At 40.4% G+C, this 288358-nt stretch overlaps 9 protein-coding genes across 18 annotated transcripts; 6 read left to right on the top strand and 3 right to left on the bottom strand.

Annotated features, from left to right (window-relative positions):
- Positions 1-81403: 81403 nt before the first annotated feature.
- hs3st1 (heparan sulfate (glucosamine) 3-O-sulfotransferase 1) lies at positions 81404-83977 on the top strand. Its single transcript, XM_070836814.1, has 2 exons — positions 81404-81574; positions 82314-83977. The coding sequence occupies exon 2, from the start codon at positions 82452-82454 to the stop codon at positions 83367-83369; it is 918 nt and encodes a 305-aa protein (XP_070692915.1). The 5' UTR covers positions 81404-81574; positions 82314-82451; the 3' UTR covers positions 83370-83977.
- A 35670-nt stretch (positions 83978-119647) lies between these two features.
- On the top strand, positions 119648-122643 carry LOC139207283 (cytokine-dependent hematopoietic cell linker-like). Its single transcript, XM_070836959.1, has 10 exons — positions 119648-119699; positions 119792-119875; positions 120151-120172; positions 120842-120866; positions 120947-121022; positions 121105-121121; positions 121198-121292; positions 121378-121455; positions 121996-122151; positions 122330-122643. The coding sequence occupies exons 1-10, from the start codon at positions 119650-119652 to the stop codon at positions 122480-122482; spliced, it is 756 nt and encodes a 251-aa protein (XP_070693060.1). The 5' UTR covers positions 119648-119649; the 3' UTR covers positions 122483-122643.
- A 2389-nt stretch (positions 122644-125032) lies between these two features.
- On the bottom strand, positions 125033-128051 carry LOC139207054 (zinc finger protein 518B). The gene has a single exon (XM_070836687.1). The coding sequence runs from the start codon at positions 127953-127955 to the stop codon at positions 125511-125513; it is 2445 nt and encodes an 814-aa protein (XP_070692788.1). The 5' UTR covers positions 127956-128051; the 3' UTR covers positions 125033-125510.
- Positions 128052-129957: 1906 nt separating this feature from the next.
- Positions 129958-138943, top strand: gsr (glutathione reductase). 3 transcript variants are annotated; one of them, XM_070836782.1, is made up of 13 exons: positions 129958-130202; positions 130653-130812; positions 131534-131560; positions 131680-131768; positions 133712-133781; positions 133978-134125; positions 134268-134322; positions 134409-134508; positions 134625-134879; positions 135974-136085; positions 137003-137134; positions 137374-137507; positions 138345-138943. In XM_070836782.1, the coding sequence occupies exons 1-13, from the start codon at positions 130156-130158 to the stop codon at positions 138492-138494; spliced, it is 1479 nt and encodes a 492-aa protein (XP_070692883.1). In that variant the 5' UTR covers positions 129958-130155; the 3' UTR covers positions 138495-138943. The 3 variants fall into 3 exon arrangements, with proteins under 3 accessions (XP_070692883.1, XP_070692882.1, XP_070692884.1); XM_070836781.1 differs by lacking the exon at positions 129958-130202 and having other exon boundaries at positions 130560-130812; XM_070836783.1 differs by lacking the exon at positions 129958-130202 and having other exon boundaries at positions 130718-130804.
- Positions 138944-140088: 1145 nt separating this feature from the next.
- On the top strand, positions 140089-149131 carry slc30a9 (solute carrier family 30 member 9). 2 transcript variants are annotated; one of them, XM_070837149.1, is made up of 18 exons: positions 140089-140175; positions 140527-140676; positions 140825-141022; positions 141249-141296; positions 141388-141487; positions 141748-141840; positions 141964-142046; positions 142729-142787; positions 143286-143356; positions 144501-144659; positions 144990-145125; positions 145203-145242; positions 145330-145401; positions 145543-145650; positions 145914-146079; positions 146595-146724; positions 147371-147484; positions 147636-149131. In XM_070837149.1, the coding sequence occupies exons 2-18, from the start codon at positions 140568-140570 to the stop codon at positions 147678-147680; spliced, it is 1731 nt and encodes a 576-aa protein (XP_070693250.1). In that variant the 5' UTR covers positions 140089-140175; positions 140527-140567; the 3' UTR covers positions 147681-149131. The 2 variants fall into 2 exon arrangements, with proteins under 2 accessions (XP_070693250.1, XP_070693251.1); XM_070837150.1 differs by having other exon boundaries at positions 140151-140175; positions 140531-140676.
- Positions 149132-152135: 3004 nt separating this feature from the next.
- On the bottom strand, positions 152136-155741 carry grxcr1a (glutaredoxin and cysteine rich domain containing 1 a). Its single transcript, XM_070837344.1, has 4 exons — positions 155340-155741; positions 153898-154137; positions 153725-153790; positions 152136-152315 (listed from the first exon to the last, which is right to left on the bottom strand). Exons 1-4 carry the CDS (start codon positions 155739-155741, stop codon positions 152136-152138), a joined length of 888 nt encoding a protein of 295 aa, XP_070693445.1.
- Positions 155742-164695: 8954 nt separating this feature from the next.
- On the top strand, positions 164696-266036 carry atp8a1 (ATPase phospholipid transporting 8A1). Of its 7 annotated transcripts, none has more exons than XM_070836270.1 (37): positions 164696-165079; positions 182627-182741; positions 189006-189105; positions 190649-190747; positions 194738-194783; positions 195048-195088; positions 197676-197749; positions 199507-199576; positions 199717-199844; positions 200575-200686; positions 201028-201193; positions 204209-204336; positions 205414-205491; positions 205587-205675; positions 209049-209093; positions 212284-212356; positions 216196-216301; positions 218242-218324; positions 219743-219792; positions 220150-220219; positions 220918-221002; positions 222135-222274; positions 224206-224344; positions 227540-227604; positions 231548-231720; positions 234028-234211; positions 236033-236143; positions 242511-242585; positions 244446-244568; positions 248969-249047; positions 250250-250311; positions 250583-250639; positions 251025-251132; positions 259209-259297; positions 259659-259751; positions 261675-261766; positions 264595-266036. In XM_070836270.1, exons 1-37 carry the CDS (start codon positions 165031-165033, stop codon positions 264690-264692), a joined length of 3495 nt encoding a protein of 1164 aa, XP_070692371.1. In that variant the 5' UTR covers positions 164696-165030; the 3' UTR covers positions 264693-266036. The 7 variants fall into 7 exon arrangements, with proteins under 7 accessions (XP_070692371.1, XP_070692369.1, XP_070692372.1 ...); XM_070836268.1 differs by having other exon boundaries at positions 201028-201199; XM_070836271.1 differs by lacking the exon at positions 197676-197749 and adding an exon at positions 196782-196855.
- Positions 266037-269815: 3779 nt separating this feature from the next.
- shisa3 (shisa family member 3) lies at positions 269816-275039 on the bottom strand. Its single transcript, XM_070837102.1, has 2 exons — positions 274487-275039; positions 269816-270771 (listed from the first exon to the last, which is right to left on the bottom strand). Exons 1-2 carry the CDS (start codon positions 274755-274757, stop codon positions 270179-270181), a joined length of 864 nt encoding a protein of 287 aa, XP_070693203.1. The 5' UTR covers positions 274758-275039; the 3' UTR covers positions 269816-270178.
- Positions 275040-277068: 2029 nt separating this feature from the next.
- Positions 277069-285797, top strand: LOC139207691 (BEN domain-containing protein 4). The gene is given in 7 exon segments (XM_070837431.1): positions 277069-277576; positions 280260-280853; positions 283369-283460; positions 283590-283616; positions 283619-283660; positions 283959-284199; positions 285565-285797. Coding segments are annotated over 7 exon segments (1737 nt in total).
- Positions 285798-288358: the final 2561 nt, after the last annotated feature.

Here is a 288358-nt window from a genome sequence, read left to right as displayed (position 1 = left end):
CACTTAATTTTTGGTGTTTGGACAAAACAAGCATTGTACAGGAGTCCATTTGGGGTCTGGGCCACTATAACAGCATTTCTCACTACTTTTAGATAAAAAAAAAAAATAAAGCACGAATCAATCAATGGATTAATAGAGAAAAATCCAGAATGAAAATCATTAGCTGCAGTCCAACACAAAACCAAATCTCAACCAAATCCAACAGTTAAATCCTGCTGTTACATGAATGCATGAGGAACACTAATTTAATGATATGAATATATAATAGTGCAATGGTCACAGGGGACACTTTACTGAGTTTACCTTTCAGTACATTTTCTTGATCATACTTGGATACTTTTACTTAAGTCACATTTTCAATGCAGGACTTTTACTTGTAACAAAGTATTTTTGCACCGTGGTATTAGTATTTTTATTGTAGTAAAGGATCTGAACACTTCCTCCAGTTCTCTTGCCAGTTTGGCTAAATAACATTACACTGGGATGAAAACTTGTGTCTGGGGATGTCTGATCAGTCTCACTGAGGGCTATTAACGCTGCAACTCAGGTGATCTTGTGTCTACGTATTCCTCGGCCACAACATAATGTTTTGAGTAACATAACAGCACAACTAAACTCACACTGAAAGTGCTTGTTTTTATCAAAAACAGGCTCAGGTTATTGTTAAGAGTGCCTGACAACATTACAATACTGATCCCTACAGAGACAGACCTACAAGATCCTCTTTGTTTAACCAGAAAATGGCATTTTATGTTATAGTTCTATAGTTATGTTATGTTTTAGTTCAAAGCTACCAGACTCAATTGACAGAAACAGTAATTTGACCTTGCAAAACACGGTTGTTGTTGTTGTTGTTGTTGGTCTAGTTGCTGTGAGTTTTGATGGTTTATCACGTTAGTATGGATCCCAACAAACTCTTTAAAAACACCCAACAGGCACAATAACCCAAACATACAACAAATAACCAAGGCAGGGGTAGACCAGCAACTTCAGTTGTTCGCAAAGTAAAATTAATGTTTTGTCAATGGAGTGTGGTGGCTTGGAGCCCAGCGATACAACGGGGTGCTTCTGGTTAGCGTTAAACAGAATTGTATGGATGCTTTCTGTAATGCTGTTAGACACTTAAAAAATCAATCTGAGCCTGTCAGTGGTGTAAAGTGCCACTGACAGGTACCGATACACCGGCTAAACGTTCCAGCTAGCTTAAGTTAGCCGAGTTACCAAAGTAGCTTAACTGTAACGTTACTTAAAGGCAGAAATAACGCCAATCACCACAAGCGCGATTACGACATATCAATATTAATACACATAAAGACTGTCCAATTACTGCTTTTCGGGCTTTCATTAACCTTGTTAACATTATCAGTTTTCAGACTCTCAGGTATGTAACGCTAAGGTTAGCTGCGGTCTGTGGTCCAGTCTTCTGTAGCTAATGTTAACATAAGTTAGCTAACGTTAGCCTAGCAACCGATAGCATCACTGTTACTGACCTGACACAAACTACTAGCGTTTATCCTAATGGAGAGGCACTTTCAGTTCAATATATCCACATAATTACATGTTGAAATAACTCCACAAACCTTAATAAGCGACTCTACTGTCGAGTCTCTTCTCCATTAGAAAGGGGAAGACAGGGGACAGAAGTTCAAGTCCACTGTAGTTTTACTTGCAAGGCGGCCGCCATATTGGGGAGGTCAAGATCCGCATGTAAACCATATTGAGCAAAATGAACTATGACTCAATTAATGCAGATCCGATTTTCATGAAATTTGTTTTGTCATAAATCGAACACAATAGGTGTCATATGATGTAATTAAATGTAGTTACTGGAGGCAGATTTAATCAGCTCTCCGCCAGCATTAACTTTCTGAATAGCTACAGCTTCTAATGGGACATGCAGGCTCTGATCTATCCTGTCCTATTCTATATCATTGTACAGTATAGTGTAATATTGTAGCTAGGCAATGTGACAGTGTCTAAAGTGAACTAGTGAAGATGAAAATAAAATGAAATAAAAGATTTACAATATTTGGGGCATCATGTAATGGAAACTGCCCATCCTACTGGAGAGCCGTCATAATGTGTCTTTAGATGAATGGATGAACTGACCCAATGTTCTTCTCTTAACTTGAGTCTGGGGAACAAAAATGGTTGTTTCATTTAATCAATTAATTGATTTAATTAGTTAGAGGGTTAATCTTTTGGCATAGAGCTCATTACATCTGTCCCAGTGAAGGAATTCAACATATATCCAGTATCATGTTCAGTTTCACACTTTAATAACAAAACAAATTTCATGAAACATGCAATCTACAGTAGATTTTTTAGACCTTTTAGCTCTGATTTTTAGCCCTGGAGGAACTGTTAAGCTATTTAAGGCTCCGCCATGTTCACCAGCCAGACACTGTCTGTTTCTTGGTGCTGAGCATGACGATGGCTATAAAGGTCCTTAAAGCTGTGGGGAGCTGCAGATTCAGGTAATAATTCTCTGTAGGTTCATCATTATGAGCCACCCTCTCACATTGTCACTATTACATACATTATTATAGCCATTGTAATGCACTTCTCCAGTGTATCTTAGTTATCTACTTCAATTAGGAGAAACTTGGAACAACAGATTATTTCTGAAACATGTGAGATCCAGATCCAGATTATATTAAAAGGCTGTGATTACAGACCCCCAGCATTTCTTTAGAAACATTAAATATGCTCAGATTTAACTAATGAATTGCGTCTGATGTTTTTTTTTTCAATTAAATTAGTTCAACTACCTCAAAATTGCATCTCCTCCTTTACCTTAGTTAAAGAATTCTGAATCTGAGTTCCCCACCACATAGATATGTTAACAACGCTATAAACTTAATCTTTAATCACATCACGTGGTACAGAAATCTTCCGAAGATGACTGAGCCTTAAAACTGGCGCTTAGAAGGAGCTGTGAAAAGGCTGAAGTTCATCCTTCAGTCTCCAGGGATCAAATCAGTCTGAGACCTTTGTCTTTTTCCTCCAGCCTCTCTGGTCTCTTTGCTCTTTGTCTGTCAAGTGATGGGAAAATGCCAAAAATTGACTTTTTAGTTTCTGTTCTATAAACACATCCACTTCTTTTTAACAACTGACAAAATATTATAAAAACAAAAAACTATATCTTGGTTAAATGATGTAGCTGCTTTGAATTCAACTTAAATCCTCCAAATCATCTCCAGTGAATAACATTGTCGTTAATGTTTAATATTTTTGCTTTTATTCCAGATTTCAACTCCTCGCAGTTATCTCTGCAGCATCCGTATCTCTCTGAAGTTGCAGAATATCATAAAAGTCGGGTCAATTATTTTCTCAGCTCTTAGTGAAGACTCCGGCTCTCGCCTGTAAATGGCTGTAATTGCCACATTTAAAAGGTGCAGAGTTATATTTGAGATTATGCCTCTCTGAGGATGAAGTCGATTTCCCTACAGGGTCGTCACAGAGTGGAGATAAGGATTTTTGCAGCAGGAATACTTTAGAGCTAATGTACTGTAGGTTCCAGTTTCACCCCTGTAATTCTTGTATTGATTTCAGCTTAATTATTCCTCTCCTATGAGACAAAATCCATCTGGTGCTTAATAAGAGCGCTTCATGTACAAAAGGACTCGTTCTAACTCAGTAATCTATGTGAGCAACGATGTCACCTAAAAACTGTAAATATCTATACACAGGTCTCCCGGGGTGTCATTGTGGGGTAGAAAACAAACCAGAGCTTGAGCTAGAGAGCTTATGAAAAAAAAAAAAAAAAAAATCAACATAACATTTTTGTCTCAAAAAACTGCACAAATCACAAAAGCAATTCACTGAAAATGTTAATACAGGAAGGAGGCCTCCTTGTTAGCTCTTAATTATCTATTAGCATCTAGCAGTCTGGTCAGAGTCCTGGATTTTAATGAGCTGGTGGGTACTATTGCACAGTAACGGATGAGGAAGAAACACAGACTTTAAGATTAGAGCGATCACGTCGTTAATGAATATTTTAAGCATCTGTCAGGCTGGTTTTTGGTGACGGATGTTTAGAGTTAACGTGTGGACCTGATGACAGCTGATAGATGCAAACAAATGACTTGGGATGGAAAATGCATCACGTTTGCGCTTCTCCAGAAATAAGTCACTAAAAACGTGTGAGTTTCATTTTGACATAGTTTCTTATGAGTAAAGTTTTGTCTGATTTAAGTTTATATTATGTTTAGAATGAGGAGGCTTTTCTGCTCTCGTGAAGGAAATGGTTGGAATTATGTCCATGCCATTTTAAACATAAAGTAGGGTTGGGTATGAAGAACCGGTTTTGACTGGAAACTCAGTTTTGAGGTTCCAAATTTCAAAAACACATACATTTCGACTTGGTTCCTAACTTCTGCAAATTTCAGTCGCAAAGTGAACATTTTACAGTCTGTAAAAGTTGCGGTTATCTGCCAGGACCTGCAAATGTCACCCATTTTTGATGTGTTTGGGTTGGGCAAGGCAAGGCAAATTTATTTCTATAGCACCTTTCAGACACAAGGCAATTGAAAGTGCTTTACAGGGACATAAGACACGATAAAAACAAGACACAGACACCTTAAATTGCATGTAAAAGATAATAAAAGCACAAGAAAATAAATAAGGGGCAAAGTTGCAGCTTCACTGTGGATAATGCATCAAATATTGACGTGGCAGTAAAAAAGATTCATTAAAATATGCTTCTTCACAAACGTGCTCAATCTTGGTGCTCATTGTCTTTGCACACTCTCTATTTTGGTAGAGATGGAAGTTCATACAAATGAAAAACACTCAGCTGATACGTTCGGTACCAATATTTTCTGACTTCCCAGGTTTGTTAATTAACAACATTTCGTCATTATCGCCATTATGTTTCCCTCAAAACACATTTGTTATAATATAGATGTAATAGCTAGGAGAGAGGGCTGGTTGTAGACCGGCCCCGGAACTCCTGTTAGGAACCTTTTAGTCCCTTGAGCAGGAGCCTACAATTCAAGTTGCCTCTTTGGATGAATAGCTGTGAAAGCCAATGGAGGGAGACATTTATAATATAAGAGAAGAGTTGTGGTCCATGGTGGCATAATGGGATGAAATTAAGGCAAGTAATTCAATTACCTTACTAAGTGAGTAGTAAGTTGTTACGATTTGATTTATGAACATGGAAAATATTTTCTTTCTAGAACAGACTTTGTCAACTAACAGATGAGGACGCCAAAAAATCAGAGATCTTTAAATCAGCTCCACATACACATACTCCACCTCCTTCTGTCACTTAATGATGCTCCATTTCATAGAGGAATGTACAACATGGTGCATGTATGTCAGTGTTTTATTATTCTAGTTAGATATCTACATTAGAGCGTCGATGTCAGAGCCTTCCTTGGAGAGGCGACCACATTGGATCCTTGGTTTGTCTTAACAATTTTATGTGTTCTTTGTTTTGATTTTCATGTCAGACATAGACTTTATAAATGGCTAAATGTTATAATCAGTAAATATGTTCTTCTTTTTTCCCCTTTAACCTGCAAGGAGGTCAAGATGACTCACTCTGAGGAATTTTTCCAAAAGATGTTGACCTGAAGAGGAACCCAAGAAAATACTTACAAAGAACTGGAGGAGGCATGTTGCCTATGACCTCTGAGGATCCTGGTCTCTGGTGGTGGAAGAGGAGAGACGTGTGCACAGCGCTCTAACCTTAAAACCTCTCTGGGAGGGTTTTCTCCTCTGCTGGAGATACAATCAGCCCAGAGACATCAGAAGAACTGTTGCAGACATTCATTCACACTGTTCCTGCGCCCATAACAACCGTCTGCTAAATATTTTGTTATATTCAGATGCTATTCAAATGCTTTTGATTTGTAATTGTTTTTGTTCATCATTCCTCATAAGAAAAGGGTAAAATTATTTTTTACAACAAAGGGGAAAAGAAACCTTCCCGTTGATAATTTATTAATCATAGCCTAAATATGCCAAGAATAAATGAAGGCTAAATTGTTTTTGAAATGCTTGTTCTTTTTTCTCTAAAAAGAATTAATTAAAAAAAATATCACAATCAGAACTGAGGCTTGATTAATAGAATCAGAATTGGAATCGCTAAAATGAAAACAATACCCAACCTGCAAATTTCTTTTTTTCTAAATACTGAAAATGTCCACAAGTAAGTCAGCATGATGTCGCAGCGAGGATTTTTCAACCTCAAACAGAGACCAGTCTTGCTGAAGCAGCTGTGTGCAGCTGTTGGGTATTACTTCTTTTCACTTAAGATTGAATCCAGGAGACAGAAGTGAGATTGTCTAACTAGATCTAAAACATCCCAGAGAGACTTCGGCTCGAAACTAATACCGCTGTCTTCATGCCTGCCTGACAGGCATGAACGGTCTCTGTGTGCTGGGATGGAAGGTGAGTGATGAAGAAATGAGCCTCCACTCAAAACACAGAGCTCCAACAAATGTAAACAAATACAGATTTCAAAAAGCTTTGTGTAGTATATGTGGCAGAGCGATGCTGCGATGCTTTTCTTTCAGGATATGCTAAATCAAAGCTGTGGCATGCAGCGGTAATTGTAACTGAATGGCACCACAGCATAAAAAGCCTCCTTTGAGCTGATGTATTGTATTTCAACATTTCCCTCATTGTCGCAGCAGTTCTTTCTGCTGAAGCTGCTCGTACAGTACGAGGCGTGGTGGCCTTGAGGTGACAGAAAGTGCTGAGTTACTTTTACAGGCTTTCATTGTGTTTACTTGATCCCCATCAAAAATCCAGCTGCAATGGAAAAAAAAGCCCAGCTTGACAGATATTTCACGGCCTCATCGACAGCAAGTCTCCAGCTCAGATTTATGAGTCTCCTTAAGCATCTTAATGTCTCCGAAAGAGAAAATAATGTCGAGGCAACAAAACAATGAAGCCTGCTGGATGTCAAGAATCAATACAGTTTGTTACAACAAGTTGAAATCATTGTGCGGGGATCATTGATTCTCAATAGGTGCAGGATTCACTACAGTAGTTCCTGCATGTAGCCCTCACTTCTCTCTCTAATTGTCTCTCTGGATGCTACTTAATAAGCATAGCCATCTGTCTTTTTAAATTAGTTTGAAAGTACATGCAGAAAAATAAAACAAAAACAGAAGCTCACCACCCCAGAGGCCATCCGCATTAACACATCAACAAGCCCATCACTAGTCCATTGGCAAACTGTAATGTCCTCCAACATCACTGACTTCACTGATATGATGTAGCTGATTAAGACTGACAATGGCTCCACACATCAATAGTTTTTCACTGCCTGTCAGCTCAAGTCAATTGAATTTAGAAAGTAGGAAGACGTATTTTGAAGCAAATATGCCGTTAAAGCGGCTTTAACGCTGGAGCTGCCGGTTGTTGAAACTTTCATGTGACCAAAATGTCAACTTTTTAAGGACAACGATCATTTTTGAGTTTGTTCAATGGAGCTTTCATATGTTTTCATCAGCCTGAGATCAAATCATTTTGTCAGCCTGCAGAGAACAAAGTGCAGAAATCGTTTGACCACAGTGAGTTACGCAGCTGTCACATACAAGAGCATGCAATGGCTCGAACATGTGCTTTGGCAGTAGACGGACTACATTAGTAGTGTTTTTGAAAGATTTACTAGATGTGTAGTTAAAGGCAAAGTTTAGCATTTTAGGGAAATATGCTTATTTGGTTTCTTCAGTGAGTTAGTTAGGAGAAGATTGGTATCACTCTCTTTTATGTGTGTTACATGTGGAGCTGGTGTCAGGAGACGATAAGCTTAGAGGAAGCAGAAATAGCAGGGGGCTTTAGCAGCCGGTAATGATTATGTGTAGATTAAGCATTGGTCTATTTGGATGGGGACATCCAAGTAAAAGTTTAAATATTTGTTTATTTATCAGGAACATAATGGTTTGTTATCAGATGTTTGTATAAAACACTATGTTAGTACGTGTGGACAATGTAAGATGTATCATGTTAGCTGCTGTTGTTAGTTGCTATAATAAAAGAATGTTATCTACACTGCACTGGTTCAGTGGATGTGAATGAGTGATTGAAACTGAGATACAGTCATTAAAATAAATGCCTTCCAGGGGCATAAACTTACTACCCCCTTACTCTTGCTTGGACCACACCCGTTTTCTAATTTGGCCTTCATTCTGATGTCTGTTACACACCTCTAAAGTTTCGGTTAAAACGGTTGTGACACTGTCACCGTGACAAATATCTGTCCAAAGACAGAGATATAAAACACACGTACAGACTCACAAGGTGAAAACAAACCAGCCAACGCTGTCCATGCAAAATCTGCAAAAAGCAAGATGAAACTGACAGAAAGAGAGCAACCTTAAAGTCACAGTGTCACAGCAAACTGCAACCTGCTAACACATAACCAAACTGAATCCTACCATCTGCTCAGGTAGCCACAAGGGTGAGCGGTACAAGCATTTAAGACTACACAATAACAAACACAAACAAAGTCCAGATACACATGTTACTAATGATATCCAAAGTTAGCTATGAACACACAAGCTGTAATTAAACCAGCAGCTGTGCAACCGTTTGACCCATTCCTTTAACACATGACAGAGCCCACTTATTAATTAGAGAATACAACAATGCACACCTGTTTCTACTGTTACTAAACCAGCAGATCAGTCTGTAATATCACCACACACACACAAAAACACCATAATTCTATTTGGTCAGACTCAGTTCTGAAGTAATTGATTTACAGGAATTCTTCAAAGTGATAAAGCTGAGACACAGGGCCTTAAAAGGCAAGGAAGCATTCTGATAAAAACATATGAAATCTGTATAATCTCTGTATAAATAAGGCATTTTGTAAATTAACCGAGTAAAATTCAATGAAAATTAGAGCAGCAGCAAGAGAGGATTTACCCGATCATTTCTCCAAACATTTCTGCAGTTTGCTGCCTTTTAGTTTTGCTCTCTCCCTCAAAGCAGCTGCTTCCTTCTATCATTAATTGTGTCCCTTGGGTCTCACCAAGCCGTCTTTCTCCTGATCCCAGTGTTTGTGTCTGTTGTTTGCCTAATGCGTCTTTCAATTATTGATGGTTCCTCTGGATTTTAATCTTTTATATATGAAAAGTCAATTTACAGGGAACATGAATGCATTAAACACCCACAGCTATTCATTTTCTCAATTTAAAAAGAAAAGCAGAGAGCATAGAGACGGTTCTTTCACTAGAGAGAAGTGCACACACAAAAGCAAAGACTCCTTTATCTTAATCTTAATGTGCAGCAGCTGTTTCGACATTGAAAATGTTACAGTATTACAATAGCATCCTGCACAATATGGAAACTTTGTCTGTAATTGTAGAATTTAGTTCAGATGTGCTGCTGTACACAACTTTTCTGAAGATACCGGAACATGCTGTTGGCTCTTTATCAATAAAACAAAATTCACCTGATCACAGATGTTTCATCTCTAATAAGGGAGAAGAAGAGTGACATGCTGCAAAATGTAAGATAAAAGACAGAGGCAGAAAATGGGCCTCATCACAGCAGGGGGCATGGGAAAGTTTCTTCGCGTGTGACGGTGGAAAATGTCATGAGTTAGTTTTCAAAAGTTTTCAACACAGAACATTTTGTAGGCTATTTGAAGAAAGTTTTTATCAGTTTTTAAAGTACTTCAGTCTGCAACATTTGTCCATTTCACTGCTTTTTAATACAAGATGACTCAACCTGCAGCCAGTTTATGGAAGCTTTTACTGTACAGTTGTTGTTTCATGGAGACGCCCTGTGACTGCTGGGTTTTTCTAAGGAAAACTGTTGGACGAACAGGAAACGTGTTGCATCTTTGGCGGGACACATGAGGAAAAAATCCTGGACAAACCGATCTCAGACACCAAAGCAGCGACCATTCAGCATCAAAGGTGTTGCCAAAATCAAAACACAATGGTCTCACTGATAACCACTTTAAAGGCACCTGTGAGTGATCCAACCACAAATCAATGGTCACCTCACCGCTAAAAACAAAACAAAGATTAGAACACGATATGACTGACTCTATTTCAATTATGATCAGCTGAAAAAGGGCAAAAAAAATTATGAAATTATTCTATTTGTGTATTGTTCTTCAGTAAGTTTAACCTCGACGTTGACAAAGACACAAAAGATCCAACAGATCCACTATGAACAAGATGAAACAATGCTCATAGTGACAACGCTAACAAGATGATGTTTAGCAGGCACATTGCTTACCATTTTAACAGTGTGAAGAAATGACAATACTGACGTTATGTCAAAGACGTCTGTGTATTGTGGTATGTTCCCTGTGTTTTCATCTTGTAATACTATAAATCGGCACTGACAAAAAAAAAAGACACGACTGTTGTGTTAAATCAGAATGAAAATAAATACAGTCATTTTTTGAGGCAATGAGACAAATCCTATACATTGAGTAAATTTCTTCTTTTTTCAGCTCTCCATCTGAGGCTTAGAAAGCAGTTTAGATGTACAATCTTTATCTCCTTGTACTGGGCTGATTCTGAACAGAGGGTTGGGTTTGTTGCAGCTCAGTGATAAAAAGCCCAACATCCTGATAGATGATATTCCTGGTCTGTGGTTATAGTTGCATCACATGACTGTAAATAACACCCTCGTGAAATGATTTTCCCTAATTTTATTTTTCTGTAGAACCGCTCCCCTTCAGACGCACAAAAACCATAAGTACAAAAACAGTGATGTTGCTCCTTGGTGCCTATTGTCAAGGTGTTTATGATTAAATGGTTGAAGAGCACAAAAGCCAAGATCACTGTGCTCTTTCTGCGGGTTTTAGAGGGAGGTGTGAGGTTATATTACCGTTGTCAAGGTCAGCAGCTTGAAAGGACGACAAAGTGCATTATTCACCCCTCTCAGGAGATCTGTGAAAATAAAATTTCCCAACATCTCAGATTGTGGCATTCATCAAAAAGCACTTGTGCAGGCATTTATTCAAGTATTTACTCTGAGATGCCATTTCCGAAAGGTCAAAAGGGGATGTTTTTTTTTGTCGCTGTGGATGTGTTTCGGTGTCTCTTTTCTCTCTGTGATGATGAGAGCATAAACCTCGCTGTGATAGAGGGCAAAAGAGAGCAAATTTTTTAGCTAAAGCATTCAGACGGGCATTTTCTCTCTGCGGTGCAGAGGTTGTGTTTGCCTCGGTTTAGCTTATCATTCATGTGTAGTTGTCTTAGATAAAGGCATAAATCTCACAGCAGCACGGTGGCAACAAAACAAAATGGGAAGGTCACAAGAAAAGTCTTTTAATGTTTAATGCCCCCCTAACATTCCCTTTGTTAAGCTGCTTTTGACAGTTTTGAAAAGACGAGACTCCTATCTATAAACATTCCCAATTCAGAAATCCATATTTAATTTTTGATATATATATATATATATATATATATTCAAGTTCAAGGTTGCTTTTACTCCATGAAACTGGGAAGATGTGAGAACTGTGAATGGCTTTCACCCCTAGACTCCGTCATACCAGCTACCATTTGACAGCTTATTTCTCTCCAGTCAGTGATTATGTCTTTTTAATGTTCTGGTTCCTGCATAGAGCTTTTCCGAAGCAAATTTGCGGGTCAACTCTTGCCTGATTTATGACAATTGTACGTTCTATTCAATTTCCACAAACTGAAAACCAAACCAGCACAGTTAAATCCAGTTTAACTGAGTTTTTGTTCAACAGTTTGGTAGCGGGCATCCTTCCCCAGCACTATATCTTCCTACTTGTATTCAAACCAGTTTCTCACTCAACAGAGCCTGCAGTTCACAGGTTGTGGCCGCATGCTGAGCGTCTTTGGTGCCCATGTGGCAGTGAAAGATCACATTTTATTCTTCCACATCTAAGAAAAGACACATTGTGCTGGCTGGTACGGACCTTGAATATTCTCCGGCTTCCCATTTCTCACCATGGTGATAATGTGGCTTAATGTGGTCTCTACTTCCCTTGCTTATATAAGAGGAACTTGCTGTCTCAGAGCTAAAGACCAGAACTCTATACTAAGGTAGAATACAAAAGGAAAATGTGCTGGTGATGCAATTTCAAAAGAGTAACACTGGCAAAAGAAAGTTGTAGATTGCATGGTTATGTTTCTGTCAGTATGTGTGACTTCAAGAATCACCTCTGGTCTCCTGCAGAAGTCAATAACTATTTTAGTGCAGGGAATTCATCAAAGGATTTTACTTTCCAAAATAGTTTGGAGAACTAAACAAGTTATGCTACAACTATCTGCCTCAGTTTCCAATGTAATTATATTTTTTCCCTCAAACATCCTCTTAGATACCTGAGGATGTTTGAGTAAAAAAAAAAACTACCTTGGAAACTTAGACAAGAATGCTACAGGAATGCTAATTAAAAAAACCCAAAGGCTTTTCATTTTCTAAGATTATAGTTCTCAGTTAGTTCTAAAGTGGTTTTTCTCAAGGCCTTTTTGGAGTTCTGTAGCCTGGAGTGTTCAACAAGGCCTTGCTGCAGCAGGGCTATTATTTGAGCCAGCGCTAACACAGACCAGGAAAGTAACAATACAACCAAAATTCACATCACCACCCTTTATTCTCCTTTCCATCTCCCCGACTCTCCTGTCAGTCTTTCATTGTCTACCTCTTGCTATAATAAAAAAAAAACCGAGGCATTTAATTATCTCAAGTTGAATGATCAGAGTATCTAAAGTGTGCTTTCTAATTGTACTGCAGGCTTCTTTTTTGTAAATGTCATTTGCCAAAGATCCAAATGCCATTTTCCAGTGGGTGTATGTGAAATTGCTTCCTCTTTATTTTAGCCACGCATTGTGCTGTTGTGGCTATTGAATGTCTCTAGGGAGAGGCGGATTCATCCATTTTGGGGGTTGAATAGATGCATTGCTATTAGGCTGCTGCAGGTATTTATGTGCATGACACAAAAGTCCACCTCCGTCACACGAGGAATGATGTGAAACTGATGAGTCCACATGGAGCGTCATTCATCCTCTGACTGCTTTCTTTAAAGGTTAGACTGGAGAGATAATGTGTGTAGATTAGTTGTCACTTGTATTAATCTGACACAGTATTTGTTATCATTTTTCTAAGACATCCAAGACACATTTAACAAGTTACTAACTCTGAATCTTTTTTGTAACTTTGTGACTGAAAATTTTGTTCTAAAGAGAAAGAGACAATGTATTTAAGAATAAGAAATGAATTAATGATAATACAACAATACATATATTCTTTTGTTAACACACTACCAGCACGTGCAGCATGAAATCAGATGGTGGCTGGAATTATATTTGACCAAATTCTTCCTTAAAACAATATGAATTTGTTTGGCTTCATTGTAACAGATACAATTGCTCGTCTGTTGTATTTCTGAAAAAAGTAACTGCTCAAAAAACTCCACTACTTGAGTCAACGTATAGTTACTCACTTGAGTGAAAGTAAGTTAGTTCTTGCTTTAAAAAATGCTCATTGCATTGTTTCCCCAATGCATTTACAGACTCTGAAACCACTTTTCTGACTGCATTGACTCCCTTGTAGAACCTTTAGAATAAAAAGCTTGTTCAATGTGCTACAATCTCTATAGAAATGCTTATTGAATGCCTATAATTTTACCAACCTCAGCATAAAAAATGCAACTACTACAAACATGAATAACTTTGTTTAAAATATTTACCACGAATGAAACAAATTTTTACGTCCTTCGACATGAACTGTGAATTTTTGTAGGCAGCGATGAAGCTTGCACACAGTGAACATTGAGCAAACATTGAAGACGATATGAATCTTTCTTCATCTCAAAGTTCAAATTGAACTGCTCAGAAAATACAGCACTTTGAACTTGACCGACAGCACAGTACGAGCAGGGTTTTAAAAAAAATCTTTATTTCAAATTGTCAACAATTACATAGAAGTAGGAGGAGTAGTTCACTGTGATTGGATTTTCTCCTGTGATGAACACATCATGTGGCCTATCACATTACAGAACAGATTAGAAAATTCAAAGCTAAAAAATAAAACTCAAGTAAAGCACAGATTGTTTAAAAAATGCACTCAAGCACAGTACTCAAGTAAATGCACTGAGTTACTGTCCATCCCTTCAAGCAGGACTGAAATCTTAAGGCCTTTAACTTTAATGGACAGTTGCTAATACATGTACCTGTTTTTGACTTTTTTAGTCATGCCACATACTGTACTACATATTTATCTAAACATTGGCATCCAAGTAGGAGTGTGGTTGAAATGTTTCATAGGTAATTGAGAGGCACATCTGGAAGTGTTTTATTACTGCAACTTGAATATGTCAGCAGCAAAAAAAGATTAAAAAAGAGACAGAAATAGAATTGATGGCCCTTTCAGTGGCCTCCTTGAAGGCTGTGATGGGTAAAAATACACCATTGTTTTGCTTAAATGCTAGAAAATTACCAAATTTAATGCTGGATATTGTTCAGTAAGGCTGCTTTGCACTTGGAGAAATTATAGAAATCAAAGCTCAGTGTGAGTGCTGTGCAAAGATGAATATATTATCTCGACGGTAGACTGCCCGACAGTATTGCAGAACTCAATTCCAATGTGAAACACTCATCTTCTTATCCCACTAATTGGAATAAATGAGATGGAGGGGAAAATGTTTTCAGACGAAATTACTCATTTGCAAGAAACAGAAATGAATGTAGGAAATGATTGTAGGACATTTTTAGACATCTCATTCTTGTAATGTCTCTAATACTATGTGCTAAAGAGGAATGACATAATTGTGAAGAACACGCTCTTCTCATAGAAATCAGTCCACCAAAACCACAGTGGCAAGCTAACTCTGTCAATGAGACTGGGGGGAGTATATGGGATATAATGGGACTGGTAGTTCTGCCCAAAATACACCTAAACTGGAATTTCATTTTAAGCGTACCACTCACATCAAGGTTATTTATGAGGCAGTATTAATAGAGCACATTGTACTAAAACTTAAGAGACACCACAGAGTTGACATACTGCTGCTCCATATGAGCCTGCCTTGGTTCATTTAACTCATACAGTTAATTTTGAAACTTTTACAGACTCCAGAGTACAAAGATGGTATAGTTTTCTAATTGACACTATAGCAGCCTAGCATCCCTCAGAAATGGGCTCATATTGGACAACTTCACACGTCATGATTTTAAGTACATCCAGTGTAAACGTTCAGTGTAGAAAGCAGAAAGTGGTGTGCTCTTTATCTGTGAATGGAGGCGGTGAAGCATAGGAGGAGTACCAATACCAACGAAACAGCAGTATTTCCCCAAATTTTCTTTTAAGGTCTTGGTTCAGGTAAGGCCAGTGTTACTATAGGCAACATTATTGTTATGTGAGGAGGCCACACACCCATTCAAAACCCTGACCCCCACTTTACTTTCTGCCTCTTTGTGTCCTGCATTGGCATTAGCATTGAATGTAATTTGTAAGTTGTGTAATTGTCCAGTATATGTAATTTGAAGGATGCTGGAATAAGACTTTTCATCCTGTCACAGACCTGAAATGAATGTCGTCTTTTTTTCCTGTAGCTACAACTTTTCCCGATCCCGTTTTAGTAACCTTACCTTACTGTACCTCGTTTATAGTCTATTTGCCACAATCACGACCTTCCCTTTACCAAACCTTGGATGCCAACGCTGATACTGAAATATTAAGAAAGAAGGAAGTTAGAAAATATCATCATTGAAAATAATAATGGAAAAGTCCATTATCAGTGTTTGTGTCCGGCGATAGTGTGTATAGCATAAAAACACTTGAGTCTGTGCTTATAAATGGCTTCAGTCTAATAAAAGCAGGCACTATGGTTGTTGTAAGAAAGAAATGCTATGTTGTATTAATGGATTTGTGAAGCGACAGACAGTGAAAGTGAAAGGTGTTTCAAAAACTTTTCAGGGCCATGAACTCAATTCAGTCAAATGACTCTGGAGCATCGAACAAGATTGTGATCTCTGCTATGAGTAGAATCCTGACAGAATAATAAAAAACACTGAATATGTGATGAAGATTAAGAAATAGCTGCCATCTATTCTGATGAGGATCTACTGTTGAATGCATAATACCGAGGCAATGCATAGACGAACTGCATGACAGATTTTGTTCTGACTGTGGGAATCCTGTACAGAATCCTAAATGATTGCAGTGCAGATTTACCAACCTGGATGACTCACGATGTAAGGGGCTATTTTCTTATTTAAGGGAGATGGGAATGATGGTGGAGTTATATTTGGCAGACAGGACCTTTTCTCATTTTAGTGACAATACATAGGGCTGTGTCACTGATGAGAAGTCTTCATTTATTTGCCATTAATCGTGAATTTTAACACAACATGATGTTCTTAATACAAGGAATGAATAGGTCAAAGATTTATTTTCTATGTATTTTGTAGCACCCTGACATTCTTTGAATGGAAATAAATAATTGGAGACGTGAAGCGAGGAGACAAATGCAACTCGTACATGGTGCAGATGTCTAGAATCCTTAATACTGTAGAGAAGTTGGTTGACAATAGCTGTACAAGAGAAAACGGGACGCAGGCTGTATGCAAAGCAGGTTTAGTGCATGAAATTGAACACTTTGCTGGCACTACATTCGATTTTCACAAGATACACTGGCAATCAACGCCTAACAGTGGAAACACACCTGCAATATCAATCTTGATTTGCACACAATGTGTCCTCTACCTTCTAAATTGTGCTTCGACTGGACCTGTTTGATGGAGTGCATATTGTGTTAGCAACAACTAGGCAGGTGGATTTGTTTCTCACCTTCTCCACTTAATGGCATGTGAAGTAAGCTGATTCAATTCCCAGTGCCCACACCTAGCTGAGTACACCACAGAAGGACAGTGCTAAAAGATTTATTGGACAAGAGCGTGGATGTGAAAGTTTGCCTTTGGCTTGATGTAAAACATTTAAGTCAAACTGGCACAAAGTATATACAAGGTGAAAGAGGAAATTTGAGCTACAGTATTTTTGGTTAAAAAGCAGCTGTTGAAAGACAAAAAAGACACATCAGGTCATGACAATAAATGCGACTAAGTCAACATATTACAGTGTAATTTATTCTCAGCAGATAACAAATGAGTAAACTGTGAATACAAACATGTCATATTTGTCTGCAGGATACTAAAACCCACCTAATCAGATTTGCAAGTATTACTCAACATGATGCAGTTGTCATCATATGTATCATTTACCGGCCTGTTTGTGGCAGAATATGCATTAATTCTGGTTGTCACTGCAAATAAAGGGTAGTTCTTACAATTGAAAATGATATCTGTTGGTATGGGTCTGAAAAGACAAATCTTCATACAGTAAGTTATGGTTTATGCTCCAGTTACTGATAATGGGCCTTAAGAGTCATTTAAAAGTCATTTATAGCCTTCCCTCCATACAAATCAGAAGAGTCAGAGAAATGACAGCAGCGTCGGAAATGTGCTCTCTGATGATTAACAGTCCTCCTGATTTAAGGCGATGTCTGTGCCACTGTGTTGAACCCTCGGTTGCCATGTCTCATTATCCCCACCCTGCTAATGGAAGGAGGAGACAAATAATTCATCTGCCCTGATGGTGACATGGAGCATAACAGGTCTCCTCAGGGGAGACTGAACAGCTTGTCAGTCAGAGAATGGAGGATGAGAAAATAAGATACTCCAAGCAACGGTAAAACAGGTTTAGTTCAAACTGCTGCCTTCTTAAAATCCAGATGGCTCAACATACATCTGATCTGCATTTGTTGCCTCCCAGTTCCTTTCATTGTGTCGTGCTTTTGTGTGTAGGAGTATGGAAAAAATATGTATGTATATGTATACAGTAATAATCATTAATGGACTGCCTTCCTCCTGTAAATGTAATACACTGCAGGGAAGCATTAAAAAGTCACAAAGAGACACAGAAAAAGTAAAAACAACACAGCACTTTGGAGGTTATCTTAAAGCTGAATTTCCCTAATAATGTGTCAACTGCTAACAATAATGTTTCTGTTGTGTTTGAGTCTTATTTGAATTCCATGTATCTGCAAATTGCAGTAATTCTAATGCTTTGTGGGCTTCAGAGGGAACAGCTGTTACCTGGGCAGCAGCTAATGGTGAAACAAATAAATAATAAACTGGATGGAGATGCAGCAGCTGTCAAATTGGCTGAGGTACAAATATGCACATAAAGAGGGGAAGTAATTGGAGAAAAACTAAACAATTACGAGTTTACATTTAATCTACACTTGCAGATCCCTGTCCAAACAATATTTTTTCAGTTTGTATATTAAACGTTTGTATGGTTTGACTTGCATAATATATACAAACATTTCACTGAGAAAAGAGCTGCATTTGAGAAATAATCTCACTGAGTTTTTACTAGACTTAAATGTAGCTTCAACAGGAGCAACAGCACAAGTTTTTTATTGAGTCTCTGTCTGGAAAACTGCAGACTCTAAGGATCAAAACAGTATAAAAATGGACATGAAGTAACAAAACTGTACTCTGCTTTTCCAAACAAAATTATTCTCATCTCACAGTTTGAAGGTCTGAACTGCACTGCTATCACAGAATAATAAGCAAAAGTAGAGAGTAGAGAGTGGAGGCAGAAAATGTCTGCCTCCACATCGTCCATTAGTTCCTGACAATGGACACCTTGCAGGGCATTATCCTGCTTATACCATGGCCATCGGAAAATACAATTTCACAGCGTGTTCAACAACAAGACTAGCTACCTAACCAGCTATGTAACTGTCCCCAAAGTAATATCAGTATTTTCACAGACAAATGAATGGCGGTGTTTAACTTTATTGTCGCTGCAGCCTGATTTGCAGCCTGATTTTCCACACAGCGTCAGTTTTTCAGGATCGCAGACAAAAGCACCAGATAACAGGCTCTCCTCTGTGAACGGGGATCATTGATGTAAACAGTTCAAAGGCATGATCAGAGAGTGCTCATGTGATCCAAAGTCTCAGTGAGTTCAGAGGAGATCAGTCAACTTCCTGCAGCTTATGTGTCTCCATCTTGTGGTGGTCAAAGGATGAAGGACCAGCATTACAATCACAGTTGGAAATAAGCTAGCTTGGTAACAGAGGCTCTGACTGCATCCTTGTTGGTATGGTTACTCCATCTAGTGCATTCATTTAGAAGGTGAAGAGACAGTTTCACTGGAACTACTTCATAGATGTCCATTATCACTTTATATTGGACACCCAGCATCCAATCAGAATTGAGTATTCACCCAAACCATGGTATAATGAGTAATAAGTATTCACCACTTAACTTAAAGCAAAAGTCAAGAGAAATGTCGCCTCCAGACGTTAAAAGTTGTAACTTATGCATGAAGGAGAAGAGAGAGGCTCTTAACTATAACAAAGGCCACTGCTGGCCAGTTTTCTGTTGCCCTTACGAACAGTAGCAGCACACGAAAGAGCAGCTCAGTTATAGTGGGGACAAACTAATGTGATTCATCAGCTGTGTAATCAGCCATGAACAACAAGTAGTTGGCTATAATTCTCGCAGGCTGATCTTTTAGGAACGATGACTTGTTAATGCAGTACAATGCACCCAAGTCAAGTATCAAGCCTTAGTGAACAACAGATTATTCTATTTTTGCTTCTAAAGGAGCTCCATGTGAAAATGGCAGTGACTTGATGGAAAAAGGATGCACACGCTCCGTCACTAAAGTGCTTTTCTCTTCAGACTGTGAAAGTTTCCACCACTGAATGAGCTAATTTATTTTCACAGGCTGAAAGACAATTGCTTCCTGAGCTCAGAGCCGGCTCTGTTGTTCTGCTGAGTGTGTATGTGTGCATGTGTGTGTCTGTGTATGTGTCAGAGAGTCCGAGAGAGAGAGAGAGAGAGAGAGAGAGAGAGAGAGAGAGAGAGAGAGAGAGAGAGAGAGAGCACAATCATGTTTATACACTTCATTGCTTGAGCTTAGGCTTGTGTGTATAAAGGTAGTTCTCTGTACATGAATGTGTCCAGAAACAAAGTGGTGTGAGAATAAAATGGTAAAATCAAATTATTGGAAATGTGCCAGGGGCTGCAAAATTGTTGGATTTCCTTTAGTAACGAAAAGTGACCTAAAACAAAACATCTGGTTATGTGTATCCCATTGTCTTCAATCCATATACATTTTCTTGCATATACTGTATATCCATGTGCCTTGGTTATACCAGAGTGGTGCACAGCAAAATTAATTGGTGCTGCTTGAAGCTTGGTGACACGCTGACCACTTGCACTATTGTCGCTGTGTAAACTTGCCAGGCAGGAAAAGTTAACACAGTTCACTAAAAAGGGAAGGTATCTGTATGTCTGCCTGACTGCAGACGATGCTGAATCGCTCTGGCAGAGCAGGGTTATATACTTAAATTGGATGTTACAACAGAGCTAATATGACAACCTCCATTTGGACTCTCAGATTCTCTCAAAAGTCAAAGCGGTCAAAATGGTTTTAAATTGGTCAATGCTGAATCTTTGTATGTTAAAGTTTAAGTGCAAATGTATTTTGCCTCTCAAGCTAATCCACAAATTGGTCTGCAATTTTGCTGCTATGAATGCTGGTTTATGACTAACCCTTAATAAGGTGATCCATCTCACTGCACCTCACCTTTAACATTTAGGGAAAGAAAGCAGCCGAATCAGGCAGCTGTTTCCGGTGAGCAAGATTTAAAAACCTACAGTACACTATCTGTACAGCACCATACAGCAGACAGATACAGTTAGTGACTGATAGTGGAGCACTTAACAGCTAAAGAGCCAGATATTTTTCTTAAGAGTTGGTAGAGACCAAAAACAGAGCTAAAAGAAAGTGACTACTGTGTCCGATTTACTGCTATTATTGCATTTTTTATTCTTTCATTTTATTCTCATCTTAAGGGTCTGATTACAGATTTCACCTAATGTCCTGGACTGTGTTTGACCATGTAAAATACTTTGTAACTTTGTTTTCGGATGTGTAAATAAGCAACTTTCCACTACACAAGTTTCCCATTTCAACTTCAAAATGTATATGTTGATATGTCAGTATAACATGTCTATATGGGGTTTATAACTTGTTGTCACTTCCCCCAGATGGCTAAAAGTCAGATATTACAGGTATAACATATAAAAATACTTCTCCCGCCCAATTTCTTTCATCTCAGAATTACACTGATGTGAACTTCCCAGAGCCTGAAATCTAAAGGGACAGGCTTTCTACCACAAATAGGAAATTATCAGGGCTTGAAATATGTGTTTCCATTCATAGAGCGCCTTAACCCTTTTAGACTTGCTTGTACCTTTTTAGGGAAGAAGTATCTTCTGTTTCTACATGAGTGGTGCTCTAACTAGGGCACAGCATGAGGCCTTTTAAGTCTAACCTCACCTGGTTTATCAGGGGAGCCTCTCAACTACACATTACTGCACAACATTAAGAAAAATGAAAATGTGAAGCATGAACCTGGTTATTTGGGTTTGAGATGGATGTTTGGAGACGGAGATGGAGGAGTTTAAAACCAGGAGGATAAAGAGACGAGGTATGTCATGTCCTGCCTGTGGGGCTGCTAGCTTTCATGCTAATTAAAGTGCGTGTAATTCTCAAGATAATAATGGGTGAGAGGCATTTAAGGAAAAAAACTGCTTTATCTCTCCCCTGGGTATAGAGGAGTTCTTAAGAAATTATTAAGGATTGAAGGTGTCTGTCCTTATAAACACTCATCTGCTGGAAGAGATAAGAATAGATGTTAAGTGTTAGGGACTGTAGGAGGATGCTGAAAAGGGACAAAAGGATGAGGTGTGTGAGAAAATAAATGACTGTGAATGTTGCTGGTGAAGTTTCATTTGGCCAAATTGATTATTTTCTGAGAATAAACTCCATCTGGAGCTGAAAGAATGGCTGTTTCAGTTACAGCTGTAGCATAGGATATTTACTAATACAAGACCTGCCATATGTTATTAGATTTCTTCAACATTTGTCCAGCCATTGTTTTTATTGAAATTAGTTTCAATTTTTTTATCCTTGCTTGTGCGATAGTAACATGCTAACTCACTTCTTGGAGTGATGTCAGCTGACAAAAAGTGGACTTCCTCAAGTATGTCCCCATTCATAAAGATAGATAAATCATGGGGCTTGAAGTGGATACTGTGCTTTAAATCCTTATTGTTTACGTTACAAAATAAGTCCTTCTTTTTTGAAGATGACCTAGAACATTATTCTATTCTCTCTAGCCCTCACAGTTGACTACTGCGGTTTTACTTTTTCGTTTTTCATTCTACTTAGCATTATAAACTGACGCCATTACAAAAACCAAATTTTGGCTTTTGTGAATTGATTAAGAATCATACAAGATAAGAATTACTGTTAATATGAGAATCAATTTTTCACCCACCTGTACAAATGATACTGCTCTACTAAGGGTAGTCAAATCAGTAAGCAATCATATGGGTCATTTTGAAAGGTGTATTTTGTTGTTTAGTTTAGGGGACTTTCAGGAGCTCTCAATGCAACTTCACATTTGTTAGACTTAATGCAAAAGTGAAAACCAAACTTAACCAAACAATAATGATTACACATATAATGATTTGGGAAATCAGTTCTTTGGACTGTCATGAATGGCACCACAAGGCCCAAGGAACCTGCTCAAGTCTTTAACTATTTGAAAATACTTCTAGCTTTCTGAAAATATGGCTGTTATAATTAATTTACCCCTGAAAAGTTCTCCACAGCAGTGTGACAGGAAATTGTGTAAATCTTTCCGTTTGACTCTTTAAATCAGTTTCAATTAAGCTCTATTCATCTGTAAGCATTCCAGTGATGAATGTGTGTGTTATGAACTGGACAATAATCATGAGGCACATCTGCGCAGTGACTTCTGAAAACCCGTATGGGAATGTGATTTGTTACGCATGACTGGAACAGTTCAGTCTGTATCATCTGTACCACAGACTGTGTGTTAACATTCAGGGTGTGTTTGTCCAGTTCAGGAACCGCCTGTGTGAGTGACCCCATGGAAATAATGACCACAGCCTTGTTTTTGATTTGCAGTGGTTGCCACCCTGCTTTAAACTCAGGGGTAAAACATTGCCTGTGGATGCAGCTTTAATAAATAATAACGGCCTTAGACACATTATGCTCCTATGTTGTGTCATAGTCCCTGTATCCCTGTGACTTTATTTGCTATATTTTGGCTGTGCCCTGTAACTTCTCACCACTGAGCTGAATGATTGCTTACCACATAATAATGTGACCCTCAAAAGGAGGGGTTTTAGTGTTATGGGTGTAGAATGCAATACTGTAATATAAAATGTATGATGCAATGATTGTTTCATTGGTCACCAAGTCATGTGTACAGATTCAAAGTAAAATAAAGCAGTAGAGTAACAACACAAAACACTGGTAGCAGTGCAAATGTGTTGGAGTATAGAGAGACACAGAAGTGAATGATTTGCAGACTCTTACAAGACATGAACGGTACAAATGGATAAACGCTATAACTGACAACAAGCCAACTAGATCTGAGATTTTTTCCCCAATTCCTCAATAGCACTTCATTGAATTAAACGATGTACAATCCTAAGAATAAAATCACACAAAGAACTCAAGAAATCTACTGTGGCCAGCATTTTCCTGGCTTGCTAGCATGTAAAGCTAGCAAGCTGGGAACATGGTTGCTGGTGGCTTCCTAATCTGTGCTTCGGTGTGTGTGAATGATTCATTTAACCTTGCCTCAGTGTATGAGTGATAAAATGGGTGTAAAAATGCTTTGAGTAGTTGAAAAGACCAGAAAAGACCCACACAAATGCGCTCCTTTTACCATTCAGATGCACAGAAGATCATGATCTACAGAAGTTGCGGCCGCTCGGAGAAGCCCTATGTATCTATCATAACACCTGGGTACAGTGCTGCTGCTCAACCTGGCTTTGATTTTTCCCCAGTGGTCACTTACAGTATTATAATGAAAAATCCCCTGTGGCCCAAAGAGCATCATTAAAAAAAAAAAAGATGTCTGCAACACTGTTGACAGGACACCTCCAGCTATAAACATGTTCAATCATTATGCTTTGCATTGTATATTTTTAATCCATTGGGGTTCAATCTTGGGAAGCAGAAACTTTTTGGCGTATGTAGCAGCTGAGCATTTCTTACTGACTGAATAGGTCACATCTTTGGGCATCTTACATTTTACATCCATGCAGAGTCCATGCAGTCACAAAAAATTGGAGGTAAACGGATGTCCTTCGCACACACTCTCTGATGATGACATGAACATCCTAGTGGACCCTCACACATTCGCAGACGCAGAAGGTATAATCTCAGTTTCCGCAGCTGCAGTATATTCAGCAACCAGCCTTCAGTTTTTTTTTTACCTTAATTCGATTCAGTTTTGAAAACCATGATTGAATTATGCAACAATTTGCCGAAACCATTCACTAAACAAGCATGCTATAATCTGTAACTATAATTATTCTCCATTTTATATATGTCGATGTTTTAATTGTCTAACTTGAGCTAGGTGTGGAATGCCTGTATATCAGGAATCTTCCTCTTTTCTCCTTTGTGATATGAATTTGTAAAATTTTAGGCAGTCAAACACACAAGGCTCTGCACGGGACATGAACTGAATTTTCTTTATTCAATTCAAACTATGAGACACAAGAACAGTTGCTACTTTTCACACTTACATATTTTTCATCATTTTGAAATCCTTTGGTTGATAAACACTCCATGACACACGGGCAACTTCATGTGGCTGCAAACTGATTTAGAAAAGAAATTGTAGAGAGCAAAACTCCAGCTGGAGTTGATATTTACTTTACAGGGCTGGCTTCAGTGCATCCGTGACTTTGCAAATAAAACAACCACATATTGTTCTAAAAAAGTTAAAAAAAAAGAGAGAAAGCAGCTCTGAAAAAGGGAAAAAGGGGTATTAGAAAATGACAAATGTTCTTTAAATGTTTGGAAGCTTTGTCCAGACTCATGCTCAGTCTAAAATTCCCAACACCGAGACTTATCTGTAACCGAAATGAATACAAATCCCTAACTTTTCTTCATTTCAAGGGACTGGAACAGTTCATTGGTATAAAAGGAACTGCATTAAGCTGGTTTAAGTCCTATTTACTAGATCGATTTCAGTTTGTACATATTAACAATGAATCCTCTGTCCACACTAAGGTTAGACATGGAGTTCCAGAAGGTTCAGTGCTTGGACCAATACTCTTTATCTTATATATGCTTCCTCTGGGTAATATTATCAGGAAGCACTCCATTAATTTCCACTGTTATGCAGACGATACACAATTATATTTATCAATAAAGCCAGATGAACACAATCAGTTGGCTAAACTTCAAATCTGCCTTAAGGACATAAAGTCCTGGATGAGCAGCAACTTTCTGCTGCTAAATTCAGATAAAACTGAAGTTATTTTTGCTTGGCCCCAGACACCTCAGAGACAGCTTTTCTACTACCATAACTGCTCTGGACGGCATTAATCTGGCCTCCAGCTCCACTGTGAGGAATCTGGGAGTCTTATTTGATCAGGATTTGTCCTTTAACTCCCACATTAAACAGATTTCTAGAACTGCCTTTTTCTATCTACGTAATATTGCCAAAATCAGGCCCATCATATCCACTGATGATGCAGAAAAATTGGTCCATGCATTTGTCACTTCTAGGTTGGACTATTGTAACTCATTATTATCAGGCTGCCCCAATAAGTCGTTAAAGACTCTCCAGCTGGTCCAGAACGCTGCTGCTCGTGTTCTGACGAGAACTAAAAGAAGAGACCACATGTCTCCTGTACTGGCTTCTCTTCATTGGCTTCCAGTAAAATCTAGAAGATAGTTTAAAATCCTTCTCCTCACCTACAAGGCTCTTAAGGGTCAGGCCCCATCATATCTTAAAGAGCTTATAGTACCGTACTACCCTACTAGAGCACTGCGCAGGTCTACTGGTGGTTCCCAAAGTCTCCAAAAGTAGTTCAGGAGGCAGAGCCTTCAGCTATCAGGCTCCTCTCCTGTGGAACCTCCTTCCAGTTTGGGTTCGGGGGGCAGACACCCTCTCTACATTTAAGAGTAGACTAAAAACCTTAAGGTTTTTAACCTTAAAAATTTAAGGGCTGGCTCAGGCCTTAGACCAGCCCCTAGTTATGCTGCTATAGACTTAGACTGCCGGGGGACTCCTATGGTGCACTGAGCTCCTCTATTCTCTATCCTCCTCTTCCTCTCCATCGTTATGTCTCATGTCAGTCAAATATCTGCCTCTAACTTGCTATCTTCCCCGGAGCGTTTCTGTGCTTTCTCATCTCTCAGGTTCCTGTTGATCCTGTGGATCCTGGTCCTGGCCCTGCTGATGTGGTTCTCTGGTTCCTGTGGGTCCTGGTCCCGGTCCCGCTGATGTGGTTCTCTGGTTCCTGTGGATCCTGGTCCTGGTTCTGCTGATGTGGTTCCCTGGTTCCTATGGATCCTGGTCCTGGTCCCGCTGATGTGGTTCTCCATCAGCCAATGGATGTGCGTCTGTCCAAGGCTACAGCCTGTCCGTCCTTGGGAGCTGGATCTCTCCTTCACTGTGGTGCTCCCGGAGGTTTCTCTTTTCCCACTGGGTTTTTTGAGTTTTTCCTTCCCGAAGAAGGAGGGTCATAAAGGGCAGGTGATGCCTCGGACTGATCAACCGGACTGATCCTTTGGCCTCATCGACTGCTGGACTCTTTATTAGATTGTTTGTTCGCTTACACTTGTTTATTTCAGTGAACTTTGTAAAGCACTATGAGACACTCTGTTGTGATATTGGGCTATACAAATAAAATTGAATTGAATTGAATTGAATTTCCTATCTATAAAGTTTTAAATAAAGTGCCAGAACTTGCTTTGCCACCATGGCGACTGGCATCTGAACGTGTCTGGTGTTTCTCCCCATTAGATTGAAATCCATCTCTGCAACCTGCTGCAGTACTTAGTGCTGTGAAACTGCTGGAAGCCCCGGCCAGTGAACTGTAGTTATTGATTGTTCAGGGACCACTGCAGGCCTGAGGTGGGTAATTGCATGATGGGCTCCTATGCCTGCAGGGACAGACAGAGGCCAGGAGAGAAACGGTCACATTGTTGCCTTAATGAACACCAGCAGGATGCCCCACAACTTTGATAGCATGGAGCAGTGCAGTGGTAGACCTGCCTGCTTTGATAAGGGATTTAAAGAGTCTATCCTGAATGTTTATTGGACCAAATAAAGTAAGACATGGGTTTATCTTTCAGTACGCAGTCAGACTTCAAACTTGGGCCACTGCCGTCTGGAAGAGAAATTAGATTTGATTTGTGATTAGTTGAGGATTTTGTTGCTGGAGGCTGGCAGTACACTGCAAACATAATTGAATTTGGCATCTTCTCAAAGGCTGTCAAACTGCTGTCAAATAACTGCACTGTAAGCACATGAGAGTCACTGCAACTCAAGTTTTATTTGTAAGGGGTGTCCATGCCAGAATGGAGGCACCTGTAGCAGGAAAACTGGAAATATGCAGCCCCAAAGCACACATGTGCAACACAACCATTCACATGACATTGACACAGGCAGTGATGTACAGTACAGGGTGGCAGTACACTTTAAGAAATATTCAACAGGTTGATCACAAACCCACCATTTCTTCTTGCAAATATTCTATAGGCAGTCTTTAAAGTTACCATAATACCAGTTTAAATGCTAATGATTCCAGCTAACAATCTTTCAGTGCTTTGAGTGCCAGCAGTTAAACGAGCAAACAGTTTAGCACAAATGAATCAATGACCCTTTGTTTGCTTCAGTCTCTTAACTCTAGAAAAGGGACACAAAAATTGAAGTTCTTTTCAAAAAGCTTTTTTCTGCTAAGGAAACACTTTCTGCACAGTTCAACATTTCCCCCATAACCTGCAGATTAGCTTTGTCTGCTGGGTGATTTTTCTTTCATGTAATCTGCTTTGAAGGAGAAAAGAGGCAAGGCGAACTGCCACCTCTGCATTGTCTCTGTAGATATGAGGGGCCATGTGGCCTTTGTCTTGTGAAAATGCTGAGGTGAGTTAATGAGAAGAGTCTTCCCGGAGGCCGAAGGCGGCCTGTCCTGTACTGTGAGAGCATGTCTTTTATTTAGACCTTGAGTTTGGCTTTCAGTTTGGTAATGGTCATCATTTGGTGAATCCAAATGAATGAATCACTAAAAAATGCATACACTATTTCTGTTGAGTTACTAAAGCATTCACATGGTTTATAGGTGCTTGACTTTATGTTTTTTTAAACAGAAACTCTTATTTTCATCATGCAATCAGCATTGGCAGAGAACATTGTGCAGATGTATTTGATATGAATGTTTTTATATCATGCTAGAAAAAAACACAACAAAAAAACCTAAATACAGCACAATACGGGCTGTGTTATATTCCCAACAAAAATACAGATGCATAAGAACAACATTTTGATAGCATTGCAGAGAGTTTACCACTTTTCAAATTGCTGGTAGTTACGTTTAAGTGACTGCTTTTAAAATAATTTGTATTGGTGAGTGTGTTTGTGCTATCTGGCTGAAGCCATTGAAGAAAGGGTGACCTCCAAACTGAAAAACACTTGTTAACAGTTGTAATCACTGTAATACCTAAAAACCACCAAAACAAATGCCATCCTGAACTCTTGTTTGTTCTCCCTCCAGAATATCAATTTAGCATTGACCCCAGCAGTGCACACGCTCTGATGTCAGCGAGCAAGACAGATGGACGCTGTGAGTGGGGGGTTGTTTGAGTGAAGTAAACTAACCTGAGATTTGGGATTTGATGGTTGAAAGGATTGTTGGCTTGAATCAGTCAGGAGAGAAGTTAACAGAGGCATGAACAGCAGAAGTAATAGACTGGAAGAATGCAGGCACTTGAGCACTCCTGTGTCCAACTGAAACCTCCAGATTAAAAGTCGCTCAAACAGGTCAGCTCAGCTTTAATTCAAAAACTCAGCTGAACACTTTTCCAACAAAACTTGTTTTTGTTGTCCCACTAATCCCCATACAGCTTGTTACAGATTATTTATTCCCTGCCTTTAAATTGCTTTCAGGTACTAATCTGATTTAGAAGCAATTCTCCATAAATCTCATTATTGGGCATTTCTCAGCAGACCAAAGGGGACTGGACCTTCGCTCTCTGGACTTTTATTCATCTGTGCATTTGTGAATAAATCATCCACGAATTAACCTCTTATTGGTTTCTTTGTTACCATGGTGCTCTGACGCTGGCAGGTGGGTTCTGGTCGAACATTCCGTTGCTACGGCAACTGCCACTGGCATAATTCCGTAACAGTTACAGTTCAACGGACATTGTTACGTCCGCCATGTTGTCACGTCTGTGTCCGAGCAAACATTAACAGGCATCCTTTATCCACCCTTGCCCTTGTTAGACCATTATCTCTAATACGGGATGTTAGACTCGTTTTCTTCTGTAGCTTCATGAGCTAGCCATTACACTATCTGTCTATGCTAGCTGAGGCTAATGTGTTGCAAATGGTCCTTTACTTTCAAACAACCTAAATAAGAAAAGGGGCAATGCATCTATATTTGAAGCTAAAAAAAAACAGAAGCATTTAAAGTGGAGATAGAGCAGGAATGACTTTTTTTTGCTTAGAATGGGGATTATTGCATGCGGCATGACATTTACAATATTACATTGCTTTGTAATATAAATAAGCCTTTTCATGTTTGACAAAAAATGATAATGTTCATGATTATTTCATTGACATTATTAGTCTTATTTTATACAAGACATTGATGTATTCTATTTGTCAATATTTTCATGAGGGAGAAAACAAATGTCTTTGACAAAGCTTTGTTTGTCATCATATGGTAGGCTAATGATATTTATATTATTTTAATAGATCTTTTGGGAAATGACATGAGACATCTTCCAAAGGCCAGAATGGTAACAATAAATTATCTTATCAATGAAAGGCATCATAAAAGATGAGGAATAAATAAAAATGCTGGAAAATGTAACCGACAGTTCTTTCAGACCATACTGCCATCAGTTCTTTGACAGTGATATGTATTTATAAAAATTCCCAAGCAGCTCAGATTTCACCTTTGAAATTGAGGTTACGTTCAGAAGCAAATGTGCTGTAAGCCTACGATATATGAATGACAATGTGCCTGGGCAATGCGCGAACATTGTTAAGAAAAAAAAAAGCAAATGAGGCAGAGTAACAACCATGTTAGGACTGTCTCGATGGGAGATCCAGCCAGCAGTCAGGAGAGAATATTACGTGCAGTTAAATGGTTTTGACAGATTCCCTCTCGCTCTCCGCCTCTCGTTTGAGAGAGATTTCAGCAGGTGGACACACACACATGCATGCACATGAATACACTCAACCATAAACACACCTGGGGGTCTCAGCTTTGCGCATGAAGGTACATCATGTTATTATTCCAAATGTGGCATATGTGAATCTGAACCACATGATTACATCAAATCGGATGAGCGTGGACAATTTAAACACTGTCATCACGCTAAAACAGACACACTTTAGAAAAATGGAGGCTGGCAGTACAGACGCTTAGGACAAAGTTCAGGATGTGGATGATGTGCAGTTTCATACAGTGTTTTCTTAGCTTTTTATGAGAACTTTAAAACAAATGTTCACAAGCACAGGCCTAGACTGTCGATATCCTAAGAATTTCAGGTCATAAGATCATGATTTTGTGCACAGTCACAGATGCAGGGCCCTCATGATGAAATATTGGATATAATGGTCTCATGGGTGATGTATCTGTTCTCATAATGTGCTCTATCCTTGACACCTGATCTATGGATATTGTCTGATGGGACATTCTGGTGAAGGACCTCATAAATCATTTCCCAAAGACACAAAGTTTGAGGCCTCTCAGGTCCACATTTCAGTGCAAATCTTCTTGTTCCAGACCTCCTCGTTACAAAAACCTGATATTCCTCTTATTTAGGAAAAGTTTTTAAAAATTATGGATGTTATTTAAAACTACTTTTCACTATTTCAGGTTTTTGCACCTAAAACCTTGTAGAGGATATACATGATCGTTATTATTTTTTTTAATGTGATATTTTATGCTCTTTTCTACAAAAATGCGCACACAGCATATCAGTGTGAGCTCCCTCTGTTTTACCGTCAGAGAGACAGAGGTTTTCCGGACATTTCCGGCAGTCAAAGTTAATTATTGCCACAAGGTTGGGACATCTGAGCTCACTGCACACCCAGCATTTGTTCCTCCCCTTCATCTCTGTCCAAAGAGAGCTCTCTTCCTTATCTCCTCACTGGGCAGTTTGATGTGACCACCAAACAGGAAGGGGCCATTTACTTTGGAAAAGAAAATAATGCCATCGTGCTGTCCAAAGAGAGCGGCATCTCCTTCATTTGCAACCATCCCACAAAAAATATTCAGTTGCTAGTAAATTGATTTTTAGGTACTTTGGATGGAAGCAATGAGCATCAAGATATGATAATAGCTGTTAACGCATATGTGTGATTTTCACACACACACACACACACACACACACTCACAAAAATCCCATTTAGTTTAAGATACTTTTTATCCGCACTTCTGAAGACATGCAGAAGTTGTTTTGTTTTCTGCTGATCAGTGTAGTTTGTAGTAAATGATCCTTTTAATGGTCCTCTGGTAATACAAAGTGAAAAAAAAAAAACAGGGAAGAAAACACAACAGGGCTGCTGATAATGTACCAGAGTGCTCTCAAGTAATTATAAAAAAATTGAAATCAATCTGTTAAACTAAAAATGGTTGCATTGCCACTGGCGCAGGAGGAGGGTGCTGCAGCCTGAGTGAGATGCAGGCGAACACTATTTAACTTTTTTAATTAATGTTTGATAAATAAATAATTTTCTGTTCAAGTGCTTGTGGATGAATCCACTTGTGTTGTGGTTCAGGTATGAAAACTATGGACACTTTGAAGAATAAACATATTGTTTCCCATAGGAGCCCCTCTACTGAAGACGCCTACTCTTGTGCATTGCAATGGTGTCTTTTACATCTGAACTTCATATGCATTTCTGTTAGAATTTCCAGCCCTTTTTAATGAACCGTAAGTCTATTAAACAGAAACATTACATTAGTAATTTCAACTATTTGCAATAAAAACACAAATTTCCTCTTAGTATGAAGGCATATAAAATGGATGATGTGTCCCTCTTGTGCCCTGAAGGTTTTGACAGCATTTATCAATCTATTGTCTTCTGCAGACTGAACACTGTCTGTACCAACAGCTGTGAGAAACCCAGGAGGCAGAACTCCATCATGACTGAGTAACAGCACCTGCTCTATTGGACATTGTTTGTCTGGAGAAAAGGTTTATGCTCTGCCAACAAGTCCCTTCTCCTCCCACTCATTCATGCCTCCCATCCTGACTCCCAATCTGACACAGCACTGTGGTCAAAGTAACCCAAGGAAGAATGAACTTCTCCTACCACAAGCCAGTCTTTGCATGACTTCATTCAGTTTCTCATTTATTCAAGCTGCCATCTGGTAAATCGTCATTTCCTTGCCGCTACTTGGCTGCTGTACAGATCACGACCTCCATCCCAGAGTCCCACCTGAATTCTGTGTGCCTCTGTAATCCATACATACAGTGTGGCTTCTTTTTGTGGCCTGCTGTGAATGGATGGCATGAAGAGAGGAGTACTCTTCACCTCATTACATGATCTATTTAAAAGCCAGAGCGCAGATGCTCCAGTTGGCTGATTAAATGATGGCTGATATTCCCAGCCAACGCTTTTCTCTCCCACGAGAAAGCACCTGTGCCACTCAGAGTTATAGCGAAGCAATTCTCATCTTTGAACCTGCCTGGTTAGCTCTTCCACGTGTGCGGGGCAGTTTTAGCACCTGTCCATCAATTGTAGACCTCACACATGGAGGAATGATGCATTTTTGTGCTAAGTGTTTAAAAATGGCTCTGATGTTGTTTAAAAAGGAATGCTTTCATTCCATTTTAACAGCATAAATGAGAATAGGTTGATGAAAATGTCGCTCATTAGGTCTGTTATTAAACAACTGCCATGAAATTTGGTGCATATGCTCATGGTGGCCAGAGGATGAGTCCTTAATGACTTTGGTGAACTTCCAGGTCTAAAAAGTGAAGCCGACGTGGAAATGCCTTAAGGCACATCATGCCATAGAAAATGACTAAGGGGCTGAAGTAAAAGCTAATGTTAGCTCACTTTAAATAAGGTAATTTTACAGTAGCTCAGTCAAACAGCAACAGCAAGCAATGGCAAACAAAGGGGCTCATCTGATGTGGTGAGAGTCTATTCAGGCAGATAAACAGACGCACTGATGAAAATGACTGGTTTTGTTTCAGTGAAAACCACAAACAATGGTGTGACTAATGAACTAATATCCCTTATCAATCCTTTCATTTTGTCAGTTGATTTAAGGTTGTAAATCATCACATATTTTCTCAGTCAGCTTCTTCCAACTCTTGTTCCAAAACACTTGCCAACAGGTTTCTTTGGGTCTCCACTAGAGTGTACAATTAAGTTAGTAAGTTGGTATTCAGACATTGGCTTCGCTCTATTAGTGGGGAAGAGGTCAAAGGCGAAAAGTGCATATGTGTAGCTGAATGATCTGCTGAGAGACTACAGCTCAGTTCGATGCATCTCTGTATGTGTGTAGTGTTTGGAAAGTTGTAATATTTTGATAGAAAACAGTGAAAATATTGAATTACAGCAGTGTTGCATAGCTATCAAAAATTTAGATCTCCCCATTTGAGGAGAGAAGTATCAAATCACATGAGAAAAAACTGTAAATCCAATGGTTTAGCACGAATAAGCACGATGAGCTTCACTCCGAAGAGACACATTAATAATAAAGCTACACATCGGGAATGCAAAATCTTAAAAGCTTTGTGACACAAACTGCTGTAGGAGTCACATCACAGGCGTTAACACTCAGCTTAAGTGATTAAAAAGCTGTTCTGTCTGCACATCTCCCCAGCAACAGAAGTTTCTCATGAAAGAGAATCTCATTATTTCTGCCATTATGTGACACCAAAGCAGATGCTTCTTTGAGGAAATTATTGCCATTTAGAAAACTGGTTCTAATGGCTAGACTGTCATCACTTCAGAGCAACTCTTCAGAGCACGAGGGGAACAAGGCGGAGTGACAAACTCAATTAATCACACTCTGGCTTGTTCACCGCAGACTCAAGATGGTGGCTTTGTACCTGGATGCTCATTATAGCTCCCCTCTTGATGTATGAAATAGAAATGGCACACTAAATGTTTTGGGTTTTGTTTAAGGCTCATTTATGTTTAGCCATTCATCAAGTTAATTGACTCTCCCAACTTTGTTGTGCTGATTCGGTCTTTCTGAAATCCATTTTTCATGTCATACCTGAATCACTATAATAGCATCCCGACTTGAAGTTTAACATCACTGAGAAACATTTTTAAAAGGCAGCGTTTGTTCAACAAATCATTGGAAACAAAACAATTACTGCAAGCGTGTTGGCAGCTGATGATAATGCTATTTTACAGATGATTAATGTGAGATGTATGAATGTACACAATGACACAACCTTTATTATGCTGTACCACAAGGCATGTCTTAATGGCTGTCTCTGTGTCTCTATTTTTAGTCGGTTTTTCTTCTCTCTTGTATTATATTAAAGCTCCATAAGTTCCTTAAGTCCCAACCTGGGAAGTTCTGCAAGACATGTAAAGGGACAGGGCAGAATATCTGTCAATGTCATACTCCATTAAAATGTTCAAAACTAATATCCATAATAAGGACCCAATACCCCATACATATATATACCATATATACCCAAGTGCAAATTGTTTTGTTTTGAGAGATCAGAGTTAAAAAAAACAAAAAATTGAATTACAAAAATAGAGTCTGCGGGATTTTTGCTCTATTCTGAATTCAACCTATGATGCCATTTCTTTGCTCAGCCAATCGTGTGGTCCTGCACTGCTGAGCTGATGTCTGATGCAGGCCGTTCTGCTCCCCTGTTTGTTCCTGATGCATTCACAGAGCTGCAGCGTGGATGTGAAACCCAGGTGTGACGGGCTCACAGCTGTGCGTCTGCATCTGCTGCTGCTGCTGCACAGACTCAGAGGGGGAGAGGCTGCGCTCCAGAACAGACACCAACAAACATGCTGCATTAGTGTCATCTGGCTGAGGAGAGGAGGCATCTTTCACTACCTCGATTAATAATCTAAATGTGCTGCTCTTTGTTTAAATATCCAATCATTATGATTCCTCAGCTAAACCTCAAGTTCCCATATCCCCCCCCTGTAAAACATCCCTCGAAGCAGCTTCACATTTCAAGTCCCATTCCACTCAAAAATGTGTTTTGCTTACTGTTATTTCCTTTGGATATTTGACATTCTCTGTGCAGAGTGATGTCTGTGCTGTTTGACACCTGAAGGCTGTTTTCAAATTCGTCTGCTGAAGGAGGAAAGTTTCTTTGTGTTCACCTGAAAATCTCAGCTGGAGACATGAATCTGTGAGCAGGGTTTTGTGAGACTGCAACTAGTTTGAAAGTAGTGGTCCAATATGTAACTTAGACAAGTGTGACGCGGAGACTTGAAGCGTCCAGTGCTCACACACTGGGAGTGGACTTTTCAGAGAAGTAGGAGACATCAAGTATCCAGCGGTTAAATGTGCAAAGCTAAAGATATTTTCATATTCACAGATTCTGAATTTGCAACAACTGGTGTAGACACATAAACTAGGCTGTTGGAATTAAAAAAAACAGTCAGGATAGAGGCAAATAAAATCTGACAAGGAAAGGACAAACAGATTTAGTCAGGAGCATTTAACACAAGGAGAGATCGCTGGAACAATTGACACAAAAGGTATGAAGACAAACTGGCACAGAGAAGTGGAAACACACAGACTAAATACTCTTGGAAGGGAAGGATAATGAGGGGCAGGTTAAATTAATCAGGCCATTACACAGGCAGGGAACACATGATGTATTTGAAAAGAAAGGAGAGATGAGTATGGCAAAGTAAAACAGGCAGTGATTAAAAAAAGTAGAAACAATGACAAACAAACTAAAAAAACAGGACGAGACGTCACAGGACTTTTAATGCAGGCGAAGGTGTAGGTGTGATTTTCGTAAACCTTTACAGAGATAACAGACACATCAGATACAAATTCTGATTGAAAGCAGATCATTTCTATACGCCTACACAGAATCATTAAAGCTTTCTATTCCATTTTTTGCCTCACAAACAAACTTTGTGTGTGATCAAAACATGCAGTCATATTATTTGTCTAATTTATATATTTTGAAGCTTCAAACATGAGCCCCACTTCCTTTCATTTTTTAATGGCTGCACCATTACATCGCATGCAAAACCTGCAGATGTCGTGTGCGTAATTATACACGCATCTCGTGGAATTTTAGCACGACATAGCTTGAAAACACAGTGAGAGTACTTTTTGGGGAGAAATACAAGGTACATGGTGTGAGAATAATCTGTTAACTGTGCATTCGTGTCATCATTTTTATTCAACATCCAGCTGTAATGCCATTTTGTCCTCTACACATCATCTAGACTTTATTATAAGCTCAGTTTTTGTGTTATGTGCAGTCTCAGGGAAGCACCAGACATAAAGAGTGCACCTCGATGATGATGATCTGGCCTTGGTAAACCTAAGGCCATAAACCACAGCTACTCCTCCATGCAAAACCCTGGAGATCCCTGTCAGATTGGATTTGTATAAGACCATCAGGCTGTAACATGAGGAGTGGAGCATCTTTTATGTGCATCATGTCCACAATAGGACTCTGATCTACCTTGTTCAAGCTATGGCGTTGGCACGTATCTCTCACACTGGTCCTAAATAATTAAAAGCACTTAGTGTGTCGGCGTCAATAGAGACTCTGTCCACACGTTTGACCTGCCTGATAGGGTCAAAAGAAGACAATGCAAGACTCTCTAGGAATCACTGACAAATCTTTGCAAGGCTTGTCTCGCAGAGCCGAAAGGGGAAAATAGCCAAGTTAGGTTTTTTTCCTTTTTGGCAGGAGGAGTCTGTAGAGGAATTTGTGCCAGCAGCACAAATGGGGCTCAACACTCATTCAGTTCCAAACATTCATACCAGTCTTTTACAATCCTTTATCAGTGATATTCTGCTAATCCCTGACAGACAGAATCTGGTTTTCTCCTCCATGAACACAGACAGGCCAAAGGGTGAGCTACAGAGGAGCAGCCCCGTGTGCATGCAGGGTGATGCTGAGCAGCATCTTTGTGTTAAATACAGTATCACGTTGACACTGTGCTGCCATTTCCTAGCTGGTGATGGGAAATGTGATCATGACTGTGCCACATACTTCTATTAAACTGGCTTCCTTGGCAAGATTTCTAAACAATAACTGTGTTTTAACACTAACATTTAATTAAAAACAAGACAAGAATGTTCCTCAGTAACAAGTGAGGTGCAAACATTGTTGGACTCTAAGGTGAGTTGTTGGGATCTTAATAGACATGCAGTTGTTCAAATCACACATATTAAGAGTTATCAACCAAGGGAAACTGCCGTCATACTAGCATCACTATTCACTTTCATTATGTGCATATAGAGCTTTGGGGGGTTAAATCAAAGAAAAACAATGTCAGCTTCCTCTTTCTCACTTGAAAACTGTCCACAGCAGATCAATAACTTTGATGGTTTTTCAGACATTAGTCAGCACCACGGTGGAGCTGTGCTGTTGAACGGACAGCTGGTTCTGAGGACGTAGAGGTCAGAGTCAGTAGGGAATGAGTGAATGGATGTTTCTGTAGCCGTTACACACCTTGAACATCTCACATTGGGTGTGAATTTGCGGTTAGACGATTTCCAGAGTAATTGAGACTGGATGTTAATAAAATCCGTTATCATTAAATGTGTAAAATGCATTGTCTAAACTAGTTAATGGAAAACTGTTTATGGGTAGTATAATCAGACAGAAATGTCTGTGTTTAACTAATCCAGCATTTTAAATACTCCTCAATTTGAGGTACTTCGCCACATTGATGGAACAATTTAAAAAAAATCCAACATGTCCATTAATCCTTCTTATTTGTTTGCTAATTGACTACAATGGCCTCAAACATCCTGACGAATGATGGGGATAGTTACTCCAGTGTATTTGGTATGGTGAACGGTGACGATGAGCTGGTTTTTATCGTCTCATGGTACAGTATGAATATCGCCAATCAACCAGCCCTTGTGGTGATGAGAGAAGCTTTGTGTTGCCCCACCACACTGAGTTAAGTGGGATGCTGATTCAGCAGATTACAGCACTATAGCGGAGATACGCAGAAAGCAATCTGACCCACTCCACCTGTTCTAATGTTGGTGGCGTATTGATTCACTAAGCTGTTTGCCGACAGAATCTGTGCAGCCGGCGCTCCGCACCAGTTTTATGATCCCCAACCTCCACCACCACTGCTGGTGATAAGAGGTTCTTCACTTTTGTTGATTGGTTGATGTGGCTGAAGATGACCTTTTCCCCTCAGAGCGCAAACTAGCATTTGAGTGTCTTTTGGCTGTCGATTTTGAGTTGAACTATTCATACTGACACGGGCTGTAAGTGGTTTTGTTCCTTGCAGATGAAGAGGATGAAGAAGACTGTTGTTATCCAGCACTGTTTTGTTTTCCATGAAGTACTCTGATCTCAGTTTGTAACCTCTTGATAAAAGAAGCCTGAGAACATGAGGAGTGAAATTCTAACTCAAAATGAAGACTCCACCGTCTGCAGCGATAAACAACATGACCCCGTGTCTGTTTGATGCAGGCTGTTTGTTAGAGCTGTTAATGTGTTGTGGCAAATGACAGACAGCTGCTGTGAGAGAAATTGGCGCCTGAGAATTAGTGACATGTTTTAGGGGCAAAACATCAGACATAATGTATTGAAGATGCTTTAAAGCTGCAGTTGTTCTGTCTTTGAACATGTAGTACGAGCTATTTAACACTTCCTCAGGGTGAAATGTATTTATAGTAATTAACTGTATAACATGGATATAAATACAGATTCAATCTGCATGTCCACAGCAGCCTGTATTCATAAATTATTTGAAACATCTGTCACTTTTTGCTGTTACCAAATCTTTATTTGACATTGAATCTGACACTAATTCTCTTCCCAGAGTTAAACCCAATTTCCCATGCTTGTAATCCCTGCAGAATACTTACACTACATATACAATTATCCCAGAGTACAAGATGAAAAATGTCCATCCCCTGGTCTTTTCATTCTCTGCAGAGGACACACCGAGGCAATCATATGTTGTTTTGAGTCATAAAACATTCAGCCTGTATTGTTCAGGTCAAGCAGGAGTAGAAGTCCTTTGAAATCATCACAGATATGTAGTGAGGCCGCTGTGGCTCAGAGGTACAGTGGATCATCCATCAATCTGAAGGTTCAACCCCTGGCTCGTCCAAGCCCACACGTTGAAGCTGCTGTTGAAGCACAGCTTCAGTGTGTGAATGTGTATGAAAGAATAGTCTCCTCTTCCTGTATGAATGACTAGAAAGGCATGATGCAAATACAGGAATTTACCAGGAGCTTGAAATTAGGAAAAAAATCTGAATTCTGACAGTAAATGGCCTGTATTTGTATAGCACCTTTCTAGTTATTTCAACTACTCAAAGCGCTTTACATGACATCCTCATTCACCCATTCACACATCATTCATACAGGAGGAATGTAATTTTGGAGGAGACTATTCTTTCATACTCATTCACACACTGAAGCCATGCTTCCGGAGCAAGTTGGGGTTCAGTGTCTTGCCCAAGGACACTTCGACATGTTGACCCATAGGAGCTGGGGATCGAACCCCCGACCTTCTGATTGAGGGATGACCCACTCTACCACTGAGCCACAGCCGCCCAGTGTTTGGTCTTTAATTTTATTGGTCATTAAATCTATAACTTTATATTTTCAGGTAAACAGCCACAACTGAAGGACTTTATTTCTGTTTTGCCTGAGGTCACGCATTGCAAACACGGCCCCAAAAAGACAAAACCCAACTGCATTTTAACTAAAAATTGCCACAGACAAAGTGAAAATAGCGCATGCCACTCAGGTCCACAGTCCCAGCATCCCACATGTACATCTGCTCACATCCAGCAGGGTCGACCAATTCATTCAGGCCCAAAAGCAAATGTGTAAGTAACAAAATGTCCTCTTAAAGTTAATGAGCTACTACAATATGTTTTGAATAAAACTCCAAGTACCAGTGCCATAAATCAGAGACAAGTAAATGTAGTTTAGTGCTTTCACAGCTGATGACTGACCTGTTTTACATATTATAGCTCAGAGTGAAGGAGGGTGAGTGTTGGAAAGCCTCAGCAGAATCTCAACGATAAATGTTAGTGACAAGAGCACACCAGTTTTATATCTTTAAAAGTTAAGCAGAGCAAGACACTCAAATTAGTAACCTTGAGCATTAAGACTGTACAATGCAGCGCGAAGCTCAGCAAAAGTGAAAGCTGTAAGAGGAGCTCAGAGTAAAACTTCTTGAGTTAAATGAATCTGCCTGACATCGAAAATGGAGCCAGAGCTCCGGAGTTTAAGGCAATTTTCTACCTAATAATTACCATGTCAAGTTGCAGCCTGTGTCTTTGTCATGCCTTCTCCATGTAATATTCTAGCTAGCACAGTACTTAGGTTTTAAAAAGTCAATGTAGTGCATGTGAACATTTTTTAATATGCATATAGACCGAATCTGACTTCTTTACACGCAAACAGAAGTGTATTCTCCTGAGAATATAACTTAGAACAACAAGTCCCAACCTCGGGTTCAAGATTAACTTTGTAAGATAGTTAAAGAGACATGAAAGGAAAAGCAACAACAACAACAACCTCTGTAACACTTTTCCTCCAATTTCTGCTTTTTTCTTGTGAAGTATTTCATACTTTTTTTCTCATCAGACTTAGGAAAATCCTTTGAATGAAACAATTTGAGGCGGAAAGTCAGTCTACCAATTCAAAAATGTCACCACTAATGTCTGTGATAAAGTTATAACCTGTGACAATGGATGGTAAATACAAATTGATATGTTTTAAGGGGACACTGCTCAAAAAGGTCGTGAAAAACTGATTCAGAATACTCATTTGCACAGATTATCATTTTCAATCTGCATGATTTTTGCTCTAATCTGAATTCAACCTATGATGCCTTTTCTTAGTTCAGCCAATTGTGTGGTCCTGCACTGCTGAGCTGATGTCCGATGCAGGCCGTTCTGCTCCCCTGTTTGTTCCTGATGTATTCACAGAGCTGCAGCGTGGATGTGAAACCCAGATGTGACGGGCTCACAGCTGTGCGTCTCTGCATCTGCTGCTGCACACACTCAGAGGGGGAGAGGCTGCGCTCCAGAACAGACACCAACAAACATGCTGCATTAGTGTCATCTGGCTGAGGAGAGGAGGCATCTTTCACTACCTCGATTCATAATCTAAATGTGCTGCTCTTTGTTTAAATTTTCAACCGTTATGATTCCTCAGCTAAACCTCAAGTTCCCATATCCCCCCTTGTAAAACATCCTTCAAAGCAGCTTCACATTTCAAGTCCCATTCCACTCAAAAATATGTTTTGCTTATTGTTTTTTCATGTGGATGACTATGCAGAATGATTTATGTGCTGTTTGACAGTTGAAGGCTGTTTTCAAATTCATCTGCAGAAGGAGGAAAGTTTCTCTGTGTTCACCTTAAATCTCAGTCCACTAAGCTGTTTGTGTACAGATCTTGTGCAATCAGCGCTTCAAACCAGACCCCCGACCACTGCTGCTGATAAGAGGTTTCTGTTTTCCTGATTGTTGATGGGGCCGAAGATTACCTTTCTCTTCGGTGTGCAGGCCAGACTTTGAGTGGCTTTCAGCAGATGACTATAAAACATGACATAACTTCTTCTGATTATTGCTGCTATCTTCCTCGATGTCTTGTGAGGAAGTTCGAACTGTCAATGTGTTGTGGCAAATGACAGCAGCAGTGGCAGCTGCTGTGACAGAAATTGGCGCCTGAGAATTAGCGACATGTTTTAGGGGCAAAACATCAGAGATAATGTATTGAAGATGCTTTAAAGCTGCAGTTGTTCTGTCTTTGAGCATCTAGTGTGAACTATTTAACACTTCCTCAGGGTGAGATTGATAGTAATTAACTGTATAACATGGATATAAATACAGATTCAGTCTGCATGTCCACAGCAGCCTGTATTCATAAATTATTTGAAACTTCTGTCACTTTTTGCTGTTACCAAATCTTTATTTGACATTGAATCTGACACTAATTCTCTTCCCAGATTTAAACCCAATTTCCCACGCTTGTAATCCCTGCAGAATACTTACACTACATATACAATAATCCCAGAGTACAAGATGAAAAATATCCATCCCCTGGTCTTTTCACTCTCTGCAGAGGACACACCGAGGCAATATGTTGTTTTGAGTCATAAAACATTCAGCCTGTATTGTTCAGGTCAAGCAGGAGTAGACGTTCATAGAAAGGTCATTTAACCAAGTGATGAAGTTTGGCTCATCACAGTCACTGGGAAGGGGCTTAAAATTAGAACTTGAGTGTTGTCTGCTTCAGATATATTAGGACTGCATTTAGTCTTTATTTTTAGTCTTCATTAAATGTTTTAGAACTTTATATTTTCAGGTATAAAACCTTCAGCCACAACTGAAGGATTTTCTTTTCGGGGTTTATTTTGTTCAGATTTTTGCCTGAGGTTATGCAGTGTAAACACGGCTTCAAACAGACGAACCAACTGCATTTTAACTAAAAATGTCCACAGACAAAGTGAAAATAGTGCATGCCACTCAGGTCCACAGTCCCAGCATCCCACATGTACATCTGCTCACGTCCAACAGGGTCGACAGATTCATTCAGGCCCAACAACAAATTTGTAAGTAACAAAATGTCCTCTTAAAGTTAATGAGCTACTACAATATGTTTTGAATAAAACTCCAAGTGCCAGTGCCATAAATCAGAGACAAGTAAATGTAGTTTAGTGCTTTCCCAGCTGATGACTGACCTGTTTTACATATTATAGTTCGGAGTGAAGGAGGGTGAGTGTTGGAAAGCCTGTTAGTGACAAATGTTAGTGACAAGAGCACAAATTAGACTCACCAATTTTTCTTTGAAAGTTAAGCAGAGCAAAACACTCAAATTAGTAACCTTGGGCATGAACCACCTTAAGATGAAGGTTACACTGATAAAATAACAGAGCTGGAAATGAAAATTCCTTCTATGAAATGGATTTGCACAAGTTGGTAATGGAGCCGAGGCTGCATGAACTGAAGGCAATTTTCTATGTAATAATTACCATGTCAAGTTGCTGCCAGTTTCTTTGTCATGTCTCCACCATGTAACATTTCAGCTGGCAGAGTGTATGGATATTAAAGACCCATATTCATTTCATGGAATTATATGAGCCAACAGAGGAGTATTAGGTTTTCTGAGAAACACATTTACTTAGAATTATAAGCCTTTTTTTTTACCACAACATATTTTTGAATATTTTTGTTTCACATGAGTTTAACAATTCTGTTAACATCACAAAGAAAAACACAATTTAAATCTATAGTATCAGCGATAGAAATTTGGGAGACCTTCATGTAGCTGAACAAGGCTACAAAAAACAGTTTTCTAAGATGTTTCTTCTCATTAAAATTATGTCACGGATGTAACATGCTATTGATCATCCACCTGAAGGTTAATCATTTCTTCTCAGGCAAAGTCAATTCATGTAGATTTGCTAGAGTGCAAAGCATCATCGATAAGCCGATAAAATGTTCCAATTTACAATGATGTACATCATTTATCTCTCTGGTAAATCCAGAATATGTTGAAAAACCTTCTGTCAATGGTTTTTCAGTTACTGTTGTTCCAAATAAATCATTGCTGTACTGCCATGACATATTGATAGTGCCATTCCAAGTGAACAAGAAAGAATTGATTAACTAGATGAACTCAGGTAACTTGTGTTAGTGAAATAATTCAGCCTTTATTGGGCTGAGCATGAAGTCCTCACTGCTCAAGTCATTTGTGGCATCACTTCTCATCTGCAGCTCCACTGTAACAAATTATCAACCCTAAACTGGAGTAATCAAGCACTTCTTCATTTTGCCAGTAATCAGTATAATATTGAATTGGTTTTCCAATGAATATGATATAAAGATAAATGGATGTATTATTTTATAACATTATATAGGAAAACAATATAGTCTAATGAAAATGAAGCGAACGCCCAGTGACTTTAACATGCTCACAGTGACACTGCTAACATCCTGATGTTTTACAGGAATAAAGTTGACCATCTTCATCATCTTAGTTTAGTGTGTTAGCAAACTAACATTTGCTAATTAGGACGTAACACAAAGTGAAGCTGAGGTTGATGGGAATGTCATTTGTTTTACAGATGTTTAGTCTCAAAGCAAAGCACTGGATGAATCAAAAGTTTGACCTGATGATGCTTGGTGAAACGTTAAAGGGATAAAATTGCCATAACATTTTGTAGGGACATTCATGGTCCCAAGTGGATAATCCCAACTTTTACGATTTGAGAATTGCATTTTATTACATCCCAGTGTTGGTTTGAATTCAACTGACTGTTCAATTGATTAAACAGACAAAGACAGTGAGTTGTGTTTTCTACATTTACAGGGTGCAGATGGTCTACTGAGACTCTCACAGCCACACAGATGCATAAATTATGAATTTGAACTTCAGTAGAATTCATCCACTTGGGACCATGATTGTTCCCACCAAATTTTGTGGCATTTCATGTGGCTTTTCAGATATTTCAGTGTGGGCTAAAATAAAATGGTGGACTGACCTACAGCCATTGCCAAAAAAATGTCTAAACCTGACAATTGTCCTTATGGTGGAATTTAAAAATCAACTTTTTGATTTGAGCGATGAACTGATGAGCAGTGAGCTCAGGATTCACATGTGGGTCACTGGCACATTCATTAAAATTCATTATTTTGAAAATGTGTTAAACGTGTCACACTAAATTTGGCCGTGCAGAGAAAACATAACATTCAGGAGTTTAGATGTACCTTTTTAGCTGACAGTATGTCTTATAACATCTGCTTTAACAAGTCTGTCAGGGAAGTGATCTGTTGGTGATGTGAAGTTTATTTATCTATTCATTTATTCTTACCATCAAATCATTGATTTATAACATGCTTGTCTACTTATTAGTTTTTCTATTGTAAATAGGACCTTGATGATTTTATCCAGAACCTCTACATTATGCTTTTATTACTCCTTCACTAGGTGTTTTCTATTAAAAGAGTTATATCAAAGGCACAAGCCAGGGAGCCCTCAAAAAGGTGCTAAGTGAGATTGTTTTCCAAAATTCAGACTGTATCTCATGAGAATGCTTGTCTAGAGTTCATCCAAGAGAAACATTTAAAAATATTCCACTGAGAAAGACTTAAAAGTTGACAGCAACTATTATTGCCTGACATGAGCGGATTACACGATCCCAGGATGCTCGGATCAAAGCGCTGACAGATAGCGATCAATTGAAAAGCAGGCAGAGGCTTGGATCAGTCTACAGGACGTGCTGAGTGTTCAGCTTCCCTATAGCTAATCAGTACAGCAAGTATGTTTAGGAGTGCTGGAGAAAGGGGCTGGAACAGACAAGATTACAGTCTGGGAGGGTTTTAGACTGAAATATGAAGCTTATCACCAATCTGTCATTTCCACAAATGTATCTTCAGAGAAGCCCCCCCCCCCTCAACCTGGCTGATGATAGAGTGACTCTGACAAGATGATTGTGACGCCAGCGGTCCTGTCCTAACAGGATTTGAAGGCCTGCTGAAAGATTTGGATGTGGATTTCATTCTTTATTGGTTAGTTTGCAGTGTCACAATGTCACCTTTTCCCTCCCTTCGTAGCTCAGACGACTTTTGCAGAAAAGCACAAGTCCTTAAGATTAGATGACAAGTTTTAAGGTTTGATTAAATTTAAACCTCAAGTTGAGGGTAATAGGTAATAATTAGAGAACTTGTTGCAACAGTTGCTTACTTACACAGTCAGCAGCTAAAAACCAACATTATCATTTATTTGAAGTTCTGTTCTGTGTCCACCTGATGAATGCAACTCCAACATTCACTCTCTTTCAGCTCTATTTTTGGTCTCCACCAACTCCTAGGGGAAATATCTGGCTCTTTAGCTGTTAAATGTTGCGTTATGTTTATCAGCTGGTCGCTAGTCTGCTGGCTGGTGCTATGAAGGTATACAGTGGCTTTTTACGGGTTTTTCACTAAAAATAGCCACCTGCTGCAGCCGAAATCAGTGCGATGAGAGCAGTGGGAGTGAACCAAAGCGGCCAAAGTCATGGACCAGACACACACACACACAGATGGAGCTGTATCTAAACAAAGAGGAAAAGCTGCAAGTTCAAGCAATGAATCTCTTCAGGTTGAACAATCCCTTTCACATTGTCATTTGATACATTGTTCTGATAGAAATACATATTATAGCCACTTAAAGGTTAGGGGACGTACGTCATCATGTAAAACTGTTTGGTTAAGGTTAGGGAACAATCATGGTCATGATTTAGAGACACTGATGTTGACAGTAAATAGAGAACAGCAGTCTCTAGTGTTAAAGTCTGACATTTTGTTGCTGAGTGTTTCTATATTGACGTCAAGCTCCTTTTTAAAATGGCTCCTTGTCACTTAAATGTAGACATTTGCTAAACTGACTGACATTGTTGTTTCTTATGTGCAAAGTTTCATAAAAAAAATCCCTTTTTCTGTCAGTTTCTGTGAGCACATATGCAAACATAAAGAAAAGCAAAAAACTGTTAGACTTTTAATTGGCCACAGCTGTGCATTAACCACTCAATGCTCTGGTGACACCTTCACTGCCAATAATAGATACTCCCCTAAGGTTATTATGTACATGAGAAGGTCTCTCGTTAATGCATTCTTCTTTAACTCTATGATAAAATCTATAGAAGTGTGATTCAGATTGAAAATAGCTCTTTCCCATTACAGGTCGAAACATTCACAATTATGTACTGTATATAGACATGTATACATGCACATATTGTACATAACCACCCACTTCTATATAGAAAGTAAACTAGTTCTTTACCCATTCAATACTTATTTCTTTGCACCATTCGTATTAGTCACAATCTAATCTTTCACCTACTTGTATGTACATACCTGTATCTTAACCTTTCTTTGTCCAGCTTTATTGTCCTTGTTTTTAGCTGTTTGTTTCCAAGTTCCTGGAAAGTGTTCTGTGTGTAATTAAAACTGCAGTCTATTTCCCTGTATGTGTGCACACAATTGTCCAACAAAGCTGATTCTGATTCTGATTGTGTGAATACGAGCTTGAGAGATGAGAAAGTGTACATTCTGATCATCAAGTGAAAAAAAAAAAATCTAAACTTTTCTGAAGCAGCTCACTTTGCACTGAAAATGGAACTAAGAAGACAAAGGATGGCAAATGAGATGAAGGAGTTTATTTTGGTGCTATTTTAGGGGAGTCGCTTACTTTTTCTTGAGTAATGAAGTGCAAAAGATGAAAAATATAGATATTTTTGGATAGAGTAGTTGTTGTTAATTCTTGCCCGCTGAGGCATTCGGGAATAATAAATTGGTTCATTGGAGGATAGTTCAAGAGTTCAGCGCCTGTAGTTATTTAAATCTCATCCATCCAGAAAATGTAATCCCTAGGAACCCCAGTGTTTCATGAATCATTGTTTAGTCAATTAGTTTATTTGTAAATCTTCACATCTGATTTTCTGATTTAGTTTGTGGTTCAAACTTTATTGCTGCTTGAAAAACTGTAAAGCAGCATTGAGAAACACAATGTGACAAGAGCAGAGGATGGTAACCGGAGAACCGAAGGCTCTGAGGGTCTCGTTGGACCTGTTGTGTGAGTGTGTGTCCCTGATAAGAGTCGTGTTGAAATATCCCAGCCGTTCACTCCCACCAGCCACACACACATGCACATACGCACAAAAAACAAGCAGACATATCGACATACCAGCATACACTAAACAAACACACCCATACATTCCACAGCTGCTTCAACTGATATTCCTAGTCCACATTAAACATCATTTTAATATGAAATGGGAAACTGAACAGGTTTACAGTCCATTTGCACGGCTTCCTGTGTGATAAAAAACAAACCATATCAACAACTAATAATCTGCAGTGCTTAGTGAGAACTACAAATGAGACGTCAGATCTTACTGGCAGGCAATAAAAAAAGAGATTATGCTGCATTTATTGAAATTGCATGTCAATTTAAAGATACACTGAAAGCAGCCTTTCCTTAGGCTCCTCTTCTACTGGACTTAAGACTGTTTGGGAGACAGACCTAGGAGAGACAATTTCAGATGATGTTTGGGAAAAGATCTTAAAAAGAGTACATGGGTCATCTATTTGTGCCAAACACAGTTTCACCCAGTGCAGGATTCTACACCGAGCTCATTACACCAAAGTACGTCTCGCAAAAATGTTTGAAACAGTGTCACCTCTGTGTGATAGATGTCAACAAAGTCCAGCAAATTATGCACATATGTTTTGGTGCTGTCCCTCTTTGAAAAGATTTTGGTCTGAAATCTTTGACACATTATCTAAGGTCACCGGGAGAAGTGTTACTCCTAATATGCTTACTGTTTTGTTTGGTGTGTTGCCCTGTCAGATTAACCTCTCTTCTTCTAGTATGGACTTGATAGCATTTACGACTCTATTGGCTAGGAGATTGATATTGTTGAAATGGAAATCTGCAGTTCCACCTACCCATACAAGATGGATTAAAGAGGTGGTATATTTTGTTAAACTTGAGAATATCAGGCTGACCCTGTCTGGTACTGGTAGTAAATTTGAAAGGACCCAGAATCCCTTTTTATCACATGTTAATGACACAGCATGTCATATTCCTGTGGACTGAGCACTGTGTAGTTTTTGATTCTTTTTCTTCTTATAAGTAAAAGGATGGGGGGTGTTTGTTGTTTGTTCTGAATTACAATAGCTATACGTTATTGAATGTATGACTGTAATTGCTACTTTTATACGTAAAATTCAATAAACAGAATTGACAAAAAAAAGATACACTGAAAACAAATTCAAGCATGAACATCTGTGAATGACACATTTGTTCAGTTTTTGGAGTAAGAGGAAGAATTTTATCCTGTTTCATGTTTTCAGTGGCACATTGAAAAGAGATACATCCAGGACATTTGGACCTTGAGGCAGTCCTTGAACAGTATTTCAAAATTGTAACTCTGTAAGAGTTGTGTGCCATGTGCCACACATCATTACTTACATCAAACACACATAAATTCAATCCGAGGTCAATGTTGGTTTGAAAACATTTTAAATATGAAATGTGTTATATCTCTCCTCTGGGAGAGGTAGAGGTTTGATATGTGTTTTTCCTCAGATGATCTGGTTGAGCTTGAGTTTTTGGCATAGCATATTCCTTTGTCCTCAGGGTAGGATTAGTGCATAACAGGATCTCAGTTCTCAAAGCTTCCGTTCCTCCTTACAGACGGGATAAATCATCATCATTTACAGGAAACATTTCCAAAAAGCAATGTGGATTGTGTTACATCTTTAAGGCTACAGACGATGGTAAAAGTAAAACAGGTTGAGCTTGTTTGTCATTAAATAGATTTACTTGCCACCACCTCAGTAATCAGCCTCAGGTCATATTCAGAGTAATTCTTCTTCTGATCAGACAGCCAGTCAGCTCTAGCATGAATTGGCAGTTTTAAGTATTAAGCAATATCGACTCATTTCTCCATGCTGAAAGCTGTTTGGAGGTCCGCTGGGTACGGATAACAAATTTACTACGTGACAATCCAGAAAACTATAGTTTGCAAATTATGCCACAAACTGATCCTCACAGCAGACTCAAACACCACTAACCTCTTTCACCACCAAACAAGAATGATGACAGACAGAGGGCCCACAAAAGTGCAGTCGAGTGCTTGAAACACACCCCAGGCTCAGACGTTGCAAGAGGCTGAACAAGCACCTTTTATTTGTCGTGCATATACTGTACATCAAAATGTAATAACAAATAGGCCTTTCCATGTGGTCATGTCATCTAAACTATTTACTGAATTTTCAGACAACGTGCTATATCGTGATGTGCATCGTCATCCAGATATGAAGTGACTTACATCGGTGTATAAGATTTCCGTCATGTTGCACGAGCCTGGTGTAATTTTTTATTAGGAGATTATGGTTACGATTACAGGTGGTGTTTACAGCATATGGACATACAGTGTGAATTGTATGTATTCTCAGCATTTAACTGGCAAACATAACCCACCTGTCACACCAAAGAAGCTAAAAAAAAAAACCCATTAGAATTAAAGGAAAATACTATTTGACCTCCCGTCTGGTCGATAGCTAGTGAGGTAGATAAGACAAGACAGAGGCTGCTGAAACAACACTATGAGAAGGAAAAAATCATTACTGCTCTTTCTTTGAGAGGAATTCTATTGTATGTCGTCCAGCTTATTCTATCTTACAGGTGATGAATAACAAATCATGACTGAAATTAGGTGAAATCTTACAGGAAAAGCATTCACAGATGGACAAAAGCAATGTGTTCATATCCCTTTTACTACTTTTACAAAAGAAGGAAACATGTTCAGTGACCTCTGGCATGACCTTACTGGTGGGACTCCATCCAGATATTGGCTTTTAAAAGAGCGCAGAGAGATATCTTTCTATTTGCTTTTCCATCTGCTGTTTTCTTGTTTTCCCCCCCACAGCACTACCTGCATACTGATTTACTTGTTTTTTTAGCTGTAGGTGGAAGCAAACTAATTCAATTAGCAACAAAACGTACCTCCACAGCCTCTAAAGTTACTGTCGAGTGAAAGGGAGTTGAGGCCATTAAGGACACCTTGAAAACACTCTCCCGCCCCTGTTTTTTGCTCTTAGTGCCCAGAGTATAAATAACACTGTGACTGTGTTATTTAATGGTGTACAGTCTGCCACCATGGTGATATGAGATACAATAATGTGCCAGAGGTGTTTCCATTAGTCAAAATGCATCTGTGGTGAAAAGCTTGATACACTGAGCCCACTTTAGTCGGAGGCAAGATGGGCTCGTCTACGCAGTACCTTGACCCTGCATCAAAGGACACTGTGTGAGATATAATGTAATCACTCAAATTGATCTGAAACAAAAAAGAAATCCATCACTCTCTCGCAGTCCACAGATTTCTAAAGCACAGTCTGAGTGCAATAATTCACCCTTTCTTTTCATTTACAGGGGCTCAGTGGATGAACAGTTTTGAGCAGAATAAACAAGTGAAGAAACATTTCAAAGTCACAGCAGTAATGACAGGTTGAATCAGGATGTAACACAGCAAATACTTCATCCTAATAGTGCCCTTTGAGGGGCCCAAGGTTGTGTTTGACTTGTATGAGCGGAGAAGGTAGAAAAATGTGGGTTTCAAAATGTTTCATGTGCAATAAATGAGAGGAAACTGAGCTATGCACAGGATAGGTGTTCACTTCTATAACATCCTCTGCTGGATTCTAGCCAGCAGTGGAAAATAACACTTTGGAAGACCAATCAATGAACCTTGGCTGACTAGAAGTGTTGGTCTGTTGTCACAAAAAGGCGGAGATGGGGAGCAACAAAGTGGAATTATGTTTGCTGCCTGATTTTTTTTTTCCCACATAAGAAATACGTTTTGTTCTCAATAAAAAAGATGCATTGCCCATTTTAAATCTTTAATAATTAATTAATAATTTCAAGTGAAGCTTTATGAAGTTTGGTCTCAATTTTTAATGTATATAAAGAAAGAGACATAACTGGAAGTAAATATCCCTACTATTATTATTTTGTTGTTTATGTACAGTTTTTTCTTATTCTACTTGTACGAGCTATATCTGTGTGCATCCATTTGTTCTTTTCTTCATTGATTTACTATCATAGTTTGTCTTGAGTTGCGTTATGTGTTATTTGGATTGCATTGGAAAGGTTACCAGAAACTGAAAACTTTCCACAGTTTTGGAAGTAAACATCCCATTTTACAAAATCAGTATTTGTTCTCCACTAAAACTGAGCTACATAGTTGCAAGCAAACATTTGATCTGTGTTTCTCCTGGCTGCCACCTACACAGTTTGAAGAAATCTATATCTCCAATTGCATTCAGACGGGCCATCAGGAGCACCGAGAAAAATCCCAGTGGGCTCTGTGAGCATTGAGCAACCCATTTTACAAAAACAAGAGCAAGAGAGAGGTGTCGTCGGTCAACTCTGATTATGCACCCAGCCAATCACTTCTAGTTCAGGCTAACTTCACTTGGGCTCGTCCCCTCTGTGGAGTGGAGCAACATGGACAAATAAGAAAGAGAAGAAACATAAAGTTGGTGCTGAAAAGCTGAGAGGGAAGAGTTTGAGTCCTTTTAAGCCAAAAGTGTTAAAATAACAAATGATTCATTTAGCACCATTAGCTGTCCGTCATCTCAGTCAAGTGAACCTGGAGGCATCAGAGAGCAGAGAGAGCAGCCCACTGAGCCCAGTGACAGAGGTTTAACGGTTTGACAGTGATAAACTATGATTGAAATCAGACCAGCAGAACAGCACAGGCAGCTTCATCAGGATGAGAAACTCCAAAGTATAGAAACCTGTTATTATTAATTAGACAAGAAAAATATGCCACTCTTTTATCATTGATCAGTTGGTTGAGCTACCACGACAACAGTGTGACAACAGTACCAGGACGCTAAAACTGAAGCAGCTAAATGGAATTCAGCCATCAGTAATATTGTTATAGTAGAGCTACATTGATATGTCAAAATGTCCTCCATGTAAAAGGCCTTTTTAAATGATGGAAATCTTTCCCGGGTACAGGAAGCTGTAAATGATCAAAAGACTGATTGAACCTTTTCATCACCTCCACCTCATCAATACTGCGTAACGCACTGGACACAATTTACCGAATGTGGTGCAAATTTAATAGTCTTTTTCTCTTCCTTGACAGCTAGTTAATGGCATACAGACTTGAAAATGAGGGTGCCTTTTAAAAAGAAGGTGTTGCATTCTGGCATTTTCCGAAAGATCAGATAAAGACCTTTGAATTATGATGAATTATCACACCAAGATGTCGGCTTCAACCAAGAGAATCTCACGAATCTTTGAAATGTCTGTTAAAAAGGGCTTTTTGTAGTTTGTATGATCTTTCTACAAATCATTAGTGGCTGTAGAGCAGCTCTGATGAGAGGTGTTTCTTTTGCTTGAAAACTTATTCCATTTTCCCCGGTTTATGTCCACCTTCTCTCATTTGTGGCCTTTCACGTTAATGAGTAGAAGCAGTCATGCACTGCAGCTTCTGATCTTTTTATAGTAAACTGGTCGATCAGAAGAGGTAATGTGAAGATATTGTGAGGTCTGTTTTGGATGTAAATGTGCCGAAACCTATTTTTGAATTGACCATGGTTTAGTAAATCGGTCTATTTGTGCTTTTCTGCATTGTTTAGCATCAGTTTATAGTTTGGACATAAAGAGTATTTCAGTTGTGCAGCAATATGTTATACATAGCCTATGTGTACATGTATGGAGGTAACTGGCTCCTTTCTGATGCTACTCGTTTACAGAAGGAGTCAAGATGGCGGTGGTGTAAAGCATGGCATTGCAGTTTGTGGGATCTCTGTCTGAATCTGTTGCTGAAGATGAGTGTTTTTCATGCTGTGTCTCGGGGAGCCCTAGATGGGGCATAATAACATTCAAAGAAATGCAGTGCTATACATATTGAAGCACTGTAATCAGTGCATTGAAACATTTCACTTGAGCACATCAAAAAAAGACACTTGTATGTTCCAGCCATAAGCAGCAATGTAAGTCCACACAGCTCAGCTTTTACGTTACTTGAGTTTGGCATTTTGAGAAGAAAATAAAATCACACACAAGTGGAAAAATGTCAAGGCTGACACAGTAAACCCCAAGACTTTTTTTGCTTGTGGTTCTTGATGTAAAGATAGTAACGTTCAGGTGTTAAAGACGACATCACTAACAACCTCATCGTCAAAAACATCGCTTTATCTATCATTATCACAGACTTCCACTGCATTTTGGGAGATGGTGCTCATTGTTCAGGGACAGCAAGCAAAAAAGAAGCAGTGCATCATTTTATCCTTATTCTTTAATCCTGAAAAAACACAAGAAGCAACACAAAACATTGTGATATAACAAAACAAATTAAGTTGTGAGTTGTTATTTTCACCTCCCCGAGCATGCCATCTTAGAAAATCACTGTGCTAGCTTGATAGCTAGCTAGCTGTGTAGGTAAGAAGCTACGCTACTGACCAACACAAACTAGCAACTGAAATCATGTTATCATATAAACATTATTAGTCAGAATTGCCTACTAACGATTCATACATGCTCCAGTTCTTATTAGCCGATATTGCATTGATTGATTGAACCACGGAGTTAGAATCTCATTCCTGTGGATTGAATTTAAGCCCCTGACCCGACATGAACGAGAAGAATTTAGGCCCGGTGCCTCAAAAACAGGTTAATCCGGCTTCAGTGTAAAAGCACAATCAGTGTGATGTCATGAATGTAACCAAGATAAATTTGAGGTCACAGATTTGTAAAATGCAAGACACAGGTAAAGCCTAAACTCAGATAGAAAAAGCCCAAATTGATGATAAATGGAGGAGCATTTGCCTCTCTGACTATATAACAGCAGATGAAAATGATTACAGTCTTTTTATACAACCTGCCACTTGAATGAGAAGAGGGGTGTATGTAATTATTGGAACTGTCGTTCTGCAGTATTTCATAACTGTTATCAGACTCAAAGCATTCTGTACCAGGGGCAGATATTTTATGTGTGTGTGTATATATCTTTTACTATGTGAGATATATATATATGTATATATATATATATATATATATATATATACATATTAAAAGAGCAGCACCCAAATTTGGTCAATAGAGGACAAACTGTTTCCTTACAGAATGCTTCCGTTAAATAGAGATTAGAAAATGTTTAGTTTTATGTGTCCACAATCACACGAAACAATACGACTATGAAGAGATTATCAGAAATATAACTGAGGTTGTTTGTGTCATGAGCTGCATAGTCTCTCTCTGACTGGTCGCATGTCATCCGTTGATATTTAAATCACAGGTTTACACACCAGTTACTGTTTGGTCATGCACCTTGAGGATGAGGCACATTATTAGCACAAACATGATGGAGGTTAGATGACACTTGGTGTCCCAGATGTACGTAATGAGGTCAGCTGAGTGCAGCATCAAAGCTTATTAAATCCATCCGTTTGTGTACTGAAACTGTTGGAGTTACAAAATTGTATCTCGTGAAAACACGCCTGGTGAATAATTTCTGCAGTGTGTGACAATGAGGCTTGGATTTAATGCAAGTTCAGTGACATGGGAAGTTTTTGTGTTTAATGTTACTTTCTCACTTTAAATTGTTTATAATCAGTATCTGTGTGCAGTTAAAGTAGCTCCAACAGCAGTTTGTCTTCTAACAAAGAGATACAAGCTTGTGTGCACAGACAGATGGCAGCGTCCCAGGCGATGCACTGCAGAAACATTGCAGCTTGTCTTCAACCTGTTTAGTGGTGTCTCTATAGGGAGACAAATGAGCGCATGTCATGTAATATTCTTCATGTGGAGCTCTGACACGTTTATTGTGTTTAGTCTGTAACACAGTTTGCCCCTATGGAATTCAAATGGATTTATTATTGTAGCTATGTTGTTCAGCTTTGATGTAGCAGAGTGTTCACAAAAACATGTGTGCCTTATCCATTTCTTACTTTATTTTTGTATATGCAGGGAGAAAATGGAGGAAATGGGAAGGATGGGGGTTTTGCTGCATTCTTCTGATTTGTGATGGAAAAATGCATGTACAGTGGGCTTTTTTATTTCTGCAGATGGATGTTGAACCTCGACTTGTACGCCAACATGGATGTGAAGTAGTAGAGGTGAGAAGATTCGTGCAAAGTCAAGAATGAGCTGCCAAAGTAAGGCTGAAACATTAACTAGACAGTTGGCAGCATATATTAATTGTAGCACAGAAATGCCAAAATCATGTTTGGGATAATTAACAGTGACGTTATTACAGATCTGTCAGAGAGATCTGGCAAGTTTATATTCTAATAAATGTCCATTCAGTAAATATCTTGGTCACCATTCTTTAGAAAAAGCATCATGTTTTTTTTTTCTCAAATATCAATATTGGTATTAGCTGCAAAAATTGTCCGGGCTGGGCTGTCAATCTAAACAAGACGGCTGTTTGTAAGACGATAATATCTCCAATGTTCATTGTAAAGCGTTGTAATTGCTATGTTTGCGGTGCAGAATAGTATGAACCATGCTTTTTTGATTCAGTTGTCAACTAAAAGCATCATCTTTTTTCCTCAACAGTCAAATTCTGTATGTCTCGTTGTTATTCATTACTTACTTTCTTAAGAGCCAGTCTGAACTGAAATTAAACATTTCATAAAACCCACAAACATCAAAATTCAAAAGAATTACTTTAATGCTTAACATCAATACCAACAATGAGTGCGACCCATTATCCAGAAACTGCAGCTTTCAAACAGTTTGTTTGAACCTTTGAATCGCTGTCATCAACTCATCCACGATGCACTTCTCAGCCGCAACTGTTGTTTATATCCAAAAATGACGGGCCCACATTCGCTGTGACTCAGACAGCATCGGTAACTTGTTGTTCATCACATTATTTGCACTATGAACGCCACAGTATTGTAATTCTCTTGTAGTATGTCCACATGTATTCAACAGGTAAGATTATTCATACGTCTATTACGCGACTAAGAGCCATCAAACATACAGTGAGGCAGCTGAATCAGTGTTTGTGACATTTTTCCATTCATTGGAAAGTGAAAGTGGTGTAACACCAAGTTTTTCTCTGCAGTCATAATATTTCCAGAGTTGGGAGGAAATTTGGGGATTATGTGATTTAAAAGATCCAAAGATCAAATATTTGGTGTTGGATCGTTTTTGTCTTTTTGGCTGATGGAGAACATTTTTACACATGCACAGAAAAAGTCTAAACACAGAGCAAAATGAGGATTGACTCTACAAGTAACAGTTGCCAAATGAAACAAGTTCTGGGGATTTTGAGGATTATGGACAATTTGTGAGAACTTGTTCTCTTTCATCTTGGTGATCAGAAAAGCTGGAACTTTCCAACGATCTAACATCATTCTGGGGGAGGACTTTCCCCAAATGCAGAGGTTTAAGAAGGACAACGCAGCCTTTTCAGGTGTCATGGATGACAGCAATTTGTCAATTACCAGCAATTACTATGAAAATTAGAGTTAATAATTGGTCTTGGATATCCTATGAAATAAACATGTCATAGTTTTCATGTTAGATTGATGTCTGGTGCAGTAAACAATCACAAAGCTTTGAACCCTGACGCTTTTCATTGCAGGTTTATTCTCTGTTCCAGTTTACTCTTTGGATCCCTTTGGAGAGATGTCGTATTCCTAAAAACAGCCGGCAATTATTCCTGTGCTGTAAAACTTTATAGTGTAACAGATCCTTAATCACAGAGACAAGCGGTGCAGCTCGTAAAAAGACAGCCTGCCCTCCTGTGCTGTTTTATATCAACATCCACAATAAACAGACGTATCGCACCTACGCAATATTTATAAGTTGATTTGAAGCCCTCGACTATTCATCTGAGACTTGCTGTACGTAAATGCAGATGATGGTCTGGCACAGATGTATATCAGCTAATAAAGAAGTATTCACGTGGTTAGTGCTGGTCTCTCTGCAGCAAGAGCCTCCTGCTGTGGAGGAAATGACTCCCTCCTGTTAGTGTAGCCACATAAGCACATCTATCTAAAACGCTGCCATATCAAATGATCTATCATCCCTTTATCGTCCATGTGATGGAACGGCTACTTCAGCAGACAGCGAATTGTCCTGCAGTTACCTGGTTGTTTCCCCCTCCCGCTGGATATTTACTGATTTCAAATTTCTTTGTCAAACAACTGATCTTGTTCAATCACAAGCTGTTGTGATTGAGAGTTATGCTTGTGCAAAATGCATCTAGTTTTTATGGCTATTTTTCCTCTTGCATCTTTTTCTGGTAACTTTTTAACTGATAAAGACTAGTGTCTCCCATGTGCTGATGAAGATTGTGCTACGGTTTAAAGATAATAAGTAAACGCTAAGATGTATTTACGGATTGTTAATTTCTGTTTCAAGGGCTGGACTTAAAAGCTGACTCTGGAGGATGAAGCTGGGTAGGAAACAGGGTTTTATTGAGAAAGGGTGAGTAGGGCAGGTGAGGAGATCCTTAGCAGTAGGAGAAAGGGCGGACGGTGAAAGACAGTTTGAGGCTGGAGATCTGGGAGCCCTGGCAGCGAGCGGAGGGAACCGGAGACAAAGACCTGGAGAGAGGCGTGCATGGCTGGTAGACAGGGGAGAACTGGAGCACAGGAAGGTAGAGATAAACAAAAAGTCCCACAAGAACACGAGGAAACAAGAGATTTGGCCGTAGCATCTATACTACCAAGAGTGGAGTGCTGGACTGGGTTTAAATATTGAGGTAGGTAGGTGATTGAATGGGCAGCAGGTGTGCAAAGTGATCTTCAAGCAGCTCCGCCCACACACACCCACACACACACACACACACACACACACACACACACACACACACACACAAACACGCAAACAAACACACACACACACACACACACACACACACACACACACACACACACACACACAAACACGCAAACAAACACACACAAGACAAAAGGGAGGAGGGAAAACAGGAAGACAATGGGAAAATGAGGGAGACTAGATAAATCCATAACATGCCGACTCCATATTGACTCTGAATGTCCCATTCAGAGTCAATATGGAGTTGGATCAGATACTTAAATTTACCTAAATGTTGATTGAATATGTATCTGACACACTGAAATGAGAGGTGTAGCCTTCTAAAACCATTTTTTGCCTTTTTTCACAAGCTGGTTCATGAAAATACTAAAGACCCTAGTTGAAAACTAAAATTATTGATGTGATATGGATCAAAGTTTACCAAGTAACCAAGGGCAGGAATGTTTATCCAGTCAGAAAGCAAACAAAATGGGGATGCGCTCCTAAAATCAAAGCACCAGTATATAGCAGTTTACTGCATGAGGTACCTTTAACCTTCAGGGTGGTATGGATTAAATCTGAGCTCACCAGCTACTGAGCTGGTATGACGCCAAACCTGTCTCCGTGACAACTGAGCAAACTCCATCCGCTGACATAAGTGAACTTAAGTTGGGTTGTTTTGAGTGTAATTTATAGTTTCCATTACATCAGAAACTGAACATATCAACAGCTCATTTTGTTCTTTTGTAGGTAAATTTAGCTCAGCAATCATCATGTATTATTTTGTAAAGCACACACACACGTGGTTTACTCAACAAAATAAATCTAAGCCTTTTTAAGACCTTTTTTATGGTCATACCAATTAAAGAATGAGAGGAATGCATTAGGATCAATACTACCAACAATTATTAATGGGTTTTGAATTTGCTGAGCTTACTAGCTACTGTAGCAATGTGTGTTACGGTTGTTCAAGTGCTAACCTCAACTCCACTAGAAAGGGCTGAACAGCATCCTGCATGCAAAATCCGCTGCAGCACCACTCTCACTTGTAGTTTATAGATGTAAAAAGTCTCCTGACAGCAGACAGCCACACAAACACAAAAAATTATAAATATTGTTACAGTCCACAGCATGTTAATACCGTCTAAGTCCTTTTTTGTGAGAACTAAATTCAGTGTTTTTTAAGGCTTTTCAAAAGGTGCAGAAACCCTGTCGGTTTTTGGCGCCACAGTAATCCCTGACCTCATGTTACCTCATCGAAGAAGAATGGGTCCCAGATAGAAAGAAAGAGCAGATATCCCTAGGTGATGTACCGTAATCCGTAGTATTGGTGTATAAAATAAATATTACACAACTCCAGGTTATAAGCTGACACTGGAAAGTGGAGTGAATCTCTTCTGGGCAGCTCTGATAGAAGAATGTCTCAAAACAGCCCTCTGTTCCCGTCTCTGATATGTAACACTCCCCACTGTGCAATTATGCACCATTGCAGCCTTGGATGAGGCTGTGTCTTAAATTAGCAACTGATGTCTTGTAGTTTCCTCCTCAGCCTGGGCTACAATGGCACACAAAGCTTAGTCTCAAACAAACAAGAAGAAAATACTTGAGGCAACAATAGCTAATTTGTTATATATTGTCCATTAGTGCTTCACTAATCAAAAGCATTTGCCATTTCATCCCAACTGCAACACATTCTCACCTCTTGTAATCGTGACTGCTGGTCTGAAAGCTGTAAACAGATTCCACAGGTGCAGCACATGCTGAATGTGGAGGAGTTAAAAGTGTTTGCCCAGACATGCTAACACTGCAATTTGCACACAACCCTCTATTTTGCTGTTGTTGTTTTACTCAGAATCGGTGCTTCGAAATCAGGAAATGCATTTCTCCTACCAGCTATAGTGCAGCTATAGTCAGAATCAACCTGTAATAGCATGAAAATGATTGCTCTGAATTGCCGAGCATTTTGAAAGAAAGACAGATAGGGCTGATGATGGAAGATGATGGCGATAGCATTGATGATGATAATAATAGTGAGGGTGGTGATGAGGGTAATTACTGACTGTGTTGGCGGGTGAGAAGAAAAGCAACTGTTGACAGTTCAGAGTGAGCCGTCAGCTAAATTGAGTAAAGCTGATTTGATGCCCGTGGACAAGCCCTGAGCAGGAGCATCCAAACTGAAAGCACAGGCACTGCCGCCTCTCACAGACAAAACAGGGGCGCGGAGAAAGGAAGAATAGCTCAGATGAAAAAGAGTGGATTGGGGATGAGATCACAAAGACTAAGAGTTTGAAGAAGAGATTAAAAAAAAAAGATGACAAAAACACAGACCGGCTGAGAGACTGAGCCACTCAGATGCACACCACTGTGAAAAACCACTGCTCTGCGAAAATCCTCCCTTTTGATCACAATCCACATATATCATCTGTCTACGAAACGATACTCGCTAGGCGTCCAACCCCCGCCTCGCACCTTCCCTTGAGACAACTTTTCCCAAATCCCTGGATGCTGGGGTGAAGGCTTGCACACATACCCCCTCCCTGTCTGAGCTGTGATTATTTGGCTGGGGCTCTGCCATATCAAACCTCAGCCAGTTAAAGATTCCCCGGAGGAGAAAGCCGAGAGAGAGAAAGAGAAATCTGCACCACCACCCACCTGTGCAGGGCAAAGATAGGAACAAACCAAATGGCACCCCACTGGATGCTGCCTTCTGCTAGTGGACACCCCTCAAAGACACTATCACAAGGTTTTTTTTCTCTCAAACTGCAGTGACTGAACCCCAAACTGAGAAAAGTGAGGGTTTTTTTTTTTTACCTAGACCAATCCTACTTCTGCAGCCTGCTCTAATCTCTCAGATGAGGTGACTGGCCTCGCCTTATAGGGCACATATGGGCCGTTTGAAGAAGAGCAGTCGTCATGCTCTGTGTGTGTCGGGGCTGATGAGGTCTGTACAAGGTCCTGAGGATTGCAAGATCAGGGTTTTTTACAGAATCGGCTTAGAAGTGAAGCGTTGCTCTGAGGTTTACCTGCTCTCTCTCATGTCTGTACACTTTAATACACTTTAAGACTTAATATACTCTCAGGAATAACCTTAAGCTGTGAAGGAATGTGTTTCAAGTAAAACGCATCAGTTATCTGAGTTATGATTCTTAACAATTGTTTTTGATGTTTCAGTCTTGAGACATTGACTCCTTTCCGTCCAGTGTTGTCTCTTTATCTACCCAGTCGGTCAGTGCTCCTTCACGTCTGCAAAGACTAAGACTCGGTGGAAACCCTCATTATGTGTGGTATGTGTGGGTGGTCCAGTTTTTGTAGGTTGATTCTGACTCACCTTACAGCATATTTTTGTTTCATGATAATAACTTTTTTATGGACAATGATGTAATCACATGAAATCATTACACTTGATGAAGTCACACAACTTGTGCTCAGATCAAACCCAATGCCTGTATTCCTACATCACACTTATCATGGACTCTGAAAACGTATGTTTGTTCTACTGATTCTTTTTTAAAAAAAAGTTTATGTCTTTGTGTTTATATCTATTAAATGTAAGAAAATGCCAACCACAAGTTTGTCCAAGTTGACATTTGTTGTTTTTTGCAACTTCATAACGAATGACGTACATTTACAACAGTATAGAGCAGGGAAAACAGCAAATTCTCATATTGGAGAAGTTTATAATGATAGAAGACTATAAAAAAGACTATAAAAACGACTCATTAAGTTAATTTTCTGTAGACTGACTCATCAGATAATTGTTTCAGCTCTTTTCAAATTAGAAAAGATCAGATTTTCAGCACTGAAACATTAGACAGGTGTAAGAAACAAGAAAAAATGCTTTGCATTTGCATTATCACATGCAGAGTGAACATATTTCTATTAATTAAACACTTTGGTCAACACCTGCTCTTTTATGAAAAGTGTCTCGAGCTAACAGTTTGTCATGTATTGGCACCATATAATTAAGATTGATTGATAGAAAAAAATCAATCAATATATGATAACCAGGCTCATCTCTGTTGCCATATAATGTAATCTGACTCAAGAAACCCTTGGAAAACATTACGTTTCCTCGATGAGAGGAAGTAATCTCACCCTGCATTCGCAGGTTTTCTCACTTATTGATAAAGAAATGCTATCATGGGTGGAATGAGAGATTTGTTCATTTTAAACAAAGGGAAAGAAAATGCCTTGTGTTCAACAGCATGATGAGTATCATCATGCCAGAGCTGTCATGTTTGAACTTAACTTTTCTCACACCTGCCAGGATGACACGTTTCCACAAAACACACACACACACACACACAAAGCAATCCCTGAGCTACAGTAAAATGATTGTCTATAAATCCTTCCATCTAGGGGCATCACACTATAACAGCAATATTTATTTTTCCTTTGCCAGACTTTATTCTGCAGTGTCTTGTCAAATCATAGCAGCAGTGAGATTTTTGTGTCAAAGAGTTGTCTGCCAGGCACTTGAAAAAAATAATCAATTTTGACACAGGAAATGAAGAAAGAAAAAAAGCTGACAGCGTTTCCGACAGATATATCAGCAAAACATTGGCAGAAGTGGGCAAACGTTGATTCAGCCAAGAATAACAGGCAGTTATCTCATCCCTGCATGTCATTACTGTTGTCCAAGGCAATTCACTGTGTGGTAACAGCCTGTGTTTAACCTCGCCGAGTGATCGAACGCTTCTCATTCACGCGGCCTCCCGGTGCACACAGGGATCAATACGGGGGCATCACATCTAATCAACCACTGATTACTTTCTCGACATTGATTGCAATTGGCTAGCATGTCGTTTAGTTTTGTAAAGTGTGTTTGGTTTCCATAGATTTAAATGACCATCCAACAGAAAATGACCTTTCTTCTCCAAAAAGCTCCATCACTGTTACAGGGACAAATCACATGCAAAGTCACAGCCCACAGCTGCCCGTTTTGTTCAAATTAACAGGATTATTGCAGGGCTTTTGTTAGCTGTTTGCTCAGTTAAAATCTTCTCACACACGTGTGCTAAACGGTATTAATCTCAATTTCTTTCAGTTCTTACTGTGGGGGATTTGTACAGCGAGACATAAAAAGGTCAAATGTGAGGCTTTTTTTTAATATATCACTCAAACAATCATGCAAAATTTACCGCCATTGGTCTCCATGGTGGCTTTGTTTTCTTTTAATTTACTGACTGTGGACAAGGAGAGGTTGAGGACACGTCAGTACATTCCTCTGTGGTGTAGTAATCACGACTCTGACGCTCACAGCTCTGAGTTTCTAGAGAGAGGATGTGATGTAATCCAACTTACAGTTACATGACACCCCTGTTCGTCATTAATGAAACGTCACATGGCCATCATAGTCTCGCAGTCAAATGTCTCACACAGACACACACGCACACACACACACACACACACACACACACACACACACACACACACGTGTCTCTATCTTCCTTATAGACACAATGTATACTGTGACTAAAGCGTACTCACCTGTCCCTGACCATGACATTAACCTTCACCAAACAAACGTTTTCTTTTTTTTTTTAAATCAGAAACAATCATAGCTTGTTTTCCTTGTGGGGCACAGAAAAATGTCTCCACACAACACTGTGAGTGTGTTCACAGATTTTGGGCCCCACCAAGTGAGATACACCCATACATCATGCATGCATGTATTAAGAGGTATTACATCATGAAAGGGAAGAAGATAGAGGAGAAGTTAGGGAGTCGTCTACTAATCAGGCAGTTGGCGGTTCAGTCCTTGGCTCCACAGGTCCAATAGTGTGTGTGAGTGTGTGTGTGAATGTGAAGCTACTTATGAAGCGTTTTATCCATTAAGGTAAAAAAGTGCTACGTAAGTGCAGTCCATTACCATCCATTATTCAACTTTCTGATCTTAGTCTGAGTGGTGTGTCTGTTGTGTCCTCGACCTCTGAGAGAGCCACTCGTTGTTTTCGTTCTGGCTGATTTACCTCAGCAGTTGAGAATGAATGGTTTCTGGCTGCCTGCATGCACGCAGTTGCATTGACCGCTCTACTGGATTTGGCTTCCACAGTACATCTAATCACCACTAATTGCTAACAAGGGCGATGGTTCAGTTTATCCTCAGCATTATTTGTGTCACATTCACCTTCTTTGCTTATCATGACAGTGTTTATCATCCAACTTTGTGTTTTATTAACCAATTATATCATAACTTGAGTTGAGAACACACCTCTGCACATTTCAGGCAGCAATTAGTGGCTTATTTAGGTTTCTGAAACCAGGATATCATTTTCATCTGTGTAGTTAGTTTTGGAGCTTCACAATTAGTCAGTGAGAGTAAAATAATCTGCCAGTGATACTTTTATAATTGATAAACCACAATGCTTAATTTTTACAAACACAAATGCCAAAAAGTTGCTGCTTTTTTGTGTCATAATTGATATTCAACTGCACAGTTTTGGGTCTTGATTTTAGTGACTAAACAAGCATTTTTCAGACATGATCTTGGATTTTAGGATATTGTGATGGGATTGTTTTACTGTTGTTTTTGCTATTTCCAAACATTTACATCTCTTCTTATCATTTCCAGACATTTACATCCATGCAACATCCAGACAACAAGTAGTCACAGCACTAGTTATTTTATCCACTAACAATTTCTCAGCTTGTTTTCCAGAAATTGTATTGCATCAGAATTTATAATGATGTTGTGACATGAAATTACATATCATGACATAGCATTGCACCTATATCACCCACCTGCCCTTTGAAAATTAAAAAAAAATCACATACTAACTAAATGGTGTTCATGCAAAACACAGTAAAGTCTTGTTTTCCATTGCGACATGTTGACTACACACATGAACATGTAAATACTACAGCTTTGTTGTTGCCAGAATAAACCTTAAACGGAGCTGGTCCTAATATTTCCCCCCTTCTTCTGTTGTGACATATCTGACTGCTAGCAGCATGTCTCCCATAATGAGACAGCAGGCCTCAGGAGAGGTGATGACATCTTGAGCTGGTTTTCGGCTGCCTTCAGACTTCACGTCTCGGACCACGAGTGTTTGATCTGGGATGTTTACTCAGGGCTATCACGTGTAGGCTCTGGTAGCAATTTCTGTAAGTGATACAATTTTAACCTGTCGCCTTACAAAGAACACTTTAACTTGACATTATGCAGTGCTCCACTATGTTTTCTTTGGAAATACTATTTTCTGATTAGATTGTGTTCTGCTTCATAACTGCACAATAATTTGAATTCTTGCATTGTCACAATAGATGTCTCTGCATACGCCAAGTGAATGGGCATTTCTACCATTTCACATGCTTTTCAGCACAAAATGTGAATTAGACTTCAAATATTTTAAAATAAATATGAGAGAAGTAAACAAGCTGTTTTGAATTAACCTTGAGAAAATTCAATAAGGCGCACATTGCCATAAAAACTGCAATAACCTGTGAAAAGTTTGCTCTGAGCTTTCAAATTTACTGCGGTTTTCTCTCGCCTGTGTGCTAACCTTTCACAGTAACCTTTTCATCACTTTCCTGCAAATATTTTCTCTTCAGCAAAACGCTGATAAACTTGTGGTGCCTCGTACTGAAGTGTAGCTGTTGGCAGCAGAGAGAGTTTGTTCTCTCGGCATCAGACTGAGCAGAACTTAAGGAAACAACTGTTTCCTGGCATGCTCGGACCCCAACTGGGAAGAAGGATCCAGTGATTTATTGCCAGCGCCCAGTTCACTCTAGGAACATGGGCTGTCTGGCTCGCCTCCTAAATTCCCTGATAACATTCAGTGTTTGACAAAATGAGAGCCATGTTGCTCCACAGTTGTCTTTATCTTGGGTGAGATTAGAAAGCAGCTAAGATTGACTGATACCCTGGGCATTTATTAAAGCATTTTTTTAATCTTTGTTTCATTCCATCTGTGATTTGAGAACTCCCTATGTCACCAAGTGCTGAAGTTACAAGACTTACTGTTGCTTTGAGTTTTGGCAGTTTTTGACTTTTTTTTTGGGCCGATATTTGTTGACCAGAATGACACCAAACCCTCTGTTGTTTATTGAGAGCTGCAGGCCTAATGTCATGTCCGGGCTAGCATCTGTTTGACTGGCTCTCTGTAACTAAGAGCAATCTCTCGTTCAGCATTTCTCTGAAAAAATGAGGCATATTCTTTGGGTTGCTCTAGAGCAAAATTGTATTTTAGCAAAGGTAAAGGATTAATATGTTACAGAATAAAAAGCAAAACTACAGCTCCCATGAACATTCACTGGTATCATTATAACTTGGTTTTGTCCTAAAACATAATATCCACTAACTTTCCCCTTTAAAATACATTTCCCAAGCTGTTATCTCTGCTATGTGTTCAGAGGTTAAAAACATGTCTGAATGAGCCACAGTTTGGTGGAGCTGTGACGTTTAATTCAATAAATGTAAGTGTTTTGGGGAAATAGTGTTCATTCGGGGCTACTAAAAGCAGAAATATTGAAGAAACAATATCAAATAAGCACAATAGCTGTAGTAAGATTGCAGTTTGCATTTCCATATGCAAAATTCTACTTCAGTTTGACTTTATACATGTTATTTGTTTTTTTTATGCAAAACATATACGCACAAAATAAAATAAAGAAAGTTTTCCCTCATGGATGTTAGTAACACTCAGTCAATACAGGAATGAGAAACCAATTTTAATCAGCTAAACACTTAACCCAAACAAAGCAGCTATTTCATATGCATTGGTCGTGATTAGGAGTCAGGTATTTGGTAGAGGAATGATATCACCAAGCCAGCATTCCTTAATTGAAACCACCAGCTCCCCAAGCTATCCCATTACACCAGGCAGGTTGGGGTTGGCAGGTCAAAGCATACGAAAGCTCCCATGCGTAATTTATGTCGCTCTTACCTCAGATAATCCATACATATAAGCTGTGAGGTTATGAAGCTGCAGACCCCCTACCCATCTGCAGCCAATTTGGCCCTTGCACAATGCTCTTTAAATCACACAATGCTCCCAGACCTTGCTGACTGGACTATAGAGGAGGTAGAGGAGTCCATTTTCATTTGAATTCCCTTCGCATAGCCCTCCTGGTAGATTTAAAAGGGAGAAGGGAAAAAAAGAGACCATGGGCATTAACTACCTGAACTAGTGATCCTCCTTAAAAGCCAACACCCTCTGCTTTTTCCTCCTGCAGCAGTAAATTGCAGAGGAATGTGGCCACAGCACCAGATCAATAAAACTTCTTTGCAATTTAACAAGAACAGATGTTACCAATCCTTCCAGGTATGCCCTGCTACATTTTAAGTGAGATAACTTTGAATGTTTGGCATGTGTGTGTGTGCTGGTGTTTCAAGAAAGCGGGAAAAAAAAACAGAAACCGTGGGCTTCTCCTGTACCCAGCACGCTATCTCAGGCATCAAACGATCCCCTCCATCTGTGAGATTATAGGAGCTTAATCACTGTGAAGATTAACCTTATCAGAAATCACATTTCTTCACACAGTTTCAATTATAAGGACAAACTCTGTGTTGGGGACGGGGAGTTGGAGTAGGGTGGGACTGAAGCTGGAAACAGATGATTGGTCCAAGTGAATAGAGGAGCCTGCTGGCTGTTTTCCAGCTGCGTTAACATCTTTATCGGAAAATCTTCTTTAAAGGAGAACTCCGCTCAGTTTGACAATTGGAGAACTTTCATCTACATGGTTTTCGTGTTGCTTGTGTTGTGCTGATTACTCATCAAAGTCATTATTATTTGGTTACAACAATTGGTATAATTCACTAAGCGAGAAACGTAGCTGCACAATATCTTCAGGATTTGTTACCCATGGTTGTTATTTACTTGCATTTTTCCCATTGATGCTTGTAGTATTAACAAATGTGCAATAGTTATTATCTGTACACAACAATCTAGCTTTTTGTACCATTAAGTCCTCCAAATTAGAAAAAGCAAATATGTCATGTCTTTTGTGCAATTGTGATGCACAATAAACTATCAACAGATTCCTAAAAGGCACATCAATTCCTTTTCTCTCATTGAAACTATGCTTGATGCAAAATGTCTCCCACTTCACTTGCTCTTGGACTAACATTGCCATCAATCAGAATGTCACTGATTCAAACTCAACTAAGCACTTTTGTGGCAAATCTGTCTCCTTTATTCTCTCCCTACTATTGTTGTCTAATAAATGGCACACAATGTTCATGAAAAACAAACCGTATGCTAGGCCATATCCAAGTCACATGCTATGTCGACTCAAAACATAACAAAATCGCAATTTGCTTTTCTTCTCGACAAAACAAGACTCATGATTTGCTTGGTTGATACATGTTGTTATCAGTTACTTTTTTTGTATTTGAATGAATGATAAAATGCTGTCATTTCTTTGTGAGGACAGATTCTTATGGATCCTCAACTCCACTGTTTCAGTTCTGCTACAGTTTTCCCATGAACTGTGTTCATTCCTTTTTAAGGCTGTGCCAAGGATGACCCATGAATGCTAAATACATTTATCTGTTTATGGTCTACAGATGTTTGTTACAAATTCTTCTTTGTTCGCAGGTCTGGAGTCATTCTATGCTGTAGCTTGCACATTCCTGCGATGATGTAAAGGGGAAGTTGAAAGATTTTACGAATTAAAATGTATTTACAAGTCTCAAGTATTACTGCATGTGTGAAAAATATTCTATATGTATAAAGCCTTTTGAGGCTCTAAAAGAGCCACGCAGTCGGATAAACTGCCTCATGTTACTTGAGTGATGCATTAAGTCTGTTCCTCATTACTCAAACAATGTTATATAGGAGCAATGCTAAACTGGAGTAGAATTTTTGTTAATGATTATGACCTTATTTCACTTCATTTTACATAAGAGGGATTATGTATTTAAGGGAGCTGCTTCATGAAAGTTTATATCAACTTCCCCATCTTAAATAAAAACATGCTCAAGCTGCATTCATCTCTAAAATCTGCTACATGGTTAAATACCATAAATCTAAATCATGTTTAAGAAAGCTTAAGTATAACATGAGGGCAGCTCTGAGGCATCTGAAGAGGTTCCAAAGGGTAGGTCAGTAATTCAATTAAACTCAATGAAAGGCACACAGCATCCCTCACAGGGACTCTTGGATACCTTCCATCCCTTCTTCAACACTTTATTAGATCCAGTTGTCGCAAATTAGATTTTCAAATTCTTACTCAATGGATTTAAAACGTCCACACTGGGAATGTTTAAATTTTCTGTAAAGGTTCAGCAGGCATCCTTCCAGCAATGACCTTACGGAGGGCATGTTTGTTGTAGGATTGGATCAGAATTGGCATGCAGCACTGCGGAGCACATTTTAGAGTTAGTGTGTAAACACTATCAAGTGAGGTGAGACAGAGGAATGGGCTCACTAAGCCTTGTCTGACAGCATTATCATGGCCATTGGTAACAGTGGAGGGCTCTATGTAAACAGCTTTTTCCCACATGCCAATAAATCGTGCGCCATTACAGGCAGTAGTGAGGTGTCAGTTTGCATCCTAACAGTACGTTGCTATAGAAAAGCTCATGCACACACAAACACTCCCATGCATTCGTACACACATGCACATGCTCATTGTACGGAAGCACACATTCTTGCACACAACATGTACATACACACTCACACACACACACAAGCGCGCACATTGTGTGACAGAACAAACAAAGTACGGATATCTGCTTCTGTTGCTAGGATACCAGTTCTTCTGGCTCCAAAGTAAATCAGGGTGACTGGTGGCACAGACGGCTGTGAGAAATTAACACAAGCTGTGGTAACAAAGTAAAAGTAACTTCCAACTTAATGCAAAAGAACGCCACATTCCTTCAACTGGTTTCAGTTTAAAGGAAAGGATCACTGTTTTTCAAGTCTGGCGGCCATATGAACACTGAAACAGGTTTTTGCTCGTTATAATCATTCCACCTGCTACTGGCTGTAAGAGATTCTCTCTAAATATGCTTCAGACGTAAGAGATGGGAGCCAAAATTCACAGTCTTTCATTTTCCAGAGTTTACCTGAAGATAAGGCATCAGCAGTGTGAGTCAGACAATTCAAATGATGTCTTCTAAAGGTAGTTTTAGTTTGAGTTAGAAATGTCCTTTTTCTGTCACCACCAACAAGGAAACATGGAGGGAATTTTGGACTAAAAAGACTAATACTTACCTTGAAAGTACGGTAGGAAAGGATCTCTTGATCGATTACAGCAAGCAAAACCTGTTTCATTTTTCATTTGGTCACATTGGTTCTTGAAAAACTGTGAACTCTTTTAATCTTTTAACAGAGAGGTGGTAGTTGTGTTGTACTCGACCTGTAAAGTACAAGAATGCCAACTGCACTGATACAATGAGCGAATACATTGTCACCGTGTCTGCGGTGACCCATGTCACCTCTCCCCACACCTCCATCGTCGGATTGTTATTGAGCAATTATGGCCATCGATTTTCTCTCTCTTCTCAGCACACCTCTGTATGACAGCTGGCCTTTGTAAGTGGCCTCTCCGGACTCCTAACTGCTGCCCTCTGTGGCCACATTATTTGCCCAAAGATTTGGCCGATTTAACACTCTATTCCTGCCCTGTCACCTCGGGGTGTACAGCAAAGCTCTTTGAAACAATCATAACTGCTGCTGTGACTTTTTATACATCATCCACATTGTACTGAATATCCCTCTGATTGCTTCTTTGCTACTTACACTTACTTTTTCATTGCACTGATTTTCACATATCCCCAAAATTTCAACCCACCTACGCCCTATCACATCAAATGACAACACATGACAAGACTTAAATTATTCAGAGCAGCTTCACCTTCAGCTGTTACAGGATCTTTGTCAGTTCTCAATCAAAATGCCACACTGACTGATATGTTTGACAGTCCAAGGCTGTAATTCATCTTTGCACAGTCTACAATGTTGCTTTCATGCACAGAAAAAAGCTTTTTGTTTCATTCAAGCAATATCTTTGGAAGCTGACAGCGAGCTCCCGGGGAAGTGGAGTCGCAGTCAAAACACATCATAGGAACATATTGTTTGTGTCGAAGCTGGTACCCACAAGCTTTATCTCACACGCCAAGCAAACAGGAGCTGGACAGTCTTTTCCCACTTCTGACACTTTATGGACATGTTCTCACAGCATGTTCAGTCTTTTTTACGGAGGTTTCCATACATCATTACATTTTGATTCAATTTTAGGACAAACTGCACGACCTTGAATTGAACCTCCCACCCTACTCAGAACTCTAAGAAACCCAGCACGAGAATACTTTGGAATTAAAAGACTGAAACTGAAGCCATTAATATACAAGGAGTGTGAAACCGTTTGATACCGTTGCTAAAGCTGGGAGGAATTATCACAAAGCAAGCAAGCACAAAATACTGCTTCTTGTCTCAGTCTGGCTCTTTGTCCTTTCCTTCAGCTGCATTCCCACTTCCCCAGGTCCCTTAGTTGTCATTCTCCACCAGTATACCAGATGCCCTCAGACTTTTCTCCTTGTTTTTCAGATCCTGCCACTCACATTTGCCCTGCAATCACCTCGTTCACCTCACTTGAGCTTTCCCACCCATCTCTTCACCTACAATTCATTCCGTCGTCAGCCACTTACTGCATATACTAGCCTAGATCCTTCGTTCCCCATGTCAACAAGCCCGACTTGCCTTTTTCCTGACATGACTTTAGAGTGACAAAGAAGGTTTTTTTTTTTCATGAGGAACCAGATTTGCTTGTGGCCCTCGTTGTTTTCTGGAGGACAGATCAGAATTTGCCCAGATGGTGGCAAGTTCCAGCTGGCAGTGTTATGTTAACACTCCTCCTCATCCTGTTCCTCTTGAGCCTGTCACTTCAGCGTCCTCAGCTAGCTTCCAGTCAGTTAGCCTCCAGTCTGCAATCTGCAATACCGCCGCTTCACCTCATTTGTATACCTGCAGCCTGCCTATCCTAAGCTGTTCGTCCTGACCCTGCATTCCCTGAACCCCAGGAGCCTTATATAGAACAGCTGAGGACTAACCTCTTGAAGGAACTTGGCCATTTTCTGAGGGAACCTTCATGTCCCTAGAGGAGGGCATGGTCTCCATGGCTCCTGAAAGCTTTGGCTTGATCCCCAATCAGCCACCTCTGCTGATGCTTAGCCTGACCATCAGTCAGCAGGCCCCCACTTCCCCCCAGTCAGACGTCCAGCTGTCAGCCACCCACACCTCCAGTCACCAGCCATGTCCGCCAAACATCCTGTCACACCCCCCAAACATCCAGTCACCAACCATCTCTGACAATGATCAACGGGATTCCCAAGTACTTGAGTGAAACAACGCCACTCCTGCATTCCAGCAGCCTGAATCCCGTCCTGCACTCCAGCCACTGGACTCAGCAGCCATCGACCAGACCAGTTCTACCCATCAGCCCTGCCTCCAGGCCACCCTACCTGCCCCCCCATCTGTCCTGCCTCTTGCCTGAGATCTTCCCTGGTCCAGCACCCACACTGTCTGAGGTTCCTGGCTCTGTTCTTCAGCTCTCAGGCCACTTGCCCTTGAATAAAATACCCCTGATAATAAACTCAACTACCTGTCTCTGTAGCCTGCATTTGGGTCCTCATACACACCACACATAGCACTTCTCTCATTGTGTGAGGGTTTGACCTGACAATCAATACAGGTTAAAACTTATATTAACACATTTAAGTTTTTTTGTAACCATCACTATAAGACATTACTTGTTAACTGTGACAACCAAGGGATGACACAAATATTGATTTAATTAGCAAATTATCTTCAAATATGACAGATTTGATGGATGGCTAGTTGGAAGGAGGGACTCATAGAATAATGATGGAACGTCTGTAACAACAGAAACCAACATTCATAGAAGAGAAAAAAAGAGACAGACAACTCCTCTGAAGTAAGCAAACCACCTGATATGCAGCAGCAGGCAAAGGCATGTCAGCTATGCAGCAGATAATGACCACCTTACACATAATTTAAAAAGAAAAAAAATGATTAGCACAGGAGCTCGACAGTTTAGATGTAATCATGATACTAAAGCAAGCTGTCAAATAAACGTGTTACCTTGAGCAGAAATATTTCTACAAGCTTAGCTGAATAGAAAGTGCGGAGAAAGTTATGGGAATTTGAAAACCTTCCCAATAATGCGTATAAAATCTCTTAAAATAAATGATTCCAATCTCAATGTTACAATAAATGCATAACTACATTTTAATAGTTTTTAATCATTATTCATTTGGAATCATTCATTCAGACAATATAATTGTGTTTTAAATATTATTTATTTAACATTGATTAAATTGTCATAATATTGTTCCAAGAAAAAGCTGACATGAAAATATTGACATTTTACACAGCTGTTAATACGGATAAAATCCTCAAAGGGAGCCTTTGTCTCATCAAAACATTCTTAGTATATGCAAATGAATGATGTTCAACTTTCCTCCATTTGCCTGCACCCGCAGCTTCCTGAATAATAATCCAGCATTTTAAATATCAAACAAAGGAAGGTAATTTATCACTTTGATGCAAAAATATGTGATTGTGAATATGGATGACAAATATCAGTAATGGAGGAAGCATTCAGATCGTCTAGTTAAGTAAAAGTACCAATATCACACTGACAATTCTCCACCACAAGTAAAAGCCATACATTGAAAACCTTACTCAAGTAAAAGTATCAAGGCCTAGGCTAGAAAAATTGGTTGTGTCAGAGTTTTACTATTAAATAAATGATATTGGATCCAAGTCTGTGTAAAGCAATAATAAATATGTGTTCTGAGTTTGTCACCCCACAGAAAAATGTGTAATTAACCACTGAACCAAATTTGAATGATTAAAAACAGTAAAGTGTTTAACCAATCATGGTGGTGGGGTTAGTATTGTTAGCTTAACCTAGCCTTGACAAGTGTGTGTTAGCTCCTACGTGCTGTTGTTTGTTGTTTTTGCCTTTTGCTCTTGGTGGAACTAACTTATGCAAATGAAGGGAGAAATAAAAGCAAATTCACATTTCATAATCATATGGTGTTCCACATTCTCTCCACAGTAATGCATTTTACAGCCGAGCATTCTGTACCTGAACACCTGAGACTCCTGAGTTCAACATCTGCTCTGGATTCAACCTGACACGTCGACTCATGCTTTCAGGTATTTGCACTGTAAACTAAAACACCTGTAAACACATCTCTGGAGAGCCACATGCCTACCTTTTTAACTTATCCACGAATGTTTGCTTTACTTTTGAGCCTTTTGAGCAAACTATGATTTGTTTCGCTGTCCTTCAGTGTGCACAGTACAAGCCTTCATCTTGACATCTTTAATTATGACATCACATTCTTGTAGGATTTTTATTTTAACGACTACATGGCTCAATAAACAGAGCTGGAAATGAAATAGAAAATGTTCCGACTGCTTTCAGGATCGCCACATGCAAGACCTGTTATTTGAATTCCCTTTTTGTGAGTGGGGAGACTTTTAGAATGCACTCAAGCGGATTTTCCAAAACATTTTTCACACCAAATAACTGCTAATCCGTCTTTTCATATGCTTGAAAACTTAGTTTGAAATAGAAAATGCCGGCTGATTCAGACCTCATAATAAACCTTGGCCTGACTTTCAGAGGAAGGGGGAGAGTAAGTACCTGTGAAAAATGAGAGAAGATAAAAAACATTTTTTTCTAAAAAAGGCACACAAGCGCCTCTCACATTCACATACAAACACATCCAAGCATCCAGTTCCCTTTTTGAGGTGGAGATAGAAGTAGCGGCTGGTTGCAGTGTAGTAAAATGTTTCAAATGCAGCTGTGTCAGAAGTTTTTCCACTAATCTCCTGAGTTGGGGTGGGAAACTAAATATCTGTGTCTGAGGCCTGTCACACAGCGCTGCATCACAGGATGATCAAAACCCCCTTTGGCAAGCTTTTGCATTGTCTGAGAGAAGGGCTTCTTTTGAGAAGCCAGGGATGGGGAGAGAAAGGGTAGGCTGGTGGCGGCTGTGGAGGGAGGGCTTGGAGGAAGAGGAGTAAAGAGAGTTGGAAGCAGGGTTAATCCCACACTGTCATTATCCTCACTTCTTAGCCACAGTCTGCAAGCTTCCACGTAATGAAGGCCTTTTCCAAGGATTTGCACCTGGAACAGACACCAAATTCTGCAGTAATTACCTATACAGAGATTCCTTTTACCTTTAGCCTTGACTGTGGGTTATAAATAGTAATCCCTCGACGTTCCACACAACTGTAAACCAGCAGAAAATAAAGCATCTACAGCGCTTCGGCTCCCGACTGATAATGATGTTTACTGTTGCAGAACAACCGCTTCCTCTTTGCCTTTGTGCATAAATGTCAAAAAAAAGAGGCTTATTTGTTTTAACTAATTTCATGATCTATTTTTTTAATTGGTCATGACTTGCCAGAGGAAGCAGAATAATAATGCAGAGACTTGTCCATAGAGTTTTCCCAGTAAATAAAGTAAACTTGAGCAAAAACACTCAGGAAAACCTGCTCTTCTAAAAAAAAAAAAACGGCTCATCAAAGATATCTATAGATATCTAATATAAGTCTAGCATCTACAGTAAGACTTTTTTGTGTGTGTGTGTCCACATGGAAAACCCAGATGAGTCATAATGAAACACTAATTTCCCATGAAGCCCCACTGTTGCTTTCCCATGAATTCACGTCAAAGTGCATGCCTGGGCATGATGACTGAGCCCGAACCTCCCCCCCCCTGTCGTCTCATCTTACAATTTTACCCTTTTTACGCATCGTGATACACAGACTGATGGCAACAATAAAATACATTTGTCAAACGTCACACAGAATATTGAAAATACATTGTTGTGCTCATTCTTGTGTTTTGTATTTGATAAATATGGAAAAATAATCATCGGACAAATAAAAGACTGTGATCTTCAGTTTTCATGCAATCGGTTTGGCAGCTTCCTGTAGGCAGATAAGTCATCTTAATTACTTTTAATCGGCTGCTTTTTATTTAACTGTAACTCTTCCTCCTGTGAACTCCTCCCAGACAGCCCACAGACATTTTATTCAGTCTGGCTCTTTCTGTGAAGCCACAGGGAACCCTTGGTAACTTTTTCTCCAGGAGGTTATGATTAATAACCTTAATACTAAACATAGCTGCCATATATTTATCTCCAGTATATTCTGAGGATATATTTGTGTTGAATGTAATCTAAAAATGTTTGCACTCTCTGCACTTTATAGACATCAGACTTCTTCTAGCACAGGTAATTCTTATAATCCTGCTACAGAACAGCCATCCACTGTACATACAGCATATCATTCATCCACAGTATATGATCCCAGAGTTGACATTCAATATCAAAATTAATCAACTTTTGACAAAACAGTCACAATTTACTAGATTTTTTGAGCTGATCTAGTGATATGCAAACTGTAGCTCTATGCAGCTCTAGGAATTCTCCTCCATGTTGGCTTCAGCATGAAAGTCCAACCTTGACCTTGGAAATAGCTGTTGTGAAGGAATGTTTGGAATCTGGACAGATGAGCTTCCCTGGGTCACGGTTGGGTCAGGTGGGGTCAGGCCAAATAGAGAGGATGGAAAAGCCCTGTCTCTGTCTTTGGAGCACAGTTTAGTGCTGTCTGCTGTCTGTTTCGGGTAAGCTGGCGTCCTCCAGATAGGGAGTAGCGCTCCTTTGCCAGGGTTGACCGGTAGAATAAAGTAGCTGTCTATTTGAGAAACTTTCCACAACAAACTACCTTAATTTGCAGATTAATTTTCTGATTTCTTGAGCATCCCTCTCTGACACTCACAGCTAGAGACATGTGATCTGCTTCATTTTGTGTTATTATTATGTTTGTGTCATTTGCCATCATCTTGTATTACAACCATGAATAATTGCATAAGTGATCCAAAGTGAACCCACTTGAACAAAGTGTAGTGTTTAATTAAAGCTCAGTGACCTGCAGTGTGCCATGGGTGGGTGTGTGGTTGCTGATGATTCACAGAATATATAATTAATCTGCCACAGAATGAGAAAAAAACAACAATTGTTCCTCCTCAGGTGTTTAGGATGACAAAGACCCACAATATATCAAATGTATTTTCACTTATGTAAAGGATGACTGAATAAACATAACAAGAAATTCTAATTTCCCACTCAAGAATGTCGATGTGGGGAATAAAAGGCAAACAACATTACCATTTGTAGCCTGAGGGTGCAGTTATGTGTCGTATGGAAAACTAATAATAAGGAAAAGCTTAAGAAAAGAAAGTGGATGAAAAACAGTAACATGTAGTAAAAAACAGCCTAATATCACACCAATTACAGAGTCTGCAGGGATATCAAAGCTCTGCCTCGGTGTCCATGAAAAAGAAATTAGTAGAAACATTTGAGACACAAATTCCTCCATCCATGCTTTTGATTCTGTATATTCATGTGTTATACAGCAATTAATTCAAAGCCTAAATGTGACTGCAGTTCTGTGTTAATTGGAGAAAATTAGTTACTCCGTGTAGATCCAAGAGTGCGCATGAGGTGAAGAGAAGATTTAGTTTTTTAGAGGAAAACATGTGCCTGTAGTAGCATTAAATATCTTGGGGGTGTACTCACAATATACTTGGTGGTACAAGTTCTTCCCAAGATTCAGAACGCTCTAACTTTCTGACGCCAATAATGTCTTAAGTTTCACTATTTTTATGCTTCCATATTGTGCATTACATTTGGAACCGATCTGCATTAATTTCAAGCAACACTGAAACTAGACAGCAATTAACAAAAACACACTGATGTTCCAAATCTTGGTTCAAAGGAGAATCGCAGCTTGTTCAGGTCATGGATAGGTCAGGTACTAGTTTTCTCGAGATAGGATGCAAAATTTGCATTCAACTTTATTTTTGTAATATTTAAAAGCTGACTGGCGCTAGGGTAAACAGAGTTCAAATTCTTTAACAGAGATAAACAGCTGATGCTAGCAATTCCCTGACAAAACCAGTATCCAGTCCAGCCACGAGATTCATGCTTTGGCCATTTGACCTGCTTAACGTTACAATAATAACCTTGAAGAGGAACAGCTTTTTATTACGCTTTTCTTTGGAAAACCACAAAAGAAGGTGAGCTGAAAAAGTGAAAATAGCTGAATTTCTATGGAAGTTTCTTATATGAACCAAATGCTGCTACTAATAGCATGTTCACTTTGTTGCATTCAGGCACAAGTTAAGGAGAGGTGGCAGCAGAGGAGGCATGGAGGTAAATAAGAAAGGATCATCTTAAAGCTTCAGAAAGTAACAGCCTACAATCACCTACAGCTGTCCGTCATTGTCGGAGCGTAGATCCTCGCTGTTTAACTTCAAATGTATAGTAGTACTAGACGTTTACCAAGTAATCTCATGATGAGTGTTGTGGACTCAGTGGACAGACAGAAGGAGGGAGGGAAGCTGGAGAAAAGACAGGGACAGGTGACTTGGAGGATGTCAGTGAGAAGAGTGTGATTGTTGTAAACTACGATTGAACACGATGGAGTAAAAGTAATGAAAAATCTTTGCTGTATAATTACCAACATATATAGATCAATAGACACATAGTCACTCTCAGTCTCATATTTGCTCCGGTTGATTCAGGGAGAGAAGGAAGGTGATGGGAGGGCAGGCACAGGTGAGTCTGAGGGAGTGATTTAGCTGCATACACAGTTGTGGCGGCAGCTTGAAGAAGTACATTAAACTTTTATCATTTTAAGCCTCCAATCATAACAGTTTGACCTTTCATGTGACATTACTTAAATCATGCAGGCTTTTTGTTTCAAAATGCTTTGAAATGGTCGTAGCTGTGATGTTTGTAAAAATTTCTCTCTAGGGAATTTCTGTCCAGATCCACCTGGAGGGTCGTGTGGCAACAGGCGTGCATGATGATATGGTGATAAGGTGATTACAGCCCTGAGGCAAACGTACGTAAAACACAGATTTTCTAATTTTATTGTATTTTCACAAAACACATTGATATCAAAGCCATCACATGCACAGAGCATGCATATATTTACACATAACAATCTGTGCACCCATTTGGAATCTGTTAAACTTCCCAGAGCCAGATAAAAACCTGTTTTTAATGCCGAACACAGTTGGCACAAGTGCTAAAGAAAATGTTTTCAAGTATGCTGATCATGTAGCAACACTGCAAGAATTGTCTGACTTACATCAGAAGTGAAAACGAGTCGTCTGGGTGAAAAGCAGCATCTAATTTGTCTGTAACATCATAAAACTTGTTTACAAGAATGGCTTTTCAGCACTTTAAGATGACACATGCAGTGGAAGCGACACCATTGAAGCACAGAGATGTTATTGTTGTTATTTCATCCTGTTTAGAGCGGAGGGTGAGGGAAGTCACCGGGGTGGCACTGAGGGTATTTATGGCCTGTGAATATGTACTATTGTCATGTTAATGTGGTCGGACGCTTTCTGGTGATCCTCAAAGTGGGATTATATTGTGTGAGCCGGCTCCACGACTCACACATCTCCAGGAGGCACGAAGGCAGAATCTGAGGATTACTAAACTGCATCTAAAAATCAATGCGGGGGAAACTCTTGGCCATATCAGCACTTATACTTTGTACACTGAATAAGCAAAGCACATGCATTTGCATTCTTTCTACAGGAAAAGGATGTGTTAAAGAAGTGGGGCTGACCTTTTGCTGTGGCACCAAACTTCCTGTTTGTAGCCTCCCAGTATACAACGTTGTGCGTAATGGCTTTCACTTAAATAACCTGACACAGCAGAAATTTTCGCAAACATAGGTAAAATCAGATACATACATATTCAATTGCAAAGCCCTTAAGCTGTCCATGCTTTGGGCTGGGTATCAGCATGGGAAAAAGGCTATACTCGAAATTTTAATCGAATTTAAAGATAAAAAAAACTCGAATGAGTATTCGCTTGAACATATCATACAGACTTTGTCACACTTTGTTCACGAGCAGATTTCTCACTGTTGTCTCATCCCTGCAGGGCACCAGTGACACAAACTGGCAAGGTGTTTGACATGAGTGATGTGTCACTTACTCATCCACTTGGTGGTGTGGCTCAAACTTTCTCACACTGACTGTACGTGCAATGGTGACTCAGAGGAAATTGCGAAACTCTCCAGCACTTTGATTCAACATCAGTAAATCCTGCAGTTTGGATTGGAGCGATATTTTGGACCCACTGTTGCTGAACTGTTAGGGGAAGGATTTCACTAGCTCCAATAAAAACAGAGGGGGAAAAGAAAAAAAAAATTAAATGGAGCTCAACAGGTGGTGAGATTGTGCAACTTGGACAGTGCGAGAAACCACAGATGCACTTGCACTGTGGACAAAGGAGGAGAAGAATGCCAGGGATGAATAACTGGTCTGTCTCTTTCATTGATTTCCCCTGAAAGCGAATAGAAGGAAGAGAGGGCTCCTGGAGGCTCCACTGAATAGCCTTTTTCAGTCCAAAGAGACTGGCTCTCTATGGGCGACACATTTCTATATATGACTGCTGCATTTGAATATTTCTGGCTTTTGGGTAAACACTCTTTAATCACAAAAGAACTCCCTGCAAAATTGGAGCAATTTTCTTCTCTGTGAAGCACAATAACATCAGAGTAGTTTAGTCCCCCACTTTCTTTCTGTCCGTCTACACGTGTCGCCTGAAGTGTCACACCTGGATCACCTGCTTCAGCTCCTCCTCACATATCACCAGCGCACTACCAGCAGCGCTATCTCTGTCAAATACCATAACATTACAGCGCCGTGAGTCACGGTGGGGGAGTGGTCCTGCAGGCGTAATGTGGGCGTGTGCATCAACAGCTGACACTCCAAAACCAGGAGGACAGTCTGGGCTCCGATACTCAGCACAGAGGAGGCGCACCGGCGGAGTTGAGCCGCGGCTGGAGGCGAGTTTTTACGCGCACGGAGAGGAGCAAGGAGACGGTGCGGAGCTGGAGCATACGGCTGCTGGTTTGGAAGTATCGGTGCTGCGAACAAAGAGACAGGAGCTGCACGAAATGAAACCTTTGTCGAGTGGACGATTATAGCTGAAAAGGTAAAAGCTCCACAACACTTCAGGGATTTCTTGGGCGCTGCGAGAGCAAGGTGGTGAAGTAGACGAGCTAAAGACTGATACATTAAAAAAAAAAAAAATATATATATATATATATATGTTCATATTAATATTTATATATTTATATTATATATATTATATATACCGTGAAAAAGAAAATCCCCACAACAGGCGCAAAACATGCGGTTCCTGTGTGCGTATATCTAGTTTCTGTCTGAGTCTGTAATTTGTTATATTCAAGCAAATGTTACTGCATCACAATTTGTAGAGATTCACACCGTAGAAGGTTGATTTTAATAGAAAATACGTACATTTTCAAAGTAATCTGCGCTTCTTTTTTGTGCCATGAATGCATAGCATGTGCAATATTATTGTTAAATAAATGGCACTGACACATGCCTGTTTTAAGATCCTGAAATAAGGACTAGTACTGTATGATAACACACTTCTCCTGCTTGAAGCGTGCATTATTTGTGGTTTGGTACCTTGCAGCGATCACTGGGGGGAGTTTTAAGTTTAAAATCACCTCAGTGGTCATAAATGATATGATACCAATGCTGTCTGAAACTTTGAGTCAGTAAGCTGCAACAATCAGGCGTGTTGCTAATATGTGTGATGGACTGTGTACTTTTCAGTGTTTTTCAGAGGTGTTTTGTCTCCCTGGCAATTATTCACCTTGTATGCTCTCATCACAGCTGTTTTTTTTTTTCTCCCCTTGCAGTCACTGCTGCTGGCAGAGAAGCCACAGTTTCTTTGCTTTTCAAGTGGATCATTGTCCTCAGGCAGCTGCTCTTTCAATGTGGGATACAGTTTTGCTGCTTTCGCCAGGCTGAAATCCTCCAGGGTCAGGACCTCCCTCATGGCAGCCTTGCTCCTCGGGCTGCTGCTTTTTGCAATGCAGTCTCCTCCCGTCCCCTCCAGGCCCGTAGCTGATGAGGGGCCACCTTCCCCTCCCACTTCATCGCCCACCGACAACGGGACCACCAGCCACCCGAACGGGACCTTCCAGCAGCTTCCTCAGATTATTATTATTGGCGTGAGGAAGGGGGGGACGAGGGCGCTGATAGAGATGCTCAGCCTGCACAGTACAGTGGCAGCGGCTCAGAACGAGGTGCACTTCTTTGACTGGGAGAGTCACTTTCAGAAGGGCTTGCCTTGGTATCTTAGCCAGATGCCCTACGCCTTCCCCGACCAGCTGACGGTAGAGAAGACGCCAGCCTACTTCACCTCCAGCAAAGTCCCCAAACGCATCCATCAGATGAACCCCGACATCAAGCTGCTGCTCATCCTCAGAGACCCCACGGAGCGGGTGCTGTCGGACTACACCCAGGTCTTTTACAACCGGCTCCAGAAGCACAAACGCTACCAGCCCATCGAGTCCGTCCTGGTGAAGGACGGCGAGATCAACCTGGGATACAAGGCTCTCAATCGCAGCCTGTACTATGTTCACATGCAGAACTGGCTGAAATACTTCCCGCTGGAGAGCATTCACGTTGTGGACGGGGACGAGTTGATCAGGGACCCCTTCCCTGAGATGAAAAAGGTAGAAAGATTCTTAAAGCTGGAGCCGCAGATAAACGCTTCGAATTTTTACTTCAATAAAACGAAAGGATTCTACTGTTTGAGAGACCACGGGCGAGAACGGTGTTTACATGACTCAAAAGGCAGGGCTCACCCTCACGTGGCGCCCGCCATCCTTCAAAAACTCTACCAGTTCTTTCACGAACCCAACAGGAAGTTCTTTGAGCTGGTGGGCCGAACATTCAACTGGAAATGAACGTTTGAGTCTCAGTAGTTTGCTGTAGAGTTGCTTGGGGATAATCTCCATCACTAACAATGTAGATAAAGCTAATGTAAATCTAAACTAAATCTATTTTTGTACCAGTACATTTGTTATTGGAGTATGATCGAGCCAAAAATCAGGGCAGACTGCAGTTCATGACATGCTCTGTTGGTGTATGTCTTTTTTTTATTGTCAAACATTTTAATGTCTTTCTGTGCTGTTGGAAATGCTAACTGCTGCTCAGCTCGTCTGATCAAAGCTGACGACTTATTATGACATTGATAATGACATTCAGACTTTTCTGCCGGTTAATGTGTTACATAAAGATAAGCACCAGGCAGTTTAATATTGTCTTACCTTCATATTTCGCTTCACATAATGTGACATTTTTAACTGAATTTAGAGCTCTGAAGGACCTTTACCTGCTGCTATGATTTTTTCTCAGTCACTTTCAGGCACAAGCCGTACTGAATATGTACTTGTCCCTTTTGTTACTCAAATGTTTCTTTATGTAAGAATCAGTTATATAAATGCTCTGTGCCCATCATGTATTTACAGATCATTATGGTGTACTGTAAATATTTTTTTTTTCTCAAAGTGAAGAATTAATACCATAATAAAGATGTATTTTATTTTTAGCACGTCTGATGTTTATCTATTTTTATTCATCCATTATGCATCTGTCTGCTGTGCAGCTTGTTATTCAGATGTTAAGAAGCAAAGAGAATGACTCAAGTCGTGATGTCCACTCAGTTAACAGGCGTGAGCATGTGTCTAGTGTGCTGCATCCATCTCCGTGGATTACTGGATCACGCTGAATTTACATTTAAGGACAAGGCATGCTGAAAGTTTCATTCTTTCCTTCAGTCACATGCACATAGAACAACAGTGCAAAGATGCAATCGTAACCTGTCTTGAATTTCCTGTTTGGCCATCCACCACAGTTGGATTGTGGTATCTTTAAAAAAAAAACTTGTTGTGCTGTCAGGGGGCTGCTGTTTGACATAATGTCGCTCTGTTAGTCATCCTCCAACCATTTTCTTGAATTGTGAAGGTGGAGTGTGTACATTTTAGCACCATAAGTTTAGGATTATGTTAAGAGAGTGGGCAGCTAGGTGAACTCAGATTCGAGCACAATCCGAACCACAAGAAATCAAAAGAAGAAGTTGTTTATGCTCAAGGGTGTGATCTTCTTATTCAGTTTTTTTTTTACAGAAGCAAGGGATTATTTATTAAAATCTTAGTGCTACTTTGAAAACATCAGCAGCACCGTCTCAAAGACATTAAGCTCCAAAAGACCCACAGTGGCTGTTTCATATTTGAATGTGGCCTAGATTTACTCTGAGGCTTACTGAGGCTCTGCAGACAGGATGTTAACCTCATTGCCCCTTAAATGCACACGAAAGCAATCTCTCTTTCTTTCTATCTCTCTTATTCTTTTAGTCCTCCAAGAGCAGTAATGCTAGTCCCTGATCCGCCTGTAGTTTACATGTGTTACTCATAGTGCGAGTGTTGAGTAAGACTATCAACGGTTATCAGCAGAACAGGTTTGGCTGAAAGCACGGGGAAATAAAGAGCAAAGGGAGTATGTGGAGGGTGAGGTGTGAGGCTGAAGCCGATGCTCTGCTGTCGCGATTATCAGACAGCGGCTTGTTATTTGGCCTGTGCAGCAGTAACCCAGACGTGGCATGTTCTGTTTTTCTGGTGCACGGTCCTCCGGAGCAGGTGGAGGAAGTCGCAGGAATGTGTTTTTTTTTAATTTTCTACCAGAAATCAAAAACACAGCAGACCGTGTCAAATGTCCCCTTTCTCTGCGTTGAACAGAGACTGATGCGATTTCCAGATTAACCCATTTTCTACTTAACACCACAGGCTGCAAATCACCTGAGACCAAAAGGGAAACAACGACATACCTGGAATTTATGTAAACCTGTAGCACACGTGCTGAAACATGTCAGTGTTCACACAAGCACTCTATTTAAGTACAATTTTGAGGTATTCTTACTTAAGTAGTCATCATTCTACTTCAATATTACATTGCTTACAAATTCAGAGTGTAATTAAAGCCCCTTTCACTATCGATTGTTGTTGTTATCAGAATGAACAGAGACGTTTCTGCTCTAAAATTCTTAGATGGCTTCATTTGAATAACTGACGCCCAAAAACTGTCCAGTGTTTCGCAAAAAAATAAGACAAAAGTCTAAAATATGAAAACTAATTTGAGTAGAAGAACTTTCTTTATTCTGCTTTCCTCTCCTCTCCTATGAATCATCACCTCGACTCCTACAGATTGGGAACCACTGGGCTACATTACCGAGCTCTATATGAATCGGTTAAAATCACTCCCATATTTTTCAATTTTATCTTTTGTCTCAATAATCTCAAGGTAAATGGTGGAAATATGGCGTTCACATCTCAAAGTACTCCATCAGGAATGTGTGATTGCATGTGTTTGATTGCACGTGTCAACACGGCATCTCGCCGGACGACATCACATTGTGTTACAGCAAAAGTTGAGCTGGGTTCAGCTTTTTCTCCAGTTGACCCCACGTTGTTTTGCTGGCACCCCTGCAGCCTGGCTCCATTAATCGAATGAGAGGGCTACGTTTTTTCACCCTGGGTTCAAGTCACTCTGAAGAATGTCAATAATTCATCATTCACTGGGGCCATTTTTGTTTGTAAAAGTGTTTTTACTATTAGTACTTTAAGAACATTTTGCTGATGATGGTTTGTCTACTATCTTACATAAGTGAATGATCTGAACACTTCTTCCACCACCGCCACCTAATCAATAACTTTGTTTGTGTACAGTTTGGTCCTGGGTCGGTAGTATACAGTTAGTTTTTAGAGCTTTTTGGTCTAAACAGCTGTCAAGACACTAAAAAGCTCTGCGGAGCTGCGAAGAACTGCAGAGTCGGGGCGGGGTGGTAATTCTCTGTGGAGTCGTCTCCATGAGTAGGCCCTTTTCATATGATCATTTGATTCATCGTTATTATAACATATTGATTATAGAAGCTTGAAGTAAAGCTTTAAGCTAGAGCAGGTGCTCCTAGATAAAGCTTTCAGAATCCCTTCTGCTGAAATTACTTTGACCAAGGACACATCCTCACTCTGCTCTCTGTGTCTCCAGTTTTCTGGCTGTCTCTCTCTCTCTCTCTCTCTCTGCTCTGCTCACACACCACTGTACATCAGAGGAGCATCTATTAAGAGTTCATGAACGCCCCATTAGTCTAGTCAGCTGTGCAGCCCTCTTAAGTTTTACAGTCACAGATTTCCCTTAACATCACCTAATTAATCTCAGGCCACATAATTAATTTGCCTCCTCGCCCCGCATGCAGCAAGAACGGTAAACCGGGGCTACAACCAGGATTAATGGCAGTGCCCTCCCCCTGGCGCCGCCCACCCTCCCCCCGCCTCGGCTGTAACACTATTTTCTGTGGAACTTTCTGGACTCACTCGGAGCCACCCTGCCACCCCCACCTCTCTGCCTGCTGCCAGCCCACACTAGTTGTTCCTGAAGGGCCTTGTTTCCCTTCAAATCACAATCAGCCAATCTTGAGTTTTTTCAAAGAATGATGTGATCCGATGGAGCACAGCCCCTTCTGCCGTCACCAGGGCTGCAGCTCGCTTTAATTGGAATAGATTGTTTGTCCACTCAATGTGTGAAGCCCGGCAGAAATAACACATGCACCCACTCTGTCTCCTCCACACAAACAGAGAAATAGGAATGCACGTTAGCCGAGCCCCAGTTTGTGCCTTTACATTTGAGTTTAAAGACGTACAGCTAGTGATATTTTTGAATCTCATCCTTTCACAGTTACTGCTGTTCTAAAAGTATTTCCAAAATCACCAAGGGCTCCTATCACCATCTGGATGAAATAAATATTTCATCCACTGCAAAATGAAGATTTTTAACCTTCTTCTCAGTTTATGTCTTTATTTCCAAACAACGCTGATAACTGGAAACAACACATCTCCTTGCTTATTTCATCATCAGACATATTAATGAATGTATTAATGTTTCTTTTCAAACACATAAGTTATTAATATTTTGCTTGCTTTTAACAAAAAGAGCCAATATATACATTTCCATCTACCTGGATTAAGACATACAGTGAAAAAATCTATTTCCTCATGCAGCAAACTGAGAGTTTCTTTCAAAAATACTTTACCTTCAAGAAAAAGGGTATGTTTTGTTAAATGACCTTCCAGGATTTACAGAGATTGTAGGGTAATTGTGTTTAGGAAAATCGAATGCTCAGGCTCCTTGTTAGCTCAGCTAAATCGGTAAGCAGGGATTTGAGTTTTGATGAAAAGGAGAACAAAATCCTAGACAAACTGTACGTCTTTATTTCTCACTTGTTTGGGTGCTTTCATGTGAGTTACTGTTCTGTGACTTTTCTGTGACCTTACATGTTTTCAGTCAAGTATGACTAGTCAGCATCTTACTTGGTTTATTATAGGACTGCTCACCATTCACTGACAGCTATAGAAGATTGAACACTGAAAATAGATCACACCATTGCTCTGCATTCGCAGCTTTTATTCAGTGTCGACATGCACTCCAACACAAGATAGCGCCACATCTTTATGACGCCGGTAACTGTAAAACCAGGACATACCAGGTACATAAAAAAGATTCTTAGAAACCCATACCTATATGCAGCCTTGACCAACGTCTTTTATTAAACCTCGACACAGATGCAAGCGAATCAACTAATCCATCATTTAATCAAAGTAAGTATATGCTGGTTTATGTCGGTTTTGTTTGAATTGAATGTAATGATGAGCAGCTTTGGTCCTTGCTCCACTTCAGCATTAAGACGTGAGAACATCTAGAGGCCTTTGACTCTGCATAAAGATGTGTATATGGCACTCATCCATTCATTACCACTTCAGCACAAAACTGAAATGACACAGTCAGCCAGGGTGGCTCCATACATTTGCTGTGGTTTTAACATATGCAAAGAGTAGCCGTACCCTTATCTAAAGTTCTCACAGAGACAAAGTGTTCAGTTAGTTGTCTCCCCATAGTGTTTGTGTTCTTTGTGCTCTGCTTATTGAGCTGTGCAGCACATACAAATTGAAAGGGTCTTTGCCCTCCTGGTAAGCATTTATACTGTTTGCAAAAGTGGCACATTTACCCCTGAAAATTCTTTGTTATTATTGAAAAAGAAGTAGTTATTGGCTTTCTCATTTCTAGCTAAGTATTTTGCCATCTGAAATGACAAATTAAGATTAGAGTAAATCAGATTCAACTTTATTGTCTTTTATACAGAACGCACGTACTGAGACAACAAAATGCAGTTTAGCATCTGACCAGAGATGCAAAAAGCAGTAATGTACAGAATAAACAGAACAAGGAGTTGATATAGATACCTTTTCTTGTATTTCTGGAGTTGGAAAGGCTGAAAAAGACACCCTTCACACTCTAATAATGCAATTTTATGCTGTAGAGTTGTTTTGTAGAAGAGTTTTGCGCTGTTAAACATTTTTCCATATTCAAAGTTTTCCTCAGGGTGAATCCCAAGTCTGTGTGGCCTCTTGTTGATGCAGGTTTTAAATTACTTTCTGGAAATATCCTTGTCCTTGTTCCATCTAGTTGCTCTTCGGAAATCCTGGAGAATCATTTACTAAACTAGGCTTTCAAGCATTTCCGTCCGTAAAAAAATAAAAAATAAAAATCCTTATCCTTCAACTGCCAAGAAATGTGAAGGATTTTTGAGACCATTCCCATCTGCACAAACAGAAAGCGATTTTGGCAGCAAATGACCACATCACAGTGAATAAATTGAATTGCCTAAATTAAATACCACAGCATATGACTCAAATTTATGATTATCTCTCAGGCTATCACACAAATCATCAATTTCCCTCCATGCTTATTACATCTACAGCGTTTTCATTTTGCAGCTTGACAGTGGAACAAATAACGTTTAAGATATTAGATCAGAAAAATGTGTTTTTTCCTCTGAGTGAGCTGCGTCCAGTCGTGCTTACCCACTCAGAGCTAATGGAACATAAATACAGGTACATGTCATTAGTAAAAAGGCTCAAGGAGGGAGGGCCCGAGCAGTACTGCATGATGTATGTGTACATTTTTGCGCCATTCCTTCATCTCAGCCAGAGTCTACACGTGCCGCCGCTGTGCAGGCCAGTCATCGCTGTGCTCTGTTATCAGTCATTTCCTGGCATGGTCTCCTCTGGCAGAGGAATAAGCCTCCATGGCCAATGATAACTCCCACTGCTAACGGACACCTCTGCATGGGTGAAGCATGACTGGGACCACAGATAGACCTCACTCCCTCTGTGAGCGTATGTGCGGACGTGTGTGTGTGTTTGTGTGGACGAGGGAATCTGCAAGTGTCCATGCAAGCACATGTATGTGTGGGATTATGCATATGTCCTTCCACAGGGAGCAAGGAACCATATGGATTTTGAAACTGAGCAGGATTTTCAAACATTTGGGCTACAGACCCAGATACTCCCCAAAGAGTGAAACCCTAGAATAGCTCTAAATGGGTTCAGTTACTTTTTTTTTTTTGGAGTCCCATTTGCACTTGACGTCATCGCTGTGGTTATTTGGATGCTTCTGATGCTCGGGTTATATTGCAGTGTAATTCATCTCGTAAGAATGCATCTTCTCTTTTGGCCAAAAGACATAATAACACTGTTAGGTCTACAAACATGCAACAAATGTTCTCTGTGTATGAACTGCATATGGTTCGAATCAAAGCCAAACGACATGCAAGATCACTCAAGTATCGCATTACAACAAAAACGGAATCTTGTGTGTGTGTTGTCTTGATTAAAGTGAGTAGAGCTGCTGCATATTGAAACCATGTGTTGGCTCGTCCCCCGGTAGTGGTGTCATGGTGCCGAACAGACTCCTGTTCCAGGTCATTGGAAAGCAAAATACATATTAATGATATTCTAATTAAACTGCTAGTTCTTTTTAAGGGATGTTGACAGAGGCGGGGCCAGAGGGGTGGCAAGGGAGGGCATCAGTCCCCCTTGGAATATGAATGATCCCATCCCTGGTGCCCCCCATGCCAGAGGAAGGAGGTGATAGTTGGCTTGTTAGTATCAGAACCTCTGCATGACATGACTGTTAACAGTTCTTGTTGGAAAGTAAATCATAAATAATGATGCAAAACACCTATGAAGAGATACAAAATGATGAAAAACAACCACAAAGTGAAGCAAAACCGTTGACAAAAACTTGTCAGTCTGGATATCTTGCTCCTGTAAGAGGGTTGCAGGACTTTTAAATGTCTGTGTCCAATTGTTTCATAGGAATATGAAATGATGTCCATGGCTGTAGGCATGGCAGCTATTTATTAATATTATTTTAAATTCTAGAATATTTAAAATTGTTTATTAGACTAACAGATAATAATGTTCAGTTTATTATCACCAAAGTCCGGGTCTTAACACATTTTACTAATTTCTCAAATGAGCCGCCCTTCTTAGAATATGTCTGCCCCCGCCCACCATTTAATAGTTGCCATTCAAATAAAGAAAAAAATTTTTTGATTTGATTTGATTTGACGTGCACCACACTTCAAATATTTCTCCTCATAATCTACTTATTACACCACTTATCACGGGAATTACACTCAAGTCAAACCACACTGTTTTCCACACTGTTTGCAGTTGTTCTTTTTTCACAAACGTATCTCATATCCCCAAATGTCAACCCAAGAAAATAGAAAACAGGTGGTAAGTGTGCTTGGTGCGTAAAGACAAAATTACATTCAATCAGCGTGTCCAGGGAAGGAAATTTCCCTCTGCCTTGTGCCAAGTTCTGCAAATAAAGAGAGGAAAATCAATTGGCTGTTTCATGATTGACCAAATCCCTTCACCCGTGAGTCTTGAAATCCAATGACCTGCACGGCTGATATATTGCTTCTCACCTGGAGAATGATAATGCACTCCTCTCACTAATTGAAACATGGCCATTTGAAGTCCCTTCTCGTTCGTGTAGCCGTAGAAGTTTTTGTCTCTCGTTTGTTTTGTGAACAGCTGAGAAGCCGCTGCCATAAATTTATTTATTTTGGGGGTTTTTTGTTGGTTTTGTCCTGAAAAATTTTTTTGTAATTGTATTTCTTAAAAGTTAAGATAACAAACAAATGTGAAATGAGATTTTTTGCATTGTTCAAAAACTGGATCTTCTTGATTAGAAAGTAAAAGATAATTGAGGCAATATTCAGAGTCTGTTGCTCTTTGGGAACATTCTGGTGCAGCACTGCAAAGCTTTTTAGCCAAACAAGCAACATGGTTTGGGGGACGGCAACATCGGTCTGTTGGTCCACACTGAAATATCCCAACAACTTTGGATGGATTGCAATGAAGTTCTGCAAAGAGACTCTCAAGAGGCTGTACACTAATGACTTCCCATCTCGTTCGCGTCACGTGTACTCAGATTTAACTACTAAGATGAAAGAAACAGTGATGATAGGTGATCTATAAAGAATTGTACCGTATATATTATAAACATATCGCACCCCAAAGTTCAGAAAAATGATCTCTCTGTTTCTTCCAACTGTAGCTAATTTTTCACATCTTTGCTCACCCAACGCTGCACATGATATCATAAAATCTCACATTATGGACTTCCTGCTTTCAACCAGTCTCACACAAACACATCTCTTTGCACTTTGATACGCACAGCATGATGGCCCCTTCTGACAGAGGCTGCAAAGACCTTTACTGCGACACCAAACTCTGCTGAATTTTTACTATACCTTCAAAATTTTTTAAAAAATTCTTTGAGACAATGAGCAGCACGGCCTCTTGTCTTGTTATATGATGAGAATGTAGACTGTGTAAGTTAAAAAAAACACCTTTATAGCTGGGTCAAGTCATGACCGGACAAAACATTTCTCTGTTAAATTAAATTAAAAGCTTCACGGTACGTTTCATTTTACATTGACACATTGGTTTCAACGCAGGTCATTTTATGTTTCTGTAACTGTAAAATGAGCACAAATTCAAATTAGATAAGACTATACTGAACATCAGAATATGACCATAAGAATCTATTAATTAAACAAACGTGTAACTCGTCAAACTCTGCTGCTCTCAGCCTCAGGCCTCACAGATTTCTCACTGCAGCAGACATGAAACACTCAGATCATCTTTGTTGTGTCTGTTGTAAGTCAGGCAGGCTTCCTCTTATAAAATTCATAATCACAACCCGACCAGAAGGATTTAAGCAGATATTTTCATACACTGACCTTGGTCACAGAACATAAAGGCTGCACATCTACAGCATGAATACAATATGAATCTCAGAGTGAGACCAGCATATAAGAGGCTAAGGGTATAAAAGAAGGGAAAACTACAATGATTCCAGGGGCCTTCAAAAATACTACGCTAACATAGGACAGTAATTATCTGAGGAAATTATTCAGGGCCTCAAATTTCAATATTTTAGCCTGGTAACTAGTAGCCAGTCTGTCTCGGTCTACATGTACATTCTGTTTATGTACAAAATGTCAAATTCAAAACAACAAAATCAGAGGCCAGAAATGGAAAATCAACGGAGATTGGGTGGTTGGCCACTCACAACAGTCTTAAAGTCATCATAGGTTGTTTGTTTAGCCGAGATTTGATCAAATCTTTAATCAGTTCTGCCTTCGTCATGCAGCTTCAGCTCCAGCGAACTCACCACTAGTCCTCCCCTACTGTCCAATCCAACCCTCAGGTGAAGAAGAAGAGGAAGGTGAGCAGCGTTTCGTTGATAGTAGCTGGCTAGTTTCCCACAGAGAAATCTGCAGAGCTGATGATGGAATAAATGGTGGCTCCTCTACTTCTCCAAGAGCCAAGATTATTCAAAATAAACCAATTATCATCATATAATAATAATACTGATGATGATGATGATGATAATAATAATAATAATAATGACACAGAGTGAGATTTTCATTGATGATCACATTCTTTTCAATAAATTGCAGCTGGCTACTTTCAGCCAAATAGTCAGAATAACAATGGCATCAAACTACAGTAGTACACTTAGATATTATATGTATTACTACATCACAGTGTGAAATATACAAAATTATCATATTAGTACGCATAAGTAGTATCACCAGAAATGCGCGAGTTGAAATTATGATGTTGATACTATTATAGTATATACTACATACTACAGTAAACTACTTTATACTACTACAGTAATCTATATTATATGGAGATTCTTTAGGGTTTGCAGGAGTGAGAGATTCTTTAGGGTTTGCAGGGAGTGTTCTGTTAGTGTGCTACAGCCTACATGGGTGATCTATCAACAAGTCTGGCGGCACCCCCGTATGCAGTGTCTGTGCGGCATCTTCCACATCACAGAATCGCTCTATTTCTAACATTCCCTCTGAAGTCGTAGGAGGAATATAACAACAGCAGCTGAAACCTTAGCTCCTTCAGATCAAATGCACTTACAGACAATCCTGAGGAGCCTCACAGAGCACTTTCTCACACATCTGTCAACGTTTTCAGGTGCTTCCACGCCTCTCCGTTCCCCAACAAGAACATGTTTGAGCATTAAAAGTCCCCCAGAGAGAGGTGAACGGAGCGAAGAGGGAGAGAGGACATTGATCTGGTTGTGTAACATGGTGCAGTTTGCCATAGGTCAATGAAATTCCATCAGCTTTTTCCCCCTTTGGTCAATATCCATCTGAAGAGTCTCTACAGACATTGTCTTTCCTCAGCCCTCAGCCACTTGTATTCATCTTAGGTCGGCTGCTATCAGTGAGAGGACAGAGTCAGATTGAAGAGGAGAAGTTCAGGAAAGAAAAACACTGGGTGAGCGTGGCATGCTCCAGAGGAATAAAACAGCAGACTGTGTATTTCTTCTGATTTATCACCAGTTTTTGGTGTAGAAATCTCTGATCTAATAACTCTCGGGCTGACGTATTTACACATTTAAAGCTAAATTCTGTTACAATTTCTTTCGTTACTAACAGAACAGCACACAATAGATAAAGCCATTTGCCCATGTTTAAGCTGTAAACTGCAGAGGAAGATAACAATCCTGCAACACTGCTTTGCATTTGTTTATTGTTGCTCCCTCTAGTGGCTTGTTTAGTCCCCTTTGACCTGAAGGTGACAATATGTCAGTGATAATCTAATCCACACGTCCTTCTGCACAGTTATTTACAATGGTGGAAGAAGGTCAAAAACACTCACGTAATAATAAGCACAAGTAAAAGTAGTGAGTGCTTTGCGACTGCACGTCATGGTTTTGGATTACTGTTAAAGGTTAGATTTACATCATTTTTCACATCGATGTATTGACATGCTTTGATTTATTGTTTATCTATTTCACTGGGTAAGCAAAAAGCTGAAACTCTCATCTGGTTAATTTATCTTTATCTGGTTTCTCAACTTTACTGCAGTGGAAGCAGTTACTGCATCACAGTATTTATCAATATCATGATATTAAATTCTATTGAAAGAACATTTTATCCACATGATTATCCCCCCACTGATGTATAAATGTGTAAAAAGCATTTTAATGTTATAGCTGGTGAAGGTGAAGCTCTGTCAGGTAGTTTAATCCATAAAAACGCATCATATTTAATAAACTGACCCTAACTGCAGATGTTAGCTAAACATAGTGGAGTAAAAAGTACAATATTTCAGTACAGTAGTCTTATTAATAGAGTACTGTACAAGTAATATCAAACTGGGTGCAACATATGAAACACATCACACATTTTTTATTGCTAACTATTATATAATTTATATCATTAAACAAAGAGACAGACATTATTTCCAGTCAAACTCCCCAGCCTCCATTTTGAAGGTGGTTCTCATAGTTCAGCTTGGGAGTCAATGAGACTGTTTTGCATATTACCTTGGCAACTGGCTTTTTATCATTAGGCCGCTGTTGTGAATTTCCTTAATAGTAGTTTCATTCTTACCCAGACATTTCGTATGGAAATGTGACTCCTCCCTGCTTTGACAAAATGAGGCTCTCAGCAGAAAGGATTTTGTTTCTAACTCAAAAACAAGACCCACATTAACATATCAAGGAGCTGGGGGTGGGGGGGTGAGGAAGATATTCTAAACATCTTCCCAGTGGACATCTGACAACAGATGTCTGGTTTTATTGGAGTGGTATTCCAGTCGTGTGAATTGTACATTGTAAATGTATTGCTTTGATATTTTTCAGCTTTTTTGTGCTTTTGTGAAATCAAATATCTGCTTTTTATTTTCATGGCACAAACTGTAATTACTTGTTTCCAAAATTTCCATATATAAAGAAAAAAAAAAACATCAGACAAACAAAAAAAAGAAGAAGATTGGAGCACCCTGCCATGTGGCTGTATTGTAAAGATGTTTAGCCTTCCATCTCTGCAGGTGGAATTAAACCTGAAACTCGCGCAAACAGACATCCGGTGCCGTATTTACGTTAATGCCGTCAAAGGAGGTCAGCATGGCTTTTCTGCGTCTCGTGGCTTTCTTTTGAGGAGCAGACGACAAGAAGTGGAGCTGCGGTGCTGCTGGTGTGTGATAGCAGTGTGTGGGGGCTCTAGGGGGTGCATTAGCCGCTGTCTGGCGTCTGAGAGAGTGAAGGGAAGTGGGAGAGAGGCTTAATGTCTGTCTACTTCTATTTCCCTCTTAATTTCACACACTGTTGAGTCAGCCTATTGACTGACTGCTTATTGTGATGCTGGCGGTCCACCAACACTGCAGAGGAGGCAGTGCATATAACTCCTCCTCACTGCTCCATTTCACCACGTAAAACCTCCACTTATTTAATAAGCTGATGTGAAGCCCAGTCTCACCCATCTGTGCGTATGTGTAACCTATATCCGACATGGGAGTGTGTGTGTGTATGATGCACTTAGCAGGTTGTAGCTGTGGGCATCCCCGCAAGACTGTGTGCACGCCACATCTCTGGGCGAGAGACGAGAGTGATCCTCCATGTATTCTGAAGGCTCTTAGCACCTTTGTGTCCCATGTGTGCTCAGCCTTCGAATCAATACTCCTTTACTCTTATTTTTCCCTGAAGTTCCAAAACTTTTTAGATTTCGCTTGGAAAGTCTCAAGTGGAAACATAATTTTTCCCACCCTGAACACAGAAGACAGAGGAAACATTATTTCTATCCTCTAAAAAGTCTTATAATCTAAAGATAATAAGCTTCAAGGTCTCCAGTATACACCAGTCTAAGCCGGATTATAAATTCAGCGGAGGCTGCTGTGCATTCTTTTTAAAGAGAAATTCCTGTATTTTTCATCCTAGGTCTTATTCTCATAATTGGGATCATTCAGATTCATGCTAACTTTGCACTCACCACCTTCGCTGTAATGTTTTCTGGAAATTACAAGCATGTAAGCTAAGCAGCCAGACAGGGTTATGTGTAGCCTCAGTCTGTTTGCACAATATCATGTATGTAGCCAGCACGGGCATATTTAAGGACTCCTGTACAAGATTCTTGTTTTAACAATGAGTCAGGTAGAAACATAGACTGTGTATGTACTGTGAGGTGGATGTAGCCACAGAGAAGTCACCCATTGGTCACCCATTTTGAAGCTTGGCTTTATGGGCTTGAATTCGCCATCTTGGTTTTTTGGAGCCAGAAGTGACAACGTTTGCCTGAAGCCTGCCTCTGATTGGTTAGTCACAAGGTAGTCCCGCCCTAAAGCATACCCAGCTTCATTGTCTATTTCCCTCTGAATGGGACCAAACACTAAATGAATATCATGCTGTATTGAGGAAAACTATCTTAACACTAGCAATTGAGACCATAAACTCATTAGGAAAGTGTTTACTTAAGTAATAAAACAAGTAAGAAGTAGGCTCATTTTCTCATAGACTTCCATTGAACCAGACATCTTTTTGCAACCAACAGAGTCGCCCCCTGCTGGCCATTAGGAAGATTAATCAGACATTTTTCGGACACAGCTCGCTGTAGCTAATAAAACCTGCCCCAGACAGTCATCATTTCAACTAGTAAAACTAATACTGCTGAAATCCCCATGAGAATTAGAGAACGATCACTTGGTTTGTTTTTCTTTGTTTATTGTTGTTTTGCTCCCAATTTCCTCATTAGACAATAATATACGCAAATCTCTCATTTGCTACTACTTTTCCAGCATGGCTACTCACCGACTTAACAGCGACCTGCAGCTTCAGACATGTAAACAAACAGCAAACAAACAAACAAAACCGTTCTGTGCAGATAAAAAGACAACTCATTTGAATGCCAGACAAGCTGCGCCTTAAGTAGAAACCTAGATAATCCAATCCAGAACACTAATGTCAGTATTTACTTTTTGTCAGACATAGCACAGGTCCTGTGGATGCCAACAAACAGATATTAGATCTAATCCTGGCTCACCACCAAGCCAATATTGTTTAAAAAAATTGGTTTCCCCCGAATGCTGTGAATCTTATCTCCTTCAATCTGTAAACTAATCTTTTCTCAAATCACAGGAAAGTTTCTTGAAGAATTCTTGGAAAGAAGATCCAATAAAACAGCACAGACAGTAAATCAGGTCCGTCTGCAGGGGAACGGCAACATATACTGAAATTGGTCTTCTTTTCTAGGTCACAAGAATGAATAAAGTAAATCACCAACTTGTAATCTGGCTGCTGTCACCTTGCTCCACAACTAAAGGCCCTTATCAGCGGCGACAGTGCCGGAGCCATTTTGTTTGCAGGGTGTAAATAACGTTACATTGGTCATGAAGCAAGATAAGGTGTTTCATGAAATGTGAGCCACCTTAACAGATTTTGACAGGTGGCTGATATCCCGTGGAGCTGATTTGGTTCGAAAGAGGAGAACATGGGAAATGAGATACAGGAATATGTGCAGAAGCTGTGAGATATCAGCACAAAACGGGGCTGTGCAGTTTCCCTAATGATGCAGAGGGTGTCGCCGATATTGTGTTGTGAATGTGTGAACACAAGGGAGAAGCGAGAACAGCATATTTATTTATATACGTAACTACAGTCTTTTTTTTTTCTTACGCTAAAATGTGTAATTTCACAAGAATTATTAGCAGTGAATTCAAGAAAGAAGAACTCAGTTTCACATAGTTTGGGAGCAGATTTCCCTATGGCAGCGCATTCCCTGTGTTTGTCCACTCCCCTCTCTTCACAATAAACCCCTGGTGTTACAGGCTCTGTGAAGGAAGCTTCCAGCAATAGGCTTCTTTACCAGGAGAGAGAGCCACGTCTACCCCCGTGATTTGTTATTCAGTGAACCGCATCTCTGGAGAAATGGATTTACTGGCGTGCCCTCTGCAGAGGAATGAAGGTCGGCCCCTACCTTGGAGATGCCATTTGCAGCGTGCGATGCAATTGTTAATACGCAGCTCTGAGAAAAGCGGGCAGAAAAACATTCATACCCATTTAGAATTCTAGTGATGAAGAGAGATGAAAAGAAGGGTGGAGGGATTAGGAAGAGGCAGAGCCGGTCTTGTGGTTTCAGTGTTTCTGAGCAGTGCTCCACAGTTTCTTATACTTGATGCTACAACCTTCTGCTGTTTTGGGGGTAGAAATGTTACATGCTTACAATGTAGCAGCAGTCAAAGTGTACACATTCCTGTTTGCTCACATAGCTGGGAGGAAAATGTCACCTTTGACCATGAGAATGTGTGAGGCCGCACAGCGAGTGGGAAGGCAAGACTTGTTTGGTTTTGCACCGAGCTCCACCTTTATTTGGATGTATAGTACGTACGGCCAGCTGCATGTTGTTGAACTGTACATTTAAAATTTTTTGGAAAATACTTTTTTTTTTTCTTTCTTACCGATTGTGATAAGAAGATCAATACAACACTTGTGTCTGGCAGCAGCTGGTTAGACTGGTAAAGCTAGCCTTGTATGTCCAAAAGCAAAAAACAAATCCACCAACTGGCACCTCTAAAACTCACAGCAGGAAGTCACTGCTCATGGCCAAAACATAGCCTGGCAACTTGTCAGTTTTTCACCTCAAAGAAACAGGACATACATGTTAATTAGTTAGCGTGCATAAACAAATACACAATGCGTACCAAATCAGCCTGTTACAGGCACATGTTGAAATACATGTAAAGTATTTTTCCCGCCAACTGTCAACTCAATAGACGCAGAGGCGAATCAGAGACGGCTCCCTCAAAACTAAACATCTAATGTCCTTCATGACTTTCCCCAGCCTACACCGTTAATAATCTACCTAAAGCTAAAGCGAAATGAAATCCTGATTTCCGTAATGTTGGTCTATGCTCTGACTGAGCTTTGCATTTATATGATCAAGTACTGAGCTTTAAAAATCCTGGATAGTCAAGACCTTATCACTGGACAGAGCTAGGCTAGCTGTTTCCCCCTGCTTTCAGTCTTTATGCTGAGCTAAGCTAATGGCATGAGAGTGATATCTATTTTAACAGAAGATCTGCAGAGTGCATTAATTAACATTAGAAATTAAATCAAAATATGTCAGAGCTATTATTACGAATCCTTTGCTCCATTCCTGCCTTTAGTTTGCTTTTTAATCCTGCACCTGGCTCCAAGTTTTTTTTGGATGTGCACACTATGCACCCTGTTTGTCAGTGATATTGATTTTCTGTGGTAAAAAGCAAACTTGTATATTTTCTAAAATGTTGAACCCCTCCTTATTCCTCCATAAACAAGCAGAAGTAAGAATAAGAGCACACTGATGTCTGAGTTTGATGTAATAATTTCATGGCTTTACTCAGAGCTGTTTCGAATATGTAGGACAGGGTTTTGCATAGAAAACTTCACTATGTAGTCAGCTTCAAAAACTTCTTCAGCCTGTCATGTGCAGATGAAGCCATTGTGGCACTACCAATGTTTTTTTATGATTGCTGCACAGTTGCTGCACTTTTCCTTCAGTCCCAGGAGGAAGAGTTTGGAAACTCATGAAGTATTAATCCAGGAAGGATGGAAGAAGCAGGAAGTCATTGTTTCTCAAATCGCATGAATGAGTTCCTATTTTCAGACAAAGAAACAGATACATCAGTTTAATTTGACTATTTTTTTCACACTCACCAAAAGATACACAAAATACCCAGTTATGGCTCTGTTATCAGATGTGACACAGATTCCTTTTGAAGGGGCTAAATCTGTGGTGCACATTTAGCATCTCCTCAACCTCCTTTTCTGCTCTGGTCCATAAATTCTCCCTCCTCCTTCTCCTCCACTCTTTACTGAAGTATTTCCCTCGGGGGAAAGGTGGCTTAAAGCTATATCCTGATCGATCTCATTGTTTGCTGCCTTAAAGTCATTACCGGTGGAAGAAAGTTGTATTCTTTCTCTACTGTGTGTGGCCAAAATAGCTGAGATAGATATATATAATAGCTAAAATAGCTGATCTGAGACACACATTAATCAAGCTTTGACTTTTTACATGTCATGCTGCAGACTTTAATTCTACTGTACTTAAGTTAACATTTTGGGAATACACATTCACTTTTTTGTTGAGAGTTAGATGAGAAGATTAATACCACTGTCACGTTGTCCCAGTATCTTCCCTCATGTTTCTGTGCTTCCCCTTCTGTTTGTGTCCCCTGTTGGTCCCTCCGTGTGTGTGTGTGTGTGTGTGTGTGTGTTTGAGCGAGTGTGTGTGTGTGTGTGTGTTGTTCCTGTCCTGCTGCTCACTCACCTGGATCCTGCACATCTGACTTCCATCAGCTCATCACTTCCCCAGCATATCTACCCCAGCTCCTCTCCCACTCAGCGCCAGATCGTTGCCTCAGCCACAGTGGTAGTCACGCTTCAGGCCGTTCTGCAATATTCCTCATGTTGTTTCCCAGCCCGTCACTTACTGTTTTTCCTTGTGCCTCAGGATCATCTCTTATCTGCCTGCGTACCTGCTTGCCTGCTAACCCTCGTGGCAACTCCAGCCTTCACCAGCCTAAAGACTGCTCCTTCCACCTTGTCCCTGCAAGGGACACGAAATAAACCCTCTTTACCTCACCTTACCTCACGTGTTTGTTAGTGCCTTAAAATGGGGTCGTGTTTATCGTGTTCACAATAAGAGCCCACATGAACACTATCACAAACACTGTGACATGCTGATGTTTTGAGAAATGGCAGAGGCCTTGGAAGGTAATTATTTGGTAGATGGTAAGTTGATATTGTAAATTATTAGTTATATAGAGTTATCCTTGATTTTATGGCCTCACATTTCCTGCATGAATAACAAAATAATGACTAACTAAATGATGTTATGTTACCCGCTAGCTGGCTAGCTAGCTAAATTGTTAGCCTTGGTGGCTTCTAGACACTTCTAGACAGCTGGCGCTAGTAGCCTATTAGCTTAGCTTAGCATAAAGACTGGAAACAGGGGAAATGGCCACCCTGACTCTGTCTGAAAGTATTTTACACTTCGGGTTTTGTACAAGTTGCACAAAGAAGATATAACATGTTAATTGGTGAGGTTTTTGGTACTAGAAGGTGGATTTTCTTCTTTTTTTTTGTAAATCTCGACAGAGATTTGTGCCTGTCTCTGTGCCAAGCTAAGTAAGCCGGCTGCTGGTTGTAGATTCACTACAAGGGTATCAATCTTCTCTAACCTTTGGCAAAAAAGCAAAACAGTTGTTGCCCAAAATGTTGGACTATTCCTATTAAAAACTGCAGATTTATTCAGCATGCCATTTCAATGATTATTTTACTTTCTATTGTGTTTTTACTGAGGACAGAAGATGCCTGAAGAAAAACCTTCAGCTATTTGGTGCAGAATTTTATGATTGTAGTTATTCACTCTAAATGTTATGACTGGTATTTTTCATTTGATGAATGACTAAAGCATTTAAGCATACCTTTTCTTCTTGCTGTTCTGTGCAGCTGCTCTAGTAAGCAATGTAGCCTCATGTAACAAATCAAAATGTCATGGCTAAAGTCAGTATTGTCTTTCTATAATACTGATTCAACATTTAGGATCAAATCTTCAAAGGTTTGTGTTCAGGTAGACCACTTTAGCATAAAAGAAAATACCTGCACAGATTCGTTTCATAGTACAACACTTACAGTGACTGTTTGAATTAAGACTTATGGTCAGTGACCTGATAATATAATGAGACAGGTCAGTCACGGCTTCTTTCCATCCTCGGCTTCGAGTGGTTAAATTGTACCACAAGAGGCTTCCATGAACAAAATAACTGTAACACCGCAACCTTTCCAATTTAGAAGCACTAGACCAGAAATACCAAACCTGCTTCAAAGTTGACAAACTCCCTCTCTCTCCCTCTGCCTTTGAGGTCGGCCATCTTTGTGTGCGTGTGTGTTACTCAGGGGAAGGAAAGCCTCATCTGGTCACAGCAGACGAGTTCAGAGACGGTCTCTATACTTACAGGAGAAGGAGTCTCGCACCTGCTCCGTTTCAAAGACAATTTACACACTTTGTTGATGAAAGTCTTTCAATAAAACGTTTTATTGTTCAGTGCTGGATCACCTGGGACTGTCACTGTTTTCTTATCACACTGAGACAGCTATAAAAACAGAAAAAAGTATAACTGATTTTACTTTATCCACAGTCATGCATCACTTTATTCTGTCTTCTTTGTGAAAGTGCCCTTTACAAAATGACTGTAGATTTTACAGCTGTTCACAGAGAAAACATCCTTTAGTTATATTTTCCTATCTTGGCCACCCCGTATCACACACAGTACTGTATTTGACTAAAACAGTTTCAGATAACAGAATCTGATTATTCCACCTCAAAATCTAACAATATTTTATTGCTGAATATGTTTGCTGAGTGAACCAGGGGGATGAAAGATGTGTGATTACTGGCACCACCAAGTGGCGACTGCAAATAAGAAAATGCATCTAATTTACTACACTCCACTGACTCCTCCAGTGGAGTCGGCACAACCCCTTTTTGTGCACCAACACTACTGTAATATGTTCTGTAAGTTAGATAAGCAGCTCTCACACTCAGTGTTTGTGAGATATTCTGAACAGCATCGTGACAAGAGCATCTATAGTATGCATGGTTTTGTATTTCCTCTGAGATTGCCTCTATAATCTATGACAACCCACAAACAATCTAACCAAATGCGCCGTGAAAAGCACGAGTAAGAAATGTAGATAAACAAGCAGGATGAGTATGCAGGTGATCACCGCACTGTTCACAGCATCGACCCCCACCACATGTTACATAAGTAAACCACAGCTCAGATAATTTAATACAGCTCCTTTCATATTGTGCTGCAGTTCTGTGATGTAAAAAAAAAAATCTTAATAAAGCTGTAGTGAGTGAAAAATAAAAATGCTACAGGAAAAGGAAGTTGCTCTCAGTTTCTTAGAAAACAAACAAACAAATTCTGGAAATAATTTGTTTGAATATTCTAAGAGGCGACTTTATTAGCTAGTTGATTAATACTTTATTCAACAGATATTGTGATATTTTATATTCTTTTTGTCAATAAATCCTGCAAAACGACCAAAATCAACATTGAATCGATCCCACTGAGATGTTTTCACTATAGGCTTTATCTCATTACTATTATTAGATAACTACATTTTCCCATTGTGGGACTAATAAAGGAATATCTATCTATTTTATCTTATCTTAATATTTCAAGCAGCCGTTAAATCGTAATGTGAGCATCCTCAGTGTATTGTCATTCATAATTTTCATCAGTGGTACATTTCCTGTTTGCAGCTGTGATAAATGTTACTCCCTAATTGCAGCTGTAAGTTTCACAGTCTGCAGACGATCTCTTGATGGTTTTCACACTCAGGCCGGGATCAACTCATTACAGTCATCACACAGTCAATTAACTTCCATTCTCTGCCCCGTCGTGTCCTTTAAACCGCTTGAACCTCGTGAGCGGGGCATAACACATCGACATCCGTGGATTATATGAATGGAGTGGCTGTCGGACTCAGACACTGTAGGCAATGAGGATGAAATAGGCTCCACCTGCTTGAAGTTAATGGGGATGGATTGTGTTCAGGGTGATGCAGAGCCACATTTACCGGAGGCCGCAGACGGGGAGAGGACCTGAACTGTGAACTGTCTGAACTGCAGCAGCACAGGGAGACTGATGCCTGCTCTCCCAACAGGCTATTATACATGTGACCGAACCAGAGGTGGCCAAGAAAGTAAGGACCAGGATTCAATGGTCCAGAGGTTGCAGTAATTAGACTTGACCATGCTGCTGCTCATCCATTATTCCTGGTCCCACTGTTGCTCATTTGGAATTGCTAGAGCAATGCTCCCACTTAGTGTGTATGTGTATAATGTGTGTGTGTGTGTGTGTGTGCAGCCCATAGAGATTTAGCTCTTTTACTAACTAATGTAATTTGACCAAAGGGTAAAAGAATTGTGACCGCTCTAGTTTCTGCAAAGTTTTCTGAACTTTTCTTGGCTTGTACGTTAAGTAAAATTATGTGCTGTTCTTGCAGTCATGATGGATTTGTGCAGCATTTTTTACATAGTGATTTACAGCTCTGCCTTTTTTTCTCCCATTCACACACAAGCTTGCAAACTGGAGTTACCTTGCATGGTGAAGACCTGACCACTGACCAAAACGGAGCAACTGGGGTTCAGACAGGTGGACAGGAGGAGCTTCAGATTAAACCACCAACATACGATTAGTAGAGTAAGTATTTCAGCTTCCAAAAGGGGCATGACAGAAAAAACTTTGAAAGCCCCTGTTTGTTTGTTTGTTAATTTGTTTGTCTGTCTGTCTTGAATAAAATCATATATGTCTGATACTTGGTGTTGCTTTTTGAGTACGCCAGTGTGTTCTGGTTGTGGTTAATGATCCTACCTAATCATCAGTGCTACAGCTAGAGAATAAATTCTCTAATGAGACAAACCTTTATTCGACAAATAAAATCGAATCAAAATGAAGGCGACTGGGTTTTTTTCCCTCTATTTTTCTGACTAAACTGAACTGTGGCCACAAAGCAAGCTGCTGCCCCACAGAAAGTTTGAACTAAACACTAAAATCAAATCCCACATTCTTATTCAATGAATTCATTAACGTGCATTGTATTTATTATGTTAATGTGAATTTATATTCTCTAAGTAAGTTGTAGCTATTTTTCAACATGAAGGTATAAATGCAGCCATTTTATGGCTATTAAACATGAACTGCAGGTGCTTTGTGCTTTCAAGTGAATCTGTAAGTGAATAACATTGTGTTCAGTTGATTTATTTGAACTGACACATGCTGATGAAGATGGAGCATAGATGAGAGTCATACGACTGTTTGCCACGTGCACCACATGAAGAGGAAATTAATGCACATGGTACGATTCTCAGAAAAATCTGCCGCTTTTTTGTTGTTGCTTAGATGCATTTTTTTTTATATAGAATGATCGTGAAATCATGTCAAGATATTTTTTGTGTTTTTGTGTGCTGATTTTTACAGATTTTAGATGGTAAATTAACAAAATCCTGCAATAAATTCTGATGATTCTCACTCATATTTAGATACATATGTTTGATATCATGCTTTGCAACCAACTATATAATCGATAGACTAATAAAATAGTAATGCATTTTTTTTTCAGAAGATAAGACAATTCTGCTGAACTTTCAGTTGAATATATAAACATTATATCTGCTTAATCTAAGCATGTTAGCATTGTTTTTGTGCACATTTTATCATGGCTGCATTTAGCTTAAAGCACCACTGTGTCTAAGTGCAGTTTCATGGAGCTGGTAGCATGACTGTGGACTCTTTGGGTACATCTCAAGTCTCTAATTTGATATTTCTTTGCTCTCTGATCCTCGCTTGAACGAGGAAGTTGAAGGTCATCCCAAAACTCTTATTGCTGGTTCGAGGAGTGAGGAGGAAACATCATAATGTTAATTTACTCGGCCCATACATCATACAACAAGGTGGCAGAGAAACAGTAAGTGTGAGTGTCCATTTTATGCTTTTCTATAAATAACTTTTATGTGTGAGGGAACCTAAATTATATTTATTAATTCTAATGGTGTTTTGTTAAGTTATGAACCTCATTTACAGCACCCTCCTACAGATGTGTGTAATGCCTATTGTACAGCATTGGCTTATTTATCTGACCTCTTATAGAAAATGCTGGGTTACAACAATATCAACATTACAAGCACTCACATGGCAACCACATTAGCTGCTACCATAAACATATCTCGTCATTTCCTCTCTCTCTTTGGGTCTGTAAAGCATTCTCAGCAGCAAAGAAAAGACGCAAATCAAGGAAACGTGGATGCAATTTAAGTGAGGTCTTGCTATGTACACAGATGGTGGCATTAGAAAAATAATTACAATGCAAAATTGAAATCATATCTTCGCTATGTATGAGACTTTAATCGATGCACATTTGGTGTTCAAATCCTCATAAACAAAACAGTAAACACCTCCACATTATCATTACTAGCATGCATTATTGGCTTGAATTGGCCTGGATAAGATGCTGGGCTGCTGATGATTTGAATGTGCCTTCTGAGTGGGGTGAAGCTCAGCTCCAAGCCTGCTAACGACCAGCAGGCTAGCTCTCAGCTCATTAGCCCTGACTTCTCTCACTCAGACACACATCTTCCTGAGACTCCACACCACAGCAGGGGGAATGACTGGGATAAATAAGGAATAATCAAGGAATCGTGGCTGGCTGTGTGTTGACCTGAATATGAGGCTCCTTGCCATCACTGAGGCTGCTACCGTTATAATGAATGGAGCAGTGTATGCAGAAGACTGAGAGAGAGAAACCTACAGTATTACAGTAACGCCAGGAGAGGAAGAGGATGCCTTATTGTGCTAGGGTTCATACAGAGGCTCGTTTCAGCACAACTTTTGCAGGCTGTGACATCTACCCACGGCCTATATTTGGAGCAGCATCATTTGCAAGACAAACACTATGAATTTTTGTTTTTATAAACCTATGAATAAAACAGTCGGTGAGTACGAAGTTGCGGGTGATTGCTGAGGACTTGTCTTCAAAAATAACACATCCTCCTCCAAACGTTCACACTCATGGCTGACTTTCCTGCGTTTCTGTGCAGCTAACATGAAAGACTGCTGGTGCAGATGAGAGAAACAAAGAACAATGACAACATTTGGAGGGGGGGGGGAAGAAAAACTGAACTTTCAGCGTGACCCTTCAAACAACAGCACACAAACACAGACCAAGCAATGCAATATAATACTTTTCACTCCTCAAGGTGTGATTATGAGGAATAATTTGATGATTAAATACAGTAAGTCAAATGGCAAATGAGTCATTTTGGAGATTCTTGACAATCTGAAAGTGTGAGGAAACATCACCCATGAGCTTCCTCTCCTAATGAAAAAAACACATTTTTCTCCTTATTTTCACCTCTCATTGTCACAGATTTCATTTCAAGCTGATGGACAATAGCTCTTCACAAAGTTCACAAAGCCATGACACATTGCTGCAGTATCAGATCAGGTATCTTCCTCAATGAGGCTAATATTTCATGTACAGGACATTCGTTTTCTAGTCAACTTCAGCTGTGAGCCACCGCCGGTGTCTGTCCATCCATCATCTCCTGACCTTCAGCACGTTGCCCTGACGGCTGCCCGGGGCACAGGGAGAGTGACTAATGTCGTCTCAGCCGCTACCTCCCCGCACCAAAGGCCCCTGATATCCGTCCAGTATTATCCGACCCTGGCGTCTACAGATTTCTATCACTGCTCCCAGCTTTAATTATTCACGCTGCTGAATCACACTCTCACCAGAGAGATAGCCAGACTGGCCAGATCGCCTGCCCTCTCCCTCTTTCTGATCTTATCTATCTGGCTGTGTGACACTATCTCATCCCTCTCTTATATACTGTAGATTAGAAAACACAGCTGCAGGTGACCGAGTATACAATACAATACAACTAGAGCAGTCATATAAATGTCTTCACACCATTACTTCCATCACTTGTGCAAAGGAGTGTAACCCAATTCTTGAGTATAAAGAAGCTTTTGATGAGAAAGTTTGGATTGTTATCCCCACGTCTGAACAATTATCAAGTCTCAGCTTTTCAACCTGCGAACAGGCAAAAAATAATTTAATAATTCATCATTTATTTAACATAAATAAATAAATATTACACCTGCAAAACATCAGCAGCATGTTAACATGCTAACATTTTCCAGTTAGCATTAAACATAAAGTACAGCTGAGACTAATGGGAATGTTTAACTATTGGATTCAATTTTTCACCTGATGTTGGCAGTAGATGAAATGTTAGGCAATCACCAAAGTTACTACAGTTCGGATCGCCAAAGTCTTTAGGATTCATCCTCTGGACACCAAGAATGTCTGTACACACTGTACAGAAAGACATTACCATTCAAAAATTGCTAGAATGGCTGAAGAAAACAAATGCACATAAGACATATGGCCTGTTCCCCCAGAGTTTTAGACATACGTTTTATGTGTTTCAGATGAGACGGTCGTTTGTGCTTCATCAGTCACAAAGTGTAGATGACAATGTGATAAATCCCACATGAGTCTTTAAAACACAATTTGTGAAAATTTGGTAATTTTGTGAATAGGAAGTATGAGCCCACATTTACCGTCACTTTGTGGCTATTCTGTGCGCAGGAGGGCCTCCTGATACTGACTATCTCTGCAGGTGTTCACGATCTTGTACTTAATGTGGTTTATCACTGCGATCACATGCATCCTTCCTGTGGAGCTGGGAATTCAACATCACGATTTTAGCTTCGGTGAGACGCCTCTGAACACATGAAGGACTTAGGTTGTATTAACCTATTAAAATTCTGAAATGTCGGTCACACACAACTTCACACGCACACACCTCACCCATATTCAACCTCTGTTTTCCCCGGCCTCCGGGCTGGGACTCTGGATCTTATTTCTTAATGACAGGTCCAGGACAGACGAAGGGAGAGCGGCTCATTTTTTGGCTGCTGGGAGGAGGGCCGGGCCGGGATGGGGGGGGGAGTGGGCTGAGGACACAGGATGAGCTGCCAGATTGACAGGCCGATGGGGCCGTCGCTGGGGGCCAAGGTGTAGAGATGTTCAGGGAGTTGCCGTTTTGCGGCTCAAAAGATAAGCATCAGTGAGAATATGAGAGGCTAGATGGTAATCTCTCACAGGAAGTCAGGCTATACCATTGCAGAAGAAACCACAGGAGAGAGACTGACCTTGTGCGCCTGTGCTCAGCTGCAGCGCTTTTTGGAGGAGGCCAGGCCTCCGACCTGCTGCAGACAGGAAGATACTCTGACATACTGCCGCTCTGTTTAAAAACAAAGGCAAGTCACTTCTAGAGTTTATTTGCTGATCACAGAGAAGTCGTCCAAAACTTTTGTGTGATCGCCAGTTTTGCATCACAGCACAAATAACTAACACTTGAAGTGGATCTATAGTCTGGGAGCTGTTGCACAACATTTATCTGAGACATTTTCAGTGTTGTAGATTAGTTTTAGCTGAAACCTAAGATAAAAATAATGAGATAACACCCTCTGTAGAGCTGAAAGGGGTTATAATTCTCTGTGAATTTGTCACTATGAACAGCATCTTTTACAGGACAAGTCATTTAGAGCAGCTTTTAGAATCTCATTGAGGAAATATCCTAATGAAATAAGATATTATTTGCATAAGAACTTTTGCTCGCAATTCATTCTAGGGTTTGTTAATAAGACCTTACAAGCCGAGATATCATGTTCTTTATTAGTAAGGCAGTAAGTTACACCATATTTAAACACAATACACCTAAATTATGCAGTAATTAGAAACCACATATAATGCCTTAATAGACCAAAAATACACTACATAGATAAAAATACATATAAATGTACACACTCAGACACATTATACCCAATAATACTGTTAGAAACCAGAACGGCAAATGTTAATACAATATTTGACACCATTTTACGAGATGCTAGTCTAATTAGAAATCAGATTTCATGCCCTATCAGATGCTAAATATTCTACAGTTAGATGCTATAACATATGCATACTACTAAATGATGTTGTAATTAGACACCATGTTTAGTGCTAACAGGGGCCTTTGATAATGTCATTAAAGACAACACAATCTGTAAGCCTTTATAATAATAAGACCAAACACTAAGAGCTCAGAGGACAACACATTTATTTGACCTTTTTTAGCACAGTTTTACATTCTTACAGGGTCATTTGTTGCTCATTAGAAGAAAAAAAAAACGAACCGTAAACTAAAGTAAAACATGCTTTGAGCGAAGATAGAAGACCATTTAACGCCATTTCACTATTCACTATAAAACTTTAAATAGTGTTGATAAGTATAGTATACTTTCGGTGCATTACAGCATTATATGTAGTTTCTAATTAGATCATTTAGGTGTATGGTGTCTAATTAGGGTAGAACTGTGTTTGTTTACCATCTAATAAAAAACATATAATTTCTAGTTTTTTTTGTCTAATTTGATATAAAGTAGTAAAGTCATTATGTCTTATAAGTGGCCCCTAAAATAAAGTGCAACCCATTTTTCAAGAAGAGCTACAGTTTATTACAGCTCGGGTTTTGTTTCTACCATCGTTTCAATTTATTATGATGACACAGAGCTCACCAAGCTAATGGCGGAGATCTCATACAGGCTGAAAACTAACATCCTAGTCAGTCGAATTCGTTTAGAGGAGAAATTAACAGCAAAATTATTACTTAAACCATTCATCGTTTAAACATCACAGTGGCTGGAGCTACAAAACCAAAGTTATGATAAAGAATTTTCCTTGAACTGTGTAATCTTTGGCTCATTTTCTCATAAGGTAATTTTCTCTTAAGTAACCTTCAGTAACTTAAAGTGTGGGAGTTGCATAAATTGTTAGAGGTCACAGTTTTTTGAAGGTTAGAGCATGAGGCTGTTAAGAGGAATATCACCCATATCATTTCCTGGACCGGCAGGAAGGTTTTAAATAAGACTGAGTGATGCTCACCGTTATATCTCTAACTACTGCCACGGTGCCCCGTTCACGGGCCAATAAAACCCAGCTTTATGGCCGACACTGAAAATATTCTCAACATGATTCAGCAGATTTTTCTGCCTCTTTCCTTGCTTTTAATAGCATGAGTTTAAGGCCATAGTTCATTGTCTGAACTATGTGTCGTGCAGCGAAGCATATAAGCACCACGATGATATTAACGCACATTTTGACTGGACCTTTATTCACCTGAGTGCTGATGATATGACCACAAAGTGTTTGGTTTTTAAAATAAGTTTTTATTAGTGTAAACTAATTGGCAGTAGACTCTTCATTAGGTGTTTATACTATGACATGAAAATATTACACTTTAGTGAAATATCACTTTCAAAGGTTAAGTTTGAATAAAATAGTGTCCCAAATTGGAATTTGGATTGGCCATATGATGATCTAATGAAAAGAGTAAATGTCACCCTGCTTCCTTTTGCACTTGGCAGAGCAGATGTTGAAATGTCACTACGTTCCTTCTCAAATGAAGAGAAATATCTGTATCACTGGTGGGCTAATTTGGCCCTGACTTCCTGAACAAATAGTCTGGGTCTGGTGTGCAGATATAGCCCAGCAGCTTCCATGTTCAACTTTTAAATTGCTGCTGTGTGAAAGTAATCCAAATGCTGCACAACAAAAGTTAAAATAGGGAACGCCGAGGTACCCATATCACAAACGGTGTACCCACAAAATGTTTTGTGCAGATTCTGGCATGAAGAACTGCGAAATCAGAACACAAATGCACCAGAACAAGCTGTCCACAAGCAACACTTTGACTGTTTGAAATAACAGCGAAGACCTCAGGTTATAGGCTACTTATTCACCACACAGGAAGTCATTTTGGGTTACTGCAGTGGGCTGCTCAACTGCGAGAGTCAGTCTTGAGGCAGCCAAGGTGTCTCTGCATTTCTATGGGTGGGAAAGAAACCAAATACAACCAAATAGGCAGAAATTGCTGGACGACCACTGATGCAGGTGTGCTTGTTGTACAAGTCCTCTAACAAGGTATGTAACAGCTGAATTGTTCTCGACCTTTAACTGCTGTGAAAAAGATGAGTATGGAAATATAAAAGCTTAGAAGTGCTGCATTTATTACAGTTGAGATTCAAGCTTTGATTAAACTTCAAGAACAAGTCAACAGTTGCTCTTGGATTTCAGATTTAATATGAAGTATAAATCGCAACGTATCGACATCTCCTCTTATATGGAGCTGAGGTGTGAATTGGGTTGGAAACTTTTAGTCAGCCTGATTGCGCAACAAAGCCCCTAAAACTCTTCTTGATAGTTGCAAGTGAAGCAGAGCATCCGTTTAAACTGAACACTGTTCACTCTAAATATAGTTTAAATACCTTCACTGCAAGAATTACAACTGGTGAGAGTGAAATTTTGTATACTTTACTCCAAATCAACCTAAAAAACACACTTATTGTCAAGTCTTTTCTTTAATTTGGTACAAGTATTAGAGCTCAAGTGCCCAAATGCCCCAAAAATGAGTGCATAAAGACGTATTTACTGTCATGATACAAAGAGTGGTAAGTATTTCGAGTATTTTAAGTAAGTGTTTCCCAGTTCATCCCTTGTGGTGGTGACACTTGCTCGCTCTCTGTGGTTGATACTTTTGATGCCCGAAGCAAAGCCAGGTCACAAATCCTTAAGTAGTCTGGTGGCTTGAGTTGCCACAAATCCTCTGCACCCAATTTCCATGGGCCAGAAGTTTATTTTGCAGACTAACTGCTCAACTTCAGACGCTAGCTCCATGTATCTAATCTCCCCCCACTTCCCTCGGCCCAGTAAGCTCTGAAAAGTAGACAGACGGCTGAGTGTTGGACCACAGTGCCAAATCCATGGCTGGGTTTGATTCTCCCTTTTGGGACTGCGAGTTGGTAGTGTGCTATGTCAATGCCTTACTTCTATTTTGGGTATAGGTTTCCTTCCTGCTTCCTGTTTTGTTTCCCTTCACAGCCAAAGGGATTCAAAGACAAAAACCTGTCAATCAAAGAGCAATTCATAGACCCTGACCTCCAGTTTCTCTTCCTTCTCTTGCCTCTTTCCCTGGAAACCTAATATTAAAATTGATATTATTTCTTTAAAAGCTAGAACGTGACACAAATGGAGCATATGTGACAAAGACCCTGTGTATCAGTCTCAGTGCAGAGAGCTGATGTTAAAGTCCAGCAGTCCTCTGTTTTCCATTCAATTGCTGCAATTGCTGGTTGTCGGACTTGATTTTTCTTCATTTGATGTGGAGCCTTTGACAAAGCAGCACTTACTGAGTTTGACAAATGTGTCTGAAATAGTCAAAACAATGTCACTCCCTCCCTTTCTGAGGCTTAAAATAAATGCTGTCGAGAGGAAGTGGTGATATCAGCACCGCTACCGTTTACACATAGCTTATCTGAGATTAACGCGGGGACAGTTCTAATGAATACAGAGGTGTTTGTTGCTCTGTATGCATCATACTCATTTCTATCTGACTTTTTGTTAACGTGGCTTCTTGACCTACTCCGAACTGCTCTCTTGTCTCATGTGTCTGATGGGAAAACGCCTTCAGTCACAGCTTTGTATCTTTAACTGAAGTAATTTGCGTTCTTATGTCGACATAATGCTGTGCTTCTTAATTAACGATTAATAATTGTATTAGTTTGCTTGCTCTGCTCTGTTAGCACGAGATGATGTAGCGTTTTCCTGAACAGCAGCCACTGTGACCACAAGCGACAGCTACAGGACGGCTAAAAAGTAGAGCACAAGTAACACAAGCAGAGAAGTACAAACAATATCCAGCATTAGCCACCTTGAGCTAAACCCCTGTCTGTGTTGGACTGAACAAGGCTGCGTTTTGACTGTTGTTATTTCCTCTAAAATCTCACTTGAAATACTAAATTGTAAGTATGTATTCAAACAATTAAATTGAGACAAAACTGAAAGCATCTCCTCAAATAACAAACCAGCCCTTAAGTATCTTTGTCTTTAATGTTTAGTGACATTCTTCACCACTAGTATAGTAGAGCTGAATTTTTATTATTATTGTTATTATCATTATCATTGGTGTTGTTGTAAGCTTCATTAGTACATTTTATCAAAATGACACATTTGCATACATTTAGGACGTGATAAAGGATCTCTTTATGTTTAATATAGCAAAATAAATCTAATGTTATAGAGTGACTGATTGATCCATGGATATTATATATAAACTTTTTGTGGGTGGGAGCGTGCAGACGTAATTCTTTTTTCATTGACGCTGTCCACTGCTAGCCTTATATGCACACGTGATGTGCATATAACTACTCTGCTTCAACTTCATCGTGTTGTAAATATTAACTAAATGCATGTGATTTTTAAATTATTTGTTTCCATGCTTAAGTAGCATTTGTCCTTCTGTTTAAACTAGAAGGATCTGTTCACAAACAAGGGTCTAACTTAAAAAAAAAATAGGATAATAAAGATAAAGATAATGACGCTTTAGTCAATATCTAGAAAAAATGGTTCCACAATAAGCTCAGAAATACAGTTTTTTTCTACTTGAGAGTTACAGATGTGACTCAGATCAACAGGCCCACTGAAAACAGAGTGGGGCCACAAACAGCTCCATTCAGCTGTGCATAAAGACGTCTGTTTTCTTCTGTAACTACTGAAGAAGACGTCCAAGGACAAAATTGCGGTGGAAGGCCACAATCTTAGGCAGAACACTAAACTAATGATGTTTTTCATTTGTGTTTCAGCCCGTCGTTAGCTGCAGGGAGGCGAAACAGCCATGAGTCTGCTGTGATAATGGTGAGTTATGGCACCCGTATCCACAGCGTTTCCCTGATGGTTCCACATGAACGTTCCCAGGGGAAACTTGGGGAGTTTGCAGCCCCCTGTGTAATTACCTTTTAGCGCAGAAATGAGTAAAGAGTGAGGTACTGCTCTGTCATTGTTAGCGCACAGCCAGAACAACACAGAGCAGACAAGCATTAGTTTCTATATTTTTGCTATAATTTATCACCATTGTTTCTGGTTCCTTTTGAAGTTAGATTATGAAATATATTTCATTTTATTTAGTCATACTGATTAACACAATAATCATCTCTTATCCTCCCTAAAGCTCATTAGATTAGTAATGTTTCAGTGTCATTTGAATGCATCTATCGAAGGTTTAATGTACATATTTGCTGCAGACACACACTAGGCTGACACATTAATGAAGCACACACAGTCTGTGTAATATTGAATGAACATTTTACCACTTTAAATGAACATTTAAAGTATTAAATGCAGTAATTCTGGTAAAAGAGAGCCTGTACTGGGTTAAAAAACCCCTTCTGAAAACTGCAAGTTTGCCTGTTCCATCTGCAGCCTCTAAATAGAGAGATTATCTATCATCTTTTTTTAGCCAATTAAGGACAGTTATATTGGGCATTGCCAAGTCAAAATCGTGATGTACAAATGTTGACATTGTTCAGCTCTAATAGGCTGATGCAATCAAGTTCAACCACCTCTTGCAATATAAGAAGCTGAGCTTGTGCTTTGTGAAAAAAAAAAAACTATGAATCTTTGTCATTCAAAATAAACTCTCGATCCTCATTAAGATGAAACACATGGAGCCTGGACATTTCCTGTTATTGGCGAAATAGTTCAGGTGCTGCATATGTTGGTGGCGCTACACCTGCCAGACAAAAACATCCAAGCCAGTCGGGACTCTCATCTTCATCCTCTTCATCACAGAAAAACCAGTTGTTGTGGTGCGATAACTGATGCAAAAACTCTCAATGGTTTCATCCTAATATAACCCTCTTTTTCAGTTTTCATACTCAAAAATACATAGTGACAATGCGGTTTGCATAATGTGAGACTAATTCACAGAAACAGACACCATCACTTGTTTTCTGTGTGTCTGTAAAGAATAAGGCTTTAAAGAGGAAATCTCTCGAAGACGAGCACTGGGTTATGTTCCAACACATCACAGTAGCTTCCTGTGCTACTGTGTCGTATATGCGTATAGGATCTAACACTCGCTGTCAGAATATATAACTACATAACTGTAAGTGTTTGTTGGTGGATTTATAGAGCAAGAAGCAGCAAGGCTCAAAAATGATTGCAGCTTTTACTGAGTTCATTGTTTTGACAAAAGATTTTTTTTTTTTTTTTTTACCAAAAAGTCAGTGCAGAAAGAGACTGGTGTCAAAATGACATCTTTGCTGTCCCAGATCTTTGTGGCTCTCTGTCACGCTGTGTTGTTAGTTTTCTAACAGCTCACTGTTGAAAGAGATGATTTCGCCTTCTGACATACTGTATGATTGTATATGGTTTTGACCTGAAAGGGGAGTCTGAGACCTGTAGGTCAAACACCATACATGGAGTCTATTTGAGTCTTACTGTCCTGTTAAGAGGACATCCGGGGCTTCAAAAACACTTTGATTTATAAGAGTCTTAACTATGTTATGTTAAGATTTCAGAGGCGTATATTCTTCAGCCTCTCAAAATCCAAATTTTAACTTAATAACTTTAGCTTACACATTTTGATTTTAATACATGTTTTCCTCATTGAAGGTTTTGAAATTTGTTTCATATTTAATTTCCAAGATTTATCAGATGAGAAAGAATTCAATGCCAAATTGATGCCTTGTAATACTTTTTGTAGAAAACACTTACCCAATGTCCACCACGAAGGACGTTATAACAAATAAATAAATAACATTTTAACCTTTCTTCTTCTGGGTCTCGGGAGGGTAAATTGTGATGTGCTGAGTTTGATCAGAGTCTCAGATATCCGAGCAGAACCATGCAGCCTTTTTACAAAGTCACAGGTTAATGATGTTTGTGTATCGTATATGTCTCTCCGCAGGATCGCAGCAGGACAGACAGGAACAGAAATCAAAAATGCGGCAACTGTAAGAGCATCATGGAGCCTGAGTACGCCGAGGTGGACGACCAGGAGGAAGTGCTGAATGTGTGCATACTTCCTGCACGGCCTTTAAATGAGGAGAGAGAGTATGCAGGTAGAGAGGAAAACAGTGACACATTTCTCATTCACGTTCACGCAGAGCTTTGTGTTGTTTTCAAATCTCAAGCCGAAGATTAGATTTGTTCCTGATTTGTTTTGTGGTTTCATAAAATGAGCCTGTGTCTTCTTAGTTTATTTATTAGTTTTTAGCTCAATTTCCAATTTCAAATATAAATATTATATATTTTACATTTCAGCTGTATCATAACCTTGTCGACAGTGAAGCTGAGGAAACAACAGCAAACTTGGTTGCGTAGTGAGCTGAGACTGAGTAATTCTGTCCGTCTGTAGGAGTGAATCTGACCTTTGATGTTTGACGCCACCGTCTTGCTTTTCTTGTACGTGCCTTCCTCAAATGTGTTACAGTATAGCACATAGAGTTCTTAGACTCAAATAACCCAAAAGCTCGGAACTGTAAGTGCCAGACTTGTCCAAACTTAGTAGAAGTGTTTGCACAGTTGACACAATGAGAGTGAGTGTGTTGCATCGTTGTACACAGAAAAGCTCTGGTGAACATGATTAGAATGAAGTTGAATGAAGCGCAGGCAAAAAAATAACAAGTCCACCACAGACTGTGGTGAGAATGAAAGCAGTGTAGATCTGACAGAGAGAGAGAGAGAGAGAGAGAGAGAGAACTCATGCTGAGTGAGCATGATCTGCCAGTGGGTCTCCAGGGCCATCTGTTGGCTGAGCCAGACTGTGGGAGATCACAATTATCCCAGAGCCGCAGGGGGAGAGAGGGAAGCATGTAGTGTGAATAGACTCCCTTTACTCTCCTGCATGAATGTGGCCCACAGCCAGAGGCCTCACAGCTGCACGTCTACAACTTTACAGTGACCGTGGCTTTTAGATTTGTTCACACTCGGAGTGTTCTCCATCTGTAATCAATACAGTCTACTGCTGCAGTGCACTGCTGGGACTGGCAACGACCGAGTTACAAGAGCGATTCAAACTCAGAGTGTTGAAACTAATGCTGGAACTATTGAAACTACAACCATTAGTGTCGCTACTGAGACTGTTGGCCATCACAGCTTCTTTTCCTTTCAAGACAGGGGTCTTCCGAGGTCATCGTCGGCTCACAGCTTTTCATCGTTCTCCGCTGTGAGGTTTTATCTTCTTTAAATCAATGTTTAATTACAGCTGAATTACTGTAAATATTTGCTTATGCTTTATGTGCTGTCTTCTGTTCTCCATTCCCATCAGGGCAACTCCATCATCCCCCCTAGAGAAATCCCACTTACTTCAGGTAAAAGGACAAAAATCTCCATAATCTAAGTTTTGGAAGTGGAGGTAGTAGAAGAAGAAGCTAAAATCAAGATGATATTGGATAATATTAGCTAGAATTGTGTAAAAAAAAAAACTGTACCAAATCACTTCACTGACTTTTCTCTCCCTGGTCACACGCTGCCACTTAACAAAGGTTAAAAACTGTTGGGTCACTTAACTTACATTATTCAAGATTTGACATTAAATTAAACGGTTCTGTGAATGTTACTAAAACTTTTATAACTATCACACATCTCTGCAGAGCTTTTTAGTCTCCCTTAGCTCATTGTGTTGGATTTACAGCACATTTACTGCATGTTTCATTCTTTTCAACTTCTCTAGGCAGCTGTTTTCAGCAAAAGTAGCTTCTTAAGGGTCTGTTGTCACCCTGTCAGTTGTTCCCGGAGACCAAACAAGAGCTAAACATCAAGTGAATATTGAATTTTTGGACATTTCTCAGGTGGCAAGAAACGCTATTCCAAATTACTGCTCACCACATGTCGGCCTGATGTGGAAGTATGCAGCTGTGTATAAGCTGGTGACATGTTGTTTCATTTGATTCATTTGATTGATTAATGCAGCGTTAAGAGAAAAGGAGTAACACCACTACTTTATAAGTCAAACCATAATAAGTATCTGTAATGAAAATCACTCAATTTGAGAAGGGCTTTATCAATAGATTTTTTGAGCATATAATACTTTATCGGATGATTCTCAAATCAGCCGTGGGATTACATGTATTTGGCAAAGTAACGCGTAAAAACAACCTGCAGTTTACTAAAAATGTATGAGACTGAGTGCCAGAACCCCTAAATTGCACTTGAGTGCAGTACTTGAGTTAACATACACATTAACATGATCACTGTTCTGATTTCTTTATAGTTTTTTTTAACACAGGGCCTGCTGTAAATAGAGACCTGAAGCCAGGCAGAAGAAAGACTAGATTAGGTGAGACAATTTAGAAGAATTAACTTTACTCACTGTCACCGTCCTGGCCTCTGAAGCATCCCAATCATACACATGTTGCTGTTACAGATAAGATGAGGCGGCCCGCACCTGTGCAGCCAGAAGAGCAGGTAAACCACGTACACATACACTGTTGTCTGTGTCAATAAGTCATATTGATTGGAACTCATATGATAGGTGATGATTTTTCTCTCTTTCTGATATCACAGCGCTCTCACAGGTAAACTTGCTCAACTACTATTCAACTTATTAATTGTTGGGTTTGTTAATACGTTTGGAACATGCCTACAGTTAAATTCTGTCTACCTCCAGGTGCTCTCCATCACCTCCACCGTTTGCCTTGGAGTTAGCGAACCACTTGTCTGGTCTGACTGTACACAAACCCTGCAGGAGGGAGTGAGTGCTGTTTTACTCTCACACAGGAAGCCACCAGACACACCAACACTTTTTTTTATTTTGCTGTAGTTGAACTTGATCCCATGTGACCCTCTCCTCTACGTGGATGGTGAAAAGTGAAAGGAGGTCATCTTAGTTTACAGCTTGTGCAGTGACGCAGTGACACCATCTGCTGGTTAGAAAAAGAACCGCTGGCCTAAGGCTTGAATCATGGCTTGTTTGGATAAACCGATGACCAATTTTATGTTTAATATATGTATAATTTTTCATTTCAGTGGACAGAGCACAGCTAAAAAAGTAAGTAACATGAAACATCATAGCTAAAACATACTGTGTCACAGCTTCCTAGACTGGGTCTCTCTGTATGTGATGCCTACTTTTAGTTATTCTATTTCATCATTTTTGTATTTCCCTTAATTGTTGTGCCTTCTCCTGCAGAAGTGAAGTGATCCACTTACTGCCGTGTAAAAATCCTTTCAGCCATGTTATTGTCATTACAATTTCATAAATTATTTTTTATTCTGCACAAGTAAATTTGGGGGCACGGTGGTCACACAGCAAGAAGGTTTGCAGGTGGGGCCTTTCTGTGTGGAGTTTGCACGTTCTCCCCATGTTTGTGTGACTTCTGTCTGGGTACTCTGGCTTCCTCCCACACTCCAAAAACACGCAGGTTAGGTAAATCGGTGACTCTAAAATGGCCATAACAGTGACTGTGAGCGTCAGTCTCTATGTGACGGCCCTGTGGTTGACTGTCCAGGATGTACAATGTCTCTCACCCGTGGCCAGCTGGGATTGGCTCCAGCCCACTGAGACCATTAAGGATAAGCGTCAGATAATGAATGAATGAATGAATTAATGAATGAATGAAAAACAATTAAACTAGCAACCTGAGGCCTCCTTAACTATCTTGCCACATTGTTTTGATCTAATTGTCTTTTCTTTTTTTTTTAATAATAATCCTAATAGGCAGAATTCAGTCTATTTACCAAAGGTAAGAGCTAAATAACTGTGAACGTAACTCACTGGTTACAAATGTCTTGATAGTTTTATAATGTCGGTCTGTGTTTTTAGATCTACAGAGTGCTGAAAGCATCCACAACAGTCAGAGGCATTCTTGGGATTTGGAGACTCACGATATAGAAAAAAGGTGTGACTCTCATTTCTCAGACTTTTCAGTTTACCTTGACATCACCTTTGATTTTACATGTGCTCTGTCCCTCTTTATTTAGGTCACAACAACATCTAGGTAAGTGCTGTTATACATCATGAGCATCATTATACAGTTATTGATTAAAGGACTCAACATCAGCTTCTATTTAAAGAAAGAGTGCCATCAAAACGTCATCACCACGAGTGGCCTCAAACTAAAGAAGACTTTGACCAACATGACTTTGTTCCAAAGGAGAAGCCTCATCAGGTAAACTGTCTGCCACCCAGTAAAGACTAAAATATCCTGTATGTGTCCAGATATTGTTCATTGAACTCTATAATATTTTTGGCAGACCTACTGTGTTGAAGACTGGTATGTCGGGCCTTGTAGTCGAGCAGATGCTGAGCACGCCTTACACCTGGTAAACAAGGTACTGCATCTCTTCTACTATGAAATGTATTAAAATATATCTGAATGGAATGTATTTCAAGTACATTTAAAGTATTTACTCAAGTACTACGTCATTAAGGGAAATTGCATTTTATGTGATTACATTATTCTATGATAGTAACTAGTTACTGTTTAGAGAAAAAAAAACATGTCATACCAATAATTTACAAATAACACACTGGATGAGGCAAACTTCACTATGAAAGAATGATTTGTTTTGTGTCAAGTGTAGAAAAGAGGAAACGCCACCTTATTCCTATTCCCATCTACATGATCCTCCTCTAATTACACTTCTGGGATATTTGGCCCCTTTAAGTACTGTTTATTTAAAGCTGTTATGATCAATACAAAAAAAACAAAGAAATGTGTATGTGTGTGTGTGTGACTTACTTATTTAAACATTTGGAAATCAGGACTTTTCCTTGTATTGCAGTACTTTTAAACCATGGTATTTCTACTTTTACTTCAGTAAAGGATCTGAGTTCGTGCCCTCTTTTCTCACTCACATTAACCACATTAGGACGGGGCCTTTTTGGTGCGAGACTGCTCCATCAACACCAACAGTGAACCCTTGGTGCTGGCTGTGTATCACGAGAAGAAGGTTTACAATGTCAAAATTCGGTTCATCGAGAACATCAGCAAGTACTCCCTGGGAACAGGACAACGGTCAAATGACGTGAGTGATTTGAGATTCAAGGTGTTTATTGTCACTGCGGTCGTACCAGTAAACCTTGTGTGAGTGTGTCCCAATCCCACGTGTTAAAGAGCATTTCTCTGTGTTCAAAAGGGTAGTTCAAGCAAGCACTGCCTTTTAGCGTTATATTTACTAAATCTCACAACTTGTTTCCCCTCAGATGTTTGACACTGTGGCAGACATCATCAAGTTTCACTCCATATTCCCAATAATACTCATCAGTGGGAGAAATACACCTGCATGCAAATACCCAGACAACTGTGTGCTGACATGTCCGGTAACAAAAAGGGATGTTGACCAGCTGCTGCAGTAACACAAAGCACCGTGCCTGCAAAGATGGTCTGCTGGATCCCATCCTGTTACGTCTCCTCTTTAAGTCTCACCCAAAGCATCCACTAAAATTCATTATGAACGTGAGGAAAAAAGCTGACTCTGTATACAAATTATGTGTCAATAAAAACATGTTCCATCTGTTGCTGCAGCCAACTTTTAATGTCACTATCAATTGATCTGTTCATTTAGAACAAAAAAGGTCAGAAAATAGTAAAAAATGACCAAGTTGATGTCATTATATTGTATTTTTTGAAAGTACTAACAGCCCAAAACATTCAGATAAAAGACAATCACTTAATTAATTCAGCCATCAGTAATGAATTGTATTATTTAAATCTGTGCTTTTCCTACGGTGACCTGTCCAAATGTCTTCAGGGGAATTATCGTCTTTGTCACAACAGATTGGGAAGACAATCAGTGTTTTATGTACAGCAAATTAATCAAGATTGTTAAATGTTAAATCAGATTAGAAACACCTGTCATGTCAACATGCTGTGAAAAAAGGCACATTGTCTAGTTTTCTAACAAGAAGGGCACCAGATTCTCTACTATGAGAAAGGCTTCATGATGATCATGTCAGATAATTCTGCTGAACTAAAGGTAACACGCCATATAAATTGTGATCATGTTTACTTTGTTTTAATAGAAAAAAAGAATTACACAATTGTTATTATAAAAGCATGGAACACAACAATGGCCAATGAGGATGTAGGAAAACCAGAAAAAAACATTTAAAACAGGACATGAATAGATCTCACAGGAATGAGTGAATGACAGGCAAAGTAAAACATTCTGAAAGAACTGCCACACCGTTTAACACCATCTAAAGTAATGCCATATATATATATATATGTAAAAGACTGCACGGCAGCTGGCGACACTGCAGTGCTAGGAAAGGAAAGCACAACATGGCTGCTGCTGCAGAAGAGGCTGTGGAATAGTAACCATTCCCTACAGAGTATGAACACCAGTCATCACATTTGATATTTATAGGTATTTACACAATAAAATCTGTGGGTGGCCAAAACGTATATACACAATAAAAACTGCAGGCAACCAAAACCTATAATCATAGGTCTAGCACCTCATACATCAGGATTATAAACGAGGACACACAGGTGCTGTAACGCTGTCGTAAAAAGAGAAACAGATCTGAAAAGTGTTCGTGTAGAAGATTGCTTATCTTTTTGATGGTTCTTGAAAAATATACAAGTTTTTAGCAGGTCTTCAAGGGCCCCAGAATCACTGCAGTCACCAAGTATGTACATGGCGGTAAGATAAAATTAAAAAGTACAAGCACATGGCTTTCTGTTTTAGTAATAAACCAGTCTGGAATGGGCTTTATCCGCGGCACTTTGTGCCGCTGCTTACGGAGCTCCAGCTTCCTCTGCAAAGACATTAAAGACAGCAAACTGTTTGGCACGAGGAGTGAGAATGATCCAAAATGATTTCTTCTGCATTAACACTTGTTTCTGGGAATGTTACCTCAAATAACTTAATTATAAAATATCTGTAACAATAAAATGTAGTTCAGTTCTTTAAGACTTTGCTTTTGCCTATTAAGCTTTCTGACTGCAGCCACACAGAAAACTAACGGTGCATTCAGGCACTCCTCACCAACTGGTAATGTCAGAAACATTCAGGTATGTCACCGAGGAAGGAAGTGGCACATACTGATGGGAAACTGAGGCACGTTCCATAACATCCACATTTACAGATTATTTCACTTCAAATAACACATCAAGAGCAACCAGCAAAGTGGCAAACATAACTTCTGTTTCTCTGCAACACCCAGTGACCAGAACAAACGGTGGTGTGTGTGCCTAGCTTCCATCATATACACCTCGTAGTGTCATTTTCACTGGCCCAGCTTATTCCATTAATTTACCTGTGACTGTCCACCATCTGCTAGACGTGGCTGACGAGTGGCTGAATGCACCACTACACTGCTGACCGACGCACCATGGATAAAACGATACTGACACGCTGCACGTGGCACCGACTGTGATCTCCATGATAGCCACGTTTTTCATGCGAAACGCGGAGGAGCTTTTGAAATGTGACATGGCTTGTCGACCAGTTATGAGGTGATAATATTGTTGAATCGTTAACTTTTTTGAAATGTAGCTACACTGTGTATCAAATTAGGCATCGTCACAACAAAAGAAGAAAGCTTTGTTGAGGAAGAAAAACATCTTAAATGCCTGCAAGTGATTTCTATCCTTACATGCTGACTTGGAAATTTGGAAGTTTGTTTTCCCTGTTTTGAACAGTTCTGTTCATCTGAGCATTAACAACAGAAAAGTGGGGATCGTGTACAGGTAATATTGCGCGTGAGGTTTGACCCACACTGAATTACATCCATTATAACAAATATTTGATCAGTACTTAACACCCACCACTGCTTTTTCCCCCATCATTAGCATTGGGAGCTGTGCTGTCCCGTCTTTTCATGGCTTTGTTTACATTCTAAATGGGCAAGCACACTCCACAGCCCCTCCACCTGGACACTAGGTCTAAGTGCCGAGCTGTAACAACACAAAGAGTTGACCATTTCAGGTGGACTGCGCCTAATTCAGGTTGTATATTAGGAGGGCCAGATGAACAGAAAAATATCACTGATGTATACATAAATAAATACAGTATGTTATCCTTCTTAACAGCATGCATTTATGCCTCAACTCTCACAGATCTACTGGTTTCAAACCATTTAACATCTGTGTATTACAGACAGCATCACCTGCAGAAGATGGTCAATGGTCCATGACTGAAAGCAGCCAAACTGCATTGCACTTGAACATTCCACACCCCATGCCTATCTAAACAACATGTATAACATAATGCTCAGTGATCCGAAGGGGTTATTTCTTTTTAAATATTATGCTCCCATAAAGAAAATAAGTGCACTAAAATGTTGTCTTTTTCAGTCAGCATCTTGCCAAAGTAATACTAGTTATTATTTCCATATAATTGTACACTTCTGTCCATTGATACATTGTCTGATAAATTCATGGAAAGACTCCAACAGTGCATCCCATCACCTCGTACTTCTGCCCCATCACTTTGCTCAGCCTCATTTTTAAGATTTGGCACTTTGGCACCACCTCAGAGGCTCCCGTGTTGGCAAAAGTGTCTGCTCTCGCTCCCCGTACGGAGGTGCGGGGCTTTGGGTGATTGAGCACCACCACAGGCTGGTTCGGGCCCGGTCGTTTCACCAGCTGGTCCACCTTCAGCGGCATTGGGTGAATGACTGCACACTCAGTTAGACTGCCCATGGGTACCTGAGCCTTATATTTGGATATTCTAAGTTTCAGTCCCTTCTTGCTTTTTTTCCACACACCTACTTGTACCCTTTTCAGAGAGACCGTCAGGAACTTTGAGGAGACGTCATGCTCGCTTTTTGCCATACTTTGCTGTAGAAGGTCTGCAGTCCCAGACGCAACTGTGTGTGTGGCAATTTCAGGACCGGATTGCTCATCCATTGGAGATTTTAAGTCAGGGCTGCAACTGCGTTTAATGTTGTCTGTTGGCAAAGTGCTATTTTTTTCATTCTTGATGTGGATGTGGTTGTTGGCCAGAGCAGGAGGGTGCTGGACACCCTTATCATGCTCTACTTTTACAGGCTCACTGGCCCGCTCTTTCAATGAAAGGTCGCAGGCGAGGGATCCATCTTTACTGGCCACCTGAGTGCAGCATGCCTCCTTCACCGGCTCTGTGCCATTTATCAACTTGGTGTGATCTCGAGATGCACCACCAGAACTGTTAGTCTTATCCATCACTATGCCACGCAGAGCCATTACCAGTGGTTGAATGGGGCCTTGCACGTCCTCTGATTGCTGACTTAATGAAAACACTGAGGATATGACTGGAAAACCCTCAGGTTCTGTCGTGTCTCCTTCTCCGGCTCTCTCATTGGCTCTGACTTCCTGGGCCCAAGGCGAACTCTTTGAATTTGTGCGATTACACAGCACAGGTGTTTGGACTGATGAGGGCTCATTTAGAGACCTGGGTATTGAAAAAGATGTATTTGCAACATTATTCTTACAATGTAAAATCGCAGGAGGTCTCGCTTGGGCAGCAAAGGGAACATTCAAACTTTGCTGGTTCGAGCCCACTGCAGTGTTGTTCTTGAGGCGGTCCTCCCTGGGTTCCAGCTTAATGGCCACAGACACATCCCGAGGGACGCTTTTCATGTCACACGCCCTCCTGGGTGAGATGCTCTTCGGATGCTCTGAAATTAACTTCATTCTCTCCTCCACTGCTCTCTGAGAGACACACGCACCCATGTTTTCTGAATGCAGGGCGGTAGTCAACCTGTTGGCAACCCTGCCGGAGGTAACAATGGGCGGAGCTGCAGTGCGATTCACAGCTTCTCTCTGTGTAACTTTAATCCCAATACTTCCTTCTCTTACAGGATTCAGGATGCTTTTGGGAACCTTATTTGGAATGTCCGTGTGACACTCTAAGTTGATTATTTCTTGCGATGTTCTTTTCAACACACTTTTCTCGTTGCTCGCTTGCTTTGGGATGTTTTTAGAAATAATGACAGGGAGAACAGCAGGACGCTCTGCATTCACAGTCTTTGTTTCATACTGTTTCCTGTTAACTGTACACATCCCCAAACTCATGGACTTCACTGTGTTTGGATGATTTAATGCAGATGATAATGGCTTTCCTTGTGCAGTGTTCTGAGAAACTGTGGTCCTCGTGTCTTTTATCACAGACTCGTTTTCTTGTTGAGTGACGAGCCTCAGCTTCAGCTCCTTTGTCCCGTTGACAGTCTTCACCTCAACAAGTTCAACCAAACAGCCAGCAGGGATTGTTACTTCCTCTGGGAGAGAGACCGTTAGGGCCCTGTTGTGCTGAATGAGTCCATTCAAAGGGGACAGAAATTCTGCATTCCCATTAGTGGGATTTGATACATTTGTGTCCAGTGTTTTCCCTCTCTGTTCATCTTTATCCAGCCTGAATGCAGGTGCACACGGGGTGGGTACCGTCACCCGAACAGCTGGTCGAAGTGATGATGGATCAGCAGTGGGCACACTCGGTAAGGCACTGGAGACAGGAACATGTGGATTTTTTGTCGTGCCAGGCTTAGCGGGTCCTTGACTATTGCATTTACTATGCAAACGCTCAATGTGCTTCACAAGGCACAGCCTCCTCATGTAGCCCTGTCCACAGTGAGGACATTTGAATGGATACTTTGCAGTGTGTTGCTTCAAGTGAGTGTTTAACTCTGCCTCGCTGAATGAAACATTGTTGCAGTAAAAACAGTAGAACCTTGTCCCCATATGCTCGATCATATGCTTCTTGAACACAGCGGCATCCATAGAAGCGAATCCACACTTCTCGCAATACATCACGTTTGAAGAGCTTAATACGCGATCAAAGGCCAAATTGGGATGTCCACCGCTGACCGACGGCGGCATGCTTTGATAGCTCACAGGCTTCATGTTGAGAGGTGAGGTCACCTGGCAGTAGGGGTCAAAGGCTGCGGTTATACCGTGGGATAGACGTCCATCTCCACCTGGTGGTAAGGGTTTACTCCTCGGGGTAGACGGGGCTGATGTAACCCTGACAGGAGGACACGTCTCCCCCCTGCGAAAAGCATTTGAGAATGAACAGTTATGTGAGTGAATGGACCATGCAGGGCTCAATGCTGACATTCATGCAAGGCCCCTAAACCCCTCCCCCCTCTCACGGGGCTCATGCAGTTGTTTTCTACGCCTGTAGCTGTTTGTTCTCCTGCCCACTGACTGCATGCACATCAAAAGACACAACGCGGCCAAATATATTGAATGGTGCCATCTCTATTTACGTTTTCCTGCTGTCTTCCTTTGAACACAAGAAAAAAAGGCCCAGCCTAACCACAACAGGGGAGGTTGGCAAAGACGACGTCCTGCATTTCCACTGTTTATATTTTCAGCAGAGTCGAATCCCACACACATACCTTACTGTGTAGCAGCGTTTTGGTCTCTTGTGTGTTTTTAAGTGAATAAATCCTTTCTGTGGACGTGATATTGGCGTTTGTCGACGCGGCCAACCGAGCCGCTTTGCTTTAGCTAGTTAGCCATAGATAGATAGCTGAACCACTTCCGGAAGAAGGTTGCTCTCTCCCCTTCAAAATAATATTATTGAATAGAAATAATACGCTGACAAGTTAGTGCTAATTAGAAACCTTAATATTACAACAAAATGTTCTTCTAATGTTAAATTAGAACTTTAATATCACCATAAAATGTTTTTGACCTGCACAAGAGCAGTGTCTCTCTCCTCTTGTTTTGACAACGTCCAGAACAAAAACAAGATACAACACTCACTCTAACCGATAAGCCAGAACCAAAAGTGCTTGTGTTGTGCCAACACAAACAACATCCACAACTGTTAGAATATTATAAGCATCACTTCAGGGTCGTGCAACCTGTGACGCACGAACCCCAATGGCAAATCAGACATGGTTGCGTACAGTACTCTGTCCAAGAATCATTTAAAATCAGATGTTTAACTCAGTTTGGGGCTCCTCTGACTGAGCTCCCCCGAGAGCCCAGCGCTGCCTGTGACCTGAATAACTGCTTCTGAATGAACGACTCGCCGTGCATTATTACATGGATTTGTATTTTTTTTTAAATCAACAGTTTAAGACAAAAATACTTACTTAAAAACGCTTTTATTGATTTAAAAATTATTTGATGGCTTCCGCTATCAGAACGGTGTCCATAGCAACGGTCTGTGGTGCATGGCAACGGTCCGCAATACGGAAAAAACAGAACGTAGAATGTTTCGATTGACCAATCAGAATCGAGAATTCAAAAACACCGTAATGAAGTAAAATAATACTTTATTTTAATAAAAAATACTTTGCTTCACACTGGGGTCCTGTATCACCCTGTCGGGATTCGTTTTGCAATAATTGCCGGCTAACTGTACATTATCCCTTACATAATACTATATATTTATATATACATATTGCACAGTTGGTTAGTTTCCATTTTAATCTATTCTTGTTTTTGTTTTAAATACTTGAATACTAATCATTTAGTTTTTCTTAAATTTCCCTATTTATCTGAAGTTATTTCTGTCCTTGTGCTGCTTTAACACCCAAATTTCCTTTCAAGGGATATTAATAAAGGATTAGATTATTTTAGCCAATATTATTTTGAAAGTCATAGCCGGAAGTTTAATGTTTTATTTTGTTTTCCTTTACAGCTGACAGACGGACTACAGCGTAGTTGCTATTCTTCAAGACAGATCACGCAAACCTCCTGTACTTCCTGTAATTGTTACATTCAAATCTGCAACAAAAAACACGTAATGTTTTGATTGGGCATCTATGTTATTTGCAAACATGACAACTTCCGCCACACAACATTACTATTAATACTAAATCATTAAACGCGTTGCAAAGGCAACATTGGTGCAGAGGTTCAGAGGCAGGACAGGAGGTCTGGTCTGGTCATCGCAACCAGCGGGAATAAATCAGTTTTGCGTTGCTGTGAGGTCACCCAGTGGCACAGGAAGTGCTTTAAGGCTTTTGTGGTTCATGTGCTGCTGATCAAGTGCAAGCACAGGCCACAGACTGACACACACAGGGAGAGATAAACACCGGCACGCAGCGGATGCAACTCATTAAAATGCCATAAAAGAAGTACAAACATGCTGTTTAAAAGGCTGTTTCCTACTGTGCCACTGGTATTACTGAGGTGAGTTATAGCCTACAGTAGCTTTATGAGCATCTGGGCTGGACTGAAGTGTATTTTAATGTCCTCTCATGACTGCACTTTATTGCAATTTATTTATTTTTGATTTAGAGGTCTTGGTGCTCGGATGCCTTTAATCCAGCTGTATATTTTTAATGATCTTCATCTGATTTTTTTTATTTCTTTTTTTTTTTTTTTACACCTGTTGTTGTAACCCTCATACTGTAGCTCATGTGAGGATCACCATGACTATTGTGAAAACACTTTCTGGGATTTGCACACCATTGTTGCAATTCGTAATGACACAGCAGTGGCTTTCGCTTGACCCTCCCATTCCTACCCCTAGCCTACCCCTGCGAGCTTCCTGGTTATGGCTATAATAATCATCCAGCTCACCCGGGCCTGCTGGTTTACCCACTCTAAGCAGTTGTTCTCGTCTTTTCGCAAATACAGAGCCATCACCCGAAGCATGGCCTCAGACCCGACGGGGACGACCCGGTTCGACTTCCTGGTGATCGGCGGCGGGTCCGGGGGTCTGGCCAGCGCTCGGAGGGCGTCGGAGCTCGGAGCAGCCACAGCCGTGATCGAGAGTCACAAACTCGGAGGTACCTGCGTGAGTAAAAAAAAAAAAAGAAGAAAAAACTATGTTGTCCTTCCCGACTGCTGCCTCTGTGATCTCGCCTCTGCAGTTTCCACACACACACACACACACATAGGTTGCCAGGTTCGCTGCGAAGCCTCCGGACTCCTTTTGTAGAAGTTTTTTTTTTGTGTATGACAAACATTGATGGAAGTTTGAAAGGTCTAAATCGACCAGCACTGAGCCCTGAAACAGCAGAACCCCGCACAGATTCTATTTATATTAGTATTTATGCATGATGGATTCATCTAGTTGTTGTGTTTATTAGTACTGGAAAGCGTTACACTGTGTAGGTGTTCACATTATTGTGTTCACCCAGTGCACCGACTTTACAAAAGGGAAGTTGACGACAGGAGATTTTGCTGCAGGGTTGTCCTGCACCACTCAGACCACATGTCGACTGTACACAGATTCACTTCAGTAATAAATGAGGAAATAAGCTCAGGTAACATATTATCTAACATACAAACAGTCCAAAGGTAGGTCAGCTGCCTTTTTGTATGACAGTATATCTGTTTTACTGTTTATATTGATATTATCATTTACGTTTTCATGTACAACACATATTGCAATGTACCGTGTAAAGTCCAGACTTCTGCAGCGGTAGGCTAAAATATTTCCATTCTAACTTAACATGTTATTTATTTGATGTAGTTTACACTCAGCTAATTTGCTCTGTTTGAATGTTTTTCAGGTCAACGTTGGCTGCGTCCCTAAGAAGGTACGTTTGTCTTTCCATTCATGTTTTAACAGGCCAAGTTTTAACTTGGAGACGTAATAATTGATTAAATTGTGTGAAAATATGATAGATTCTAGTAAATCCTTTACTATTCTTCACAGGTTATGTGGAATGCAGCGGTTCATGCTGAATACCTCCATGATCACAGCGACTACGGCTTTGATGTTGGAAATGTTCGTTTCAGTTGGGAGTAAGTTACGGCATTTGTTTGTGCAACCACAAAGAGCTCTTTGGAAACCTGTTAGGGTTTTTCCCGGAACAAAGCAGTATCCAGTTCGTGGCACAACTTCTCAATCTGTCACGTCTTTTGTTGCCTCACTTTGGCCCAGTTGTCCGTCTTACATAGCTCAGTCAAGGTGATGGTTCAAGATAAGCCTCAGGAAGGAGTGGCTGCCTGCAACATGAGCAAACATTAGTCAGCGACACAAAACACTAACGTCTGACGGGACTGGATAGTCGTTTAGTGCGTGTCTGTCTGTGTGGGTTTATGTAAATGTGTGTCCTTGTTTAATCGTACTGCGCCTGTGAATGGCAGCAGAAGTATCGTATTACAGCACAAGAGTTGGTGATAACACGGGCTGTTGATGCTTTGAATGCACGTCTCATTTCTGTCACTGAGCTCCAACAGACATGAGCTCATAGTTGCCACTTTGGCAGGAAATTCTGGTTAAGGATGCTGCAGTTTTCTGTGTTTCTGTGTTAGATTTCATTATTTTTCCATACAAACAACTAACAGTACAAGGACATGACTATAGTACAGACAAAATAGATACAAAGGGGAGCGGGGTGTGGTGTTACATTATTTTATGCATGAGTCATTAGGTACACATGCATGAACACCATCTCACATTAACACGATTCGCTCCAACACATGGATATACTTTGAACTCATTTCTTTATACATTATAATTGTGATTATTATTCATGTGGGCATTTACGTTACAGGGATCAGATAAGATGGTTGAGACCAGGAGTGAATGCTGTAGGTTCAATACTAACTTTATTATGTTACACAAAGCAGGGGGGGGGGGTGTTGTGAGTCCAGAAATGTCCTTATAATGTCCCATAGGCCACTCCTGCCCCTATCCACATATCGCAAAGATGATGCAGCATCTTCATCCATCTGTGTAAATTAAAGCAATTTGGTTTTCTAACTTTCCAAATAATAAGAATCATGCGCTTTGTTGCAAGACATGCAAATGCTACAAAACTGCAATATAAAGTATGGAGACAGTTAAACACTTGAACTTTTAATGTTTCACTGTCATCTGACCGCCCTACTGGATGTGTTTTTACTTCAGTACAGTTCTAAAGAATAGTTTGGGTCTTTTCTTTTTGTTCACTTGTCCTATTTTCATCCTTTTTCTGTGTTTATATCATTGCTGTTTTGGCATTACATATACAATCTCTTAGGTGTGAATAACCAAGCACAGTATTGTTGAGCACTGTCACTGCCACTGCTGGGATGAATCAGTTTTTTGGAGCAAGTGTATGTAGGGTTAAATGTCCTCATTTGACCCTCCACCTTCAGAGGTGTATGAGCTGCTTGTATCATGTGAACATGGTTTAGCCCTTCTGAAAGTAAATATGGGTCATCGTGGAAACTGAAATATCAGTTATTTTTCTAGTGCAGACTAGAGTTGGTAATTAAATACCAGATGACATAATAGCCGGATTCTCTGTCGATCTTTAATGCCTGCAGGCAAGAGCCGTCATCAGCATTACAGAGATGTGACTGAGGAGAGGCAGTCCCTCCTCAGCTCTTACAGCACTTTGAGATAACACACATTAACCGTAGCGAGAGTGATAGCCAATACGATGGTCATGATTTCACTCAGGGTGTTTAATATGTCCTTTCTTTACACGATCATGACATTTTCTTGGCTTATCACTCATCTTTAACCACCTACCGCTACTCCTTAATCTCCACCACTAAACTCTTTTATAATGAGTTTGTACTTGTATTTAGTTTCCAGCTGAAACATTATATATCATGGTGGGTATGCAGTATAAGATATGTCTATTCATACTAGCAAAAGTATGATTATGTTAGGAGAAACATGATTATGACAGGAATTTGAACCCGCATGGGAAAAAAATAATCTTATCTTTGATCACATCCTGTGTTTGCAGAACTCTCAAGGCCAAAAGGGATGCCTATGTCAGTCACCTAAATCGCATTTATCGCAACAATCTTGACAAAGTAAGTTCATATTTACGCCGTCTTTATTATATCAGTGCATGTGTTGCTCCTTCCTATGTGATGTACTTCAGGTTAACAGAAAGTCTGTAAATCTTCACTTTTTTCCTCACTGGATTAAGAATTCCTCAACTGGCGTCACTTGTTTATATTCCTTTAATCAGGAGAAGGGAGAGTAATGACATCTGCTCCATTCCAGGCTAAAATCCAAATTATTCAAGGCCATGCCAGGTTTACAAATGATCCCCAGCCTACTGTGGAGGTCAATGGAAAGAAGTATACGGCGCCTCACATCCTCATCGCCACTGGAGGGCAGCCTTCTGTTTTGAGTGACACAGAAGTTCCAGGTAAGACTTGATGTACTTAAGAGTTACCCGGAAAAGGTAATAATCTTTGTTTTGATCAGTTTGTTTTACTTTATCTATAAATTAAGACGACGTTAATACAGTGGCATAATTGCGTAAAATATTTTGTTATTGATCATTTCAGGGGCGAGTCTGGGCGTTACCAGTGATGGCTTTTTTGAACTTGAAACTCTGCCAAAGTAGGTTTATCCTATATTCTCTTTAGTGTTTATAACATATTTAAAGTTTGGGCCTATAATAATTAAAAGTTTTGTTTTTGGAACAGGCGCAGTGTGATTGTTGGTGCGGGTTATATTGCAGTGGAGATGGCAGGCATCCTTTCCACCCTGGGGTCCAAAACATCCCTCATTATTCGACAGACAGGAGTAAGAAGTGCACAGAATCACAGCATAAATACTAAATTATGATTTTCAAAAAGTGTGCAGCCGCGCAGTAATGTAAATGCTATGTTTCTCCACGTACTCTCGTGTTCTCTCTGTAGGTTTTGAGGAACTTTGACAGCTTCATAAGCACAAACTGCACCAAAGAACTGCAAAACTCTGGTGTGGATTTGTGGAAGAATTCTCAGGTGACGTCTGTGCGTAAAACAGACAAGGGGCTGGAGGTGACGCTCGTCACCAAAGATCCAGAGAAGAAGAACGATGAGGAGAAGATGGAAACTATCCAGGACGTGGACTGCCTTCTGTGGGCCATCGGCAGGCAGCCCAACATTTCTGGACTGAACATCGGCGAGATGGTAACAGTCCCATGATGATGTTCGCTGTAAACTGGGTGCTGAAATGTGCAGAGGTGACAACATGTAACATCTAAGCTCAGTGGAAAAAAATAGGCAGATGCTCCTAGACCGACAGAATAGTTGAAAATCTTTATTGTCCTCATTGAGCCAATTCGTTTTGCAGCTGGAAAGAGTGCAAAACACATGCAACATCATTAATAAAATGCTATTAGTGCATTTAAGACAGATGACTGTGGATTATCACCACCATCTGTTTGCAAAGGGAATTAAATAGTGTTCAGCTCTGTTCAGTTTTCCTTGTGTCATCCTCAGCTGCTAATTGTCGTCCTTGATTCACTTTCCTTAGCTTTTTGTGACGCACTGCCGAAAGGTTGCATAATTCAGCACCTTTTTTTTTTTTTATAGAAAGAGCCCACAATAAACCAGGTCATTTTAAATGGTCATCATTTTAAATCAATGATTTGGCATAATCTGGGAACAAGACTACGCAACTGTCACCTAACAGTCTTTGTTCTGTTGTTTGTCAGAGGCGAAGAGAGAAATGCCTGTGAGCTCGGGGTTATCGGGTAAATTAATAGCAGATTAATGGGGACGATAAATCCGGTTCAAATCAAGTATATAGTAGCAGTTCAGCCCTCAGGGAGCCACTAACTTATACTTAGAAAGCATCACACTAGAGGGTTAAAACCATCTCATTGGTGCTCAGTTTGAGAGGGTCTGCAGAGATCACTCCTTGTTGGCACATGACATGTTGAGCACTATCAAACTTTGCTGTTCTGTGCATTCTGGTTTACTTTAAGGCTCCGAGCCTCCTCAGTCGGATGAGTCATTTGTTGTTTCGTGCTGTAGACAGAAACGAAACTTCTGTACTCAATCGCTCACTGTGTGTTTGAAGTTTCTGTCACAAGTGTACACTGTCAGCAGCTCCTCAGCAGCTTTTGATTAGAAAGGGGGAGACCTGAAATGGTGGAGACGTTCAGTATCTTTCCTCATCATTGTTGTGTATCCCAGCAAAGATCTAAAGCTGAGCAACGTCAGTGCTGAAAATGTGATGTCCTGGCTTATTAATAATCAGTCTTTCTCTCTGTTTGCAGGCTGTGGATACAGATGAAAGAGGCCATATCATTGTGGATGAGTTTCAGAACACCAGCCGAGCAGGGATCTATGCTGTAGGAGATGTTTGTGGCAAAGCTCTTCTCACTCCTGGTAGGAAGCTGCACTTCTAATTCACATCATTTTATGGATGTTGCATTAAAACCCTATAGTCATGTTTGCGTTCCAGCTTGGCCGATATGGGTGTTTTGAAGGCTACTGATGCTGAGGTTTTATAGACTAAAGGTTTTAATGATGTTTGGCATCCATGTTTAATATCTCCACATGTGGTGTTTGTTATTATATAAAGGTCATCAGTTGAACTTTATTTGAAGAGGCGAGGACTTTGTTTAGTGTCTGATAAACACTACTAGCTCCAAATAACAGAAAATGCACTTTCTGGTAAGCTCTCAAGCAACAACATACTGTATGTGTGTCAATAACAGGAAATGCATGTTTCTGTTAAGTTGCTCTTGTTTTCAGTCTAAAGAATACAACAAGACGATATTTCAAAAAGAAAACTGTCAATATAATACATCACAACGGCTCAACCAGAACCCTGCCCATTAAATGAGCTACAGGAGTCCACATTATGCCCTGTTCACAAGCACTGGTATGTTTCCTGTAATTAGGCTAAATAAACTGAATGTAAAAACGCAACAAAGACGGCTCTTCAGCTCAAGTCCAAGAAAAAATGCGGTTGTGCAATTGAACTTCCAAAGAAACATTCAGCCCATGATTTAACTGCAAATCTCACCTTTAAAAGTGGAATATTTATATATTTCATTATAGATCTTTACATGCGTCTTACACATTGGTCTCACAGTAAAGCTGCTTATACTACAAGTGTTACTGGAGTTCTGACCTCCTTAGGCTTCTTGCCATTCTTTTCCTACTCCATGCACATGGAAATACCCACTTCTGGTGTCAGAATAAAGCTTTTCATCCTTTTGTAGGCACCTGAAAAGTTTTTTGTAGGACATTTACTCTTATTCAGAGCTGCACTCTGATGTTATGCTCTGTGTCGGCAGTTGCCATTGCTGCAGGCAGGAAGCTGGCACACAGACTGTTTGAGGGCAAGAAGGACTCCAAGTTGGACTACTCTTGCATCCCCACAGTGGTGTTCAGCCACCCCCCCATCGGAACAGTGGGCCTCACAGAAGGTGAGTAGTCTCTGCACGTTCAGTGTTGCTAGATTGTTGTAGATTTTGAGGATTTAAGATTATGACATGTTACACAATCCTTTGTACCCTGTGAAGTTGCTGCTTTACTCTTTTTTTGCAATTTTTACATCCTGTAACGTACTCTGGATCAGAGTGTCAGCTAATAAATGCTACCTTAATCCCAGCTTTACTCAGTATGACAAGAATTCAAATGTGTAACCTTTTTGTGATTGTCACAGAGGAGGCCATTAAATCTAGAGGAAAGGAGAACGTAAAGATCTATAAGACGTCATTCACTCCGATGTATCACGCCATCACGAGCAGGAAGAGTCTGTGCATCATGAAGCTGGTGTGTGTGGGCAAGGAGGAGAAGGTAGGAGGGTTATGTTCTCCAGTTTACGGGTAGTTACAGATGGTGGATAAACTCCATCGTTGTAACAGTTATTATTAATAGTCTAAATAACATGAATTGGCATTGTCATTGCTCTTATGGTAGACATCACCTGGAGTGCTCAGTACCACCAAAATCTGAAAACCTCTGGTCATTTTTAAAAGAGAAACACCTTCATCCGTAGGTAGTGTGTAGTTTGAAAAGCTAAATTCCAGGCGCTCAAGGGGATGGAAATGATTAAAATAAAATAAATGATGCACTATAAAAATACACACACGCATATCAGCTGGTGACACAATGAACCCAAAGCTATTTACTCTAATTCCACACACCTGTGTTAAAGTGAGCCCAGTCCCTGCGAGCACACATTAGCCTCTGTCAACCAGAGTCTGATATTTCTCATACTGAAATAAGAGGCCTCTGTCCATGTCCCGCCAGCAGTGTAATCAGCATTCAGAGAGAAATCCATCTATCATGGTGAACGCACAAAGAGGAGCTTAATATGTTTAGAATGCACTTCACCCACAAAATCCATCACTTTCAGAGTGTGGGGTGTGTCTGCTGCCTTTTCTTAACCAGGATTATCTGTCCTGCTCTTACAGTGTTGAAATCACAATTGTTTTTTTAAACCTTTACATGGTCTATAACCTACTGCAGCATCAACATGCTCACACCCAATCTCTAGAAACTCTTGACAGTCATTCTGGGAAATGTAGGTGCTGTTAACACCAAAAAAGAACTTTGTTTGTCGCTGTCCTTATTTTTGACTCTAACAACTGCAGTGATTTTCAAAGACTGAATTGTCTCTTTTGCGTCCAGGTGGTGGGCCTGCACATGCAGGGTCTGGGCTGCGATGAGATGCTGCAGGGCTTCGCCGTGGCCATCAAAATGGGTGCCACCAAAGCAGACCTCGACAAGACTGTTGCCATTCACCCCACCTCATCCGAGGAATTTGTCACGATGCGTTAATGCAAACTCAACCCCCACCCCCCCACCAGTGCAGAGTCACTCCTCTGACTCTCGCATCAGCTTGACAACTTGCTTTCTTAAACTACATACTTCCATTATCCCTCATTCAAGTGACCTTATTTGTGCGCAGTGTTTCACTTTTTCTAATCTTTAACTAAATGGACCAAGACCAAGTTATGGCATTCTTAAACTGTACTGTGGGTCTTGATTATTGATTGAATATCCCAGATTCCATTTAAATGATTGTGAAATGGAAGTGATGGATCTGCAGGTATTGTTGTCAAGTGATTGCACAGGAAATCAAAAGACCTCTCTCCTAATGTATGTGTTTGATTTGTCAGTCATTTGTCAGATGGATATAATAAACACTGCTGCTTCTTAAGGCACCTATTTACTACCAATGCAAGGTCATAACATATCTACTGTACTGTTCTAAAGATTCAATAAACCTGCTGTTTTTTTTTCTTAGGTGTTGTGATTCCTTCTCCTCATTCTATAACTGTGACCTTCCCTGTCGTTGTTTACAATTGACATGGCTTGGGCAATGAATACAGTGTTTCTAATAATAAGAGAGACAGTTTTGTCGAGCCAAAGTGTACGATAATAAAATTGCATTTAAGGCAACTGTATTCTGGCAAATTGTATATTTGGTGAGCAGTGATGAAATTACTTTCAGCAGCACACTGTTTCATGACTGAAATCATCTTACCCAGAAGTGTGGTCGATCTATTTCAATATGAAACTAGTGAATAGACATTTATAGAGACTTTTGGTATACTGTAGTGGTGATGAGAAACATGTATTTAAGTATTGCATATAAGAACAAGATACTTGTGGTTTACTTTCTATTTTCTGGTGCTTTAAACCCTTACTGTAATATAGCATTTCTTACTCAACTACACTTACTTGTCACTAGGTTTTACATGCAAAACATGAACGTTTTATACAGTATGATGCATTACTATAGATTAAACTTAAGAACAGAATATAGAGCAAGTAAGTAATCTGTCAACCATTTACACAACAGTAAAATGCTTCTTAGATGTTAATAAATCAATGATTTGGTAATATTTATATAGAATATTAGTCTTCTATTAGTCATTTTTCATGCTGCACACATTAGATATACACATTTAGAATGGAATAATATATACTGTTACTTATAAACATGTATAGGCCAAATCTGCTCCCAGGAAGTAATTCTGCAGTGCTTGCAATATAGACTCTGCTCTGCGTATTTTTAGTTTCATACGTGATGTGGATTTTGCTGATAACAGTGTAGTTTTACAGCAGTAAGATTTACAGTGCAAGACTCGTAATAGATTATATTTACATTGTATATTCAAATCGATATAAATGATCTGCAGAATTTGATTGATTTGATTTGCATAATTTTTATTTGATTATCTAATCATTTGTTCTCTACATGTCACTCTAGAATAACCTTCTTAATTGAACATTAGTTTGATGTATCAGGTACAGAAACTTGGTACATGGTATGACCTTGTTAATAAATATCGCGATACAAGGTGGTGCAACGCTGAGTCGACTGTGTTCTCGCGGGAGAACGTCACCTGAGCGTCACTGGTCACATGTGTGTGTTTGTAGCCGCTACCTTCAGTTTGGTCATAGATTCTCAAAATGGATCCAGACTATGCTGAACAAACATCATTTTAGAAAGGTATTGGCTTTTCTAAATAATAACATCATCTAAATGTCCTCGCTAGTCAGTGGCAGCTGTTTTGGAGTGAATTAAATTGTCACACAGCACTTGTTCCCTACGGCGGATAACGATGCTAGCTTACGGTGCTAGTTAGCTAGCAAGCTAGGTTAGCCGAGTTTGTGAATGCATACCCGCCGGTCTCTGCTAGTGCCAAGTAGCAGCGTCAGCCGGCCAGCAAAGGCATTAGTTGACTAGTCAAGTGATTATCAATGGCAGCAGCAGTCTTGACGTTAATCTGCCTGAATTGGGTTAAATGACAAGCTAAAACATAACAGTGACCGGGCTAACGTTATCTGTTACTCCGCATAGAAAGTTCCTGCACTTGAGAACCGAGCCCCGCTAGAGCGAGGATGTTCCCCAGCCTGGCCCACAGACCATGGCACGTCTTCTGCAGGGTCTCTTTGCAGCACAGGGCGCCTCTGTCACACCGGTCCGCGAGGTTCCCCCAGCTGGGCTACGGTAAGGGGCCTCTTATCGAGGTGCTTTTAGGCACTTAGCTTCACTGTTTCTGTTTTTGATTGCTGTTAAATTCGTGTGAGTGCACAGTCAGGATTGCTACTTATGCATTACGGCTCTTTTTTTTAAAATCACGTTTTCTGTTGCACAGGTTGGCAGAGTGGAGGCATACATAACTTGTGGTTCAGCCTTCCAGACTGCCGTGTTGCCTCTCTAGGGCTGGGCAAGGTGCAGTACTACTCTACCTCTGGCAACAGTAAAGATGGTCCTCCAAAATCAGCATCAGATGATGCTCCATCAGCTGAAAAGGTCTTGTCTGGTGCTGCGAAAGCCACCCCGGTTTCATCAGGTGACAGACTTCAATGTTCGAAGTTGGAGGGATGTTTGTTGCCTGTTTTCTCTTGTTTTTGTGTGGCATTGCACATTATCGTTTACTATTTTCCCCTTTTGAAACTGTTATTAAGTGTCAACGCAAGCATCAGAAAATAGTTCTAATAAGTTGAGAGTTTCGGAGGGCTCCTGGATGAAATTTGAGTTTACTTTTCTCATTCCATATAAAATATTTGCTTTTATAGATTCAACACCTCAGGGGCTGACTAAGGCTGAGACAATTCAAGTGAAAGGTAACCAATGACATTTGTGTGTGCTTCACATGAAACCGATTTAAAGGCTGCACTCGTACTGATTTACTGTACTCTCTGTTGTCACACGCAGTTCGGGCAGTCCTGAAGAAAAGGGAATATGGATCCAAGTACACTAAGAACAACTTTATCACTGCGGTCAGAGCCATGAATGAGTTCTGCCTCAAACCGAGGTAACTTCTGTTCATCAAACCAACGGTTTTATGTTAATGAATTAAATATATTACATGTCATCATTGTGAAGATGAATTAATGGTGTTGAATGCTGGTCTGTCTGTTCAGTGCTGGCTGAGATGCTGGCAGAGCACAATACAAATTCCTCTGTTGATTGGTAAACATGCTCTTGTGATTAGCTGGGAGAAGACAGCTAAACATTGCTCATAGCAGGCCCTCCTGAACCTTTGTCTCACCCACCTCCCTTATGTGTCTACAGTGATCTGGAACAGCTTAGAAAGATCAGAAGACGCAGCCCCCACGACGACACAGAGGCTTTCACTGTCTTTTTGCGGTCAGATGTTGAGGCCAAGTTAGTCCTACACCCTTTTGCTTTACTCTTTAAGAGATGTTACACTAAAACACTATATGTTTTCCCACAAATTATGGCTGTGATTTTTTTATTGATTCATTTATTTCTCTCTGCGACCCTTAGAGCACTAGACGTATGGGGAAGCCCTGAAGCTCTGGCCCGAGAGAGAAATCTCAGGAAAGAGGAGGAGAGAGAGTACCAAGAGAGTAAGTTTATATTTTTCCCTGGCGGCATGAGCATCTATGTAAACATGCAATAGCAAAAGTTCAACACTTTCATATTTATGTGCTAAATATGGGGCTAGAGCTGGTTAGTTTAGCCTAGCACAAAGACTGAAAATAGCTAGCTTGCTGTTAAATGATAATAAAAAACATCTTCCAGTTTAAGTTCACTGATTAATATGTTGTATTTTGTTCCTATATAAAAACAAACCATTTCTTTCAAGGGTTTGTGCTCGACTATTTCTTGGCTCTGGGCAGTTGCTAGGCAACCAGCGGAGACTCCAGGAAGTTACTTGTCATGACCAAGAGGCGCATTACTTTACGAAAAATGACTAATTTTATGGGAATTGAGCAAACAAGTGGTAGGCAGTGAGCTTTAGGCAGATTTTACCGCCTTTGGAGGGAGTCAGGTTAGCTGTTTCCGGTCTCTGTACTGAGTTAAGCTAACAAGCTACTGGCTGTAGCCTTATATTTAACAGACAAAAACAAGAGTGGTATTGACCTTCTTATGTAACTCTTCGCCAGAGAGCGAATAAGCACGTTTCGTAATGTTGAACTTGTGCTTTAATGTTAGAATCAAGCTCAAGCCGCGTTTTGTCATTAATTTGTTGGGCTGCAATCTCTTGACATATTGTCTTATTAGTGTTTCTTGTTTGCTGACCTCCAGATATTTTTCGGAATCAACAGTTGTTGAAGGAATATAAAGACTTTTGGGGAAACACTAAGGTGAGCATTTTCCTTTTTTTGGCCTGCCATTTTGTTTAACAATATGACCGCTCCTCCAAATCTTGTTTGATATGTGAAAGAGGACATAATGTGGATACTCCTGTCACCATGCCCAAGGTACCCCATTAACACCCAGTGGTGTATTTACTGTATGTGACCTGTTGCTGAGGTCACTGCATTTACTGTATATGCTAGTGTCATTATCTGTTGCCATTCATGCAGTCCCCCCTCTTTACTGTAGGGTGCGGATGTTATTTCGATGACTGTACTGTACTGTTCTGCACTACTCTTGTATGTCATTGTATATTCTGTACCGTGCTGGATGGTTTTGTAACTCCACAGTAAGCTTCATTAGATGACATTAAATGTATAAGTTTAACATTTACAACGGGATGGAAACTCCTGATCATGTGCATATTATTTCAAAGGCAGGCTGCTAAATTACTTAATTTCACCATGAAGATGATTACAATGGTTTAAATTCTTTGTTTCGCAAAGCCTCGATCGGGCAAGAGGGGAGGAACGTTTCTACAAGGGCCCGGGAAGGTGGTCATGGTCGCTATTTGCATGTAAGTTTTCATACCCGGCAGTCTTCCTTGTCCCTGAACGCTGTTTGGTGTTGCTGTGAAGTCTTTCTGCACTCAGTGACTTTACTGAGCTGTAGCACACACAGTGGGAGGTATTAGATTAGAGAGGAACCACGAGTCTGTTCTCAGCAGGGCTACTACATACAGTATGTCGGATAAGTATCACTGTTAGGACGCAGAAATCTGGTGTGGATAAACTTGTTGCAAAAGTCCAGACTGGATAACGACCACATTTGGACAGCAGACTTTCTTTGATTTGAGATGTTTTGTTCTGAAGAAATACACTGTGGAGCTTTGACACTGGTTAGTCTATAGATCTAAAACAAGTGAAAATCTGTACTGGGAGTTGCATGAGAGCCTGTATCACATCAAGTTCTTTGGCCTATTGGATTAGGATGATTGTGTTAGAGGACATGTGCAGTCACATGAACACACAAAACGTTTCCTTCACTGAGCATGCACAAACACTCACAGGACTCAATTAGTTAAGTGGTCAGCAGAGGAGAGGTCGAGTCTGTGTGTGAATTCTGTGATTGGGAAGCATCAAGCTTTGTGATAAATGAATAGTTGTGTAAAGGAAAATGGGAGTAATGGTGTTGTTATTCTGTTGAACTTAAACATGCAGCCAAATTTGGGTTTACTGCTAGGTTTGTCTACCCTACATTGCACAGCCACATTATCACTGCGCTAACTATGTTTTTATGTCCGGTACAAGCTAACCGTTACATCACAGTCAGAACTAGTTTTGCCTCACAATGTTTGCTTTTTTTCAGCACTGCGCCCACCGTTTTTTGTAGCTTTCTTTAGGATGTGCCCTTACCATCTGGCACCTGGTTGGGATTTTGCTGGTGGCTACACACCCATTGCCCAAAGGGTGATGCCCAAAAACAACAACAGAAAATACTTGCAGAGGGCAGCAGAATCTCTGCAGATACACAGAGACACAGACACCGTCACACACTTCTAGTGGGTTATAAGTGATGATTGAGAGGCATTATTTTTATATGAATATATAAATCATATTTTTTTTAGGAAAATCCATATCATTCCACCTTTAAAATATCTTTTAGCTAAACTTTTTCATTGCCCTACAAGTGCTTCATCTACTTGTTTTCTTTGTCCTCAGCAACGGTCTGAATTTCTTCTTCAAGCTCCTGGCCTGGGTCTACACCGGATCCGCTAGCATGTTCTCAGAGGCCATCCACTCTCTGGCTGACACCTGCAACCAGGCCCTGCTCGCCCTGGGGATCAGCCAGTCTGTCCGCAACCCTGATGCCGGGCACCCGTAAGCACCACACCTTACTGTACTGTCACCGTGAGAAAGTAGTAGTAGGAACGTGAGCATTTCCCAAAGGAAAATGGGTCATTATAACACCAAAGAGGAGGCGTGTAGCTTGTTCAGAAAAAAATATAAACATAGTTTCAGTAGTTTTATTTACAGCTTAAGTAGAGCAATTTTAATTTTAAGTTTGTATAGGTAACCATTAATGTGCGGACAGCGTTTGTGCAGAGGGTAGGTGTGTGTATCTATTAAACAATAATGGTGGCCTAAATTATGTTGTAGGGTGAGAACTGGTTCTGGTCGGCTGTAATCGAAACCATTTATCTTTGCCAGGTATGGCTTCTCCAACATGCGCTACATCGCCTCCCTCATCAGCGGGGTGGGCATCTTTATGATGGGAGCAGGCCTCTCCTGGTACCATGGCATCATGGGATTGCTACACCCAGAACCCATTGAGTCATTGTTATGGGTGAGTGTCTGTGTTGTCTGTAATCCGAAGTATTTAAAGATAATATCGATCCAACATGTCACGTTTCTGTGTTACAGGCTTACTGTATTTTGGCAGGCTCTCTGGTGTCTGAAGGAGGTAGGTTATAAAAAAAAGTTCTAGATATTTAGTGACATTTTGACACAGGCTGTGTACTGAAACATCCTTCTATTTTTCCTTTCTCAGCTACGTTATTAGTAGCTGTCAATGAGATAAAGAGGAGTGCTCGCCAGAATGGACTGTCTTTTTATGAATATGGTATGTACAGCAGGCCTCTTTGTGTCATTCATTGATTTGATCTGACACATCTGTAACCACAAATATAAATGTTATGTAGATAAATCCCATGTTGGTGTAATGTGGATAAGTATTGCTGTGCTGCTTGCTTCATGTGCACAGTGATGCAGAGTCGAGACCCCAGTACTAATGTCGTGCTGCTGGAGGATGCTGCTGCTGTATTAGGAGTCATCTTGGCTGCTGGCTGCATGGGGCTCACTTCACTCACAGGTAAACAAAGAGATATTGTTCACATACAACACCTGCAGGGAAAGACTATTGTTTCTCTTCACATCATCTTCTCTATGTGTACCATGATTTATTAGTCTTCTACTGAGGCTTAATTACCTTCAACGTAATCTTTCTCTGATGTTCTTTTTTTGTACTTTGGTCGCTAATTTAAATGTTGGCAGTGACCCAGATTTGTAAAGTTTTATTGAACGTCTCTCTTTCAATTTCTTTTTGTCTGTTCCTCTCTGCCTGTGTTGTCCCAGGTAACCCGCACTTCGACAGTTTGGGTTCTCTCGGCGTGGGCACGTTGCTGGGCGCCGTCTCAGCCTTCCTCATCTACACCAACACAGAGGCCCTGCTGGGACGCTCCATACAGGCCGAACGTGTACAGAAGCTCACAGAGTTCCTGGAGAACGACCCTGCTGTGAGGTCAGCAAATGAAGACGCACTCTGGCGTACACGCACACACCTGCAAGGATGTAAAACATGAACCAGGTCTGGATGCCAGGCCTGGAATCACTCACGTGAGCCCAGTCTACGTGGTCCACCAGGTCAACTAATGTTAATGGACAACGTTCAGGCTTAAAATAGACCATCTGGTTATGTACTGGTCTTTGCATGCGGGCGTCTTTAGGATCAGCCACACAAACAGAGCAGTGCAGAGTCATCCAGTTTAATGCCTCGGTCACAACATGCAAGTGTGAGCAACAAACGTCGCTTCAAGAAATTAAAAATCAGGGTCTTGTACCCAGTTTCATTGCATATTTCATTCAAATGTAACTGTCAGAAGTTTTCACATTACATTATAAACTTATTTTGTTGTAGCAGCAGTCACTGTAGTTTCCAGTAGCTCTTTTGTGTTTTTGTCTGATTAAGTTACGGTATTATTTATGTATCTGCCCACCCCTGAAGATTTCCTGATATGCTGTGTGTTATACGAGCAGGGCCATCCACGACGTGAAGGCCACCGATATGGGACTGAGCAAAGTGCGCTTCAAGGCTGAAGTTGACTTTGATGGCCGAGTGGTGACGCGGTCTTATCTGGAAAAACAAGACATTGACCAAATCCTCAATGTAAGTTATTTGCTACTTTAAGTTTTAACCATTCTGATTTTCATTACTGTGATGTTTGATCTACAGTATGAATCTGTCTGTTTGTTGCTAACAGTTCACTGCCGAAGACAGATCCACTTCAAACAAAGATTATTCAGTCATTAAAAGATAATTCAAGGTTTTTACACAGTAACTTCACAGTTGGGAGTTGCGAACGTGAACAAAGCATTGTTATTTTCCTGACTATAAATTTTTTATGCACCTCTTTATTGCTGCAAGCACTGCTGCACAGTACACACGGAAACTTTTTTAACATAAGCGGCCTCACTCTGCAGTCAACACAGTGACTTTTATTATTTAATGGCTTTTTTACTGCTGCAGTCATGTCACCTTGGAAGAAATATTGTTTGAGGTTGAAATGTATTTTACCCAACTGAGCATCTACATTCAACATGAACTCTAACATGCATGTATAATATAGCCATTTGTTAAAAAGTGTGAGTTCTGTTCTGGTACCTACAGCCTGCTGTAGGGCAGGTGACTCCACATTATCTCAGGGGTTTAAGATTTCAATCTGCCTCTTGATGAGAGGATTTTTTTTCACAACAGGAAATCTGGGGGAAAAAAAGACTTAAAATGTGTGTGCATTTTTTTTCTTTCTCTGCAGGACATTCAGCAGGTGAAGACCCCCGAGGAGCTGGAGAACTTCATGCTGAAACACGGGGAGAACATTATTGACACCCTGGGGGCCGAGGTGGACCGCTTGGAGAAAGAACTCAAGGTTGTTGTCTGCCTACTTTGTACCTAGAAACTCCTGTTTGTCCACTTTCAGGATGGTTTTTCCTCATTTCAGTAATGTATCTACCCAGCACAGGCATTTTAGAGGGCTTGCAAGACAGATTTGTATGTGACACTGTTTTCTTCCTCCGTAGCAACGTAACCCAGAGGTTCGTCACGTAGACTTGGAGATACTATAATACCTGACGGGTGTCTGCCGAGGAAACATCCTGCTGTAACAAGAGGAGAAAGAGTTGAAAGGAGGGCCGAGCCTGCCTCCGAGATCTGCCTCCCATCACGACCACCACAAAACAAACCTCCGTCTTTGCACAAGTCATCAAGTCTTACTGTAGCATAGTTCACAATCATACACAAGGGCGACGTTTTCTGCTTTCTCTGTGCTGCTTGAGCTTCGGTTTAACGAACTCAACCTGACAGAGATCCACTTCCACAGTCGTGTGTGTTTGTTTTGTTTTTTTTCCAGCTAACGACTAAAGATTCATCAGACTTCTTGAATTTTAAGAGAAATCTCCGTTACAGTTTAATCTTATGGTTGTTTGCTTCAAGTCCCTTTCCTCCATGAATGTGTTTGGATTGGGTTGAAATCATAAAAAAAGGAAACTCAAACAGGACCGGTATCATTTATTACAGTTGTGCTCTAATTTTATGTTTGAACCACAGTGGTAGTGTTTCCTTCATTAGTGCAAAGGAAGCCTGAGAGCTACATATTCAGACGAGACTTATTTAATTGCTAGAATATTAGATTTTCTTTTTCTTTTAATATCAAAACAGAGGAACTGGACATGGCACACTGTTGCTGCAGTCTCTCTAATGAAGATAGTAGATTTTATCGCTATTACAGGAAAATATGCAAATTAAAAAGGTGTTACTATGACTTAAGTTGATTTGTATGATAGAGTTGAAGTGAACTGGTGTTAAATACATTAGCACTTACAGAGCTACTAAACTATTGGACATGTTAATCTTTACACAAGGTCAAATGAAAAGAGCAAACGTCCCTCCAGGCAGTGGCATCCCTCTCTTTCACAAACTCCTGACTTTGGTGTTCTCCAAATTTCAGGTTTAGCAACTTTGACCTGTGGTTTTGGCAGCTGATCAGCAGATAACTGATCCAAAGATGTAGAGGAGGAATGCAAACGTCACGCTGCCGCCGCGTGCACCCAGATGTAAATAAGCGGTCCACGAAGACAACATGTACCAAACAAATGGACCAGCCCCCGAATCAAACAGGCTACATCAGGGCCTTCTGCATACAAAAAAAATAAAATAACTCTCATCATTGTAAATCATTCAGGATGTCACTCTGTACAGTGTGTGTACCAAGTTATCAAGTGAATAATCTCCCACTCTGTGTTTCTGCTGAATAATCTCTATACAACATACAGTGCAGTGACTGTGCTTGTACTTCATGCATTTGCTGTCACAGCTGCAGGACGGGACACACCTGCAGAACATGTTCTGCGTCAGGAGGTGGGCCGGAGTCATGTCCTCTTTGTTGCAGGGGGTTGGATATATATTTTTGAAGGTGTTAATAATGTAATATTTCCCTTTTGGTTATAACTATGTTGCCACTGCTGATTGAAGGCACTGGAATAAATTTGAAATAATTTATTAAATTATTTTGCTCTGCTTTTCTGTCATGCGATTGGATTTATTTTCCCGTCCCTCATGGGACAGTGCTGCTTCATGTCTTTCTCAAGTTGTTTTGGGGGGCTCCAAGCCTTGTACCTGGATGCACGACCCTTGTAGGTTTTGGCGAAAGCCCCATTAGATGCATTGAAGACCTTTTTGTGCATTCGAACGCATCTGGAACAGAAAATAGTTGTTTTTTTTTGTTTTTTTGTTGTTGTTTTTGGACTGGAGACCTGTTTCCTATTTAAAGCTGAGATGGTTGACTGGAATGTAAACCCAAGTCCATTAGATGGTGCAGTTGTAGGGGATGAGAGAGAGTGAGGAGGGAAGGGGGGGGGGCAGTAGCCTGTACGCTGACGTCAATAAAAACAGTCATTTCCAACCAGTCTGCGCATTGACCGACCATTCAAAACATTACGCACAGCATCGCGGCTGGACCACGCTAGACTACTCGACTGAAATAAATTCTCACCGAGCCCGGAGAGCGGAGACAATGCGGACAGACTCCACTGCAGGTTTTTGACCATTGAATGTTGTCTTAACATTTTTGGGTGTTGCGCGCATATCAGTGTCATGTCTCGTCATATCATTCCCAAGTCAGTTGTGCCAGTGCCACTGCCCATCGTGTTTCCTTTCATGTCTCCCCTCCTTCAGAGGCAGAAAAGCTCGCTTGCGCCCGTTGATCATGAAAATGAGCAGATCCTTCGGGCTGATTTGGCTCTGAATTAGAAAGGAAATGTGCGTCGAGACGCGCCTGTCACCAAACACATCTTCAGTCATTCCGCAGCTTTCTGCACATCACATCGTTATTTGCAGCATCATTAATTGTTCTACTCTGCACGCCTTTAATTCAAATCGCTGTTTTTGGAAGAATTTTCGATGCATCCTGTGTTTTTTTTTTCTCCCCCCTCCCCAATATGTCCGTCTCCAGCAGCCTACAGATGGGGGCGCAGTAAACCTGCACAGTTGGGGTCTCAGATTTTCATGCAACCTCCCCTCCATCACCACAAGCCCGTGGTTACAAAATCCCAAACCCCCATCACTCTTCGGCGCGGAATTGAATCAAAGAAACGAGATTTTGTGCAGCAGTGTAATCACCTCCCATTGCCCATGTAGAAAACCTCATTGACCTTTTTTTTTTTTCCTTCACGCACCGTTTGTGTGTTTCCGATTTTTTTTTCTTTTTTCTTAATAATCGATTTGTTTGCTGTTTCAGTCGCAGGAGCATCTAGAAGAATCCAGGTAGAGTGTGTCTTCACGGCGGATGATCACCATCATCATCAACATCATCATCATCACCCTGCTCTGTGCTTTTAGCCTCTTTACAGTGCTGCCTTGTCTAATCATGTTCAAGCAGCATTGTACAGGGCTATGACAGCACAGAGAGCTGAGCTGCGTTTCCCTGACCCCTCGGATGGCAGCCAATAAATGACATCATCCGTTAAAAAACCCCAAAAACAACGAGGCTTGCGTGTGATCTCGCTTGGATTGTCGACTATGAAGCGACTTGGCTTTTTAATTTTCCATGCTGATTTGGTCAAAATCTAAAATGCACTGAAGGTTAAAGACAACTGGAGTACACGAAGTTCTCCTTGGGTTGAATTATTCAATGCAAACCGAAATCCCTCGGCAGTCAATGCATTATTGAACCAATTAGTAACATTGCATGGTGCTGCATCTCCTGCGTTACCAGGTAGGAGTCACAGAGCTCAGCGCACCCAGAGATCTCTGAAAACACTACTGCACTCACTGCTGCTCATTCAAGACCCTTCTAAAAATATTCTGCTTACAGGAGGATAAAAAAAAGATGTTTTCTACTTCTGGATTGGCCATTGTTTGGAATCACGTGTGTTGGCTGCTGTGTGTATGTATGTAAGGATTATTTTCATCATCGATTAACCTGACAATTTTTCTTCTTGATAATCGTTTCGTCTATAAAGTCACAGAAAATGTAAAAAAAAATATTTTTTTTTTCACAATTGCTAAATGTGACGCCTTCAAATGCCTTATTTTGTCTGATATTCAGTTAATTATCACAAAAAAGAGACAAAGAAAATCCTCAAATCCTCACGGACCTGAGCAGTTTTTGTGTGAAAAATGACTGAATGATTATTTTTCTGTCAATCAATAAACCGACCAATTGTTTCAGCCCTAATGTAGATCCACATATATATATGATGTACTATTAAAAAGGCTGAAATCTATTTGATTCCCTTGATTTATTTGGATTGAAGCGTGTGTTTGCCACTCTCTGCTGTGCACACTCAGTTCTCAGTTCATTAGGTACACTGGGCTCAGTCTAATACAGCACACCTGCAATAAATCTCACCTTCATGAGGGTTACAGCTTTTCCTTTTAGGTGTTATAGAGAGGTGCTGATTCAGCTGCATGACCACTGGGACAATGGATTAGTTTTAGCCAGGCGTACCTAACAAACTGGATACTGAGTGTGTGTACTGGTGGTTTGAATGATGTTTGGTGCTCCGCTGTGAGCAAAGGTCCATTTCATGCCCTCTGCTGGCTGCAAATTGAGCCCCTGACTTTCCCTCTCTGTCCTGTGTCGCTGCTATCCTCACCTCCTGCCTGATATGGGATTAGTAATGAGAGTATTCTCAATGAAGGAGCCTCCATGCTAATTACATAACAAGCTTAAGTGTACCTGAGGTGGAACTAATGCCTAACTCCTCTGTGGACAGACGTGTTTACAGATCCACAGTGAAACTTTTCAATGAGAATTTAGGAATAATCGATTCAGAGAAGCCAGCTGTTCCGTGCCTTAGATCAAACAGAATGAAAACATTTGCTGGGGATTTACAGTACAACACCAGATCCACAAATTTGCAGGTTTTATTACAAATTCCTTTTCTTTCTACACTAACAATGGCCATGGAAGAAGAGTCCTGCTGTGTTCTCTTTCACTGCCGGCGCTGCAGTCCGCTTAAAGGTCCCATGTAAGGTCCTGGAGAAGGAAGTGAGGATGTTGGGTCAGGCACTTAACATCCTCACTGGCTGCAGCTCGTACAGGCCTGCAGGCCGTTCTCGTTGCAGGAAGTGCACTTGAGGGCTTTGAAGGAATCCGTGAAGCAGTTGCGAAACACGGACATCTTGCTGCCATGGCACATTGGGCACGGGATGAAGGCAAAGCCCCCACAGGTCTGGCACGTCTGGGGTTGCTGTACCCTCTAGAAAAAATGTATAAGAATTTTAACAAGATGAGATATCCAACATTAAATATTGCCATCTACAATATCTACATCACTTGCACACAACAAGATATCAGGTTTTCTCTTTCCCACATTCTTGGATATCAGGTTTTAAATAAGATGAACGTGGTAAAAATTAGTAATTTAACACCTTAAAGGAATAGTCTGACATTTTAGAAAATCCTTACATTTGCTTTTTTGGTGTTGTGAGTGAGTTAGAAGATAAATACCGCTTGCTACAATTAGCTTAGCTTAGCATAACAAAAGGAAACAGAGTGAAACAGGTAGCCTGGTTTAAAAATCTGCCTTCCAGCAAATCCAAAACTCACTAATTAACACTTTCCATCTAAAACAAAGTTAACATGGCAGACTATTTCTTGGCCGGAGGTAGTGACTTCCTGGAGTCTTGTCGTCGCTGCCCACCCACCTAGAAACAGTCTAACATATATGCTGAGTTTACTTCATGTCATTTAGATCATAATTAGGAGCAACCTAGTGGGAAAAACTAAGCAGAAGCACAATTATTTCTCACAGCAACAATATCTCCCACTTGGGTCATATCTAGCACACAGACTTGGAAGTGGCATCGATTTTCTCATCTAACTATCTATCTAAGACAGTGAATAAGCGCAGTTCAAAAGATGTTTATCAATTCTGTTAATCACAACTTCTTTTGTAAATCTGGGAATTTTTGGGGCTTAACTGTAGATGCAAACACACAATAAAACCATGTTGGTGGCCAGTTCCGGACTGATTAGTGTATGCGTGACCTTTCAGAGCTGCAGACGGTTTTTTTTAATAGCCTGCAGTGACTGGAATACATGAATAAATGTCATAGTGCTGCTTTGTATTCGCTTATGAGGACATTTGTTGGGTCTGAGCTCCAAATTACAACCGAGGCCTGAGAAAAGGCCAGTGCTTTGTGTGACTGACATGGTGTGTGTATAGTTTAAACACCCTCGGTTTGTGCCACAGAGTGACGTGCTCCACACTGGTGTGTGTGAACAAATGCGTGGGAAGCAGAATCAATAACAAGCCCTTCATTATTGATAGTCGCTTATTGATGTGCATGCATCTTTTACATTGCAGGTTGCCCATATTTTATTGATCACAGGACTAGCGAGGGGAAATGGCTGCTCCTGTTGGCACCGTGTTCATCTCAATGACTCTGGACAGACACAGGAGGTTTATTTATTATGAGATCGACCTTGTGCTTTAATATTATATGTGATATGAGGCATACATGACATTGTTAAGTAAATCTAATAGGAAACGCATGAATAATTAAACATCAATATGTGTCAAATCAAGTGGTTGAAAGATCACCCATTTGACCACCATCAATTATTCATAGTGTGATTTCCAAGACAAACGCCGGGGAAACAAACCTCAATTTTTGTCAGAAGATCTTGAAGCTCTCCTGATTCATTCATGCCAAGTATTTTCTCAGCACCCTGCAGAAACAAGTCAAACGCCATCATTCAGTGTTAGCTGAGCTCAGTGTGGATGCACAAGACTGACTGGCGCCAGGGATGGTGAGAACAGACTAATGTGGACCGACCCCAAGGTAGTGTCCATCGATGAACACGACGGGTAACGAAGGAGGCTCTCCCACCCGTTTGCACCTCTCCTCCAGCTCCTTCCCGTACTCGCTGTCCAGGGCGATGTTCTTCTCCACAAACTTCACCCTGTGGTTCTGGAAGATCTTCCTGACCAGCTCGCAACGCTCGAAGGTTGTCCTCACCACACGGAAACTGGTCGTGTAGATCACTATGCGCCCAAACTCAAGCGATAACTCCATCTAAGAAGGAGTCAACATCCTTACTGTACTTACATAATGAAGTTCTTTTGCATTTGTTTTTATCCTTAAGGTTTAAATCAACTACGCAGAGATTAAACTGATACATAGTTGAATGGTAACTGAAGAAGTTGTATACACTGACATTTCCTCTCTTGTGTCCACTTATAGGACCATTTTTCATGTTTGGAACCACTTTTCCAATAAGTTGTGAAACGAATGGTTTCGGTAATGTTTAATAAATCAATATCACTGACTACATTAATCCAAATAGAAATGAATAACACCAGCCGAAGGGATTTTTCTCCATGTGGCAGCCCACAGGTTTTTCTCATTAATGGCTTCTAAGTGATTTTTAAAGGATTCGCCAAGTAAATCAGCTCTTAACACCTCAGCTTAGTTCATATACTACATTAAATACTTCCTGTTTTCTTGACTATGATGATGCTAGGCTCGACTTTAAGGAAACACGTTTCAGAATTTGCCATCAAAAAGTCAAGAATTAGTCAAAATAATACTGAACCAAAATCTTGGGCACAAATGAGACACATTTCCATAATAAAAACTGTTTGAAAATCATCCTCCCTTTTGGGCAGCCTTTTCATTACCATTCATTTCAACGGAGTTTGGAAATCAGTTTACTGTCCACAGACTTGTCTGTCAAAAACATTCAAATACGCAAGAAGTTATGGTCGTATGTCTTTAAACATTATTGGTGATAATATTTTGTTTGACCAAAGCTTATAAACAGTAAGATAATCTCCCTCAGTGGTGACGAGAGGCTTTATCTCATCCTTACAGTGACGCTGTTTGTTCACCCAACACCACTTTACTCTGGGAAATAGTTTCTTCACTATGACCTTGTATATCACCTTTACGTCAGCACAGAGGCCAGGAGTTACCTCAGAATAACAAGCAGTTCTTAGTGAAGGGAAACTAGAAAGCGAAGTGCAGAGAATTCATTAACCTGATTAGTTTCTCTTGAAACACTTAGCGAAATGCATCATTAATCTTTAATTGCTCTGCGACCTTGTCCTCCTTTGTGGGCTTTTATACACCTACATGCAGCTCCTACCTGTAACTAGACTTGAGGAGAAGGCCAGCACTGATGGGAGCTGGTGTTGTGGCTATTCAAGCATTATTGAGAATTGATCCAGCAGATATTAAACAACAAGATAAAACTCTATCAGATGTTGCCTACTTACACTGTTGGAATTGGGAAGGTTTTCAAACAGCGTCTGCCCGGCGCTGACTTTGTGCTTGACCCCTCTCACGGTCCCATTTTTACTGAGGATGTTGACCCTCTTGGTGGTGAACATCCAGTCCTTGGTGCCCCCCGCATACATGAGCAGATCATCGGGCTCACACTCGCTGTCGTCCAGCTCGGAGCCCAAGTATCCGTACAGGTGTCCCTGCACATCTCCACTTGTGGAGGGGGTGCTGGCCCGCTCTGCGTCCGAGCTGCTGGTGCAGTCTGAATCCAGGGAGTCTGAAGGCCCCTCATCCTTGAACATCTCCTTCAGCACCCGGCCACTGTTCCCTGAAGCCACGCGGAACCTCACCCGCTTCTGTGGCTTCTCCTGTCCCGTCAGCATCGTCCCCTCCATTGCAAACCCTCTGCCACATCACATAGTCCTCAACACTGCAGAGGAGCTCCCTGCGTCTCATCCGGAGGTGGACATGCAGCTCAGACGCACTATTTTGTCTCCCATGGATTACTGCCCTGTATAATCCTCGCTGTTTGGACAGATCTAAAAACGACTGAGAGCCCGTAAGCTGCCTTACAGTCAGACTCACTCTGCCCTTAAATAATACATGCATCTCTGCCATGGCAACCTAGCAAGCTAATCTCAAGTAAAATGATAGTTGTCTGTGAATTATTCATCACAGTTTACACTGTTTTCACCAAAGCTTTGACAGAGGACTTTTAATGTCCTGGCTTCATGTGCTTTAATCAAACAACAAACAGACAGTTTGGGATGAGATGACAGCACAAGCAACTTCTGCATCAGCTATTTCCAATTTCACTACTGTTTTATTCCTCCTTTTTTACCTACATTTACCTACATTTCAACCACTGCATGAAAAAAGTATGCAGTATCTCAACTGATTTGACAAAATAGAAATTATGATCTAATGAGCAAAAATATAAAATATACATCCACATATAGTCTGCTGTGACACCTGAACTATGCTGTTATTGAGAGTGTGGGAAAACTACTTTACAAGTCAAAACAGTTTGATAAAAGTGATGGACAAATGGTTGAAATAGCATCCAGTTTAAAATCAGTTCAGGTGACCACATTCGGATCGTGAAGGGTGTTGCTGATGAGCTCATGCAACAGGCATGCGGGGCAACAGCAGGCAGTAACGGTTGGGAGCCACTTGTGTAAAACATGAATAATGATTAAAGTGTCAGCCCACTGAACACACCACGCCTACCCAGCATGCACGCCACACACCTTAGTAAACACAAACACACAAACACAGTTACATCTTCACATCACATCATTTTTAACCACCCTAGCAGCAGTGTCGCTCATTACACACAGTCATGGTTCTCAGATCATGAATCCTTATGAATTTTTTTAATCAAATTTTTGTTCACACTTCCATCAGCCTCATCTATATGACATTTTGGTCAGATTTATACATTTAAAATATATTTGTTACAGTTGAAATGACACATAAACTTAAACTTGAAACTCAAGCTTAAAATTAGATTTGCTAATATTGACTTAGATTTAGCTTTATTGTCAGAACTTTATCTTCAATTTCCACAGACTGGAATCTGTTGTTCATTTCAACGTCTATTGTCCTTATTTTCATTCTTTATGTTAAGCAATGTAAAGTAAAATCCACACATGAATGCAAGGCCTATAGGCTTAAGTGGATATTCCTTGCCTGCTTACGGTGTTGCACCCAAAGTGCAGGTGTTCACCGGGCATCCTCACGGAGCAGAAGTGACCATATAATGTATCACTGTGACACAATACAGCAGCGCGTCCACAGAGACGCCCCAACCAGTTTTTTTTGTGTCACAGGTGATGAAGCAGCTCCCTGGAGATGTGACACGTCAGCTTATAGCGGTGACAGCACCACTCTGTTTGAGTGCTGCAGTTTGGCCCCAGAGCTAAGAGCCATGCACGCACACACACACCCAGCATGTCATCACCTGTTCATGTCAACTCACGCTGATGATTAGAGAAAATCCATCTGTGAAAGTCTGATGTGTCAAACTAAGATTTAGTGACATCCTGTGGGTGTAGTTGAGTTGTGAGTCTGGCTCTGGTTCCAAGTCTTATTGATCCAAAGTGACCCCATCTCTCCTTTAAACCGTATCTTATTATAAGGACATCACAACAGCTATTACGATGTGGCCCGTAAAGGCTCGTCGTATATTATTGCTACTATTAGCCAGTGTTGGATGCCATTAAGGTGTCTAGACTTTGAAATTACTGCCTGAGGAGCAGAGAGCGGGTTAATCATTTTTATGTTTTAAATCTAGTCTTAGAATTTAATTTTGTCCAGCTATTTTCTTTCTTTAAATTTCATGATATTTAACTGTCCTTGACTCCGTCTTCAAAGGCCTTGGAAACCTATTTTTTCACACAGTTTCCTGCTGTGAATGCCCAATCATGGACACAGATATTCGAGTTCTGATGAAGCAGAATATCTGACTTTGTGTTAAACTCCTAAAAGAAGGAGATTTTTTTGGCTTTGAAACCAGGAGCTTAACATTTCTACACTTTTCAAATCTCACTATTTTTCTTAATTTTACTTAAATTTTTCAGTTTTATTTGTCAAAACTTTGCAAAATCTGAAAATCTGCTGGGAAACGATTTTTTTTTTAAATATTTGAAGCACAAAAGACGCAAATAAGTGGACCTTGAGTTGGGATTTTTCTGGTCAGAATATTCCCTCTTTCATCTTTACAGTATTTTCTTTTCTTTTTGACAATGAACTCTGTATTTTTTTACATTAGTATTCAAGAACATAGGTCATTATTAGGTCACGTATGCTGTTGTCATGTCTAGTGGGCGAGAGTCGATTTACGTCTGTTGTGCATGAAAATGCTCAAAATTAAAGATCCTGAACACTGATACTACACAGGGTTTATATATTATATTATATTATATTATATTATATTATATTATATTATATTATATTATATTATATTATATTATATTATATTATATTATATTATATTATATTATATTATATTATATTATATTATATTATATTATATTATATTATATTATATTATATTATATTATATTTGGAGTGGCAGTCAGTGTCTGAATAAAGCTACTTATATTTCTCTGCCTGCCAGTTGAACACACTGTTCTTATAATTGAAATGAATCAGTCATGGTCTTTACATATCATTTTCATTTTAATTAGTTTTTTTATATCATGGAGGAGCAGTTCCTCAATCATCCATCCCCCATCTGCTATAAGTTTCATCGAGAGTTACCAGCCTTGTGAGCTGTTTTATTCCAGAAAGGGGTTTCACGTGGACACGGCTACAGTGACACTGCAGCAGACGAATTAAGATAAAAACATACGTTAAAACAAGAGCGCCATGCTGGTGAGCCTCCTGTAAAGACAGGACGGAACATGCTTATCGGGAGTTCAGTGAAACAAACCCACGCCATGTTGAGTCAAGCAGCCATTTTATCTCACTTTAGCACATTTAGGCAAGAGACCACAGAGATAGTGATAGTCTATTCATCCCGAAGAGCTCATCTCTCAGCCCTCCTCATCAGTAGTGCTAATGTAACCTCACCAGCCACCTCGACTGCTATTAAAAAAGCAATTTGAACAGATGAATACTTCAGCGCTCTTTAATCCCACTGCTGTTTGTTGGCTCGGCTGTGACTGAGTGGAAAAAGTCAAACAGTGCAGGGTGACAAATGGTTTTAATTTTGTGCTGATTAGATAAACAGATGTATTCTTAGATTGCTGGCTTGATTTTCATATTAAATACATTATGTGATTGACATTTTTTGGGTTGTTGTTGATAACACAGAGTCAGGCTGATAAGGATTGACAGTAAATGGTCTTTAAGATAGTATTTAGTCTAACTCTTACGAAATGTTTCTTTCTGAAAGTTTGACAAGTATGCAGACATTAATCAACTGTTGTGAGCAGGGTTTAGAAAAACAACTCCACAGTGACTCATCATTTGTGATTAGTTGGCCATCAAACCACCTCACCCTCCCTGACTGGAGATCAATGTCCACAAGGGGGCAGAATGCAGTTCAATTACAGCTAAATGTCATGTTGACCAATCGTCCCCTCAAGGTCTGCAGGCCGGGGATGGAGGATGCAGCCGCAGGCCTGATGATGGCTGCATCCTCCAGCTCGGTTTGGTCAGTCAGTGGAGAAGGAGCCGTGATTAATGATAAACTCAATGACACAATCACTGAAGCCAAGTGAGAGGGAGCAGGAGCGATATATCCTGAAGAGGCTGGGCTAAAAATCTTCAGGCTGGAGATTTAGAAACTGAACTTCAAAGGGGTTGCAGCCACAGGTGGGGTGACCACACTTAATAAGGGCACCAAGCGGTGCGAGGACCCTCTTGAAATGCCAGGAATTCTTCTTCTTCCTCCTCCTCTTCTTGTTTTTCTCAGAAATAAATTTGGTCAAAACATTCCCAAGACATGGATGAAACTTATGCAAACTTGAGGTTTCGTCAAACACCGACACCATGGCGACACCTTGTTCGCCATGAAACAGGAAATTGTTGTAACTTCAGTGTACAGAATCCAATCTGTTTCAAACTTCTCGTGCTTCATAAGAGTCCCGGCCTGAAGACATCTACATGCCAATTAGCGGCCACAGCCATTGCGCCGCCTAGTGGCAACAGGAAGTAAGACTTCTGTGGCATGAAATTTTCATGGTGTAGTCAACGCTTCACACATAGGGGCGCCACATAGGGGACACGGGAAGTGACATGTAATTCCTTCATGCACTGTCCAAAATGCGTGAAAATTCTGAGTCGCATGGAAGGTTGTTCGCCATGGTGTCAATGTTTGACACCCCAACGTAAGCGAAGGTGTGAGGGCCCGCTCATCGCTGCTTCCAGCTTTAATTTATATGTATTTTTATGAGAACATCAAAGCCATTGCTGAGTCTAAAAGTGCCAAAAAAAAAAGAGAAATAGTCTTGTCCAATCTTCATTTTTATAGCTCAAAAGCTGTCTCAGTCCTTTGATGAGCATAAAAGCAAACTTAAAGTGTCCCTGAAATACAATGAATGTACGAAACAAGCTTTTTTGTGATGCTTATACTTTTAAAAGAGAATGAAGCTGAATAACTATAAGATTCTTAAGCACTAAAGTGTCTAGGTTGCACATATAGAAGCGGTTTTGCAGTAGCTGCTTTCAGTACCACAGGAAAGATAGCAAGAAGGGAAAAATCGAGTACTTCATCCTCTATAGTTAACTGGATAGCCTTTTAAAAGCATCTGGGAAAGGATCCAGTAAAGCTGTTGCGGGGTTTAAGCTGTATTACTTCTTCCCTCTCTCAACAGCAGCAAAGTGGCTCAAAGTATTTTCCTGCAGTGGCAAAGTGCTCCCAGACAGGAGCTTACAAACATCACCATTTATAGGCTGGTTATTCAACCTGATTTCTGTTTGCTGTCTCTGAAGCACACTGCAAACTCATCATGGTTTGATGTAGATCGGGAGGATTTTAAAGGCGGGTTGATGAGGTTGTTTGTGGCTCAGAAGAGGTTCATGAATCATGTTCATTACCGGTTTGTGAGCCACTTCTGACTGATTGAAGTTATGGGCCTGACTTCATTTTATGGAGCACCATTGATCATGGAATTACAAAGCAATGTGAAAATGCAGCTCATCGCTGCTAGTAGATTTGTTTGTGTATCTCCAAATGGTTTGAAGTGCCGCATCACAATTTTGAAATCTTTCCAAAGATAATTGTTTGTGCAAATAATGAAAATTGGGTTATATTTTATCATATGATATTTTTCCTAATTATAAAGTGACAGTCAAGATACAGAAAGGAAACTTATCTGACCTGCTGGGTCTGTGTAACACCATAAATTTGGAATAATAGCTGGAATGATAAATTGTTATTGTTATTAATAGCTATATCAAGCTGTGGTCAAAAATAAAATTCAAAAGACCTGACAGTAATGTCACGCCAACATTATGTTTAGCGCTGAAGTCTTGCTGGATTGTTTATTTGGATTTTATCACAGCCTAACACAATGTAAATTTGCACTGCAATAGTGTATCAAAAAACAAAGGTGTTCGGAGGGAGTGTCAGAGAAATCCTTTTAGGTCATTCTGATAAAGATAAGAATAAACTGATAAAAACACCCGTGCTGTTTGTAATTGACACAGATTTGGACAGCAACGGGCTGAATGACTCATTGTTTGGAATGGATTTGCTATAAAACACAAAACCAGCGCACACACTCACACACACACACTCACACATAATCGAACAGGCAGGCTTCTTGTCACTGTTGCTTAGCAACCGTGGGAGCTACAGAGCCAAATCCCCGTGGTGGCAAGCTGATGTTGAATTAGGCGGAGTGGGGGAGAGAAAGGAAATCTTGGGGAGAGATGTGTCTCTAGCAGGCACAGGAGGAGGCGTAGATGTTCAGGTGTTCATTTCTTATTTTTGGATTTGGTGAATCCTGTGTAAAACACAATCCTGTGTTTTTGTTTTGCTCTTTGGGTCGTTGAGAACAGGACTTAGAGTTGCATAAAAACAGATAAAATCATATACATTTAGCATCATATGTATACTATTATGAGTATACTGATGTGAACACAGATGTGCCTTCTGTTGGTAAATTTGCTGCAATCTTCTGCACTGCTCACAGACAAAGCTCACACATTGTTTTATGTTTTCAAAAGCAGAGGCATAATCTCATCTTCCCCTAATCCCCACAACAGTAGATACATTTTAATTTTAATGGGGATATGGATCAAATAGCAGCAGAATCTCCTGTCTCGCTCTCAACAAAGAGTGCCGTGTTGCATGCAAATATGCAAGGGCTCTGGCAGCAATAACCTGCCAGAAAACACACTCTCTGTAAACACACAGGACGCTCCGCATTATGAAAATACTGCCGGTGTAATATACACATCAGACAACTGTGGTGTGTCTGTAAACACTGCAGTTCTCTCAGGCAACTGCAGTGGTGCTGCTGCTGTACAAATGCTGTCTCCGGTGTGATTTGCATTTCAGCTGCAGTGAAAATGAGAAACCACTTTGATTTACCGAATGTGCAGCAGCCAGGCGGGAGCAGCCGAGACGTAGCTGCTTTCTTCCTTGTATTTGCATGTGTATTTCTTTTCTTTTTTTTTTTTTTTGATGTATCCTATTTTTGGTAACTGAGGGTCCCTGTTGGAGCAGATTCATGACAGGAGAGTGACAGACTGATGAGGGATATAGAGGAAACTGTAAGCTAGAATAAGTCACCCTGGATTAGATCGTCAGCTGAGCTTGTCTCTGGACAGTAATCACATAATAACACAGTGACTGATACCATGAGTTTGGCGAGGTTGGTGAAGTAAGTGAGAAACATGTCCAGTCTCCTCACATACAGCTCAAGTATGACTATTGATATCAATCCCTTGTATGAGTCTTACTATTAAACAAAAGTGTTTTCTAAAATATTGCACCATTCCTTCAATGAAATAGGTTCTGCATTTCTTTCAGAGGTATGAGGTTAAATGGCAGGGCACCTTCCTCGTTAATAAAGAGCTAAGAGGCAAAACAAATGAAGTAAACAGAGAATATAATCAACCAGCCAAGCAGGAATAGCGCACCGTGTGGCAATACAAAGTTATGGTTTGCAAATCACTCCAGTTTTCAAAATACTCTTTAATTTCAGGATCAACAATATAAATTAAAATCTGAGGAAATCTTTGTTGACTGGTTATAAAACTTACCATATACCTGCTACTGATGCTACACTGCTTAGATCACTTCTTCTCCATCAGTGCGTGCATTAAGACTCTTTTATGATCACATGTTTGGTTATGTCTATAGTTGGGAGTGTCTCAGTGAGTCCTGTTTGTCTTATTTCTATGCTGTGTGGTTTTCTTTATGTTACTGGTGGCTTTTTGTCCATCTAGGAAGTCTATATTAAATGGTAAAAAAAGCTAAATCCCTGATATAATTTATACAGATAGGTGACAAAACGGTTAAACAAAGGTGTTGAACCACGACCCATGAGAACAGCTTCTACGTTATGCTCATACTGTACTCTACAAGTCTCTGAAACTTCGAAGTAGCTCAAAAGTTCCAGTAGGTGCTTGTTTTGGTAGCCTTTTTTTTTTTTTTTTTACTGTGAAGGCTATAGCTGATAATTCACCTAGTTTTTATTCTCAATGAACCTTCCAGCGACCTCTCATGCCTTGTATAATGGCAAGAATTAGGCCGAAAAATATACTGTGCAAACAACTTTGTTTTTATACTGTAAAATGTATCGTTCGTTACCTATTTCTATAATATCAAATTAAACAAATTGAGGTATTCTTATAAAATGTATTTGTTAACGATGTGCAATAAATGAATATTGGCCAATACATTTCTTTTGGATTAAAATGTTACAAAAAATAGATTGCATGTAAGTATTGACCTCAATACTCCAGTATAGGTCAGTTCATGATGGAGAAATATACGTTTGTATGGAGATATAACATACACACATTCTATGTTTTTCATTCTTTGTGTCAGTAGAATATTGTTTACAGTCATAATAATAATTGTAAACAGTAACCTATATTTGAAAAACAAGGAGATGGATGATGCATGATTATATATTATATTGATACAGAGAGAAATGCAAATACAGCGCCACATTTAGCAAAATACAGTATATATTTAGATTTCTAATATATTACAACTTAAGTTTGAGCATTTAATAATGTATGTTAATAGGTGGAGTTCGTTATTGCTGTCAGTCATAATAATGATTGTAAACAGTATCCTATATTTGAAATATAGGGAGATGGGCGAGATTATATATCATATTGACACAGAGAGAAATGCAAATACAGTGCCAAAATACAGCATATATTTATATTTCTAATACATCTTATATATTATATTATATTTAAGCATGTAATAATGTGTGTTAATTCGTTAAGGGGTGCAGGTTGTCACTGCTGACTTTGCAATAACTGCTGATACATTAATAACTACATTTTCCACAGAAACAAGACTAGATCGTGAGAAGCCAACTCCCACCCAGTGTACTATTGTTATGTCTTCAACCTGAGAACAACATCTACTGCAGAGGGGGGGAGGGGGGGCGCCCTCAACAACGAACAATTTGCCGGCCACTTTTAAAAAGAAAACTCATCAGTGTCCTGAAAATAATTGGCTCTGGGACATTTTATCTCTTCTAACTCGTCAGAAAAATACAATTTGAATGACTTAAATCTCCCAGGCGCGCTGAAATGACGGTTATTGTGCTCCGTCACCCCCCTCCCGCTGCGGTTGACTGTGGTACGGTCCATAATGTGAAGCGGCACCGTCCCCCTCACGTCAGTTATCGGTAAGTCCGCGTCCGCTGCCGCTGAACCGACGGCGTCTGTCGGCTTCATAATCCGCCGTGTGAACTGGGATGCTGGGAGATCCATGAAGCCGTGGGCTCCTTGGCATGGTTCTCTCACCACCAGGAAATGTAGTAAATATCTCCTCTGTTTGTATTATTAGCAGTGAACACCCAGCAGTGTTGCCCGCATGAGAGAGAGGCTCCTCTGGTGAATTTTAGCCGTTTTTTTGAATTCTTTGACGGTTAAGAAGCAGCAGCAGCAACCGCCGCCGCCGCCGCCGCCGCAGGGAGCACAACTAACAAGTCGCGGCCGCTTGACAGGTGCCGTCGCCCGGCTCTGCGTGGAGAGATGCCGCCCGTCCAGAGAACGATGTCTGATCTTCGTACCCGGGCGGAGGGTATGTAAAGACAGTTTCACTTCGCTGTATGTGTCAGAGGAAATGTTTTGAAATAACGTCCACGGTTGTTTCTTTGTAACTGCAAGAAGGCCGGCCGGTAGGTGTCTGGAAGTACAGTAACTTGCTAGCTAAAGCTGTGATTAAGCAGGGTCAAGGAAAGAGTTTTCTAAAGGAGCCTCCAGAAAAATCACTCAATCTTAATGTAAATTGTTTTATTAAAAGTTAGTGAGAGAGAGCCTGCTGTCATCTCCATGCCAGCAGACAGAACACGGGAGTTCCTAGACAGTTGCTTTATGAGATGGGTGTCTGTGGTCTGCAGGAAGCTTCTTAAAGTGAAACAAGTGCAGGGTGCACCTTGCACAGCAAACCCAGCAGCCACCCACCCACACACCCACACTGGGACACCCCTGGTTGTTTTCCTGCCCACTGCAAAGGTACCATCCGCTCAAGAGAACAGGAGAAGTGACCAGGAGTATTGCAAGTGTGGTGCTTGTAGCCGCAAATCTTACAGCGCAGTAACAAGTGTCCAGCAAATGCCATCTCTAGCAGCGTGGGTCCAATAATACAGCCATTGTGTTTCGGCTGGGACCCCTCACTCCTTCACTGCACCAGTAACTTTCCACTGCACCTCAGTTGTGTTTGCCAGGGACAGAGGATGCAGTTACATACACATTACTTTGCATTGATTTGCATGCTCATGAGGGTATCTGTTTAGTTTAGGGCTTCGAAGACTAAGCTTTGGTTGATAAGGTTTGTTTCTTTATCCAAACGAGCACCTATGGCTGGAAACATACAGACTTTTTACAGGCTGCAGATGCACAAACCTACACGGTTTCTTTATGAAGTCTTTAAATTCCTCCCATCACTTATTTGTGACTGACCCTGACCTCTGACCTCTCTGGACTGGGACTGCAGGTATCTGCAGGGATCAATAACACACTGTGTAATTTATGGTTCACACTACAATTTGATTGCATTTGATCAGGCTCAACATTTCAACCTGAGTTATTGCTGTTGAGTATATTTCTTCGGCAGCTAAATCAAGCTGCCTGTCCTCATGAAGTGAATTAGATTGATTTAATTTGTATTTTTAATACTTCTAGATACGTTGTTCTATAACTCAAAATGTAAGGAATAAGGGAACATTAACATGCATACCCAATATCTGTTTCTCATTAAGGCTATCAATAAAATGGCTACCTTAATGCATAGTGTGCCATCTGATTCATCTCCTTTTAATGCAGTAACTTCACTACATGAGGCAGTTTAATTGTTATGTATTTGTTCATACAGGAAGTCTTCCTGAACTGGGTCCTTCATCCAAGTAGACAGGATTGTGGGAAATGCATTTTTAAAGATACATGTGACTCAGTTTAAAAATTCAGTATTTTTGAACATGAAGGGCTGTCAACCCATGATACTTTCAACTTCTGATGCACAACATATAGGTCAGCTTATATAATGCACCAGTGGATCATTTAATAACAAACACATGAATCTCAATGGATAAAGTAAATAACTGGGTTTGTGTGCATCACTACAAATGATGGGTTGATTGAAGGTAGTTTTTTAGTTTTTATACTTTTAGTTTTTAAAAAACACTTGGTGTAACTTGAGTCAGCATTTTACAGAAAAGCTCTAAGAGATTTACCTTTTTAAAGAAAAAGATGTTTAGTCAGATGCAGCCTTAATAGTTAAGCACCACATATGGAAAGTAGACACGTCAAGATTTTGCAGCAGAATTAGTTATATTGGCTGAAATTACCATTAGTGCATATTAGACTTCTGAAGGTTTGAATGTTGTAGCATCTCTACAATCCAGACATTGATCTGCTCCATAGACAATCAATAGGAATCTGCTTTCATAGAGTAAGAAAATGTTTGTAACTCATAAATGAATTTATATTCCCAATTTAAACCAAAAAATGTGCTGACATTATGAGTAGTGGTCGTCTATCCACATTCCTAACAGGTGGCCTTCATGTCACTGCTTGTTTTTCTTCCAGTAATTTGAAGTACAGCAGTGCATTTTATATGGCTGAACAAGTTACGTGGTGCTAAGATTGTCTTCCTGATTTATGGTAGTTGGACATACAGTTATCAATAATATTTCAATAATATTTCAATAATGATAATCTGCTGAGAATGTGAAAAAGAAAAATGGACAACCAAGATTCTGTGGTTTATCCCAAACTTCACTGATAAAGATAGATGAAAGAATCCTAGTAAAACATATTTCTGTACCGTTTAATTGAACTTAACCCTAGAAATTCATTCATTTTCTTTTACAAGAATGGTGTGAGTAGGGTGTATCTCACCCCATTTCATAACACCAACATCTTGTTGTGAGTGGTTGTGTTTGCTGATAGTTTTGTAACTTAGTTTTAAAATGCCACATAAAAACTGGCAATTATGAAGTGATTTGTCATTTTGTGCACCACAACAGAAATTCCACTGAAGGCCCCATACATCCTAAATAATTAAATACTAATATAGATTCCATAGAAAAGTGTTGACCAGTGCGGCTGCTGCAGTCACAAGAGCGAACACATGAATTATGCAGCAGCTATTGCTGTCACCCCACATCCCCCAACCCCCAACTACCACACACTACCTTTTTAGGTTACAAAGAGCAACGATTTTGCCGTTTTTCGCTTGGCTCCATAGCACTAAGCGTTCACTATTGCTGCTGTGCGTCAGTGAAAACACTTTAATGCTTTTTTTTTTCTTCTTTGCAAGCATCCCTCTGAATGTCTGATGCGATCACCTCCTGCACCGTGCCAGGTTGATGACCTGTGCTGCTGCTCCAACATCAAACACTATTTTGCCTACTTTTTCTTTTGGGTGCTTTTCTGAGAGCCGAAGCACACTCCCCACCCTTCAGTTTTAGTTTTTAATCACCACAGTGCATCAGGCAGGCTTCCATCTAGAAAGGGCAGCCCTCTGCCAGGCTTACCACCTAATCCATCAGTGGCCTGTCCGTCAGCTCTCCATGCTGCACACTCCCCAGTCTTGCCCACCACGTGCCGCTCCACTCCTTGTCACTCTTCTCCACTGAGCTGTGGAAACATCCGACATCACTGCCAGCCTGCGCCTGCATTTGTTGCCAAAATAACCTTATCTAGGACACTTGGGGTACAGGTGACGTCAGTAGCTGTCAGCATGTTTAATGTGTGATCCTGCGATGACAGACAGGCACCTTCAGACTTTGAACTCTCCAATACCAATTTTCCACAATAGACTAGATTTTGCTTAATGCCTGCTTCCACTGTCTAGATGGGGAAGCTGATCCACAGAGTCCACGTAAGTTAAAGCTAGATGGATGGTAAGAAACGTCCTGCTTGCCATCTTAGCTTGCATGCTTATCTGCACACAGGCCAAATCCCCTCTCACAATTGACACTATAGGTGGAGATAGGCAGGTAAGCCTGTCCTGTGAGGATGAATCTATAAAAGACCAAATGCTTGTCTTTTCGTGTCAGCTGATTCACGTGATAGAGGGTGCTTTCCAGCATCTGATTGCCCTCATACTAGTTTTGAAAGACACAGATTAGTCTGCTTCTTCTTTAAGCATTATATCTCTACCTTTCTGTCATTCTCAAGATTTTTTTTTCATGTGTCAGTGAAGCAGGATGTTCCCTGGTAGCATTTCAATAACACCAGCTAAGCCTCAGACTGTCTGAATAGTGGTAACAGCATGGGGAGGGAGACTGGAGGGGGATAGACTGCTCCCTTCTGAAGGGATCGAGAGCTGCCCATGTGCCTGGCGGATCACTGGCTGATAATAATGTGGCACAAAAGCCCAACACGCCACTAAATCCCCTGTCTGGGGCCGCTTGTGTGTCATATCAAGTCCCCTCGGGCCTCTCCACTCTGTCTATGTGCCGACATGGGACATCTCCTCTCCTCTATCTCCCACTTAATGTGCTGCCTCCATCAGTAACCTACAGCCAGTTTAATATGTGTTTTTTCAGATACTCAATTTCCCTCACCTCAATAATTCTCCTCTTGCTGCAAAGCGCAGTGGATGTGGCAGGTCATTGTGAGGAGGTGGAGATGTGAAAATGCTCATGTGTGTGTGTGTCCATACAGACACGGATGCAGAGACACTGAACCTATTTCAATGTTTGCTCATGCATGGTGCTGTATTGACCTGGAAAGGGAGACCCATGAGCTGATTAGTGAGAACTTTGCAGACACTTGCAGTCGAGAGGATTGCCCGTAGACAAAACATTGCATTGTCCTATTTATTTTCCTCAACTCACAGAATAACCGTGGGTGCCATGGCGGTTAAGGTTCTGACCATAAATATAACGCCCCTGGTTAGTGTCTGGCTGGAGACCTTTGTTGCACGCCATTCCCCATCTCTTCAATCCTCATTTCATTCCTCTGCTTGTCATCATTCCAATAAAGTGCCACAAAGTAAGAATGGTAATTGTTTAGTGTATAAAATGTGAAAAAGTAGCAAAACATATGTATTGCATGTCTGACGTTACATCTGAAACCCACAGTTGGCATCTTTAGACGTCTCTTAAGATCCTCAATTTACAGTAATCTTCATAAACAGGAACCGCAGAATATTTGCCTTTTTTACTCGATTAAACAGCTCTGAAACTAAGTGATTATCAAAATTCATCATATTTTTAATTCAATCATAATTTTCTGTTGGTCAACTAATCAATTAATCTTTATATTGTTTATGCTCTTACAGAATCTTATCCTGTACTTGTGGACATGGATGTATTGTCTACCTAGTTAGTACATAGAGCCCTAACAATCTAATCCAGTGACATTCTCTCCTCTTAAAAACAGTATTTATTTGTATAATATTATAACCGTTATTCAACAAGAAAAGTTAAATATGCGCAAAAAATTAGATATGAGTATCTGTATCGCTGCTTCTACAAACAGAAAAAAAAAACAATAACCATATTGCCATAACCAAAATCTGAACCATCTAGTTGCATTTTACAGTACTGATGTCTTTCTTTCAGGTCCTTTATATTAATATCTTTGTTATTTTAAAGTAAAATGTTTTAAGATTTTGAAAAGAATCTTGAGACTAATTGTGCCGCCTTAAACTCAAATGTTGTAATGTCTTAATGTCCAAAATGGTTCAAGAGACCTTGAACTATCCTTTTCCTGGAATTGATTAGATCTTCCGATGTGAGGGCCAGCTGGTGATCCTCAGTACTGTTGCTCAGATCAAACCTTATTTACGGGGCACTGAAAAGCTGCGTTGCAAATATTCGCTCGCAGGGAGATAAATCTTCCATACTCAGCCTAGCCATCAGCTACAGTAACTCAGTTCTTACCTCCTGTTCCCAAATGTCAAATAATTCACGAAGGCAGCTTTAGACACTGAAAAAGAAACCCTAAACTGTATCTGCAATCATCATTTTTTTTTTCATGCTGGTAAGCAGAAGTCTTGGCCTGGCTGTGTTTGTCTATGGGATGCACACACACGCATAAACGGCAGGAAAATGCAGCGAGCCTGCACGTGCCGGGAGACCGTCAATGTGATCGGGTCACAGCAGGATGACAAGGTCAGATGGAGAGGTGTCGGCAGGCACTCCACAGGGAAGCAACACCATCAATGGCTAGGAAGATGAAACTCTTGCTGACCTTGACCCTCAAGAACTCAGGCATTTTATGACCCCGTTAACGTCTCAACTGCATGTCCAATTAGGCCCCAGTGCTGCTCCCACAGTTCTTCTTAGGGCTGCCCTCAACCAAAGATTTCCAAGTTGTCGTTAGTTGAAGCCATTAGTCAACCAGTTGTTGCACGTTTTATGATATTGATTTGATTATTTAAATATATATTTCTTGGCAGCTTCAGAAAATGGTTTTAGTTCCGGTGCTGAGAAAGACAAGTACTAACAGTGTGCTACGTTACAGAGAAATACAGAACTGTAACCTTTAGAATATGGATTTTATGAGCGCACACGCCAAGTGAGCCACCTGTTAATGAAAACCAGCAAGGTGGAAGATTTTGTTAAATTAGCCTAATAGCACATATTTATCTAGGCTGTCTAACATTTCATTGGCCATATAAGTGGCCTAACTTTAGGTCACTTACATGTTTCAAATGAGAATATGATCTAATGATAAGTCATGTTTTAGGTCAACAAATGATAGACCAATGTTTGCCTGCAAAGTTTGCATATCAAATTCTTTGGGTTGGGCTTCAACCTCTTGACGTGATTCCACACTGTAGATTTTATGCCCGACATATAACTATTTGTAAACACTTATCTAATAATCACATGCAATAGTCTAACTTTGACATGGCACACCTCCCAAATAGAGCTTGGGTTTTTTTTTTTTTCTGCGACCAAAAGACCAATGAAAGCTTAGTTGATTTCATGCTCTTCTCATTGACTAACGTTTGATCGACTTTTAGGAGGCAGCTCTACTTCTTCTGAAGACACATTAACTTCTGACTTCCACATTTCACAACAGCATTAACTGTTTTACAATGTGTTTACAGTACACTCCTATTGAGGATACTATCCTTAGCAAATACTTTAGTGACCTGAGAGCTTTCATGAAAGCCTGTGGTCCTGCTACAAAAGCAGTAGTGTAATTGATCCCACTATTAATAGCAGCCTAAATACATTTATGCTGTTGAATACTGAGGACTGAATCAATAATAGCAAAGGATGGCAGCCATATTATTATTTGCTTTAAAGAGCTAAAAGGGTGTATGCGTCTGTTGTGCACATGTGTTACTTACTCTGTTGTTCTGGACGATGGAGGTGCCAGGTTTGCCTGTTTAGATAACACATTGCTAACATGTCGCATCAGGTCAATGAGCATCACTGAAACATTGGGATGGATTAATTGTCATTGCTCTGCCATTTGGATATTACAGCTATTTTTAGAGAAGATATGACAGAAATTAGTTAGGTTGTTCCCATTTCAGATTTGAGTCCAGAACTCTAATATTGATTATTTATCTTTATTCGTAAGAATCTCAAGTTTTTCTGTATTTTTAGATTTTCCTACCAAGTACAACTGCACATTTCACACTCATGCAAATATACGCCTATATGAAAATGAGTAAAGCTGATTGAATTTAGACATGTTTGACAGTAGAATAGATTTGTTGCAGAAAGGCTTGGGCAGAATTTGGTCCGCCCCTATTCATTCAACTGAACCACCCCTGTACTTGACGTATGTTCATGCTTAGGCAACTAAAGCTTCTCGTTTAAGGCTAGATAGCCACCATCATTCACAAAATCAGTGTTGACTGATCTCCAGAGTTAAGTTGAATACTTATTTTGCACATCCCTCCCCTCGATCTTCACACCCTCACTTTTCCCTTGATAAGAATGTCACCTGATTTTCAGCTCTGACAGTAGTGAACATAAACACGTGTCACTAAAAGCAGTCTGAATAAATAGTTGATTATGTAATTAATTTTCAGGAGAGCCTTGTTAAACCTGCCAGACAAGAGACAACACCCTATTTGTCAGAACCAATCCATCCAACACAGATAAACTAACATGTTACTGTACGTAGCATTGTGGCCAATTGTCCTTGGAGTTGAAGAATTAATGGGAAGCTGTGCAGCATGAAGCAGCTGCTAAAATATTGATTTCCACAATGCGTAGTAATCCTCTAAATATAATTAAAATAGCTTAGAGTGATTACATTACAAAAGATAGTCTAAAACCCAGAGCTATTCAATTTACAGTCATATAAAACAAAGAAAAGGAAAAATCCACGTTTGAGGGGTTTAAAATGGCAAATATTTGGCGTGTTTAGTCATGCTGACTGCATGACTCTATGGATGACAATGTTGCTTTGTCAGTTGGTTGGTCTGTCCAGCACTCTCGTTCAGACTGAAATATCTCAGTAACCATTAGTTTGACTGCCATAAGATTTTGTGCAGAGCGCCATTGGTGCTCAAAGGATCGATCCCTCTGACACTGGTGACACTGGGACTCAACTAGTCCCGCAGAGCAGATTGACATTTTTGGCTTTTAGTGAAATATCACAACAAATCTTTGGCGGGTTGCTATTAAATTTGGTAAAGGAATTCATGTTTGCCCTCTTGATGATTTCTAATAACACTGGTAATCCTTCAACTTTTCATTTACCCCCGTTTAGTGCCATCATCAAGTTAGCATTTCACATTGCCTAGTACTTCAGTTTAGCTCAAGTACAAACCTCACAGAGCTGCTAGTATGGCTGCAGACTGTTTGTCTTTTCGTTTGATGATTAACATAAATGATTAATTGATTAACACATTTGTTGATAATTATTTTCTGTCAGCTGACATTTGTTATGCTCTTGTTTCCCCAACAGCTGTAGAGTAATCTTATGCCAAAAAAAGTCAAAAAGTTGTAGACGCCTTGTGTTTTATTACAAAAAAAACCAAACAGTATAACCTGGTTTATTATTTTATACATGTGGTTTTGATGAAGACAGGTAGTAGTGTGAGGTCAGGCACAATGTTAACCCAGCACTTTGACCTTGTGACTGTTACTCACGTGATCTGTTTCCTGTTTCCTCTGAATAGCACACCATATGCCCTTCCCTTTTACCATTCATAAAGTCACGCACAGTGGAAAGGTTTCTCTCCCCGCATACCCTTGCTAAGCTAAGTTAGGCCAGACCTGTGATGTCACAGCAAGCCCCAGCTGCCCATGTTGTCCCTGGACAGTCCGTCCCACTGTGGGCTGCCTGAGCCTATGAGAAGCCAGACGGAGACGAACGCGGAGGGGGATTAATTCTGCAGCTGCCCTGTGTTGTTGTGAATGCTGGTTACAGCATTGTGATCTGATAAGCGACTTATAGATGTTACTGTTGCTTAGATTGAGGCAACATCTATATTCTCTTCCAGCCCACCCCATCTAATTCACAAATGGTTGCAGGTAGGGGGGCTCTCATCTCTGGGATTTTGATTCCTATGAATAGACCATGGCTGTTCGGTCTACTGAAATATTTATCTGGCATAAATGAAACATGTACAGATCTTTCTTTGGTGGCGATGGACAGATATAAATGGCACATTAGACTCAGTGGGTTGTGAGATTCAGAAAGGTTAAGGGGAACAATGTGCAGACTGCAACTCTATATTATGCCTCACCCTGCTGTCTTACTTCTTTTTAGGTATTTGGTGTGTGGTGGTCTTTGTGTGTTAAACATTTCCACAGGAACCAAGTCATTTGTCATTCTGCTTTTTTTTTATTTTTGCAAAGTATTTGATGCAGTTTTTCTCCACCGCTGACTGTGGTTTGGCTGCCATTCATTTGTTCGTGTTAGATCAATGTTGGTAGCCCCAAGCTGCCTGCCCCCACCCACCTTGGTATTATTGAGTGAATAGTGTGGGAGCCCAGTTGTAGCAAGGTCATGTGCCTCCTCATCTACACTTTATTGACCAGCCTACAACTCTCTCAGGCTCATTAGAGCTTCTTCTCAGCAGTTAAATTGGACTCTGTCTAGACCTGCTTCTGGAAGAATAAAGGATTTTCTTATATTTTAGTCATGAAGCCAACTGAATCATCATTGTGTAATCGTAGACATAGTAGGTGCTGACCAAAGTAATTTGTAAAATGCAGCCAGCATGTGACAGTATATCTTTCATGATTTGTTTGTTCGAGGTTGTTAGTGTAGCTCTGTCTAATTCTTGAAAATGCCTACTAAAGTTATAGAGTCTAAGCATTGAAATTAATGCATGAAATTAAACTATGAGCCTACTTATCTTTAGTGGGTCAAATACAGAAGAATCTAAATCACAACAATTACAATTTACAACTATTACACAAATGGTTCTAACAGAGGTAAACAGCCACAATAAGACACAGCCGCCAGGTAATATACTTGAGTATTACGCCATTATTGTTCCTGTCACTGCTGCCATTAGAGATATTGAATCTGTCGACAGTCATGACAGCAATCATCTTCCTCCGCCACCACTTTCTGCTGAGACCTGAGACATTACCATCCAGGGTATCATAAATCTGCAGAGGATGGTTTTGTCTCTTTGCTTATGAACAATATATCACAGAGTATTGAGGGACTGGCTTCAAATTCTGAAGTAATTGTAATTTCTGTCAAATTCAGGTGTGTTACATTTGAAAGTTTGAATTTTTGTGTTTAAGTTGAACTATATTGCAACTATAATTTGTATGTGTAACCATACAAAAATTAGAAAAAGTGTTCTAACTCGGTCGACATAAGTATCTTTAAAAATCTCTCAGGTGCCCGAGTGTCTCTGTGACCCACAATACTCCGTGAGGGATAAAAAGGCAGACTGGGGAAGACCGGCATGCCTTGGCCAATGCCAAGCCATGCTGGGCCCAGTTTTTTCCCACTGGGCACCCTCTCCAAAATACGTGCCCCCTTGTGACTATTGTTCCACCCGTCTGTCTGTTGGCTGACACAAGCAATAATCCTGACATCTGGCCTGCATCCAAACTCATTACGACACTCGATGGCATTGATCCTTCCTCTAGAGGCTTCCCCTCCAGAGCCTTGTGCTCCTGCTCTCTACTCCCACTGAGCTTTATTTGGCTCCTTGCTACTCCTTTCTCTCTTCTTTTTCCATGCCTCCTACATTGTTTTCGTACAGCCAGCTAGTATGGGTAATATGGTGGCTCCATTAATAGATGAAAGGTGTTGTTATGAAGCCTAATATAACACAGATTAAGACTTATGTTCACAGTGACTATCCGCCCAGTTTCCCATTCTTACTGTCTTTATTGATGTCAGGGTAGTTGAGCCGTGACACGCCTGCAGTTAATGAAATTAGTGCTGAGAAAATGCACAGTGTCCACCAGGGAATATCAAGAGCAGTTCCCACTGAGACATCTGTGGTAGTGGCTGACTACATAATCCACACAGTGTGTTTAGAAACTAAGGATATGAGTGGGATAAGGGGGGGCAGCAGATCCCATTAATTCTTACAGAAGGGAAGCTGGTGAAAGGCTATTTTGATGGAGCCTCCTCCACCTCTCACCCCCAGACTCCTGGACTGTAGCGCTGGCCTGTCAGGGGTAGCCTTGCATGCTACTTTTACATTTGCTGAAGGCCACAGTTATAGTTAGGGTGCACATGAATGTCACACTGGTTTCCATTGTTAACTTTGGTCCGTCAAGTGTAACAGCTCTGCAGTTTAACATCAAACTGTGCTGATATGAGTTACTGTAAAACAATAGAGGTCTTCTTTTATTCATCCTATTCAAATGAAATTGTGAGTATGATCGTCCAGAGTACTTGACCAGTGTTTCTCTGGCGACTCCTCGAGCCCAGCTGACTGTGTGGCTCTACCTCTACTTTTGCTCCTCTGATCCAATTAAAGCGTTCAACACGTAGCCTTTAATTGGATCAGGTGTGTGAGAATAGTAACTGTAGCAAAAACCTGGAGATAAGGTAGTTAGGTGTTGAGATAAGGTGTTGAAAATCTGAAAAGCACAGAGCTTAACCAACTCCGCTACTAAATTGCTGCAGTTGCACAGCAATACACAATCAGACTAAAAACTAAAGAGACAACATTGGTATATATATAGTATATAATGCAACAGCTTGTTGAAGGTCCAGGCCTAAAACATGCACATTAACCATAAAACTTCGTGGCTTATAGAGCAGAAACTTTGCGTTTTTATTTTCATGTGGTCAGTTGCAATGATTAGTTAATTAATTAGTCAACTATTAAGTTAACTGTCAACTATTTTTTTTTGTTTCATCTGTTAATCGTTTTGAGTGATCTTTAAGAAATTATGTCCAAATTCTCTGATTTCATCTTCTCAAATGTTAATATTTTCCGGTTTCTTCACTCATCTATGACAGCAAACTGAATATTCTTGGGTTTTGGACAAAACAAGCCATTTGAGGACATTACTTAGGGCCTCGTCAAACAGCATTTTCTAACATTGTATGAACTAATAAGTTAATCAAGAAAATGATTTACAAATTAATCGATTATGTGGAAAGAAGTTTACGCTTGCTTGAGTTGAAACATGTCAACACACAGCCTCCGCCCGATCCACCACTCATTGTCTGGTGTTTCTGTGATTTACTGGGAAACCAAAATAGTTTGAACAGGGGATGATATTGGTGGCTCTTCAACCTCTGGCTTCTCGTTAGTGTTTGCCATCCATACCACTGATGCAAATTTATGAGTATATAGAGTTTAGACACTTGGCTAAATACAATGCTCTGGCACAGCCTAGCTGAAAGTCACACATTAATGCTGCATTTTAAAGTTAATGGTTAGTATGTGCCAATATATAGTCTTTAACTAGACTGTGTTAGACCAATCAGACTGTCAATATGTGGTTTATAGGGCACATTCATCAGAAACAACAGCCAAAAACAGCCTATAAAATGTAGAAAAGCTGAAGACTAAACTATTGATGGCAATGTTATGGTTTTAACATGCTTATTTGGAACCATATCACCATACTATATGTTTAAGTACATGTATAAGTACAATATTTGCATGTTCTAAATAATCCTAGATAATCCTCTCTGTTGTCAGCAGCTTTTGCTTCACCTGTGTGTACAACCCCTTGCGTCAAAGCTGCTAAAAGCAGAGAGCAGAAGGAAGTTTGGCAGTAGCAGTACCAGCTGCAACTGGTGCATTGCAGCACCTGGCCTACCCCAGCACGCAGGCTCCTGCTGCGAGGGCTCATTCAGAACACAGAGACACAACATCAATCACAGCTGCTCAGCCAGCTCCTCTGGCCTGCTATTTCACACTGGCCTTATGCTGCACCCCCTGTTTTCATTTGTCATTGTAGACACTAATTCCTTCATCACCCAAGCTTCTTAAAGATCTAGTTTTTTGACTTACTTTGTTGCTGGCTCTGTTCACTGGTATGCAGTCTTTCCTTGGCGTTTAACCGATAGTTATTGACATGTAACTGAATGGGCAGGAGGCTGGAGTATCACTAAAGGTAGATTAGACTAAGACTATGACTAGATTAATCAATCAGTTGAATGACAAAAAACTAGTCGGCAACTAGTTTGATAACTGACAGATCGACAGATCAGCCATTTTTCAAGCATGATAACAATTTGATTGTTCCAGATTCTCAATTTATGTTTCTTCATCCAGTCCAGAGCCAGTGAGGCAGCATGCCTTTGTGTCAATGTCCTTTCCCTCACCTTTACACAGTGCTGTTACTCATTCCCAACCACCTGTCCTCCCAGTGTTACCAGGTCAGCTCTTGGCTGCAAATTCTGTTTAATTTTGGATGGAAGAGGCAAGTCCTACTGACATGTCTCTCCTTTAGTGGAGCAAACATCCCTCCGACCACAAAGGTGATGTAAGATCAGTGGATCAACTCTTCAGGAGCATTAAGTAACGCTGTGGTGATGCTTTCAGTTACAGTGCTTTCAATGATTTTCCTCCTCGTAATGATTTAGTCATGTTTCTGTAAATCCTCACCTGGCCTTGAAAGTAGCTTTTATACTTCTTTCAGGGCCGAATTTAGACCCCATTAAGATACCACTATTGAAAAAAAATTCAATTCCACTCTGTGTCCTATTATGTGTGGAAGATTAAAGACCTGTTGAAAAGGGTTTGCACTGGTCTGAAAAGGTTTTTTTTGAATCGATTGTAGTGAATTCTGGGCAAATAATTGTTTTTCTTACGTCTCACTTATTATATCTTACATACACTTCAAATTCTCAACTCTTCGCTTGCTTTCCAGACGACCCTATTTTCCCACTGCACAAAAAATATACCTGACTTTTCTTGCTAGGAATCTTTAGTCACTACATCGTATTGTGGACACCATGCATCTAACCTACAGTGGTCCTTTAACAGTACACGTGACAATCGCAGGCATCATGGTAGGATGTTTCCCTACTTAAACAGTAGGCACCACTCTTTAATCTCCTGTTGCTCCCTGGATCCACACACCCTTTTGCCACCACGCTAATCCAATAAACCACCTAATGCTGATCTGACGTCTTGCATAACAGAGCTGGGATAGCCAACCCATGTTTCCCCCCGCTGACCAAATGACTACAGGAGGCCAGTTATTTTTAGCCCTAGAGCACATGCTAGGGAGAGAAACTATCAAGAGATGATGGTTGGAAGAAGGAAGTTTTGGCAGCCACTCCTCTGTAATCCCCTACACAAGCCAAGCGGTTCATTAAAATGACAAGAGCTGCAATTTTAGGTTCAGGGTTTGTGTAACATGGGTGAGAAAGTGCTAAGAGTAAGGTGAGAATAAGAGAGGGAAAAAAAGTGCAGAGAAAGTTACAAGTGTGACTTTGACGACTGTGTCAGCCTTCTTCTTTGTTTCCTCTTGACTTGACATGACACGAAAGAAATACTGTAGGCAGACAGGGAGCGGGGGCAGGTTGCAACTGGGGCATATCCGGTAAGGGCTCTGATTACAGTACCTCATGACACTGCGTTTTGTTGTTGTTGATGTTTCAAGCAGCCAGCTTCCCTCACTTGTGTCCCCCTCCCTCCGTGCCTCAGAACGGCCCTTCTTTCCATTTTTAAACTTTATCTGTCGTTGTGGAAGCTATTCTACGCCACTACTACTGCATGCTAGGGAAGACTGTCCAGCACCCACTGGATCACATGCATGCAACTTGAGAGTCAGGGAATACTCTTGACTTAAGAGTTTTACTGTAGTGCTCTCCTGGCAGTGCTGAGGACACTAATCTAGACATATCAATTAAAACTCCAGGGCAGGGAAATGTGACCCTCTGGATCTTTTATCATTTCTCATCTTACAAACAAAATAATCCTTGCTTCTGTGGTGTGCCAGATATATCAGCTTCAAATGGTACTTCAGTTTGGTAGAACATTTGTTTTCCAGGCTGTCCATCTCCCAAAAACCCAAATGTATTCAGTTTACTATTACATATGAGAGAGAGAAGGAGCTAATCCTCTCATTTGAGAAGCTGGAAGCTAAAAATGTGAAGTATTTTCTCACTGTTTTTGCTTGAAAAATGACAGAAATGATAAATCAAAGTAGTTGATAGTAATTTTTTTATTCTGTTGATTAATGAATCAATTAATTCACTCATCGACTCAGCTATAGTTCCAGTATCGGTTGTACCAAACTGCCAAAATTACTTCCTGAACAACTAGACCAAACATATTACCTGAAAATACTACCAGGGCCTTATTTTCTATGTTTAACACATGATGTTTGCCAAATGAGAAATTTCTACTATGCTATCTATTGGTTTATGAGTAGCTGAAATATTTTTTTTGTTCTTAGTTAACAGGTATCCACCACTTCTGTCAAGGTAGATTGCGCCATGTATGTGTTCAGATTTTTTAGGGCTCATCAAAAGAGGACAGCCTTAACAAGACATAAAGAAGGAAATCATGATTTTGTGTAAATCTGTAGAGTTGAACTTACATCCTCTACATCTACTCCAGTCTTTCTACATCTTTGCGAGTCACTCTCTGTTTACCAGAGAGATTCTTTGGTGTGTCTCGTATTTGCCATCCACAGCGCACTGCGGCGTCTGCAGCTTCGAGTTAGAGGCTTGAGATGCTTCCGCAACATCCCTAGACATCCGTTTTTCATGACGCAGCACCCGTCTCCAGCATGGAAAGTAACAGGACATGGTGTCCATCTGTGATATTTTAGGTCATGCCTGCAGAGGCAAAGTAAGACACAGAAATGCCTCTTGTCAATCAAAAAATCTAAATATTTGCCTGTGGTTTAAAAAAAAAAAGTGTTACATGCATGAGCATGGCTGCGACCCACGCACAGCCCTCATTTCGTGTGTTGATTTCTCCAACGTAGCTCCATCCCACTTTGTTGAACTCGGTGGGAGCAGAGCAGTGCTGCCTCTTCCAGGAATGGAGAGAAAAAGAGTGGTATCCTTTTTTTTTTTTTTACAATTTTCTTTAGCAGTGACTTGCCAATTAAACATTTTGTTTTTCCATTTAATGGTCAGAAGTGTAGTATTTGAGTGAGGAATGAATGAGTTCTGTAAACTGTTTTAAGGCTAAGCTCAAATACTCTACCTTGCTCATTGTGCCAATATGATACTGTAGTGAAAAGAAATGAATATGGTAAAAATACTGTTAGATCAAAGTCTTGCATGTACAGCACCACTGCATTGTAGTTATCTGTCACCACACTGCTGTAGCTGATCCACAGAGATAAGCCCTATCTACTCTTGCCAGCAGGATGTCACTCTGGACAGGAAATTCCCAGCACAAATCACCAGCAACAAATGGAACGTTTTCCGAGGCAGTTGATCTTTGTAATATCTCAGACTAGTAATCAGGCTAATGGACATTTAGCGAATGCTTTGGACATGTCAAAAATCGTTTCTAACAAAGGCATTTAACTTTGGTTTATTGCATTAGTGATACTTTTGTATTCACACACATTGCAGTTGAGGAAGATCCCAGTCAAAATGTTGTGTGTAACTGTCGACAGACCACAAGTGTTGCTTTGCTACGTAGATGTACGAGTCAGGCTCTTAACACAATGCAGGTGATTCCCTGTATTATTATATAACAGGGGTTTTCTTTGGCATTTTACTCCAGAGGCGATAATAACAGATGTATTTGCAGTGACATGTCAATTGGAAAGCCCACTTCCAAACCACCTTCTCACTGAATTATAATAATAAGTAGCGCATTATACTGCTATCAGATTATTGCTTTCTGATCTGAGGCAAGTGTATCATGTAGATAATTACAAATGTCTCCTTAATGTGCTGTGTAGGCTGCAATGATTGTGGCCTACTACAGTGACTCATACATTATGTGCTTCATATAGAGGTGCTGTTATTTAGTTGAAAACACTTTTCACATTGTGACAGATTGTGCAGTACCACCTCAGTCTAACACAGTACCAACTAGAAAAGTGCACTCAGTGCAGTGCAGCTCTGTGCTGCGCTTAAACATAACCTAACCTAAACCTGCGTCCAGGTACAGGGGGCACCGCCACAGGAAACACTATCTGGGGGACTTTGATACAACATTTATTCATCTTGCATCATGTGTAACTTAACACCTCAGATATATGATTAATCTGCAAAAGCTCTGGTTCAAAGCAAAACCAAACTTTTCTATGGATGTCAGTTTTTCAAGGACAACAAAGGCCGAAATGTAGCCCGAACAGACACTGTAAGGCCTGTTTTTAGCTGAGCCAAATGCCTTTTACTCTGTGATTTCAAGCCGAAGCAGTTGTGGCTCCTACCAGCCGGTTAAGATTTGTGAACAGGCATAAACGTGCACAAAAAATATTTGGCTGACACGACCAAATGCATGATCCCCTGCGGGCTCACGCCTGCCAGAGATAAAGATTACCAAAAATACTTTTGTTGTCATTAATCTATCTGTGAAGATTACTGAAGTATAAATAAATAGATAGTGTGTCATATATCTAAAGTCTCTAAGGCACCAAGGTCATCTGCAGACTCCATTGCTTTCACTCTGAGTGTTGAGATTACTGACTTGCCTTTTGCAGACTCCTTTGGGGATATTTCGACACGCACCACCTCCAAAAACTTCAAATTACCTTTTCATCTTACATTTGTTTGTGCTCAAGGCAGATATAGTTTCTTATAGAATGTCTTTTCTCCCATGCTGCAGGATATGAAAAGACAGAGGACACATCAGAAAAGACGTCCTTAGCAGACCAAGAGGATGCCCGACTGATACACCTCAATCAGCCGCAGTTCACCAAATTTTGCAGCAACCGAGTCAGGTAAGATGCACTAATGAACTGAATATGAATGGAGATATTTCTGTACTGTATGGAGAATTTCTAAATGGTTTCATTAAGAGTTGCAGCATGTGGTCATAACCAAAGTATTGTCTATTCATCACAATGTTACGTTTGGCAGTGTAGAAAAATGTAGCCCAACAAGGAAATGTTTGTGCAAGCTCCAGTCTGCATCTAGCAATACCATGTTTGGGTGTTTTTTTTTTCAGCATGATTGTCCATGAACTGTCACACGTCCATATGGTTTGCATATGATCTGCAGCCTATGTCGTAAAGTTTGTGTGGTCCATATTTATAGGTTCATTAGATCAAACTTGGGGGTACCACCCAAGCAGCGGTAACGCTAGAAGGTTGTAGATCTGTGGTGGCCTGTGTGTTTCCCCCTTCAAAGTAAAACTCACAGCTGCTTGTCGTCCTGACAATTGATACAGGGAAGAGACGTTCTTCCCTATATTAATGTCACTGAGCTCTTTGTTTGTAGACAAAATGTTGTCAACTCCAAGTTCAGCTACAATGGTCAATGGACAAACACAGTATTTTTCCTCACTAAGCGGAAGAAGTAACAAAGGCTATAGCAATCACACAATGTTAACCTCTATAAAGTCCCATCTGGCATTTCCTGCATACTTATGTAAGTAGAGGATGCCTTTCCCATGTCACTTAAAATTAGGTTTTATCCTAGCTGCTTTAAAAATTTACACTCAAAGTTGTATTCTGCCAAGGATTTCTCTTTTTGTTGGAACTGCTGCTATTTCTGACTTGGTAATGGCAACCCAGAGGCTGTCAGTGCCTTTCATGGTGACCTGCAGCATAACTTGCCACTTTGCCTTTTAACCCTACATTAACCTTAAGAGTCACAAGCAAAACAGTTGAATTAAAGTGTGCAGGGCCGTGTAGCTGCCACATAAATGTCAGCCTGAGGAGATGTTCCTGATAGCAAGCAATCTTGAAAATACAGAATGCATTTTAAGAGCCTTTTGAGCATATGTTGGAAATTTTGTATTGAAGGGAAAACATTTAAGATACTTTGTAAAGTCCGACCTGGCGCGAGTGTAAAGCAGTAAGTAAATAGCAGACTGAGCTACAATATACTTTAACATAAAAATCTTGTATTCATCCTTCCTATGCTGACTTTTGAATACATGCCCTGTTGTTAAATCAGTGTACAGAGCAGCGCTTTGGATGTGAGGAGCGACCCTGACAGCACCCTCAGCCATATGAAATATGATAACAACATGCAAGATTTGTGTCACCAGAGATGCCTTAGTCCAGATATACCAGACTGACCCTTATTATCCTGTTGTTCGTCTTGGAGTAGTGCGGTGCTTTTATCATTAAAGGTCAGGCTTATTGGGCCAGGCCGTCCTCTGTCAAGGAATATTACCGTTAGCGTTCTTGCTGCATGAGCAGCTTGAGATATGTATGTGCTTACACAGACACAGCTATAAACTGAACAGGAATGATAAATATAAAATGCAAGTGTGCTTACGATAATGCCATTTGTTAGGTCAGCCTTATATATTGACATGAGAAATTCCGGACGCAAGCAGCTTAGAAAATTACAGAATATTTTAGTTTGTTTCCTTACTTACTCAACTGTAAGAAAATGGATACTGATTCGCCTTATTTTTGTTGTTTTCTTAAGTTCCTTTTATAGTTAGCAAGAAGATATCACACTAGTCTTTTGAGTTTTACTCTTAGTTAATTATTAATTATCAACAGACCCAGAGAAGACTTTGCAATCAAGACGTGGCTTCATTAACCTGTTCAGAGTGCCAGATGGTTTACAGTTGAATTGTATCATAACAGAGAACTTTGGCCTTTGCTGTGAATGAGTGCCTCTGCATATTTTCAAAATAAAAGTTTTTATTTTATTTTTATGACCTAACCGTAGGTGGTCATTAAATCCTCACTGAAAAATCAAGGAAAATATATAATATTAGTTAGTTTGTCAGCTGAAGCTGATGGTGTGACCACACAGTGGTCTAAAATAAGGCAGATAAAATGATCAAGAATAATATTCAACTGATCTGAAGATGTGAGAGTGTAGCTGTCCACCTCCCAGTTAAATCAGATTCAGAGTTACTTGGCTCAGACATGACTGAACTAAAATCAGTACTGATACTTTTATTAATATATTCATAAAGAAAAGTGTGTAGAAAAGTTTGATTGCTTGCAGCTTAGTTTTCTCTTTCTCACGCAGTGAAGTGGATGCCAGCTTGCATGTCAGTGCCTTTTCAAGCTGCACTTGTTTCAGACCCACCACTTTTGGATCTGGCTGTAATGCATCCAAGTTGTCTCTTGTCAGATGATTTCAGAGGTTTAAGTGCTACTGCATTATTTTAACAGTGAAGTACGCAGCTTACAGGCGACTTGGCTTTTGTTGAGTTTTTCTTTGTCCATCAGGTTGTCTTAATTCCACATGTGCCCAAACATCCGTCTCAGTTGGGCTTTAGGCTGCTCTAAAGATCTAATTTGTTCAAGAGGATTGGCTGTTGTCTTAAAGTGACCTGTGGAGACACCCACGCTCAATGGGGAATCTAATCTTACAAGCAGACAGAAGGCCCTCACAGAGGTCTCTTGCTTTTACTTGCTCTCATTCTCCCTGTGCAGCGTCACCAGCAGCAGAACATGTCAGTGCTGTGTACACACCTGCCTCACAACAGACAGGCACCCTGTTCTCACTGTAATACATAAGGACTGTTTATTCAGCTGAACTGGTTGTTGGCATATCTGGCTCTAATGTAAAAATAATTCATCACAGGGATGTAAAAAACGTATCCTATGACAAACAGGAGTGGCTGTACAAACCATGTTACTGTTGACTTGTGTGGAACGACGGACAACTGAGACGCATACACACATGGACACAAACACACATTGACTACACATGAAATTAGAATAAAAATCCCTTAATTTGCTCCACTCACCTAACCACATGAACTACACGTTTCACTAAGCGATATTTATTCATCTTTCTCAACTCCCTGGCTCCCTGTGACTAAGTTTGAGCTTCCATCTTTTTAACCACATACCAATAATTAAACACTAAACCGTGCACATGACACACACCACTTAACACAAATCACAGTTAACTGGTGAGTCCCAGTAGTACTTGTATTGCATGCAAAGTAAAAAGCAGACACGGGTACATCTTGAAAGGAGGCCAAACATTCACCCGGATGGCTACTGGTCCAACCAGTTGGTCGACTTTAAGCAAATTCTTTGTACAGTTTTGTTTGCACTCAAAATACATGGAGCTACTATTGACAGACTATGTATTATCATCCTTTATGCCAAGTCATACATTATCTAACCACTGTGTGACCATGCATATAGAAATTCTATGTATGTTCTGATGCATTTAATCCACAAAGAAGATGAAAACAGCACTCAGATTCTGCAAATGAGCTGTCTGAACTGACTGTGATTGTATAAACTTCAGTGTCTAGCTGTCGGCCTTGGTTCATTTGATTATGTCTTTTGTGTGGTTGAATATATGTCGGTAACACCCGCCGGCCTTCAGCTGGCTGACACTGACCACCTACAGTAAGCACTGAACTGTGTAAAACAAGAGGGATACGACCCATTTGTTTTGTCACTTTCATCTATTTTATGAATTTCAATCTGAAAATGTTTGATGATGAGCTTATGCCATTTATTAGTAGGAGAGAAACTGTGGGTAGACTAATAACCTTGATGATTCAATATTTCCTGTTACTGTTAAAAGTTTGTTTACAATGAGCAAACTGTCTATAAGTAAAAACAGGCTTATATCATTTAATTATGATAGGCTGACAAATGCAAAAAGTCCCACTTTGAATGAAATATCTATATACTTGTTATTATTTATTTGGTCCAAAGCACTGATTATCCTCTAAAATAAATGGAAACCTTGGAAAAGCCTATATGTGCTGGTTTCAGTAACACACCAAATCAAATTTAGATGAATATTAAACTCAGCTGCAGCAATGAAACAGTGAAACAAACTACATAACATTGTTTTTTTCAACCTCACAGTTGAGCTAGAAATTAATAATGATAATAAGTAACACTCAGACTCATGAACAGGCAGCAGAGTTTCAAGCTTATTTACTGTGCTGGTCTTCATCTGGCAACAGCTGGTTAACATTTGTTTCTATTTGTGGCCACTGGCAGCCCATCAAGAGTCATGTCCCATGTGTGGGTCATGGCCCAGTCATTTAAACAACATAATCTGCTGTCATTACTGATCATGGACGTTTTACAAGTCATGGTACAGAACATCCTCATCACCTGTTGGCTCAACTCCAGGTTCGCTGTTCTCTTTTTGTGTGTTAACATGTGACGTCAGTGCCCTTCACCTGCGTAACTGTGGAGAAAATAAGAGAGAGTTGTGAGGTTCTAAAACCATTCAACCCATTTAAAACCACCTATAAATGTTTGGATCTCATGGGAAAAGTTTGGTGTTTCATGTGTTTTCAGGAGATGTGAGTGTTTAGAAAAGACGTGTCAATAAATGATGTGGTTAAAATGTCAAAGCTCTTTGCAGTGGTGGAAATATTGATAGATGGCGTTAAAAGTTCTTCTGATTAATGCTGCATGACTCTTATTGGGATATCTGTTGGTGAGAGAAGAAAATGTTTCCTCTCATATGGTCTTGATCCTCTGGGCAATGCCAAGAAATAAAATGCTGGATCCATAATCAACCATTAACCACAGTGTTAAATCAGCTCTTTATCACGTCCTCCACTGTGGCAGGGAAAAATAAAGTTTACAGAAGTAACTAGAGGATAGGACACAACTAAGCAATTAAAGCAACTTAACACCAACAGTATTTTATTTTGAAATCTGAATTTATTTGGTTCAAAGTTAAATTTCAGTATGCTTTCAAAATCAAGTGGCTTGCACACTGGTTATTGCTCTGCCAGTCGTATAAGAAGCAAGAAAGAGAATTTTTCTATCCACATTTGTGAATCTGAATTTTTTGAAAGTGCTCAACTTGAAATTATTTTCCACAAACCACATTTCAAACTAAAATATTTCTGTGCTATAAATCCAGTGGTTAAATGTTGCAATTCAAAATAAACATGCCCTGTCTCTGCTTCTATGTTGTTTTGCTGTGTTAGCAGTTCGGAAAATTCAAGTGTATTTTAACATGGCTCAGTAAATCTCTATCAAACTCTGTAATTTTTACAGGTGACCCAGAGATTATGATTTTTTTTCTTTACGTAGAAACTGAAATAACTACAGTAGTCTGGACCGTAGACTAGAAAGCCTTGTTGAATTAAACAAAGCTGGACGTTTCTTGACCCTTGTCTTGACAGGGCTCTTCATCAGGCTGCTCTGTGAGGCTGGTATTACATTGTACTGCTGTCAGAACAATGCCTTTCTCTTACTCACTTGCCTTCACTCTGTCCCTCTCACTCACCAAAGACAGCTCCACTGTGCCCGGCTGCCAGGATGACAGTGGATGTAAAACTCTTTTTATTTTTTTTTCAATAATTCAGCCCAGTGTTGGACCTTTTTTTCATAACTTTACACTGTACTGCTCCTGGACATGCTACAAGTGAAAAATTCTGAAAATGTTATCAAATGTGATTCAGTCTAACAGGAATAAAACTGTGATATCACTAATGTTAACCTCCATATGCTTAACCCCCTTTAGACGAGTTGGAGGCTACGCTCTCTGATATTCTGCTTGTATGTATGTGACGGCTTTTGTGTGCGCGTGAGTAAGCAAAGCATTGCCAGTGGCCGGGCATACATCATGGCATATATGCTCTCCCAAAGTGGCTGTTCCGACTGGCCCTTTAATGCAGCTGTAAATCAGACTGCTGGAGGTCTGGCTGTCAGGCATGTGAGGGCTCCGCCAGCCTCGATACACCACCATCACCACCACCATCCCCCGCCCCGGCCCAACCCCACTGCAGCAAAGGCAACATAGCTCACGTCTGCCAGGAGCTTTTTATGCCCTCTGCCAGCTCCCTTCGTCCGCCTAATTATTCTTTATGATCACTGAGTCCTCTGGTGTTCATCGGTCCCACACACAAACATAGACGCATCTGTCTCAACAGAAAGGGCTTTCTGAAATGGGTGAGATCAGAGAATTTTGAATACGCTTGAATTGCGAGGTGAGACTAAAATACTGTTGCTCAGGTTTTGTGAACTAACCATTTCATTCTCTTTCCTTTGTCTCCCTCTCTCTCTCTCTCTCTCTCTCGCTCCATCATCCATCCATGGCCTTGTTTGCTGCTGGACGCTCAGCACCGCCAAATATAATGTCCTCACCTTCCTTCCCCGGTTCCTCTACTCACAGTTCAGGAGGGCAGCCAATGCCTTCTTTCTCTTCATTGCACTCTTGCAGGTAAGATGTTGCTGCTTGATGTTTCCGTTACGTGTTTTTAAATGCAAAGATGACCAGCAAATGACCTCATTGATGTTAAATCCCTGCTCCTCTTAGCCTCACTTTTTGTGTGAGTGGACTTTTTTCCTTTACTGTTGCCATAACCTAGACACCATTTCCAAAGGTCATGTCTGTAATTTCATATACACACACACACACACACACACACACACACACACACACACACACACACACAGACACAGTACTTTATATAGCCTGATAATGAATAATACATGTAATACTATGTGTGCCTCCTTTAAAAGGAAACTAGATTTGCCTGCAGGCTCAACACTATACTGCATATTACATACCATGGAAATGCATGGGGTGCCATGGATGGATGTGTGTTTGGTCCTCCACTGTACCCCTACTACCACACTGCAGTAAAGGAACCGCATTGTGCTCTACATAGTGTGACATGAGATGTGGGCAACATGCTGAAAATGTCCAACTGATGTGGAGCCACAAGTAGAAGAGCAGGGGTGATGTGAAAATCTTTAGCATTAAATCAGAAATGAGCTTCTCCTTGGCAGAGGGTTTCAGTGTCCTGCTGATTATCGGCTTTGATTACTGCCAAATAACAGCCACGGGTCTTTGCAGTACGGTCACTGTTGTGATTGATAAATACTAGCAAAACAAAGACTTTCCAGCCCAGAGGAAGTTTGCAGCGGTTTGCCTGTATACTATAGGTCAACATAGATCCCGTTTGAGAACACTTGACTCAAAGAAAGCTCAAATCCATGTCTCAGGTGTTCACAGAAAAGGTTAAATAATGAGAGAAAGACGGACCGACAGACTACGCGACAGACTACGTGCCGACAGACTACGCGTCGTTAATGAGGGCTTTGAGGATGGAAAGGGCTCTATCCAGTGACCTTGAAGTAGCTGCTTTGAAAAGCAGCCAGTGTGAATCTTCATTACCTGCCCTGTCAATGTTGCGACCTTGAATAAAACATCTATGCAGATGAGGGAGACGAGAGATCTATTTCGTTCAAGTTGCCTTCGAGCTGTATAACAGTGACTGTCCCCTGTGGCCTTCGCTCGGCTTTAATTACGCTGGTATTTGACTGTTAATCTTGAAAAACTTAAAATAGCCACATAATTAAACATTCAGTGGTAAGGAGAGCATTATAAAAGTACAAAGAAAGTTGTTATTGTGGGATATGTACCTCCTTTACGTCTGGAGTTTGCATTTATTTTGGTGCTTCAGAGGTCTGGAAAAAGGTTATCAAAGGGCACGATTCTCAGTTTAAAACCATGTCAGACTTGCAAACGAGACCACACAAAATTTAGGGGCATTCGGTGGTTGGCCACTGTCAAAGGTGGCAGCAAATGTGGGTGGCAGAGTAGGAGGGTTTAGGCCTGGGGCTGGTTGGACTACAGCTTTGCGTTATTTGAACCGTGAAAGTACCTGTAAAATTCTGAAGTTGGCTTTTTGACATTAATATTTATTATTATTTGCTTAGATCTGACTTTAATTTACCCCTCATTGTGTCTCATTTAGCAAATCCCAGATGTGTCTCCCACTGGTCGCTGGACCACGCTGGTGCCGCTCCTCTTCATCCTGGTGGTGGCTGCTGTCAAGGAGTTTATTGAGGATCTGGTAAGACAAACCTCAGAAACCTCTGATTCTTCCTAGTATTTCTTTGACCCCATCAAATGACCTGTCTTTCAGTGAGAAACTTTGTTCTTTTTCATTGTGTTTTACCATCAAGACCTTTTATTTCTCAGTGTATTACAAAGTATTCTGAGATTAGTTTTCTGGCATAAAATGATGATGATGATAATGTTATTGTCTTAAAAGTGATATTACTTGAGAGCCATTATTTGGTGTAGAAAAACATGGTTGCTTCAGGAATCAATCACATAGTAGTATAAAGTATAAAAAGGAAATTAAAAACTTCAGGTCCAGTTTGTGTTTGATTGAAAGCATTCCCGCTATTTATTCCCATGCAGACAGCATATTGTCCATATGAAGTGTGTAGTGTGATAAAACGTGTTGTATACAATTTGTACATCATACCTTTAATGCTTGCAGCATCCATGCATTGCTTTTTTTCATATATGCCATTAATATAGAGCACAACCAAAAGAAGTTAACAATTCCTATGAAAAGAAGAATTGTCTGAGTAAATGAAATAGATAAGTAAGATTAAATTCTCTGAATATTTACAGTATTTTACTGGTAAAGTAGGTCAGCAGTTCTGTTAACTTGAAGAGACTGTCTCCTCATAGAGAGTGTGGGCTTTTGTTGTCTCATACTGTACAGTATGTCCTCTGAGTGCTGCACTGGATCAGAGAGGAAGCGGTGATGGTTATATGACCACAGCAGGATACTCCCCAACATATAGACACATCATCAGACAGAGACACACACACACACACACACACACACACACACACACACACACACACACTCATTTCAGAGGTCACAGCTGTGCCCACTGCACCCATGGTACTCATTCAGTCAATTAACCTAGATACTGAACGCTCATGCACAAAGGCAGTTAGTGCTAACAAAATAAAACAACTGTCTCCCCTCAAGCTAGTTTGAACTGTTAAACAGATGCTTGAAAAAAAGTTTATGCAATTTATTGAGTATGGAAGGTTGATTTCAGTGTTATTTTGTTTCGGTGAAACCTTTTTGTCGTATGAACTCTTGTTTGCCGGGAAGTGAAAGGCTTGGAAATATGTTTACTCTGTTCACAAGTAATCCACTTAAGTCCATCTGAACTAAGTGAGGGAATGTTGCATTCTACTGTATTGCAGTGACCCTGCAATGCGATCCCCTATGCAGGTCCCAGTAGACAGATACTATTAGCCTCTATCTCGTGCTGAAGGGACCAGCGCAGCACTTTTTCTCTCAGCCTGTTGTGAAAAACATGGGAACGGAGTAGTGATGACTCTGTCTTTATTGCTGAAGGTCACCTGCACGCACGTCTGTTCCCTGTGCTGCGCTGTCCCTCACAAGTTGACCTGACAGGGCAACATCGACCCCTAACTTCATGAATCATGCACTATGGACACACACTGTACAGCACGTAATTTACTTTGCTGCTGGCTGTCTTCGCTGCAGCAGACTCTGGCTGTTTGTCCTGAATAGTTCAACTACCCTTCAGCTTGAAATGTTACAAACGGAAATGTGATACTGTGAATCCCGGGCTGCTGAGTATTTCCCAATACTGTGTGGTGCACTTTCACACTGTAACACTGTTCGTAACTTAAAACTTTCTTAATCTGAAGTGAAAACGGCAGAGAACATTTTGTTATTGCCCCTGTGTGGTTAAACCTTCTTTGCTGCTGCTCCCTGTCTCATTAGGTTTATGTTGAAGCCATATTAGCAGGTTAATCAAGGTAACATTGCAGATGCTCTACCCTTTTATCTTTTGCTGCTTTCATTTTTTGCTCCTCAACGGCTGAAGTCTACAGAGGCCTGATACTGCAGTATTTACGCATAACCTCTGAATGCTGCTCGCCCTCCACTGCACTGTGATTACACACATAATCTAAATACAGTACATCTCCTTTTCTCCATGTCTGCTGGGACAGAAGGAGCAGGAGAGAGCAAGAGACAGGGGGAGAACCTGAGAGGGGCAGGAAGGCAGGAAAAGTTGTGGTGCAACTGAAACAAATACACTTTCACTCCTACTACAGGTCTATGAATAGAGGAGGGTCTGTAGAACCAGAGCAGATAGTGGATGAATGAAATTAGCTGACGGCTCTTGCGCAGGAGATGATAAATGAGCTTTGTAAAGGCCTCTACTAGTGAACTTTTTCACTGCATAGTGTAGCTGGTAAAAGGCTGAAGCCATGTGACACGACCAGCTTATTACTACAGCATGTTGCAGGGATATTAAGACAAATTTCATTCAACTGAAGTCTGAAAAAGAAGTCGGGGAGTGGCCGTATACTGTAGGCTTTGGTATGACTGGTAGCTGTAGAATTGGGCAGATGTTTCAGTGACTGTAAGGTATGATGCAGGTCATTGGAGACATTTTGCCATGTAGAGTGAATACCTCCCCTCCATTAGCAGCTGTGTATTGATGCAACCCTGTTCAGCTGCTCTGGTTTCTTAGTGAGCAGCCAGAAGACCTTTTTTCTCCTGGACAGTACAGTATAGTGTGCCAAATTACCCAAATTAGTCTTAAATTGAATTAGAATTAGACTAAATTAGAACAGATCTTCAGCGTAAACAGATTATTAGCAGGGATGTGATTGGATAGGTCCTCTCCTCAATAATTGAGCACAGCGCACGTTGCTTTTAGCAGCATCATTTGAAAACACAGTGATTATTTATATGAGACGGACTCAGCAACACATTATTACTCAGCGTGATGCTTGTTGACAAGCTGTCCCTTGGCATCAGCTGTTGAAGTCACAGTTGATTGCATGACTGTTCAGCAGACAAGAGAGGCATGAGGGGAAGTAATACTGCTGATTTAGACTTTGATGTACATACAGAACATCCAGGAAAGTTTGTTTAGTTTATATGTAGGTGCTGCTTTAATGTAAAATAAAGTATTTTCTGTTTTCAGTATCTAGAATTAGACATACAGTTTTCAATGCAGCATATGGTAGAAACACACAGCAAAAGGAGACGTTTAGCTGAACATCTATTCATTTATTATGGTATTTCCTGCCAGTGTCAAATTTACATTACATACGTTTACATTTCACATTACATACATACAAATTAACGAGTCATTGTTTTTCGCAATACATTATTCATGTTTGTTTGATATTTCATTTGTTGCAGATGCTGCAGCTTATATCAGAGTTACAGACTTTGTATCGGTGCTTTAATCCTACTAATTACTAGAACTAGATAATTATCTCCCCGCAAAGTCCATTTAGCAGCTGTTCTGAGGCTTTTGGTCGTGTTACATGATCTACATGGTCTGTTCGGAGAAACTAGCAAGAGCAGCTAGATTTTGAAAGTAAATAGAAAGTATCTCACCCCCTCCCCTCAGACCTTGTTTAGGCAAAAACAGCATTAGCTTACAATACAGTATACATTAACATACATTAACAGTACCTCTTGAAGAATTCTTTGGACGTGCACACTTTAACAGATGGGTGAAGTTAAACATCGACATTATCAAGAATAGTGGATTTCTTATTGGGGCCACCAGTGCAACTGCTGTCTGCTGTCATGGTGTTGTATCAGACAAAGGTGTTACTCAAATTCCGTACTGCATTACACGAGTCCATGCATCGTGAAGGTTGTGTAGTCCTTGTGAGAATGTTCACATACACTCTGCAGTCAGTGCAAAGGTATAATCTTTCTTTAGCTTGTAAGTGCAGACTTTGATAGGTCCATCTCTTCTCACTCACTGTAGTAAGTGATGCTATACTGTATCAGTCTCATCTCCATGATCCAGGATTATTATTTAGCCTTTTTCTGATCACTTTCTTTTCTCCCATGCTTGTGATACCTATCACGTTGATTTCTCACACAGGGACAGTGTCCTTCCAGGGCTCTAACTTTAACGTATTCTCTTATTTTGTTTGAATTGTTCCTTTTTTTAATTAACATTCTTCAGAGGAAACTGTGTGTGTGACTTTCATGGTGTTTTTTTTTCTTTCCTTACAGAAACGTCACAATGCTGACAGCGTTGTCAACAAAAAGGAATGTCAAGGTATTGAAAACCAATTCTTCACCAGGTTTTTGAATCGGAAATCCAAAGTGTTGGTTTTACTAAAGAACATACTACTGTAATTAGTATTCTGTATTTATTTATGTTGTCAATAAGCAAGTAGACCTGCTTTGTCACATTAATGCAGCCTTGTTCTGTGTTTTGTAATAACTTTCTCTCTGTCCCCTCTTCTTCTTTTCTCTGGCTTGTTTACTTCCTCTTTCGCTTGCTCTAACTTCCTCCCATTTCTCTAATGACTCAACATAGTACTGAGGAATGGTGCCTGGGAGATTGTGCACTGGGAGAAGGTATGTACCCACATTGTGCTGCTTCCCATTTTCGTAATCTAGCGCTGAAAGCCGAACATTCACTCTTTCGCTATCTATTGTGTTGTTGTGAATTGGAGAAAACGCACACGTACTGTTCACACACACACACACACACACACACACGCACATACACCCTCTGACCCCTCTAGTATCCAGCCACTAATTAATCCAACGTTTCCATGTGGATGGTCATTAGAGGGCGATGCTGCAGGACAAAGAGAAGCCTCCTCTCCTCCCTCATAATAGAACTATTTTATTATTGTGGCTGGAACAATTTGCCTAAAAGCAGAGGGTGTGGAGAAAAAACACACCATGCAGTGCAGAAGCGACACAGATTTGGGCTGTTTGATAATTGGTAACACTGCCTCATCCATTAGAAGGTGCATTAAGAATGTAGCAGGGCAAATCTAAGCTAAATCCTTCTCCCTGCTCTCTTTGTGGGATGTGTGACAAGAAATAATAGCTAAATTAAAAGCAGGAGATGCAGTATTGTTGTAAACGTGTCTCCATCTCAGCTCGTAGGTTGATAATTACATATTCTTGATATTACAACAGTATAACTGAAATATATTATGATGAATACAAATCAGACAAATGGAGCAACAGATAAATGGTTGCGTGTATCAGTTATCACAGAAGAAACTCTATTACATCACATATTTAAGGCACAATACATGAAACAACATACTAAAATAAAGCAGAATATGTGTAGTAGTGCATTATAGGTGCTGAATGGGGGTTTAGGAGGTATTAATGATTAGATTAAATGAAACTCTGCTAACTATTAAAAGACCATTTCTGCACCAGAGTGATTTGATGGCAGAGATAGAAACTTCCCCTTTCTGCAGGGAGAAAATCACTGCGTTTGTTGCTGGTATGTGAGTGTCTATTCCCTCCATACACACAGAAATCCTCTCTAAAAAGGCTAGCTTTAAATAATTGATCATTTTTACATCTTCATCATGCATATTGTAAAAGCAGCTTCTCTCCTAAATTCTCCAACTTTCTTTTCACAAGTAACTCTTTCAAGGCAACTAGAAGAAGGCCCCAATGATTACTTGTTTTCTCTTGATTATTATTATTATTGGTTCAAAATTGTTATGATTCATGCATTTTCTGTAATTCCATTTTTTCAGCCGTAATAGATATTTTTCATGCTGTACCTATTTCCTTGTGAGAAAGGGAAATATAATGGACTCTTTAAATATTTAATTATATAATCAATCAGAATTTTGATTGATGCTTTTTGTGTTATTGCTGCCATTGATCCAAATTAATTTCTAACTAGTGATCTTTTTTACTAAATTAAATTTGCACATAAGCCATACAATTAGTTCAGAATACAACAGACATTTTACAGCCAAGACAAGTTTGTTGTTGTGTGTATTCTTTCCCTGTTTAAGTATTTTACCATTTTTTATAATTGAAAATGTTGGTAATACAGTTTTTTCTCTCTGACGTTGCTGAATGACACTGTGTGGTTATGCAAAGTTCAGCAGTTATAGAAAGAAGACGCCAGCTGTTTCTTCTCATCACTATTTTTCTTTGTGCATTGCTTTAATGTATTTACCTTTTCTTACCAGCTGTGCATTTTTACTCCTGATAGAGCTTGTGTTTCCATTTGTGCTGTTTTTATAGGCAGTGCGCAGCAGTAACCAGTTTATTTTCACAGGTTGAGGTGGGCGATATTATTAGAGTAAATGGCAGTGATTTCGTTCCTGCGGATGCTGTCATTTTATCGTCCAGGTATAGGAGTCCACCCTGCTGTCAGACTGTGGAGAACTTCTCCCGTCTTTCCTCTTTTCTTTGTTTTGCTCTCTCTCAGCTCTCCCTAAAGAAGTGATGGTTAGATATTAGCAGATATGGTATTATCAAAATGGCTTACATTTTAAGTTTAGTTTGGTAATACATAACATTAAGAGTCCAGTAAAGGAATGTGATGCTCTGTATCTTGTTCTGACAACCATCATTTCTTTAGGTGGGACAGTGGTAATGTGTTTTTGGATTAGAATTGATCAATCATGTCAACATGAACCTACCTACCTCATTCCCCTTTTCAAAAAACCATTTGGACCTGCTATGGATCCATTCTGTATCCCTCTCTTAACATTTTTAACCTCAAATTGATCAGAAACCGTGTTTATATTTCTGTAAAAATGCTGACTGAAGAGTGTTTTCAAATCACTTCAACTGGCCTAATTTCAATCACAACTTCCCACATCACTACTTTGTTCTGAATATATTTTTATTTACCTGATACCTCTGGAGAATTTTTTCATTTTTTCTAAATGGTTTTGTGAAAAGGAGAACAGATGACCAATCACATCCTCTGATCATACAGGACTGATCATTGTGCTCTTCTCATCTCCCTGAAACTGAAACAGTTGTCTCTCTCCCTTTATGTGTTTGCTGTTTGTCTGTCTGTCTGGTTGTGTTTCGGTTTTCATTTTTATCCTCTCCATCCCTCCTTTTTTCCCTCATCTTCTCCTCTCCTGCCCCCCCTACACGAACAACTGCCACACGTTCTCTCTCTCGCCCCCTGCTGGTGTGCGCTTGTTAAAATCAGGTGGCTGTTGGGGAAGTAGTCAGAGCTGCAAATGGGGATCACCTCCCGGCTGACCTCGTCATACTCTCGTCCAGGTCAGGAAACCAGCAACATTACCAACCAAACAGCGGTGGGAGAGAAAGGGCCTGTGTGTACCAGCTGGGACGAGACATTGTAGCTCATCCCTCACTCCTGACACAAATGAGAACTATTTTATTTTCCACATTTGAGGAAGGAAGGGGCCTGTGATTAGTCTGGCAACAGCCAGACATTGGAGTGCCGTTTCCTTTTCCTCTCCTCTACTTTCCCTCTACATTGTGGTTTGGCAGCCATAATACTGGCTCTTTATGCAGTCGTTTTATTGTGTTGTATTTTGTTTCACAAAGTAGCATATGCACTGGACACTTTTCAATGTTTGGCTGAACCTTCTAACCCCAGTAAAAGTGAATGGAGGCACCTAGTATTACAGCACAGGAGCACATGCTCCATGTCACTTATTAATAATTTCCATATTCTTGCCCTTGCACGGCTTGTATGGCACCCTGAATGCAGCAGTTTAATTTCATGTGACACTTTGCATGCAGTCACGTTCCAAGATGTTAATCTGAAAAGCATCTTGGAATTGTAGTTTTGCAAGCTTTCCTCAACATGATACTGCCGTTTGATGGAGCTTAAGTGTAGTTCAGTGAGTCACAATCTGTTTTATGAATAGCATTAAGTTTGAGAACTCACTTCCTGGCCATTGCAGCAGACTTGTGCTCATTTCCATGAAACAAAGCTCTCATTTGATGACTAATAGCAGCAGATTCCAAACCATTCATTGATTTTGGTCGGGCTTCGGTGTCCAGATCTCTTTTTGATTTTCCCTTCCACCCTGTGTGTGTTTGGACCAGCCTTCTGTATGAATAAATCACTCTATTAAAAGAGTAGCTAACCAGGGACCCAGCTCACCTCAAGCACCGGCATGCTCTAACTCTCTGTCCCTGTGCCCAGAGTCTGTCAGAGGCCCATTTGTCTGCTCTGTTTGTTGTGCTCGGCATGCCTGCTTGGTCATGTCACCCCACTCTGGTGTTTTCTCTCTCTCCACTCTCTGTCCCTTTGCAGTGTGTTTTAGCTTTTCTTGACAGTTCAGCTCTGTGGTAGCAGCAAACAAAGATGTTATGTCTGTCATAATGATATTCACCACACATTAAGTAAAGTAAAAATGTAGCTTTGTGTTCCTGAGTGGCCTTTAGGCTGACATGCAGCATCTGTGTTTGCTGTGATCTAGTCTTATACAATTGTTCTGTTGTAGACCCTTTTTATTCAGATTTAGTTTAACTGTGTAATTGTAATTGATAATTTACGTTGAAAGTGATATGTTATTATTGGGAAATAATAAGTACCCATTTGTTAATTACTACACAATAATATATAAAATTCAAATAATTTAAATGTCCCATATTATGCAAATAATATGCTTAATATGCTTTTCAACATTAATATGTCTCCTGCTCCATCTTTCAGTAAATGCCTATTGTTTTTTTCCAACTCTTTTTACACGAAGATGTTGAAGGCGAGAGCAAAGCACGCAGATTTTTCTGTTCTTTGAAAACAGCGCGTGCAGACAGTGGTTGAAAATAACTGCTGCAGCCGTGTCCGGGATGAGAAAAAGAATGTGTTTATTGAACATTAAACCATGTAAACATATTCTAGTAGGACCTCCAAATGCAAAAATGAACTTAGCAATATATGGGACCTTTAAATTAATGAACAGCTAAAGTTGGATATACAGTAACGTATAATTCAATAGTAATTCACTGTTTTATTATAATGCTACTACAAGTGCCTGTATACTCTCCCTCCACAACAGTGAACCACAGGGCATGTGCTACATTGAAACATCTAACTTGGATGGAGAAACAAACCTTAAAATCAGACAGGTGATTGTCCGTCTTTATCTTTCCTATAAGTTACCATCCATATAATGAGAACTAAGAGGACTCTTGTGCAAGTTTGCAAAAAAAAAAAAATGATGAAAACTAAAAACATGCATTTAATGCTGCTGTAACGACATCAACAGGGTCTCCAAATGACTGCAGACATAAAGGACATTGACAGCCTGATGCGTCTCTCTGGGCGGATGGAGTGTGAGAGCCCAAACCGCCATCTGTATGAGTTTGTTGGGAACATCCGCCTGGATGGACACAGGTGGGCTCGGTTGCAGAGCTCCTCGCCTGCCTCTCTGCCCCTCCTACCAACTCAATAGCCCACTAGCCGGGAGCAGAGTCAGTGCTGGTGCACTATGAGGGTTTAGGGATTATTTGATGTTTCTGCTGACTAAATGAAAGCACCCACTTCTGTGATATTTAATTGAATATTGGTTTTGGAGGCGTTTCCATTGTAAGGAAATGCACTGTATTGTGAGATATACTTGGCTTTTGGTGGGTTTATGGTTTGCTTTAAGTACCATTTTTCACCTTGTTTAAGACCCAAACTGTAATTCTTACTATTAAAATCAAATGTATATGCATATTCTGAAATATCAGCTCATTCAACTTGTAGTTGGAAAATTCAGTTGATTAGAAATTGATTCCAGTTTCACTACTGGCTGTGTTTATCAATATTAGTGATGTAAACCAGAACAACTAGCGTTGTAATATTGGTGTTTGGTTATTGGCATATTTATCAATAAGTATGTTAAACCAGTGATTGTGTGTAAGGTCAATACCCACTGATTTAGGGTGATATTGGAAGGCTTGTAGTGACGTGACATAATGAAAGGCTTCTTCTTTATATTTAGTATCAAAATAAGATAATAGACTGTTTAATGTGTCAGCCATTACAACAACCAGAGACATCTTTAACATAAAGTAATTTAACCATCTTGTAAGAGACTTGTAAGAGAATGTACTCATGGCATTGATGTTTCTTACTACAGGACATTTCCACTGGGTCCAGACCAGATCTTACTGAGAGGAGCTCAGCTGAGGAACACTCAGTGGGTGCATGGTGTGGTGGTCTACACTGGACATGACACAAAGCTCATGCAGGTATATTTGGAGCAGTAGTATCTGCAGTTATAAAATTAAGTTGGCCTAAGAAAAAGCTCAGTCTGGTGCATTTTTTCACTTTGGTGTTGTTTAACCAACAAATAATATACAGTATTTAAAACATGTCGGACTGCATGTGCCCACATGCGTGCCATCAAACTTTATTATGCTTTTATATCAAATTTTAATCTTAATGCTCCTGAGCAAGGTTTTTACAATGGTTTAGTTACCCTTAACATGTTTCATCTCGTTGTTTTCTGAGCACAGAAAGAGAACATCTCCATCGGCCATACCTCTTCATTGTTTTTTTTACCACAACTGTCTTGTCATGTGTTACCCAGAATTCCACTCGGCCTCCTCTGAAGCTGTCCAACGTGGAGCGAATCACCAACTTTCAGATCCTTGTACTGTTCGGCTGCCTGCTGGCCATCTCTTTGGTCTGCTCCATTGGCCAAACCATCTGGAAGTACCAGTACGGCAATGATGCTTGGTACATGGATCTCAACTGTAAGAGTCCCAACAGCCCACGCTGCACCTCTTATTCCACATATTTTGTCTCACTTGTCCATATCAGCTTATTTCTTTGTCATTTTACGTTCCTAAATGCTGGTATGTGTTGTGTCGTTTTTATGTTGCCTCAGTTAAACTATGTTTCGCATTACAAGTGAAATATGTGGCAATGTGGGAATAAGTGAATTCCCTGTTAACTGAGAAAAGACAGCTGTGACATGCATAGATGTGTTGTGAATGAGTTTGAGTGAAAAAGAAATGGTTGAATATCACTGCGCTGCTGTACTTTTTTGTTCCTTTCTAATGTTCTGTTTGATTTTGTTGTTTTCTTTGTTGTCGTTTTTTTAACAGCTCCAGGTAACAACCATTTAAAAGCCTTGGCCATCCGTGAATGACCCTCCCTTACTAACCCCTTACTGAAGCTCTGCCTTTGCTAAGCAAATGAAGCCCCCTACCCTCGTCCCCTATATGGTTGCCCTACTTTGTATGGGCCCATGCCATGGACAAGCACATACCAGGGATCCAACAATAGGTTTTTCCCCTCCAGCTCTCTTATACCTTCGTCTAGTTATTTTCAGTGCCTGATGCAAACAGTGTCTCACTTTTCCTCCATTTTTTTGTGCCACGTTAAACGCTTTGCAGTTCCCAAGCTTCAGACCCTCATCTTATTTTTTTTTTCACCCCCAATTCTTTATGAGAAGTGAATAGCAGCATTTACTTTGACTGCCAGGGAAATGATGTTGTATTCAGGAAGCTTTTCATAGCAGGAGGCTTATACGTGTTTATTGCTCAAACACAACATGTGGTGCAACCCAAGGGGCAAGAGCTGACATTTTCTAAATGCCTCTGCTGCCTTCTTTTCTTGTGTGGATTTTTTTTTTTCAAAGGACAGGCAGAAAGGGGAGGGAGCGGGAGAGGTGAAAACCTATTTAGTTTTTACATGCATTCTCAAGCTATTATACAAAACGGCTCCATTTTAAGCCAGACAGACAGGCGTTAACACAGCACAAAAAAAATATGGGCTCAGTTTCTGTAGCAGTTGGTCTGTTGTGATGAAGCTCTGAACCTGGTATGCAAAGTGATTATCGTGACACTCTGGCCATTACTCTGTACCCTGATAGGCCTGTGTAGGAGAGGTTGTGCCCTGGTTAATTTAAGCCTGCACTACGACTTACACTGTCCCTCTTTCTAAGATGTTGTTTTGGCTTCTATTGAGTTTGTAAGGGTTTCCTCAGCGGCATTAAACCCACATCTAAAAGACCCGATATCACACTGATGAGGGAAGTGTAAGTCATAAAGCAGGTGTCCATCTTGAGACTGATTGTACTTCCATAAGGAGTTGTTGAGACTCTGTCCAGTGCATATCATCCAACCTGTGACAAAAGAGAGAGGTGGGGAGATTGTCAAATCTTAAGCATCCCTTTCAATTACATCACCATATATTCCCAAATTATTGTAATTTCACTCACTTACCAACATTGGGAGGTTAAACACAGTCAAGAACAGAGGAGTCCATGTTAGCCCAACATGTATCACACAGGCTCATATGTCACATTATGCAGTAAGTCACTTGACTTTGACCCGTTGCAGAATGCTGACACAGCTCACTGGCGGCATTAAGCCTATGCATTGTGACAACTTGACCTTATGCAGATAGAGAGTAAAAATGAGTGGTCATTTATTATGCATTCATGCCACCTGCTGCAGTTTACTAAGTTAGTGCTGTCAGTTTTTGCGGGTGGTTGTGCATTTTATCAATATATCATTTGAATATATGCTGACTGTTGCTGTGACTGCTGATGTCTTCACCGATAGCACAAGGAAGTTTATTTGTGTCGCTCCTGCTTTTAGAATAATGTCGAGGAGGCGTGGTCTTCTCATGCAGCACACGAAAAAAAATTTCGCTTGGAAACATGAAACCCCAACAATTAACAGCCCAACACCTGCAACAACTTTCTTTGAAGTAATTTTATCTTTACGTCTATATATCTTGCTTTTACCATACAGACACATGAATGTAAAAGAAGACATCAGGTGTACTTTTGCACTTGTGTGACTTGTGCATGTCCTGGTTTGCTATGGTTTGATTTTTTTTTTTTGTTTTATGACTCTCTATTGATCCAACAGTGTTACTCTCTCATCTGATAGCAGAAATCATGCATAACATTACATAACAAGCTGGCTACTAGAAATGAGTGAAATGAGGTGATGTAGTGATCATTATTAACCCCCAGACTTTTTCTCTGGCATGATCCACCCTCTCTTTTCCACTTCTTGTTGGTTGAGGATGTGCTATGGACTGAATTCTCCCTCCTTTGTCTTGAGAGCATCCAACACGTTTGTCTTCCTCCCCACTTCTGAAAAAGTACTCCCTCCTGTACGTGTTGTTGTACCAGTAGCAGTAGCTTCCATTCTGCCACTTCCTTTTGTGCCATCCAGTCTTTTGTTTTGCAATCATTGTCACTGTCATGGGGAAGCGCTCTCCCTCTCAACCGCAATGCTAAGATCAAGGCTTGGGTTGAGGAAGGTAACATTTGCACCTCCTGCAAGCTGAGGAAAGGTAAATCACATCCCTCCTGTTTTCATGTTTGGTGTCAGTGGGGTTACATGTTGATCATTGCCAGTTGTTTGAGGCTTTGGGGGGGGACTAGCATCATTTTGCATAGTGCTTTGTGGAATTCATTGCCTGGATCATGCTGGATGCCAAGGCTGCTGCTGTGACACTAATGACATTTGAGATACTTCAGTCCCTGTTCGCTACTTTGAATCACTGGGACAATAAATTGGACTGTTAATCGTATGAGTCGTAAGAGGATGAGGTTGGGTGGAAGAAATGGTTAATTCCAGCTAATGCACGACGTTAGCCCAAAACATTCCCTGGATTGGGCTAATGTTGACCATTGGCTGGAAGTAGCTTTGGGCATTTTCATTCAGCTAACTGACATTTATGAACCAACACTGATGATTCTCCTGTGTATCAATTCCCTCTGTCCAAAACTCGTCCCCTGATAGATGGCGGGGCGGCTAACTTTGGCCTCAACTTCCTCACCTTCATCATCCTGTTCAACAACCTGATCCCCATCAGCCTCCTGGTCACGCTGGAGGTCATCAAGTTCATCCAAGCTTTTTTCATCAACTGGGTGAGTTGAAGCTGCAGTCTGCAAACTAGAAACTAGAACTAAACTCTGATTTGAGATTGATGCGCTATTTCCTTGACAGGCAAGATTGTAAGGAAGAAAATTACTTTTACATTTATTTGTATGTTGAGTCTGTGCTTACATGCATTACAAAAGCATTGTATTTTTTCAGGCTGTGGTCACAAAATTTCAGTGAAGAAAGTAATATTTGCGATATAGTTAATCACTTTATACAAGTAAAGCAGTGACTGTTTTAACATAGTGTGTTTTACTGCAATTAAAACTGCTATAATCAATGTTTTTATATGAACAATGGATTGAATGACTATTTGTATGTGAAGGGAGTGAGGGGATGAACTCACAGAGAATTATTACCTGACTCTGCAGTTTCCTTTAAAATGTTGTAGCATCTTTTTTTTTATTGTATTATGGACAGCAGCTTTTCTGGTTTGATTTTCTCCCATCGCTCTCATCAACTTTGGCTCCAAACACAGCAAGCCTTAGGTTTAAAAACCCATTGTGCTGCTACCAGCCCAACACAAAACAGAAGACATGAAATCAGCAGCTAACGAGACTGATAGTTTCCTCAGAAGCTGGTAGAGACCAAAACAGAGTTAAAGCAGGGCAAGTATTGAACAGAATTTATGGCTGAATATTTTGCATCACGTATTCATCCATTGTAAAGCTGAACTACGTCTGAGTGACATGAAACATTTGCGTGAGCTCCGTATATCCTCAGCAACTAGGTCAACTCCACCAAATATCTCAGCTGAGGAATCGCACTGTTTCTTTTGCCTGAAGTTATTCAGAGCCCCGTTTTTCATTAAATTTTAAATGAAAATCCTAGCAAAGAATTTTTAGCAACATTTAGGGCAGTTCTCAGTTGGCCTCTCTTCCTGCAGCCCCAGTCGGTTCAGTGTTTTGGAAAATAAGACTGGGAAGGGACTGACTGAAGTGAAGTGTGTGTGTTTTTTTGTTTTTTCCCCCCCCGTTATTATTTTACATTTTTATGAAAACTCATATTATTACCAAAAATGTTCTCTTTCTGGTGAAGTTACATTTGAAGCTCTTTGATTTTAGGACACTGATATGCTCTATGAGCCCACAAACACACCTGCCATGGCTCGCACGTCCAATCTGAATGAGGAGTTAGGCCAGGTAAACAATGCAGTTCAAATCTCTTAATATCTCCTTTAGATTAAAATGTTTACCCATGAAGTTAAGTGTTACTCTGTCTTTCTCTACCCATACAGGTGAAATACATTTTCTCTGACAAGACGGGGACCCTGACCTGCAACGTGATGCAGTTCAAGAAGTGCACCATCGCTGGAGTGGCCTATGGGTACGTTCCATTTTCCTCTCCCTTTTTTATGTTTTCCTTGCTCCCCCCCTTTGCATCCTCGGCCGTTGCCTCCCCCATCACCATCATTAAATGCCGAGTGTGCATCACAGTACATCTGGCGTTCCTCTCTCCTCCCTCGCCTTCTCATTAGCAGCTGCATCAGTGCTCCTCTCGACATAAACTATAAATAAAAGGCGGACAGACATTTGCAAGCAAAGGCACATTCCTCTCTCCTTCTCAGGCTTTCGTCCGTCGTTTGTCATGTTGGAGGTGTTAGCAATATTTTCTCTGCAAGGTCCTGAGCTTGACGCAAGTTAGAAACAAGATTATTGATGGTGTACCACATCCTCATGTAAACATTCAGCCAAAATTCACACTCCACGTGAATGAACTTTTTTCCCTCAGCTCAGCATACTCTATTACATTCTAACATTTCATTAAATCACTCCTCGATGTTTTTTTTCCTCCTGAATATACTTTCATTTAATTTTAGTGCATAGATAATTAACCTCAATGGAAGCAAAACAAGCAGGAGAGGAGAGTAACTTACAGAACCAAAGCAAGTGCAGGCGTGACGGAACATGATTAATCCCATTAGGATTCAATTAGAAGCATGATTGATGAAGTGCAGGCTGAAGGACAAAAGAGTATTTTATCTGGAGTTCTCTGTACCAAAGCTCTCATTATGCTATGATTGCTAGCCCAGTGAGGACACCGACAACTTCCCATTATTGATCTCCGGGTCAAGAATATAAACTCACTTTAAGTAGCAATAATCTACATGTTGATGTTGTGATACCTCCAAGATCATTACTGAAATTTTTTTTGTAACATTGCTGTTTTGACATGTTTGGCTACAGACTGTCTTTCTTTTTTTTTTTTAAATTTAATTGGGTCAAGCATGCTGGTCATCAGGGACACTCCTCCCTGCACAGATTGAAGTGAGGCAGCAGTCTCTCTCTCCTTTATCCCAAGCAGAGATGTTTTCCTTTGATTCTCTGGAACGAGGACTTCCTCTTATGCAACTGATAAATATGGATGAGTGTTTCACATCAGGAGAGGAAGAAGGCAGGTTCTAATGAGACGCTTCTGTTTTTTATGATGCTATCATTTGGGCCGCTCTTCCTCCTTTTTTGGGTACCCAAAATAAGAGTAGGTACAGATCAATGTTCTGTATTTATAATCCATCGGACAGCAACAATGATATAACTGTAACACTAATTTAATCCACTGTAGTGCTATATTTAACTCTAGTTTACCAAGATCACTGTTCCTCCAGAGTATATAGAAACAAGTTTTTGGACATACAGTCACTATTAAAACACTTGATTATATAGTTTATCTCAGTATTTTTCAGAATGTGTTAGGAAATTGTCACAGAACATTAGTGTGTTTGTGGATATGTGTTGGGTGCTGACTTTTTTTTTTTTTGAGCTGTAGTCTAGATCTGAAGCGCTATCACATTAATACCAATCAGTGTAACGATAACCTAATTGAAGGGTTTTCTAAATGAATAAACTGTATATTTTTGGGAGAGGCTTTCATGGTATATATGTAACATATATTTAATGATATAAGCCCATTATTGTTGTATCTATACAGCAGTGAAAGAGCTTGGCAAGCTTGAATCATTGATATAAACACTGTGAGTTTGGTGACTGGTACGTCCTCCCCTTCCTTATCACAGATGTCTGATTTGACTGCATCCAGCTGTCTAATGTTGCTCATGAAATATGCATAAAAGTAGCTGTAAGGCAGATATTGTTTAACTTTAAATTCTCTGTAAGTAATATGTCTCTATTTAACATTCTTGAATGCTTTTTCAACACTTTTTAGTTTACTTTTTGTTCAAGGACAAGGATTTCAAAGTATCTCACTCTACTTCAGGGAGCATTAGTATATCCTTGTGCATAAAAGACATTATTTGAGTAAAAATGAAGATAAAAGATTCCAAATTTTAACACAATTGAATGAATGCACAGCACTTACTGTGTGGCATGACTCGTACACACAGAAAGCCCTGCTGATTCTGCCGCCTGCGTGTGTTCCTCACCACAAATTAAGTGCCGCTGTAATTAATAAAGCCAACCCCAAGGGTGTAGACATTAATTAATTCCACTGGATTGGAGTCCAAATCTCAAGGAGAGACACTGTTTAGGTTTGAAAGGCTCCCACAATCCTCCCTAAATGTTATTAGTGTGGAGAAGAGTGAAAGCATATTTTTTAGATGTACTCAAGTGACAAAACTCAAAAAAATATGGTGATTTGTCATTGTCAAGTGTACCCCAGTAGATATGTCTAATACTATTAGCAGATGGATTGAACCACAATGCTGCTTTACTGGAGGTACAAGAGTGAACAGGCTCACAGCATGAATCAAACAGAGTTCAAGTCAAACAGAGAGTCTTAATGTTCAGTGGAGCACATCGTCTGGTTGGCTCCACTCTTTACACTTAACAAAACCCTGCACTGCAGTCAGTCTGCCAGAGCAGAGATGTCAGAATAATTTGGTGCCTTGTTTTGGAGCGGTGTGCTCTCTGACCATGTTTAGTTTCAAACATTGTTGTTTTCATCGCTACATTCATTTGCTGGCTATGAAAATACACACAGGATACTCTCATACACATTGCAGCCGTAGTTCCTGCTGTTGCCTGATGAGGAAAGGGAGAGGAAGACATCTCACTTTGAGAAAATTATTCTTATATATTTCCCCAGCTTGCTACTGGCTTTTGTTATTACGATGTATTTTGTCACATCTGAATTGTTGAAATTTCACCTAAAACCTTATACTATTCAATCACTTTACAGTTTACAAATTTATTTGGTATTTTTTGTAGGTTCATAATGGCCTAAACATTTTGTGAACATTATATTTTCTTGTCCGGCTTACGATGCATCTGCTGAACAATTCAGTTTAGCTAAAAAAAGACTGACTTTTGAAAGCATGAGCTGGACTATTTCTTTAAGGTTTTTGCACGACTGAATAAACAAGCTATAATATTGAGATACAGTGTGTTAATGAGTGAGCTGTAAGGGTGCTGGTAGATTTATGTGCAGGCTAGCTGTTTGCACCACTATCCAGTCTTCACCCTAAGCTAAGCTAACCAGCTGCTGGTTGTAGCTTTATATTTAGAATATAGAAATTAGAGCAGTAGCAAGTATAAACGATTAGAGGGCCTTCTATAATCACTGCAACCTCAAACTAACCCCAACACCTCAGCTGCAGTCCTTCCCGGCATCTGGCCTGTCATACTCTAACACCTGCCAACCCATAAACAAACCCATCTTTAATCCAGTCCTGGCGTACATTCAGTACATTCACACATAATGTCAACAGTCGACTTTGTCAACAAGCTAATTTCTTTTCCAACAGTCACGTCCCTGAGGCTGAGGAGGGTAGTTTTGGAGAGGACGACTGGTAAGATGTCTGGCGTGAAATGGTTGTTTTTTCGCCCTTCGCTTCTGTGATGTATTAGTGCTGCCTTGCCTTGTGGAAATCGTGACTTTGAACACAAACCCTCAATGTATGTTTGCTGTTTTTATTTGTTTTTTTGTGAGTTCAGTACTTCTGGGACGTGTTGTACGTGACTGTGGCTCTTGATTCACTGTGTATATCTGTTATTGTGATAGAAAAGCCTTAAACAAAAATTCCATCATATGCTGCAAGTATTATATTAGACTATTATTGAATTAAAAGTGGTTAGGTGTTGGGGCTTCCTAGCTGACAATGGGCATTCAGCAGGTTTAATAGATCAGGTCTTCTAGCATTTACGGTCTGTTGTGTTGAGGCTGAAGTTGTGCAGCACATTCTCCTTTTCCCTATTTAACATTGAACCTTGGAGACACTCCCACTTCTCTCTCTCACTCACACACACACACACACACACACACACACAGTCCTACTTCTTGGATCCATCTGCTACTGTGTTGAGGTCTGCAGAAACAGCATGGGTGTGTCTCATCTATTTTGCATGGGGGATTGGGGCCTGTTTGTTAATGCCCATTATGCCAAAATGTTGAATCTTGCTGCTTTAAAGGAAGTCGCCAGCTTCCATTACAGCATGTCTCTTTTTGCTGCTTTCTTCTCTCACTGTAACAACTGAGTGAGGTGTTTTATTAGTATTTGTGCACAAAATTGGTTAAAGATAAAGGAACAGGTGGAAAAATAATGTGTGTTTTGTAGACTGTGGAGACAAAATACCAAAACCAGTTCTGAATCCTTCTAAATCTTATGGTTCTCCTTTGAATGGAGGTTCATTTAGATCAAAGCTTATCCCAGTCCAGTGTCAAACGCTATGAAAGTTTACTGACATCTTGTCACAGGCCAGTTATAAATGTAATATTGCCTCCTCCTCCTCCTAACTGTGGGGAACAGGACGGCAATGCCGTGTCACAGGTTTGATCTGAAACCAGTCCCTGGCCATTGACTGTGAACAGCTAGCACCCTTGTTCCCATAGCGACAGGACCTCTGTGTGCTGGCAGATAATCAATAACTGACTCCACACCCTCCACACCCAGCATCGTGCCTCAGAAATTTCATCAAGACAATCGACGTGGTGAACTGCGCTACTGCTGCAGCAGAGAAAAGCTTAGGGCTTCTTTCGCTGTGCAGGGGTTAGAAACAGTAATAATGACTTCATAAATTCTGTAATCTGTGATACTGTAATAAGTGTATTGTACTATTTTCAGTCAGAATTTCTATATGTTTTTATTTCACAGATAAAAGGAAATTATTGCATGGATGTAACCTGCTGTAATTAAAGCAAGAAAACATATTTTTCAGCATGTAATACCAAACTTCAAGCTTTAGTTCAAACAGCTGCCCTCCTTAGTACTGTATGTGTTTATGGATGTATGGTGAGTGTTTAGAAATGCAGACTGTTTTCCAATTTCTTCCAGATATATGTTAATAAAGCCTTTAAGTGTGATAAATTTCCCAAACCTCCAGCTCATCTACGTAGCTGTAACACGATATCGACTCCAGCCCTGCTCTTTAATTGCCTCACTGTGTTTTTCCTATATTTCTTTCCTCCCAAACCTCAATGCACTACACGGGAGTATTACTGGCCGGCTGGCTGTTTGGCTCTCAGGGATCCGAACAGTGTATCCTATGGGATTAGAAAGACTTATGGTCGCTAATGGCAGCCTCAGTAACATTTCTATCAAGCCCCAGTGCCATGGACAAAGCTGCTGTCTACTTGATCTATAGGACTCTATTCATCACAGAATCATGAATCGATTCCTGCTGGACAGCCAGTAAGCGGCTGGTAGCTACATACAAAATCTGCCCTAAACCTCTGTAAGAGGGATAATAAACATTCCCTCTTTATGTCAATGCAAAGGTCTTCTTTGCAAGTCCATCTAGTTCAGTCTGGCTTTCTCTGTATCATTTTCTTTTGCTATATTCCTAATGGACTGCAAGATATTGAATTATTTTGCATCTTGCCAGTGACAAGAAGCGTTTCTGGTCCAAGTATGAGAGACTAATTGTATTTCCAGTTATTTATTAGGGTTTGGCTTTGATTAGTGTATGAGTAATAAAGTCTTTGCTGCCAGAAATTCAGCCTGCTTGCTGTGGCCCTGTAAGCAGTTCCTCTTGCATTGTTTAATTTCTAAGGCAAAGGGGAACACCATTTATTATTTATGGAAATGAGTGTAATATATGAAGGGGAAAATGAATAAATGAATGAGTGTGGATCCTTTGCGCAATGTGAAATGATAATGTCCCATTTCAGGACAACGCTTTCTCAAAGGATGATGTGCTTCTGCCAGCATGGACAGAATCCCAAACAGTCTGAGCTGTACATCACATTGCTGAAGCCCAGTGGACCTGCATTTGCATTCTGCCTGCATTGTGGTTTAGACTTTTCTCAACACATGTCAATACTGTTGGCACACAGCGCTGGCTGTGTCGAGACCAGTTTGAGAGTTTGAGTTTTATGGTGCCATTCTCAACACACATCGGTTTTAGCTAAAGCTGAAATGATTAGTCGATTGACGGATTAGGTGGTCAACAGAAAATTAATTGGCAACAATTTTCCGTTGTTTTTCAAGTATAAATGCTAAACATTCACTGGTTCCAACCTCTCAGATGTTAAAATTGAATCCTTCTTTTAATCCTATACGGTAGTAAACTGAATGTGCTTAAATTGTTGTGTTGGTCAGATAAAACAAACAACTTGAATACGTCACATATGCCTTCGAGAAAGTAATCGTCAGACTAATCGACAGTGATTATAATCGTTAGTTGCATCCCTAGTTTTACCTTTAGGCTCTGGCAAGAACACAGTGTGCCAGGCTGCACAGTGGTAGATAATTCATTGAAGAGCATCTGTTTTAAGTGTGGTGGGAATTCATAGCATATTCTAAGCAGGCTTCAAGAAGCTTCCTTTTCACTGTTGGTTCACTTTCAACCGCTAGTAGAAAATTGTACCTTTATTTAAGGTCCTCCTGTTGTCATATGCTTTGTTGTTGTCAGAATATGGTCTGATCATGATGCAATTGAATTAAGTCCTTTACTAGCCTAGTAAGCAGCAACATGTTCAGTAGTGCTATCAAGTATTCTAGTGTGTTCTGTTGTTTTGACATCTCCGTCTCTTCTTTCCAGTCACAGCACACACTCATCAGACGAGGCGGGATTTAATGACCCAAGCTTACTGGAAAACCTCCAAAGTAATCACGTAAGTAATGCCAGGGTTCCCTGCCACCCGCCTGTAGAGACGGCTTCTGTTTAGGACAAAATTACAAAGGATTTTGGACCTAATTGTGTGTGGTTGGATAATGTCTTCTTGCCAGTGGTGAAAAGGCTGTGATGGGCCATGGCATCCATCATGTTTTATGGTCATTTTGTCTGGATCCAGACGTCACGTCTTGACAGACAAATTGACTTAATTCTCTTTAATATCAGTTTGATTAAAATCCTGCTGAAGGGTGGATTACTGTTTTTTTTTGGGTTTTTTTTACAGGGCATTATAAACACAGGCAGGCAAACAACCTAATTAGCTTATTCTGTCAGTATGAGGACATGCTTATTTGGTTTTCCACTGTGGGGAACTGTACTGCTGATTACATTAGTGTGAACATGAAGGCTGCTCATACATTACACAAGAAAATCAAATATATCTCTAAATACTCGGATATGCATTTGGGATCTATCACAGGGCTTTAGAGGGAGCAGTGTGTGCCACCTGTAGTAATGAAATGGGTGAAAATAGTGATTGATTGGCTGTTTGAGTCACTCGGCTGCGGAACAGCACGAGGGAGGCAGAATGTCACATCTAATTACGTACAGTGGCACCGCCCAAGGAAAGTAGTAATCCCACTGTGATGTTTGCTTTGTTATGACAGCACAATCTCTGCACACATTGAGTTTGTCTGGGATCTGCTTTAGCTTCATATTGATAGCCCCGTGCCCACTGCTAATTATAGTGCATAACAAACCGCTGTTTAGAAACTACAGTCTCTTTAAATCTCTAATAGTGATTTTGTTTATGTTCATTCTACTGTGTTATAGTTGCACTAATGATAATAACGCACTTCAGGGAGACTTAATTTTTACTCCTCGTGTCTTTGCTTTCAAGACATGTCCTCTCATATTATATGACAAGACTGCTGTCATGATGCTGTCACATATTTTGAAAGTTATGAAATTTAATTGACATCAGCTTTAAATTAATATTTTGGGCATTACACTTGTTTGTTTTCGTCCCGAGTGTTAAATAAGAAGGTCGGTATCACGCTCATGTCTATATGGTAAATATGAAGCTAGCAACAGAGGTGAAAACAGGGGGACACAGCCAGGTCCAAAGGTGACAAAATAGACCCTCTAGTGCCTCTAAAGCGAACTAATTAACACACGTTGTCTTATTTGTATAATCCAACAAATTTAAAAAAGAGAATCTGTGAGGGATCATTTTCAAACAATTTCTTGGTCTAAGACAGTCACCTCCTGGGGGCTCCACTGGCTGCCTGACAATCTTACAGTGATGACACGGTAGCGTCGCCAGGCTCGTCGCCCCCCCCCCCCCCCCCCCCCCCCATTTCCAGTCTTTGCGCTAAGCCAAGGTTACGGGTTGTATCTTCATAGTTATTCATGTTTACTGAACTCTGAGCACGAGAGCCCAAAATGTTGAAATATTCCTTTAAATCTACAAGCGAGACATTAAACTTGATACACGTCTCTCACTTGAATGACACACAGATGTGAAATGAAAGGATATTTTTCATTTAACGCCTTGTGTTTTCACAGTTCAAGCACTTTATCTGCACGGCCGACAGGATGCGTCTTACTAAAACATAACTAACCCTTATCATTAACAACATTTTTGCGTCGCTGCGGGCTATTTGTAGGAGTAATGTTGATACAGTATTTAGGGGGATGTCAGACTAGAGGAGAGGGGAATTAACAGTACTGACAAAAATAAACATCCCCTCTGGTGCTTATCATGTTCTCTTGAGTCACTGGACATGTTGCCCGCCTGCAGAGTTTCAGCAGCCTTCGTGGGTGTTTTCTTTCTCGCTCGCACGCTCGTCCGTGGCTCTCTGCTTCATTTTCTCTTGACCCTTCAACTTTTTCCACACTGGCCATGTCTGAAGTGATGAGCATCCGTCACTGTTGCCGTGACACAGATTACCCAGGAGTCAGTGGGGGTGATAGCTGGCAGCACAGTATTAGCTGTCACATCTAATTGTGCCATGCGCTCCCTCATTAGGTTACTACCACCCTGGATAGTAAACACACACGTTTGCACTTCTATGCTTGTGAGGACCTTCACTGATATAGTGCCTTCCTTATTCCATTACCTTAACCTGAAAGAAATAGGAAAAACATGTACTTGTATTTTTGCTGAGAGTAATATGAGACCACCAGTGTCACTCTTATATCTGTCCTACCAGCACCTCTTACGCTCTCTAATTAACACATAATATCTTATTTGTGAAAACCTTTAAAAATACCTTCATAAAAACCAAAGTGTATTCACAAAACGTTGTGGTTTTACAGGAATTACGGGCTAGAATCTCTTAATTCAAACCTTAACTCTAACCAAGTTTAAATGTGCTGCTAGCCCTTCGAAGAGGTCCTCTGGCTCCTCACAAAGATAGAAATATGAGTCTACACACACACACACACACACACACACACACACACTGTCATGTCCTTCAGAGGGTACCTGTCAACCCAGACCGGATTAGCATGCTGCTGGGAGGCAGAGGGGCTCTCACAGCCACCTGGACTGTAATAGACTCTGTGTACTTTCATTTACAAGAGGCCCTTTGATTTGCTCTCCCCCCTTCATTCATTTACTCCTTTGTTCCCTATTTGAGATCTCTCATCAGAGTTGCCATGGTCAACAAATTTGATAATGCTGTGTGTGTGTGTGAGTGTGTACTGCTTTTTGCTTGAGAGGAGAGGAGAAGCAGATGTTTTTGTGTAATAAGCTGTCCACACTGCATAACGTGGCATATATTTGTTACATCCTCTGTAGATCCTCTGTGCTATCATAGGTAACATGGTAATGTTGGTGAGCTGGTAATGCCATCTTACTCTGCTATTGATTTCATGTGTAACAACCATTAGCAGATTACTGTTTGCTGTATGATTCAGGCCTGACATGGCCCTGGAGGTAGCTCATATCTCTGCCCCACTGACTAGAAGCTGGTGGTCCTGCAGCCTCAGACAGGAGCCTCAGCAGATGCCTGTCCGAGTCCACCCCTTGGCTAGTTAGTCATACGTTTCCCCTCATTAATGGAAAATGCCCTCAGTATATAGGTTAGGCCTTTTTTCATTAGCTCAAGCAAGTTTGTATTGCATGCACATCCATGAGTAAAAGCTTGTGAGTTGGATCCTACTGGCTTGTTACCAGCAGTCATTTGTCTGACTGGTGAAGACTGGTGCGACAACAATATGTAGAGTGAGCGGTTATTTTTTCTTCTTTCACTGAAATTCACTCCAGTAATTAAAAAAAAAAAGTGAATTATCAAGACATTGATTAGTGGTCCGAGGCCTAATCAGTGTTATTTGAATTTACACATCTAAAATGTTATTAGTTGGGATGAAAACCACACCAAACTACCGAATGTGCCTCCCAAGTCTGATGGACGCCACTAATTAGGTGGCATGTGTAATGGTCAGCTAGCTTTAGATTTCAAGCATGTGTGGTCTGATTCACTGAAACACTAAATGGAGGTGGTTTGTAAAACAAGTTAAATGGTATTTAACATTTTTTCAAAACAATTCTTTATGTTTGATTTGTAGCCTATTGGCTGTATTGTAAAGGTTTAACTTTACACACAGAGGTAGCAAACCTCATACATCTGGTGCCATAAAAACATTTAAACAATGACTTACCTTCCAGCTGAACTTACAGCACATACATTTATGAGTCAAGCAGCGGACTCTATTGCTCATTGCTGTCTCTCTCCCTACAGTATCATCAAGGGCTTATTTTGTTTCTGTTTTGTTGTGACATGTTTTATTAAAGAGAATTTAAAGTCAAAGTGCCCTTTCTGCTTCCTGTAGCCTACAGCTGCTGTCATCCTGGAGTTCATGACCATGATGGCCATCTGTCACACTGCAGTCCCTGAGCGCACGGATGGAAAAATTGCCTACCAAGCTGCATCTCCAGGTAGATCACACCTTCACCAATACAGCTAGTGGAATACAGATTCTGAATTTACAGTGTGCTGGGCTGGTATTACCCACTGAGGTAATGTGTATGATGCATGTGTGCTCATTATAATTTGGCAATGTTATCATAAATCATGACTTGTTTAATGTCCACAAGCTGAAGAGAGAAAAACTAAACAAATAAAATCAGGTTTACAAACAGATCGTCCTTCTTGATTCTTAATTTGTTTATTATCAAGACTAAACATTTTGGATATATAGTAGCAATAATTAGATTTACATTTTTAATTTCAAAATTCATCAACATAAAGGGTTTATAAGTTCCAAACTTACTCATTGAAGTTTGGCATACTGCACATTTTCCACATGTGAGTTTTCACAACCTGTGACAACTTTAAGACAGGAAAGTGAAAAAGAAAGGAAATTATTTATTCTGCAATTTGAACCATTATCAGACATCAGTCTTCCATCTAGAATGCCTTTATTAATGAAGTCCAGATAAATTCATTATTTCAATAATACCCAAGGTTATTGTTCAGATATTTAGTGCAACAATCAAGTTAGGACCCCCAACCTCTGCTAATCGATGGACATGATCACTCTTACTTAGTGTTCATCCTTGTATTAAGAAAAAAATAGCAAGAAAGCCCTTTTGTTTATACAGGGTTACATTGGAAAGGTCTAGAAATTGCAAATCTTAAATTGCTAGTGATGCAGCTCTGCAGCTGTGAGTTATGCTGGCTGGACCTTGTTCCAGGAGCCTTCCATCAATGATGCTGTGTCCGTTGGTTGAGATATTTAATTTTACATTTAGTGACCTCTGTGTGTTAGCAAATGGACCACATTGCTACAGCCAGGGGTAGCAGTATTTCATAAAGACATTTATATAATCATCAGTGGAGGAGAGAGCCAGAAATTATATTAGAGAATAAAATATCCTGTTTACCGAATGCATGGTGTTTGCCACTTTCTTTGAGCCTCAGTTTGATCCCTCAGTCTCGCTCATCCGCAGGAGTGCTGAGACACACCTACCAGTCAAGAAAACATGCCCTTAAATGTCACCCATCTTAACTCCACAAAATCACTGCCATTACAAGATGTGAAATTCACTGCTGAAACTCTAAAAATGGGGTGCCTTTGTGTTTTACAAAAATGGTTGCAGCTTAATGCATTTGCATATTGGCTCCACCACTTCGACACAGCGGTTGCCCCTAGCAGCACTATGTAAATTTCCTGAAAATAACGAACAATCCTAATGAACTCTGAAAATGTCACAGTGCTTAAAGCCACCAATGTGTGATCCAAATGTAAACAAAGAGGTAGCTCTCATGGGAAGAATTAAAAACAGAATTTAAGGCCTCTATTATTGCCAAATTGATTGACCCTAACAACTGCAACTAAATGAGAGATATTACTGTTTCCTGTAGTGATGGTAAGCACAGAGGCAAAACAGTCTTACATCAGTTCTGTAGAGAAACAATAAATGCTTTTCCATCTCTAAAAGAGAGAAAACTTACTTATTGGGCTTTTAATGATGCATATTGATTGGCTAAATGGGGTTGTATAACAACTGTTCAAAGCAATGCTGCTGCTTTTCATCTTACATTTTGCTTTGATAGGGTTTTTTTTTTTTTTTCGCCTGATTGCTTAGAACAATCATGGTGTTATGGAGCTTTGGGGTTTGAGGCAGAACGAGGATTGGCTGCAAAGAGAAGGGTAGTTAAGTGAACTGTAAAAAACACGCAGAAAGCTTTTTCTCTCCCTGCAGCATCCCCATGCAAGCTATAGCATCAGCTACCTGGTCTACATTGGAGAAAATGAGTCAAGATGAACTAGTTTTATGCACCAAATACGAACATGGTTCTTATCATAAATGTCAGTGTCTGTGTGCTTGTGCTGGTTTATCTGTAACATTTTGGGTTTTTGTTTGCTTTTAAGATGAAGGAGCTCTGGTGAGAGCAGCACGAAACCTTGGCTTTGTGTTTTCTGGTAGAACCCCAGACAGCGTCATTGTGGAAATGGTAAGTTGGACAAGACAAGTTTAATGAAAGGCATGAATGCTATTATACTGATGGATGGATCTACTTAATCTATTATATGAGTGGCATGATCCTCTAGTATAACCTCAAACAAGAAAAAGACTATCAAACTATGAAACTGTGTGATTTATGTGTGATGATAATGACAAGGGTATTGCCTAAATCCAAGTAAAGAGATGTAATATACTTAGGGTTTTTTTCTATCATTAATGAATGGAACAAATTCTGTTTCTTCATCAGTTCATAAACTATGGAATATCTCACTGTTTCCCATTTAGCTGCAGACATATAACACTAATGTGATTATGTGCTGAGGAGAGAGAAAACATTCTTATGTCCCATGCTTAGCAAAAGCCCATGACTTTTACCCTACAGTAGAACAAGGTTGACCTTATTTATGGTTATTTATTGCAAGAATAGTTCAACATCTTGGAAAATATGCGTATTTGGTAACATAACATGTTAATTAGTAAAGCTTTGGAGGTGCAGGCAGATTTTGTTTCCTTTGGACAGAGCCAAGCTGGGTTTTCCCCAGTTGCCAGTCCTTATGCTAACCAAAAACTAACCAACTGCCAACGCCATCTACATATTTATTGTAACGTGTTACATGAGAAAGGCAAAAATCTTATCATCTAATTCATCTCAAGAAAGTGGATAAGCAGATTTTCCTACAATGTCGAACTAGTCCTTGATTGCACACATTGCACATCCCAGTAATTTTTTTTTCCCATGAAGCTGCAGTTTCTGTACAATCTGTTGCATATCTCTAGGTAATAACTTCTGTAATTAATTCACTGTTTTTTTCCATTTTGGTCAGATGTTCCAAAACAGACCTTGAGCTACAACTAATATGCATAATAAAAGAGAACACAGTCTCTTGTATCACGTGGGCTTCAGTAATAGGAAATGACAAACATCACATTGGTTATGATTATGTCCTGAGCTGATGCAGTCTGTCCTCTCCAAATCTCAGGTCACCCACCCTGTTGTTCGCTTAATTGGCTAACCTGATGATTGCACTCAAAGACGCTGAGGCAGAAAGGCCAGAACCATTTTCAATTTTGTTTTTCTTCCACTAAGAACGTCTTGTCTCCAAGACGTTTGTCCAATTTCTTAACCTTTATTAGGCCTTCTAAAGCTCTCGGCGTATATTTAATCACTCTGTGTTGTACCTTGCGGTCTCTACAATTAAGGAAGTTAATTGAATTTTACCTTGTTATTCTCCCTCCATCAGCTCAGCACAGGCTACTGATAAACACATTTAAAGTGCAATTAAGACTGGTTGGAGTAAGGTGGCAGGGTTGGCTTGTGCTGCTTAAGATAAGTTGTCTCAAGAGACGACTGAGGTTGAGAGGTGTCCTTTTTGGAGTGTGTTAACTTGTCTTTTTCTCTGGATGTAGCTCGGATCAGAGGAGAAGTACGAACTACTTCATGTGCTGGAGTTTACAAGGTAAACTACCTTGATAACTGCATTATTATTTTCTCAAGTTGACATTTGTACATTGATGCACGCTGTAATTTGTTGTTCACTGAGGCCACAAGTGTATTTGTTGTATGAATCTCCGAGTTGTATATCAGAGTTCATCATCTTCCTTTTGCCCCAATGATTTGTACTAATTAATTCTGGGACCTAGGTGTGATATCTTGTTACCCACCTCCTTGATTTCTAATTTCAGCTGACATATGCTAGCGCTAACAGTACTTGATGATTTGCTGTAGCAACTGTAACACCTTGTAATGTGATGTCTCTCAGTTGCTTTCTCTCCTGATCCCACCTTCTTCTCTCTCTTGTCGTTTTCTCCCACAGCACGAGGAAGAGGATGTCAGTCATCATGCGCACCCCATCTGGGAAGATCCGCCTCTACTGCAAAGGAGCTGTGAGTGTCTGTCTCTCTCCATGGCAACGCGTGACAGCCCATCACCATCATCACCTCACACACACACACACATACATAGACACACACAGTGATGAGCGCCTTCCTCCCTTTATTGCCTCTCGCTCTTGTCTTTTCAATGAGCAGCAGCATAAAGCGAGACCACCATACTTCACACAAGGGAATTTGCAAAATAAAGGCCGGGTGTAACACTATACAAACATTATTTTCATATGAAGGAGCTCAGCTACAGGCAGCTATTGGACTAACCTCATTCCACATTTGCATATAGCATATTTAAATATTTTTTTTGCCCAGTTTTAATTGTTTGGGAACAATTTGTTGGATATTCTTCCATGAGTATCCAATTGAGTAGTTTGAAGGGGTTGCTATGTGCATAGTTAGCATTATCAGGAATATTCACAGTGAGGGTTATAATTTAGTATTGTTTTTTATTGTAAGTAGGTTAAAAGGATTTATTATTATTATTATTAGTCATATATTAATTAATTCCTCTGTAACTGCTTTTTAAACACAGTAGTGTTTCAATACAAAAAGCCAATAAATTATAGAGTAGACAGAGAGAGAGCAGCAGAAAGGGCAGACTCTAGCATGAGAACACCCACTTGCCCTGTAGCCCAGGTCCAGGATTTCTTTCCCCTCTGGGTGTCAATAACCAATGTGTGTTTGTTTCCTTTCAGGACACAGTGATCTATGACCGTCTGGCAGACAGCTCTCGGTACAAAGAGATCACGTTGAAGCACCTGGAACAGTTTGCCACAGAGGGTGAGTGGATGAACATCGCCCCCTGTCTGCCAAAAGTAAAACATCTTTTAGGATCACTCTTATGTATGTGCTCCCATCATTTCTCTCTGGTTATTATCACCACTTGATCATCATTTGCAGCAGAAGAAGTTGTTTTTTTCCCCATAGAACTCATCATCATTTATGATTATTTGATGAATAGTAGATCCTATTATGACAATGCTGAAGTTGTAATAATCTTAAGGCAGTGGAGCTGCATCAGACTCTTCTTTTTGTTCTGTGTTCCTACTGCCCCCTTGTGAGACATAAGCAAAATGATGTCATTGGGTATATCTGATGTAAGCTAAATATAGCATTCAGGACAGACTGTGAAGATCTTCAGTCACTGTAATTTGGAGAGGCCTGAATAAAATATAACTTCCTCTGTCTTTCTGACACCAAGAATGATCATTTAATAACTATTGGTACGTATTTGATCTTTCTTAAATATTATTAGCATTGAACAGAGAATGTATAAGTCTTAATTCCATTCAGATATTTGGACTCCCAATAGATTTCTGTTCACATGGAATACATAAGCATTTAATAATTGTATGCACTACACTGACATTATGTGCATGTTACTTAGATCCATGTCAAATAATGTCATACTTTGAATTTAACCTGCTTTGCAGCTAATTATGATATAATATATACGATATAAGACGTTCTATTGTCATCCTGTTTTCTTTTTCTCCGAATTACCATCTGTTATCTCTGCTCAGATGTTAATATGGAAACTCTGAAATGGTTTAAAATGCCACGTCATTGAAAATGTATATATCCAACTTAGGAAATATGGACAAAGGAGTTCAGGTCACATGTACCAACACATACCGTAATAACTCAGTATAGCACATGGTAGTTACCTTGCAACCATGCTACATGACAACTTCCCACCTAGTTCTTTCAAAAGCTTGATAAATAATTTGATGATTTAAGTTGCCGCTTCATTCACCCATGAGTGAGGGTTCAACAACAGTTACACTGCGCAGATCTATCTGAATGACACACTTACCATCGACTACAGAGTTCAATCTACTCAACAAATCAAGGCTTTTAAACAAAACAATGGTAAGACATACTGACATTTGACCTGCTTTTCTTCTCCCAGGGCTGCGCACTCTATGCTTTGCGGTGACAGACATCAGTGAGTCGTCCTATCAGCAGTGGCTGGAGATCCACCACAGAGCCTGCACCTCCCTACAGAACAGAGCCCTAAAACTGGAGGAGAGCTACGAACTGATAGAGAAGGTTTGTTAAGTGAAAAAAGTGTTTGTGTGGCATCATTTCCAGATGTCATAACTATCTGTTATGTTCCCTGATGTGGCCATTTTACCCGCTAGTTCTGACATCAGTGAGTTTTACAATTGAGAGGCAGTTTTTCTCTATCTGGTTACATTCTGCATTCACTTAATGTCCAAGGTGTCACAGAAAAACATTTCTGATAGGCTTCTGTGCTTTTGCAGAAAATTCAGACTGGGCATAACTCAAGTCCCCCTGTGTAACTAATGGGGGCACTGTAATCACACCTGGAAATGTGAAAAATTTCCAAATTGTGTCTTTGTGTCAGAGAGTCCAAAGGTTTGACCAGCAGGTTGAACTGATTTCCTGTGAGTTGGGTGAATGTGGATGCACCCGTCAAACACGGGAAGCCAGAGTCGTAAATCAACCACTTGGCATGTTCCTCATGGCTGCTCTTGGTTGCCCAAAACAAATGGAGGCAATCAATCATGAAATAAACATAAAGGTTCTCAGAGAGGAAAATGTAATGTGCATTGCTTAATGGGCAGAGTGTGGTAGTGATGCTGCCAGGGTTTGGGGCTCATTGCTCCTCAGGGCCACCCATTCTTAGGATTACCACACAGAAACGCCACATGGGGGCACAGCGGAGTCGCAGTGAAATTTAAAAGATGGAGACCTTCTAACAGTGTGTGAAATCATTGATCTGTAGTTACTCCTTCACATCAACTCTCAAACAAAATGCTCCAATTTGATTCCTTATGGTCTAAGAAAATGTTAAAATGTGATAAACTGCACATCATTCAGTCTTGATATGAACTAGTTCATAATGAACTATTCCTTCATTACCTTGTTACTATGTTTCAGAGTACACACATGTAATGATAACTGGTCCAGTCTCAAGGAAACATCATCAACTTAACTGATTTTAGCTTAAATTGATTATCTCTGCACTGCATGCAGTTTTAGCCAGCTACCAGAAACTTGCATGTATTTTCCCAGAAAGACCATCAGGAGGCCAGTGTTAAATGCAGCAGATAGAAACTTCCATTCTTGTGGTCTCCTACATTGCAGCCTCAGTTTGCAAAGCTATAACTTCTCATTTTACACGTTAGGAGCAGACAGGGAAAGTCCTGACTCACCACAGCGACTGTTGAATTTAGAGGTGCAGTAGCCACTAGCCACCAGTCACTGCGACACTGACACAGGAAATGCAGTCCCTTAAATTATGGTTAATCCAGACAGACAGAATCAGAATCTACCAGCATTTGGCTACTTACTGGTGTTATGACCTTACCTTGATTTGAGGGGTTAATCCTGATCTTGTATTGTAATCCTCAAAGAGTGCCTTTAACAACAGCCCCAGGAACTATAGTACATTTCATATTATAAAGGCAAATGAGGACTCATCAAATATAGTCATGTCCGGTTTTCCATGCTCTGTGCTTCCAAATGATTAGAGGAGACGGAGCTACAGATGTATGGGCAGCAGGGTTCAGGTCACAACTTAAAGAGCTTCCCCTGCCTTTCCTCTGCTGCTGGCTCCTGTCTCCACTCTACCCCTGGGTCTTGTCAAGTCCTTGGCCCCGTGATGGCCCCATATGAGGCCACAACCAGCCCCCAAGAACCACCAAGTTTCCTGGGAAAAACACCAGCAGTATTTTGTGTGCTTGTGTGGGAGAAATGGTGTCTGCAGATGTACACACACATACACACAGGCACTCTAACATATCCAAAACCCCTTAAGCCCGTGGTGGCTTTTCTGGGTGATAAACAAGAGCAGCTGATGAGGGGAAAAACACGACTGCGTGAGTGACACAATCCTAGCTTGCAACACATGATGTTTTAAAGACCGTCCTTTGTTGTGATTGCCACTTGCTGACTTTTTTAAAAGATTTTTTTTTCTTCTTTTCTTCAATGTCTTTTCCTTATTTTGGATGTAGAACCTGCAGCTGCTTGGGGCCACAGCGATAGAGGACAAGCTCCAAGATAAGGTGCCAGAGACCATTGAGACGCTGATGAAGGCCGACATCAAGATCTGGATCCTGACCGGGGACAAACAGGAAACAGCCATTAATATTGGTAAGGGGATAGTAAATTTGCTCTTTGAAATTCCTGTTTTCCTTGGATGCTGCTCTGTTGTATTTTCACTGTTAGTTGTAACACCAGCAATTGTACAACCAGTAGAGGGAAATTTGCTTTAATAGCCTTCCTCCCATATGCAGGTCAAAAGTTAAAGTCGGCATGCCCTGGAGGTAGTTGGTATTCAATGTGTTGCTGATCTGGAGGCTTGAATCTGCATCCTCCTCTTAAAGTGCAGCCTCTTTACACAAGAAAAAATGTATTGAAGCTTGATACAAGCTCAGTGCTGCTGCAGTTGTCCAAGTAGACAGATGTTTGAAATGCAGCTGGACTCAGGGTACCGGGGGGCCAACAGATGGGCCTCCATATGATCACGCAGTGGACTTGATAATAAAATCCTTAGAATTTAAAGGGATAATCCAGGGATCTAGTATTGCACTTCCACAAAGTTGGGAGACTCACGTGAGACTTGAGGCCATACTCCCTTCAGAGCCACGGAGGACATTATTCAAACTGTTCACAGGCTGAATTATACTCATGACCAGTTAATTGAATCCTGTGTCTACAATTGGTGTATTGCCTCTTTTAATATAAAATCATTTAGATTAAAGCCCATTTTCACCCACACACTCCCAATAATATTTGTGCATCATAGCCCTGCATGTACGCTTGGTCCCAAACCAAACGGAAAGTCACTGGTGAACCCAATGTGTGTTGTGATAAATTGTACGCCAGCCTCTCACAGGTACTCCAGTCAGTCCTGAGATCATTCTTCACCCAGCAAGACAAACTACTGACAAGCTGAATGCCTCTCTGTCACACATACCCAGCAAAAGCGTCTATCGCAGAATGCTAGATGATGTATGTGCACACTGCGCTGACATGAAATAAATAACATTCATATGTACACAAGGAGGCAGCTCTCACGCATCTGGCTCCCCCAGAGGTCTTGCAGATATTATCAGAAAAGTGAATGACTAATTCTGGTCCACCAGTTCCATTTCACTTTTCTTAATGGACCCTGGTATTGCAGCTCTTAGATGTGGCTAAATACTACAAATGAATCAACCTTGAACACAGCCAACATTTAAACACAGAGTCCAGAAAAATAGATATGAAAAGCACCTCCGTTTGTGGCTGTACCTACCACTGTGGCCTTACTGAATCAGCCCTTTGTGCCCGCCGTGCCCAGATGTGAGGGAGCTACACAGAAGCACATGCTCACTGGAAGTATTTTTACAGGTCCGCCATTTGACTAAGCCGCTCTGTAAAATCCCCGCTCAGTATTGACTTTGTTCTTTACTGTTTTCCTCACTGAAAGACGATCGGCATTGCCAGAATTAATGGTGCACCTTTTGCCACATTGGACTGGTGAATTTCCCATCACATTTAGATTTTTCTACATTTCGAGGTGGCCTGAACCACCCAACTGCTGCTCTTGGCACAGATTTAGCACAGTGTTAATGCAGTTGAGTCTTCTTTTCTTATTTTCAGAAATTTATAATGTAAAAGCGCGGCAGATCCGTTTGATCTGAAACTGTAAAGACTGTCATTGTCTCAGTTTTTCCCTCATCCTGAACTATCATGACATGATGTACAGTAAATACTCTGACACTGTGTGTCTGGCTACCCCAGGAAAGAGCAATGTTTGCTCTGGGACACGCTCCCAGTGCTGTGAGCTGTTTGTTGAAGAGAGCTAAACGTACGTAATGCTTAGGACAAGTCAGAGCCAGAATTCAATGAAAGGAAAGTGCCTGATGTTCAGTGTGCTGGGCAACACAGCTCACTTTACTGAAGGTATCACGATACCACATAAACAGCACTGTGTTTTGGCAATTTTGGCCAGAAGGTGCATCATCCCCTTAAGCAGAGAGACATGAGAGTAAACACAGCCCCTTATACGAGTCCCCATGACACCTCCCTTCCAATCAACCTCGCCTTGTCAAGCCCATTAATTTCAAGTCCCCATTCTGTCGTTTCCAAATCATAACTCCAGTATGTGGTCTCCATCTGTAGTTAAACATTGTATCTTTACAGCAATTGTGGCTCCTTTTGCAACTTGTGAGATTACTGTGACTTGAGTGTCCCTGTTACACATTCCTCAAGTCCTGTGGGAGCAGTGTTTAGTTCCGCCTGAGATGGAGAAAGGCCAGGAATTCAACTTTCTCTGGTGAAATAAAAAAGGGAAGTTTGGCCGCAGTCAAATGAGCTTAAGGTAAACACATTAAGCGGAAGGGCTGTGGCAGGAATTGACATGGGGGAAGGGAGTAGAGACAGTGTTGAGTTGGGGGGACATTTTCCTCACATTGGCAAATTTTTGGACGTTTGCACCTTTGCACTTAAGAAAACAATCTGCCAGAGCCAGACCCCAACCCTGTTTGGTTTTGACTCTGGAGGCGAAACCCCTTTCATTTCCTCATGCAAGGCCCCCTCTGTGTACACCGTGTGTGCACTATTGTGTGTTGACTGTGGCTGCATGTTTTTGTGTGTTTGTGTATAATCTTATCTCAGTTTCACTCACAGAAAATGCCACCCATGTTTTCACAAAACCTGGGCTTTGTGGTAACCCCCTTAAAGAAACTAAAACCTTTTTCCAGACAGAAGCAAAGTGTTGTAGCCCACAAATATTCGTGTGGTCATGCCACAGATGGCAGCCTTTTCATACAGCAACTGAAGGCTTGAGTCTTGGTTCGTGAAACATTTCTGTTTTCCTCAACGGGAGGCTCCCTCTCCCACCTTGCTGGTGACCCTGAGCATCTGTCCCAGCCAAGAGCTGAGGGGAACGCTCCCCAGAGAGCCATGTTGGGTAACTCAGAGTTGTAACTGCCTATTAAAACAGGAAACTGACAAACCCTTGTAAACCAAACTCATTAGTCATGTCCCGTGACGCTGGCTCTGAGCTGTAACATTTTAACATTTTTCATGGTGTTCCATGATTACTGCACATTCTAGCATCTCTTGTGTGTTTGATTTTGTTTCTTCTTTTTTATTTTATTCTGTGTGCGTACTTGTGTGTTTACACCCAAAGCACATAACTTGTCAAGCTAAAGGGTTAAGTAAACTACAGGTTGATTAAATAGTTGAGTAGTAATTTATTTCATTTAACATATTTCCTGCCCTCGTACTGTACTTGCTTACTTTCCTTTTTAAAACATTTCTATAAAACACATTATTTCGTCTTCTGTTTTTCTGCAGGACATTCCTGCAAACTACTGACCAAGAACATGGGCATGCTCGTGATCAATGAAGACACTCTTGATGTGAGTATTTAGCATTTTGTTTTCCTATAAATAATTAGATTTCCTTGCATACAGACGCAAATAACTCACCAAATCACAAAGTGCTCCGTTGTTTCACAAAATGTTTTACTTTGGCTTTTGACTCGAGCCAGTTATTCAGTTTATTCCTAATTTCCTAATTTCATTACAACTTTTCATTGCTATCAGTGCAACTTCCAGCATTTTCAATGTAGCACCCATGATATTTACTATAGTACTATATTAGTTTGAGATATCCACTTGGGAAATTCTATCCACTTTATGTGTATGCAACTTAAAGCAATTCCTCAGAAATATTTCCAAATACCTATTACTGGTCTTGAGGGTAAAAATTTGACATCATGAGGACGTCCTTGAGTATAGTAATCCCCTAATCCCATCACCCAATTCCTGTGGAAAAAAAACTGAAAGGCTGAGGCCAGGGATCCTTCCACACACACACACACACACACACACACACACACACACACACACACACACACACACAGCCACCACACATCCCAAATCTGCCTTTAACATCTTTAAGACACCCAGCAGAGAAGTCTGTTGACCCCCCCGGCAGGAGCGCCTTGTCTGTTGTTTTTGAGAATGAAAAGGGCAAGTCCCTGCACCTCCAGCAGGAGAAGGCTAAGCAGAGGAGCTGCAGATGGAGGAGAAACTCGACTGGTTTTAGTTTGTCGGACAAGAAGGGGGGAACGGGGAAAAGAAGCTGATGAAGGAGGGGAAAGCAGCGGGGGGGTGTTTTGGGGTGATGACGGACGGCCTTCACTCTGTCAGCCAGTCGTTAAGCGTGATAAATGAAGCTGAGTTAGAAATTTGGGGTCGGTGCATTCATAAAGCACACAAACCGGCGCTTTGAAATGTCAACTCCGATTCTCCTGTGGTTGAGCAGATGCTTACATAAGGCAGTTTGTTAAAACGCGAAGGGAGAAACCTCTCCACCAAGACTGAGGAGGCACAGTGAACAGAGGGCCAGGCACCAGGGCTGGTACCTCTGAGTGCTCTTATGCTGCGATGGAGAGTAATTGGAGCATGTCTTACTTCTTTGCTGAGTTTAGAAATGGTTATCAAAGAGGGGACAAAGTTTTAGACGTTCCCTGCGCCAAATCTTACTTGAACTGAAAGTCCCAAAGTGAGATGTGGTCTCCCAAGGTAGGATTAGGTCATTTTGAACAGCTTCGTCTTCCAGTCAGCGTGTTTGGACATAATTATTGAACATTAGTGGATTAATCTTCCTAAAGTACTGTCATAGATGGATCCAAAAGGTAATTTGCCTGTGGTTTAATTATCAAAAATGGTGTAATAAATACAGACACATGATACAGATGTCAGTCAGAAAAGTAATGGAAAAGTATGTCCACCTACTTTTAACAAAGGTGGAAGGTCCCCTCCAAGTCTAAGATAGATAATGACATTACATCTATACAAATGTCCAGATTCCACATCATGAGCGTCACGTCCTCTTGGCTATATCACTCAAGGACTGTATCAACAATGGAGCTCAGTCTTTATGGGAAGCTCTCAAGGATTTCTGAATGGACGCCACATACCCATTCCAAAACCAAACACTAGCTAGTCACATAGGCTAAACTGGTCATTATAGCCATAACAAAGAGGCTTTAGGAGGAGACATGTAGCATTAGTGCTAAAATTCCTCAGTGGAAATTAGGGGGGAAATGGCCGCTCTACTTGAGGAAATGGTAAACTTTGCTTATCACAGTATATGATGAATCGATTGTGCCCCAAACAGAGTGAATTCTTTCTCATACAGATGGTATACTGGAATATACAAAGCAAACACACACACACACACACGCACTCACACTGAGATGTCATCTAAAATCACTCTGTTAACCGAGATGGAGAGGCTTACGTTTTTGGCACTGTGTGTGAATATAGATATCACACCCTATGCCTATTCTAACCTGTGCTTCTCTCTCCCACACACACACACACACACACGCTCACCATCTCGTGCTGTTTTACAGACCCCATCAGGGATGGTTTAGTCCTGGCAGCTGCTTTCTGCTTGTATCCTCTAGCTCAGTTTCTCTCCTCTGTTAATCCATCATCTCTTTCTCTGCGTGTCTCTCACTCTCCGTCTCTCGCTTTGTGAAACGTAAAGCCCCTTTCTCCAAATATTTCCTTTAAGCTGGGGTTTCAGAGTTTTGTTATGCCAAGCCAACGTTGCCTGGTCCCCCTGGTGCAATCTGACTGCTTTGACATATCTGACCTCGACACCAGGCCGGACCCCTCCTTCCCTCAGCACTACTAATGGCCGCCATTTTTCAATGATTACAGCTGTTTGAGCATCTGCTTGGCACATTAAGTTTGATGCATTGCATCGTATCATTGCTTTGTATCTGCCCATTTTAGTCTGTCTCTCCCTGTTTTTTGTAAGGTCATTTAACCATTTACACCTGTGCACTTACCAAATACCACCACACCACCATTAAGGATATTATTTTATTGTCAGAAGTGCTTCTATTATATGCCAATACTTTTGAAGCAAGGTAATTTAATTTTTAATTTCTAATTTAATTTCTGCACCTTTTCTGTCTCCTCTGTTGCTGTAACAAGTGAATTTCCCTGGTGTGGGATAAATAAAGTCTCTCTTATCTTATCTTATTAGTACATCTGCCAGACCCTCAGAAAGTGGTTACATACAGAAATTGGTTTTATGTCTTAATGGCTTCCCCATCTGTAGGGAAGATGATTAAATGATGAATACAATGATGATCTCACCACTCCATCCATCCATCCAGACCACATGCTGCTCTACCAGGACAGTAAAACCTCTTGTCAGTCTCATATTTATGGCTTTTCATCATCACTCATCATCATAGCTCTATGTACTGTATAAGCAAACACGATCCATTCTCGGAAGTCGTCATTGTTATCACCTCATAAGCCAGTGTAATAAGCAAGGGAAACATAATAAATATCTGAAATATCAAGAGCAGCTGCTCTGTAGCAGTTTAGGATTAGCAAGGAGAGTGGACAGATCTGTCTCATCTATTAAACACTAATGTGCGCCAGAGACAAGATGGACAGTTAAGTGTCTAAAATATCTGAGATTAATTAATCGTATTTGTGTGAGGAAAAAATATCTTCTGAATGTGTGTTCCTTTAGAGTTGCACTACATACATGTTTACAAAGACATACATCAGCGTTTTTGTATGTCCCACTACGATAGATGAAGTATAACTCTTAAAGTAGATTACAGCAGGGGGGGAATGTATGAATCATTTCAAATGTCCATGCGTGCCAGGCCATGGGGTAACAGCCCTCATGTGCAATCTTTTTTTTCCATGTAGACGTGGCTTAGAAACTTCTTAACCCAGAAACTCCTTTTGGGCTGAGGCTGAAGAATCCATAGAAAAGTAGAAAGGGCAAAAGAAGAAAAAAATATGTAATGATAAAAATGTGAAGTAATATTTGCAATTATTTTTGTAATAAACCATTGAAATGTTGCTAATGAAGCACAGGATATATGTGTTCTTTTGATATTTTCTTATACTCTGTCACTGTCACAAGACATCTCAGTTTACTCTATAAACATTATTAATCTGTTATCTATAGATGTTTATGAGCACTTAATTCATTTTTCCAGGATAACAGATGGTATTATTATTGTAATTGTATAATATTTTCGCACCTGTTAACTAATTGACGAATGCTTTTAGAATAAAAGGATTTTTTTTTAAAAAACATCTTAAATGGCTTTACTGACTTCTAAATGAATTAATCATAATCAGCTTGCACAGTAGATTCTTTGAAACTGATCCACCAGGGCCAAAATAGCTAACATTATCTAACAACAGTGCATATCTCCCCTAACCACTATAAAACTGCAGGCTTGAAATTATAATGACTAATTACGCTAATTAAACTAACATTCATGACGTGTTTTCCATCACACAGAGAACAAGGGAAACTCTCAGCCACCACTGTGGAATGCTTGGAGATGCCCTCTACAAGGAGAACGACTTTGCTCTCATTATTGACGGGAAGACTCTCAAATACGCCCTCACATTCGGAGTGCGACAGTACTTCCTGGACCTCGCCTTGTCCTGTAAAGCTGTCATATGCTGCAGGTAAGATTTACACCTGAAACAGTAAAATAAAACTGAGACGATAAATTTCACTGACCAAAATGTAAGAATGAGGACAATGTTCTTAGTTTCATTGCCCTTTCCAGTTTTTTTCTGCACTTTAATAACACCAAACAAAATAAGTAGTTATAAAAAAGGTAAGTGTTCAGATACTTGAAGTTATTTTCATGTATCCACTTAAATGCAGCAGATCTAAAAAAGTGCCCAAATATGTATAAAGAGATGGAAAATTCTTAGATATTCCACTTTTTACTAACATCATCTCTGAGAACTCATTTGTTGTTTCTCTAAACAAGATGCACACAGACTCTTAGACTGTGATAGCTCAACAAACTGACCTTGTTATACAATGTCCTTAATGGTTCCCAGTGACAAATATATTATATTGCGACCACTATAAACAAGAGAGAGAGATAGTGAGACAGTTGAGTATGGCTGTAACTAACTATCAATTGATTAATCGTTTTGTCTGTAAAATGTTCATAAAATTGTTGCTGTCATCAAAATTTCATTTTGCAACAGTATAAGACAGAGAAAAGAGCAAATCCACAGAACTGAGAAGCTGAAAGTATGTAATGTTGAGCGTTTTTGCTTAAAAATGACAAATGAAAAGCTCTATGGTTGAACTGCCAAGTATTATGTCTCCTCCACAAAGGTCATTGAGTATGTTTATGGCAGCAGTTTAAAAAGTTTTACAGTTATAAATTTAAATAGCAACTTTGAACATTATGCAGGTACACTGTCGAACTGCCCAGACCACATAAATAATAGGAAGTACTTAAGTACTCAAGCAACCACGACGGGGTCTAGGGGCCAGAAGTCAGCACCATGTTTTCAGAACAACAGCAAACCTTATGACTCAGAACATTACGTCAAATTTTTATTTATTTTTCCCTCCACCTCTACCTGCCTTTGCCTTGTGCACACTCCGTGGGCACTGAGAGACACCAGGGGATGAATGAGGCCTCTTAAACCACAGAGAACATAAACATTAACAGTTTCACAGCTTAAAACAGACTTGCACTTTGTGACATCATCCCTGGAGACTCTCTCTCTCTCTACTGTACTTTTAACTGCCCTCAAACCTCGGTTTTAATAAGAGGAAGCTCCTGTGTGGCAGGCTACAGACTTTTCTGTCAGTGAGGGCATAAAGTCAAGTTTAAAGTCTTGTTAAGTAAGAGTTATAAGATGTGTCACAATCACCGTCATGTAATGAGTGCTTTTACTTAATGGTTAAAAGTGGAATACATGTTCCAAAATATGACAAGTAGTCTTTGTAGTAGTAGTTCCAAGTCCCTCACTGCCAATTCTACTGCTGGTACATTGCCTATAAAAAGTATTCACCCTCTTTGAAGGTTTCATATTTTAATGTATTTTTTATGTATTACTACATTGTAAAGTAGATTTAAAATAGATGTAATGTTCCTGTTAAACAGATCTCTGCAAAGTGACATTAATTACAAACATAAAATACAAAATACACATGTGCATAAAGATTCACCCACTTTAACAAGACACAGCTAAATTACCTCTAATGCAGCTGGTTGGTTTTATGAAACCCACCAGTAAAAAGGAGATCACCTGTGTAGTTGAGGTTTCAGTTGGTTGTAGTATTAATACACATGTATCTGTGAGGTCCAGCTTTTGGTGAGTAGAGTTGACAAAGCAACAGCCCAACCTCCAGAGGCTGAGACAGCCACATTAAACCCTCTTTAATTTAAGACAAAAATAAGAAAACTTCCAAGCAGGATAAATACTTTCTATTGGCACTCTAGACAGTTACATCGTAGTCTAGACTCTAGACTACGATGTAACATACAGTCAAGTCAGAAGCACAGCTACCAGGGATTAATTGCAGTCTTTACAGGTGCTTTCTTCTCTTTGCCACCTATGTTTAGTTTTAGGGTGTTCCCACAGTTTGGCTCGACTGTCTGCACACCTCAACCTCCTATTCAAAGTTAAGGAAGAGCTCTGGGTTTCGCCAAGTGCTGATCTCAAGAATTAATATTATTTTATGCACACCCCAATTATACTGCCCAAAAGTAGGAATTAGAATTTCCTCGACAATACATTCTTTAGTGATTCGCATAGTCTCACGTCTACTCTCCATTATAATGTATGTCTTGCCTTACGCTTTGCACTGCATACTGTATGACTCACCGTTGTAGCATCAGTTTTATCAGGACCGATTTTTCAATATTAATTGCACTCGCTAATTAACACAAATCAACTTCTTGTTTCAATAAGCGCCCATTTTCTAATATTCCCTGTGCTATTGCTCCCTTTCAGAGTATCTCCTCTTCAGAAGTCAGAGGTGGTGGAGATGGTGAAGAAACAGGTGAAGGTGATCACGCTGGCCATTGGCGATGGTGCTAATGACGTGGGAATGATCCAGACAGCTCATGTCGGTGTGGGAATCTCAGGCAACGAGGGCCTGCAGGCAGCAAACTCTTCTGACTACTCTATCGCCCAGGTGAGCACGATGGCAGGGGCTCAAACAAAATAAGGAAAAACTCTACCTATTGATTAAAGTACGTTGTTGCTCATTAATTGTTATGGATGGAATATGGAATTATCTTATCTAAGTATAGTGTAAGTGGGAACTTAACTAGGTATTTAATGAATTAAAATGCACAATCTAAAGTGTGGAAGCAGTGTTAAAATGTGACTTTAACTGAATCGAAACGTGTTCTTTTACACTACAGGTGCATGTCCTCAATTTCGCAGCTGCACTACATTGATATCAGTGCTGATTTCCATCATCCAAAAATCTGATTCCACAAATTGTCAGTCCTTTTATTGTCTTCGCTAGTGTAAGACATGTTAGTGATAGCTTGGCACATTGTTCTGAGTAACAATGGTTCATATGTCTGCCAGGGCATTAGCTTATACAGTGAAGTAGCAACACCTGTAAAACAGGCATCTGGTGACACCCAACTCCCAACATAACGATACAGAAACAGATCCCGGCAAAATGCTACTTAAATACATACTTATGTCCCAGTAACCAGTTTGTCTGAAACTCTGCTTCGATATGTAACACCCAAAAACAACAAAAGGCGTGGAGATCTTGTATCATGGCTCTGTTTCTACACAGCACGCCGCTCAGTGCATCATGTTTCTGTTACAGCCACAGGGCTTGAGAGTATGGGAAACCAATAGTTGACTAAAACACAGTACACTCTCTGTGCTTCAGTATGCAATTACCATTCAAGAGACTTGGGCTCGTCTTAAGTGCCCCCTTCAATCTGCATGACATGTAAAAGTGTATGTCGTTCAAAGACAGGTGGCCTCTCATAATCCATTTAGGTTGTGTCCCTGCATCAAATTAAATTACACCTCCAGACTTGTTCTTGTGTTTTCCATACATTGGCGTAACGGTACATTAACTGTAATTTGCAGACTGCAAACTGAAATCAATCTTTAGAAGTTGTGTAACTTGTTTTTCTACTCCTATACATGATTTATATTAATGCTCTAGAGGATCAGATGAACTCCTTCCTGTGGTAGATTATTAGGCAGCTAGTTTCTAAGATGTAAGACTTGAAAGCTCAGAATTATCTGTTGAAGCAAGTGGAGAGTGAAGAGGCTTTGGACCGAAGCACCTCTGCTCTCCGTCTGTCATCAGCTCAGGTCTGTGTTAACTGATGTTTGATCCGACCATTCAAGGGGTCAGACAAACTGGGGGCCACCACGGTGCTGTCGTTTCCCCTAAAAAATAGTGTTGTAATGCTGAGAGATGGAAATACGAGCATTGGAATAAACAAAATTGTTTTTGCCCAAAAATAAGTTTCCTCCTACCTCCTCGTCTGTTTTTTCTGAGGATGGTGCTTTGTTTTAGTAATTCACTGGCAACTAAGACGAAACACTCGTAGTTCTGCTCCAGTGTAATCACATATATAAGCCAGAAATAGCACTGAAATTGTAAGTTCACCACAGGCCCTAAATGCTGGTATAATTATAAAGTCATTTAACTATTATGCTGAGCCCTTGGAGACCAATACCCCTGTATGAACTCCTCCATTTTAAAAAACTGAAAGCTTGGTCTCACAATTTTTGACTTGAAATTTCTGGAATGTGTTAGTGAGAGCTTTGGCCACAATGCCTCATCAGTCCTCTCTGCTGGGGGATGACAAAACACTGCTGCTTTCTTTAATCTTGAAGTTCCTGTAACCACTTAAGCGTTCCAGCACTGATCTCTGATTATGAGGAACCATTAGACAGTGTGCTGTACACAGACTTGGGCTATTCATTCATCTTGTCGTTTTCCTCCATTTACTCCCCTCCCACACAGTTCAAATACTTGAAGAATCTGCTGCTCGTCCATGGAGCCTGGAATTACAACCGTGTAGCCAAGTGTATCCTGTACTGCTTCTACAAGAATATTGTCCTCTACATAATTGAGGTAAGTCTCACATAGTAGCTCTCAAGACTGAGAGGCATGCAATGAACCAGATCTGAATGCAAAGCATTGAGATTTTTCCACATGACATGATTCGGTAAAGGCAAAGATTCCTTGTTAGAGTTTCCATGTTTGTATTGCTTTTGACTGGCCCTTCACATTACCTGCCAGTTTATGCGGCTCCTGGACGAATGGTTTGAGTTTTGACATACCTGGACAGAATATACACAAACATGCAGAGTAACAGACACACACACACAACTCAGTAATGAAGGGAAAACTATACCTAATTAACTGGAAGTCTGCCCTCAGGAAATCCTCGCCAGTTAGATCCATTTATCCACACCGCTCTGAATCTGAATGATCGTAGTAGAACTGCCTCACTAGCAATGCCACCCATTTGTTATTCTGCCCTAGGATGAGACTTTTTTTTTTTTTACCATTTTAAACTGTGTTGCATACAGCAGCTGTACACAATATTGGCCACACTAAGGAATAAAATGTAGAATTTACAAGTAGGCATTTTCTCAGTATCAATATTTAACAATGTTTACTGAAATATTCAGAGTTGCAAAAAAGTTGTCTAGTTGAATGATTATCTAGTATTTAGCTAGAACAAAATTTTTTCAAGCCTTTGAGATCTTATGATTTGACACATGATCTGGCAGTATTTTAACTGAAAAGCTAAGACAATAAATTAAAACATTGATATTTTTGCTCAGCTCTGTGATTATTACATTTTTACTGTACTAATAATCCAATGATATTTGCTTTGGATGGACAGGTATGAAAAGCCAATTAATTCTGTTCATAGCCAGCTCCTCTGTGATGGTTGGGAGGGTTCACACATGTTCACGCATCGGTCTGTCTGCGGTAGGTTTGATGATATTTGACAGATACCAGACCCTGAACTGATTGCAGGTTCAAAGCCATAACCAAGAATGACCAGACAGGTTAAGTGCTTCCTATCAGCAGCAGCTTTATCATTAGGGGTGCTCAGATGTTTTGATCTAGTGGCTGTGCACTTGTCTAATGCTTGGATTTTCATCTAACTAAGGTGGAATGAGTCTCTGTCTGTCTGAATGCACCTCTGCCTGTCTGTTCTTCGATTTTCTTGACAACCGTGCATCCAATTGACTTTTTACTTGGCAGGCATATTGCTGAGGACCCAAGGAAAAGCAATGTTGATTGCGAGCTATTGAAATCTATGGGACATGTTTTTAGCAGTGCGTTGATACCACTAGAAGCACACGCTGTGTAGTGAGAGGGGAGCCCTATTAACTGTTACACCGTCAAATGGCATGCTGGGTAGTGCTCGCTACTGCTCACCCTCCATCGCTTGCTGCAGTACATTCAAGAGCAGATGGTAAAAGAGAGACCAAACAGGCCGGAGATGTTACATTATAGCAAATATTTCAAGAGCAGTCCGGTGCCAAACAGCTAACTGTTAGCAAGGACTATGTATAAAAAAAAACTGGCTATAAAAGGGTACAAAACATTTCAGGCATTAGTGATGTAACTTTCAAAGTGAACATGTGACTACGAATAAGACAGTCTAGCATTGCTAGAGGACTCACCTATTTTATCTCAGGTGTACTGAAGCAGCAAAACCAGAGGCCAAGTCTGTTCCAAAGGCATGTACTGAATGAGCATTTCACTAGTCTTCTCAAAAAGTCTAAATTAGAGGTCCCCTACTGAGTGTTTTTTTTCATAGAGATACTATTAAAAACAGTGTGAAAAATTATCTTGAGTGTTAGCAAACAGCTTGAATTGAAAATAAATATAATACAAGTTAGGATATACGTGAAGAACAGATCATAAGAGAACAAGACAAAGAGGTTGCTCAGGCATTTAAAAAAAAAATGCCTCACCACTCTCTACACTTATGTTGCCTGAGGGGGCCCAATAGCCATAGAGAGCAAGTGATTTACACTCTTTCTGTGAAAAGGGGACAATGTGGAGAAGGCTCCCTGGCCATGCTACGCTGGATCAGCCACATGTTCAAAATATCATCACAACATAACCTGTCAGGGAAACATGAGCACTTTAAAATTCTCTTTAGTTCATCTTCTTTCTGTGACACTTGACCTCCGATCCCCTTTTCCACCCTCATTCTAGTTTATAAACCATGGAGAATCAGTAGACTACCTTTTACATTCCAGCATGTCTGCTTCTGGCTTATTGTGACCTGAAGTGAAAGAGGCCAGTCGGTCTTTCTAGGCTATAGCTGTAGCTATAGGTACTGCAGCTGCTTGATCATGCTGCCTTTTTCCAGATAAGGAAAAATACCAGTTTCTGAAGCAGATCAAAAATCAAATTCAATTTGCTGCAAATTGAATTTTCTGCCAACAAAAACATTACATAAGGCATTTCATCTGTGCTTGAATGTTGAATTTATTTCATTGTAGTCCCATGCATACATTTTTCTGTGTTTCACTCACTTAGAATGGACTGTTTAAGTCCAAAAGAGGTGGCACCGCATTACTCAAAACAGACCTTTATGTCATGATCACATCAAAACCTGCTCAAAATTCCTTTTAACATTGTTTACCCATTTTTTTGTGTCCGACCACAGCCCCTCTTTAGACATACCAGGTCTCTTTTCAAAGCAGGTCTTTTCCTCCAATTGGAACGTAACATCTATAGTTCTGTCTGCAGGGCGAGCTTCTTTTTAACACACCTTTTGTTACTGTCTGAAAACATAACTCCCCCTCCCCCCGTGCTACGCTCCTTCAGGGGATTCAAGTAGATAATAGGACATTTCTTCACTGTTTGGCGGCTTCAATATTTCAAATGTCCCTGTTTTGTGAGACTCTGACATCTAACACACCAGCAACCCTGGGATATGGGTAAAGGCTACAATTGTTGCACTAATAGGTTTACTTTTGTGCTTGCATGTTTTTCTCGTTGACTCCCAGGCTACCTTGGAAGGAAAGAATCAGGGATGTTGATGGGAATTTTAACTTTTTTGTTTGCAGCAGTGTGTGTTACAATTTGAATACCAGTGCCTTAAGATGCTGTGTTTAAGCCTCTTTTCGTCTCCCTCTCTTTCCACCGGGTCTTTGCTTCTTTTTAAGAGACATAGAGTAGGAGAGTGAGGGATTCTGTGACTATTGTGGAAGACTTGAATGTGAGCGCAACTTTGTCTGAGGGTCTTGGAACAGTTGTGTGATCATTCAGGAGTTTCTGTGACTCGCTGAGAGTTAATTTGAGTCAGAAAGTACAGCTGTCACTCCAGTGGATGATTGACTGATGGCTGTAACTGGTTCACAGTGTTTCTTTTCGGTTCTGCACATGCTGTTGATTAGGGTTGGCATTCCTTTTCCTCATCAGTCAGAGATTAGTTCAAGCATTATCACGCTTGAATTCTGAGTATCTACCTAATCAAAAGAGGCGGTTATGATTAATCAAATATTTTTTTTAAACAATGTGTCCCAGTGCTTACCAGAGATTAAGCAGAATTCATAACTCTTATTTGGTTACAAATTACACTATTAACTAAAGAACGGGAGTGAAAAGGATTGAATCCAGCCACATTCAAGCCAAGAGGCCTTTCCAAATGAAGCCATAGCATCTTAATTCAAATGACTGATCCAGCTGGCCACTCATGTTTGATTGACACATTGCCAAAGTGCAATAGTGGGGGCTGATTGACAAGTAGCATTTATGAGGCAATTACATGAAAGCTCATTCAGTGCAGCTCAGTGTAGTTAAGACGGCTTGGAGTAGCAGAGCAGAGCTTGCAGACCATCACACACTGAATGAAACCACAGAGGCCTGGCATTGTAAGACAGCTTGTGTTTGCAGCTCCACATATTTCCAGCATATTTATCAGCTCCTTCTTTATGTCGCCCTTTATTCTTTGCTTGCTTTGTGTATGAATTCCATTAGCAATTCTGCATTGCTAAGCTTAAGAGTATCAGGACTCATTGTTGAGGACAAATGTCATCCTCCCCCTACTCCTCCAACCCATATCCACTTCTTGACAAGGCCTGCAGAGCTGCCTTGGAATCAATGATTTTTGATTCGCTGATGAATATGCAAGAAGTCTTCTTATCGGCTAGCCGCTACCCAATCCCCCTTTTCTCAACTCCCGCTTCCCTCCATTACTGTTTTTCACGATGTGCAGTCGGGGAGAGAGGCCAGCCACACCCCTCCGCTGAGTGGCACTCAATGAGGAAAAGAAAAGGGGAAGAAAAATCCTGCCTGGTACTTCCCCTAATGAGCAAATCAATGCATCTGTCCCTCAAGAGACGGGAGAGGGAGAAAGAGAGAGAAGCTATTGGGACCCTAAGGACCAGGCCAAAACACTCACACAGAAGCAGTTACCACATGCTATGAATAGGAGCCTTTTTTAACTTAGCACAACAATATATCAGCTTAGAGCCTCTCATTGGGCAGAGCTCTAATTAATTCAGCAGTTTGACCTACCCGCTAGCCTCTCGTTACCATTGCTTGAGCCACGCTAATGGTTGAACCTGCTTCATAGCTTGGGTTTCATCTACGCATAACCCATAGCAACGGCATCTGAATGTATTTTTTAGCAAGCCAAGTTAGAAAAATCCCAAAACTATTCTTGCAGTGCCAACAGATGTACTGTACACTTTCTGATTCTCATGGATTCAGAGCCACATGGTCCCAGATTTAGGTGAACGCCCCACGTGAATATGAAAACAGGCCCCCTTATATAAAAGAAACAACATCATGGTAGAGTGCACCTGATGGAGTTCAGGGTGGGAGCAGTGATGGGTGGATGTGGCTGAGAGGGGAGGTGAGGGGCAGGGTTCTGGGGGCACACACATAAACATTTCATCTATAGACACCCACCCTACCAAGGGAATGAAGCGGGTTTTTGGGAGGGGGTGACAGACATTTGCTTTCATGCATACACTTACACGATTAAATGGGAAGGGCCAGTGGCAGATTGGTATTGGCTGTGTAGAGAGTGGCAGAGGGGCCCTCAAATAGGCTTTGTCCCAATCTGAGAATTTGTAGCAGTTCATGCCTTCATAATGAAGTTAAATGAAGCGAGGAAATGCTTGGTTGGCCATGGCCAAAACACAGCACCCCTGATGTTCCCTTGACAGATTTGGCATGATCAAGAGCCAGTTCTGGACCACGAAGTGTCAAACTGTAACACTGTGAGGAACAATTTCTGATTCACTGTCAGTATACAAGCAGTTTTGGAATTGTACATGCATTTTTTCTTCAGGATGTATGGGAGAGAAAAGCTTTACAAAAATAAAAACATTAACAATAGGTACTAGGTACTGTTTTAACTACTCTACCTGCATGTTAATGTGGTTTATGTAGAATACCCGGGTAATGTCCTGATCTCAGAGGCATTGTTTTGTTCAGATAGGTATGACTAGTCAGGATATGGTGATAAGCCTCATCTCCACCAAGCATATGGTTTCCATTACCGCTGTCTCCCTGTCCTGACACAATATATCCAAGTCTCCATCATTCAGAGTCCCACAGCCCTGGCTCTGCCCCAATAACTAACCTCATCTGTCACCTGCTTGTCTTCAAGTAGATCAAGAAGGGAAATAGTGGGCCTGATATATGTTTGTAGGTAATCCTGTGATGAATCCATATGACAGTTTGTATCGTGGAGGTGGTATCTGAAGGTCTAGGCTTTCCCCCTGTCACTCATTTTTCTCTGATTTGGTTCATTGTGGCCTCTCTTCCCTTTCCTGAGTTTGAAACCTGGCTAAGTTAGACTAATGACATGTTGATCACAGGTCAGCACATCAAAAACTCACATCAGTTTTAGGATCACTTATTTTTTTGAATTGACGTGAAACATTTATTTGACCTGCTTTACTCCCCAAATGACCATTGTCACTAAATGCATCATCCTTGCAACAATTTTAAAGATATATTAGCAGGAGCTGTTTGACATTTCTCTTTGACATTTCACATTATCAGAAACCCTGCAGTCTCCCTCTGAAGTCTCTTGCCATGAGACAGTGAAGAATGTAGTGTGATGGAAAAAATGATTTTTTTAGTCTGCAGACACAGTGAGCCCGTCTCAAATCTGATAATGGTAACCACTCACCCTCACTACACCTAATGGAAAGCATATACTGAAATGGCAATTAGCAAGACTACAGAGATTTAGTGTTTTCATCATCTAGTTTGAATGAACCCTACAGCATCACATTCAAGACTTACAGTGATGGGAAAGGGAGATGGGAGTATTTTGGACATGAAACAGTCTTTATCTTCTTGGTTTGTCAGTGAAAATGATAAAAATCTTTAATAAAAAACGTATAATGAATTTGTGATTTAACTGTTGCACCTTCATTGATTTCTGTCCTCATTTTCACTGTTCGTACTCTTTCTTTGTGATTTTATTTCTTCTTAGATCTGGTTTGCGTTTGTCAATGGTTTCTCAGGACAGATACTGTTTGAACGCTGGTGCATCGGCTTGTACAACGTGGTGAGTAATACAATTTTTCTCTAAAGAGCCAACCTTGCTCCTTCTCCCCATCACTCTCTGACACAGACCTGATCTTCAGTGGTGCCCCAAAACTGATCCCTTTATTGCATCACTATGTTATCAACATCTTGAAAACTTTCTCCTTTATTTATGGCCTGTTGTCAAGTCTATATTCCCTCTGTGCCCTAAACTATGTACTGAATATGAAAGAACAACAGTTTTGCTTGCCCCAAAGAGTGTAGTTAGCAAGAGCAGCTACGTTTGAATGATAAAAAGAATAGAAAGAATGGATCAGCAACTGGGCCGACTGCTGATGTAGGGAGTCCCACAGGGCTCTACAATGGGACCGCTCCTAATGAACTCATATTTCATATCTGTCATGAATTAAGTAGAAGAAAAAAATGTGCATCTGCAAGTCTGGTCTTTAATATTATGCCATTAAGCCCACAAGGAGTTGATATGTAACTTTAAACTGTTTATTAAAATCAACCCAATTCAATAAACAAAAATGAATGAGAGAAGTGTGAAGTGAAATTTCCCCACATTCCTCATTGGCCTCAAATGGAAGTAATTTATGGGAGGGACAAACTGTCAAGTGAGAAGAACATTTCCACAGCCCTGCCTCTTGCATTCATTTGACAATGAACCACTACCTTAGAACCAGTACTGTATTGGGGGGTGGGAAGAGGATTCAGTCTTTCACTTTATCCCAAAACTGGGGGAATTCCTGCGGCTCAGTGGGAGTCTGTCGGAGGCAGTGGGCTGAATCCGCCACTCAATGGAGATCTTCCTGGACCTGGCTCTGAATAAGAAAGGAGCCCAGTGGAGCATGTCCTGTGGCCCGCTGGTCCTGCAGACTGAGGCCTGCAGACTCCCACTCCAGATGGGCCTGCAGGGAGCTCACACCAACTGACCCGCTGAGCCCCCCAGCCACACAATACCATCACTCCTCTCTCAGCAGCTGCTATACAGAACAGCATTACAACACCACTAAGAAATTACACTTCAGCTAGACCTAAATACCTGCTTCTTAGTCAAGAGCATCGCAGATGTTCATTGGAGATGGGTTTTGCATATGAACAGACTGAAGCTTGACAAATCAAAATAAGAAACCCTGAAGGGTTTTAAGGTCACTGGTGTTCAATGATGTGAAATAAAGATCGGGGCAAGTGGAGAACAAAATTGCGCAAATTTGTCTAGAAATGTAACACATGGAGACGTGATAAATTGCCACTGGAATTGATGAAGACAAGCATCCACCATAAGTTTGAAATATTTGATTCCACTACACTGAGCATATACAGTAGTTTTATGAATTTAGTGAAGTCTGCAAAGTTATTTTGGCTTTCAACTGCATAAATGTTTTTCCTTTAAGACTTACATAGATGGGTATGGTCAGTCAAATCAAAAGGTAAATACAAAGTGCACATTAATCCATTTTGATAAGAGGGCCATCTTTTTGCCTTTTTATTTTGTCAAGTGTGTGTGAGCCACACATATGCACTGTAAATTGTAATTTTTGTAATGATTAATAATGTTAACAAACCTCAACTCAAAGGTCTACTTACAGTCTATAAGCATTCAGTTGCATCTCACAGGGTTCCTCGGATGAAATGACATGAGGTGTGGTTGAAAGCTCTAAGAAAAGCTTGCATGTGGTTAAGATTATTTACTGTTTACAGTGCTAAGAATGGATTTTCATGCCTAACAATGTTTTAGACCAAAGATATTTGAATGTGACCATTCATGTGGGTTTCATTGGTGGAAATTGAAATATTTGTGTGGGATAGATATCTAAATATCTGAATATATCTATATATCTGAATTCATCTGTGGGTCTGTGTTTTTATTCTTTCGCAGATCTTCACTGCTCTGCCTCCTCTCACTCTGGGAATATTTGAGCGCTCCTGCAGGAAAGAGAACATGTTGAAATACCCAGAACTCTACAAAACCTCCCAGAATGCTATGGGCTTTAATACCAAGGTAACACTAGTCTCTATCACATGTTCTTTAAGTGCATATTTACTGTTTTATTTGCACACATCCAGACTCGAATGCTGTTAGATTTCTTTATTTATTGTTCTCACTTTTGTCTTTTTGTTGCAGTTATTTTTGGTGTTCTGGATTTTTTTCCTTTTTAAATCTGTTCTGGTCTCTGTTCTGTTCTTTGCAGCTACAATAACATAATTGCTTGACAGGAAACTTTCAAGTTTCTCCAAATCTAGTTCAATATTGCAAGCAAATGTCCCTTGAGTTGCAATGGACCACTATTATGTCAATACTTGGTAGTTTTCCACTCATTACTCACATACTGTATCTCACTTAATCACTTCTGGAAGATGATTTTATGTTCAACTTCTAAAAAGGGGAGTATCTGTACATGTCATTTTGTTAATTTAATACAGCTCAACTTATATTTAATGCCATTAAACACACATGCTGTAGTTTTCCATTTCATCATCCAAAGTTGAGAATTAATTTTGTGCTCCACCACACAAATGAAAAGGTCAAATGTTCCAGCTCTTACAACCAATTAGCATCACATAATGACACAAGATGTTCCCTTCGTGTTGTTGTTCGGGACTGATGCACCTCCCGTCACAGTGACCTGGCAGCTGTGGTCAGCGGACCTCCAGCCGAAGCCTGGTTTGGCCTGGCTTGACCTATTCTGTCTGGTTGCGGGGGTTTGTCCGTTAGCTTTCTCCCGCTGGTAATAAAGATGTCTCCCCCTTTCTCCATGTTGAGACAGAGCCCTAGACCCTCCTCACAGGCGTGTTGACCTGGTTAGCACCGCATGGAGGTGGATTAAAGGCGGATTGGCCATGGCGGTCAGGGGCAGGGAAGGTCAGAGAGGTTGGGGGATGCAGTAGAAAGAGTCGGGGGAAGGAAGGAATAGAGAGAGTGTGTTGTCATTGTATGACAGCGTTTGTTGCGGAAAATTATTCAATTTGTTTAAGTGAGGGAGTTGTTTGTTCTCAGTGCAAGGCTGTCAGATAGAGTTTAACCCATCCAGGACCACACTGAATGTGTGAAGTAATGAGAGTTTCCCCCTCTGGTTTTACTAAGCAAGGACTGCTTACTTCTGACGGTGACAATTTTCAGATTGACCAAGTACAGTATAAGGTTTGTTCATCGTAAGGACACCCATTTAAACATAGCCTGTTTAAGTCAAATCCTGATTCAATAAATTGAATCACATTCTCCTAATTCTTATGTCTAGAGCTGCAATCTGTCTGTTGACAAAAAAGTTGCTATCAACTATGAGAATGGATTTTTTTTTTCATTTTAAAGCAAAACTGCCAAACCTCCTCTGATTCCAGCTGCTCAAATGTGGGAATTTGATTCTTTTCTTTTGTCATATGTAATAATAAACTGAAACTCAAGTTTTTAAAGTAAAAAAAAAACAAACAAGCAATTTGAATATATCAGGCTGGGCAGTGGGACTTTATAACAGGGTTTTTTTTATTAAAACTATCTTCTTTGCAGATTAATTGATGATAGAAATAAACATTGCTTGCAGCCCTACTAATGTCACACCTGTTTTATTGGCTGCAAAAATAATGTATGTGAGCAAATCTCTCCCAGAGCTTTTATTTCAAAAATTATAAAAAAAAACATTTGAGATTGTAAACTCACACATGATTAATGAACACACTCCAGGTCATTTGGCGAGTTAATGTAAGTAAATGCACTCCTTGTTATGGCCTGGTTGTTTTTTCATAATTAGAAATAGAGGTCATTTGGTGGCAAAACAAACCTGCCATACACAAAGTAAGTGGTATTTGTCGTCTGTAGATAAGCGTTGACATTATCTTTATTCCATTAATTATAGAGTCGATTAAAGAGATATTTATCCTCACAGCTGCTGGTTCAACTGTGCAAACGTTGGGTTGAATTCAGTTGTTGGGTGGATTTTTCCCTTAATTTACTCTTTTAAAGACTTCATTAACTTTTTTTTTGTGCCAAAAAAGGGTCACAAAAGTATGTGTCTGATAGTTAGACGCAAATGAACCTCAATTTTGTTTGGAGCACATTTTCCAAGACCCATAAATGATGACTCGGCCAGGTCAGCAGGTTGTTTTTGCTGGCTTGTCCACTCTTTTCCCGAGATATTTTCCTTGCAGCTGGCCCGAGGCGAGGCGAGAAAATCCAGCAGGAATTTGGCCCCTCCAAGCCTGTCTTTTTGCACGCCCGGCTCTTTTGTACACAACAGATACTGTCTTTGTGAATTAAAGCTGTTTGTGTTGAGGTGAGAGAAGGGAGTGATGGAGGGTGTTAGAAACTCGAGGCGTAGATTTAACTGTCGCCTGTTCAGTTTTAATTACATATTCCACTTGACGCTTGAGTCACAATCACTCTAATAAACCACACTCCCCTTTATGCGATCATACTAATTACAGTTTACTACCAATCGTCATCTCTTATACATCACCTTTCCTTCTCTTATACTCTTTCACTTCTTTCCCTTCTTACCTTAACCACTCAAAAAGAAACAGGAAATATTTGGCTCAATATTAATTACGAGCATTCATGCTTTTTTCTGGCAATTAGGACTTCCACAAAGGGCAGACTCTTTACAGGACAGACCGGGCATTCATTAGTAGGGGATCCCTGGCAACGTGCTGGGATACAAGGGAAAGAAAGAGAGCAGGGAAGCTGGAGGGGAGAAAGGGAGGATCCCACTGTGACAAATGAATATGAACTTTTATTGATTTCATTAGCATTCATTATTGTGAAGAGGAATTTAGGATTTGTTTGTAGCCCCACAGTGTTTGGGAATGGGATAGCTGAGGAGGAGGCTGATAGAGAGCTGAGCCTGTCAGTGGGAGGGTAATTGGAATAAACATGTTATTGTAACATTAAGGATCATTTTGTCCACATTTGAACGCAGAGATGGAGGAGTGGGGGTTGGTTGTGGCCACCCCTCGCTCAGTGTATTGGGTTTTGTGTACACAGTGGGAGGGTGAGGTAATCCTGGGTGGGGGGGGGCTGCTGTGGGACTTTGTTTAGTCGATAGAAAAGGTGAGGAGGTCGTGCCACTGAGGCCAAGGTATATTATAAAGGCTCATAGTCTAGAACAAGATGTCTCCCTTCGCTGTACTCCATCCTTCTTTACTACTCCTACTCTTTTCCATGCTTTTTTACGTCCTCTCCTGGCAGAATATCTGGAATAACTCTACGATGTAAAGCAGTGTTAATAGTTATTCTAAAGTGACTCAAACCTGCAGAAATCCCAAGAAATTTTCACTTTTTATGGTGTCCACTTTGTCTCGAATCAGTCATGTTTTATGTTTTAGTGACAGGTTTGCTGAAGTTGTTGAAAAGGGTGTTTTTAAGAAAGGGAGCCTTTAACTTGCCGTCTGCCAAGAGCCGGTGATTAAGAAGAGGCCAAAGACTAAAATGTGGTGTTTTTTCTGTTTTTATTTTTCCTCTGTCAGCCGTTTACTCTCTGGGTCTGACAAATTTTCAGCTCACGGAATCAACACCGACGTCTGGGTCAGCAGGGGGGAGGAAAAGGGGGTACAAATGTGGAGCATTTTTTTGGCAGAATAGATTTCACGGCTGTTTCATGCTACATCGCCCATTAGTGTTTTGTTTGGCTCTGCCGTTGTATAATGTAAATTTGAAACAAGGTGGTTTTGGAGTGGGAATATTGATTTAAAAAACTCATCCAAAGTCTGCATGCTTGCATACACAGACACACAGACAGACTGCGGTCCACACCACGATTTTCCAGGCCCTTAATAATTACCATAAAAACAGTTTAATCTCTGTCAGGCCTGTCAGTCTCCCTGTATGTGTTTCTTCACTGATTTCTGCTTGTTTAAACACTCCTGTCATTTATTTCTACACCAGTTAAAATTCTCACATGAAAAGGCCAAAGTCCAATGAAATGTAATAAGATGAAACCCCTTACATTGGCTGCATATTAATGCTGCATTAGGTTCTTATCGTTGAGGCAAGGACATGCATTTTGCAGTTTCTTCTGCTTTTTTATTTGATTCTTTTAAGTCCCAAAAAAACCCCAAGTAGAAGTTAAAACCTGCACACCGAGGTTGTCCACTTGCCTTTCATTGCTCGTACACACACTCAGCAGCCTCTCTCTCCCCCATAACACACACAGAGGATATACAACGTGTCTGTCAGCGGGGTGGCCATTCAGTGAGGAGGCCCCGACAAAACCGCCACTTAGCCTAGTGCTGGGCTGGCACAAAGGGCCCAGGTCAGGGGTCACTTGGAAGGCTGGAGCTCCCCAAACCCTTTTCTCATGCTGTTTTTTTCTCTCTCTCTGTGTCTCCCTCTCACTCTCTCTTCTTGGAATCTCCTGTCGCCTCCCCCTTTCTGCCTCCTTCCCCTCCATCCTTCTCCCCTCTATTTTGCAGGTCTTCTGGGCCCATTGTCTGAACGGCCTCTTCCACTCCGTCATCCTCTTCTGGTTCCCTCTTAAAGCCTTCCAGCATGGTATGCAGCTCTCAGAGACTCTACCACGGTGCTCTCGGTGGACGTGGTGGATGAAGAGGGAGGACAGTCAAACACACATACTTTGTCTTAATTAGTTCTCTCTTCAACTGTCCAGTCATGAATTGCAACCATGTGTCTGCTCCAGTGAGAGTGACAGATACTAAGTTATTTGCACTCACATTTTTTATAAGCACTCGCCTCAGAAACAACTTTCCTAGGTGATTGTTCCATGCAGACAATGATGCTTTTTTTAAATAAAAACAGACAACTATCAGTCGTTTTGTGTGTGTAGTTAAATTTAAATTGAATTTGCCATAACTTAATTTATCCATAGGTCAGTTGTGCATATTTGTGCACATTAAAATGCAAGGTTTCTGTGTGTGCATGTAGAGAGAATAGGGATCTTTGAGTCGGTAAAGCTTGGCCAGAGCAGAGGACCACACAAGCTTGGGCCTGCTCTCCAAACAAAGGCGCCAAGCCCCTTCACTCTGACTGACAGGCTGTCAGCAAAGCCTCAGCGCACACAAGACATGTGACCAGCCGGAAGTAAAGGGAAAAGGAGCTTCTCTCTTTCTTTACTGGCAGCTGCACACTGCTGATATTTTAGCCACAGCCACAGCCCAAACCCACGTGTGCACTTTGGGGAGATATGTCCGTGTGATTGCAGTTAATTTGTATTTTATTAATTTAGGAAGTAATTTAGGAAGTTGAGGAACCCCTGTTTTAGGAAAAGTGTTCTCAGGAAGTTGGATTTCGATTTAATGGCAGAATAAATAACCATTTTGTCAGAAAAAACAGCCCTGTTCACTGTTTCAGCAGTGAATTAGTCAGAACATTTAATTTTTGACCATGATTAATGCACACTAATTCTACTGTTTAGTCTTACAGATGGCCTTTCACAGAAACACTCTTTCCTGATAGTTGCGAAAGACAGAATTAACATTCCAGCCTCTCTCAAAGGGCAGTCGTGGAAGCAGCATTTGACTGGTTTTCACCTCATGTTCCCACGTCCACTTTTATGTCTGAGTCTCTAATACGGCATTTCACACGAAGGTTCACGCTGAGATGCACTTAAAGTAATATCCTATGTGCTGTCTGGTTGTTTACTCTTTGGATCACCTAATGGAACTCTGTATGAAACCCAAGAGCTGAAAAGAGGCAGCTTTGGTCCTAAAAGCTTCTGTTGTTGATTCTCTTTACAGATACAGTTTTTGGCAACGGAAGAACTCCAGACTATCTTCTCTTAGGCAACATGGTTTACACAGTAAGTGCACCAATCTTCCTGACAGTCAGTGTTTCTGCTGTGTTAAATGGTTCAGGTGCCCGTACCAAGCATTATCCAGTTTCTGTGATCAAACATCAGTTGTGTTTCCTTCGCTTATGCCTTTTATTTTCTCTGCTGATTTTCAGTATGCAAAAGAAAAATCTGTATTTAATGAAAAATTCAAATATGTGTGATGCTCTTCTCATGACGTTTTTCATTGAACATTGAATTCAGTCTTAGTTTCATATCAGTGTGATTTGTGTCTTTACAGTTTGTGGTCATCACAGTTTGTCTTAAAGCCGGCCTTGAGACCTCATCCTGGACCATGGTAGGTTGATGGCTCTCTCCTCTCTCACTAAGGTTCTGTTATCTCTTTCCAGTTCCTCCATTTTATGTGACCAGTGATACTTGTGACGTATGTTAAGTCAGCTTAAGTCAGCTCTGCTTATCTCCAAATCTCTTTATGGTTTGTTCCCACTGAGCTTGTAACTGTAAACCCAGTGAAATTAAATGTGCCGTATGGTAATTCTTTCAAGTTATTAGAAACCACTCAGTGGGAACTTTTATAGTCCATATTATGAAAATGGCAACAAACAAGACAGTAAAATGTATGAAAATAAAATTGGCCCAAATATAATTGTAGTAAAGCTCAAATCTGAGGTAAACGAAAAGCTAAACACTCTCTGTTTCCTTACTGTCCTTCCCCACAACAGTTTAGTCACATCGCCATCTGGGGAAGCATCTGCCTCTGGGTGGTGTTTTTCAGTATCTACTCCTCCCTGTGGCCCCTCATCCCTCTGGCACCCGACATGTCAGGAGAGGTAAACACACGCATGCTAGCATGTACTCCTGCACATGCTTACACATCTACACACACACAGGCCCTCCTTCTCTAGGTCTCACAGCAACGACTTCCTCTGGTACTAAAGAAACTGCTGATATAATCGTCTATCACTGACAGATCTGCAGTGCCTCATAATTCATTTTCTGCTACAGACAAATGCTGGTGGGAAATTTCAGAGTTGAATTTGACACAGGTATTTGTAAGGAGAACCAGAGGGGTGTAAACTGTCAGACCTCTGGCTTGTGTTGCATAATGACTTAATTGGGCCAATTAGCCCGATGTTTGTGTTACATTGCCCTCCCTGAACTCTGAGTATCCACAGGTGACATTTAAACAGTGAAGCCGTCTGGGAGTTGAGCAAAGAGAGACACCGATGTCCTAAAAATCTACTCAACAATTTCCAGGATCACAAATCAAGTTTAAAATGCCCTTTTAAAGTTCATTGAATTTAAAAAAATAAAAAAAAAGAAGATTTTCGCAGTCTTTTGCAGTTGCTATTTCCATGCGAATGTGACTACTGTCTCTCTGGGGCACCACAGGTGGTCAATGGGAGCCTATTAACCATAGATGAAGTTTCCCAGTGCATTCTGGGAAAGAGAATGAGGCATCTTTTCATTATAAAACAAAAACACAGTAGGAAACTATTCAAAGAAAAAGGGGGGCACCACACAGCATGCAGTAAAAGAAAACATCTACCCGGATGTGTGTGTCTTGTTTGAGATAATGCTTCTGGGATTCAGGGATTCAGAGAACATGTAAATTATATTTACAACATCAGAGCTATTCCATTGAATCCAGGGTTTTGGCCATCAGTTGTGATGTTGTGTAGGAAACTCCACATGTCAGACATAAATGTAGAATAAATCAACTTTGGAACGGACTTACTCCTGAAGAGCAGCTGACTTTGTGTGTTTAGTCGGTTAATTATTTTTCAAAACAAGTTACAGTGTAGTATTCACAATGCTCAATACAAATTGTTCCTTATGTAAAAGATAAGATGGTCTGGTACAAACTTAAGTTAAGAATATATTGACATTTGATGTTCTCAAGAGAAAAGAATTCAGTTGTTGTGATTTAGGTCAGATTGAAATCCATTTTATTTTACTTCACTTCTTGGTGAAGAGTTTGATGAGAAGATTGATGCCACTGTCATACCTGTCTGTTAAATACAAGGCTGCTGCTGTTTAACTTGGCATAGCATTAAGACTGGAGACAGGCTCTGGCTCCCACCAGCACCTCTAAAGCTCACAAGCTCAACAGGTTATATCTAGTTTGTTTGGCCAGGACCTTTTACCAGGCAAGCAGTGGAGACATTAGGATGTTACTGTGGCCCGCAAAGAAATGATCCATCACATAATCCCGTATGAAAACGAATGAGCTACAGCATACCATGTTAATTAGTGAGCTTTAAAGGTGCTGGTAGTCAGATTTTGTTAGCTGCTGCTGGCTGTAGCTTCATATTTACCGTGCAGATGTAGAGTGGTATCAATCTTCTCATTAACCTTTCTGCCAGAGAGCAAATGAGTGTATTTCCCAAAATGTCACACTATTCTTTTAAGGGCTAAACTTTATGATCAGCTCTGCTGGTTGAATGATTATAAAAAAAAACTTAAGCTTTGGTTTAGGAAGGAAACCTTTTTTGCAGCAGATTTGGGACAGCAGAGGTTGAGGACAGAAGACAAGATTAGACGTAACACTGCAATGCAAACAAAGAATTTGCAGTTTGTGGTTAGCAGTATTTTTGGCGTCTTAAGTCGATGTCGACTGGGAACTTCTATGTGCGTGACACACTATATAACATAGCTAACAAAGTGCACATGCATAGAAATGTTGACTATTTTACACATACACACACACACACACACACACACACACACACACACACACGTAAACAGCCGATGGGTGTATAAGCTTCACTCTATCCCCTGTCTGAAGCCTGGTGCTTTCATCCATGCCTTGCAGCACTTGACTGAAGACAGTAATGGTGTCCTGTGGGTACTCGGTAACCCTATGCCCCTGCCCCGACTCGGGGATGCCAGTACATCATCAAACAGGGACACATCTCTCCGAAATCCGAGAAGGCATCACAGACACAATCTCCGCCTCCGAGACCTTGTAGCCTCTGAAGAGCAGGATTATTCTCAACCCTGATGCGGCCACACATATTTCACCGCGGCCTCCTCGACATGTACTTGAATCTTCAAATATTTTTGTCCTCTCTTTCCCTCCATCCATTTTCTTTTGCTCCTTCTTTTACTTGTTGCCTCAGCTTTTATCCTCTTTGTTCTCTTTTTGTTCATCTTCCCCCCACTCTGCCAGTCGAAAAAGTGCCTGAGGGCAAACAACATAACAGACACCAGAACTCCCTTCTCCTCCTGTTTCTGCTCTCACTCACTACCCAGTCCACCGCCTTTAACAAAAGACGTTAAGCAGCGCCCTGCGTCATCTGAACACATTCATCAATGTCAGGATGAATATTCTTTGGACAACTGACAATACAGGTGCAGGATCCATCTACGAAACACACTAAAACAGCTAATATGCTTTTCATAGGTGCTCCCGAACTGGCTCATCCCATTGCGCCTCATAAAAGTCAGACAGAGATATCAAAAGAGAGTCAGATTATTCTGTTCAGGCAGCGTAATCTGCCACACTAAGCAGCTTAGCTTCACCTCAGGAGATGCCTTGTGTAGGCTCTGTCACACTGACCGCTGCTGTCTGCTGACTTTCCTCTGCTATCAACACAGCTGTCTCCAGTACAGTTTATCCCTCCTTTCTGCTTGCTCTTCACACACTCACACACACCTTTGCTTTTTCGTTTTTCCAATTTCTGCTGCGAGCTGCTGTGGAGCACCTCTCACTCTCACTCAGACTCAAGTGCTTGTCATCAGCACATGGATTTTACAGTTAGCAAGTGTGCATCAGATTCCTCCACAGTTACTCAGTTGCTCAGAGATAAGAAACATTTTCTCAGAAAGGAATCGTTTTACCAAGACGTGTGTTGATGCGAAGCCGGCCAGGAATAGACTCAGGGCTATCAGTGCCAGTCTGTGAGATATCAATGAGATTAGAACAGGAATGAAAACAATTCCTAGAGAAATAGATCAAATTGTTAGTTTTTGTTGTCACGCACTTTGAAAGAGTTGTTTATATCTAAGGGCAGATTCCACTGTAGTTGAGTTATACAACAGTTTTTCATCAGCAAGTTTTATTAAAAAAGCAGATGTTCCGATCATGATGGGCATCCTTTCAAAATATATCTCCCCTTTCTTCACTCAATCATCAGCCACTTTATTGAAGTTCTCTGTTCTCACTGAATGATCTCATTGCATGAAGCTTTATTTGCATCTTTTTACTTTCTCACATGTGACTTTAAGCAGAAAAGCCTCCTGTTATTTGTAACAATGCTGCAAGTTGAGTCCTCCATGTCTGTAAAAGAAAGTCAAACTTAATTAGAGAAAGATCTACCACAATTCTGACCCTAAACACAGAGGTCATACAATATTATTAATCTCATCTGAATGTGTTTGCTGTTTTGGTGTTGCGCTCTATAAAGGATCAGATAAGACAAGATATTCCTTTAGTCCGATAATGGGGATGGGGAAATTTACAACGTTACAGCAGACAGGAGGAGATATAAAAAATATGTACAGTTTAGACAAGACAATGTTTTGCACAGTTTTTATTACCCTCCAGGCTGTTATTAGTTTGGAAACCATCTTAAAGAGAAACCTGAAACTTGCGTCAGACAAGTAATCCATCAAAGTAAACATGAAGACATTTTAAGTTCTCAGTCAAGTTTGATTAATGTTGTTTGCAACATACCTGAAATGGGAGGTTGGTTTGAAAACAGGTGATGAATTAATGTGCTTTAACGTGCAGGGTTTCATTCAGCTTGCCTCTTAATGTAATGTTTCAGATAAAAGTTTATAAAACTGGGATAAAACTGTTCTGCCTTAAAAAACACACGACAGTCAGCAAAACAAAAATATGATAAGGTCTAAACTTCAAGGTTATGAATTTCTGGGCTGTTGAGTTTTGTCACTGAAATCTGTGAGTAATCTGTATTTAAGACTCAGCTTTAATTCTTCTGGTTGAGACTGAAACAAGCTCCTAAGGCTTGTTGCGTCACATGGTCAAAAAAACGTTCCTGATTTTTATACTAAGGCCCAGTGATGGAAATACTGACCCCTGCTCATCACTGCTGTTGACTTAGCCCCTCGCTGGTACTCTCGCTAGTAATCCTGTTGTTCCTTCTTTAAGACCCATGAGCGCGTCGCATGGGAGGTTTTGTTAAACTCTTGTACCCAGGCCTGTTAGTCCTCTCTCAGCTAATGATTTATAATCGCTGCAACACATGGTTAGTGTAGTAACATGCATGGTGTACAGTATTAGTGAGAAAGAAAACGGTTTTAATCCTCTACACACAAACTGTAATGCACATGTGTGTTTTCGTGGCTGTGAAGCTGCTGAGTTACAAGTGTTTATGTAAAGAGTTTTTTGCTCTGTTTTTCTTGTCGATGTCTTGCTGTCTTTGTTAGGCGACACACAGAGTGTGTGTGGAGTGGATGGAGGACCCGACTGAGAAAGTCATTGTTTGTTTTCCACATTGACCTCTTTTGGGGTGGTTATTAGCCGATTTGTCTCTGGTGATGACATTTATGGAATTTGTGGATTTGCCTGTCAAAGCAAAGCTGCTCTTTTTATCCACTTTCTTGGTCATTTTTACTTCTCTGTCTTTGACTGAGCGTGCTCTTTTCTGTCATCCGGTTCTTCTGCACTGTGGCTACAGTGAAGCTTTAACTTTATATTCACAAGAAAGTCTGTCAAGGACTGGAGTTTCATCTTCAATTTCCCTCTTCTCCTTGAAGCTAGCATGCACAGTGTTGTCGGGTTAAGACAGCTTAATTCAGCCACGTGAAGAATCAACATGGATAGAAGGAGACCAAAGTAAAGTCTGAGACAACCTAGTCTAACCCTTCTCCTCTCAGTCTACCTAATAAAATGTTGTACAAAGGAGCTCTGTGCTCAGGAAGCTAGTGTTTGAATATTAGCATCTCTGGGATGTCGTACAGCTGGCACAGGGTTATGAAGTCTGTTATTCTCAGTCTTGTTTGCTGAATCCAGAGCATTCTGTAGACCTGTGGACCGAATAGTGAAGTAGTCAGTTTGCTCTATTTACATTTACCGTCACAATTGCGGGCATTAACATAAGTCAAACTGCTGACTTATGTTTCTTAGACATGATCAGCCAGGTGGCAGGTTCCCCTGAAAACTTCTTCCTGGAAAAGGATGCATAAAATACCTGGTCGGCTTTTCCTAACATCCTTCCACATACTTTTCCAAAGTTTAAGAATTTATATTTTCCAATAAAGTTGTAGCTTTGATGTTTTGTAGTTTTAAACTTGCATGGCCCCGTTCCAAACTGTCACAGATACTATACCTTGAAGCTGCAGAGTACAACCATAACCTGGTCTGTTGAGCAGCTGAAGTAGCTTGGTCGAGGGCAACAAGACATTTCAGCCAGAAATCCACTTCTTTGTTTGTTTTTTTATTATTTAATTGGTATTTTTGACCTTTTTTTAGTAGTTGTCTGTGCAGAAATAGACAGGAAAGGTAGGGAGAGAGAGAGGGAAGTTTGTCTTTAAAGTTACACTTTATGCACCCTAACCATTAGGCTACCTGGACATCTCTAACCTCTTGACCACTTTACCATCTCCAAATTCTTATTGTTCACCATTCAAGCACACATCTTACAGCAGTAAGCCATTTTGCATGTATACACATAAAGGCACGATTGCGTCTGTCTGTCTAGTCCTGTGTCTAGTGTGTGTGTATGTGTGTGTGTGTGGCCATGATGGGGGTCGTGGCCTGTGAAAACACACACCCCCATACCAGCGGACACTACTGTCTGTCCAGACAGACAAGTTTATTAGTTTGTCCTAAAAAATACAGCCCCGCTCCTCGGACCTCTCTCACCTCGTCCAGCTCCCAGGGGTCCCCTGGTATGAGACATTGCTAGCGTCCACCAACACTGCTGGCCTCGCTTGTTGTCATGGAGCCTGTCCAGATGCCTCAGGGCAAACATTTGTTGATTGTAACTGGTAGGATTTGTTTGTATTTTTAAATTTTTACTTTAAAATGATGCAGTTTATTTAGCTCTAGATTTACTAGGTTAGTCTTATGGTTTCTGTAGTTTTCGCAGTCGTACCCTAATGTTATTATGAAGGTTATTACCAGTATTATTGAATTTTTTGATAAACTTGAGATTTAAAGTATTGGCCCTTAATATGTGTCATTTATGGCTCATAGTTATGTATGGAGATATATAAATATTGTTCATAGACTGAACTTTTGAAAGAGACTAAGATGGTTTATTTTTCAAGCTTACTCGACTTTTATTTAATATGCTGAGTATACATCCCTGGTTTATTTTCAAAAGACTCTCAAGACAGCTAAAATGGTCCCATTAAAATGCACAATACACTGGATGAAAACGAAAATAATTTAACTGACTTGCAAAAAAACAAGAAAAAAAAAAACACTAAATGTTTCCACCAGGGCTGCATATGTTCAAAAACTGTCATGAAAATATGCCTTGCTTCGATGCAATTTTCCCTCATCTCATACATTTTCAGCCTCCGAGCGACACTGAAAAGCTCTATTCATCCAGGTCCCATCTCAGACTGTAGGAAAAAGCCATTTTTGATTTCCTGTCGTTTGGGATTTCCTCTTCCCCCAGTGTTTTGTCAGACATCAAAGTCAATTTGCAGGTAATAGCGAACAGATTAGCTAATTTGAGCAAACCTGAGCGCTTTGATAGTTTTGACACTGATCTGTGTGTGTGTGTGTGTGTGTGTGTGTGTGTGTGTGTGTGTGTGCGCTTCCTAAGGGCCCTGCCTGTGTCACATTACAGGAAGGACACTGTCAAGGGGCCCCAGCAGTTTAAACAAGTGGCACATTACAATGCAAAGGAGCGCGAGTTTTGCACTTGGACATGTAATGACAGATAGTTTCATTGCAGAGGGCCAAAGTAAACATCGTCCTTACACAGAAAGCTGAAAGGTTTCGCCCCAACCACCAAGATCCACTGTCTCCCCTCCACTCTAGACCCCAAACAACCTCCTGACTGGGCTGGACTGGATTGATTTAAATTATCTCAGGCAACTGTCTTCCATTAATGAATCGTATTTTTCCAGTGGATTTGAATGTGGAGAGGAAGCCGTTTCTTGAAATGCCTGACTTATTTTGGACATAAGTTGGATCGTATCCAAATGTGTTTTTCTTCTAGCAGGATAAATTAGTCTTGTTGAAGATCACAGCTGTCTCATTTATAGATTTATTTTGCTCATGAACTCAGTGTGAACATTTGTTACGTACTGCGTTAAAAGTAAAGCGTCATCTCATTGTTTAGAAGTCAGAGGATGTCAGACATAACTCAGAGGAGTTGACAGCAGAGAAAACCATCTCTGTCTCTGAACTCTGTCAGCTTAAATTTATACACATATGTACATACTGCTGACAAAAACAAGAATTTTGTGAACACTTTTATCAAGAGTATCGACACCGTCTTGCACTGAGCAGCTGTTGCAGTGAATCTGTCATTAAAAGCACCTCAGATTGCGGTCCAGCGTCTCCTGTGAGGTATTGAAAGGAGCTCTCAACGCAGCAAACATTTGGGCTGTTTTCCTATGAAAGAGATACCACTGTCTAAATACTTCACAGGTACTTCCTCCACCCTGAAGGGCTGAGAGGTGGACAAGCTAAAAACAAAAACATGGTATCATTTAGTCACGGAGGATTAACCCACTCTGAGCAAGTTATTCAGACCCATCTCCTCTCTATTTCCACAATATAACTGTTTGTGTTGGGCTGCCTTTGTCATGGATGTTTTTCATTATGTGACACTACAGGGGATGATAATGGCTGCTCTTTATCAGGTGTTTCGTCTTTTGAAGAGCTCCTCTTTTTATCTCATCAGTTGTTGAACTCTGCATTGTCTGCAATGACCTGAGAGTAAGTGTATATGTGTGTGTGTGTGTGTGTGTGACAGGCAGAGATGATGTTCAGTTCGGGCGTCTTCTGGATGGGCCTGGTCTTCATCCCAATCACCTCGCTGGTCTTTGACGTGGCCTACAAAGTGTGAGTCTTCTCTGTGCTCTCCTCGCTCATCATCACTCCAATACACATCTGATACAGGAAATTCTTCCAGAAGCTCTCGAATCTCCTGAAGAAATTCCTGCCTGAGCTTTTGTGCGTACTCCCAACGAAGCCTAGCTTTGCCATTCTGTGAATAGTCCATGGGAAAAGTGTGTTTCTGTCCACGGTCTGGCTGATATCAGCCCGCAGCAGATTCAGGGTGTCAGGAGCAATTTGCAAAGCTACAAGTTTTATTCCTTGATGTTCTTGGTGGGGTATTTTAATGTCAGTCTTTGAAGATTGTATCATGTTAAAGCATCTGTCGCATGATTAGGATTTTTTTAAATTATTGTTTAATTTACAGGGTGAAGAAGGTGTGTTTCAAGACCCTGGTGGATGAAGTGCAGGAGCTGGAGGCTTTATCCAAAGACCCCGGAGCAGTGGTGCATGGAAAGAGGTACAGTTACACACCACTGCACCATTCTTTCCTACTCTTTAGATTTACATTTTACATTTACTGACCTGATGTTTTGTCCTGTCCTAAATGTAATTAATACATTATAGAAGTAGTATTCTCCTTGTGAAAATTAACCCATAAGGTAAAAAAGGAAATGTGCTAAAATTTAAATCATGCTTTTCCATAAATTATCAGTTTGTCTTTTTGTTTCCAGTTCACTATACTGTATTATTAGTGATACACACATTCAAAATCTAGTGGAAAATTAAGAATTAAAAGAATTTAAAAGAAATGAGGCCCACTTGAAGTAAGCAAGTCAATCTAACAAGTCCTAATTATGACTTTTCTGAAACCTTAAACATATCCAACTTTGCATTTAAAATACAGAAATGCCTGAAAACCAAACAAACACGAATGAGTTACTTCAGCCAAAATTTGTTGGTCAAATTGTTAAACCTAAATGGATAATAATTGATATGGTGTTGTATCAAATATTGCTAACGCACACCAGTTTTAACTCTCACTGTGCCAACTCAAACAAACAAGACAAATCACACAGTTGTATGTCTGATGATGTGAACTCTCACAAGTTTAATCTGGGAATCTTTCCCATCCCATATTATCCTCACCTGCCGAAAAGTAAAACAACTCCTGTAATACTTTTTATTTTGTTCGTTTTATGGCAAATCACATTTGAGCTTTTAGGAAAATTTGGTGTCACTGGTTAGTCCCGCATCACCGATTAAACTGGGGCGAGCTGATTTTAGTGCGTCTTCCATGCTACATGTAGTAATATTGATGAAATCTTCAATGACAGAGTAAAAATCTAAGTAAAAATCAAAGGACAAATCTCAAATATTGCCATAAACAGTTCTTCTCGTTGATTTGCAACATTGCCCACGATGGTTTGAGAGAGAACAGAGATCAGAGATATACAAAGGGAAGGCTACAGAGTTATGAATGGCATAACAAAACAGAAGATTTATGCTCTCTGACAGTATATATGACCAACACTATCAGGGCTACACAGTCAGCCAGTATTCTTTTAGTACACTAAATATAAAGCATTTTTCCCAAATTCTCAAGATAAACCCACAGGACGAATCATCTATAACCTCCCAAATCACTAGAAATTTCATAAATACTCACAGCTCCACTGCCAACAATATTCCCATGTGGTTGGAAGAAATCTTAAAATTGCTAAATTGCAGGAGTTTGACTGTAATCATGTCATAAGAGTAGATGTCTCCATTTTTTTTACTCTCAAAGAGTGAATGTCTCATTTGAGAGCAGCAGCCGTCCTATATTAAAGCCATATATTATAAAACTGTATTAGTTGGACAGGGTCTGCTCTGCTCTCTGGGGCCTGAGGCCTGCAGCAGGCATCAACATGAGGCAGATCAGTGTGAGATCTCCTGCTGGCTGAAAGTGATCCCCCTGCCTGGCCACTGTCCCGGACCCAGCAGGCTGCAGACACATGCGCACACACGCGTACGCACACACACACCCACAGAAACAAACATGCAGAGAGTGTAGAGATACAAACACACAGATGCACAGATGATTTTGCAGATTTGCACGTAGGAGGACCATGTAAGCACATAAACACGTAGAGGACGTATGCATAGAGGATTCATGTACACATTTTTCAGCTTCACATGAATGCCCACTAGCCAACGCGCCATTTCAGATATTTAACTCACACTTTGCTCTTCCCCCTGCGTGTCCAGAATTTTGTCTCCCAACATGGTGTTTGTACCAGCAGGTAGAGCAGTTGGCAGGTCCATCCACTCAGGAGGCGCTCACTTGATGTATGGGTCATTAAATCTGCCTGTGGTGCTCAGCATGCTGCTAACACACTGCCTCTTTCTGTTTGTGTGTGTGTGTGTGTGTGTGTGTGTGTGTGTGTCTGTGTGTGTGTAGTTTGACGGAGAGGGCCCAGCTTCTGAAGAACGTCTTCAAGAAGAGCACAGTCAGTTTGTACCGATCTGACTCCATGCAGCAGAACCTGCTCCGTAAGTTACACAATATTTCTGTTGTATCTTTTCTCTTCTCTCTTTTTCTCTCCTTCACTTCCCTTCTCACTTAACGGGCCTGAAGTTGGAGGCATCAGGCCAGGCAGAAAAAGATTTTGGTGTATACCTCAGATTTATCTGCTTCCAAATCTGCTCTCTCGTCTGAGGAACAGGCCGGGTGTCATTATTCATACCGCATCCAGTATCTTTAAAACCTCCAGAGGAGCTCGCCCTTCGTCTTGGGGAGGCAGTAACACTCTGTTGGTCGCACTTGTCTTTATAAATACTCTGCGTTCACCAGATGCAGGAAACACACATCAGTAACTGTGTCTGCAAGCAGCCCCACAGTTCCTTGTGTCTTAACTTGCAATATATCGCCCCAACGAACTGCTGATATGATCTGTTAGATGAGTCATTTCCATGGCGAGACGGAGACATGGATACATACAGTTTGGATAGTCCTGGATACAGAATCTCACTACTACTTTTTAATCATATGGAAAATATAAAAAACTATTGAAGGTTTCTTACCCTTCTTACTAATGTATCTTAGACCGGATCAATGTTACAGTTTGAGGTCGAGAGTAAAATATGTGTCTCCTCCTTTATAATAAAAGTCGTCTCTCTAGATGCTATTTCAGCCAGTGGCACATTACAGGACCTGGTTAACCGACAGGCTTAGTGTTATTTTTAATGTCAGTTTTATTAGCTGGTAATTACTGCTACAAACCATTAAATGTTTTTTTAAATGTTGATTATGCTCTGCATATACAGTAAGAAAGGGACTGGTATTTGCAAGTGTGGTTTGAAGACCAGCGAAGACAGAATTACCTCTAACATGATGTGACAACAGTGCGGTCTTGCTCTCGTAAAGTTGATGTTCAGTTTTTCTTTCATCTACCAGTAAACTGGCGTTCGCAAATAATCTGCCAGGTTAACAAAATGCTTTTGTACTTCTTCAGTTGTCACACCGTGTGCTGAGATGATGACATTCAGTGACAGTACAAGCAGCTTTACACTATGAGTAAAAACAATATGTTTTTAAAGCGTCTGTCTGTACTGAACTCTGAGGACATGCGAGTTTGCCAAAAAACAGTCCGTAATCAGAGCTGTAATTATTAGGGGGATGTGGGGTGAAAAATGTCAGACATATGCACTCCCAGTTGGATTCAAATAACTGACCAGCGCAGATGATACTGAAATCCCTTCCAGCGCCCCTGCAGAAATCCATCTTATCCGAATGGGGCTCATAAACAATATAGCAGCAGAAGTCGGTTATTAGAAACTTTGCAGTGATGCTCTCAGCATGGGTTTGGTTTTCTGTTCATTTTTCTCTGTTTTGTTGTGTCTTTTGTGTCTGATCGGTTTGCTTTTTGTTTGTCTCATAGGTGGGGATGAGACCGTTGTTGTGTGATACCTTTTTAAACTTCATTATTCAAACCTCACCCCGTTTAAAACTCCAGCCCCCCCCTCTAGCTCCCTGCTAGACGCCTCTCTCCCCGACTTTGTCGACTTCCCGTCCTTCCCCTCGTGTGCTTCGTGTGCCCTGAGTTGAGCTCAGTAGAGCGAGATAATGATGAAATGATGAAATGTTGCGCTGTTATTCCCCCACAATGCACTCGTCTCAGCGGGGTCCTTTGAACTTCCCCGCTGGCCTGCAGGTAGTGACCGAGTCATTTGACACCTGAAGGTGAGTCAGGGGTCAAAGGTCAGACAGGAACCCTGTAGGAAAGTTTAGGTGGTGGTAGATCACAGAGCTGCTTTTGTGCTACAGATAAAACTTTTAGGGGACCTGTAGTTACTCATGTTTGACTCCTTTTAGTGTATTATTTTCATCCCATGAGTCATTTTAAAGGAATAGTGCAACATTATGGAAAAATGGTTAATTGTTTTCTTGCAAAGATTAAGACCATTCTCATGTCTGTGTGTTCAGCACGTAACTACACCCAAACCCCAGTTTGTGCCGCTCATGTATTAACATTTCATATGTTTCCATTTCTCTGGGGAAGAAAATCTGTACGCTGCATTATAGAAACTATTTTTAACTTGTTTTCCTTATTGCGACTCCGAAGAGATGGCAGCTGGTGGCTACCAGGGTGGGAATTAGTTTCACAGCTAAAGATCTCTCCTGTCAAGGCACTGCACCAAGTGTTTTTAATCCAGATGGTTGACAGAGTATTTGAGGAGTATGGAAATATCTACAGAAAAGTACAGAAAGTGTTGTTAAGTCACCTTTTGTCGTTTTTGAAACATCGCCAGGTAGTTCTCTTTCAGAGAAATGGATACTGGGATATGTGACTCAAATCTACAAACTGGGGCTAACTAAAGCCAGCAGCCACTTAGCTTAGCTTAGCATTAACACAGCAAACAGGTGAGCACAGGTAGCCTCGCTCTTGCTCTTGCTCCCATCCAATAAATGGTCTTGCACATAAGTTTCCAGAAGACCAAAATTGTAGTTTTTACACTCTAGATAAAATGATAATTAGTGACCTTTATGGATGCTGATGGGCAGATTTTGTTACCTTCGGACAGAGCCAGGCTGGCTGTTTCCCCCTGTTTCTAGTCTTACTGCTAAGCTACGCTCACCGGCTGCTGGCTGTAGCTCCATACAGACATGAGAACGGTGTCAATCTTCTCAACAACTCTCAGCAAGAAAGCAAATAAACATATTTCCCAAAATGTTGGACTATCACTTAAAGTTTTGTGTTTTTGTTCATTGTTTATTCAGTTTATTATTTATTGTTTTAAGTGTGTTTTTTTTACATAAGTAATATTTGTTACAGTATTCACTGATATACATGACCTGACTTGCGTCAACCCTTTTTCAGATGGCTACGCCTTCTCTCAAGACGAGAACGGAGTGGTGTCTCAGTCTGAGGTCATCAGAGCGTACGACACCACCAAACAGAGGACCAACGAGTGGTGAACCACCGGTCAATCCGGAGCCACATCAGCCATTTCTAATGGCGATATTTGAAGCTCAACGGGGAGAAGAGGAGGCGCAAACATGCGTGCGCCTCCAGCACTGAGGGGACTTGGTCATAAATATGAAATAGACAGAGGGGAGTGACATTGTGTCGTCTTTGAAAAAGGGAAAAAAAAAAAACAAGGAACAAAACAAAACGCGTTCACTATCAGCTGTAGTTGTGTGTCCAGCAGACATGACGAGCACTGTGCTTTCTTAGCAGTCTGTGGTCTGATTCTCTTCGCTGTTCTCGCTCAGTTTATTGGAGTGAACGTCTGCTCTCTATTGAAAGTCATCTAAAATCATTTAATCAAATTCAAACCCTAAACACTGTTATTATAGAAGTTAAAACACTGGATGCCGATTTTAGAATTTTAGGGGTTTTAAACTTGTGAAAGATTGCCAAAGAGCAGTCGTATATACAATCTTCCAAGTACTTGTGAATTCGGAAAACTTTAAACCAAATGTAATCACGCTCCTGAGTGTGTACCAACACTGAACGGACCACTTCAGAGCAGACATCTGTGATATTTTAAATTTCTTTTTGCACTTAACGAAGCATCTATTGTGTAAAGCCTTACATTTGCTCATGCCTTCATCGTTGTTTCTTCTAAGATTCATTTCTTTCTTTTTAGTTTCATTTTTAAAGTATGTAGATATCGTGCCTGGTTTTATTTATTTTCCCCTCTTTATTTCTTTTTTAAGAAGTTGCCGGCTGCAACCCACCGTAGTCCTGTCTCCACCGTTTTTACAGCAGAAGCATTGCTCTTGACAAATAATTGCATTCCACACATCACTCCTGTCTCAACAATCACAACGGTGCCTACGTAGAACGTTTCCCTCATAGAAGAAAAAGATAGCCAAGAATAGTTTAGCCAGCTAGCTTAGAGCAGTGCTCCACACACACACCTACTGAATACAAAATCACTGTCTGCCCACCACAGTATTGCACTCGTACAATGTGAAAACTACAGAGTGCCTTGTGGCACATGTATTAACTAAGATTTGTTCCTGTAGAGGTGAACTGGAGGCTCTCTGATGGTCTTGTTGAAGCTCACAGTGGTGATAGTGTTTCCCTTAAAATGGAGATTTTATCCTTCTAACATAAGTGCCATTAGCTTAAGGGAGAGAGAAATATTAGCCAGGAAAACACCACGACAATATCAAAACAACTTTGTCTCTATAGTTATTTTGTGGATTTGTATTTTTATATTGGAGATGTATGAATTTTGCATTGACTGGCTTTGTAATGAACTGTCTGTAACTTTTAGTTTTTTCTTCCTCTGATAAACTGGCAGGATAGAATAGATCGAATGAGGAAACTGAGCTTTCTTAAATGTCGTGTTATTATTAATATTGTTACAGCTTCATTTATTTATAATTGACTACTTAATGTCTGTATGATTGCTTTCTTCTCCCTATGGGAGATCAGATTTCTGATGATGTGTGTGTGTGTGTGTGTGTGTGTGTGTGTGTGTGTGTGTGTGAGTGTGTGTGTCAGTTTATTGCCTGCATGTGCATGTGCTGTGTGTGTGTGTGTGTGTGTGTGTGTGTGTGTGTGTGTCACCTCTACTGTGGATAACGTCTATGTATGCATTGCATGTCTGTGTCCTCTATGTGAGACTGGGAGTTTTTGGCATCTCACTGCTCCTGATGCGTTTCCTTTATCGTGTGTATGTATGTGTGAGCGTGTGAGCGTGTGAGCATGTGTGTCTGTCTGTGTCTGTGTGTGTGTGTGTGTGTGTGTGTTTGGTGAGGCTTGCTCCAGTTGTCCGTCTGCACGACTCCAGGTATAGCTATAGTGTACTACTGTGTGCTGATGCATGGCCCGTATGGGAAAGTGTGAATGTGTGTAAGACTGTGTGTGTGTGTGTGTGTTTACGGTCAAACTCTCGTCCTCAACTATGAGAGTTTCTGATGCTCAGCTCGCTTCAACAGGAGATGTTGCACAAAGCACTCGATGTACCTTTCCAGTAGTGGGTATCTGGTATTATCTGGTTTCGGTATATGATTTCTCTTGAGTGTACATGTTTGTAACTTGTTTTCTTCATGCAGTGTAACCTCTGCCTTGCAGGAAAGCTCTTTTGTGTTTCTCAGCTTAGTCAGGATCTAAAATTATTTTTCTCTGCTGGTCTTTAGTGTTAAAACTGAATTGGTTGTCATCTTGTCTAAACTTTCCAAACTGCTGAATGTGGATGTCGTCCTTGTGGAAGGCTTGGACTGTTGCTTTTAATTTTCCAGAAAACATAAAACACGTTGTCTGTGAAAGTCGTGGGCTGCATGAATGGATAACACAAGCTGTTCTCTGAAATGTTAACTGTACTACTTTGATTCTCCCTCAAGTGTTGATCACTTCACAAAAGAGAAAAAAAATGCACCTTTACCTTTTTGTTTGAATATTTTTCTCTTCTGTTTTTTTGTTCAATGATTGTTCTGCATGTTGGGACTGCAAACTTATAAGTGTTGTCTTTTACTGCCATGAAGGACTACTGAAATAAACTTTACAATCATGGAGGAACAATGTGAACCTCATTGCTAATTCTTCTGAGTATTCACGTGTTTGTATTCGCTGGGCCATCTTGTGCCTGTGTGTGGCGACAAACAGGACATACGGCACAGTGAGAACCTAAACAGGAAAGGCAGTGAGAAGCTTCAGTCTGCACGCAGGACAAACAAATGATACCAGTGCTGTCCTTGTTTGTTATGATGGTGGAGTTTAGTTGACCTTCAACTTCTGTTGACTGTCTGGGATCGCAAATAGACAGTCCTGGAATACATGAGCACTCGGATTAATTAAAATTTCATGTTCATGAGGTTATGTTTCCTAAATAAATCAGGGAACAGTTTCCATTCTCTTTTAGTACTTTAAATCACCTTTTGCAACATAAACACAGTAGTTAATACTATAAAACACAGATAGTGTTCAAATTTTAAGCCAAAACAATGAATCACTCGACTACCAAATAATTTTTTCAGATTCTCAAATGTTAGGATTGCTTTTCTTTTTTTAAAATCATTATACATTAAGTATCTTTGAGTTTTGGGCTGTTGGTTAGACAAAACAAGATATTTTACACCTTCAGTTTTAGGGAATTTTGATTGACTACACCACTATTTCCTAACATTTTATAGACCAAACAACAAATCAAGAATCTGATAAAACAATAATTAAAGTCATTGTTAGTTTCCGCCTTATTAATGGCGAATGGTGTATCTGTTTACAGTGCAGCCAAACAAACTTATGTTGGTCAAAATTAATTGTCAGCTATGAGCAGTCGGTGTATCAGTTTAGTGTTTCATCCCTCATGTTCGATTACTGCTATAATTAAAACTAACATATATATTATATATTTAACACATTATCTTTAACATTTAACACATTATTACCCAAAGAGAATACAAACTGTAGCATCACTTGAATAAACTGTTCACTGATCAATATTTAATTATTACCCACATCATTACCATATCATCACATCCTTTTTAGGGCATAGAGGAGGGAAAATTTGTTGAGCAGGAATGTTTTGTGAGCATAGCTTAATGCTGAATTACATAGGTGCATCTTTTCCTGTAAATCCTGTGTGCATAGGGAGACTGCAGGAATCCTGTGCAGGAATGGCGGACCCCACCACTAAAAACAAAAACCCCTATGTAGGGAGATGATTGCAGAACATAAATACATCATCTGGCTATTGTTGAAAAAAAATATGGTATCAAAAACGGGTTTTAATGAAATTAAATTGAGATCTTAAGGATTCCAACTTCAGTGGTTTCTTGATAAAACGTGACAGATTTACTTTAGAGAAGAGTTTTCAAATGTTTTGGACCCAGAAAAAAGGGCGGAAATTGAATTGCACTCAAACCTGTAAGACAGAATAAAGTAAAAACCTTCAGTATGATGAGTAATAATAAGGATTCCAGCCTTCATGGATAACTTGGAAAAGAACCTAGAAACTTTTTTTAGATTTGGCAAAGACATGAAAGAATATTCAAAAGATTTAGGAAACGCCATGAAAACATCTTCATAACTTGTGTTTTCCATTTATAATCGGAGCCTGGAATGTGGGAACTGACAGCCATAGGTATAAACAAGATCTGTAAAAGTTAACATTTGAATCTGTTAAATGACCCATCATGGACGTTGTATTTTGTGATAATGGCACAGACTTTAGGGAGCCCTGAACGTAGCAGCGAACATCCTCAGACTGAATAGTTTGCAGGTTTCATGAGACCCTGATTGCCAAGTCTGTTTCACAGTCAGATAACTGGAGAACAGAAGAGTCTTTGTCGAGATTTTGCTATACCTGTTGGTGCAACCTAAACCTCTATTTCTGGGGCGAGTTGTTTTTAACACTGTGACCATGCCATGCTCATTGAACACTGACAATGACTGATCTCAGCGCTGCATTCCTGCTGTGAAGTCTGGCGCAAGAATGAGCGACAGGTAGGGAGCTGCTGTGCAGGCCCGACCGCTCCGGTTTCCTTTTTGTCTGAGCGATGATGAAGCTTCTTTCAGAGCACACGCTTTTTTTGTTTCTCTTTTTTTTTTTTGCTTAAATGTCAAAAATGTAATTTAACAAACTTAACATTTATCACTTCACAAAAGGTACTAAGAGACAACATTTTATTTGTTGTAAATTAGGGAATCAATATGACAACCCTGCTCTGGCTATAATGCCTGTACAACATCTTACAAAAGTCCACATTTCTCCCAAAATGTCCTTTGTGTGTCAGGTCCTCCTCTCTTTCAGAGGTCCTTGCGATTGTCAAAAAAACACAATATTCCCCTGGTTTCCAACATCTATTTCTAATAATGTAACTATGCTCGGAGTGACAGTGTTGGTGCTGTCTGCCTGTACAATATTTCTATCTTTTCTTTTTTTAAGATTATTTTTTGGCATTGTTGCCTTTATTGGACAGAGTAGAGAAGGGGCAGACAGAGAGAGTAGGGTCTGACATGCAACAAAAGTCTGGAAGCAAACCCTTGACAGTTGCGACCATGTAGCATGCACTGTAACCATTCAGCTACCAATGCGCTCCAGTATTTCTGTTTTTTAAAAGGTCTGTCAAAAATTGTCCAGTTTTTAGTTTGTATAGTTAGCTGTCTCCTTGAAAAACGTGTAAAAAATAAACCGAAGGCCAGAGAGGTCTGTTTACAATATAAGATAAAAGTGCACAAGATTCAAAACTGTTACTGCCTCTAACAGGTCTGTTGATGTGTCCTGTGATGCAGAGGGGGAAAACGCCTCAGACCACATTGCTCGACCACAGCAGCTTTGTTGTACTTTATCCCTTGTCCTCCTGTCGTGCTCCCTGTGTCCGTTCAGCCGGCCAGGGCCGTCCACCCAAACACCTCCAGCTGTGCTGTAGTGTGTTTGCCCTGGCCGACTCACATCCCATCATCTAAAAATCTTGTAATCCGTCTACTTCCCCTGCTGGGAGCTCTGTCAGCTCTGTCCAAAGTCGGTGAAGCCCTTGGCTGCCGTGAAGGCGTCGGGCTGCAGGGGGAAGAAATACTGCTGCGGCAGGAGGAACCCGGTGCTCTGAGAGGGGTGAGGGGGCATGGAGGGCTGGTGGAGCTGTAGCTGAGTGTGGGTGGAGGGCAGCGGGTGCTGAATGCCTCCCGACATGGGTGCTGGTGGGGATGTGTAGGGGGGAGGTGGAGGTGGGGGCAGAGTCTGAGGGGTCTGAGTAGAGGCTGAGGAGGAAACGGTGGCAGACACCAGGCAGCCATGCTGCTGCTGCTGCTGCCCCTGACCTCCAAGGGAAAACCTCCGCATGGAGCTGCCACCTCCGGCTGAGCTAGAACTGGTGGTGGCTGTGCTGGACTGTCGCGATGGGGCGCGGAGGCTCGGGGGAGCGGTGGTGAGGATCATGGGGATGGTTTCGCCCTGGCAGCTACGCAGGGAGAAGCGAATGGGCTGCTGGGTCGGCTGCTTGGGCCGCAGGCACGTGCAGCAGTAGACGGCCACAAGAGAGCCGACCACGACAAAGGCGACGAAGATGCTTCCCACCATTAGGAAGGGCACATAGACGGGCTCTGAGGGCAGAGAAAAAACAGGAAGGTTAGGATCAGTGATGAGGAGTCACCTTCATGGGACAGGAAGCTGCAGGTTCCTCTATGTATGAATGAAACACCAAACATAATTGGTGTTCTGATTTATTTATTTTTTTATTACCCCGAAAACAGCACATTAAAAGATGTTCACAGAAACTGAATAAATTATTACGTTAAGATACAATGTATTTTTTCGGACACTTTAACCCCACTATTTATTATTACAAGCACGTAATATAGCTAACTAAAATAGCATTTAATAAATGGTGCATGACACACTACAGTGTAGGATATGCAACATTTATAAGGACATTTTAAGGGTTTATTAATCTGCAGTATTTTTCAACAATTCCTCTCCTCTCCTATGAAAACATATATTATTACAACCGTGTTTTTCTATATTATCATTCATAATCTGTTTATACCCCAGCCTCCACTTACGGAGGAGTTTTAGTTGACAAATTCATTAATAAACACTCAGTCTGCTGACAACTACATTATAGTGTGTTATAAAACATTAAATGTTAAAAATCTTAAGTAAAAAGGTTAAAGTAAAATTTTTCCTTGTTGGTCATTAGAAACTACAGCCTATACTGTTATTTACGGTGGCTAAAATCATGATACTAAATATGATTGTACTGTGTTATTAACAGAACCCAATAGACACATTCCTGCTCGACAACACAAACAGCTCTACACTACAGCTTTACGCTCTATGAAGCCCGTTTTCTCTTTGGGAGGAAGTCGGTGAATGTTTATTTATTTTAATAGGAAAAAATTAGGAAATTGCGAGCACACAGTCCATTCAGTCCACACAGTCCATTCAGTTAAATCTGCACAGCTTATCAGTTCGGGAAATTTAAAGAAAACTGATCAAATCTTGAGGGCTAAAGAGACCTGTTATTAGGATTTCACCACTAACAGAGGGTTAATGTAACACCTTGCGTCTGTTAAATATTTAGCCAAAGAAAATGAGCTGCTGTCTCATAGTAATGTGATTAATAACTACAGCCCAGCCTCTATCTTTCATTCTTTTCAAAAAAAAATACTTGAAATAGTTGTGTCTCAGTAACTTCATTTACAATAATCTTTTTAAACCTTTTCAGTCTGATTTCAGGACTCGTCATTCTGCTGAAACTGCATTTCCCAACGTAGTAGATGGTATTTTACTTTATCAACTCAAGGTCCACCTCAGTGCTTCTGTTACTGGATCTCAGTGCAGCATTTGATACCATAAATCACTACATCAGCTCAAAAGACAATTTGGCGTCTGTGGCCTTGCTCTTCCAAGGTTTAAGTCCAAGCTATCCAAAAGAAGACAGTATGTTTCCAATGATAACAAAACATCAATGTTCACTGATGTGAAATATGGAGTACCTCATGGCTCTGATCTTGGCCCTTTGCTTTTCTCCCTCTCTTGGCCAAATTATACACAGTTATGGAGTAAATTTCCACAACTACGCTGATGATATTCAGCTGTATGTGTCTGTAATGGCATAAAATCATTCTCAAATTACAAACTTAGCAGCCTGTCTGCCTGCTGTTAAAAACTGGAAGTCATGTAATTTCTGTAATAAAATGGAGATGCTGGTCATTGGCCCCCTCGACATACACACCAGTTTGTAACAGTAACTCTCAGAAACTGATTTCTCTGAGTTTGACTGACATGAATCTTGGAATTACTTTTGATCATGGCTTCTCTTTTGAGCAGCACATTAAAGAAATCAATCAGGTCAATTTTTTTCCATTTACTCAACATAGCTAAAATTAGTCTCTCCTGGCTGATGCAGAGATCCTATTCTAAGCCATTGTTTCATCAAGACATGATTATTGTAATGTTCTGTTGTCTGGTCTGATGTGTGCTAGCACTAAAAGTCTTCAAATGCCTCAATGCTGGAGCTAGGAAAACTATAAATTTGATCATATTACACCAATTTTAGCTTGGCTTCATCGGCTCCTATTAATGCCAGATCAGACTTTAATGCGCTTGTGATGACTTACAAATTGTGAATGGGCTTGCCCCTTAATACCTGTCTGATCTCATTATTCTTTATACTCCATCTCGGGCGCTCTCTGAATACAGGGCTCCTGTCTCTCCCCAGAGGTACGAAGAAGTCAGCTGGCTGCAGGGCCTTTTCCTATCATGTCCCTCCCTGCTCACATCAGACAGTCTGGCTCTTAAATCCAAACTTAAAACTAAATAATTCACCTTAACTTTCAATTTGTGCTTATTCTTAATTTAGTTCAGGTCTTGCACCTGTTACCATTATCCTTTCGGTGGGTCAGCCTCAGTCTCAATGAATCTCTTAACCCTACTGTAGCACTTACAGTCCCTGTTTGTCCTGCCGACAAGAATAAAACTGTAAACTTTACGATAACCGCAGCATTTTTCTAACCGTCTGTTTTTGTTTCTGTTCCCACAAGACTCCAAGCTGTGCAAGTTTCTCTTGCCTTCTCTTTCTAGCTCTCCCTCTCTCTTTTTTTCCTTCTTTCTTTCTTTGTGTGGCCTGTCTTCTTCCAGGTCTCCATGGTGGAGAGGAGGTTGTGTGGCTCCGGTTTGTTTGTCTGGGTTTGTTCGGTGCCGTCCTGGATCCACATTCTTCACTTATATTTCATAATCTACATGCATCAGAAATTCCATCAAGGTAATTTGTGTATTCTGTGATTTCATCCTGTACATGTGACATCTATTGCATGCCTGGGAGAAGAAACCCTCCTCTCTTGCTCTTCTTGAAGTTTCTCCCATTTTTCCCTGTTAAGTGGGCTATTTTCGGGGAGTTTTTCCAAATCAAGAGTCTCAGGACGGAGAGTATCGTATGTGTACAGATTATAAAGCCTCCTGAAGCAAATTGTGATTTTGGCCACATAAATAAAATTTGACTTGACTTGACTTGATTACTTCAGTTGGCAAATTAGTGAGCTGGCGAAGTGAATGTGTTTTATATTCGGCAGCACAATAAGCCTGCTTGCATGAGAAAGTTCTGGGAAACAATCCTGCATTGTGATCCAGTAAGTTCAGGACTCATTTCTGCTTTAAGATTTGTAAAGAATTAGTTTTAAGAACATTTGTTGAGTGACTGACATCGAAAACTCCTCTAGTTTTCCTTTTTCTGCAGTGAGCTGAGGTCAAATGGAGCCGCAGGAGATAAAAGCAGGTGCTGGAAACTGGACACTTTGGTTGATTAATGCTGGAAATAAATGAAAACCTTAAAACATATAAAAAGGTGACGTAAGAAACTTGGAGTCTGGTAAAACAAACCATAGAAAAGTGGCATTTTCAACACATCACAACACAAGTCTCCTTTTAACAATAACATTTTGTCCTTGCAGCTGGTCTTTATTTTATCATGCCATAAGACAGGAGGATGGTCCTGTGGTGGGAAACTGAAGTGTCCGTGAGCAAGGCACTGAAACCTGCTCTGTTCTGTCTTTTACTGATGTCCAGCTGACCTCTGAGCTCTCTGTAGAAAACAACTTTTGACTATACATTGACTAAATATGTGCATGCATCTGCACTTTTGTTTTTTTATTTTTATTACATTTAATTGAAATAGATTTGCTTCAATCTAGAATATATCTTAATTATGTGTTGGTGTATTTTTTCCTTTCATCTGAAGTGTCTCTGAAATGCTGCCCTCGGTGAACACCTGTGAGAAGCGTTTTTTTTTTTTTTAAGATTTAAAACCACTAAACTTACGCGCTGCGAACTCGGTGTTGTCCACCTCCCTGTCGTTGGTGCAGCTGCCCTGGTCCAGCCGTGCGTCCGCGGCGGCGCAGCAGTAGCGCAGCGAGCAGGAGCCGCAGCACACGGTGGCGTCCATGGTGTCAAAGTCCTCCGGACACTGGAAGCCCTCATGATAATTCCCATTAGCGTCCAGCCAGCCGTGGCAGTACTCCCCCTGCGCGTCCGATATCCGCAGATTCCAGGTCAGATATCCCAGCAGCAGGCAGTTGAGCAGGCGCACCATCCCGGCTGGGGTTCACGGTTCCCGGCGTCCTGTGGGCTTCAGCTCCCGGCCACCGAGTGTGTCCGCCCGGGTCAGAGGCTCTTCATTGAGATGAACTCACTGACAAACAGACGAACGGATCCACGGATGTAAAGTTATGTCACCGTCATCTTTCCACCATCCAAACTGAGCCACAAGTTGCCAAATTGCAAAATGAGAAAATCCTTAATTGAGTGTGCTCTTTAAGTGACTTTTTAAAGTGTCATCTCTCAACTTTTTCTCATCCAAACATGTAAAAGTGACCCGCAGCTCCGGGTTTCTCTCCGTTGTTGCTCCTGCGGTCGTTTGTTGATGTCGGAGCAGAAGTTGTGCGCCCACCTCACCGCAGCCGGGCTGGTTTTGTGACTCTGGCTGTGCGTGTGCACGCGCACGTAAACCCCTCCAATAAGCGGACGTACGCGTTCACGTGGCGCGCTGCAGTGATGCCACTTATTCAAAGCCCTGAATGAGCTCAAATGACACGCATACATTATCTTAATTAGCTCATTCTGCACGAGAGAGGACCTCAGTGCAGCACATGTAGGCAACTTAACAAACAGAATAAATACATACGTTTACATTTTTTTGACTTTACTTTAAATCTGAATGTCTCAAATGTAAAAACATGAAGCACAAATTATCAAATTCAGAGGAAAAAACGACCTGATAACCGACATTTAAAGTGAGACCAAGCACGTTTTGAAATAAGAAATAACTCAATAGTTCTGTTACAAATAAAAACGTGAAGTCATGAATAATAAAACACAGTCTGTATAAACTAAATGCACTCTGTTACAGGTGTGCTTGGTCTGGTACGACCAGTGACTAATGTTTGATTAAAGTAGCAAAGTTAAGACACCACATGCTGCTGTGAAACTGTCTTTATTTAGTCAGTTTTCTGAGTTTATGACTTTATAATTTTATGCTACTGTTACACGATGTTTTAACACTAACTTTATTAAGCTCCCACTTTTATTTTAGTATTTTGGGGTGTATTTTTAATACCTGGGCAGGTAAGCTGTCTAAACTAACTCTGACCCATTTATTCAGCAGATTTTCTCTTTCCTGTTGGGAAAACATTAAAACCTCTAAAAAAAAACACACAAATAAATCCAAACTAAACTAAATAATCATTTTGTGATTATCTCCTTTTTTATGTGGCCAAAGAAACCGCTAACGTTACACAGGCTCACTTTAATGTGAATTAAAGCTAATTCAAGGAGAGGAAATTGCAAACTTTTGCAGAAAATGTTTATTTACTATTCAGACCGTTCATACAGCCTTCATATATTCCTGTAGCATATCTTTCATTATTGGCTTGCAGCCAAGTTCAGTTTGGTGTCTAGAAACAATATTGACTAAGCACTTGCTGGTGTTTTGATATTACACAGAAGCAAAAACTACCTACCTGTCTGCCCAGCTGAAAAGGAGAAGAAAAAAAAAAACATTTATGTTAATCAGCAGCAGGTCTGTCATCCCTCCAACTATTCAATCTTCTGTTTGTAACCTGCTGGTGTGGCGCCCCCTTGTGGTGCTGCAAACTTTTAGTCCTGCAGGCTGCTGACAGCTGCCACACCAGCCTTCAGACTGAGGATCAGACATTAAGGTAAACTCTGACTGAAATTACAGACAGTTGGTCTTTTAGATACTTTAAATAATCCTAAATATGGATATGTGGAGGCATGTATGTATAATATGAAAGTCTGTGGAATTTAAGACCAAAATGTCTGAGATCATATTTATTTCAAGCAGCTTATTTTATTATTATTTTTAATTAATTCAATACTAGTTTAGAGAAAGCTAAAATAAATAATATTTAAGTGTCTCCTACTGGGCTGTTTGCTCTTTTTAAGCTCCTGCCTGGGTGTGCGTAGCCTTTTCTTTCATTTGCGCTCATGTTGCGCTATTGATGCTTTGGGCTCAGTAGCAAAATGGCCTCTGCCTTCTCATTTGTCGGATTTCGTTTTGCTTTTTTTTTTTTTTTCATTTTCAGATTGTACAACTGCTACAGCGCCCCGTTGTTCTCTGTGTGGATGGTGGCTACAAAGGAGGCAGGCAGCGGCGCACAAGTCCCGCCTGTATTTCCCTCTGGAAGAGTCTCAGTGTCGGAGCTCCCGACTGGGGATTGGAGCGGCTGCTTGTCAGTAAATTAGCCCACCCTTCACACAGTGTGCATGAGGGAAACCGAGCCAGACAGTGACGGATCTGATCCCCCTCTCGTCAGCTGCCTGTCACACCAGCTCGCCACGATACCCACCCGGAGCCATCCACCGCTCCGTGACACCTGGCAGGGATGGAGGGAGAGATGCAGCCCGCAGATGAAGGGCCGTGCGCCCCGAAGATGTGCCGACAACAACGGGGTCCGTACAGCACCCTGAAACCCTTCCAGAGCAAGCGCTCGGCGGGCAAGACGCGCTTTGACAGGTCCGCTGTGGTCGAGGTGCCTCTGTTTGGCGACGGGCATCACTTCACTTTCCATCCGGAGCAGCCTCAACATTTCCAGCCGCACCATCACAACCAGCAGCGTCTGCAGCAGCTCCACCAAACCATCAGCAGCAGCCAGCAGCATCACCCGACCCCGGAGCATCAGCAGCAGCAGCAGCAACAGCAGCAGCAGCAGCAGCAGCAGCAGCATCGTTTCCCCTGTGAGAACAGGCCCAGCAGCAGGGTCCCGACATCCACCTCAGCGCCGGCGGGCAGCGTGGCGGCGGCAGCATCTCCTGGTACCCTGCAGCGGCGCTCCAGCAGCGGCAGAGTGGAACCCAGATTCTCCCCAGACTGCACCTACGGAATCAGCTCAGGTGGGTTTCAAACTTGTTCAGAGAAAGTGGCGAGAGTGTCTCCTGAGCTGGTAGTTTTATTCATTTGGATTTTGGATATTGAGACTTTTCTGATCTGCATGTCCTCAGATTTGTCCTGAATCTGGTTATGTATATTCTGCCCAGAGTCAATAAACTTGAATGAAAGACACAGCAATATTTCATTAAAAGCAAGCATCTCTTTTGTTTGCTCTGCCTCACCTGAGCTTCATGTTTTTGTTCCTATCTCACCCTCTTTTTCTTCCTGTCAGCAGTGATTGATTTGCTGCTGTAATGAGAGCGGTCATGATTGAATCTCCAGTGTGCATGTGCTAAAAATTACATTGGGTAATTTTCTGTCCATGTGTGTGTGTTTACTTGCATGTGTGTGTGTGTGTGTGTGTGTGTGTGTGTGTGTGTGTGTGTGTGTGTGTGTGTGTGTGTGTGTGTGTGTGTGTGTGTGTGTGTGTGTGTGTGCAAGAAGGGCCCTCACAATCTCCGGTTGAAACACATTGTTCCGTGCTCATTTTCCTGCTCAGCTGCTGTTCATTAGAGGGCTGTTCAGGCTCAGGAAGAAATGTGCTCCCCATGTGGAGGGCGGGTCCATGGGAACTAACATTAAGATGAAAGCAATGAACCTAATCCTGGCAGTTACAAAATTAAACATTACACATCTCATCCTCTAATCAGATATTAATCTCTTTATCACCGCTGGCAGCAGAGGCTCAATTTGCTGCTGGTTATTGTTGCTTCACAGACAATCAGCCTGAGCTCAGGGCTGTGGCTCTGTATTAACTCACCTATGTGAGAATAGGCAAACATGTGCATGAAGTATCACAGGTTTAATCTAAAAATAGGCATTAGTATCGTGTCTTTAACCCACTTCAGTCTGTAAAAGCCAGGCTGATTTCTTTTAAGTATAAAGCCCAGGTTTCAGAGATGATCACCCATTGTTTGCATCCCTTCTGGCATGCACGTGGTTCTGATTTCACTCGTGAAATAATCACACAGAATTATATTTATCCTGCTCCAGTGGATGTTCTCACATTACACAAGATGTATCATCCAATCCCAGCTAACCGTGGCGTGCATTCTCACTGATAATGATACATCAAAGTGCTTTTATCTGCACGATGGGAGCAACTTAATGTCCCTTTCATGGCTGAAAAAAAAAAAACAAAACAAACTTGATGCCCTTCTCATGAGGAGAGGCACCAGAGGCCCCTGGACGCAGCAATCAGTTCAGCACACAATAACACAAATTGCATTGAGAAGCCTTTCCCAAAGAGTTGTGATTAAAATAAATGGGGCTCATAAATTTGCCTCTGCCGAGCGTGTTGTTTTTAATGAAATTTTATGAGGCTCTCAGCTCACAGTGCCACAGAACTGGTGAGAGGAGAGAGGAGGGTGAGGGTGGTGGTGGTGGTGGTGATGGTGGTGGGGGGGGGAGCAGGGTGAAGGCGAATGATATCAGATACATCTCGACGGGTAAACAGAGACAGCACGCATATTAATAAATGCGACACATCTGCGCCAGGCTGATAGACACGTCTGAGCGAGAGCAGTGGCCGCCTAGGACTCATTTAGTCTGTGTGTACATTTGTGTGTGTGTGAGTGTGTGTGTGTGTGTGTGTGTGCATTAGTGTGAGGCCAGTGGACTCGTAATCATTACACGGAGGTATGTGTGAGATCATCTCATTGAGACGTGCCCAGACTACCAGGGAAACTATACACTGAGGCTTGTTTCTGGACAATAGCTGTGCGCTGATTCTCCTCAGCTCGGCTGGGTTTGGTCACAGCAGATACTGTGGCTTAAGAGTTTATTGACATCTGAATAAAACAGCATAATGAAGCTGACGTTTCTATGAGTTACTGTAATGGGAAGCTTTGCTAGAATAATGCACGTCTAAAAAAACAGAAACCAAAACTGGTAACAGACAAAACACACAATCACTCATACTGTGTCTTTGATGATAAATGCTGCTTTCCTATAGGAAACTAAGTGCATGCTGTACATTTAAGGTAACTGTACTTCAATCAAGTGTCTCTATTTTCTACATTCCAGAGAAAATATTGTACTTTTGACACCACTACAGTTACTTGCTTTTTTTTTTTGCTTCATTGTCATAGAACTGCAGATGTTAAAACCGCTGAGCACCTCTAGGACTTGTCACCCATGTTGACTCAAAACTCTGACTATATACTGTTGTATGAAGCGAACTCAGATGGCTGATGAAGAGCCTGTTACACAGTGAAAAGCTCCAGAAGCTGCTAAATAGACTTTGTGGTGAGATTATTTTGTCAAGTCATAACATGTGTTGTCTGTCTTTTAGATCTAATCGACTCTCATTTGACATTATGAGGTTCCCTATAAGGCGCATAGTAAAGGAAACAATGTGAGTGACTCTGAGATTTGTGCTTCTCTGGCTTTGGTTCTTTCTGCCTCCTTTTTTCTTTTATCATTCTCATGGGAATTAAGAAACCTCAGTCTGCTGACGAGGACCATGTGATACAGTCAGACTCCAGAACAGCTACTAAATATATCTTGTTTTGTCAACTGCTGTTTCCAAGGTCAAAATGAACCTCAAATGTATCAAATGAACACGACAGACTCCAGTGATTCAACAATGATGACTTAAAGTTTACTGCTGCAGCCCTTGACCTCCTCTTCCTCTTTCTTACGTAGAGAATCGCCTCATCCTGGATGCCTTTGCCCAGCAGTGTAGCCGAGTCCTCAGCCTCCTCAACAACGGCCGATTCCTTGAGCCGTCCTCTTCCTCCTCCTACACCTCTAACATCAAGTTGGAGGACGGGCCAGGGGAGGTGCAGGGGCTTCACTGCTCCTCACTGGGGAAGTCCAAATCTGAAGACAGCTCTTCCACCACAGACCCAGAAGAGGAGGCCCAACAAAGCCATTTGAACCAACAACAGACCTCTGCCGTTCTCCGCATCTTCACAGACTCCTTACAGAACTATCTGCTCTCAGGGCCACAGCAGCAGCAGCAGCAGCAGCAGCAGCAGCAACATCTGGCTGCAGGTCTGGAAGATGAGCAGTGTCAGTCGGCGGAGCCCGGATCGGGGGTGTCTCCTCCGAGACACAACCTGGGGGGCTGGGGCTCGCCGACTCCGTCAGAGTCGTACGGCCACCCGTCGTCCACGCTGCCTGAGGAGGACGAGGAGGAGGAGAACTGCTGCCCACGCTGCCTGGAGCTGGAGCAGGAAGTGCTGTCTCTGCAGCAGGAGAACGAGGAGCTCCGCAACAAGCTGGAGAATATCCCAGGTGCGGTAATGAAAGTCGGGAATAGAATCAAATCAGGGGTTTGATTTTATTTGATGGGATGGGTCAAAAGTTTAGGGAATTCATGTTTGTGGTGACAATTTAAAGGAAAGGTGTTGTTCCACCAGCAGCTGCCTGAACAGCTTCAGCGCTCCTCGCCTTAGATTCGTAATGTCTCATTCAAGTAAGACTACTTTCAAATTTTACTAAAAGTGTAGAAGTATTATCAACTAGTTGTATTTACATTTACTGAAAGTCTTTTTAAGGAGGAGCTGATCTACCTACTTTATAAATGGCTACAATAAAATAAAGTGAAGTAGACACTTGGACTCGGGTCTGCTGTGAGAGTTGACTTGACAGAAGACTTAAAGGCAAAAACCTGAGGAGACCTGACTTGGTGATCCATAGATCTGCCTGACTGTCATGAATAATAAATTACATAAGCGGGATGCGCTCAACGTTTCCATTACCTAATGCCGACGTTCATTTGCTACTGCTGGCACCAGGATAAAATACAGAAAACTCTAAATTTAGATGAGACAAATTAGCATTTCATGATACATTTTCACCCACTTCACCGTTCATTTGTTTATTGCATTAATTACTTGAGATGATTTATTTCTTATTGCTCATTTTAAACAAAATGTCAGAGGGGGCTTCAAACACCACAATACTAATTACACTTTGCCTTTTTCTGTCCATCTTCTGATGGACTCTGTGCCCAACAATCTAAACTACTCTTTGGAAATTTTACATTAACTCAGTTAATGATTAATTTGTAAATGTGTTCAATTGAACTAAAAAAGTATGTACAAAGATTTTGTTATGATTCTTTTGTTCAAGTCTAAGTTTTTTTTCCCCTGTTTCGTCTACAATTGATCCAGGCTGTGTGGTAGTGTGTAACTTAAGTATTTAGCCTATTTAGGATTGTCACTTGATATGTAAATATACTGAAAACAGAGAGAAACATTGGCCGAAGAATGTCATAGTAAAGTTGTTAATATCTTAGAGCAAAGCTTCATGAGACTCATGCCTCTATTGGGTGGTACCATCATGGGTCCTGGTAGCTTTTGAAAAACGTGTAAAATTTTGTACAATATGACTTCACTACACAGTAATAGACTGATAAGTGAGGAGTTGACAACTGTGACCCATGAAACAGCAGGTCAGTGTGAACTCTGAGATATGAAGTCATTATGGCCCTGACAGGTTGACAGGCAATGGCCTGAAATACTGTATACCTTAATGGCATCTTGGGTTTTTGCCCATAAATGTTTGAGCATTTTCAGGAAGACAAATTGCTCTGTATTGAAATATTAATGGAAAATGAAGAACAGTTAACTGAAGGTATCATTTAGGTTTCGCTTCCTTTTAAAAATGTGCTTGAATTTAACACAAACAACTTATGTTTGTGTTAAACTGTAGGGTAGACCTGGGTTTAAATGTTAATGGGCATTATCACTGAGTTGTTGTTTGCTTCACAAACTTAGACGGATCAAATAAAATAAAGGCCTGTTACTGTTTATCATTCATTTCCCAACCGTATCACTTTTACTTTTCACGTCCTGGCACACAGAATAAAAGGTATAGTTAGGAACTAGAGGCGTATCCTTTGTATCCCGTCTCACTTGCTCACTTTCTAAATTTGAACACTAACCTATATTTTGTGTTAGCGAACGCATAAAAATAAGTCTGTCAGGTTTTTACACAAAGCATCAGAATAATATTTCCTTGACTATATGATATGATATGATATGATATGATATGATATGATATAAGTATATAGAATAGTAATAAGCGCTTCAATAGAAATATTATGTCAAATTGTAAAACCACAGTATTAAACAATCTCAGCTTCCGTAATCAGTCCTCCTCCTGGTGGATACGTAAGGTTTTTAACCGGTTTCCACACATGGTGCTTAGGGGCTCTTATTCACACTCTTATTCCAGCCAAGGACACAGCCACGGCAGCCCCGGGTCGGCCTCGACCCCGTCCCAGCAGTTTTAGAGCTCTTAAATTATCAAATTAAAAAAATTTAATTTTGAACTAAATGTCTCACCCGTCTGTATACCTGAGTAAAAATAGTTTAATCTGAAAATGTTTTGTTGTAAATATTTCTGCAGCTTTTATTCCTTTATACCTGCATGAATCAGTGCTAAACCTACACATCCACGTAGACTGTCATCGTTAAATCTCTTATAATCTAAATGCATCACAGAGTTTGGGGTCTTAATAGCATCTATTTTTGTTAACTTTCCTGTTCTCCCTAAAGCATTCTGAGCTCCCCAGTGTCACCTTAGCCTAATTTGCTCTGAAACTGCTCATTTTATCTGCACGTTAAATAAACTGAGCAGTATCTCGATGTAGTCTTAACATTACTGACATTACAATGAAAATGATCTTCTAAGGAGGAAAGAAGACACTGCAGGATAGTTAGCGCTGTTTAATTATACACCGGATGAGTTTTGACAATGTGTGTGTGTATTGCTGGTCACATCAGTTTGTGTTTTTATACAGTTCCCTGTCAAAATGTTCTTGACTACTTCAAGACTGTTCTTGAGTTTCACAACCAGCTGGTCCAGCCGATGCCAGAGGAGCAGCTCACCGAGGTGAGGAAACCTGTACATTATTCACAGCTATTTAAAGCATGTGTTATCAGTAGGCTATGTTAAGGTGTAAAACTGTCTCATCAGATCCTGCATTAATAACTTCTTCATCATGTTAATTACACAATTAAGTTGTGTGAAGATGTGGAATTAAAGAAAACTCTCTCTCTCTACAGGAAGAAGAACGGCAAACAGTGTTTGAGGTCTGTGTTTTTATTTAAACCTAAAATAATAGGATTTTAGAATGTATTTGTCTGATCTCTGCCTATGAAACCCGCAGGAAACGAAATTTATATCAGATGATGAAAACATCCCCAAATACATTAATTACACTGTTAAAAATCTTGTACATCTAAAGGGTTAAAAGTCAGTTTCAAAGCTGACAAAAATTTAAGACAATGCAGTCAAATGAACTGCATGAGCAGTTCAAATTAAGAGTAAAACCCCAGTGCATTAAAGCTACTGACATACCAGAGCTCCCTGTTTTCCTGCTCCCTGCAGGGCAGTAAACAGCTCCTGGAGAACTACCCTCTCTTCATCACAAACAAGCAGTGGGATGAAGCCGTCAACTCCTCTAAGAAGGATGGCAGGCGGCTGCTGCGCTACCTGATACGCTACGTCTTCACCACAGACGAGCTCAAGTTCTCCTGCGGTCTAGGCAAAAGGAAGCGTTCAGTTCACTCAGGAGAGCCAGGCCTGGAGAGACGACCGCTCAACCCCGTCAAAGTCAGCTGCCTCAGAGGTACACGGCCTGAGAAAAGAGTTTTTACAAGACGCTTCAGTCTGCTCAGTTTCAGTTTGACACACTGGTAGAGCTCCACAGCACATGAATCTTGTTTGAACGATGTAGTGCCGTGCTTATTAGAGTACTCCACTTCTGTTGCCTGTGTTTCAGAAATGAGGGCAGTAGCTGTGAAATGAGATCATTATTTATGGGCCAGTGAAACTGAACTGTATGAAACTGAGAAAATGATCACATGACAAGCAGATGTGGGCCAAATGTGATTTTTGCTTTTGAGATATCTGATTTTCTGAACAGTATGAAGACAGACACAATAAAATTTAATTATATTCATTATTATATTATTTCTGTCCAACACCAATTTATTTTTATTGCAAAGAGGAGAGTTTATTTGTGTGGCAGTTTTCAACAACAAGGCATATTAATGATTTTAATGTACATAAGAAAATACTAAATAAATAGCCTGTTGTTTGTCTTCTCATCCTTTCATCCAAATTCTTCCCTCCAGCTTCACACCCACTCCTCTATTTCATTAATTTCCTCCGGGCCCATAAACTGTCTCACTAGGCTACTTCTTGTTGTCTCATGATTTGTTGTTTTAAAACTGCAATAATTTTTTTTTGTCCACTTTGGGGAAAGATGTGGTGAGCAATGATCAGTTGTCTCACAGGGCCAAAATTATCACTCATTTTAACTCATATTTCTGTCCCGTGATGAATGTAAGTCCAATATTCGCTCTCTTTTAGCTCCACCAGCTCCAGATGGAAATATCTGGTCTTTAGCTGCTAAATGCTCCACTATATTAACCAACTGCAGCTGAAAGTGATGCTACGGGAGCAGTGAGAGTGAACCAAAACAGTAACGTCGTGGGCTGGTGTTGAGGAGAGTTTTCAGGGCCGAGATGAGAGGGCGAACACACAGACGCAGACTGAGGGTTGAGCTTCAATTTGGCTGAGTCTGTTCTTAGGAACACACGAGACAGTCTGACTGTAGTAAAGAAGTTGTCACACATATACACCCTAAACGTCATTCATCATTCACTCCACGAAGAGACCGTCACTCTAGTATCTCTAATATCAACACCAGAATGAAGCATAGTATTGAAACATAAGCATAAACGGTATATAACGGTGTACACATCCCTGTGCATATCTCTACAAATCTCACATATTGGTAATTACCAAATATGGAGGGGAGACAGAAAGATGAGGTCTATGCAAAACGTGAGACTTAGTGTTAATGGTGGTGATATGAATTCAATTCAAAACTTAATTGGTGTTGGTGTTACGATTCAATGCTTGCTTTGATTTACAATTGATAAAAGATGTGTTTCTAATCTTTTTTGGCTCCAAATCTTCTTACCAGAGTTCATCCGGATGCACTGTGCCTCAAACCCAGACTGGTGGATGCCCTCGGAGGAGCAGATCAACAAAGTGTTCAGCGATGCAGTTGGTCACGCTCGTCAGGGCCGAGCGGTCGGCACGTTCCTGGGCAGCAGCGGCAGCAGCACCAGCAGCCTCTACATGGACGGCTTTGATGGACATCTGTCACAGGACGAGGTGTATTTAAAAGGCTGCCCGAACGGCCAATCGGACTGAAGTCAAAGGACGAATTAAAGACAAATGCCGGAAATGTAGCTGTTAAACAACATATCCCAAAACGCTGACCTTATCTTGTCACTTTACACAGTGAAGAAAACATTCCAGAAGTTTATCAAACAGATTATAACTACAGTCTCTCTGAAGCAGTTCCTATTTTTAGTTTTCTAGCTTTTTTGCCATTTTTATACCTACGATTTTGTTTAGTCAGAATCTGACTCTAAAGGGGTGATTTAAACTTAAACGATTTTGAGTCTTCCATTTGCTACTTTTTCTATAGTTTGATGTTTTGAGCACTTGTGTCACCATCAGTGGGATATTTCTGTTTGTTTTGTTTTGTTTTGTGTTTTTGAGATGGAGTCCCACTCTCAATTACTTGCACCATAGAAAGTAGCATTTAATATTTTACCGCAAAGTTCTGCGTCATTGGTGAAGCACCTTTACTTGCAACCGTTCTACAGGAGTGCCTCTGACAAAGTCATGTTTTGTTACCTGTAGTCTTGCACTTTGCATCCTCGTTTCGTTTCTTCGTCAGTTCTGATGTGTCAACTTTTATTCCTGAAAAAGAGAAGTGCATTTAGATAGCAAGTCTTTCCAATGTGATCGAATGCAGCTTTCCTTGGGTTGAAAGACGTTTTCATCTTCCTACAGCAGATGTAAAAATGGCCCCCCCAGACACCCTCGGTGTTACACTCACAACTCTTAAAACTAATGATTTAATCTGCTTCCTGTCACAACTTCCATCAGAGTTTCCTTCCTTTTAAAGCCTTAGCTATTAACGCTTCAGTAACTGGCCCTGCAGTAGTCTTTACATCTTCAAAGATTACATGAGGTGTCCTAAATTTGTTTGAAATGCTGTATATGGAAGTAGCATAATGCTGATATTTGCTTCATAAAATAGAATTCTAATAATCAAAATGCTGATTTGCAGAAGATTTATGCTCATTTCTGCACTTTCTTTGCTCCGTCAGAGATTATTTTATTCATTATGACACAAAAGTCTTCCTCCAACTGCAAGGCACATTAATTTATTCTGCATTCTTTTGCATTTTACATTCAGTTTTTCATCCACGAGAAGACTTTTTGACTGCGAATGAATGACCATTATGTCTTTTTGTTTAAGGCAGTCGCCATATAATAATGCCTTAAACTTGACTCAAGACCTCCACAGTATAAAGTGTTGACGCTCTGTGTGGTAGGGATAGGGTTATCCACTTCTACATAATTATCTGTTGATCCAAGTGGAAAAAAAATCGAGCACTTCTTTCTCTCCGAAGCTCTTATTTGCACTTTTAATTATCTCACTGTGGCTAAAGCCGCCTTACAGTGAAAAGTCCTTAAACCGAATTCTTTGACTTTGTATTTATTTCTTTTGGTACTCAGTAACTTCCCTTCATGACACTGTTTTCTACGTTTGAATGCACCAGGTTTATTGGGTCAGTTTGCCACATGGACAGTGCTGTGTAAATGTGTAATATAAAGTACAGTATTGTGTGAGGTGTTCTTGAAATACCATGTCTCTCCCTCTCCCTCTCTCTTAAAAAGCCAAGTAGAAAAGTGCCACAGAAACCTTAAACAGTTGGATTCTGTCGTTGTGTTGCTGTTCTGAATGTCAACGTTTCTTTGTATTTACTCCTTTACCCTCAAAGTGGCTGTTATCAACACTGTGAAACACCAGTAGGATTTTTACAAATCTAATAGCTTCTGTTGTTTCTTATTTATAATAAATAAAATGAGAACTGAAGCTGAAAATTTACATTGATGGTTCACTAATGGATCTATCTGTCTATCTATCTATCTATCTATCTATCTATCTATCTATCTATCTATCATGTATCATGTGTTATGCAAACCTGTCTAAAATGACATTATTCGAGACAAAGATTATGTATAGTACAGTATTATTTTAGTCATTAAAAAAACTCAGCAGGAAATTCCAGTGCATCAGCAAATTCAATTATATTTCGATTCACTTAAAATGAAGGTTTGTTGCTAATTATTCTAAATATAGCATTAATGCTGCACCTGGAGGATTGGAAGTATGTGGGTTTGTGATCTGACACATGAACAACATTATATAGTAAACATATGTTTATGTATGTAAAGCCTTAATCTGTAAAGTAACTAGTGAGATAAAAGTAATAGAGGAAAAAGTACAATATTTCCCTGCGAAATGTAGTTAAGTAAAAGTATAGAATAGAATCAAATGGAAATACTCAAGCAAAGCACCTCTTAACTACAGTAGTTGAGTACATTTACTCAATTTTCCTCCACAGTTTTCAGGATCGGCTGCAAAACAATGAAACACTCCCTCTTTCACTTTTTAAAAAGATGCATAAGAGGCTGTCTCAGTGTTACAGCATGACTGGGTGTTCCAGGGAACCAGGTGGTGGCTGACATGCCAGTTTACAGAGAAATAAGAGGATGTGATTACAGCACCTCCACCTGGGAGTCTACAGTATGTTTGTGTGTGGTTGCTCTCTTTTGTGCTGGTTCTTCTCATGCTGACTTGTCTCTGCTCCCCACCAGATGGCACTGAGGCTGCAGGACTGACAGTAACC

The sequence above is a fragment of the Pempheris klunzingeri genome, chromosome 9, assembly GCF_042242105.1.
Source record: "Pempheris klunzingeri isolate RE-2024b chromosome 9, fPemKlu1.hap1, whole genome shotgun sequence".
Classification (NCBI taxonomy): Eukaryota; Metazoa; Chordata; class Actinopteri; order Acropomatiformes; family Pempheridae; genus Pempheris; species Pempheris klunzingeri.
The sequence above is the reverse complement of the archived record's forward strand: the minus strand, read 5'-3'. Positions and strand labels throughout refer to the sequence as shown.

What these genes read in the sequence shown, in the direction of transcription:
- hs3st1 (XM_070836814.1), top strand. Translation starts at nt 82,452, where the DNA reads ATGGCAGCCTTGCTCCTCGGGCTGCTGCTTTTTGCAATGCAGTCTCCT.
- LOC139207283 (XM_070836959.1), top strand. Translation starts at nt 119,650, where the DNA reads ATGATAGGTGATGATTTTTCTCTCTTTCTGATATCACAGCGCTCTCAC. An exon ending in CCTTACACCTGGTAAACAAG is followed by an intron (nt 121,456 to 121,995) that starts GTACTGCATCTC and finishes TAACCACATTAG; the next exon opens with GACGGGGCCTTTTTGGTGCG. An exon ending in CAGGACAACGGTCAAATGAC is followed by an intron (nt 122,152 to 122,329) that starts GTGAGTGATTTG and finishes GTTTCCCCTCAG; the next exon opens with ATGTTTGACACTGTGGCAGA.
- LOC139207054 (XM_070836687.1), bottom strand. Translation starts at nt 127,955, where the DNA reads ATGAAGCCTGTGAGCTATCAAAGCATGCCGCCGTCGGTCAGCGGTGGA.
- gsr (XM_070836781.1), top strand. Translation starts at nt 130,570, where the DNA reads ATGGCTATAATAATCATCCAGCTCACCCGGGCCTGCTGGTTTACCCAC. An exon ending in ACAAACTCGGAGGTACCTGC is followed by an intron (nt 130,813 to 131,533) that starts GTGAGTAAAAAA and finishes AATGTTTTTCAG; the next exon opens with GTCAACGTTGGCTGCGTCCC. An exon ending in AATGTTCGTTTCAGTTGGGA is followed by an intron (nt 131,769 to 133,711) that starts GTAAGTTACGGC and finishes CTGTGTTTGCAG; the next exon opens with AACTCTCAAGGCCAAAAGGG.
- slc30a9 (XM_070837149.1), top strand. Translation starts at nt 140,568, where the DNA reads ATGTTCCCCAGCCTGGCCCACAGACCATGGCACGTCTTCTGCAGGGTC. An exon ending in CCATTGAGTCATTGTTATGG is followed by an intron (nt 145,126 to 145,202) that starts GTGAGTGTCTGT and finishes TCTGTGTTACAG; the next exon opens with GCTTACTGTATTTTGGCAGG. An exon ending in CTCTCTGGTGTCTGAAGGAG is followed by an intron (nt 145,243 to 145,329) that starts GTAGGTTATAAA and finishes TTCCTTTCTCAG; the next exon opens with CTACGTTATTAGTAGCTGTC.
- grxcr1a (XM_070837344.1), bottom strand. Translation starts at nt 155,741, where the DNA reads ATGGAGGGGACGATGCTGACGGGACAGGAGAAGCCACAGAAGCGGGTG. An exon ending in TCGATGGACACTACCTTGGG is followed by an intron (nt 153,791 to 153,897) that starts GTCGGTCCACAT and finishes TTGTTTCTGCAG; the next exon opens with GGTGCTGAGAAAATACTTGG. An exon ending in ATCTTCTGACAAAAATTGAG is followed by an intron (nt 152,316 to 153,724) that starts GTTTGTTTCCCC and finishes CATTTTTTCTAG; the next exon opens with AGGGTACAGCAACCCCAGAC.
- atp8a1 (XM_070836268.1), top strand. Translation starts at nt 165,031, where the DNA reads ATGCCGCCCGTCCAGAGAACGATGTCTGATCTTCGTACCCGGGCGGAG. An exon ending in TCTTCATTGCACTCTTGCAG is followed by an intron (nt 189,106 to 190,648) that starts GTAAGATGTTGC and finishes TGTCTCATTTAG; the next exon opens with CAAATCCCAGATGTGTCTCC. An exon ending in ATCCGCCTGGATGGACACAG is followed by an intron (nt 199,845 to 200,574) that starts GTGGGCTCGGTT and finishes TTCTTACTACAG; the next exon opens with GACATTTCCACTGGGTCCAG.
- shisa3 (XM_070837102.1), bottom strand. Translation starts at nt 274,757, where the DNA reads ATGGTGCGCCTGCTCAACTGCCTGCTGCTGGGATATCTGACCTGGAAT. An exon ending in CAACACCGAGTTCGCAGCGC is followed by an intron (nt 270,772 to 274,486) that starts GTAAGTTTAGTG and finishes CTCTGCCCTCAG; the next exon opens with AGCCCGTCTATGTGCCCTTC.